Here is a 274,782-nt window from a genome sequence, read left to right on the forward strand (position 1 = left end):
TCAAGGGCTCATGAGGGAGGGGGGAGTGGGGAGGGAAGGGAAAAAAGAGGACCTGATGCAAAGGGCTTAAGTGAGAGCAAATGCTTTGAAAATGATTAGGGCAAAGAATGTACAGATATGCTTTATACAATTGATGTATGTATATGTGTAGATTGTGATAAGAGTTGTATGAGCCCCTAATTAAAAAAAAATCTTCCAAGAAAGAAATACCAAACACAAAATGATCACATAACACTGAAAAATAAAGCCAATTGTGCTTAAAAAAGGGGGGGGGGACAAAGTGGCCTCTCCTGGAGGAGGAACAGCGATAGAGCTTCTTAGAGTCAAGGAAGGCAAGACTTTGTCTGACATACTTTGGACATACTGTCAAGAGAGGGTCATCATGTTTGGTAAAGTTGGAGGGGCAGAAAACAAGAGGTAGGTCCTCAACGAGACGGATTGGCATAGGAGCGATTGTGAGGATGCTGCAGGACCGAACAGGGCTCCATTGTTTATGTATAATGTCACTATGGGTCGGAAACAACTTGATAACACCTAACGGCAACGGCCTCCTTCCTCAGTCAGGCCATCTCTACTGATTAAGCTGAAAAGGAACGTTTGCTGCCAGGGGAAGGGCTGTTGCTACATTTGGATTTTTAACAAACCAGATCTCAAATTAGTTTATAGCTCCAGTACTTTCATTAACAACAGACGAACTCTTCAACTTTATCAGAAAAGGAAAACAAACGGCAAGATGTTAAATTTTAACTTAATGTATAGCTACAATAATCCATGCTCCCATACACGCTGTCTGAAGACAAGACCATCCGCGTCCCCAGTCAGTGGCCTGAGGAGTTCAGTGGAGGTAATCCACATGGAAGGCCCTCAATTGGGTTGCCCTCTGTTTTGTTACCCTTACTCCATCTCTAGATCATTGACCTCTCAGTTGGCCATACCCTTTGCTGCTTGCCCTCTGCCTCTTCCCTCCACAAAAGCAAACTCACTGCCATGAATTTGACTCACAATAATTTTCAGGACTGAGTAGAACTGCCCTAGGGGAACTGTTGACCTGGCTGTTGTTAGCTCCATGTGTAACCATTACACCAACAGGGCTCCTCACCTCCTTCCTCCCCCAGCTCAAATGTTTACTCCTGAATTTCCTCCAATGTACCTGTAACTTGATTACAGGCAAGCCTCTCTGCCCATTAGGAGATTGGCTTGGTATTGCTTAAGAGATGGAGTGGAGGGGCCAGATATCTGCAATTGAATTGACAGTGAAGTTCCTGGTTACTTAGGAAATCCAATACTCAACCCAGATATGTGCATTCCTGGCTCCCACCCATAAAATGCACTGACATTGACCAAGTGAATGCTTCCCTGTCTAGTCACTAGGATGTTTTTATGTCTCTGTTGTCATTGTGTCCCGAACCTGTTTGTCCAGGTGAGTGTTGAAAACCAGAGAGAATGAGAGACCAAAAAAATCTCTGTAAGTCTCTTGATACACACCTTAGCTCGGAACCATAAGCAATTGGGTACTTAATAAATGCTTCCTGGTGGTAGAATGTCACAGGAAATGGTTTCTTTAATGATATATGTTCAAAATTTATCTCCTGAACTTGGTAGAAGGTGGGTGGAGTAGGGAAGAGAGGGTGACCATTATTGTGTTAAACATGCTTCCAGGGGTAGAATTTCTACCTCTCATACACATGATTCCTTGGAGAAGTCTAAGGTGATGCGCAGCTTCACAGTTTGTGAAGCGTAAATCGTGTTTATCAAGCCAGGTCACTTTCATGCCCACTGGGGGCCTTCTTTCACATCACTGAGCAGAGACCAGGGAGGTCATCCCATGTCCCCCCCCCCATGCAATTGCGATTCCACCGCAGCGACCTGTCATCGCAAAGCACATAAGACAGAGCCAGGTTTCCCCATCCATGTGTCCTCCTAGACGCTCCCCAGTCTGCATAGTCAGGGAACCTTGCTTTGTACCAGGGTTTTCTATTTAAACATTCGTTTTTGTTAAGTGTTGTCATGGGTCGATTTGTTTCCCCCTAAAATCCATGTCAATTTGACGGTCAATATGTCAATTTGATTTTCAGTGGTTTGGCAGTTATATAAGGATAGAGATATCCCTCCCTCCCATTGGTTAGTCAATCCGCTGTAAAGGGATTAGGGTGGGGGTCTAACACCCTGATGCAAGTCACAGCCTGGTCCGATGGATGAGGATTTTCCTTGGGAAATTGTCTTTTATCTTACAAGAGTTCAAAGAAGAGTAAAGTGAACAGAGAAAGAAGGAACTGATTACAAGCAAGCAAGAAAATCCAGAAAAAAAAATTTTTTTAAATAAAAGAAAAGCCAGGAGCAGAGTGTGTCCTTTGGACCTGGGTTTCTGACACTAAGAACCTCCTAGACTTTGGGGAAGTCTGAGGCCAAGGCACACGTGTTGAAGGCCATTAAGAGTCAACCTTGAAACGGCTGTGAAGTCTCATGACCTATGTGTCAGTGCTTGCTGATTTCTTCTGTGACTTAACGTTTTGAACAGACTGTCAAGAACAAGAACAAGGGGGTATGCAAGATCTGGGAAAACAGGTTGTTGAATTTTCTCAAGGATGTCTGGCTTGGCAGAAGATAGAGGTGCTATGTGTATCAAATGTACTTGCTTAACAATGAGATAATTCACCCCGGGTTGTTTCTGCATGGATAAAAGGAGTGTGTAGAATAAACTCGGGGCTTCAGTATTCACTGTTGCCCTCCCAATACTTCCTGTCTCTCTTTTTTTCCTTAATCCTCACTCCCCCTTTCAGGGCTGTTCGACTCGTCGCCTGGCTCCGGCACACATGGAGTTCTCTAAAGAACACCAGGCCCACTGATGTTAAAATGAGACAAGGACCTTCCTCAAGAGTTCACAGAAGGTGACACCTCCTTGAGCCCTTGCTCTGAATTTTGACTTTTAGTCTCCTAAACCGTGAAAGAAGAGGTTTCTGTTTGTTAAAAGCCCTCTGCTTGTGGTATTTCTGTTACAACAGTATTCACTGTGAAATGGAGAACCAGGCGTACAGTTTTCTAGGCTGTCATCTTCATGCTTTTCAGGTGTTGCTCTCATGGCGCATAGAGTGAATTTGGAACACCGGCCTTTTGGGTAACAGCCAAGCATTTAACCTTTATGTTACCAGGGCTCCTTTTCATTAGTATTATTTTTTTCAGGGCTTGTGGGAGTTACATAATTTCATGTCAACATGATAAATAGGTTATGGGGGTGGATTCTAGCCTATCAATCAGGTCACAGGCTGATCAGTGCCTACTTGTGGGTGTGGCTTTCTTATGAGAATTTTGGGAGTTTTTCTCTCTTTCTCCCTGGAGGTGGTCCACGCTCTCTGCGTTTCACCTTCCTGTTGACAAACCATGTGGAGCCAGGCTGAGACCGGTGAGAGTCCTGGAGATGCTTCCACTGCCACTGGATCCACAAGACTTTGCATCCACTGTCCTATCATCTTCCTGCATTTTTGCATCGTTGCAGGTGCTGCATGAATCTGAAAAAGGATTTATATACTTGTATTGGACTTATGGGCTAATATCAGACTAATAGACTTGATCTGGACTGGGCTGGGATGTTTTCTTAGTATACAATTACTCTCTGATATAAAGCTTTCTTATACATATATTAGTGTCCCTGGATTTTTTTTCTCTAGTCAACCCAGCTTCTGATCCTGTTCAGACCCATTGATTCACATGGGGACTTTGGACATGTGTGGTTTCTTGGTTAGGCTTCAGAGTGGTAAACTGAGAATCATCACACCAGCAAGGATGATGCCTGCCTGCCACTCTGAGAAACACAGGAAAACAAAGTTGCTGCATTAATGCGGCATAGAAAATTGGCTCCAGACACAGTGTGGGAATTGCACCCAATCTGATTTCGCCACACCAAGGCAAAACACTAAGGGAATGCAACAGAACAGCAAGGGGAGCAGAGTAATGAAGTCCCCAGGGAATACCAAAAGTAGACTTTGGGGCCAGGGCTTGGAACCCCATCAGACTCGACCAGAAAACACTCCTAAAGGACAACAAACAGTCCTTGAACTAACTAAAGGCTTTTCTTTTGTTTTTCTTTTTTGTCATTGGCTTTTTTGTGGTGTTGCTGTTTTGTTTTCTTTTGTTGCTTTGTTTTGCTCTGTCTTGTTTTTGTGCATGTTATTATCTCCGCAGGTCTCTGTGTAAATAAGATAGACTGAATGAACAATCTGGAGGAGAAAACAATGGGACTGATGGTTCCAGGGGACATGGGAGAGGGGAAGGTGGGGGAAAAGGAAGTGGTGCTAACAAACCCAGGGACAAGGGAACAACAAGTGATCCAAGTCGATGGTGAGGAGGCGTAGGAGGTCTGGAAGGGCGTGATCAAAGGGTAATGTAACCGAGAGGAATTACTGAAACCCAAATGAAGGCTGAGCATGATAGTGACAAGAGGAAAGTGGAAGGAAATAGAGGAAAGAACTAGGAGACAAAGGGCATTTATAGAGGTCTAAATAAAGGCATGTACATATGTAAATATATTTATATATGAGGATTGGGAAATAGATCTATGTGCATATATTTATAGGTTTAGTATTACGGTAGCAAATGGACATTGGGTCTCCATTCAAGTACTCCCTCAATGCAAGAATACTTTCTTTTATTAAACTGGCATTCCATAATGCTCACCTTGCTGACACGATCACTGAAGACAAAGTGGATACATAAGCAATTGTGGTGAAGAAAGCTGATGGTGCCCAGTTATCAAAAGATGTAGGGTCTGGGGTCTTAAAGGCTTGAAGGTAAACAAGTGGCCATCTAGCTCAGAAGCAACAAAGCCCACATTGAAGAAGCACACCAACCTGTGTGATCATGAGGTGTCAAAGGGAACGGGTATCAGACATCAAAGAACAAAAAATCATATCATTGTGAATGAGAGGGAGTACGGAGTAGAGACCCAAAATCCATCTATAGGCAACTGGACATCCTGTTATGGTAGGTTCACAGGGAGGAGATCAGCCAGTCAGGGTGCAGTGTAGCAACGATGAAACACACAACTTTCCTCTAGTTCCTAAATCTTCCCCCTCCCCCCCACCCCCAATTATCATGATCCCAATTCTACCTTACAAATCTGGTGAAACCAGAGGATGTACATCGGTACAGATAGGAACTGGAAACACAGGGAATTCAGGACAGATGATCCCTTCAGGACCAGTGGTGAGAGTGGTGATACAGGGAGGGTGGAGGGAGGATGGGGTGGAAAGGGGAACCGATTACAAGGATCTACATATAACCTCCTCCCTGGGGGGGGATAGACAACAGAAAAGTGGTTGAAGGGAGACGTGGGGCAGTGTAAGATATGACAAAATAATAATAATAATTTATAAATTATCAACAGTTCATGAGGGAAGAGGGAGGGGGAAGGAAGGGGGAAACAATGAGGAACTGATACTAAGGACTGAAGTCGAAAGCAAATGTTTTGAGAATGATGATGGCAACAAATGTACAAATGTGCTTGACACAATGGATGGATGTATGGATTGTGATAAGAGTTGTATGAGCCCCCAATAAAATTATTTTAAAAAGAAAGAAATAAAATGGGCTCCAGAATATAAAAGGATTGGGCCCAGATCACATATAGCCCTGCTCCACCCATCCCCCCCCCAAAAAAAAACTCAAGAGTTCCTGCTTCATGGTCTAGTGCCCTGAGCAGCTGGCGGGCAAGGGAGGAAGGCAAGGGCGGAACCAGCTCTTAGAAACTGCTTCTTACAAACAACTGAGTGGTGAGGCAGCCAGGTGTTTTTTTCCACTTAGCTAATCGTGGAGCCACTGATGTTCAGGAGCTGCGATTTGGTGGAAGCTCAGCTACGTCCTCGGGGCAACTTCCTAGGTTTGTCAGTGGAGCTATAGGCAGGCAGGCTCTGCAGGAAGCACACCTGTGGTGGGCGGGAAAGGGTCAGGGCCCAGCTTGAGCCTGCTGTGAGCAGAGCTATAAAGGGACTTTAATAGGGAGAGTGAGAGAGGGGATTAAAGTTAGAGTTGTGTGTGTGTGTGTGTGTGTGTGTGTGTGTGTGTGTGTTTTGGGGGGAGGGTCAGGAGCTAAAGAGCAGACTCTAGTCCCATTAAATTTTTTTATCTCAAAATTGTTACCCTGTCGCTTTGTTCCTGGCTCTACTTCCTCTCTGCTTCCCAGGGTTCTGGCTGTGCACTTTGGTGGGTTTGATTCTGTTGTTAGGCTTGACCTTCGTCTGTTTTCCTCTTCTGCAGTGGATCCAGGCGGTTTGGGGCCCTCCTGCTGGTTTCACAATTTCTAGAACATACTTTAGAAAGAATGCTTTCCTCCGGAATGGAGAAAGGCCCTAAGTTTACAAGAACATGTTTTCATTTTCTCTCTTAAAAAAAAAAACCCCAAAAATCTCTCTTTGCCTTTCTCTGATTTCTCTAAGCCTCATTGTTCACTTCTTCTCACACCTGGGGATGTTCCCTTCTGCCCTTTCTCATTACTCACAGTCCTCGGTTTTTGAGAACGGCCTGAGTGAGATCTAATTCAAATACAACACAATTCAACCATTTAAAGGGTCCAATCCAATGGTTTGGGGGATGTTCACAAAATTATGCTCTCACCAGAATCAATTTTAGACCATTTTCTTCATCCCCCAAAAGAAATCGCCATCTTTGTTTTTGGGGTTTTTTTTGGTATATGAGCACAGGAATCCCCAACTTTACACCCATTAAACAATCACTCCCAAGTTCCTGCAGCCACCAGGCCCTGGAGACCAGTAATCTGCCTTCTGTCTCTATGGATTTGCTTAATCTGAGTATCTCATATAATTGGAACCATATAAATATTTCATCTTTTGTGACTGGTTTCTTTCACTTAGCACAATGTTCTCAAGGTTCATACATGTTTTGACATGGATCAATACTTCATTCTTTTTCATTGCTGATCTCCCCGGTTATTTGTGGGTTCACGTGGCAGCGACCAGGGGAAGGGTAGGACATACTGCCAACGACTTGGTTCTAACTCATGGTGACACTAGAGCAGGGGTCCTCAAACTATGGCCAGCGGGCGCCGAGGGCATTTATCAGGCCCACCAGGTGCTTTTGCCCCATTTTGTTTTTTGACTTCAAAATAAGATATGTGCAGTGTGCATAGGAATTTGTTCATAGTCTTTATTTAACCTATAGTCCGGCCCTCCAACGGTCTGAGGGAGTGAACTGGTCCCCTGTTTAAAATGTTTTAGGACCCCTGCACTAGAGATAGAGCAGAATGTCCCCTGTAGGTTTCAAAGGCCTTACAGCTCAACAGGAGTAGACACCCGGACCCTTCTCCCTACGAGCAGTTTGTGAGTTTGAGCCACTGGACTTGCAGTCAGCAACCCAAAATATAACTCAGTTAGTGACTCAGCCTCCTTGTTGGGGTCAGAGTTAGATATAATTAATGAACATGCATCAGGTAAAAAGCAATGCAAAATGATCAGTTGCTGAAGTCCCTTGCCATGGGGAGAGTTTACGAAAAAGTGTTTGAGGAGCACTGGATATGCCCGGTAGCCGTTATGAAAACATCTCTAGAATCCAGAAGTTCAGTTCAGAAAACTCTTTCTGTGTAAATCTCAACGCATCCACGTATCATTCCTCTTTACAATCTCTATTTGCTTTCTTCCCTCTAGTCTTTCTGTGCAAAGAACTAGGGTCCCCACGCTTGCATTCCATGTTGCACCCACCGCTGAGCATTATAGTTTCACTTGTGGCCAATTGTTTATTTCATCATTGGGCGTTTGAAAGGACCCAAAACAAGGAAACAACAGGCAAGAGCAATATCCTCCTGCTTTACATTTTAAAAAATAACAACAACAACATGTTGTCAAGCAGTAGGAGATAAGAGGCAGGTGTTGACTTAGGAGTTCACTTCAAGTCTAATGGACACGGACACCTGATGCTTTGCAAGATAAAGTGAGAGTCAGAGTGTACAGTGGCTGCAAGCGCATTTTGGTAGGACATACTTATTGGCCATGTTCCACAGCAGTTCATAAGGTTTTCAGTGGCTAGTTCCTCAAAAATGGATAGTGGATTCCTTCTTCATAGTCTGTTCTTAGACTGGAAGTGCCAATGAAGCCTGTTCACTGGTTCACCTTGGATGACCCTGCAGGCAGTTGACATAATGATGGCATACTTCCATCACGGCAACCTGCAGGCTCTGAGATGCCGTACGGAAAGAGTCTGTGGGGAACATAGTGCGTGCTGCCAGAAGAATCGAGTGAAGACAGAAGTAAGATACACAGCGCACCAAAAAGGCCTACGCAACACTCAACCATTTTAAGAGGCAATATATAATATATGAGTGGGTACCCCTAAAAAAACCCAAAAAACAAACCACTGGGCGAGGTTTTCTTCCTGCTGGGCAAATGTGCAAGTTATATAATCTGGTGCCAACTTGAGACTATTATGAATGAAAGGGTGGAATTTAGCCTGCCAATCAGATCACTGCTTGAGGGCCTCATTTGGAGGGGCTACAGAGATAAATAAATCATTGGAGGCGGGACACTCTCTGCTTTGTATTCCTGATGACAAGACACATGGAGCTATACTAGAGCCCTGGAGCTGGAGGAGCCACGTGGAGACCCGCGTCAGCACTGAGATGCTTACACCGCCACTGGACCCACAAGACTTTCCACCCACTGGCCTGTGATCTTTCTGCATCCGGTGTCATTGCGTGTGCTGCATGAGTCTGGAGAGGAATTTATAGATTGGTATTGGACATATGGGCTAATATCGGACTTATGGACTTGACCTGGACTGGGCTGGGATGTTTTCTCAATATTCAATCACTCTTGTGTATGAAGCTCTTTCTTACACACATATGAGTGTCTATGAATTTGTTTCTCCAGTCAACCCAGACTAACACTGCAAGTATCCAGCAACTTGCTGTGGGTTAGTGAACCCAGTCATATTTCCTGGGAAGGTTTTTTTCTGGTCACAGTAAATTTTTTCATAAAAGCCGTTTTGCTCGAACTTCATTTTTTTGTGATGGTCAATTTAAAAGAACAGCGTGTGGCTGTGAAATTTTGTTTCCTGCTCAGAACAAATGCGGCAGAAATTGTGGTGCTGAACACAGCTTACAAGGACAGCACTATGGGAAAAACTCAAGTGTATGAGTAGTTTTCTCATTTCAAAAAAGGTGAACTATTGATTGATGACAAACCTCATTATGGACATCCTTCAACTTCCTGAATGCACAAAAATGTAGACAAAATTCGTGGATTTATGCTCAAAGATCAAGAGAGAAAGAGAGTACATCCCGCCCTGGTGTCTGGAGCCCCTAGCCCAAAGGAAGGACTGCAGAGCCAGTCCTAGGGTGGGACATGACGTCTCCACCCTAGACCACAGACACAGAGGACAGCACTGAAAATATAGTGGGGGGAGGGTGGCCAGTTATACCTCCCCACAGGGGGGCAAACCAAGAGGGAAGCACAACAGAACAATGGGAACAAATCCACAAAGCTCCTGAGGGACCCCCCAAAAGTAGACTTCTGACTCAGGGGACAGTGCTTGGCACCCCCTATGAACTGCTTGGGGGATGAGATAGTTAAGGTTTATTGGGCCAACCTGGCTGATAAATACATGTGGGGTTAATTGAAGGATGAAGTGATAAATGGCTCAGTGAACCTTGCCTTTCTAGTTCTCGGGTCTCTTGCTTTGTGATGGTCAGATCAGGGTGCAGCTGCCTTAGCCAGTTCTCTGCCTCAGCTGGCAAGGCTTACTTCCTGCAAGACACCCCTAAAGAGAATCCACATGGATCTACACCAATGTAGCCCTGGGTGCTGGAGCAGCTGTATGGAGATCCCTGCTAGCGCGGAGATGCTTACATGTTCACTGATTGGGCTTTCCTCCTGCAGTCAGCGTCACAGCGTGTGTTTTGTGAGATGGAGGAGGACTTTGTGGATTCATGTCAGACATATGGGCTAATGTTGGTCCTATGGGCTTGGGCAGCACTGGGTTGGTATGTTTTCTTGATGTACACTTACCCTTTATGTAAAATGCTCTCTCATACATATGAGTTTCTGTGGATTTGTTTCTCTAATGTACTCAGACTAACACAGGGGATATTCACAAAGTTCCAGTTATACCTGGAACTGTTTACATGTTTTATTATTGTTATTATTATTATCTACATAAGATGGACAGGTTAAGCAATCCCAAGGAGACAGCCATTGGACCAATGGGTGGTGGGTGGGGAGGCATGGGAGATGAGGACATGGGGGGAGGGGAGCAATGAGTCAATTACATCAGGGACAAGGGACTAGCAAGGGGTCTAAAATTCATGGTGAGAAGGGTGTCTGATCAATTGTAATTTATCTGAGAGGAATTACTGAGAGGCAAACGAGGGGTAAGCATGATAGTGGGGCAGGAAGGGGAAAAAAGATAGAGGAAATAACTAGGAGTAAAAATTAAATACATAGGTATAAATATAGACATGTATATATGTCAAGATATAAATATATAATGATAGGTGTATTTATCTAGGTAGGTATATATAAGTAAGAATAATAGGTAAGCAGATGGACTTTGGGTCTCTACTTAAATCCTACCTCAGTACAAGAACACTTTGTTCTAATAATGTGGCAATGTAGGATACTCATCTCCCCGACACAATCCCTGAAGTGCATAAGCAAGGCTCTATCAGCAAATGTGAAGAAAGCTGATGGTGCTGGCTATTAAATCATATAGGATCTTAAAGGCTTGAATTCAAACAAGTGGCCACCTAGCAGGGAAGCAATAAAGCCCAAATGGAAGAAGCATGCCAGGCTGTGTGATCATAGGTGTCAATGGGAAAAGGTATCAGAAGTTCAAATCAAGCAATCAAACTGTCATGGAAAAACATAGGCAAGGTGGAGACTCAAAGCCATCTGTAAGGCAATTGGATAGTCCCTCACAGAAGGCATGATATATGCAGGGTGCAGTCTTAGTGCTGATGAAACACACAACTATCCTCTAATTCTTTAAAATTTCCTCCTCCAAGTTTTATGGCCCTAGTTTTACCCCACTAATCTTGCTAGTCTTGCATGTATACATGGGTACAACCAAGATCTTTCAATGCATGAAATTCAAGATAGAGTATCTCCTCAGAAACAGTAAAGGGAGTATTGACCTCCTGAGGATGCAGGAAGAGAAGGGGGGAAAGGGCAGGAAGGGGGAACAGATAGCTATGGCAACTGTATAACCCCACTAGAAGGGAGTGAGCATCAGACTTTAAGGAGAATGGGTATATGGGATGGTGTTAAGGCAATAATAATATTAATATATAACATACTGAGGGCTCGAGGTGGGTATGGTGGAGGAGGGAGGGGATAAAAGGAAGCTGATATCAAGGACTTCAAGTAGAAAAGAAAATGTATTGAAAATGCTGAGAGCAGCACGTGTACAATTATGCCTGATCAAATGGAACCGTGGATTGTAATAATGTCTGTAAGAGCTCCTAATAAAATGCGTAAAGAAAAAAGTTTTAAAAGGAGAGATATATAGATGGGGAAATTATCTGGACTATCTTGGAGCTCAGTTCACCAAATTGTAATGGAAGAGTTTGGAATAAGAAGAGTCCCTGCAAAATGTATGCCTCGGGTTCTGACTGATCAGGAAAAAGAGCGTCAAGTGGAAACCTGCTGTGTTTTGAAAGAACAGCTCTGAAGTGACCCAGACTTCTTTTCCAATGTCATTACTGGTGACGAGACATGGTACCTTTCTCACGACCCCGAAAGCAAACATCAATTAAGCCAGTGGAAGATGCTATCAGTAACTTGCCCCCCCCCCAATTTGTCAAGTGAAATCAAAGATCAAGACAATGCTCATTTGGTTTTTTGATATGAGGGGGATAGTGCATTTGGAGTTCACTCCACTAGGTCAGACGGCTAATCAAGAATTCTCTTTAGAGGTTCTGAAAGGTTGCGTAACAGTGTGCAACAAAAAGGCCTGATTAGAGGACAGTACTGAGGATATAGCCTGGGGAGAGAGCACTAAGATGTGGGGGGGGGGGGGCGGAGAGAGAGAGTGTGTGTGGGCCTCATCATGTCCCACCGAACCCCAGGGATGACATCCCTGCTTGGAGCAGCCAGTGCATAGAGAGGACCATAGTACTGGCCCCACCAGGAGACCCATAGCACTATGGGGGACAGCACTAGAGACACTGTGTGAAAAGAGCGCCTGTCTGCCCCATGCACAGCTGGAGAAACACGAAAGGAGTGCAACTGGGCAGCAAGGGGAGCAAAGTAACCAAGTCCCCAAGGAATCCTGATTCTGACTTGGGGAACAGGGCTTGGCACCTCATCAGAGTTGATCAGAAAGCATTCATAAGCATCAGCAGACAGACCTGGAACTATCTATTGTTTTTGTTATTTTCTTGTTCTGTGTTGTTTTTTATTTTCTTTCAATTTATGTCTATAAGATAGGCAGAACAAACAATCCAGAAGAGAAAACAATGGTACTGGTGGTTCTGGAGGGACATGGGAGAGGAGGGGGTGGGGAGGAGGAGTGGAGAGCCAACAAACTCAGAGATAAGGGAACAACAAGAGATCTAAAATTGATGGTGAGGAGGGTGTATAATGCCAGGTGGGGTTTGAACAAGAGCAATGTATCCCAAAGGAAATATTGAGGGCCTAATGGAGGGTGAGCATGACAGTGGGATAGGAGGAAGGTGAAAGGAAATAGAAGAAAGAAATAGGAGGCAAAATAGAGGTATAGCTGTAGGCATGTATATATGTAAATATACTAACTTATAATGAAAGGGATAGAGGCCAATGTACTTATATTTATGTGTTAAGTTTTAAGATAGCAGGTGGACTTTGGACATCTACTGGAGGCCTCCATAAACACAAGAACACATTGTTCTAATAACCTGGCACTCTTTGATACTCACCTTCCCAACACAGTCACTGAAGACAAAGCAGGTGCATAAGCAAATGTGTTGAAGCGAGCAGATGGTGCCCAGCTATCAAAAGATATAGTGTCTGAGGTCTTAAAGACTTGAAGTCAAACAAGCGGCCACCTAGCAAATAAGGCCACATGGAAGAAGCATGCCAGCGTGTGTGATACTGAGGCATTGATGAGATCAGGTATCTGATGTCAAAAGATCCAAGACAAACAATTATATCAAAGGGAATGAGAGGGTTTGGAGCCATCTGTAGACAATTGGATACCCCCCCCCCCGAAGGGTTATAAGGAAGGGGTGATTCAACCACATATCATTCCTCTAGTTCCTGAGAACATTCACCCCACGTCCCCCTGCTCTACCATGATCCAGTTCAACCTTACAAATCTGGCTAGACTGGAGAACATACATTGGTGCAGATAAGAGCTCTTGACACATGGAATTCAAGACAGATAAACCCCTCAGGAGCAGTAGTGGGAGTAGCAATATCATGAGAGTAGGGGATGGCTAGGGAGTGGGAAGAGTGAGAAAAGGGGAATCCATCACAAGATGGGATCTATAACCCCTCCCAAGGGAATGAATAACAGAAATGTGGGTGAAGGGAGACAACAGACAGGGTAAGATATAAAATCACAATCACAATATATAGTTGATCAAGGATTCATGATGGTGGGAAGGTGGGGAGGAACAGGAATAAAGAGGAGCTTATACCAAGAACTCAAGTAGAAAATGGTTTGGAAATGATGCCAACATATGTACAAATATGCTTGATACAATTGATGTATGGAATGTTATAAGAGCTATAAGAGCCCCCAATAAAATGACTTTTTTTAAAAAGGCCTGGTTTGTGGCACATGGGGGACTGGTCTTGCCACCACGACAATGCACTTGCTCGTGCAGCCATCTCAGTGTGCCAGTTTTGGGCAAAAACAGCATGCTTCTCTTGCCCCACACATCTGACTCACCTGACCTCACTCTGTGTGACTTCTTTTTTTCCCCATGAATGAAGTGGGACATGAAAGGACAGTGATTTGATGACAAAGAAGAGGTGAAGGAAAAACGAGGGAGGTGATAGCCATCCAAACAGATGAGTTTGAAAAATGTTCCAAGAATGAAATCTCAGATTTGATAAATGTATTAATTGTAATGGAGAGTACTTTGGATGTGATAAGGTTGTTGTTTTTATTTTTAAAGTTAAACACATAGCTTTGAAAATGATTCTGGGATTTTTTGGGGGGGGTACCCCCTCATATGATCAAGAACCTATGGTACTGTAGGAAGAAGTCCAAGTTATACAGAAAGCACTAGCCAAAAACAAGTTTCCAGGAATTGATGGAATATTAATGGAAATGATTCCAGATATTATTGATAGCCCAGCAAGGAAAATTTTACTGAAAATTATTCAACATGATTTTTAAGGCAGATTTAGAAGAGGACATGGATCAAGCAACCTTGGCTGAAAGCAGAGCATACCAGAAAGATGTTTACTTGTGTTTTATTGACCATGCAAAGATATTCCCCTGTGTAGATCATAACAAAGGGGATAGCCCACAACTTATCCTGTGTTCTGTTCTTAGTGGTCAATCCTTCAAATCTGTTACTGGGACTTCCTTGAAATCAGGTGGGATAGACTCAAGGGCATTTTTTGGCCTTGGACTTGTTTTAATTTTCTTTAGCTTAAACCTGAACTTAAATAGGGGCAATTGGTGGTCTGTTTCCCAGTCAGCTCCTGGTTTTAACTGCTGATATTGAGCTTCTCCATCGTGTCTTACCACAGATGGAGTCAATTTGATTTCTGTGTATCCCATCTGGAGATTCCCCTGTGTATAGTTGCCTTTTATGTCATTGAAAAAAATGGTATTTGCTATGAACAAATATTCTATCATGGGATCTCTGGCTTTGATTCTATCACCAAGGCCACATTTCACAACTGCTGTTCTTTTTTCTTTGTTTCCAGCTTTTGCATTCCAATCCCCAGCAATTACCAATGCATCTTGATTGTTTGATCAAGTTCAGACTAAAGATTTTGGCAGAATTCTTCAATTTCTTCCTAACTAGCTTTGGTGGTTGGTGCATAAATTTGAATAATAGTTATATTTATTAGGTTTCCTTAAAGGGGATAGATATAATCCGACTACGGACAACAATGCCTTTTGGAGCATGAATGCAAAGTCATTTGCCTGGATTGTGTTCTTTCTTTTTTTCTGAGACTATACTTTTTAAAGTCATTTTATTAGGGGCTTATACAACTCTTATCACAAGCCATACATAAATCAGTTGTGTAAAGCACATCTGTACATTCATTGCCCTCATCATTCTCAAAACATTTGCTGTCCACTTAAGCCCCTGGCATCAGCTCCTCATTTTCCCCTCCCTCCCCGCTCCCCTTCCCCACTCCCTCATGAGCCCTTGATAATTTATAAATTATTATTTTGTCATATCTTGACCTGTCCAACGTCTCCCATCACCCGCTTTTCTGTTGTCCATCCCCCAGGGAGGAGGTCACATGTAGATCCTTGTAATCAGTTCCCTCTTTCCAACCCACTCTCCCTCTACCCTCGCAGTATCGCCCCTCACACCCCTGGTCCTAGAGGCACCATCCATTATTGTGTTCCTCCTGGCGTAGTGAACCAGTGATTCAAAATGACCAGTACTAGTTCATTTCAACTCACTAATGCTTCATGTATCTATTTTTATGCATTTCATTTTTTACAACTTCAGATTTTCCTAGATTCATACTGCATACATTCCATGTTCTGATTATTCATTGATGTTTGTAGCTGTTTCTGCTCACTTTGAATCAGGCCCCAACAGTAAACGACGGTCTAGAAGGCTTTCATTCCACAGGCTTTCCTCCATCCATGCCATTAGGATCGACTCTACTTTGAGGAAGCAGTTCTTCCGCAGTCATATATCGAGTGCCTTCTGATCGGAGAGGGTCATCTTGTGGCACATCATGGACAATGTTTTGCTTCTATTCATATGGCCTTCAGTTTCTGACAGTGTTTTGATGCTACCCATAAAGATTTCAGTGGCTGATCCCTCTTAAATGAGCAGCCTACTCCTTCACAGTCTGTTCTTAGTCCGGAAGATCCGCTGAAACCTATTCCCCGTGGGTGATCTTGCTGATACTTGAAATATCAATGACATAGTTTCCAGCATAACACACAACACGCAAGCCACCACAAGATGACAGACTGACAGACGACTGATGGCCAAAAAAAAAAAAAAGAAGAAAATCTGTTCAAATCTCTGCATGACTCACATTATGCTTTTTTGCTATGCATTAGAAAGAGTAAAATCGAGTGTTGTTTACCACGACTCAGTGCCAGTTGATGGGCCGCTGTGAATTCGGAAATTCTGAGCCTCAAATGGCGCCCCCAGTAGCTCTTGTCTCTGCTCTGTGCTCTAAAGGTGCAAAAGTGGTGATGGCTACGCCCTGGGGTTTCACAGAGCGCACAAGAGCAGTTATGTATTTACAGTTCCCATCACCCTAGGATTCCGGCCCACGTCCTGGTAGCGCAAGAGGGACAGATTATGCTGACAATGACCATGCTGTCCTTAGAATTCCTTCACTTGCTCAAATATTATTGGGTAGGTGGTTCTGCCAGTGTGCTGGGACAATATCAAAGAATAAAGGAGGCCAGGTCCTTACTCGGGGAGCTTTCAGCTGAGTGCACGAAACAACAGCTAAAGGCATATTTAGTTTAAATGCATACAGTTCCATGAAGATTGGTAAGGCACTTTGGAGGTGGGTGGCCTTCCTGAATCACACAATTGCTGTTAGCCTCTGCTGGCCAACACTGTGTTTCTGCGTCAGACTCATGGGGCCTGTTTCTTGCCTCCCTTTTAAGATGAATAGTAGGCTCGCTTGAAAAGAAACTGCAGTGTATTCCTCCTTTTTTTCCCCCAGATCTGCCTTGATATATCGAACCACAGGTTGTGGCTTCAGTCTGAGCTCGGGCTGGTCACTGGGGAGGACCAGCTATATAATGTGTGGGACCCAGTGCAAAACAAGAATGCAAGATGCTGCGTATCAAGACCGCAGCAGCAGAACGTTACAGGAAGCATTAGGCTTTTACAGGCCGGCCCCTGTGATATTATTACACGGATCCCATTCTCACAGACCAGCCCTGCTAACCAAAGACATAGAGTAAGCTCAGAGAAGCCAGCTTAAACACAGGCTCCTGGTGACTAAAGTTAGGACGATTTGAGCATGAAAATTAAAAAGTACTAATAATAGACTCTAACACATGCTATAATTACTCCCAAATCCCCCAAAACTACAAATTTAGAGAACACATCTCAGCCCAGTCCAGATCAAATCCACAAGTTCGATATCAGCCCATATGCTCGATACTAGTTCATAAATTCCTCTTTAGACTCACGCAGCACATGCAATGATGCTGAATGCAGGAAGATCTCGAGCCAGTGGGTAGAAGGTCTTGTGGATCCAATGACAGTGGAAGCATCTCAATGCTGGCGCGGGTCTCCATGTGTCTCCTCCAGATCTCTGAGTGTCTCAACAACAGGAAAGGGAAGGCGGAAAGAGAGTGAATCTGGCCTCTAGTGCACCTCCAAAATGAAGTCATCAAGCTGTGACCTGATTCACAGGCTAGAACCCTTTGCTCAAGTTGACAGGAGATTATGTAACTGCCACAAATATGTAACCATCATGCCACCAGGGCTTCGTAGGTGTACATGAGAGGAAGGAAGACTTCTTTCTACAGAACCACAGCTAAAACTATAGACAAAATGACAGAACTAGGAAATCAGCATTTTGCATCACAGAATGTCAGGAATGGAATTTAAAAAAAAAACACATTTTATTGTTTTCTTACCACAATCCGTACATACATCCATTGTGTCAAGCACATTTGTTCAGTTGTTGCCATCATCATTCTCAAAACATTTGCTTTCTACTTGAGCCCCTAATATCAGCCCCTCATTTTCTCCCCTCCCTTCCTGTTCCCCCCTCCCTCATGAACCCTTGATAATTTATAAATTATTATTTTGTCATATCTTATACTGTCTGATGTCTTCCTTCACCCACTTTTCTGTTGTTCATCCCCCAGGGAGGAGGTTATATGTAGATCCTTGTAATCGGTTCCCCCCTTTCTACCCCACTTCCCTCCACCCTTCCAGGTTTCTCTACTCTCATTATTGGTCCTGAGGGGTTCATCTGACCTGGATTCCCTGTGTTTCCAGCTCTGATCTGTACCAGTGTACATCCTCTTGTCTAACCAGATTTGTAAGATAGAATTAGGATCATGATAGTGGGGGGAGGAAGCATTTAGGAACTAGAGGAAAGTTTTATGTTTCATCATTGATACACTGTACCCTGACTGGCTTTTCTCCTCCCCACACCCTTGCGTAAGGGGATGTCCAGTTGCCTACAGATGGGTTTTGGGTCTCCACTCTGCACTCACCCTCATTTACAATGATATGATTTAATGCCTGATACCTGATCCCTTCGACACCTCGTAGTCACACTGACTGGTATGCTTCTTCCATGTGGACTTTGTTGCTTCTGAGCTAGATGGCCGCTTGTTTATCTTCAAGCCTTTAAGACCCCAGATGCTATATCTTTGGATAGTTAGGCACCATCAGCTTTCTTCACCACATTTTCTTATGCACACATTTGTCTTCAGTGATCATATCAGGAAGGTGACCACCCACTGATATGATTTTTTGCTCTTTGATGTCTGACACCTGGTCCCTTCTACACCTCATAGTCATACAGGCTGGTGTGCTTCTTCCATGTGGGCTTTGATGCTTCTGAGCTAGATGTCTGCTTGTTTATCTGCAAGCCTTTAAGACCCCATACATTATATCTTTTGATAGCTGGGCACCATCAGCTTTCTTCACATTTGCTTATGCACACATTTGTCTTCAGCGATCGTGTTGGGAAGGTGCACATCATGGAATGCCAATTTAATAGAACAAAGTGTTCTTGAATTGAGTAAGTACTTGAGTGGAGGTCCAATGTCCATCTGCTGCCTTAATACTAAACCTATAAATATATGCACGTAGATCTATTTCCCCACCATCCTATATAAATATATTTACTTATTTACCTGCCTGTATTTAGACCTCTATAAATACTCTTTGTCTCCTAGTTCTTTCCTCTATTTAGGAACAGAATTTTTACAGAAATGATAGACTCCTTTTCCCACCCCATTAATTAATACACCTTTACAAAATGGGAGAAATGATCTTTACAATAGATCTCTCTATGCTAGATCTTTAAAATGATCTAGCAGAGATCATCTTAATCAAATGATAAAATTTACCTGATTCTCTAGTGGCATAGTGGGTTATGACTTGGACTGCTAATCACAAATGATAAAATTTATCCACTCCAGTCATGAGACACTGTGTCACTGTGGGTCTTTTGATGGGATGCAATGGAAAGTACTTCGTATTACCATGGACTGTCTTGTCCAAAATATAACCAAATGAGTCTAGATTGTGGGACCTTCAACAAGGCAACTAAACCGGACTCCTTTAAAAAAAATATGTCATCAAAGAAAGAAAGGAAGAAGACAGAGGAACTATTTTAGAGAAAAGACTCCTTGATTGGGCCTACATTGGAAAAGAACCGTGGAAGACATGTAAGGAAATTGGATTTGGGACTCTGTATTAGATAAGGCGACCGTATCGTTATTCAATTTTGTGAGTGTGATGGCAGGATTGTGGTTGGGGAGGAGACTATCTTTGTTCTTAGAAGATTTGAGTGCTTCAAGAAGTTTCTAGAGTGAAATGTCCTGATATCTGCAACTTGGCTTCAAAATGAGAAAGCATGCTGGAGCGAATGAGCCCACGAGAGTAAATGCAGCAAAAGTTGCATCTGGGTAAAAGCTCGACAGCTGTTCTTGTCCTTTCCAATTTAATGGAGGCAGGACATTTAAAAGAAAGAAAAAGTCATCCTAGCTAAAGCCACCTATCATGGGGGAAGCAAGCAGCCCATGAAAGGCAGCCAGCCAGCCATGAAGGCTGATTGGCAATACCCAGAAAACATCAGAAATGCTACCTGGCACTTCAACCTTGTTAGTGGTGTCTCCCCACCCAGGCTCACAGAACAGTCAGTCATGGTGAGCAGAGCAGAGCACAGCAGAGCAGACAGCCAAGAAATGGCCGTTGGATTGACATCTGAGTCTGGTTGTGGTAGTTACAAAATCGGGTGTCAATATGAGAAGTTTAAGAGTGAAGGGGTGGAGTCTGACCTGTCAATCAAGATCTAACCAATGAGGCCTCTGCGTGGGCATGGCCTTCTACTGAGAATTCCAGGACCTCCTGAGTTTTCTTCTTTGGATGTGGGAGACACCTCTCTCTCTCTGCTCACTTCCTGCATGACATCCCTGAGGGAAAGTCACATGGACCTACCCTGATACAGTCCTAGGCACTGGAGTAGCCACTTGGAGACCCCTGCCAGTGCTGAGATGCTTCTACTGCTACTGACTTTGCACCTACTGGCCCGTGATCTTCCTGCACACAGCATCGCTGCATGTGCTCTGCGAGTGTGAAGAGGTCTTCATAGATTGCTATCAGACATATGGGCTAATATTGAACTAATGGACTTGATCTAGACTGGGCTGGGATGTTTTCTCAATATACAACTGCTTTGGTACATAATCCTCTGTCTTATGCACATATGAGTTTCTATGGATTTGTGAGTTTCTATGGATTTGTTTCTCTAGTCTACCTGGACAAGCGCACTGGCCTAACAAGAAAGAGCCCTCCACCAACAGTCGTGAACCAATTAAGTTGGAACTCAGGCTTCTGTGGTGCTATAGAAAAGCAGGGAACTTGGGACCACATAAGATTTAGACAGCTTCTGTGGGTCTTCTCCAGATTTGGAAATTGGGGAAAATATCAGCTATGTTTATGCAATAAAGGTCAGATCATGTGTGAAAGAATATACTATTGGATCTACATATAACCTCCTCTCTGGGGGATGGGCAACAGAAAAGTGGGTGAAGAGAGATGTCAGGCAGTGTAAGATATGATAAAATAATAATTTATAAATTATCAAGGGTTCATGAGGGAGCAGGTAGTGGGAAGGGAGGGGGAAAATGAGGAGCTGATTCTAAGAGCACAAGTGGAAAGCAAATGTTTTGAGAATGATGAGGGCAGCGAAATTTTAAGTGTGCTTTACACCATTGACGTATGCATGGATTGTGATACCGAGTTGTATGAGCCCCCAATAAAATAAACAAACAACAAAAAAGAGTATCTTCTTATTTCATTGATTTACCTTATTCTATAGATGATCAATCCCCTTCTCACCTTATTTTCTGTTACAGATCTTTACTTTGAAATTATAGAATACTTTCTGCACAGGTGAGCCCTTGCAGATACACTCACTGTTTGTAGTACTACTCAATTTGTGTCCCATCAACCCAGGGTTTGTGACCATTCTGTGTCATAAAAGGAGCTGTGGTGACACGACAATGAAATGCTCAACTGCTAACTGAAAGTTTGGGCCCTGGAACCCTCCCAGAAATTCCAGGGCAGAAAGGTCTGGCAATCCTTGCAGGCAGAGAATAGCGTAGCAGACTCAACAAGGCCATTCTTCTCTGCCTCACGGCATTTCTAGGAGTCAAAAGCAGGCTTAGGCATATGAAAACAACTACACCTACTTCTTATGTATCAACTGTCTCAGTACCTGACACTTCACATTTATGGCAAAGAGTGTGTGTGGGGGAATATCTACGACTTTACGGATTAACGTGGATGCCTAACAGTACCAAATACAGTGGGGGAGGAATACTGGCTGCAATGGGGAAGGTTCAGCAGCTATGTGAGAATGACATCTGGTAGTTGTGGAATGATGTAAGTCACCCTCCATTTTTCCATCCAATGTGGTGATCCTCCACTTGTGCATAATGTCAGTTTTTCGCATGATGATCTGGTCTTTGGAGCCTATCCATGTTGATAAGTGAGGAGTGGTTGTATTTCACATGACGCCCAATTAAAAAAGAAGAGGGGGAAAAAAGATGTAGTGTGCGAAAATGATCTTTCCTCCATTATTAAGTATTCCTAACAGGAAAGGACATCTTATCTAACTGGGTTACAAAAGCAAGGACTGATTGCACATTTCAAATGTATTTTTTGTGTTAGACAGGGTTCTCTAGAGAGACAAAACCAGATTGCTAGTAATTATATATATATATATATAGATGACACAAGAAATAAAGTTAGATTATAAAGCAGTTATACAGATAGATATATAACACAAGAAATAAACAGTTAAATCATAAAGCAGTACAAATGGCTCAGTGCAATTCAAATGTGTTAGACAGTTGTGAGACTCTGGAAGTCCTTCAAGTCTTGAGGGCCGCCAGGTCGTCCTCTGTAGAGAGATTCAGGCTATCCCAGCACAGGCAGCAAACAGCAAGGCAGGTCACCAACTGTCAGCCAGGTCACCAACTGTTAGTCCCCAGCTCAAGAGATTTAAATTCCAATTATGTGGCGAAGCAGGTCTTAAAGGAACTTCAAATTACAGCGACACAGTCCATAGGTGAGGCATCCCACAGGTAGTGTAGTTTGCAAATTGTGGCACAGAACAAGCAAGGCAGCCGCACACTGGTCCGATGATCCAAGAACGAGAGACAAGAAAGGCAAGGCTCACCGAGCCATTTATTTCTCTGCCCTTCAATTAATCCCACATGTGTTTATCGGCCAGGCTGGCACAATAAACTAACTACCTCATTTATCTTCCACCGCCTGTTCCTTCAGTGCAAAGTAAAATGAGACACATTTCATATCGTGACCTGCTTTCTGGTCTGCAACCTCCTGTCACAGGTGAATCAGTCTAATTAGCAGGATGGGTATTCCTGGGAGTCATTCTTGCCCTCCCACTTTTCTCCCCCTTTCTTCCCTCTCTCTTCCCTCCCTTCCTCCTCTCCTCCTAGCTTCTTTCCCTCCCTCATTTCCTCTCCGGTATTCCTTGCTTCCCTCTTTTCCTTCCTTCCTGTCCCCCCCCAATGCTGACATGATCTCTTTCTAGTTTGAAACGTTTGTAGTTAACGGTAAAATACTCTGGTGAGTTAACAACAAAATATCAAAAAGAAAAGATCATCATTAGTTGCTACATGATTCTAATAAAATTTAAATGCACATATACAATGACCCAGTAGTCTTTCTTTGGATTGATACTATAGGAATTCTGGCACGTGTGAACAAAAAGACATACAAGTACGGCCTCTGACCCTGGGTTTGCAATATCAATGGACTGCAATAAACGACATGACCAAGCCAAATAAATTATGATGCATCTGGAATTTGATGCTGCTTTTAAAGAAAATGAAGTTAGGCTACTTGTAATAATATGAAATTAGTTCTGTCGTATATTACAAAATGAAAATATAGATCCCACAGCAATAACTGACTCACAGAGACCCTGTAGGAGAGCGTGAACTGCCCCCACAGGCCTTCTAGACTGCAGGCTGTAGTCCTCACAGAAGCTGACTGGCACATCTTTCTCCCGGAGAGCCGCTGGTGGGTTTGAGTTTGGATATTTTGTTTATAGCAGCCAAGGCCTTAATGACAACATTACCAAGGCTGTGGTGTACCACTTAGACTTTTAAAAAACAATAAACTGTGTGTGTGAATTTATAGAAATAGACATGGAAGGATTCACCTCAAAGTGCTCACAGTGGATTCCTAGGGAAGAAGAGCTACATGGAGCTCGACTTGACCTTTTTCATCTCTTGGCTGTGGCACAGTGAGAACTTTTCACAGTAAGCACTGCTTTTGGAATGTCAAAATATTCTAGGCGATTATACGCATTGGGTTCTTGTGGTGTCACCGTGATTGCTACAATCTTATTCGCCATTAGGAGGTGGGAATAAATGGCACCTGGCTTATGTTTCTGGTGTAAGTAAAATGGAGGTTTGAAGCCAAGCCAGGAGGCTGTGGGAGCCGAGAAAAGCTTATCAGAAATGGAGGAATTCCTGTGGGACACATTACATGCCTGGGCCTCAGCGCCCTCAGTCACGTGACCCCACCACTAGCTGACCTGGGGCATTAGGAGCAGCTTGAAGACCCAAGAGGAATTGGGTGACCTTGAATTGAGGGCTGCTGGAGATCCTAGGTTGCCCTTGGACTCCATTAAGTTGAAGCTGCCTTTCTGTCCTCTGCTAGGTTCTGTTTTCCAGTTTGAAAGTGTAGTCAAGTATGACTCAACTTAATTAGACTGGAAGGTATTCATTTCCTGATTCAAAGAACACCTCTTGCTTGTCTGGTAGCATTTTTTTTTTTTTTTAGCCGTAGAAGGTCTTTGCCAGATAAAACACAAGGTAATAAAGCAAACACCATTCCTTAATAGTCAATAAAGACTTGGAAGTACAAACACAGTGTGGGAAAATGTACAAACAATTAAGATGAAAATAAGAGCAGTGAATATGACAAAGGAAATACAAAGTGTGGAGGAAAAAAAGATAAAGTCAAACAGGACAGACAGCTCAATAAATTATAAATGCAATCCAAAGACTAGTAATATGGAAACATTGTATCTCCTCCATCCTCATTCCTGACACCCACCAGCCCCCCACCAAAAAAAAAAAAGGAAAGAAGTATGTTTTTATGCTTTTAAAGACTTGGTTGATTACTCGGCTCTTATCTTCAGAACTTTAAAATTTTATATTTGGGTTGTGAGGAAACTCAAACTACTCCTAAGATGCCCTTTACGTCTTAATTTCTTAGTGCTGCTAAAGCAAATGCCAACAGGGGGTTCCTTGAGGAACATAGGTTTGTTTTCTCGCAGTGGAGTCTGGAAGTCTGGATCCCAGAGAAAAGGGAAGGCTTTCTCGGTCTGTAAGCTCTGGAGGAAGGTCCTAGTCTGTTTTCAGTTTCACGTCCTTGGAAATATGTGTGTGGCACGGCATCTCTATTTACCATCCGTGTTTGTTTTTTTGTGCCTAATCTGTTTTTCTCTAGCTGAAAAGTGATTGGGTTTTCAGATCTACACTCTACAAAATACAACCCACACTCTTACAGCCTCATTAACAAAACAAAGAAAACCTACTCCTTGCTGGAATTGCATCCACATGCATAGGGGTGAGGTCCACCTGGGCCTTATTATAAACATCCCCTGTTGAAGATTTATAGAGCCAAAGAGATGCCTTTTCCCACAATCCAGAAAACATGGTCCTCATTGGACAGGAAATGTATATTCAATGACAGACTATACTGGAAACACAATCCACAAACAATGGAAACCCTTACCCCCCACCCACCTCCTTTTGTACAGCATTCAATCACTGGAAGGAAGCAATGGATTAGCAAACTCACCTGGTTCTAGCTGAACAATACTTGAAATCATCGACAGTTGTTGATAAAATTCCTTTGGAATCTTAACTATTACAGATTTATTTATTTTCCAGTGAACTAATTTAAATTTTTTTTCATTTTCCACAGAATCTTTGAATGAGGCACAGTGCCTTTACATCTTCCTTATCAATGTATTCTACTTTTCATGAAATGTAATGAAAAATGGTATTTCTATGGCCCACCCGACCATTAGGGAACCCTCAATAGGTAATGGGTTACCTGTTGGGCTGCTAATTACAAGGTCAACATGTGAAACCTACCAACTGCTCCCCTGGAGAAACTTGAGGCTTTCTGCTCCCATCATGATTTACAGGCTCAGGCACCCTACTCTGCCCTGTAGGATCACTAGGAGTCCGAGTCGATTCAACAGCAGTCCATGAGTACCGAACCAAACCCACTGCCCCAGTTTCCTCTATAAACATTTCTGGAGTCCTGTGAAATAGCATAGATGTAAACAATGTATCAATTGTAAAGGGATAGAAATGAGTTAGTGACTCTGCATCCCATTGATTTATGAGCCTAAAGAGTTATTTTCCTAAATCTAAGGTAGGGAAACGTTGCAAGCACATGACAGGATAGCAAACCTAAATTGGAAAAGTGGAAAGTGAAGGCACTGCCCAGGGCATTGAATGATGATCTGAGTGGGGAGAGAGGTGGGGACTTGAGGAAGTCCCAGGTAACACTTAAAGATTGGCCATTTGAACCCCCCTGGTAGCTCTACAGAAGAAAAGCCAGCAATCTGCTTGCATAAAATTACAACCAAGAACACCTTGGAGAGTAATTCTACTCGGTAACACGCCAGATTCTCCAGAAATCAGACTCATCTGCATGACGAGTTTGGTCTGCTTTGTGCTAGTTGAGGGTGGATTTGGGAGTCTCCTGGGGTCTTTGAAGGCAACGGTATGGATGTTATAACCTAGAGCAGTGGTTCTCAATCTGAGGGTTGAGACCCCTTTGGGGGGGGTGTCAATGACCCTTTCACACGGGTCGCCCAATTCATAACGGTAGCAAAATTACAGTTATGAAGTAGTAACAAAAATCGTTTTATGGTTGGGAGATCACCACAACATGAGGAACTCTATGAAAGGGTCATGGCATTAGGAAGGTTGAGAACCACTGACCTACAGGATCAGAGAAGATTACCTGGAGCTAAGCCCAAAGTAAAGATAGCTCTCTGCCACAAAGGTCTTTTTTTTTTTTCTTAAATCATTTTATTGGGGATCATACAACTCATCACAATCCATATATACTTCTGTTGTGTCAAGCACATTTGTACATTTGTTGCCCTCATCATTCTCAAACATTTGCTTTCTACTAGAGTCCTTGGTATCAGCTCCTCGTTTTTCCCCTCCCTCCCTGTTCCCCCCTCCCTCATAACCCTTGATAATTTATAAATTATTATTTTATCATATCTTACACTGCCCCACGTCTCCCTTCACCCACTTTTCTGCTGTCTATTCCCCAGGGAGGAGGTTATATGTAGATACTTGTAATTGGTTCCCCCTTTCTACCCCATCTTCCCTCCACCCTCCCAGTATCGCCACTCTCACCACTGGTCATGAGGGGTTCATCTGTCCTGGGTTCCCTGTGTTTCCAGTTCCTATCTGCACCAGTGTATATCCTCTGGTTTCACCAGATTTGTAAGGTAGAATTGGGATCATGATAGCTGGGGGTGGGTGGGTGAGGAAGCATTTAAGAACTAGAGGAAAGTTGTGTGTTTCATCAATGCTACACTGCACCCTGACTGACTCATCTTCTCCATGCGACCCCTCTGCAAAGGGATGTCCAGTTGTCTACGGATGGGCCTTGGGTCCCCACCCCACACTCCCCCTCATTCACAATGATATGATTTTTTTGTTCTCTGGTGCTTGATACCTGATCCCTTTGGCACTTGGTGATCACACAGGAAGGTGTGCTTCTTCCACGTGGGCTTTGTTGCTTCTGGACTAGATGCCGCTTATTTACCTTCAAGACTTTAAGACACCAGATGCTATATCTCTTGATAGCCGGGCACCATTAGCCTTCTTCACCACACTTGCTTATGCACCCATTTATCTTCAGTGTTTGTATGAGGAAGGTGGGATAAGTGGTGAGGGCTTGGCCATCTGTGTGGATGACCCTGGCACTGACTATGCCAAAACTAACAATGAAGTACTCTCAGGTGTATGTGAAGACTTTCCAAAGGCTGCGTGATTAGAGGCTTTAACAGAAAAGTGGGTGAAGGGAGACATCGGTCAGTGTAAGATATGAAAAAACAATAATAATGTATAAATTATCAAGAGTTCATGAGGAAGGGAGTGTGGGGGAGGGAGGGAAAAAAGAAAAAATGAGGAGCCTATACCAAGGGCTCAAGTGGAAAGAAAATGTTTTGAGAATGATGATGACAACAAATGTACAAATGTGCTCGACACAATGGATGTATGTATGGATTGTGATAAGAGTTGTATGAGCCCCAATAAAATAACTTAAAAAAAAAAAAGAAAGAGATTGGCCTGGAGATCTATTTCTGAGAAACCAGTCATTAACACACACACACACGCACACTCCCAGTGCGCAGTCCTTCTCGGACACACACAGGATCGCCCCAGGTAGGAATCAGCTGGACAGCAGCTGGTTGGCCCTCTCTGTAAGGATCTTCAGCTATGTGACCACAATGGCCCTAGTGACCGGAGGACCAAGGGTTTCTTGGGTGTCTCGTGTGTGACTAGCATTCTTCTAGGGATCGTAGACTGGGGATGAAGCAGGCATCTTGCGGGCCTTCAAAGAGATTCCAGCACCAAGCAATCCCAAGTGGGTGGCTCAGTGAGTAAATGTCCAGTACAGTGGTTGTCAACCTTCCTAATGCTGTGACCCTTTAATACAGTTCCTCATGCTGTGGTGACCCCCATAAAATTATTTGTGTTGCTACTTCATCACTGTCATTTTACTACTGTTAGGAATTGTCATGTAAATATCTGATTTGCAGGATGTATTTTCTTTTTTTTTAAAATGTTTTATTAGGGGCTCATACAACTCTTATCACAATCCATACATATACATACATCAATTGTATAAAGCACATCCATACATTCCCTACCCCAATCATTCTCAAAGCATTTGCTCTCCACTTAAGCCCTTTGCATCAGGTCCTCTTTTTTTTCCCCTCCCTCCCCGCTACCCCCTCCCTCATGTGCCCTTGATAATTTATACATCGTTATTGTGTCATATCTTGCCCTATCCAGAGTCTCCCTTCCCCCCCTTCTCTGCCATCCCTCTCCCAGGGAGGAGGTCACATGTGGATCCTTGTAATCAGTTCCCCCTTTCCAACCCACTCACCCTCCACTCTCCCAGCATCGCCCCTCACACCCTTGGTCCTGAAGGTATCATCCACCCTGGATTCCCTGTGCCTCTAGCCCTCATATGCACCAGTGTACAACCTCTGCCCTATCCAGCCCTGCAAGGTAGAATTCGGATCACGGTAGTTGGGGGGAGGAAGCATCCAGGATCTGGGGGAAAGCTGTGTTCTTCATCGGTACTACCTCGCACCCTGAATGACCCATCTCCTCTCCTAAACCCCTCTATGAGGGGTGCAGGATGTATTTTCATTGTTAAAAATGGAACATAATTAAAGCATAGTGATTAATCACAAAACAATATGTAATTATAGATTGTGAAATATTTCTAATGACATATAAATGAAATTCTGTCTTGAAGCATGGTGTAGCATGGGTAACAATCTTCATGCCAGGTACTCATATGTGGTTGTATCTGTATGTGGGTGGACCCCCCTGGAGAAGGATAGAGGAGAGATGTCTCAGTTCCTGAGTTCATGGAAATATGTGTTTTCTGATGATCTTAGGCAATCCCTGTGAAAGGTCGTTTGATCCCCAAAGGGATTGCGACCCACAGGTTGAGAACCACTGCCATAGAAGAGGGTACAACTTTCCTATGAGTTTATGAGAACATAACTGTTTATAATAGTGGAAAGCCCCATCATTCTCCCGTGGAGCGGCTCGTGGTTTGGAACTGCTGACCTTTCAGATCACAGCCCAATGTGAAACCACCAGGCCACCAGGGTTTTACTACATTACTAGGGCTCCTTAAAATGAGTGAATTTTTTCTATGTAAATTATACCACAGTGAAACTGAAGTGAAAGTTTACTTTTCTCCGTATCATTTATAATGTTTATGTGTTTTGATATGTGTACCAGTTGTCATTATAATGGCAACTCACTCCAGAAGAAATCTTCATGTGGTCATGAGAAACTAACTTCTAATTTATACTTTTTATTTTATTCTATTTTTGCAGAGAATTAAGATAATGATCAATGAGATGACGCTAAAGCACAAAATATATTGCATTTGGATTACATTCTGTGGGAAAGGGAAAATGAAAGCAAAGAAAAATAAATCATGTAAAAAAATTTTTAAAAAGACTTTAAAAAGAAAAACAAAAAAGGACCAGTTCAAGTATTTGAAAAAGTGAACAAAACTGAATTATCGCAAATTATGAATTCCATTAGCTATATTTAAAAGTTGTCTAACAGTTTCTTTTTAAATGTTAATATTTATAACATGCTGAAAAATGTATTCTCTGCAGCTATTTAGGCTTAGACTAAAACACTGTTTAAATGTACAAGTGTATATAAGATTTCAAAATTGCTCCTAAGGATAAGAAAGCAGAAATAAAAAGTGACAACAAACAAAACCATGGAAAGCTATTTATTTAGGAATGAGCAGCGCAAAGCAGACCAACAAAAGACTAGCCAGAGGGTCGGCAGGAAACCCCCAGGAACTGTTCACAGCGGTCAGAGGGGGAGAAGCTGTCACAGAGGAGAAATCCTAACAAGCCTTATGGAGATCCAGCAAGGGAAGCACTGTGAGGGTGAGAGATGCTTGCACTTTCCCCTGCCCAAGCAGGACTTTTAAGGAGTTCCCTTGGACCCTAGGCTTTCAAAAGGAGGAAATTGGAGTGTAAGCATTAGAAGGGTGTCCTAAAGGATACTGAAGAGAGAGAGGTCTAGGGACCCCCAGAGCATTAGGAGCTAGGAGCATTCTCTCTTACAGCCTCCTGGGTAGGCGTCAAGTGCAATGTCTGTCTGGGAAGGCATGCAGTTTCTTGTCAAAATGTTTCCCTGGCTGGAACCGAAACAAGGACACTGATGGCCTGAACAATAAGCAGGTCCCTCTGGACATTTATAGGCCAACGACCCTTCCCCCAGTGTTCTCTGATCTGTAAGACCCTCTTCAACCTTGTATGGCCTAGGGTCAGGGAATCACAAATGACTAGCTGAGGAAAGATTTCTTCCCTGCCAGTGGGGAAGGGAGCTCAGAAAGAGGTTTCCTTTTTTTAAGTAACGTATCATAAGTTGCACTTGTTGCTGCATATTGATGCTCGTTCCACAGGGGCTGAGAAGAGAAATTGATTTGGACAGCTAGGAAGGAGGTTCTCGGTGCCGTTTCCGTAGGGTGTGAGGCAAGCTCTAGATTTGAGAGAATGAGGAGTGAGTGGGGAGGAAGGAAGTGGAGAAGACACATGTAGGCTGCTATTTCCAGAAACTTCACTCTCAAGGGAAGACGAATGAAGGGTGTGAGTTCCTGATGGATACGGACTCTGCTGGGGGTCTGCCCACACAGTGTTGTAGCTCATCTGTTGGACTACAGCTGCTTTTCTGAGCATCTTCCCCGCCTCCTCTCCCCCTTCACCCCCCCTCCCCCACTCCCCTGTCCCCGCTCCTTGGCCGTTCTAGAGTTAACTGCAAACAATGCTGCTATGAGAGAGGAACTCCTAAGACTTAGGGACTTAACACAGTAAGGGGCTATTTTTCATGAAGGTAAAATCCAAACCTGTAAACGCCAAATGGGTATTCCTACTCACGATAGCCGTCACTTTGCTGTGATTCTAGACCCAAAGCACCTGGTATTTCGCATCCCAGCAAGTTCGCCTATGGGGGAGAGGTTTCCATGAAGCTTCCAGACAAAGTCAGGCCAGGTCTGGTGAGCTTTTTCCAAAAAATTTGCCAAGGAAAACCTTATTGATCATAACAGAACATTGACTGGTTGCTTTGGACACGTCGTAAGGAGGGATCAATTGCTGAAGGAGGCCACCAGGTGTGGTTAAATGGAAGACCGCCAAGGAAGGCCCCTGGTGAGATGGATTGGCTCAGTGGCTGCAGCAATGCACTCTGGTATGGCCTGAGTTGTCCCCTTCAAGAATAATTTGTTGTAAATTCTGAAAAGGCCCTGAAGACTTTCCTCACTAACAGTCCACTCCCCAAGTAAACAAAACCCCTATCAACGGCTGACACAGAGTGGCATTTTCAAAACAGACAATATTGTCAGGATGGACAAAGGAAAATCAGCAGGTTTTGTGTATAAACGAGAGACGGCTGGCTATCCAGAACTCACTCTGTCTCTGTTGAAGGTTGTCACTTCCGAGCAGCCGGATGTGTCAGTGTGGACTGTTGGGCTTGGCTTGACTTGAGACACTCTTCCAAGCTTTGATATCTGACTCTTAGTCTCCGTGTTGAAGCAGCTTGGCTTACTGATAAGTCATGTTTGCTGGCTAGGGTGCCTTGCTTTTTGGAATGCATCTGTTGGCCCTGGGCCTTGGTTTTGTGTTTGTGCATTTATAATGATTTCAATCTGGACTATCCTGCCTCTTTGGTCTAGTCTGCACCCAATCTTGATTTAACAGGTGCGTCTATTCTCCTTGTTTTACTGCAGGTGTATGCTTTAACAGGCTTGTCTGTATCTAACTTAGCAAGACCCACCCCCCACCCCCACCTAGGGCCTACTGTTGAACATTTGTTTCCTGAGCAACCAGGTCTTTCTTAAGTAATTGGCAGACTAGTAACTGACTGAGCCTTCAAATGACATTAGTCTCTCTCTCTTTTTTTTTCATTTACCATGATGTTGTTTATTGGCGCAGTTATGAGAATTTTTTATTTCTTTACACTGAGTTAGAACCTATACTGAAGGCTGTAGTTCTTTATCTTCATCCGTACCTGCTTTCAGTCCTCTTCACTTTCTTTTTTAAAAAAATCATTTTATTAGGGGCTCATACAACTCTTATCACAATCCATCCATACACCAATTGTGTAAAGCACAACTGTACATTCATTGCCCTCATCATTCTCAAAACATTTGCTCTCCACGTGAGCCCTTGGCATCAGCTCCTCATTTTCCCCCTCCCTCCCCGCTCCCATCTCCCTCATGAACCCTTGTTAATTTATAAATTATTATTTTGTCATATCGTATGCTGTTTGACGTCTCCTTTCACCCACTTTCTGTTGTCCATCCCCCAGGGACGAAGTTATGTGTAGATCCTTGTAATCTGTTTCCCCTTTCCACCCTATCCTCCTTCCACCTTCCTGGTATTGCCACTCTCACAATTGGTCCTGAAGGGATCATTCACCCTGGATTCCCTGTGTTTCCAGTTCCTATCTATACCAATGTAAATCATCTGGTCTAGCCAGATTTGTAAAGTAGAATTGGGATCATGATAGTGGAGGGGGAGGAAGCATTTAGGAACTAGAGGAAAGTTGTATGTTTCATCGTTGCTACACTGCACCCTGACTGGCTCGTCTCCTCCCCACAACCCTTCCGAAAGGGGATGTCCAATTGCCTACAGATGGGCTTTGGGTCTCCAATATGCACTTCCCCTCATTCACAATGATATGATTATTTGTTTAGATGATGCCCGATATCGTATTCCTTCGACACCTCATGATCACACAGGCTGGAGTGCTTCTTCCTTGTGGGCTTTGTTATTTCTGAGCTAGATGGCTGCTTGTTTACCTTCAAGCCTTTAAGACCCCAGATGCTATATGTTTTGATAGCCAGGCACCATCAGCTTCTTCACCACATTTGCTTATGCACTGCTTTGTCTTCAGCAATTGTGTTGGGAAGGTGGGCATCATGAAATGCCAGTTTAATAGAACAAAGTATTCTTGAATGGAGGGAGTACTTGAGTGGAGGCCCAATGTCCATCTGCTACCTTAATACTAAACCTATACATATATGTGCATAGATCTATTTCCACATGCTCATACATAAATATATTTATATATGTACATACTTTTATTTAGACTTCTATAAATACCCTTTGCCTCCTAGCACTTTACTCTATTTCCTTTGACTTTCCTCTTGTCCCACTATCATGTTCAGCCTTCATTTGGGTTTCAGTAATTCCTCTCGGTTACATTACCCTTGGTCACGCCCAACAGGCCTCCTACACCCTCCTCACTACCGATTTGGATCACTTGCTGTTCGCTTGTCCCTGGGTTTGTTAACACCACTCCCTTCCCCACCCCCCACCACCCTCTCTCTCGTGTCCCCCTGAACTGTCGGTCCCATTGTTTTCTCTTCCAGATTTTTCATCCAGCCTATCTTATTTAGACAAACCTGTGGAGATAATAACATGCACAAAAACAAGACAGAAAAAAACAAGAAACAAAAGAAAACAAAACAACAAAAACAAGCCGCTGACAAAAAAGCAAAACAAAACACAACAAGAAAGAAAAGCTTGTAGTAAGTTCAAGGACTGTGTGTTGGCCTTTAGGAGTGTTTTCCAGTCGAGTCTGATGGGGCACCAAGCCCTGGCCCCAAAGTCTACTATTGGTATTCCCTGGGGACTTCTTTGCTCTGTTCCCCTTGGTGTTCTGTTCCATTCCCTTAGTGTTTTGCCTCAATGTGGTGGGATTAGATCGGGAGGAATTCCCACACTGTGTGTCTAGTGTTGTCCTGTGTAGGGCTATGGGTCAGTGAGGGATGTCATGTCTCATAGTGGGGCTGGCCATATGGTCTTTTCTGTGGATTGGCTGCTCTAAGCAGGAATATCATCCTCAAGGATGTGCTCCACTCTCTCTTCCTCCCCATTCATTTGCTCCTGAGTGCTTGGATCAGACATGGCCCTCTCCCTGAGCTGCAGATTCAGTGTTGTCCTCTGAAATAAATTCTTCTGGGGGGAGGGGCAGGTATCCACATAGTTGGGATTGGGGCTGGCCCCTCAAAAATCTCCATTGATTCCCTACTCCATGCCGGCATGTTGCATTCACATCCTGGAGCACAGGGTGGAAGTCTGGTCCCTCTTTCCCTGTGGAGATATAAACAATATCCTCCCCTTGGGTGGGTTAGTGCCCTATTCCCCTGCTACCCATTTATTTTTTCCCTCCCCCTCTCTGCTTTTTAGTTGTCTACCACGTGTATCCCTGTATTTGGTCTGGCCCCAGCCATACTACCTGATCCTCACCCCAGGAATATTTATAAACAGCAGCTTTTCCCCTATGCAACCTTTTGTAATTCTGTTTTAAGGCTTACCTCAGCAGGTTCATGTTGTACTTATCCTTTTGTGCTTGGCTTACTTCACTTAGCATGATTTCTTCCAGTACTTCCCATGCAGCGATGTGCTTCATACGTTCATCAGTGCTTTTCAGCGATGCGTTGTACTCCACTATATGTATGTACCACAGTTTTTTAATCCACTTGTCAGGTGATGGAAATTTGGGTTGCTTCCAACTCCTTGCAATTGTGAATTGTGCCGAAGTGAACATTGGAGGACAGATGCATGGCCGTGGTTTGTTTCTTGCCTCTTCTGGGTATATGCCCAGCAGGGGAATTGCTGGGTCGTATGGTAGCACAATTTTCATGTTTTAGATATCGCCAGATAGATTTCCATAATGGCTGTACAAACCTACAAGCCCACCAACAGTGGATGAGAGTTCCTGCCTCCCCACACCCCATCCAACACTTGTTGCTTTCTGAGTTTTTGAATTGGGCTATCTTTGAGGGTGTTAGTTGGTATCGCATTGTTGTTTTAATTTACAATTCTCTTATGGCTAAAGATCGGGAACATTTTCTCATATGTTTAATGACCATTCGGATTTCTGCTCCTGTGAAATTTCTGTTCAGGTCCTTGGCCCACCTCCTGAAAGGGCAATTAGTTTTTTCTTTTTGGAAGCTAGCAGAGTATTGTAGACTTTAGTAATAAGACCTTTGTCTGATGTGTCATTGCTAAGGATGAGTCTGTGACTCTCTTATTACTCTCTTGGTGAATTCTTTCAATGTACACAGGTGGTTTGTCTTCACTATATCCCATTTGTCAATTTGTGCCTCCTCTGTGTTTGTGTCCTTCCCTATTTCTGACAGCCTATGTATTCCCTGTGCCAAAGTTCTCAAGTTGGTCCCAATTCCCTCATTGATGGCCCTAATAGTTCAGGGTTTAACTTCAAGGTCTGTGATCCACCTTGAGTTTGTTCTTGTGCATGGAGTGAGATAAAGGTCTTGCTTCATTTTTCTACATGTAAATATCCCTTTTTTCCAGCACCACTTGTTAAAGAGGGCATCTGCTTCTGCTTGGATAATTTGAGGGCCTTTATCAAAATCAGTTGTCTGTATGCTGATGATTTTATTTCTGGGTTTTCAGTTCTTTTCCATTGATCTGAGTAACTGTCATTGTGCCAATACCATGCGGTTTTGACAACTGTGGCTGTATAGTATGTGCTAAAGTCAGGTAAAGCAAGCCCTCCCACTGTGTCCTTCTTCTTGAGGAGTTCTCTGCTAATTCTGGGCTTCTTCCCTCTCCATATGAAGTTGGTAATCAGTTTTTTCCATTTTTTTTGAAGAAAGATGAGGGTAATTTTATTGGGATTACATTAAAGTTATATAGTGCTTTGGGCAGAACTGACATCCTTACTATATTAAGTCTTCCAATTCACGAGCATAGGATATTCTTCCATTTGTTGAGGTCATTATTGGTTTCTTTTAATAAGGTTCTGTAATTTTCCTCATATAGATACTTTCTTCTTTTAGTCAGGTATATTCCTAGATATTTCAATTTGTGTTTGGCTCCTCTTCTGTGGTCTTATCCAATGTGTATAGCAGTTCAATAAACTTCTGTTTGTTGATCTTGTATCCTGCCACTCTGCCAAACTCCTCTATTGTTTCCAGTACTCCCCTTGTGGGCTTTTGGGATTTTCCATATATAAAATCATAACATCTTCAAATAATGAAAGTTTCAACTCCCTCTTCCCCAGATGAATATCCTTGATGTCTTTTGTTTCCCTTATGCTGTTAACTAAAACCTCCAGTATGATATCATATAAAAGTGGGGACAAGGGGCATCCTTGTCTGATCCTCTTTTTCCATGGGATTGTGTTAGTCTTTTCTTCATTGACTACCACGTTGGCTGTTGTTTTTTCATATATGACTTGTATTGTCTTGAGGAAATTTCCTTCCATTCCTATCTTCTCAAGTGTATTAAACGGGAATTGGTGTTGGATGTTGTCGAATGCTTTTCCTGCATCTATCAATGTGGTTCTTATAGTTTTCTTGTCAATGTGATGGATAATACTAATAGTCTTTCGTATGTTGAACCATCTCCTGCATCCCTGGTATGAATTCCACTTGGTCATGGTCAATTATTTGTTTTATATACTTTTGTATTCTATTGGCCAGTATTTTGTTAAGGATTTTTGCATCGATATTCATTAGGGATATTGGTCTGTAGTTCTTGATTCTCATGGGATCCTTGCCCTGTTTGGGTATCAGAGTTGTACTAACTTCATAGAAGGAGTCTAGAAGTTTTCCATCTTTTTCTATGTTCTGGAAGAGTTTGTGTAGGATTGGTGTTAGTTCTTCCACAAATGCTTGGTAGAATTCTCCTGTGAAGCCATTTGGTCCAGGGTATATTTTTGTTGATAATCCCTTGATAACCTTGTCTATATCTTCCATTGCTATGGATCTGTTGATATTCTTGATGTCCGTTGGGGATAGTCTATGAAGGGATTGTTTTTCCAAGAATTTGTCCATGTCTTCCAGGTTGCTGAATTCATTGAAGTACAATACTTCTTAGTACTGTGTAATTATCCTTTTTATTTCATTAGGGTCTGTTGTAATGTCCCCTCTTTCATCCCTTATTCTTGCTATTGAAATTTGTTCCCTCCTTTCTTTGGTTAGGTTTGTCAGTGGTCTGTCAATTCTGTTTATTCTTTCAAAGAACCAAATTTTAGCAGCATTAATTTTTCCATAGTTTTCTTATTTTCCCTCTCCTGAATCCCAGTCATGATTTTTATTATTTATTTTATTTTTCTATTAGTGGAATTATTCTGCGGACTCTGCTATAATTGTTGTAAAATTTGTGCCAGCATATCAATCATGAGTCTCCCTTCCTTTTTCAGGTGTGCATGTATTGCTGTGAAACTTCCTCTGATAACTACCTTTGCTGTGTGCCATAAGTTTTGGTATGTCATGTGCTCATTCTCCTTGGTTTCTAGAAATATCCCAATTTCATCTCTGATTTGTGCCAGTACGCACTTCTCTTGCAAAAGAGAATTATTCATCCTCCAATTGTTTGCTCTTGTTTTCGTCATCTTCCTTTTGTTGATTTCTGGCCTTAGGGCACAGTGGTCAGAGAGAGAGGTCTGTATGATATCTACGTGCTCAAATTTATGTAGATTCACCTTATTCCTCAGCATGTGGTCTATCTTCAAATATGTGCCATGAGGCTTGAAAAGAATGTGAATTTTTGTAGTTGGATGAAAAGCTCTGTAAATATCTATCAGGTCAAATTGTCCAATTTTAGTATTTAGATCTCTAGCCTCCTTGAAGTCACCCACTATAATTGTTGAGGCTGTGATTTCTTTTTAAGTCTTTTGGAGTGTTTGGTTGACGTATTCAGCGGGTCTCTCATTCAGTGAATATATGTTTATAATGCTTAGTGGTTCTTTGTCTACACTTCCCTTGAGCATTATATAGTGTCCCTTTTTATCTCTTTTTATGGTTTGCACTTTGAGGTCAATTTTATCCAAGATTACGATTGCAACCCCTGCTTTTTTTGAATTGATGTTGACTTGGTATGCCTTTCTCCAGCCTTTGATTCTCAGCTTATTTTTGTCTGTAGCCTTGAGATGTGTCTCCTGTAGGCAGCATATTGATGGATTGTGTTTTCTAAGCCAATCTGCTACCCTCAGTCTTTTATTGCCTGAGTTCAGGCCATTGATATTCAGGGTTATTATCTCCATCTGAGGACTCTGTGATGTCATCTTATACCTTTTGTGTTGGGAGTTTTCCTATCTTCCTTTCTTGTTAGTGTGTTGTGCACGTGTGTGTGTATCATTCTTGAATTATTTCTATCCTTAAGCCAGTGGTATCTTGGGGTCTATTTTCTCTTTGTTGCCCTCTTGGTGAGGTTGTTTTTCTGATGGTCTTTTATTTATGCTTGGTGAGTGTTATTCTTCTACTCATACTGGGTCTGCAAGGCTCTTTTGTAGGACTGGCTTTCTTCTAGCATATTCTGTGAGTTTTTCCTTGTCTGGAAAGACTCTTACTTCTTTATCTATCTTGATCAATAATTTGGCTGGGTTGAGTATTCTTGAGTTTGCATTGTTTTCCTTCAATTTTTGGATATGTTACTCCAATCTCTCTTCTTCTTCATAGTTTGTGCTGATAGGTCTGAGCATATTATTATTTGGGAAACTTTATATATGATATCTTGTTTTTCCCTAGCTGCTCTCAGGATTCTCTCCTTTTCCTCAAAGTTGGATAGTTTAACTCATATGTGCTTTGGTGACTTCTTCTTGTGATTCAGTCTAACTGGTATCTTTTCAGCTTCTGAATGGTTACCTGGTTTTCATTCATTAAGCTGGGGAGTTTTCCTCCAAGAATTCTCTCACTATTGTTGCAGATGACTTCTTTGTTGTGTCTTCCTCCGGTAATCCAATAATTCTAATATTGTACCTCTTCATAGCATCAGACATACCGCTTAGGTTTACTTCAACTCCTCTGATGATCTTATTAGATTTTTGTTCGTGTTTGTTAAAGTCTGCTTGCTGTCCTCCAAGTCAGAGATGCGGTTCTATGCTTCCTCCCGTCGATTTTCGACGTGTTTGAGTCTGCTACTGGTTTTTGTTATGTTCTCCCAAGCTCTTTTATTTCCTTTTGGTATAGGGACTTTATCTTTCATATCATTTTATCCTTTTTCTCTATTGTTTCCCTCATATTCTGTATGACTTCAAGCAGCATTTGAAATTTTCTTTCTGTTGCAGCTCAATGTCTGCTTCTTCTATGCATGTCATTAGATTCAGGACATCTTCTGCCATTCCCTTTTGTTTCTCCTGTTTGTCATTGAGGTCGTTGGGGCTGATGACTGCATTGCGTTGTTTTACAGGAGCCAGGTGCCACTTTTTGGGGAATTGAAGAGCACTGGCTCTCTCTGGGAGACTTGTAGGAATGCTTCTTTGAACTGCCTACAGCTAATTTCACTATGGAATTAGCCTACCACTTTATCCTCCTGTGGCTTCCCTCTCAGGGGAGTACGCCAGAAGGCTGATGGGTTGCCTGCTTTGGTGTAGAACACCCCAAATGGTTGGCAGAATTTCCTTGGCCAGGTAGATCACTACAGAAGTTGATCAGAAATTCCTATAGCAGCTTGGAACTTTGGTGAGTGTTGGTCGAGCTGCCTTCGGCTGTGTGAGGAACGAAGGTAGGCTGGAGGAATGTCCTTCAGTCACGTGGGATAACAGAGGAAAAATAAGAGCTCCCTCAGCAACACAGGCAGGAATTCCCTGATAAGAATTTGGGAGGAGTATCCCCTGGTGGAGGTCAGCTGGGCTTTCCCCAGCCTCAGGCCACTGGGCTACACTGCACAGGGCGGAGCTCACCTAACTGGGTGGGGGAAGGCGTAAATGCCCTAGGCAAAGGGGAGCAGTCTGGAGTGTGAGAGAACAGGGAAGAGACAAAGAGGAGAAAAAAAATTTTAAACTAAGCCCGTTGAGACTGTGTGGTTATATAGAGAAGAGAGGGGGAAAAAAAGTAACAATACACCTGAGCCCTGATTCCTGCCTGTGGGGATCCTTGCCCCAAGGGAGTGGCAAGCTGTGGCTGTGTTGACATGAAGCCCCTGCGCCAGCTCCAATTGGTCCCGGCTCCAGCTGAGACAGTGGCGGGGCTAAGGTCAAACTCTAGCCGGCCTCCACTGTGGTAAGCCCAAAGCCCCTCAAAACCCTGTGGATCTGGGCCTATTTATCTTTATGAGCTCCTCTTGCGATCCAGCGGTGTTGAATTTCCCTCTTAGTAACTCTCCTGGGCTGATTTCTCCAGAGTCCCTCGGGTATGTGTTACTCCATTACCATCTTCAGAGATTAATCTCTCTTAGCAGGGGAGTGGAACTATGCATATAATTTTTATACATCACACAAAAATTGTAATGTGTACTCCCTAGGATTTATCAAACCTAACAGAGACCTAAATATCTTCAAGGAAAGACATTTTAAAATGTATTTAATTTTTTTTATTGTAAATTGAGTGAAAATTTACAGAGCAGATCAATTTTCCACTCAACAATTCATACTCATTTTGTTTCATTTCACTGATCATAATTCTCATAATATAACATCTTTTATCCCACTTCCTCTCTGTTTTCTGTTTCTATTCCTCCTTCTTCCATAACCCTTCTGAACTTTGTGCTTGGGTAAATACTGTCCTTTTGATCTCACATGACTGATTATTATAAGGTGTTGTGTTAGGCTGGATAACTAGAAAAACAAATCCAGAAACACTCATATGTGTGTAAGAGAGAGCTTTATATCAAAGAGCAATTGTATATTGAGAAAACATCCCAGCCCAGTCCAGATCAAATTCCTAAGTTTGATATTATCCCATAAGTCCAATACTAGTTCAAAAATACTTCTTCAGACTCACACAGTCACATGCAATGATGCAAAATTCAGGTAGATCACAGGCTGGTGGTTGCAAAGTCTTGTGGATCCGATGGCGGTGAAAGCATCTCAGCCTTGGTGTGACTCTCCACCCACTCTTAAATTTTCTGTATGGCTTGTCAGCAGGAAGATGAAGGCAGAAGGAGAGAGAAAGTTCCCAGAATCCTCAAGAGAAGGCATCATCAGGCTGTGACCTGATCGACAGGTTAGACTCCACTCCTACACTTATTTATAAAGTTGACAGTATAAAATAATTTTCTTGGCTTTTTACAGTATAGTGTCTCCATGCAATATTTGTCCTTTTGTGATTGACTAATTTCACTCAGCATAGTATCCTCCAGGTTCATCCATGTTACGAGGTATTTCACAGACTCATTGTGCAAACATTTCTCTTTGTTTTGAAATTTAATGCTGGTCACCTTTTAGGTCACCTTTGGTTTTTTTGTAATAGTATTTTCTTTGTATGAGTATTTTGTTTCTCTGGTTAGATTTCTTATCAAGTATTTAATCTTTTGAGAGGTTATTGTAAGTAATATTAGTTTCTTGATTTCTCTTCAGAGGTGTGTTTGTTAATATAAAGAAATTCATCTAATTTTTGGGTGTTGATTTTGTACCATGCCACTTTGCTGAATGTTTACACCATTATTTACTATAATATTGTTCAATACAACCCAAACCACCTAAACTCTTGACCTAGCAGTTAGTAACCGTATGAATAACCTACTAAAGCCCAGAGCATCTTCTTTAGCAAGTAGCATTTCATGATTACAAAAATGTGAGGAAGCAACACAGTTTAACACATGCTTTTAGAAAATGTGTGCTTACAGACTTGTTTGACACTAAATGTTGTTGCTACAAATGTTCCATCTATAAAAAAACACAATATCAGAAAAGTTCGATTAAATGAGATATGCCTAGACACACAGGACACATGCAGAAATCTATTCATACGTCTATAACCTTTTTTTGAGGAACAAAGCAGTAGAATGCTTTTGAAGACATGATTTTCTTCTTAGCAGTACTCAGGCCAGGGGAGTGTTCTGGAATGTCATCATGAAGATTTTATCTAAGAGCAAGTAAGATAACAATGTTTACAGTAAACAGACAACAAAAAGTTCACTTAGAGGAAGAAGGTGATCAAGGTATATTTTCTTGTGGTCCAGACTTTCTACTCCTGTAAACAATTACAGTCTTAGAAATTCACAGTTCGAACCTGTCCTATAAGGGTCACTGCTTTCAGCTGCCACTCACTGAATGACAATGAGGTCTTTTTTTGTTGTTATTATTGTTATTGTTTTTTTTGGGGGGGAGGGGCAGGGGAAGGAGCTGGATCTAAGAATATTTATTAAGTAATCTAAATATATAAAGGCTTTCACTGTAGTTTTAAAAAATTAAATGCATTAAAGAGTCTCCTGGCATTATTTAAAAAACCATGATGCTTATACTATACATAAGTAAAAGATAATGTCTATATCTAAAAAAACCCAAAACACAAACTCACTGCCTTCGAGTCGATGCTGATGCATAGCTGTCAGATAAGGACAGGTAGAACAGCAGAGTGCCTGTTGGTTTTGAACTGCTGACCTTTGGGATCACATCCTAATGGTAATAGGCTTTTTAAAAATCATCTTTTAACAAGAGCTTATGATGAAAAGCAACAGGTCCCAGTTCCAACCCTCTTTCCCTTTAGTATTGCTCCGTGGAGGCCACCATCTTCTACTATTTCTTTCCCTGACATTGTAAACACTATCCATCTATAACTATTTTTAGTGGATGTCCAATGGAAAGGGACCCAGAATCACCATATGTTTAGTACCTTGCTGCTTCCTTTCCATTGATATGACAGGTTTTGATCTGTTGGGCAGAGATCTGCACTTGTAAGACCTGATACAGGAAAATGTCCCCTGGCACCAGTCCCCATGCTCAGTGTAAACAGAGCTGGATTCATTGGGAGATGGAACTCTGCCGGGCAACAGCTCATGGGGTGAAGCTCAGATTTGAACTGCACTCACATAGACTCCTCAAACCGACAGTGTCTTGAGTTTTGTATCATTGGAAAAATTGATGTTATCAATGCAATCACCTTATACTTCAGAGGGGGTGGTTTACATGATTTTCTTTTTGTTTATTTTTGTTTTTCTGCCTTTTGTTTGTTGGTTGCTTGCTGTTGTTGTTGGTCTTGTAGGGTTTTTGTCATAAAATGACCTCCAAAATAAACCGATGGGAAAACAAGGTGATTTAACCATGGTAGTGTATGATGTGTGAATATCAAGAAAATCACTTAAAAAAACAACAACTTGACTAATGGTTACCATGCGTGAAGAGGAAAGAGTTGTTGCTTAGGGAGCACTGAGTTTATGTCAATGGTGGTGGAATAATTTGGAAAAGGATATCAATAATGATTGTACAACACAATGAGTATAATCAACGTTGCTGAATTATACAATTAGAAGTTGTGGAATTTGAGAATATTTTGCTGTGCATATTTTTGCCACAATTAGAAAAAAGTTACATGAATAACAATGAGTGCAAAGAAGAAAATGTTCTAGAATTGAATATGTTGACAATTGTCCAACTCTTCTTGATATGATTGATTTATTGAATTGGATGACTTGTGGATGAAGTGCTAATAAAACTGTTAAAAGAGCAAAAGAAAAACGTATGGATCATAAGCATTCAAATTCAGGAAAAGATCCACAGAAGGGCACCATTTTTGCAGACAGTCTAAGAATGGACAGAGAGGACAGCTTCTCTATAGAAAGGGACAACACAGGAATGATTCCCTTTTGGATCACCCAGAGGAAGTGTGGGAGAGCTAGTGTAAGGAAACTAGAGACCTCAGTAGATATTATAGGTTGATATTTTGGACTTTATTTGGAAACTCTGGGTGGGCAGGTAAATACCCTGGATAGATTTAAAGTTTCTAAGAATAATGCTGTTAACGGTGTGAAGCATAGCTGTGTATGACAGACTGGAAAAATAATAGATTAAAGACAGGAGGGAGTTTTGTAACATTCCAAATAAGAAAGGAGGAGAGATTGAATTAAATGAGCATTGGGGAGAATGAAAAGGAGGGCAAGGTCCAAGGGCTAACAGGAGCTAGAATGTATAGACTTACTGATATGTTGCTTATGGGGAGATATGAGAAGGGGAGGTGGGTAAAGAGGACATCCAGCTTGGCACCTGAGTGGGTGGTGGTGCCATTCACTGATAGAATAAAATGAAAAGTGTGTGTGTGTGTGTGTGTGTGTGTGTGTGTGTGTGTGTGTAGTGTGCTGGAGGGGTTACTGAGAAGGATGTGAAGTGCTAATGATTTGGATAAATAACACATTTCATCATGTGTCTGGACTATAGCCATAGATGTAGCAATTAGATGACTTTTATTCAAACCCACTGCCATTGAGTTGATTCCAACTCATGGTGAGCCTATCTAGGTTTGTTGAGGTTGTAAATCTCTTCAGGAGCAGACAGCCTCGTCTTTCCCCCAAAGAGCTGCTAGTAGGTTTGAACCACCAACCTTGTAACTAGCAGACATTGCCAGGGTACCTTGACTTTTGTGAAAATGGTAGTTGAAGCAAGTTTCAGTTAAAACTGTGGTGTGGTTGAGCTCAAGTGAGGGTGGTGAATGAAATGCCAAGCATGCCACCTCTCCTATGTCTCCACCAATCTCCATTCATCAGTGAAATATGTCCACATATTCCCCACCCTCACAAACCATCTCTGGACTTGTCACCCCAGCTCTTTCCGTCTTCACCCCTCTCCACCCACACCACTCCCTTGAGACTGCTTCTGCTCAAGTACCAGTCATTTCTGTATTGCCACATCCAGGGGACACTGCAGTTCCTATCCTTGATGGGGCAGCCTTTCCTTAGGTCCTCACAGCTCCTTTGCTGTCCTCGAATCCAGGAGAAAGCCTTTTGTCTGAGCACTGAAGGAAATATACACATGCCTTTATGTCTCACAGTGGCCCTAGGAAAAGATCCCTCAAGTTGTTCTTGCAGTCTGTTTAACTGTAAGGTTCGGCTCTAGTTTGGGAACCTGTAGTAGAAGCTGTAGGTTCTATTCAGGCTCTCCCCCTCCTCTTTTCAGTCTCCCCTAGCCCCCCCAATCCCATACCCTTGTTCTGGAGTGCCAGGAGAGCCTCACAGATGGTTCCTTTGATGCAAATTCTCATGCAAATAAGTGCCACAAGCTCCTGGTCTATGTTGGGGGTAAAAAGGGGTGGGGGGGGGAGGTTCAGAGAAAGGGAGATTTTTTTTAAGTAATACATGCTCAGGATAGAAATGATAAGGAAACTAGCATTCCTTGATGCTCACTTTCCCGACATGATTGCTGAAGACAAAGTGGGTACATAAGCAAATATGGTGAAGAAAGCTGATGATGCCCGGCTATCAAAAGATATAGCATCTGGAGTCTTACAGGCTTGAAGATAAACAAGCAGCCATCTAACTGAGAAGCAACAAAGCCCACATGGAAGAAGCACACCTGCCTGTGTTATCACGCGGTGTAGATAGAATCAGGTATCAGGCATCAAAGAACAAAAAATTATATCATTGTGAATGAGCGTGAGTGCAGAGTGGACTGAAAGCCTATCTGTAGGCAACTGGACATCCCCTTACAGAGGAGGGAGGAGATGAGCCAGTCAGGGTGCAGTGTAGTAATGATGAAACATACAATTTTCCTCTAGTTCCTAAATGCTTCCTCCCCCACCACTATCATGATCCCAATTCTACCTTACAAACCTGGTGAGACCAGAGGATGTACACTGGTACAGATCAGAGCTGGAAACACAGGGAATCCAGGACAGATAAACTCCTCAGGACCAATAATGAGAGTAGAGATACCAGAGGGGAAGAGGAAGGTGAGGGAGAAAGGGGGTAACCAATCACAAAGATCTACAGCTAACCCACTCCCTGGGGGACAGATAACAGAAAAGGGGGTGAAGGGAGACAACTGACAGTGTAAGACATGACAAAATAATAATTTATAAATTATCAAGGGTTCATGAGAGAGGGGTGAGTGAGGAGGGAGGGAAAAATGATAGCAAGGGCTCAAGTAAAAAGAAAATATTTTGAGAATGATAATGGCAACAAATGTATAAATGTGCTTGACACAATAGATGGATGTATGGATTGTGTGATAAGAGTTGTACAAGCTCCCAATAAAGTGATTTTTTGAACGTGAGAAACATTTTACAACAATAAAATGGAATTCATATTTAAAAAAGAAATGATAAGGATATTATTTTTTGAATCACCAGTAATATTTCCCCTAGAAATGCTCACTGTTGATATTTGCAATAACATTTTCTCCATTTTGTCTATGGATCACACATATCTTTTATTCTGAAATAAGATTATAGCCCGTAGCTGTAGCGTTTAAGAAGTCAGCTAAAGGTATATGTGCATTGTTGATAAGTATCGAAGGACAAAATTCTTAAATGGTGTATAGCATTCCATTAATTATTCTGCTCTGATCAATTCTTTATTGAAAGACCTGTAGGTTGTCAACTTCCAGCATTCTATCTTATTATAAGCAATGCTGCGATAAACAGCCATATGCATAGATCTTTGTAAGTTTATTTTATTAGTTCCTTATGGAATACGCCTAGAAATTAAATCATTGAATAAAAGTATGTATACATTATACAAATTAGTATTTATCACTGAAATACCCTTTGGTTAGTTTCTATCAACTTATACCCCGGCCAGCAATGAATGGGAGCAGTTATATCATCATATTATTGATGTATCTGATTTTTAAAATTCTTTCCATTATTATAGGTGCCCACCTCTCAGTAAGTTTGTAGGACTGCAGGAGCTTGTGTGCTCCTGTCATACTGGTATGCAGGGGCTTGTGTGCTCCTGTCATGCTGGTATTTCAAATACCAGCAAGGTCACCCAAAGTGAACAGGTTTCAGCAGAGCTTCCAGACTAGAAACAGATTACAAAGAAGAAATAAGCTATCCACTCCAGAGAAATTAGCCACTGAAACCTCTATGAATATCATCAAAGCATTGTCAGTTACTGAAAACCTAGTGAACCGAAGCAGAATGTTGTCAGAGATGGGGACAGAGGGTGAGCCCTTCGGGTCACAGGACACTCAAACCAGGACTGAGGAAGAGCTGCCTTCTCAAAGTCACCAGCCATCATGACTGGATGGAGGAAAGCCTTCCGAAGAAAGGCCTCAGGACCTTCCTTTGCTGACGGGCATGACACTATGGAGACACAGCTGCGAAGGTCAATCAATAATTGGCACTTGGCATGCAGGAAGTATGAATCCAAGAAAATTGGACATCATCAGAAGTGAAATGGAACCCATAAACATTGATATTCTACATGTTAGTGGGCTACAATGGACTGGTCATAGCCACTCTAAACCAGAAAATCATGGTTTCCTTTGCTGGCAGTGACACAATCGAGAGGACGGGTGCTGCATGCAGCATCAAAAAGGACATTTCAAGATCTATCTTGACGTACAGTGCTGTCTGTTATAGGATCATGTCCAGCCACATGTAAGGAAAGCCAGGCCCTACCCACCATTACAGCTAGAGATGAAAATGTTGAGGGAGTCTACCAATATCTTCCATCTGAAATCGATCAAACAAACAATCTAGATGAGTTGATCATTATTGGTGTTTGAGGTTCAAAGGTTAGAAACAAAGAGGAAGGAATAGTAGTTAGTTGGAAGGAATAGTAGCGTTGGTGTTAGAAACCAATCCGGAGATTACATGATGGCATTTTGCAAGACCAACGACTTGTTCATAACAAATACTTCTTTTCAACAACACAAATGGCAACTATACACATGGACTTCTCCTGAGGGAATACTATACACAGACACCAAATGGATTACATCTGTGGGAAGCGATGTTAGAAAAGCCCAATATTCTAAAACCAGGTCAGTGGCCAACTGTGGGATAGGCCATCAATTGCTCATGTGCAAGTTCAGGTTGAAGCTGAAAAAAATGAAAACAGATTCACAGGAGCCAAAATACAGCGTGGAGTATATCCCACCTGAATTTCAAGACCTTTAAAGAACAGATTGATACATGCAACACTGACAGAAGTCCTGATGAGCTGTGAGGTGACTATCATGAACATCATCCCTGGAGAGAGCAAAGGGGCTTTAAAACGTCCAGGAAGAAAGAAACGATCAAAGTGGATGTCAGAGAAGACTCTGACGCTGGCTTTTAATTGTAGAGTGGCTAAGGCACAAGTTAAAGGGCTGAGCAGAAAGCTTCAAAGGGCAGCTTGAGAAGTGGTCAAATATTATAATGAAATGTTCAATGACTTAGCGTTAGAAAACCATAATTTTATGTCAACTTGAAGATGCATAAAAGTGTAGGGCTGACATCCAACCTGTCAATCAGGTCACAACCTCGTGGTGCCTCCTCATGGGCATGGACTCTCATAAGGAGGGCAGGGGAGCCTCCCGCTCTCTCTGCCTTCCCCATCCTACTTGCTGCCCCCCTGAGAGCTGCCAGGGACTGTCATGTTTCCACTGGCCACGGATCCTCCCGACTTGGCATTCACCGACTTCTGATATTCCTGCAGTCTGCATCATTGCATGTGATTGGGTGAGTCTGAAGAGAGACTTAGGGACTTGAGTTGGATTGAGCTGGGATGCTTTCTAGATATATAATCATAAATCTCTTTCTTGATATAAAGCTCTTTCTTATACATATATGAGTGTCTCTGAATTTGTTTCTCTGGTCACCCTGGCCTAACACACTCAGCATATCTTAAACTGGAAGAACTCAAGAAAAATTTCAAGCCTCAAGTTGCAACATTGAAAGATTCCATAGGTAAAATACTGAATGATGCAAGACACATCAAAAGAAAATTGAAAGAACACTCAGAGTCACTGTACCCCAAACAGTCAATATCCAACCATTTCAAGAAATAGCATATGAGCAAGAATCAACGTTACTGAAGGAGAAATTCCAAGCGGCACTGAAGGAATTAGCCAAAAACAAGACACCAGGAATTAATGGAATATCAGCTGAAACCTTACAAGATAATGAAGCACTGGACGCACTCATTCTTCTGTGCCAGGGAATTTGGAAGACAGCTACTTGGACAACTGACTGGAAGAGATTCATATTTGTACCCATTCCAAAGAAAAGTGACCCAACAGAATTCACAAAATATAGAACAGTATCAATATCACATGCATGTAAAATTTTGCTGAAGATCATCCAACAGTGGTGGTAGCAGTACATTGACAGGGAGCTGCCAGAGGTTCAGGCTGGATTCAGACGAGGACCTGAAGCAAGGGCTATCAATGCTGGTGTCAGATGGATCATGAAAGAAGGCAAAGAATACCAGAAAGTATTTACTTGTGTTTCGTTGACTATGCAGTCCAGACCTGAAGTATTGGACTGTATGGATCACAGCACCCTGTGGATCACCTTGAGAAGAATGGGAATTCCAGAACACTTAATTGTGCTCAGGTGGAATGTGTACATGTACATGATTTAAAATCAGGAACGGTGTGTGACAGGTTTAGATCCTCTCACTATATGATTCATTGTTTGTCGAGCAAATTGCTAGAGAAGCTGGACTATCTATGAAGAAGAATGCAGCATCAGGATTGGAGGACAGCTTATTAACAACATGTAACATGAAGATGGCCCAACCTTGTTTGCGGAAAGTGAGGATGACTTGAAGTACTTACTGAGGAAGATCAAGGGTTGCAGCCTTCAGTTCGTATTATAACTCAATATTTAAAAAAAAAATCCTCGCAACTGGACTAATAGCTAACATCATGATAAATGGAGAAAATTGAAGTTGTCAACATTTCATCTTGCTTGGATCCACAATCAATGCTCATGGAAGCAGCAATTAAGAGATAACGTGATGCATGGCATTAGGTGCACAAGGCTTCTTTAAAGTGTCAAAAAGCAAGGAAGTTACTTTGAGGACTAAGGTGCACTTGACCCAAACCATGGAATTTTCAACAGTCTCATATGCATGTGAAAGTTGGACATTAAATAAGGAAGACCAAAGGAAAATCGATGCATTGAATTAAGGCGCTGGGAAAGAATATTGAAATTACCATGGACTGCCAAAGGAACATGCTTCTTAGGGGGTAGGTTGGTGAAACGTCATCTCACATACTTGGGGCATCTTGTCAGGAGAGACCAGTCCCTGGAGGAGAACATCATGTTCGGTAAAGTAGAGGGGCAGCGAGAAGGAGGAAGGCACTCAATGACACTGACCGACACAGGGGCTGCAACGCTGGGCTCCGGCAGTGGAATGATAGTGAGGACGCTGCAGGACCAGGCAGGGTCAGGGTCTGTTCAACATAGGGTCGCTATGAGTTGGAACCAACTCAACAGCACCTAACCACAACAATAATAACGTGATAGGCAAAAACTATATTTGATTGGACTTTATTTATTTATTTGTATATTGAAGATAAACAGATATTTATCAATCATTTGGATTCCTTTTTCTAATTGTGATTTAGGTGAAGGTTTACAGAGCAGATACATTTTGTTTCAGTTCATCCATTGCAGTCCCTTCAATGCGCCATCCCTTATCCTATATCCTCCCTGTCCTTCCTACTCCCATTTATTTTTCTTCCCTAACCCTCTGCATTTTGTCCTTGGGTAAATAACTGACTAGTCTAATAGGGGGTGAATTTCTTTCCAGACCTGAAGAGGGCAAAGGCCACAGTCTTTAGGGGAGTCCCACCAGAATGTATCTGTCTCTTTTATTATTTTCTATTTTGTCCCAAATTTCTCTCCTACTCAATCGAGGGTCTTCTACTGTGATCCTTTCCAGGGTAATCGGTAGTGGCAGCTGGGCACGGTCTAGCTTTCCTGTCTCAGGGTTGTGGAGACTGATGTTTGAGTGTGCTGGACTAATTGTTTCTATACGATTTTTTATTTTCATCATTATTCTTTCCTCTAGATGGGGAGAGAGGAGAGATCAGTAGCTGACCCTTGAATGACTATCACGAGTTTTGCAGATGCCAGTAGGTACTCATCAAAGTATTGTGTAGAGCCTCGCCTTTGTGAACTAGATTAGGCCAGTTGACCTCGGTGTCTTATGAGACGCATTTCTGTTTTCACGCGCTCCCTTGCCATGGGCTTTTAGCCGTGTCCGCTTGCTATTGGAGTGTTCATATCAAATCTGAATGTGCCAAGGCGGGACACCAACAATAGTTATTGCTACTACTTGACAATGAAATTGGGCTACTGAGACACTGGTTACAAAGCTTTCATATCAGAACCACCACTTGGAGTGCTTGATAAAATGTGACACCCACCTCCCCTTCCCGCCACCCCCCCCCAACAACAACAACAACATAATGGTTGCCTTCAAGTCAATTTGACTTATGAGGAGGACCTCATAGATTCAGAGTAGAACGGTGCTTCCTAGAGTACTGAAGGCTGGGACCTTTTGGAAGTAGTTTGCCAGGCCTGCTACTGGGTAGGTTCAAATGGCCAACTTTCTGGTTAACAGTCAAGTTTAACCATTGACACCACCCAGGAACCTTTGGTTACCTCCCTGAAGGCGAGGCCCCAGAAGCAACATGTTTAATGAGCTCTTCTAGGCAAACATGACTGGTCTTTCAGGGCTGCAGTGCCTGCCCCTTTAAGCCAACCGGAGTTTCCATCAGCAGCCTGCCTCTCTTAATAGGATAAAATATATTCTCAGCAGGGGAGGGAAACCCATTAACCACAGGCAACTTTATCTCCTTGATACATTAATGCAAGTGCTGTGGGGGAATAAATATGTGCATCACTGTAACCGGAATGCCTCAGCACATGTCGCTTTGTGCTGGCCAGTCGATTCTGACTCATGGGGACTCGAGCTGTAGGCAGAGTGGGACTGCCCCAAAGCGTTCCCACAGCTGCAGTCTTTTAGAAACAGAATGCCACGTCTTTCTCGGAACCACTAGCCTTATCTGTTAGTAGTTCAATACTTAGCCCACCGTGCCGTCAGCGCTTCGACTGGCACTCAAGAGGGGTTGCATGAGTGCTGATTGAATGAATAAACTCCCCCTTTTCACTGCTCCTTGTAATCCCACTTTCAGTCTTCTGGTCTCCTTGGCAGCTTCAGATGGGTCGTGTAGCGCCTCAAACAAAGGCTTCCTCTGGACATCCTATGCAACAGGTCTACGCTGCACACTTGAAGTCCCAATGAGTTAGAATTGGATTCAACAGACTAACAAGAACAACAGTGAGCTGTATTTCCTGAGCTAAAGGAGAGAATGACTTTCATTTAAAATGGACCCTTCTGAGCTCGGTGAAGGAAAGCAGGAGGCGTGCCCAGGAACAGCTGGGGCTAGTTCACTTAAGGACCTGCGTGTGTTCTACTAACGTGTGCTCACCACTGTGCATCCATCCAACCGAAGTGTGCTGCAAGAAAAGGGGAGAGGATGAGAGGGGAGAAGGAAGACCACTTTAAAGTACATTACAAGCAAGTTAACTAACAGTTTGATCTCTGCTTTGATTTTAACATGATCATGTTTAGGCCCAGATATGAGAGGAAAGACAAGTTTTCCATGTTTAAAATGGATGTGTTGAATGTGAAGTAGATAAAACTTGTAGATAGGATGCCTTATCCTTTATCCAGCTAAGGTTTCTTTTTAAAAAAGGAGACTTTGTAGTGAAGTAGGAGCCCTGCTTGTTGCTGTGGGTTAGGTGTTGGTTTGTAACTTCCAGGTTAGCTGTTCAAACCCACCAGCTACTCAGAGGGAGAAAGATGAGGCAGTGTGCTCCTGTGACTGCTTACAGTCTCAGAAACCCTGTACGGGGGCCCTGTGAGTCGGAATGGACTCGATGGCAGTGGGTTTCCTAGTTTGGGTTTCCTAGTGAAGTAACAACTACATTCAGAAAACTCAGAAATAGGCAAGGATTCCGTTGTATCGAGACACATAGATTTTGATGTCTGAACTGTCAGTGTTACGTCTGTTCAGTGTAAACGCCTTGCACCTTGTTTTCCCTTGACCATAATGAGCATTCAATAGATGTCACTCACTCTCTTGGGACCTAGAGTTGCATGCTGATGAGGCATCGGAACCTGGTGGCATGGACTCTAAGCAGTCACTGGTTTATACCCTCTGGGAGTACAAATACCTTATCCGTTCACTACTGAATAACCAGCTGCTGCCAGTACAGTGCCTGGCACACATTAGCTACACCATGTAATATTCACTGATTGTATAAGTGGGAACCTGAATTTCCATAAGTAAATATGACGTATCAGATACCAAGGTCCAGCACTGAAATAAAATTTTCTGAAAATCTTTACCAAATTTTAAGTCGAGGAACAATTTATTTCTGAGAGTAAAAATCATTTTCTTTTGCCTTTGGCTGCCTAGTCAATCAAATCAAAACTGCTTATTCAGACATTTGAAGTTCTCTATGTTATGCTCTCAAATGACCTTTCTCAGGTTACTAAGTTTCACCAGCCACCCATGCTCCAGAGAAAACGGGTAATTACTCCTTATTTGACTGCTATTTGATTCTCTCTGGCCAGATCAAACCACATCTCCTCTGCTAAGGCTCCTCTGAGATTATCTGTGGTCAACCTTGTGATGGCTTCTCCTCTTCTTTTTTTCATTTTCCCAGTGAAAATTCATATTATTATTTTGTTTGGGACATTCAGATGTCTAAATTTCAAGAAATACATTTCTATTTGTAAATCCATCCACATGTGATATTTCTGTTACAGCAGCACCAGACAGTTAAGACCCAGAGTAAATACAACATGTATGTGCTTCTGTTATCTCCTTTCCATTGAATTAGTATGGTTCTCTGTGACCACCACTACTTCTTTTCCATTTTAGCCTAAGTATGTGGCCAATGCATGTGGAATGTGGACAATGAATAGGGAAGGCAGAAGAATAATTTGAATTATGGGGTTGGTGAAGACCATTGAATACACCATGGACTGGGAAAACAGGGAATATATCTGTGTTGGAATATGGACAGCCAGAATTCTCCTTAGTAGTAAGGCTAATGAGACTGGATCTCATGTACTTTGGATATATTATCAGGAGTGACTAGTCCCTGGAGAAGGGCATCATACTTGGGCATCAGAGAAGAAAAACCAGTGATGCTCTGTGTGTGTATATCTATATCTATATCTATATCTATATCTATATCTATATCTATATCTATATCTATATCTATATCTATATCTATATCTATATCTATATCTATATCTATATCTATATCTATATCTATATCTATATCTATATCTATATCTATATCTATATCTATATCTATATCTATATCTATATCTATATCTATATCTATATCTATATCTATATCTATATCTATATCTATATCTATATCTATATCTATATCCATATCCATATCTATCTATCTATCTATAGAGAGAGATCAAGAATATGGCTCACAGAGTTGTAGAAGTGGGTTTTTCAGGTAGGTTCCAAGTCAGATGCTAGGATGGAGATTCCTCTGATCTGATAGCTGTGGGGGATATTGAATTCATGATTGGCAGGAAGACCACAGGATAGTGACTACAGAAGTGAATGGTTTTAGTCAGCAGGTCAAGTTTGTGGCTGCAGAGGTGAATGAGTCTAAGGTTGGCTGGTCAGCTGGCTGGCAACTGACAACCCCCAGGATCGACAGGCAATATGGCAGACAGTTCATTCGAGTGCAAAGAACAGAGCTTAATGAGCCAGATGTAGGATCCAGACTCAGTTAAAAGCAAGCAAGCTTTTCCACAGCTTCCACTTGTTTTGGAAGCAGGTTACACTCTTGAGGAAACTTCCTTTCAATTGCTTGCATAAGGACTGTGAGCTGAGTTAGGGTGTTACATCTCATTCTAAGTTTCTTAAAATGGATCGGCTGTGATGACATTGTGTTAGGTCAGGTCATGGAGGATTACTAAGTGTTAACTCTCAAACAACTGAGAATCCTGACCAGGTTAAATTGACACAAAACCTAATGGACACAGTTGCTATGAGTCAGATAGATTAGATGGAGCCTAACATCAACACATGTGGACGAGGACTTATTTCATATCTGTGTATTTATAAATATGTTTACTTTGTAGATCCCAAAAGGCTAAGGTCACCATGTTGTTGTCACACAGCCAGAAGAAGTATCACCCCACCTCACAGGCTAGAGCCAGACAAAATCACCAATTTAGCAGTGAGAAAACATGTCCCTGAATAATTTAGGATTCTTTGCAGATTGTATTTTTAATACAAAATCTCTGATAAATTTATTCATTACCATCTCAGATGAAAGAGAACTAAATAAAGCTTTGACACTTTATTTTTTTTACCAGTTTATTCCAGTAATCTGTAAACACACAACAGACTTATCTAAACCCAGTGACTTACAACATAATTTATTATTGGCTCTCATGGTTCCTGTGGTTGCCTGGGCTCATCTGGGCAGACCTCACTGGGCATTTCTCATGGAGTTGCATACTTGGGACTTGGGACATTTGAAAATTTGACTTACACTCCTAGCAGATGATGCTATTACTCGATTGCTCAGGTGAAACTGTAGACCAAAGCACCTACACATGGCTGTAACTTGTGTGGCCAGGGCGTCTTTGTCCATTGTGGATGAGTTCTGAGAGGAAATACACTGAGGGGAAAGCTTTCAGAGCTTCTTATGATCTCACCTTGGACACCCTCTGCATCACGCTAATGTTTTCTTTTGGTAAAAATGAGTCGTGGAGAAAAAAAGAGGACCGAGTGCTTAGTGACTGCAAAGCTTCTGGTAAGGACAGTGAGCAATTTTGGAAATAGTGGTGAGGGCTGAACAATATGCTGAATATAATCAATATCACTAAATTGTACATGTTTTATCAAAGCAGATGAGGTGGCAAATGTTTTGCTACCTACATGTTTGCCACAGCAGAATAAAAAAGGAGATAAGAAAACTGAGCTACAAGGTCACCCCGATCGAAGAGGAGGACGTGAGTATTGGGAGGCATAGTTCATGGCTGGGGTGGTCAGTGGAATATGTGAGGAGCTTCTTTGAAAATTACTTGCCATGAAATTTATGGAGATTTATGTTGCATAAGAGTTAAAGAGTTTTTTCAACAATCGTATAAACACTGATAAAAGCTTGATCACTTTTAACATGGAAACAGATAGCCCCCCAAATTGTACTTCAAACACATTTTCAACATCTTATAATAATGTCCAAGCCTACTCTGATCGATTAGAATTATACAAAGAACAAATAAGTGGCATGCCATCAAAGGGGGTGCGGGGTGCTGCGCTGAAGGATGGCAACTACATGCCCTAGAGCTAGACAAACATAATGAGGCATGTTGCAAATGGTATGGTATCATGATAGATTCATGGCAAACCATGGCCATCATTTGGGGATGTAATCGGAGTAAGATGGCTTCTGAGCAAAAGCTTGCAGAAGAGATAAGGAAATGAAGCCTTTGAAGTTGAAACCCAGTTACTACTTTTCTGTCACGTCAGACTCTTGTACATATGAGAAAAGGAATTTTCTGCCGTGGCAAGAAGAAAAAAACAAACAAAAGCGTATTTCCACATTCCTTTCATTGTTCATTCCCTCTCTCCTTTCCTTTCTTCTCTACATTCCCCCCCCCCCCCACCACCCATTTGTTCTACAATGTTACTTACTAAGAACCCGCCTAGTATCTGGTGCCGATCTGCACCAACGGCTGGAGTAGAGGCGAGGATAGATCAGGATTCCAATATTATGGCACGCACGTTCTTAGGATTGGGAGAGTGAAACCAGTGAAGTTCATCAGTAAATCACCAAACCTCCGATGAGGGGGCTACTCATGATTTTGCATAGAATTTACACAGTTCATGACTCATCTATTGATTTTTTTCTTTTTAATTCTGCAGCTAATACTTTCTCTTTTTAACCAAAAGATAACTTTTTCCCCTTCCTGTGAGCAGCGTAGACAAGGTTGTTAATTATCCATTATTTTCTCACTTACACTCCGTCCACACATCCACGGATTAGCTTGTTTTTTTAAACTGCCGTATATACTCGAGTATAAGCTCACCTCAATATCAGCCGAGGCACCTAATTTTACCCCAAAACTGGGAAAACTTGTTGACTTGAGTATAATCCTAGGGTGGGAAATGCAGCAGCTACCGATAAATTTCAAAATAAAATAGATACCAATAAAATTACATTAATTGAGGCATCAGTAAGCTACATGTTTCTGAATATTTATTTCAAAGAAAAACAGTAAACTAGCTCTGTAAGTGGAAAAGAGGGTCAACAAAAGCAATGTGGTATCAAAATTAGCTTTAAAAGTACAAAAACATTAGCTCAAACAGCAAACAAGCTAAAACACAAGAGTAAAAATCTTTCAAAACTGGATTCCTCCTCATCATCTGTAGGTCCGAACAGAGCTTCAGGTTTAGCTGGTGTGAGGTGATCAGCACAGACATTGTCATTATCACTGAGTTCGCAGTCACCACCATCACTGCTGTCGGTCTCATACAAAGCGCTGTCTTCACTGCCATCCATAGCATGACTAATGCCACATGTCTTGAAGGCATGTTGCACCATGTCCTCTGGAATCTCTTCCCATGCATCACAAACCCACTTTGCTATCCATTTTATGTCAGGCTTCATCAGATTTCCAACTTTTGTCAGTTGGGCTTGACCAGATGACATCTATTTGTGCCACATCTCTCACACACAGGCTTTGAAAAGTTTATTTAAACACACATCCGGGGGCTGGAATACAGATGTACACCCACCTGGAATAATGGCCAAAGTAACTTGAGAAGATTTTGCCAATTTTTTTTACATCATCAGATGTGTGGGCTCTGAACATATCCCCAACTAGCAACGATGGCTTTTTCTTTAAGGTTGTTCCTGCTCGTCCGTTCCAAATGTCTTCCAGCCATTTTTATGTTCTGTCTACATTCATCCAGCCTTTAATATGTGCACATACTGTAAGTCGTGGTGGGAATTTGACCTTTTTAGGCTAGGTCTTTCTTTTAAAAATAATGACAGGCCGCAGCTTAGTTCCATAAGCCAAACATGACAGAATGACTGTGAAATGTTGTTTTTTTTCTCTTCCTGTGGTTCTGAGTAAAATAGTTTTCTCTCCCAAACTTGCCACAGTTCTGTTGCTTGGAAGATCAAAGGTCATGGGTATTTCATCCATATTCCCAATATCTCCCAGGTCATAGTTATGGATCTTTCTTTGTTTTATGATGAATGAATAGAATGACATCACCTTTTCTTTTTATGTGTGTGTATGTTTCAGATATTTTTTATTTCTTCAAATTTATATATTTATTAGGAGTGACTGAAATAAAAAATAGAATTGAGTCCCATCATCATCATGATCATCATGGAAATGGCTTTAAGAGAAAACTGGTCAGATGAATATTATTGCTTCCCATTTTCAACCAGTAGGCAGTTGCCATTGATCTAGATAGCCAACCGTCTGCCAAGAATGCTTGAGATATGTTATATAATACAACATGCTCACTCACGGGGGAAACCCACTAGGCAATTACTTATGTGTACTTCTTGATTTCATCGTACAAGACCAGCACAAAGGCACCACCCATGCCTCTGAGCACATTGGACCAGGCGCCCTTGAAGAACGCTTTGCTCCCTTCATCTCCAGCGATCTTCCTCCAGCAGTCCAGCGTGCTGGTGTACATGATATCAGTTCCTTTGCGCCCTGACTGCATCCTCATTCGGCGACGAACGGTGTCCAATGGGTAGGAAGTCACCCAGCCACGGCTGTGACGGACTGTGCAATCATCCAGCTGACGAAGATGTGGGTGTTCTTGGGATCCGGAAGCATTCCCTTTGCGGTGTCATAGATGCCGAAGTAGGCAGCCCGGTAGATGATAATTTCCTGCACAGACACGTTGAAGCCCTGGTACAGGCCCCTAATCCCATCAGACTTGGTGATTTTAACCAAGCAGTCACCGAAGCCTTTGAACTCCGTTGGCGCCAACTTTGCCCACATTAGCTGCTAGACGGGTACGGCCAAAATCAAGAGGGTACACAAATCAAGAGGGTACACAAAGCACAGAGATGTGGCCCCGCGGCATGGCCTGATGCCAGGTTCCCTGCAAAGTAGCGTCAGAAAGGGTCCTCTTGTCCACATCACCCAGGAAGATCTGCTCGTATTTATCTTTGAAGGCAAAGTTGAGAGCCTGGGCGGGGAAGTATCGGATGACATTGGCCAGGTTACCACGCCAGAAGCTCAGGACTCCTTGCGCCTTGGGAATATGAACCACGCAGTCAGTGATGCCCTTGTGCTGCTTCTCTGCAGTGATTTGCTTGCTGGTGTGCTGCACCTGCTGCAGCAGCTTGACCCGTTTGATGGGCGCTACTGCCGTCTTGGAGATGGCTGCGGCCACTTCACCTGCCAAGAAGTCCTTGGTGAAGGACACAGTGGCATCTGTCATGTTGGAAGAGAACAAGGCGACGGGTGACCGTTTCGATGAAACAGTAACCGGGTTTGACTCGGGGGCTCTGGGGCCGACATCACTTTTTCATCAAGGTCTTTTGGCAACTTCTGTTAAAACTTTCTTCTTTGTGGCAAACATAGGGCAAACCTATTCATGAAGCGGGTACACCATCCTGCCAATGCAACAAAATTTTCAATGCCTGGTGCTTTTGTCGTCTTTAGCCATTTGAAGGGCATGTAAGTGAATTCCCATGTGTGTTAAGCAGTAACCAGTTTGATGACACTCTATAACCCATTTATGCAATTCAGTCTCTAGAGCCCCATATGAAGTCGTTAAGCCATGTTGAGCTTTCTTTGCCTTTGGAATCTTTTCCAAGTCAGCTTTCATTTTCCACCACTCCCTCACTTGTTTTTCATCAACACAAAATTCCCTACTTGCAATACTGTTATTGCTTTCTTCTGCTCTTGACACAACCTTATGCTTGAAACCAGCTTCTTATGACCTGTGTTTTTGTTTTGGTCCAGGATTAGAAGTATTGGGATCCATTTCTAACAGGATGAAAAAAAAAAACTATGAAAAGAATGTCATACCACAGCAATTGAATTTTCAAAATCTACCTTAAGCCCTATTCCAAAAATAAGCCCTAGTGTCCAGGCAACTACCGGTATCCATATAAACAAGTAAAATCAATTGGTAATAGAATGCAGCAAGACAGACTTCACCATGGAAAACAGATTCTGCACCCCCCCCCCACCAAAAAAAAATAGAACTCAAAAGACACCACAAGACCCAAAACATGCTCGATCACCAAGGGAGCTGACAGTAATTCAGGGTTTGGTATGATAATATTCCAGAATGTGATGACATGACTGTGTTTGCGTAGAGCAGCCTGTGTTAGGGAACATAATATACATACTGTGTTGTGTACGCACTGTTACTGCAGACGCAGCATTACCTCATATGTATGGGAAGTGCTAAAGTAACACATGCAGTAACAGTGGGTACACGACACAGTGTGTATATTATGAGACCTAACACAGGCTTCTCTATACAAGCATAGTCAACACTGGGTCCAGATAGGGGTCAATAAGAAAATAAAAATAAAATATAGCAGACTAATTACTGTAAATAAACATACTGTATATCCAAGACCAGAGGTATACCAGTACTTGTATTCAGCAATGCTTGGGTGGAGCAAGGGGGTATGACCAAGTATGGGTAAGACTGTAAAGGCTACATCATTGGTCACAGCTCTGGAGAAGAAGAGTGGCCACATCTGACAGTCATCTGACAAGGATGTGGTGTACCCAGGGTACCAGCACACAGAAGCGGGCAGGTCCTTGCCCAGTACTGCACGGACAACACAGAGGCTGCCAGCGTGCAGGAGAAAAGAGGAGCGGTGATAGCAGTCATCAGACCACAGAGGCTGCAGGCGCCCGCTGATGAGCCGGAGAGGCTGGAGAACACCCGCACTGCAATGGACAACAGTTAAATGGGACCCTCACTTGAGGGTCAGCCAAGGGGGGCTTTTCAGCATAAAGATGTGCTGAAAAACTCGGCTTATCCATGAGTGTATACAGTGTGAATAATATATGTTGATGAGCATGAGTACGTGCTCTGCAAGTCTTTTAAGAACTTCATACCCTCCCCCCCCTCAAGTATTTCCCTTTAGGGAGCTATCTGTTGACCCTTCTTTAACAAATGAAATGGTTAGAATAGCTGTGGATTCTAATGTCAAAGTCTCGCTTTAGAGGAGACCCTAAGGATTTACCCTTCCATCCATATTTTGAAGATGATAGTGAAGGATGTGTAGTTGGCTTTGGAAAAATGTTTTCTCTATGATTTTATGTTCTCGCCACAAATTGTTATTGCTAGCCTTAGTTATTATGGCTTCCCGTGGTGGATTAAAACATGCACTTTTACTTTGGGCAATCGTTTACAGATTTTCATTAGCACAGCACATCACTTAGGAAAAAGGCAAATAATCCGTCTCTCTCGTTGCAGTGTGATACACGAGACATGGTTTTAAACTTGGGGGGTGTGGTGAAACATCATTTGAATTGGTATCACAAATTGTTTGTTTTTACCTCTTTTCACTTTTTGATCTTTATTGGTATTAACTGTGTACATTTTCTTCTGTTAAAGGGTATTTTCTTATCTGGCACTTCATGCTGGAATGAGTACATTCATGGAGTGATATAACCTAAGTATGATTATCTAGAGCAGGAGTCAATAAACTATGGTCCTCGTAGTCAAATCTATTTTTTTTAAAACATTTTATTAGGGGCTCATACAACTCTTATCACGATCCATACATACATCAATTGTGTAAAGCACATCTATACATTCTTTGCCCTCATGATTTTCAAAGCATTTGCTCTCCACTTAAGCCCTTTGTATCCTCTTTTTCCCCTCCCTTCCCGCTCCCCCCTCCCTCATGAGCCCTTGATAATTTACAAATTATTATTTTGTCATATCTTGCCCTATCTGGCCTCTCCCTTCACCCCTTTTTCTGTTGTCCATCCCCCAGGGAGGAGGTCACATGTAGATCCTTGTAATTGGTTCCCTCTTCCCAACCCACTCACCCTCCACTCTCCCAGCATCGCCCCTCACACCCCTGGTCCTGAAGGGATCATCCACCCTGGATTCCCTGTGCCTCCAGCTCCTATCTGCACCAGTGTATACCCTCTGCTCTATCCAGACTTGCACGGTAGAATTCGGATCATGGTAGTTGGGGGGGGGAGGAAGCAGTCAAATCTATTTTCATAAGGATACTTTACAATGGAACAGTCACTCATATTTTAAAACATATTTCTCCAGTGGCTTTCATGCTTACTCTATTTCCCTCTAAGAAAATGTCTGCCCATCCTGACTTAGAGAAAGTTCATTGTACCTCCAATTCCTTGATACTCTTTGAAATAAATCATTTTAATATATTCCATGGATACAGGACTTCCCATACCTACCATGTAATCCAGAATGAACCCTGATTACAAAGCAGGCTGCGAAGGTCGGACACGGAGTAAGGAAATCTGAAGAATTGATGCATGTGCATTGTGGTGCTGGAGAAGAGTTAAAGCGCCACGGACTGCTAAAAGGACAAACAAATCTGTCTTCAAAGAAGTACAGTCAGAGTGCCCCTCAGAGGCAAGGAGGGAGACACTTGTCTCATGCACTTTAGACATATTGTCAAGGAAACCAGCCCCAAAGAAGGACGTCATGCTTGGTAAAGTGGAGGGGCAGTAAAAGCGAGAAAGCCCCTCAACCAGATGGATTGACACAGTGGCTGCAACAATGGGTTCAAGCACAGGAACAATTGTGAGGCCTGTGCTGGACTGGGCAGTGTTTTTTCCCATTGTGCATAGGATCACTATGGGTCGGAATCGACTTGATAGCATCTAACGACAAGAAGGTAGTAAACATACAAGACGGGAAGGATGAAATCCTTAACCATGACCCCAAGATGCTTAATACTAAAAATATGTACAGCCTCTGAAACAATAACTAAGAACTGTAAACTATATTCGGAAGTGATTTGCTGTTAATACTTGAGTTAGTCTGGATACTTTAGAGGAGAAACAAATCCACAGAAACTCATGTATAAGTCAGAGTTTTATATAAAGGTTAAGTGCCTATCAAGAAAACATCCCAACCCAGTGCTGCCCAAGCCCACAAGTCCAACATTAACCCATTAACCCACATGTCCAACACCAATCCACAAAGTCCTCCTACATCTCACAAAACAGACGCAGTGATGCCGACTGTAGGAGGAAAGCCTAATTAGTGAATGTGTAGGCATCTCAGTGCTGGCAGGGGTCTCCACAAGGGTGCTCCAGCACCCTGGGCTGCATCAGGGTAGGTCCATGTGGCTTCTCCTCAGGGATGTCTTGCAGAAAGTGAGCCTTGCCAGGTAAAGCAAGGAACTGGCTAAGGCACCTGCACCCTGGTCCGACCATCAGAAAGCAAGAGACCCAAGAACTTTAGAAAGGCGAGGCTCACCGAGCCATTTATCCTTCCAACCTTCAATTAACTCCACATGTGCTCATCGGCCAGGTTGGCACAATAAACTAACTACCTCAACACTGATTAGGGTCTTGAACTTTAGTATCAAGACAGAGACACACTATAATATTGGACAAATGGTGTTATTTGGTTGAGTGCAACCCAATTACTCATATAATTTATGAAAAAAGTTCTATCTAAAATTTCAACTTCAACTTGCCAACCAGGCCTGTGGCCAGAGTTGCCCACCTCAAATCGCATTAACTCATTAGTGACTTGATTTTGGCAATGTTGTCCCTTAAGTGAGGACTCTGGAGTGTCTCCTTGGTTTCTCGGTTCTCCTTTAAGTGATACAAGCTCAACCACATGGAAAATTAATTCAGTAAACATTTATTGAGACCCTACTAAGTGCAAAACAATATCCTGGGTTTGATGAGGGTTGCAGGAGTTAGGCTTTCTGCCATTTGGAAATTTAGAAGATCCCATATCTGGTTGACTGCTGATTGAAGTCCTCTGTAACTTTTGGAGAAGTGACTGGGACTTGAAAAAGCTTCCATGACTTGCCAAGTGATTTATTTTCATATTTCAAACTACTTATGCCATTGTTTTATCAGCAGCATGAAATACTAGACTTCAAAAAGTCTGGTTTTGAGATAGGGAAGAGTTAATTTGCAATTCCTTATAAAGGTACATGCACCAGATGACAAACTTTGAGGCCTAGCAGATAAAAAAAAAAAAAACCCCAAAGAACCCAACCACATACACGTTATAGAGTGGATTTTGACTCACAGTGATCCTATGCAGTCTCATCTTTCTCTCAGGGATAAAGATAGCTGATAGATTCAAACTACCAACCTTGAGGTTAGTAACGCAATGCCACCATGGCTCCTAGAATGGGCTCATGTAAAACCTAATGTTTCAGCCTACGAAGTGCGGGTAACCCCCACTGCCATCACCATGCGGACTCATAGCGTCTCTGTACGTTGCCAAGATTGTAACTCTTTACAGGAGTAGAAAGCCTCATCTTCCTCTGGTGGTTTGGAACTGCTGACCTTGTACATCACAGCCCAAAGCTTACTGAGGACTCCACCAAGGTTCTGGCTCCTCCTTCTCTCTCTCAGGTGACCCGGTCTCCTCCTCCTATGCCTCCTCACAGCAACGTTGATTGGTGTCGATTTTCACCAGCTGGGAAAGAGAGATAATAACAACTAGGTTGCCTTGCCAGCTTTAGTAATTCTAGTTCCTGGAATCAAGGACAAGAAGCCTTTAAGATATTTGCACACCCAATGCTTCTACTGAATAAATCATTTTAACTGTCAGCTAATTACAGTGTTGGGAAGTTTGCATCATTCATCTTTTTATGGCATTTCATAATGGAAGACTCTGGAGGTTAAAACTCTTGATGAGTTTCCATGATACAGAAAAAAAAAAAAGACAGCTGACCTAGAGAAAGATGGGACAAAAGCGGAACATTTGAGAAGTGTTAAGCAGCGATGGGACTGTACACCTGTACACTGTAGCCTACTTAACGTCGTGCTGCTGTGAACTCAGAATCAAGTTCCTGAAGAATGAGAAATGCGACAGTACGGACAGAAGCAATGACATTTTCCTGAAAAAGAGACATCATTTTGCACTAGCCTTAAGCGCGAAGTACTATTATGCCCCCACTTTACGGATGAACAAACGGCAACATCGAGGGCTAAGTTCAGAAGCGGACACCTGGTTAAGCAGTTGAGCCAGAAATGAAAAACCTGGTAATGCTGGCTCTTGACCCCTATTCTGTTGCCCAATCCAGGTCTCCAGACCTCCTATCAACACCGATTTTTTGCTTTCTCGCGGTGCGCGCCTCGGAGCCTGCTCTCGGTCCGGGCTGCAGCCGGGCCCGGCCCTGGTCGCTGGCGTCCCAGGCCGGGGCGCCTCGGTCCAGCAGAGCCCGTCGCTGAGCCCGGATCAAAGCCGCCCGCACGCCCGCGCCGCGCGTCTCCAGGACCCGGCGCCCCGCAGCGGCGCGCGTGCCCGCGGGCGGCGGGGGCGGCGCGCACGTGCCGCCGGGGGGCAGCCGGGGCCGCGCCAAGATGGCGGCGGCCGCGGCCGCAGCCGCAGCGGCCACGGTTGGCCGCGGCCGGTGAGGCGGGCGGGGCCGCCTGCGCGGAGGCGGGGTCCCGGGCGAGCCGCCCTGGGAGGCGGGGGCCGTTTCCATAGCGGCGGCAGGAGGTGTCGCGCCGGGGAACTTCCTGGTTCCCGGGCTCGGCGTCGCCGGGATCCTCTTGGAAGGGAAACAATGGGGTGGAGGGCACTGCGGTAGCCGCCGCCGCCGCGCCGCGCCGCCGCGCCGGACCTGCTCTGCGGCCCGCGCCGCCCCCCGCCCACCGCGCACAGCCTCTGCCGACGGGACGGTCCTGAGGTAACTTCCTTTCCTGGTAGCCCGCCGCAGGTGCCCGCACGGCGCCGACGGTCGCCGGGGTTCTCCCGTCCCCCCCGCGGCCCGGCGCTGACTTGGTGTTGGCCCCGGGGGAGCCGGACGCCGCCATTCCCAGACCCGGGAGGAGGTGGGACCAGGCGGAGGCTCCCTTCTGCTTAGCCCTCGAGGGGGGCGGTCTGTGGGACCGGGGTTCCAGGGAGCGCGCGCGGGGCTGTCCGCGGTGGCCCCCCTTGGAATCTGGGTGTTAGGGTTCTGCGGCCGTGATTGGCAGACGGGCGGGTGGGGGGCGCGGCCGCCCGGAGGGCTCCGGTGCGGGGGGCGTCCGGGGTTGCGGGCAGGGTCCGTCCCCGGGGAGCCGGCCGGCGGGGGACCTGCGGGTGGACGCGGCGGGGCTCGTGGGCGGGGCCGGCGTTGACCAGATACTGGGGGAGGTGCAGCCGTCCGCCCCCCTCCCCCTCCCCCAGCGCGAGTTTCGGTCCCCGGGGAGACGTGTCTCCTATGCAAGTTTCAGTTGCGTCCTCTAGGGACCAAGTGGGCCGGGCTGAAGAAGAAAAACTTCTTTCTTTGTAAATTGTATGGCCGCGACGCCTCGGAACTTTGTTTCGTCCCGGCCGGGAGAGGAGGTGAACTTCACGGTCCGGGCAAGTGGGCTGAGGGATCGGGGAGACTTGGGAATCTGAGCGTCTTGGCAAAGTTTGGGGGGCCGGGCGGGGAAGTAGTTAGGATAGCTAGGAACCAGCCACTGTCGCTTTGAGTGGCAGTGACTCGATAGGTGGCAGTGAGTTTTTTAGTTCAATTAATGGTGTGACATTTCTAATGGGCGAGAACGGTGTACCTTGGCTATTTTACTGCCAGAATATGCAAGAAGTTCATTAATCAACCAGGAAGCATGTCCATAATTTGAAGATGAATCCGTCCCTCCCCCTCCTCCTGTTTACTTCTTAGATGCTTTTTTTAAAGACGACATGAATGTGCTCTTTGCATAATGGCACTGAGAAAGATTGTTGAACTATGACAGTGCCCAGTCATTGGAAATCATGTAACAGCAGTGGCGGACAAGTGGCCACGCTCTGTTAAATGCATTACTTAACTGGAGTTTTGCTTGCTAGAGGAAGGCGATTTCAGACCTAGTTAATTCTGTTATACAGATAGATATTTAATACTTCATAGCTCAGACAAGTTAGGAAGAACTTTAGAGATCACCCTCCTGTATTGAATCTCTGGAAAGTTCTGTCAGTGGGAGGCCAGGGTACCGTCCCCTTTTGTTGAGCAGTCTTAATAAGGATTAACAAATTACCTAGAGTCAGATGAAGAGTGATACATTTACTTACATTTTTTTCACTCTGCCAGAGAGTGAAGTTATCAAAAAATATTTCCAAGATGGCTTTTCTAGAATGTGTAAATATGACCTAGTTTATTAATTAAAATGGATGATGTGTTCTACATGTTATTGTGTGTACTGTAGAGTCTTTAAGACTGTGCTCAGTCTTTTGGAAGTAGATGACTGCATGCATCTCCTGGCTGGTGGTTTCCAACTGTTCACCTTCCGATTTGCAAATGACCTCCTGGCCACCTCACCACCAGGGCGCCACGTTGGTATGGCCACTTGTTCGCTAGTGCCATTGGTGTTGCACTTTCCAATGATTGGTCATTGGCCCAGGTTAACAATCTTTCCTAACCCCTTTATGCATAGAGCACATTAAAGTTGACTGTCTGAAAGTCTTCTACGAAATAAACAAGAGGGAAAAAAGAGGATGAATATTCAAATTGTAGACATGCTTTCTCACTGATACTCTAAATTACTCATAATTAACGTATACACTTGAGTATAAGCCGACCTGAATATCAGCTGAGGCACCTAATTTTTCCCACAAAAACTGCATAAAAATGTGTCGAAAAATTCGATTTATATTCGAGTATATACGGTATATTGGCAGTCTATATAACCCATAGAAATATATTGGTAGACTATAGCCCATTGCTGTAGAGTTGATTCTGACACATAGTGACCCAATAGGTCAGAGTGAAACTGCTCCCTAGGATTTCCAAGGTCGTAATCTTTATGGAGGAGTCTTAGTGGCATAGTGGTTACATGCTGGCCTGTAAACTGCAGAGTCATGAGTTTGAAACCACCAGTGGCTCCTCAGGAGGAAGAGGAGGCTTTCTTCTCCTGTAAAGAGTTACAGGCACAGAAACTCAGGGGGCAGTTCTGCCCTGCCCTGCAGGTGGCTAGGCTATGAGTGGGCATCGACTTGATGGCAAAGAGGTTTCTTTTTTAATCTTGTGGTACATAATCTGATGTTAATTTGCGAAGGGGTGGAGTCTAGTTTGTCAGTCAGGTCGCATCTTGACCTCATTTAGAGGGGCCAAGGAGACAAATAGCTCACAGAATCTCTGCTTGTCTCCCTGCGAGACATTCCTGTCGACAAGCCACATGGAGCCATGCTGATGGCAGCCAGAGTCCAGGAGCTTACTTTTTGATATGAAACTGTTACACATATTTGAGCCCCCCTGGATTTGTTTCTCTAGTCCACCTGGACTAACACAAATCTTAATGGAGAAGGAGTCCTGGTTGCACTGTCCAGTAAACTAACTGCTAGCAGTTCAAACTACCCAGCTGCTTCAAGGGAGAAATATTTACATAGGGTCACTGTGAGTTGGAACCGACTTTGTGGCAATCGGTTTTGTTTAATGTTTAGAGACATATCTTCTCCTTGGAGAGCACGGTGGGATTGAACCACCAACCTTTCAGTAAGCAGCCTAGTGCACTGCTTGTGCTCTTCATACTGATGAAATCCACTGCTGTTGACTCTGACCCACAGCAACCCTGTAGGCTACAGTGGAACGTGTCCCTAGTGCTTCAGAGGTTGTCAGTCTTTATGGAGCTGAGGCTGTGAATCACTCTTCCCCAAAGCCACTGAAATATCTGCTACCACCGAGTTGATTCAGACTCATAGATGCGGGTTCAAACTGTGGACCTGCTGGTTGGCAGCCCAGGACTTCCTTGCAAAGAATCCATTATCCTCTAATTCCATTTTTCCACGAGCTTTTTGAGGTCTATCTTATTCTATACAGACAAGCATTTGACTGGCATTCGATAGAAATTGTACCTAAGTGCCAATCTATGTACAAATTCTACTTACAGTCCAATCTAGAAACAAACCCATTTGTATTTTAGGGACTGCCTGCACAGGTGTCTCAAGTTAACACATTTTTTTTGCTCATGATACCTTTGAGTAATTAATGAGTTATCTCTAAAGCATCAAAGAAAAATCATGTGCCAAACATTAAGAATTTGGTACATGAATTACAATGTTGATGCCTACTTAGTGCTTTAGCTAGCTCTCAGACCTTGGTTGTACATTTTTCATTTAAAGACGGTTTATTACCACATTTTACAATGTTTTGACGTTTTTGGTTGCCTTGAAATGATTCTGACTCACTGTGTAGACATGCAGATAACTCATAGTAAGACACCTACCATTGGTTAAACACGCCAGCCAGGAGCGGCAGCTTTAGAACCATCTTTAATTGATCACTCTTAAGCATCGATTGGGAACCATGATAACTCCCTGCTACAGTGATGCAGTATGGGCCAACAATGCCAAATGTCAGTTGACTGTGGTCATTCTTTGCTACCATGTGGCATCCGTCTCAGTTGGAGCCAGTCAGTTCAAGTTAGTGGCAATTGAAAGCAAACACAATCACTTTGGTTAAAAAGTACTGGGAGTGTTTGAAACTGGTAATACATTGAGCCCAAATAGGAACACATTGGGAATTGCTACTTCTGATCTGGTAAAAGAGACAGTGCTTATTGCATTTTTCAGTTAATGTTCACAGTTTCACTAACCATTCGTATTTTATAATTCAAGAGCCCTGGTAGCATAGGTTGGGTTGTGATCCGCAAGGTCAGTGGTTCGAAACCACCAGCTGCTCTGTGAGAGAAACATAGGGTGTTCTACTCCTGTAAAGGTGTTACAGTTTTGTTAACTCACAGATGTAGTTCTGCCCTGTCCGTTAGGGTGGCTGTGAGTCGGAATTGACTTGATGGCAGCTAGTAGGTAGCATAGTGGGCTATGCATTGGACTGCTAACCATAAGGGCAGTGGATTGTACCCACCAGTTGTTCTGCAGGAGAAAGATGAATCAGTCTGCTCCTGTAAAAATTTAAAGTCTCAGAAACCCAAAGGACAGTTCTACTCTGTCCTATGGGGTGACTAGAGTTGGAATCAAGTGGAGTTGGAGTTGACTGGGTGGAGTGAGTTATTTTATAACTAGTGCACTAATATTTTTATTAACAACCCCATTTCTAAACCATCAATTGTAAGAATGTTGTAGTTGTTGGTCCCTTCATTTTATATTCTAGGTATATGATATAATTATATTTAGAGATTCAGCCCCCACCCCACCCCCGCATCCCCATTTAGAAGGTAATGTTTGTTTTTACAGTGGAAGATGTGGCGGTTACATAATCTCCTGTCAGCTTGAGTGAAGGGTAGGAGTCTAGCCTATCAGTGAGGTCTCTGTCTGGGCATGGCCTTCTGAGGATTCTGGGAACTCCTGTCATCCTCCCTGGAATCGGGATACATTCTCTGTTTCACATTCCTGTTGACAAGCCACACAGAGACACACTGATGGAGCCAGAGACCTGGAGCTGGAGAGCCACCTGGATACTCATGCCAGTGCTGAGATGCTTACCCTGCCACTGGATCTATAAGACTTCCTACCCACTGGCCTGTGATTTTCCTGCATTCGACATCATTGCATGGCTGCATGAGTCTAAAGAGGAATTTATGGACTAATATCAGACATATGGGCTAATGTCCGACTTAAGAACTTGATCTGGACTGGGATGGGATGTGTCTTAACATACAATTGCTCTTTTTCTCTCTTACACATATGAGCGTCAGTGAATTTGTTTCTCTAGTCTACTTGGACAAACACACAAGTCAATGCAGTAATGAAATTAATTAGGAAACAAGCTGATTTGTGACATGTTTCAGCATTGCACACTAACAAAGAGCATGGGAGTAGCCTTAAAGCTTTGGACTCTCAATTGGCGAGTGCCATTACCACATACAAATTACTTTTGAATCTCTTTGTGAAATTGAAAGGAATGGTAGTTGGAGCTGGTCACTCTTTGCCACCCTAGTTTGTTTATTCAAGTTTTTCTTGAGTGCCTTCATTGTGCCTCGGGCTTTTGCTACTTTGTTTTCAACAACAGGTAGGCGAGATCCTTTGAAGTAACAAAACAAACAAAAAACAAAACCAGAACAAAAACTCCAAACGAAATGTAATGTCATGGAGTTGAGTTTGACTCATAACAGAACCCCCCACGCCCCTGACCCCAAGGATAGAGCACTATCAAATCTGTAACTAGAGAAGCGGTCTTGATTTTAGTATTCAGAAGTAGAAGGAAGGGAGAGTTGCGTTCAGAATGAGAAAAGAGCATGCATACTGTACTGGGAGCAACCGTTGTGAAAATTAAATAAGAACGCTTGCACATTACTGACCAGCCCTAGTGGTGTAAGGGTTATGTGTTGGGCTGCTAATCACAAGCTCAGCAGTTCAAACCCACCGGCCAGCCATTCCATGGGAGAAAGACAAGGTTTCTACTCCTGTAAAGAGTTACGGTCTGGGAAACCCACGGGGCAGTTCTACCCTGTCTAGAGGGTTGTTGTGAGTTGACACCTTCTTGATGGCAGTGAGTGTACGTTACTTAGTCGCTTACAGGGAACATCATCATTGTCAGTTACATAGGGAAGAGCCAATCAGATGAAGTGGCGCAATTTCATTCTCGCCAGTTCAGAAAACAAGCCTGTGCAGCTTGGCTAGCTCTCCACACTAGACTTGGCTCTCACAGCACTTTGGTACCGTATGTACTTGAGTATAAGTCAACCCAAATATCAGCCAAGGCACCGGATTTTACCACAAAAACTGCATTCAAAAATGTGCAGAAAAACTCTATTTATGAATATATGGTATTTACTTTTAGAGCTTTGGTTGGTTTATCTGTTAACTTAGAAATTGTTAAACTGAGGTTAAACGCAATAAAAGGTTCCTCAGTTTCTTTATAGAGACGTTATATGGTATTAGGATAGTATTTTAATTACATTTTTCCCTTTGAACAGGTTAGATTGCCTTATTTAAAATGTCAATCTTCACAAAATTGTAGTAGCAGTTCACCCTGAAATTAAATTTAGCAAATGGCAGGTAGTTTCATGTGCTTTTAGAAAGATTCAGAGTAGTTCTGGAATTGCACTTGCTTGTCAACTCATTGAGATGGTGTTCTGACTCATAGCGACCCTGTAGGACACGACACAACTGTGCCTGTGGCTTTCTGAGGCCATACATCTGTACGGGAGTAGAGGACCTCGTCTTTCTCTCGATGTGCCTATCAGCTATTCTTTAATCTATGGTGTACATCTTGTACCTGACAGATGTAAATATAGAAAAAGTTAAAAGCAGTTTTATGGGAGTTGAAAGCCTCATCTTTTCCCCCACAGGGTGGCTAGTGTAAGCAGTTTTATTGTGAAATTTTCTTTTCAATATACTAGCAAGTGTATTAAATGTTAGGGTAAGATTTTTTATGACATAAGTAAAGGGACATGAATTCTTCCTAGTAATGTAATATAAATTAGTCATTACAAATTAATATTTTATTATGGACTAAATACAGTATTTATAAAGCCAGTAGGCCTTGAGGCTTTTTGTTTCTCTTTTTATTCTGTTTTGGACATTTAAACCCTTGTGAGTATTGCTATTATGGTAATATAACAAAAGGTAAGGTAAAATAAACTTTTGAAAAGCCAGTTACAAAGGGAAAAAAATCTATAGAGGTTAGAGGGAGGTCTGTGTGTTTTGGGGTGAGGCAGGCAGCTAAGTGTTGCTGTGTATTTTCCTGTTGCTATTATCAAAGGTGATGAATTGGCTTACAATAATTCTTTATTGACATCAGTGTTTAAAAATTAATGGAAAATTATATCTGTTCCACCTGTTCCTTTTATTAGCGTTGTTTCAGGTTGCTTTTATAGATAATGATTCCATTTTACTTTTTGTTAGCATGGTGTGTATATGTTTTATGAGGCAGAATCAACTCAGTAGTAGTAAGAGTGATATATGTATATGTATGTGTGTGTGTGTGTGTGTGTGTGTGTGTGTGTAAAACTTACTACTCCTTTAGTAGTTCCCTAAGACATTCCAATGTTTTCTTGATTTTTCAAAGTTTAACATTAAAACGGTCACCATTGAGACAATGTAAGGACTTGAGGAAAAATTAACCAAATTTTAATTCTTATTCAATTGTTATCATATTTTTAGATATATATATATATTTTTTTCACCAGTATAGTTTTATTTATATTGTTTTATTTTGCTGTTTCCCTTAGTTAAAAAACAAACAAACTGATTTCAATTAGATTTACTTCATTTTCTTCCTCCATCCTTGACCTTCTGTCTAGAATCATTTTTCTGCTATTGAAAAATGCCCTTAAATATTTTCTTTTAGGAAATAGAGGAGGCAAAGGGCATTTGTAGAGGTCTAGGGCAAAGGGCATTTGTAGAGGTCTAAATACAAACATGTGCATATGTAAATATATTTATATATGATGATGGGGAAATAGATCTATGTGCATATATTTATAGGTTTAGTATTAAGGCAGCAGGTGGACATTGGGCCTCCACTCAAGTACTCCATCAATGCAAGAATATTTTGTTTTATTAAACTGGCATTCCATGTGGCTCACCTTCCCAAAATGATCACTGAAGACAAAGCGGGTATGTAAGCAAATGTGGTGAAGAAAACTGATGGTGCCCGGATATCAAAAGTTATAGTGTCTGGGGTCTTAAAGGCTTGAAGATAAACAAGTGGCCATCCAGCTGAGAAGCAACAATGCCCATATTTAAGAAACACACCAGCCCATGTGACCACGAGGTGTAGATGGGGCCAGGTATCAGGCACCAAAAAACAAAAAATCATATTGTGAATGACAGGGAGTGTGGAGTGGAGACCCAAAGCCCATCTGTAGGCAACTGGACATCCCCTTACAGAAGTATCATGGAAAGGAGATGAGCCTGCCAGGGGGCATTACAGCACTGATGAAAGACACAACTTTCCTTTAGTTCTTTAATGCTTCCTCTCGCCACTATCATGATCCCAGTTCTACCTTAAAAATCCATCTACACCAGAGGATATACACTGGTACAGATAGGAACTGGAAACAGGGGAATCCAGGATGGATGATCCTTTCAGGACCAGTGTTGAGTGGCGATACCCGGAGGGTAGAGGGAAGGTAGGATAGAAAGGGGGAACTGATTACAAGGATCTACATATAACCTCCTCCCTGGGGAATGGACAACAGAAAAGTGGGTGAAAGGAGACGTCAAATAGTGTAAGACATGACAAAATAATAATAATTTATAAATTATCAAGGGTTCATGAGGGAGGGGGAACCAGGGAGGAAGGGGGAAAAGTGAGCTGATACCAAGGTTCAAGTAGAAAGCAAATGTTTTGAGAATGATAATGGTAACAAATATACAAAATGTGCTTGACACATGGAAGTATGTATGGATTGTGATAAGAGTTGTATGAGTCCCCAATAAAATGATAAAATTGTTTTTTTCTTTTAAGAGGATCTAGTATTGAAAACATATTAAACTTTTTGTTTGTTTTAGAATGTCTTTGTTTTACCCACATCCTTGAAAGATATATTTTGCTGGGTAGAATCAGACTGTGTGTGTGTGTGTCCTGTTGTACTTTGGAAAGATAGTATTTTCACTTCCTTTTGCATACTAGAAAATCAGTTGCAGTTCATTTATTTTTGTTGATTATTTTTTCCTTGGGCAATTAAAATATTCTTTTTGTATTTGGAATTCTGTTGAGTTTGTTTTCTTTCTAAGTCTCCTTGGAGTATACAGGAGCTTGTTGATGCTGTGACTTGATGTCTTTCATGTGTTTTAAAAGTTCTCATCCATCATTTCTTCGAATATTGCTCCTTCCCCTTTCTCGTAATTTTTCTGGGACTTCAACTGTATACAATGTTAGAGTTTCTTATTCTGAGCATTTCACAGCTCTTCTCTGTTTTTCATTCTTTTGCCTCCTTTTTGTTCTAGGAATTTTCTTCCAACTTGTTTTCCAATTTATAGAGGTAGTCTTCATCTGTTTGCTCTTAGATGTATTCTCTGGGTTCTTGATTGTATTATTGTATGTTTCTTTCCTAGAATGTAATCTTGATGTTTGATTAGACACACATTTCTATTAAAGAAACCCCAAAGAACTAGGTTCTCCATACTTGCTTCCTGGCCTCTCTTGGTGTTCCGTATTGTTAGAGCACTCATTCCCTCCCCCTTTAAGTTAATGATGTGTACTAATCTTTTTTTTTCTTCAATTAAAATTTTTTTTTTACATTTTATTAGGGGCTCATACAACTCTTATCACAATCCATACATGTACATACATCAATTGTGTAAAGCACATTCGTACATTCTTTGCCCTAATCATTTTCAAAGCATTTGCTCTCCACTTAAGCCCTTTGCATCAGGTCCTCTTTTTTTCCCCCTTGATGTGTACTAATCTTAACGTATAGTTTTTATACATTTAATTTACCACTCAGTTCAGTATGTAGAACATTTTTAGCAGCTCAGCTGTAAAGACTGTCAAGAAACCAAAAACCAAACTCACTGCCATTGAGTCAATGCCAACTTATATCAAACCTGGAGGACAGGGTAGAACTGCCCTGTGGGTTTCCAAGACTGTAACTCCTTCCAGGAGTCGAAAGCCCTGTCTTTCTCCCGTGGAGCAGCTGGTGTTTTCAAACTGCTGACCATGCAGTTAGCAGCCCAACTTATGACTCCTGTGCCACCAGGCTAACTGCCTTTGCCACACACCTCCTCCATCAATGTCTCCCTCCGCTCCTCCCTCAGTAAACATTACTCATACTTCTGATACACAGATTCCTTTTGCCTTTTTTATTTTTCATACCAATGCTGTCATAACACATGTACTCTTTTGTGTCTGACTTCTTTAACTTAAAGTTTCACTGTATTGGTATGAAGCAAGTTTCTTTTTTATTGTCCTGTACTTGTTTTACCTGCTGTGGCCACTTAAAATTGCCTCAGAACTCAGGGACTTAAAACAGTGACAGAATTTATTAGCTCCCACACCTGTAATTTGTGCAGTGCTCAGTGGGTCTTGCTGGTTTCCTCTTCATTTGATTTCAGCAGGAGCTGCTTGAAGGCTGGGCCAAGAGGTATCTTGAGGCTTGCTTGCATGTCTGGTGATGGATGAGCTAAAGCCTACATGCGACCTTTGCAGGCAGCCTGCTCTGCCCCCAACAAAGTGGCTGCGTCCCTGGGGCCAGTCACCGGAGACCTGAAAGGAGAGCCTGCCAGACAAAAGCGAAATTGCCTCTTAGGAACCTAATGTGCTATTACTTAGAATTCTCTTCTTTGAGGATGTTACAAGTCCACCCAGGATCGAAGAGTTCAGAAATGGATTCCACTTTGTGACCAGAGGCCAGCTTCTAGAAGAGCATGGGGGGTCAGAAGTACTTTCCAGCAGCTGTATTTGGGAAAAGGAGCCCTGCTGACCTAGTGAGCTATGTGTTAGGCTGCTAGCCTCAGAGTCAGCGGTTTCAAACCAGCCAGTTGGTGCTTGGGAGAAAGTTGAGGCTTTCTACTCCTGTAAAGAGTTACAGTTTTAGAGGCCCGCAGGGACAGTGCTACGCAACTTGATGGCAGTGAGTTTTGAGTTATAGTTGGAAAAGTCTATCATAGCATTGCGCACTACATGAATATGTCACAATGTATTCATTCTGCTTTTAATGGATGTTTGAGTTATTTACAGTTTGGGGGCATTCAAGCCTCTGTGGGTGGATATTCTCATATATATATATATATTGTTAGATGTCTACCTTAGTTTCCTGTGAATATATAGTTAGGAATGGAATTGCTGTATCCTAGGTGGCACTTGGTTAGATTTAATAGTTTCTCTCAAACCATTTTCCAAGTGGTTGTGCCAATGTATATTCCCTGACACTTTTAATAATTTAGAAGTATAAATTAAAACAAATAACCGAAAAACAAATCCAAACCAAAAAAACCTCTGTACTACCATCAAGGCAATTCTGATTCATAATGACCCTATGAGCTAGAGTAGAGCTGCCTCTGTGCGTTTCTGAGGCTGTACATCGTATGGTCAGAGAGGGCCCCGTCTTTCTCCTGCATGCAGTGCAGCTGGTGGTTTTGAGCTGCCATCCTTGTGGTTAGCAGCCCAATGTGTAACCCACAACACCACCAGGGCTCCTCTTTGAAACCAAAGTTAATATATATTTTTTGTTCACTTGTCTTTGGCAAGAGAGTTGATCTGAAATATCTGGGCTTTCTTTGTTCGGAGTACAAGTCCATTTTCTTTTATGTCATTTTTCATGTTTTTGCATATTAATTTCCCTGCTTGGTGTGTAGCTAATAGAAACTAGGGACTAGATAGAAGAGTCTGATTAAGAAGTGATACATTTAAGTTTTAAAGCAGTATGTAGAATTCAAATGAATACCAAGAGAAGTTGCCATTAATGAACTATAGCTATTCATTACTAAAGAGAGTTTAAAAAATTGATTTTGGAGTTATTGAACCCCACCCTACATCAGTTAGTAGTACATTTTAAGGAATACTATTGTATTTTTTGGTGGATGTGTGCACAGTAAAACAGTTTTCTATTGAACAATTTCTACACATTGTTCAGTGATTTGGGCTGCATTTTCATGTTGTGTCACCAGTTTATTTCCATTTTAGAAGGTCTGTTCCCATTAACCTGGTCTCAGAGCCTTCCCCTCCACCCCAGCCTTCTCTAGAGTGTATGCTGACAATTTATTCTCAGCCAGCTTTTAAAAAGTGGGCAGCACGCGGGTGATATTCATTGCTTTATGGGCTAACCTGCTCTTTAAAAAATGCAGGCCACACTTGTTTCTGACCTACCTTGAACTTGGAGTTTATTCACTAGACTTAGCTTGAGAATTTTTTTTTTTTAAACATAAAGGAATTTCCTCCAAGACCGATGAATTGCCATCCCTGAGGACTGTCACAAGTGTCATCCAGACTGTCCTCTCAAAACTTTAGGGTTAACTTTGACTACTTCTCTGTTAGATAGTTATTTCAACTTTATTCCAGGTATCAGTCAGTTCTTTCCCATTCTTATTATTATTTTAAGCCGGCTCATTGCAGCTCATACCTGGTTTATTGTAGTAATTTATTGATCTTATTCTTAATGTTAAGGAAGTTAGAAGCTTTCTTAGTTGGCCAATACATTCAAATTAGTTCTTAGTTCATAAATTACCGTGTTTGAAAGAAAATAATGAAAATGTGTTCCAATTCCCTTCTTTCATAATGAAACCAAACTAGATCAGTAATACTGTGTCACATATATAAGGTATTTAGCATATCTTTTTTATGCATAGTCCCATAACAGTCATGAGTGGTATGCAGAATGGAAATTTGAGATGTCATTTTACCGACGAAAATGAGACTGAGAGGAGTGAAGTGGCAATGTCAGTTACCACTGTTTAATGTCAGAGTGCGAACACATTCACATTCAGGGTTTTTATGTATTTTGAGTAAGTTCCTTGGAAGACCCATAATCAACCATGTAGAAAAACGAATGTTCCTTTCCTTCAGTTAGATGTATTTATATTTTTGGAGTAGAAGTTTACTCATTTTCATTCACTTTGGGCCTTCTGGAACCCTGGTGGTGCGTGGCAAGTGTTAGATGGCTCACTCACCAGCTGCTTGGCTGGGGCGAGATGAAGCTGCTCTTCTCATAAAGATTTACAGTCTATATAGAGGGTTGCTTTGAGTCAGAATCTACGCAATGGCAGTGGCTTTGATTTTGGCTTTGTAGGGTCTTTTAAGTAGCCCTGGTTGCACAGTACTACTAACTAAAAGGTTGATGGTTCAAACCCACCAGCTACTCTGGGGGAGGATGTGACAGTCTGCCTGCGTGAAGATTTACAACCTTGGAAACCCTCTGGGGCAGTTCTGACCATATAGGGTCATTGTAAGGGGGACTCAACTTGATCACAGCAAGTTTTTATACAGGGTCTCTGTACTCCCGTCCGCCTTAGTAGTATGACCTTGAATTAGTTCTGTAGCTGCAGTTCACCAAGTTTGTCTTGAGTGTTGGATCTCCAGCTCTTCTGTGAAATTTGTATAACCCCATTATTATTTAGTACATGTATGGATAAATAATCTTCTTAGGTTTAGAATTGAACAAGATATCCATTCTTTGAAAATAGAGCCTGGAATTATGTCTCCTTTTCCTCATAATGCCTTCTATATTTTTCAGAGACATTTGGTTGTCTAGAATTTTTAACTGACTTTTTAAATGATGTCAAGTTTCTGAAAATGAGAGATCTCCCACCTTGTGTAGTGTCTGTCATTTTTAGCTCCCCATTATGTTCGGTTCTGATTGGGCTCTCCCATACTTGAGGCGCATGAGACGTGGAAACAAACGTCACTTTTTAGAGGTGTTCTTCTCTATAAGTGAGAGAAGTTCAGGAAGACATAGAGACACTTGTGTTCCTAAACACTTTGAATTTTTGACTTGACTTTAAGGCTTGGGAGGACGTTGGTGTTCCTGAATACCTCAAAGTAGATGAAGTGTTTAGAGTAAAGCCTCTAGAATTTGATAAAGACCTCCTGGAAACCTAAGGTAAATTCTACCTGTAGAAGGAGCAATTTGATCTCACTCTTATCTCATGCCTCATTAGCATACATGTGTAAACAGACCAAGGAAACCAAAGGTTTCTCATTTTGCTCTTAGCCCATCTCTTTCTTTGATCTTACTAACAGGAAGTACTCTGTTGATTTAGTGAATAAGATAAACAAGCCTCTTTTCACTCTGGCAGTGACAGAGGTTTTTCTTTATCTCTCATGGACTGGGAAAGTACTTACACAGCTGTGGGCATTTAGCATTTTGTTTCACGGGTATAAAAAATTATTTAAAAAAATAAAGAACATTCTTTTTCAGAAAGCCCAAGAGTTGTGGAAGTGTAGTGGTTGGACCTTCTGTGGGAATGACTAATGGCTTGAGTATGGCCTGGTTCTTCTTTATAGGGAATGAGTAAACATTACCTGAAATTCTGCTCTTTTGAACTGATAACTGTGAGTCTGAATTAAGAAAGGAAGGTTCTGGAATTACTATAAGCTACATCAGAATAAGTCATTTTTTTCATGACTGTTTCTTAAGTGCCTGCAACACTGCCTTCTCATAGTAGCTGGTCAACATTGAACATTTATTGCATGTAAGTAAAGAAAGTATTGCTACAAAAGTCATAGAGACCTTTGTTAATCAAATTTCAATATGTGAAGCTGTGGTTTCTCGCATATCCTTCATCTGGGTCTTTATACTTTTTTTTATTAAATACTTTTATTGGGGTTTCTTACATCTCTTATCACAATCCATACATTCATCCAGTGTGTCAAGCACATTTGCACATATGCTGCCATCATCATTTTCAAAGCATTCTCTTCCAACGTGGGCCCCTGAAGTTCTGTATACTTCTAACGATGGCATTCCCATGTAACAATTTCTCCAAAGAATTCTGTGCGCTTTGACTTACATGATATCATGTCACACTGGCAGTTTTTTGGCATCTTTCAGGGATGTTCCTTTTAAATGTTTGAAGTTTCGGAAGAAAAAGAAACCTGAAGGTTGTCAGGTGGATGGGGTAAGGCTTTCTAACATAATTCCCCTAGGACTGTGGTTCTCAGCCTTCCTAATGCCACGACCCTTTAATACAGTTCCTCATGTGGTGGTGACCCCCTCAGCCATAAATTGATTTTTGTTGCTACTTCATCACTGTCATTTTGCTACAGTTATGAATTGGGCGACCTCTGTGAAAGTGTCGTTTGACCCTCAAAGGGGTCATGACCCACAGGTTGAGAACTGCTGCCCTCGGACAGCCTTGGCTCCCCGCAAAGAGTGTGATGCATTGGTGAGGGGAAAAAAAGCCAGCAAAGTTGCACTGAGGAGTGGTTTCCCATCACAATGCAGTTTTCAGTTTTCATAAAACTTTTTAATAAGTCCCTAAACTATCTTGTCCCTGGAGAAAATCTATCAAGATTACCACTTTGGAATTCCAAAAAAAACAGTTCCCATACTCTTCTGAGCAGCCCATCCGCCATGAGTGTAGCAGATCCCTCGGAAGCCACTGTTTTCACTGGACCTTTCTGTCTGTCTGGTTGGTTTTTGAAGGCACCCTACCAAGACTCAGACAAGTAAGTGTATTACCAAGAGAACTAGCCATCCTCCGAGTACCGCAACATGCTTAAACACGCTTTGATTGTCTATATGAGCTGGAGCCATTGTAGCTATGCTTTTTTACTTGCTCTTACATTGTCTGATTCGTATTTTAAGACTGAACATTAATCATTAAGTATTGGTTTATGAACCTGTAGGAAAATTTTAATTGGCTGAGAAATTACTTTTGATACTTACTCTCAGCCACTGCGTTAATTCTGACCTATTTTACTTGCATATTGCCATTGAGTCAATTCTGAGAGGCCTTCTAAGGTGCCCTGGAGGAGGTAGTGGGTTATGAGTTGGGCTGCTAAGTGGAAGGTCAGCAGTTTGAAACCACCAGCTGCTGTGCACGAGAAAGATGTAGCTTTCTGATTCATAAAGATTTGTAGCCTCAGAAACCCACAGGGAAAGGTGTACTCTGTCCTATGGAGTCACTGTGAATCATCTGGTGCTACTTGCTGCTATTTCTCTGAGGGAAAGTCATGTCAAGTGCATTTCAGAGCATTCATGCATTCACTGTCATTACATTTCTTTTAATCAATTTGAATGGATGCCTGAGAGTCTATTATATGTAAACGAACAATTCATTTGATTTGGCATTTCAGTTATTCATGTGTATATAAACACATGCACAATGTCAGCGAAGGAAGATTTCCACCGCCTTTGCTAGAGATAGAATTGCAACAAGTAGCAGTTTTGAAGAATTGGACCTCGGGCTTTCTGGAAGAAAATGAGCTTAGCTTGCCCCAAAGTGAAGGTGAGACAGGAAGCTGCTGTCATCCAGACAGCTGAGATCAGACAGCACGGTACAGTACAGCTCTTTTGGTAGCCAGCTGTCACTGCATGCGGATAATGTATAATCATTAGTCTCACATAAAAGAATGCCTTGCAGTTTATAGTGGAACTGACTGTCATTGGCATTTATCTTTTAAGAAATAATAACTCACTACACTGTCTCCCTCTTACTGATGGCTTAAGCATTGTTTAGCACACATACATTTGTATCTTTATGTTTATGGTTACATATATTTACCACTTTTATTTACAACAATTATACTTATGGGTTTTATTGGAAACATTTTGCTTTTTCACATTAAAATGCTGTCATATATTAGCATTCACAGAGACTAGATATAATACGTGTCACATAAAGCCTACTCTAATGATGGCCACGTTGTCCCTTCTCCCAGCAGAAATCATAAAGCAGTTCCTTCTCCATCTGATCCCATCTCGCTGCCCCTGTCTTGTCACTGTCCTGAGGAAATCGTCAGCTTCAAATTGGGGTTTAACATTTCCTTGTCTTCCTTTATAGTTTTATGGTTGTTAGTTGGCATCGACTTGATGTCTGTGAGTTTGGTTTTTGTGATATGTTGAGGGAGCCCTGGTTGCGCTGTAGCTAAAGTACTCAACTGTTAACTGAAAGGTTGGTGGTTCGAACCCATCGGAGGAAACTTTAGTAGTCTGCTTCTGTTGGCCACATGCGGCCTGCCGAGGACATTTATCTGGCCCGACGGGTGTTTTTGCCCTGTTAATTTTTTTACTTCAAAATAAGACATGTGCAGTGTTCATAGGAATTTATTCATAGGTGTTTTTTTTTTAAACTATAGTCCGGCCCTCCAATGGGTCTGAGGGACAGTGAACTGGCCCCCTGTTTAAAAAGTCTGAGGACCCCTGGACTATAGACTACACCTTATTGAAGTTTTAGAAAGAGAGCATTCAAATGGAGAGAGAACATGAAAAGAGAGAATAGCTGAGAATGTTCTCGAATTAGTGAAAGATACAAATTCATATATTCAAGTTAAAAAATTCCAAAGCATACAAATCACAAAGAAACTGACACCTAGACATAGAATAAAAATGACAGTATCGCATCAATTCCAACTCATAGCAGCCATACAGAACAAAGTAAAACTGCCCCATAAAATTTCCAAGGTTGTACATCTTATGGCGTGTCTTGTGGTGGGATCAGCCCTCTTGTCCCCTCTGTCCATTGGCTGTTCAGAGTGGGGATATCATCCTCTAGGCCTGATGGGCCAGGATGTGCTCCACTCTCTTCCTTCCCCTTCATTTGTTCCCATTTGTTCTGATCAAACATGCCCCTCTCCCCTAGCTGCAGTTTCAGTGCCATCCTCTCAAGTAAATTCTTCTGGGGTGAGGGGCAGTTGTCCATGTGGCTGGTCGAACCCTCAGGCCCCTCCAGTGGCTCCCCATTCCAGTGGCTCCCCATTCCTTGCCGGCACACTGCATTCTTCTGGCACTGGCTTTATATCTGGTCCCTCTTTCCCTGTGAAGACACAAACAATACCCTCCCCTTGGGTGGGTCAGTGCCCTATTCCCCCAGCACACATCTTTTTTTTTTTTCTTTCCCCTTTCCTCCCTCCACCCCAGTTTTAGTTGGCTACCATATGTACCCCTGGATTTGGTCTGTCCCCTGCCATACTACCTAGACCTCACCCCTGGAGTGTTTGTATACATTAGCTTTTTCCCTGCTGAACCATATATACTTGAGTATAAGCTAACTACATTTTTAATGGAGTTTTTGTGGTAAAATTAGGTGCCTTGGCAGATATTCGGGTCAGTTTATATATATGGTATTTTAAAACAGTACTATTATTAAAAATATGACTGCTCTTTTTCACTTTTGTGGAATCTTGTTTATTTTCCATAGTTACTGGTTTTGGACTCACCATTATTGTGGCTTGATCTGTGGAAATTCATGTGAGATGTGCGTTGAGTGCTTTCCTCCAGAGCAGACTGCATTTGAGGAGTTTATTAAGCGGAGCCCTTTACTTTGTAGCTTGGAAATTTTTACATATTATGAGTAATGTGGACTTGAACTCGAAGCCTCTGTCATGGTTGGCTTTTGTTTACAAATTTTCAGGAACTACTTCTTTTCCTTTCCTGCCTTTTCCCTTCCCAGCTCACAAGTGCATCCAGATTCAAGGGACACTCTTCCTTATCATCTAGCTTTGAAGAGTAGATTTTTCTTCCTAGTTTTTCCTTTCTTTGAAGGTGCAGTGCTTCATGGATGCAGGTGTTATGTGGTTATCTGTGGAGTTCAATTTTGCAAATTGCATAGCCTGAGACTTTGTCCTCTGTTTTACCCCTGATTGTTCAATGGAAAGTGGTTCAGTATTTTACTATCGAATTTTAAACATTGACAGAAATGTCCTCAATCTGTGGTGTACAGTATGATAGCCAATAGCCACATGTGACTATTATGTCTGAGGAATGCAATGTAAAACTTTGCATAACTCCCTTAATGTCAATTTATGTAGCCCCGTGTGTTTAGTGGCACTGCAGCTTGGCTCTGGGAGACTGAGAGTGCCTCTCGGGAATTTGCCCACTTGCCAGTCTGTCTGTATTTGTGGTTGTGCTTCATTGTTTGGTCTCTTACATTTCTTGTGAGGTTGGCTGTGTACTTAAAAGGATGCTTCTTGTACTTCACGAAGCATTTTTTGGTGTCATGAAGTGTGAGTGTTTCCAAGCTGTTTGAGTACAAAAATCTTTTGGGGGAAAATCATTAGCAGCTTTATTTTTAGTTGGAGATCTACTTACCATGCTATATGATAAAAATGGAAAAGTTCACAAAAAAAGTAATAGAAGTTCTTCTAATGGAAACTGACACCATGTCGTTAAAAATTAGGAGTGAGAAGGAATCAAGTAACTCATTTGCACTTGGTATTCTAGGATGCAAAAAGTCAGACCAGAACCCTGGCTGAAGATGTCAAGATGCTCTCACCTTTAGCTTCTTGATGCCCATCTGTGTACCACGGTTTCATTCATGTGAGAGCACTTGTTGTTAGCGGGAACATATCTTGAAAGTGGATGGAAACCAAAACCAAGGCCACCACAGACTTGGGTCAGTCATAGGGAATGGTGGTGAGAGGGTTTTTGACCTTCAGTGTAGGCAAGTTTTATTCTTATAAATTATAATTTCTGATGAGTGCAGAGAATGCAGATCATATCAGCTTTTGGTGGTGGAGATTGTGATTTTAAAAATTTCATTTGTAGGACAAGGTATTGTGCAGTGAAATGTTAGTTTAGCCTCCTGAAATAGTAAGGACACTAGAATATGATACCAAATGATGTGGTTTGTAATTCTGTTACATTGAAACTTCAAAATAATTAAAATCAGGACTACTGGTAGCTTGCATTATAAATGTCAGAAATCCTTTCAGCTACTTCCTGAGATTTGAACTCCCTCAAAGGGTCAAGTAGTTTTAGACCATGTTTAGCACATGTAGTAAATTATAGGATGCACCGAAACTTGCTTTGCTTTTAACTAGGTCTGAGTTCTCCATCAGGATTGACTCTCCCTACACCTTGCCTTATGATTCATACATGTCAAGTTTTATTGCTAAAGTTCAAGAAGGCGCTTGAAAAAAAAAACATCTTAGGTTAACATGAGTATAAATGATCATGCTAAAAATAGATCTTGCTGGCAGTGGCCATATATTCTCTGGAAAATGCAAGGTTATAGGCAAGTTTTTTGCAGAAATGCCTTACATGTGAAACTGTAGATTTAGAGCAGTTTTCTCCATTTCAGATAGGGTGAAAACGAAAGGCTTTCCTTTCATTTTTGTAAGTGTAGTGAGAGGAGAGTGTTTAGGGGAGAAGAAAAGGAATCTAAATTTTGTCTTAAGTGTAACTGAGCTGCCTTATTGCTTAGAAGAATGGATAGGACTTCTTCAAAAGAGGTGGGAAGTTCTACATTTTAAAGCTGTGATTAGTCTTGAACAAGTAAGCTCAGTTTGCAAATATGTTTCTACGTCTGACTTCATGACATGTTCCATGAATTCTAGCACATGCGTTGTTGCTGTATTCGTGAATTGTAAAACTGTGTACACTCACCACTTCAGATGGTAAGGTTATAAATCCAGTGCTCATACATTTTATTGTCGTGATGTTTTTGAAGTTACTGTTTTAGTGCTGAGAAGAATGTTAACATAGGAATCACTTTAATACTTGAATAAGCATTTATTAGACTTTTTATGCTTATGCTATGAGTGGTAATCGCCTTGATGGCAGTGGATTTGGTTTTGGGATTGGTTATGATTATGAGCATGAAATGGGCACACAATAATACAAGGTGCATTATGTTACTGTTTAAGAAATTAAAATTTAAACCAAAACCAAGAAGCAAATTTTGAGATAAAATGAACAGAGGTGTCCTTGGGCAAAGACACTTGACTCTGCAAATACAAAACTGAAGTCAACTCTTAGATCGTCTGCGAACATTTAGTTACTTTGTGTATTTTTAACAAGGGAGTGCCTTTCGAAGTCCTCATTCCCAAGTCCTCCTTCAGTAGGCTCCAGGTGGTCGTGTCCTTCTTCCTAGGAGGGAAAAAGAAATGTGATAGACTAAATCAGGGACCATCAAGAAAGCATATTGTGAGAAGCTTTCATCATGTTCTTAAACTATCAAGAGGATTATATGTTGTTTTAGATTTTCCATATACCTTCTCATTTCCATTGGGATCACTGGGTTATCTGGAAATGAACATCATTTAACAGTATCTACTTTGCAGATAAAGAAGAAAGCATGTCTGATGGGGAGTCAGGTGATTACATGGCAGCACTATGATTATATGCTATTGCTAATTACAATGTATGAGCCATGTTGTGCATATAAATGTTGATGCAATCTCTTTTCATTTTGTAAATTTCTACTTCCCACATTTGTTACAGCGCAAGCAAAGTGTACACATAGGGCGAATATTGTACCCTTAACTATACTTCAAAATCAGAAATTCTTTGTATAATGCTCTTAGTGTCTCAGGCAGACACAAAGAATACCCATTATTAAGTTTCTGCATTGTATATAGTTAATGCAGACGTGTTATTTTCTCTAGAAAGAATTTATCTCCAAAAAATGGAAAATGTGAATTGATTTGTCCTTTAAGATAGGTAACCAGTGTTTTATCTTTAACATATTAACTACAAAGAATTCTGGAAGTGGTAGAAAGATTTTGAAACAAATTATTTCCCTCTGTTTCTTTTAGAAAACTTAAAGCATTGACCTTAAATATGTTTTCTTTCTTCTTGTTTTTTTTTGGCTAGGACATGTATTCCTCTGAGAACTCTTGGACAGCAAATTCTGGTTTAACACCTGATTTGGACAACAGACAGAGACATCTCCAGTCATGAGTAAGTGGGCTTCTGTCATTCATTTCCAAGGGCATAGGGAGCATTTGTAATCTGCAGACAAAGAAAAGAAAAAACACATTCCTTGCTGGACAAATTGGAATTATTTCACTTCATCAGTGATTGAGTAATCTATGGCTTATCCCAATATTGCACATTTTTTTAATTAAAATAAAACAAGTAGATACTTTTTTGATGTTTGCTTTATTCCACGAAGTTAAATACGATGAGCGAAATCTATCATTAGCTTTTTGTTTGATTTAGTCTTACTGTCTCAAATGTTCTATTGATAGCTATTGAATAACTATAGAAACATGAGTAGGAAAATTGCTGTTTAGCAATGATTAACATGGCGTTTCATTGTCTGAAATTTACTCATTGTCTAGTATGAGTTCATACTCTAAGAGGAGGAAAAACCCATCTGCTTGTCAGTTGCTGGTAAAAGAAATGTTATGTTATAGACTTTCCCAAGTTGATAAAAATTTTACCATTTAGTTGTAAGGGGATATATATGAGGGGGCTTTAAAAAATTGATGGGAAAATGGATAACAGAATTTTCCTATGAACTTTCTGAAGCCCCATGATATGTGTGTAAAAGTATATTATGTATGTGGGGGTAATATGAAATATTTTCTGTTCTTCCTATCTACTCATTGTGAATAGAATAATTGAATTTTAATATTTTGTGTTATTAGTTTTCTTTTAGAGGGTAAGCAAAGAATTGAGATTTTACCCTACCTGGAATTCTTTGACAGTTTGATGTACTTTACACAAATTTGTATTTTCTGATGATAGAAACTTTGTGATGGAATGGGCTATTTCTTAATGGATTGGAATGTTGAGAGGTTAAAAAATGTTTGCACGTTATTCAAATTGATTCTGGTTATTTCAATATGAAGAGAGAACCATTTCTCGTTGTCAATTTAAGTAACTCATTAGGTAGTTGGTATGAAGTTTGATGATGATGTGAAATTTTTAAGTGCTTTCTCCTAAGAATAGCATCACATCAAGTGGTCTTTTGCCTTTTAAGATTTTTAAGTGGTGTCCTTCCAATAAATAAGAGTAGTTGCTGAAAACATTGAAATAGACATGAATAAACAATTTATGTGAAATGCCACCTAGTGAACATGGTAATCTGAAGTCATGAAAATTGAAAAAGGAGTGCCAAACATTTTAACTGAATATTCTTCCATTGTTGGAAAACAAAATTGCATTGCACTTTGCACTCATTGTGTTGTCAGCAGCAATGATCTCAAATGGGATTATTTTTGAGGCAAGGTACCACGTACTGTTTGTCTTGAAACTCGGTGAGTAACACAGTGTTTTGGCATTCTGCCCTTAAAATGGGAGAATCCGTTAGGCGACAATGAGAGGGGAAGGATGACTTGTTGGATGTCATTGAGTCGGTTCTGACTCATTGTCACCCCATGTACAATAGAACCGAACACTGCTGGCCTAAACCATCATCGCGATTGTTCTTATGTCTGAGCCCATTGTTACAGCCACGGGGTCAGTCCATCTTGTCAAAGGCCTTCCTCTCTTTTTGCTGCCTTTCTACTTTACCAAGGATGACGTCCTTCTCTAGGGACTGGTCTCTCCTGACCACATGTCCAAACTACTTGAGATGAAGTCTCCCTATCTTTACATCTCAGGGGCATTCTGGCTGCACTTGGTCCATAACAGATTTCCTTATTCTGTTGGCAGTCTCTGGTCCTTTCAGTATTGTTTGCCAGAATCATAGTTCAAATGCATTGATTTTTCTTCATTTTTCCTTATTTTGTGTCCAACTGAGAAGATATATCCCTGTCAAACACTTAGGTTGTGACCAGAAAATATAGAAAAGTAACTAATAAAAAACACCAAATGTAGGATAGCTGTCAAACATGATGCATAATCGTAATGGCTTCCCTCTAAAAATGCTAACTAGCGCTGCTGCTAGGTATGATTCATAACAGCACAACCCAGAGTGCTCTTTTTAACCTTCTTGCTATTGGGATCTGTTTACATTATGTGACACTGAGAGTGGTAGACATATCGCTTCCAGATGTCGCTGGAGCTGAGTCAGCACGTTTATACATGTCCATAGCCCCCCAGGAAAGGCACTGGGCCACGTGCATGCTCATCTTCAGTAGTTAAAGGGTTAATGATGGAATTGTGTGTTCGGTATTGCCGCGATCTCCCCTAAGCTCTATTTTCTTCATAACAATTTTTTTCTATTTTCATTTTATTTCAGAGCATCGCGGGTCACAAAAAATCACCTCCATTCTTCTTAAGGCTCTCCATAGTTTGTTATGATCCTCACAGTCGAATGCCTTTGCATAGTAAATGAAACACAAGTAAACATCATTCTCGTATTTTCTGCTTTCATCCGGCATCAGCAGTGATATCCCTGCTCCATATCCTCTTCTGAATCTGGCCTGAGCCCCTGGCCGCTCCCTGCCAGTGCACTGCTCCATCTTTTGTTGGATGACTTTTGGCAAACTTTTACTTATATGTGATGTCAATGATATTGTCCTGTAATTTGTATATTCTCTTGGGCTACCTTTCTTTGGAATGGCTACCAATACGGATCTCTTCCAGTCAGTTCACCAAGTTCTGTATATATTCGAGTATAAGCCGACCCGAATATTAGCTGAGACACCTAATTACGCTACAAAAACTGCATTAAAAATGTGCTGAAAAAACTCGGCTTATACACGAGTATGTAGATAGTTGTCTTCCAAATTTCCTAGTATAGAAGAGTGAATTCTTCAGTTTGTTGAAACATTTCAGTTGGTGTGCCATCAATTCATGGAGTCTTGTTTATGGCTCAGCACAGCTTCAGTACCGTTGAGTCTTACTCCTAGACACCGTCTGAAGTGGTGGACTGTCAGCTCGTTGGTTTTGGCACAGCGACTCTGTGTATGCTTTCCATCTTTAGGTGTGTCCTGCATCAGTCAATGTTTTGCCCATAGAATCTTTGAATGTGGTAACTCGAGGCTCAAATTTTTTCTTGAGTTTTCTCAGTTTAAAATATGCTGAGCATATTCTTCTTTTTTGGTTTCTAATTCTAGGTCTTTGCACATTTCATTATAATATTTTGCCTTGTCTTCTTGAGCTGCCCTGGAAAGTTTTCTGTTCAGTTCATTGACTTCATCATTTCTTCCATGTGCCTTAGCTGCTCCACGTTTAAGAGCAAGTTTCAGAGTCTCTTCTGACTTCTACTTGGTTCTTTCCTTTCAATCCTGCCTTTCTAATGACCTTTTGTTGTCTTTGTGCATATTCTTGATGTCATCACACACCTCATCAGGTTTACTGTCATTGGTGTTTAATGCTTCAAATCTGTTCTTGAAATTTGCGTGGGATATACTCAAAGTTGTATTTTGGCTCACATGAACTTGTTTTTATTATTTTTATAACTGACAGTGTTTCGATGCTGTCGATAGGGTTTGCAGTGGCTAATTCCTCTGGAGAGGACAGCCTATTCTGTCTTTGTAGCCAGTTCTTAATCTAGATTCCCTGCTGAAGTCCGTACACTGTGGGTCACCTTGCTGGTGTTTGACAGGAACACACAAGATACCACAGTACAACGAACTGTTGGTGGGGATAGCTTGGCAGGTAATCAGTAGTACCTGAACTATAGCAATACATCTTAATTTCAGTGAATATCTTTTATTCTGGAAGATTTTCAAATACTACTTTTTTCAATCCACTGGTTTATTTTCATTTCTCCTTAGTTTACTGTGTATTTGAATTGAACTACATAATTAAACAAACATAATATGTATTGTGTAATCTCTTTATGTTTTTACCTCTATGTATCTTTACATCCTTAGTTTTAAAAAAGTCTTCTTTTGTTATCACTTGATTAATTTTTTCTTGAATTTATGTGATGATAGCTGATATTATTGATGTTTTCTTGACATGCTATTATTTTGCAGGCACATGATGAAATATTTCCCCCCTTTCTTTGTGCATTTTCCTGCCAGTTTAGCCATGTTGTAGTTGTTTCGTCCTGAGTTTGGAGTTCCCAGATGATAATCAGGGTCTGTGTGAGTGGGTCAGAGCCCCAACCTCATGGTGATGTCGGCGATGTCACAGCTGTGGTCACTGAGGCAGCTGGCAGCAGGTCTTCCTGTCTGCTCTGGCTTCAGTGCAGTTAGCAGCAGAGTCTTCTCTAGTCTGGCTTCAGCTCCAAGGCAGACAGCCACCTCAGCCTCTGCTTTTAAAGCAAAGACCCTGCTTCATAGGAACATTTTGTTTTCAGCTACCTCACAGCATCAAACTTCCTGTTGCCTTTTCCTTCTTTGAGAGAGCCAGAGCCCAGTCAGTAGGCTTTGTGGCTTCAGTGTGACTCACACATTGTGTCTCTTTGTTAGATTTCTGATCCACCGACATGCTTAGCACGTTTTGGGGCGTGGCCATTGTTAGTTTAGTGATTTGTTTTTGTACTTTATTTATGATTGCTATGTGTTTGGTAGAAAGGAGGGGGAATGACAAAGAATGAACAGTGTCATCCTGAAAGCTTGAGAGTGGCTTACAGTTTAAACAGAAATACACACATGCTCAGCTATTTGGAGGAGGCATGCTGGCGCAGTGGTGAAGTGCTCAGCTGGATAGAGCTGTGGCAGTCTTCTTCAGTAGGGACTTCTGGAACGGCTTTGGAAACCTTCCCAGGCAATTTTACTCTGCCCTGCACTCTCTCTAGCTTAGAATCGGCTCAGTGGCAAACAGGCTGGTGTAAGGCATTTTTTGTGTGTGTTAGCCACTGTTATTAACGTAATTTTAAATATAAACTTAGTATCACAATTAAGATGAAATTTTATTATTTTTAGTCTTTTACTCTAAACACTAGGTAATTCTTTCTAAAGTTCCTGTTATACACACACTGCTTGCTGATCCCTTCCCCGCTTCTTCACAGAAGTCTTCTTGTCTCCTAGTACCTACCACAGTTTTAAAATTGCCCGTTACTCTGCTGCTTCTCTTTCTCTAGTCTTTAAGCTCTAGAGAGCAAAATCTACTTTATCACTAATAACAAATACTGTGTCTGGCACTTAATTAGCACTCCTAATTATTGCATAGATTCAGGTGTTCCTCAGTAATGTGCATGCATTATTTATTGATTGAGACGTGTGGGTGGGCGAAGGTATGGCATGTCTACAGGAGAAGGCATCCTTCAGAAGTGGGTAAAAAGGTGCACAGGGGCCAGGTAGCCGAGTATTTTGGAGTATACAAATTGGGGGAGTTGTGAGAGGTCAAGCAATAGGAGACCAACTCAGGGTCAGGGTCAATGGCAGGATAAATTTAACATTTTATTCTGAAAAACTTACTCTGACAGACATTTTTTGTTAGGTGTAAATGAAAAGAGTTCACTATAGGAAGTATTTAAATAGGATGAGGGTAAGTAAAAAATGTATTGTTTCAAACTCATAGAAACTTTTTTAAAGACAACACTAAAATGTGTAGCTGTTGTTTCTTGCCCTAGCCTCTGTCTAGATCTACATACTTCTGAAGGCAGTAGTTCTAACTCTACCGTTTCATATAGAATTTTGTGTATTTTCGAGAGAACTTGTGTGCAGCCACCCCCGACACAGAGACATATTTAAAGTTTAGTTTAGAATAAACACGTGTATTTATGAACTGGAACCCTAGTAGGAATACTTTTGACATACCATTACATTAACCTTTAAACAACACAAGTTCTTGGTTTTCAATTCTGTTCAGATTCATTTTGAAACAGATTTTTGAGTTACATTTCTTGTTTTTGTCAACTTGATTTCTTTCTGGGATATAAACTATTCTTGAGTGGTTCTGTCATTGTAAGGATAGATCCAGGAGTGTTGTTGTGGTCTACCATCTGTGTAAATACTAGTGAATTGTGAGCTTTCAAAAAGGGAGGAACTGAGGACAAGAGAGGGCTTCAAATAGTTCGTGGAAACATGAAATGAAAAGATTATGGAGTTTTTCCACAAACTTTTAAAAACCCTTCTTGTCAGGGTCCTTATTTTTTTGAGGGGGTTGGTGATGGGAGCAGCAGAGAAGCACGGTACAGACATTTGTGTGTCTCTGTATCTATGTATTTATATCTGAATAAAATCAGCTTTATATTATAGGAATACATATTTAGCAATCAGATGCTATTGCCAGTGGTACCTTTAAGATGCCTACATTTGAGGATTTAAGAGTGTATATATATATTTCTTAAATTTTATTGGGGATTTTACATCTCTTACCACAATCCAAACATATTGTCAAACATATCTTTACATATGTTGTCATCATATTTTCCAAAACATTTTCTTTCTGCTTGAGCCCCTCTTATCAGCTCCTCCTTTTTCCCCTCCTACCTTCCCCCCGCCCCGTCCCTCCTCCATGACCCCTTGATAATTTATAATTTTTTTTTCATGTTTTACATTGACTGCTGTGTCATTTCACCCATTTTTCTGCTGTCCGACCCCTGGGATGGGGGCCATATGTCATGGTGATCGGTTCCTCCTTATGCCCCCTTCCTCCTCCCCTTACCTTTCTAGTATCGCTGCTCCCCATATTAGTCCTGAGGGGTTTATCTGTTCTGGATTCCCTGTATTTCAAGCCATTATCTGTACCATTGGTAAGATAGAATTGGGGTCATGGTAGTGGGGTGGGGTGGGGAAGCATTAAGAGTGGATATTCAATGAGACTTTGAGGAAACTTTAAGGAGCAGTTCGTGGAACGCTCTTCTCTAGGGCTGCTATGAATTGGAATGAATTGCCTTGATGGAGGTGGTGGTTGAGTGAATTTATCTGGCTTTATGGAAGGGGCTAAATAGTAGCAGCTAAGAGACAATTTGAAGCAGTGCTTACTTAGCAAGCATGGTGTCTGTTTAGGCTATATCTTAAAGATAAATAAACAACAGTTTCAGGATCACAGCAAATAATTTTTATTACTTAATTTCTTTTAATTGGAGGTGGTTTGGGGTGGAACATTGTAAAAGCCATCTCATTTCCTAGGTTATGCTTTTGGCTCAGTGGCTCCATTCTGCTTCTCAGGAGCTGCGTGGCACTCTTGCAGAGTGCTTTCAGAGACCTAGGGGGTCACAGTGTGGGGAAGGAACTTTAGGAAGGTAAGTTAGAACACCTAGAGACTTCAGGGAGCTCAAGCGAGATGCGCAGGAAAAGACAGTGTAGGCTCTGGCAGTGCTCACCTGGGTCAAGTTTAAGTGCTTATCTGGGATCCTCAAGAAACATTTCACTTACACGTGGGTGCTTCCCACTTTAATGGCTTAGTCATTAAAGTCCAGATAGCATTTGCAAGCCTAGAGGTGGGTCAGAATGATGGGTAACTAAAATATTTTTTTCAGCTTTAAAATGAAAATTGTATACTTGTATGCCTAAGTGGATTTATCTATGGAGGATTTCCCAATTCTTTCCACATCATGAAACATTAAGAAAGATGGTTTTAGTTTTTCTTCTAGATCCTATAAATATTCTGTCAGATTTGGAGATTAAATATTTTATTAAAAATGCATTATCTAATGCCATTATGGTATTATGCATGCCATTGTGGATTGTTAGCTTTATTACAGTATACAAAAAGCTTTTTCATTTTCAGGACTTAAAAGTTCTTGTTTTTCTGTATTTGCACATTGTGCCATGTTTAACAATGATCACATTTATCCATTTCATTTTGTAGATGGTGCTAGAGATGAAATAAAGCTGTTATATTCAAACTGTGCCTATACTTTGAAATGGATCTCTCAGATCTTTAGTGGAGGTTACAATAACAAGAGAAGTTTGTATGAAAGGCAGTGCCATAGAACTCCTAAGCTATTATTTTGATAGACTATGTTAAAAATGAAGCCCCTACAGTACCAACAAATAAAACAAAAACAAATAAAAGTAATTGAGGGTACAAGTTAATTTTATTTCTTCCAGCTTTAAGTTAAAAATAATGATCCAATTTATACATTTTTATTTCTCTATATCATTTGTTTTATTGTTGCCCCAAAACAAGGCATGTTTTTTAAAAATCCTTTCTGATGTCAGTTCTCCTGATTGGGCAATCCAGGAGTGTGTTCTTTGTGATATTTGGGTATTTCATTCTGCCCTTTGGCCTAAACCATGGAATAGACATTTTGAAATCACTTTTGGCCCTGAAACTTCCTCCTTTAACTGAGGAAAAGATAATAGCCTTGAATAAATTGAGCTGTAGGTTTTCTAATAGAGTAAAGGGAAGCTCTTTATTTACTCAAGGCATTATTTTGTTAGATGGTGATTAGAAGACATTCTTGAGACAAACAGTTCATGGTGAAGGGCAGTTTGTTTTTACATTTGTGAGTAGGTAATGTTAAAAGTAATTGGAAAAAAAAGTAGTTGAGTAGATTAATAAATCCTCGAGTAGTGGCATAAGGGTTCTGCTCAATCGTATTAACTAGAATTAAAATCATGCAGGATGTAACCATAAAATGTCTTTAAGTATTGGCTAAAATGCCTTTCAACAACAATATGCTACCTAGATATATGAGGGGGTACTTCCCCCAAACCAGAATATTTTCCCCAAAGCTATTTGTTTAAAATTTATTTATTTTTTAAACAAACAACCTTATCACCTTCAAAGTACTCTGCATTATACTTAATACATTTGTCAAATCTGCGATTCCATTCTTGGATATATTTTTCAAAATCATCTGTTTGGATGGCTGACAGCACCTCTGTTGTTTTTTTTCTTCACCTTTTCTATGTCAAATTGCTGTCCTTTCCTGTCACTCTTCATTTGAGGAGACAAAAAGTTTCAAGGAGTTAGGTCAGGTGAGTCAGATGCCTGGGGCAAGGCAGGTATGCTATTTTTTTTTTTGCCAAAAACGGGTGCACCGAGATGGCTCCATGAGCAGGTGCATTGTCGTAATGGCAAAACCAATCCCCCATCTGCCACAAATCAGGCCTTTTTTGTCACACACTGTTACACAGTGTGACCTGGTGGAATGAACTCCAAATGCACTATCCCCTCACATAAAAAATCCCAAATGAGCATTGGTTATTTTGGGGGGTAACCCTTCGTATGCCCCTGTTTTGTGGAAATGCTGTGTTACTTGAGAAATTGGGTAGAAGTAGAGTGATAACAGAAACTGCATTACATTGTAAATACTGGTGTGCTAGTCCTTAAAAGGTATCTTGAAAGAAGTCCTCTTATAAAGGGACTGTGAGTTGGACTTGATGGCAGTGATTTTGTGTGTGTGTGTGTGTGTGTGTAATACAAACATTCATTTATGTTTGGCAAATTTAAATTTTAGAATATAGAATTTAGATTTTGGAATATAAGGTTTTAAATGGAATATATAACTAGTGAGTCTTACCAGCCTAAGGTGAATTTGAAAATGTGTGGGGATGTTTTGGTTGTGAGGGGCCTAAGAACACTTAGTAGGTAAGTCCCTATTGAAAAACATCTTATGGAGCTGATCAGTGCAGGGCAGCAACATTTTGTAGGTAAGGCCAAAAAAAGAATGCTAGCAAAAATGGCCTCTCAGTAAATTCAGTAGGTCAGTTTTAGTGGCTCTGCATATTTTTCTCCGTATGAACTACCTAGTTCATTGTGTTAATATTGATCATTATAGGAACTTTGGTCACTTTGTTGGCTAAGTGTTGGTCTTCTAAGTGCAAGGTTGTTGGATTAAGCACACCAGCTGCTCCTTGGGAAAAGATGGGCTGTCTGTTCCTGTAAAGATGTGCAATCTAAGAAACCTTATATAGGGTTATTTTGAGTTGGAATTGATTCCACTGCAGTGGGTTTGGTCTTAAACTTTGATTTTAGATCATTTATATTGCTTCAGAAAAGTGAGTTATTGTTAGTTTGATGCCACTGGAAGTAAAATAGGAATTTAATGTAATGTACTTATTTACTGTGTATTCAATTATAGTATTTCAATTTACTTTTAGGATATGGTTTGAAACTTAAATATAATATTTTACAATAGTGAATCTACATAAAAGTTATGAAAATAGAGGGAGAAAAGTTGGTGGGAAACTTTTCGAAAATATAATGGAAATTTCCTGCAAACTCTTTGAAGCCCTCTTGTAGCACCAGAAAACCCCACATACATTTTAATCTAAATTTATCCATTATTTACACTTGTTTTTTTCATTCTCTTGGTTCTTTTTCATCCTAATATACATATAAAAGAAATTGATTTATAATTAAAATATTTTCTTTTAAAAATCATTTTATTGGGGGCTTGTACAACTCTTACCACAATCCATACATACATCCATTGTGTCAAGCACATTTGTACATTTGTGGCCATCATCATCCTCAAAACATTTTCTTTCTACTTGAGCCCTTGGGATCAGCTCCTCATTGCCCAACCCCCTCAGCACCCCCTCCCTCACAAACCCTTGCTAATTTATAAATTATTTTTTTGGTCATGTCTTACACTGTCCAACGTCTCCCTTCGCCTACTTTGCTGTTGTCTGTCCCCCAGTGAGGGGGGTTATATGTAGATCCTTGTGATTGGTAACCTCTTTCTATCCCTTGCCCCTTACCCTCCTGCTATCGCTATTTTCATTATTGGTCCTGAGGGGTTTATCTGTCCTGGATTCCCTGCATTTCCAGTTCTTATCTGTACCAGTGTACATCCTCTGATCTAGCCAGACATTTAAGGTAGAATTGGGATCATGATAGTGGGGTGGGGAGGAAGCATTAAAGAACTAGAGGAAAGTTGTATGTTTCTTCAGTGCTATATGACACTCTGACTGGCTTGTCTCCTCCCCGTGACTCTTCGGTAAGGGATGTCCAGTTGCCTACAGATGGGCTTTGGGTTTCCACTCCACACTCCCCCACCCTCATTCACAGTGATGATTTTTTGTTCTTTGATGCCTGATACCTGATCCCATCAACACCTCGTGATTACACTGGCTGGTGTGCTTCTTTCATGTGGGCTTTGTTGCTTCTCAGCTAGATGGCTGCTTATTTATCTTCAAGCTTTTAAGTCCCCAGACGCTATATCCTTTGATAGCCAGGCACCATCAGCGTTCTTCACCACATTTGCTTATACACCCGCTTTGTCTTCAGTGATCATGTTGGGAAGGTGAGCATCATGAAATGCTAGTGTAATAGAACAAAGAATTCTTGCATTGAGGGAGAACTTGAGTAGAGGACCAATGTCCATCTGCTTGCTACCTTAATATTAAACCTATAAATATATGCACAAAGATTTATTCCCCATTGTCATATATAAATATATTTACATATGTATATGCTTGCATTTAGACTTCTATAAGGGCCCTTTGCCTCCTAGTTCTTTCCTCTATTTCCCTTTACTTTCCTCTTGTCCCAGTATCATGATCAGCCTTAATTTGGGTTTCAGTAATTCCTCTTGGTTACATTGCTCTTAATCAAGCCCTACCAGGCTTCCTACACCCTCCTTGCTTTGGATTTTGGATTAATTGTTGTTCCCTTGTCCTTGTGTTTGTTAACACCTACTTCCTTTCCCGCACCTCCCCCTCCCACTTGACCCTCCTCTCCCCTCCCCAAACTGTAGGTCCTGTTGTGATTTTTCTCAGCCAGATTGTTTATCCCATGTATCTATCTTATCTAGATAGACCTGCAGAGGTAATACTATGCACAAAACCAAGACAGAACAAAACAAAACAAAACAAAAACAACAACAAAAGCAATGACAAAAAAAGGAAAACCTGTAAATGTGTTTAAGATCTGTTTGTTGACCTTTCTGAGTGTTTTCTGTTAGAATCTGCTGGGGTGCCACGCCCTGGCCCCAAAGTCTGTTTTTGGTATTCTCTAGAGATTTCTTTGCTCAGTTTGCTGTTCGGATGCATGCCCTTAGTGTTTTAAACAAAACATTTTCTGTAAAAATCTACTTTTCTCTAAAGTAATTGAAATGCTCAGCCTTAACTGAAAGCTTCTGAATTACTTTTGCTAGTTTCAATCTTAACCATTCAAACAATTTACCGATTATTTCACACTCTTAGAAGGCCTTTAAATAAAATATTTCTTTTATGTCAATAAAACATCATATAAAATGAACTTGGTATGCAAATCAACTTACATTAAATTAATTTAGTGTAACACACACCTGGGTGCTCCAGATGGCCTCTTCCTAATTGTTGTAAGGTCATTCTTGAGGGGAACTCTTTAAAATTCTAATCTGAGAGCAGCAGGCTTTCCAGTGTTAATCAATTCTCTTCAAAACCTGTGAGTGTAGAGACCCAGGTTGGAACTTCGGCTTTGCTGCTAACTACTGTGCTAAGTGTGGCAAGTAACCTGACTTTTCTAAGCCTTAGTTTCTCACGAGTACACATGGGGACTGGACGAGACAGTCTCAGTAAGATTTTTTGTAGCTTGAAAATTAATGATTAAGACAGTGGGGGGTGGGTGGTGGGGGGATGGTGGAAATACTATCATATACCGTTTTGTCTTTTGACTAAGCTAAATTAACAAACCTGGTCGCACATAGTTTTCGAGGTTTTTGAACCCATTTTCCTTGCTCTGAGTTAGAATTGAAGTCCTGCTGTCTTTCAGAAATACTACTCCTCTAAACGTAGATATCCTTTCGGTCATTTAGTATTCTCTTGGCAATTAACAGTTTAGAAGGGAATGAAAGATCCATATATATTCCAAATTAGTACCCTTGAATAGTCATTATTTATTTTGCTTTTGTTTATTTCCAATGCTGTAAATCAATCTTACAATTCTTCTCTTGAATGGTATTAAATCTGATTGATATATTAGAAAAACTTGATATTTTATGTCACCTTCTTCAAATGCATAACTTATAGTTGTTATTTATATTAAAAAATAGCATATAGTGGGAAACAAAACTTGCTACATAATCCGCAATCGACACATTAGCCTCCAAAATGTTTCATAGTGTGTGGATAGCTATGTCTTGTCATTGTTACCAACCCAGGTCTCATTCTGTGTGGAGAGAGACTGGAGGAGAGTGAAACGTTCCTTGGCTGATCAGGCAAGGAGCATGCTGGAACTAGAGTTGCCAAGGTAAGCCCCTGAAAACGGGGCTTTGCACCTTTACACGAGTACCCACAGGAAGTAAATTGAGGAAGCTTTGAATACGTAACATTTCCAAGGAAGGTCCATTAATGTGCATTAGGGTGGGGTTATGATCCTTGGCCAGTAAATAACTTGTCCTGGCTTGTAAATGCTCCTTTGGTTTGGTGACATCTTTCCCGTGACTTTTTGTACCTTTTGTTTTAGGCTCAACTATAGTTGCAACTGTCTTTTGTGTGCCTAGTCAGTGTTCCAGATGTAGTTATAACCCATATGCCTTGCTGCGGTGGAATACTGTCAGTCACAGGAAGAAAGGGCGTGAGAGAAGCAGGTGCTCAGAAAACAAAGCTCAGCAGACTGGTTAATTCTAGGCGGCGAGTTGTATGTGTTAGCATCCCGTGGCATTCTCGCTTACAGCCTCAGAGTAGGTTCACTGGGCAAGCTGAGGACCTGAAACATTACACAGGGCTGAGTTGGACCTGACTCGATGGCAGCCAACAGCGGCAGCAAGCTTGTTGTGGGGTGATTTCATCACTCCCTGCGTTAAGCACAAATGGACATTTGCCATGTCGGGAATTCGATCCTGTCACTATGTATGGATGTCAGTTCCCGGAAGTCTAAGCCGCCACCATTATTTTTCTTCCTTGAAATGTGTCTAAAGCAGTCGTTAGGTATTACATTGGATCCCTTTTATTGAAGATCAATCAGAGTAACTTTTTAGATAGTCTGTCTTTAAGGCTGTCAGTTAAGATGGGTCAGAGGTAGGTGATTAAGAGTACAGTTTCCTGTTTTAGATTTTAGAATACCAGCATCAAATGTATGGGATGTGTTTGTAAAGCTTTTGACATAGTAAAGTAACATATCGCCTTGATCTCTTCATTGGTTCACCTGTGTCCTGATCCATGGAGAGTAAGGTAGGCTATGCTGACTTGATTACCACTTAGAAGACATTGGGAAATGCAAACACGTATTGATGCATATTAGCTTCTTACTTAAGCTCATGATAGTTGATCGTGTGTATTTTCCTTAGGCGATATCTTTCCTGAGGTATTTTTAAGTACGATGTGTAGCTGGAGATGAGATGTGAGATTTCCAGCAAGGAGAGGAGGAAATAAATATTACCAGTGTTACAATAGATGGCCAAATTAATTACTTGTGACTATTATGGTATAGGCAGTTGCTGGATTTTAAATGCCCAATTTACATACAACTGTAGTTTCTAACTAACCTGTGTAGTGAATTATTTATGGCTCTTCTAGCTGTAGTTCATTTTTGTTATTCCCATCAAATAACTTTTCTCTGATGGGTCTACGGAAGAAGGTGGGAGAAGATCCGATCATATTATATAATTTAGCTATGGGTAACTGCCATCCTGCTTGGTATAAATGGAGCCATCTCAGTAGCAGTGGTATGGGGAGCTCACTGCCAGCAAGAGAGAAGATCCAGAAGTGGAGTGTGTCATTTGGACCTCAATGAACCAGGAGCCAGATTATGAGACAGAATAGTGGACTTCACAGGCCACGCGGCAAGTAACCTGAGGGCTTTGGGCCAAGAGGCTGACTTGTGGAGTGGGCTGCCTGTGGGCACTTAATTAGAGGTGCTGGGTGTGCTGACCAGGAGCTAGAGCTGAGTGCTTTTGGGTTGAGACATAGAGTGGCATGCCATTTAGGCATTTATTAGCAGCTCCTGAAGAGTGTGGTACCACTGCCTGAACAGCACAGAAACCAGGCCAAGAGGCTGAGAGTCTGAGAGATGCCTGCCTCTGGCCATAGCAGAGAAGAAATGGTCCTGACTTAACTGCTTCATGAGCCTGTTTTCAAATGGATTATGGCCTTTTTACTACCTAATAAACCCCGTTATCAGGAATATAAGTATTGTTTGTGAGTTCTGTGTGGCTGTTGCAATGAATTGTTGAACGTAGTTGAAAAGAGAGTGCAGTGGGAGACAGCAATGAAAGTAGAGTGGTGTGGGAGAGAGAACAATTGATACCAGCCTTTGTGACCACGCGCTGTCGAAGGGATCAGGTTTCAGGCATCAAAGGGAAAAAAATCATATGATTGCGAATGAAGCAGAGTGCATATTGGGGACCCAAAGCCCATCGGTGGGCAACTGGGCATCCCCGTACTGAAGGGTTGTGGGGAGGAAATGAGCCAGTCAGGGTGCAGTGTAGCAACAATGAAGCATACAGCTTTCCTCTACTTCTTAAATGCTTCCTTGCCCCCCACTATCATGATCCCAATTCTACCTTACAAATCAAGCTAGACTAGAGGAAGTACACTGGTACAGATAGGAACAGGAAACACAGGGAATCCAGGAGAGATGAACTCCTCAGGATCAGTGGCGAGAGTGTTGATACCCGGAGGGTATAGGGAAGGTGGGGTAGAAAGGGGTAACCGATTACAAGGATCTACATATAACCTCCTCCCTGGGGGATGGACAACAGAAGAGTGGGTGAAGGGTGAAATCAGGCAGTGTAAGATATGACAAAATAATAATAATTTATTATCAAGGCTTCATAAGGGAGTGGGGAGCAGGGAAGGAGGGGTAGAAATGAGGAGCTGATACCCAGGGCTCAAATAGCAAATGTTTTGAGAATGATGATGGCAACAAACGTGCAAATGTGCTGGACACAATGGATGTATGTATGGATTGTAAGAAGCATTGTACGAACCCCAAATAAACTGATTAAGAAGAAAAAGAATTTCTGTCCCCTTTCCTAACTTCCTCGATGTACCTAACAGCCCTATATATAGAGGGGTTGACTGGATTCTGAACGAAGGTCATGTCTAGTTAGTTTCTCACTTGTGCATAAGCTCTATGTTTTTATTTTCTCCATCATCTAGGACTCTGGGCACCCTATTCTCTTGAGACCAACAATAAATTAAAACATTTAAAATTAAAAATATTTTTGGGGGTGGTATAAGTAACAGTAAGGAAACATAGAATAAAGGTTCCTTATTGATAATAAAGGGGGCTTCTCCTTTTTTATTACTGTTACTTAGATTCCCCTGCGGATGAGAAATATGCTTCTCCTTTGCCATGGTCTTTATTCAGGTTTTTACACAAGGTAATAGGGCTGTTGTGATTTAAAACAGAAAAAGAAAAAAATATCAGCGTTGATTAGCCCTTTTAAAGGAACTTTGCACCTGTCATTCCATCTGCCCAAAGCACAGGATTGGAGAGGAACCCACCCCTATTTCCTTGGTAACCAGATTGGCTTTGTTAAAAGAAGCCTAGTCCCAAAGGATTCTTTAATTTAGAAGTGTTTCTAAAGGGGGGTGGAAGTGCTTATTAAAAATGTTTGATTTATAGCACAAACTACTATTATTCTCCCTAATGTGATGCAAAAATTGTTAGCTAACAGAAAGTTTATTTTAGCTAAAATAGCAACACTTGAGGTTACCTGGTGCTGAGCTCCATTCTTTTTTTTAAAAAACGTCGACATCTTCAGGGGTGAAGGAATGGATGTTGTCAGGGCTTCCATTCTTCTCAGAAATCAGTGTCCGTGGAAACACAGCCAAGAAATGAAACAACGTGCCACATTGTGTGAGAGGGGGCAAAAGGTCTCTTTAAGGTGTTGAAAACCAAAAATTATTTGATGACAAAGGGTGCCAGACTGAAGCCATAGTGTTGTCTAATTGAGGCATAGGGAAGTTTCCCAATGAACAACGAAGAGTGTAAAATGGCATGATTGCTGAAACAGGGTCAACAAAAGCGAGGGGGACCCTGAGTGAAATGACAAAGTAGCTAGAACAGGGCACTCAGACAGAGCAACAGTTGTGAGAGTAGCAGGGCTCCGGCAACATTTTGTACTGTTATACATAGGGCCACCATGAGATGCATCTGACTCAACCGTACCTAACAGCAGCAGCAGCAGCAGCAGCAGCAACAAGAGCCCTAAAGCCACCCCCCTTAAATTAGTATGTCTGACTCAGCTCCAAAAAAATTGTGTAAAAACTCCATTATCTTTTCCTTCCAATTTCCACAAACCTTTTGAAGCCCTCATATGTCTCTTCTGACAGCATTCTCTCCTTGCCAGCTCGTCTAACCTCGTTTTCCAGTGGGATTAATTCTCCTTATTTCTGGAAGTGTATGTTGGAAGTACACTTGGTTCGTTTTTAACCACCTGAGAGTAGGTTGACGTATTGTGCTGTTTCTTTACCCATGAGTACCTCAGAGGGTAACTCTTCTTTTAAGTAATCACTGCAAAACTGTGCCAGAAAGATAACGTACAGAACTTGAATGTGCCTAATCTACAATTCTTACTCTTGTGTGGGCATTTTCCCTAACAATGTTCTTTCCACCCTCTAGTGGAGGAGTTACTCATGGATTAGACATTTTTCATGTCTTTTAACTGTGGAAGTTTCATAGTTTTTCTCTTTCATGATACTGATTTAAAAAAAAATCAGACTATTATTTCATGGACTAGCCCTTGGATTAGAGAGATGAATATTAGGATTGTCTGAAAGTTGCATTAATGGGAGATACCTTAACACGTGTGACTGGTTTGGGTGGAGTCTGCCAGGAAGTTGGCTTTGATGAGAAAGGAAGACTGCTTGGTGATCCCTGCATTTCCTTCCTGCTAGTTTTTTAATAGAAAAATTTCCATTTCTCCTATAATTGAAATAGTCAAATGTATTACAGAAAAATAACATTTTTGTTTTTGTTCTTGCGAACTAGTTTTTATTCAGCTTCTAATACTAAGTCTTGAGAAAGTGGCACAATATAAGTTTTCTAAATTATGAGGAGACCTTGCAAAGAGACATTTGGCTTTTATCAAGAGAGCTCGCACAATTCCTGTTTTTAATCATGTTGATATTGAATAGAGCCTATAAAGATAGAAGGTATACTAGTATTGAATTTAGTTGTTTTATAACAGTAAGTCAGTTGCAGTTACTCATCTGAATTGAAGTTGGGTCACTAAAGATTAGTACTATTTCATAACCCGGTGCCTCTTTTATCTTTGTCCGGATACATTTTCTTTTGCTAAAAATAGAATAAATTAATATATCAAGATACTGATTCAAATTAGGTTTTAGAGATTTATGGGTCATATTAGATTTTAATGTGAAATGTCAGGATCCATATCATCTATAGTTAAAACTGTTAAAAGTTTAATAATTGCAAGGCATAGTGAAAGGAAATTAACTTGGTATATTGCTGAGGGTAAAAACTTCAAAATCTTTCTAGATAAGTTTGTGACACACGATACTATAATTAGTTTTTAAAGTTAACCAGTTTCTTGAATTTTTAATTAAAAACATTTAAAGTAAGATTTTGACTGTAAAATAATTCTGTTTTTATTTTAGCTCAAATATACTTGTGAGTGCCAGCCAACATGTGTTGTGCTATGTTGATCATTGAAGAATCAGACAGACATGGCCTTTGGACTCCTAGAGTGGAGTTACTTGGGGAGACATATTATAATGAATGGTCTGGTTGTATTAATGTACAACTAAAACACGACAAAATACTATAGTATTCTGCTGGAGCAAGGGGACTTATTTCCAGGGAGAACTGGAAGACCTCCTTAAAGAAGTAATATTATGCTTGAGATTTGAAGGTTAGGTATCAGTGAGCAAGAAGAGAGAATATATTCTCACCACAAGGAACCTGTCAGAAGACCTGTACTTGAGAAATTGAGATAGAGAGATATTGAGATCTATATACTTGTTTTGCATATGACCTTCTGGTTTTACCCATATAGTATACATTTTTATATAATTACAAAGTATTTTCAGTTTTATACTGAGATTTTGATGTAGATTTATATCTAGATCTCAGTCACATTTTCATCATAATTAGTATACTTGGTTGTCATATTTCCTCAAGGTAATAAAGCATCTTATTTAAAGCACTTCCCTAACTACTAGGTACTCCATTTTTAAGCAGATGTTACAGAATGACTATCACTAAGGAAGTTGAATCTCTTGAAAAACAAAACAAAACTAATGGATTCCTTAGATTAAATTTATGGCATGGATTTTTGGGTTTGTTATGTCTGCATGTTTTCCTGAAAAGAAAAGATTGTTCCAACTTATAGTTACTCTGATAATTAATGTAAAGTGATATTAGTTTCAAGGATGGCTAGTTTAATTGGGTCAGAATGAGAGATCATAAATTTACTGTATATACTCGAGTATAAGCTATGACTTTAATATCAGCCAAGGCACCTACCGTATATACTCGAATATAAGCCGACCTGAGTATAAGCCAAGGTACCTAATTATTACCTGGGAAACCAGAAAAACTGATTGACTCGAATATAAGCCTAGGGTGGAAAATGCAGAAGCTATTGGTGAGTTTCAATAATCAAAACAAGTGAAAATAAAATTACTAAAAATTGAGACATCAGTACGGTAATGTATTTAAATATTTATTTTAAATAAAAAACACATAAAAGGACAAGTCATTTAACATTAGTAAACCACAGTAAGTGGAAAATAGGTTCAACAAAGACAATAAGGTATCAACAATGACACCTTAAGAGTACTATTCCCTGAGCTCAATCAGCAACCAAGCTGAAATGTAAAGAGTTAAAATCCTTCAAAACTGGATTCCTCATCATCATCCGTATCCCAATGCAGAGCTTCAGCTGGTGTGAAGTCATCATAGACGCTGTCCTCACTGAGATCGCCGTCATCACCATCAGTGCTATCATTTTCATACAAAGCGCAGTCTTCACTGCCATCCATAGCATTACTAATACATTTCTGGAAGGCATGTCGCACCATATCTTCTGGAATGTCTTCCCATGTATCTCGAACCCACTTTGCTATTAACTCTATGTCAGGCTTCATGAGATTTCCTCCTTTTGTTAGTCGGGCTTGACCAGATGACATCAATTCATGCCACATCCTTCGCACACGGTCTTTAAAAGGCTTATTCAAAGATACACGTCATAGGACGGCTCTGATTGGTTAGACGTGAGTAAATAAACATTCAAAGCCCTGCAGTGTCAGCGGAGCTTTGAATGAACAGTGGAGGAACAGAGAAACGGCTATCACCTGCGAGATAACGTGTGCTGTCCCGTTACCTCGGGGGTGGTGGGGGAAGGGCAGCGAGATGTTACACCTCACTGGAGTACCACTGACCCGTGTATAAGCTGAACCCCAGTTTTTCAGCACATTCTTTTGTGCTGTAAAACTCAGCTTGTACAAGAGTGTGTACAGTAATTTTACCACAAAAACTGCTTAAAAGTGCTGGAATAATCGGTTTATACACGAGTATATACGGTACTTTTCAGCTATATTTATTTGGGTGTTAAGATATTTTTAATATGCTAATTACTTACGTTTATATATATTCCTAAATAATCATTTAAAATAATAGATTTTAATTGGGTTGATGGTGGTGTTTTGTTTTTTTGAGGCAGTTTTATTGGTTGGCACATAATCCATATATCATTACAACAGTTTAATTCAGTAGTTCAGTCATATCAAGAAGAATGGTATGATCATTACCACAGTTTTAGAACATTTTCTTATTTTTTGCCCCAATTGTTAACTCGCTTTAATGAGTTGTGTAAGCATAGTCAGTTCTAGTGCTCTCTCCCGCCTCCCGCATACATTGTTTGCCCCTGAAATTCCCTCACCCCTCCTTTCACCCCTCAACTCCTACTTCTCCTCTAAACCCTTGCATCTGTTATTGCCCCTATGCATGTACTCCTCTGTGCTTCACAAACTGGGAAACCCAACAGAAACAATAAAAACAAAAACAAAGTGGTAGGGATAAAATAATAATATAAAGATGAAAAGAAAAATAATGATTAAGAAAGAAAAGGGCATCATCAGTATTTAAAAAGCCAGGGGAAAATATTTGTCAGGGAACAAGCAAGAAATATTTGCACCTAAAACAAATTCAGGTTGGGTCAAGGGGGCTGTCAATTTACCAAGTATTAAGTTGGATCCATCATAATCAAGATTGCAGTGATCTTTATCAGATAGTAAAACTGTTCAATTCCCTTCCTGTGACCAGAGGGGGTCTGCCACAAACTTAATCTGAGGAGATATTCTGGGTTCCCACCATCCTCCAAAACCTTTGCAATTTCAGCTCTGATACTTTCCCCTGTGTCATATATGGATTTTGTTATTGTTATCTTTGAATCACACAAGCTGGTGTGCTGCTTTCATGTGTACTTAATTGACTTCTTGCTTAGATGGCTGCTTGTTTGAATACAAGCACTATTCCAATAGCCAGACACCAACTGCTTTCTTTACCACACTTTGCTGCAGCACTATTACCTTCAGCAGTCATTTCATGAAGGTGAGTATTGAGCAGGGCTATGTTAACAGAACTAATGGTTCTTGACTTGGGGCTACAATTAAGTGGGAGCCCACAATACATCTGCTTGTCCATGGGATATGCACACCTTGGGTTTACTTTGGTGGTCCTATTATGACAAAATCAAAGTCCTATAAGACCAACTACACCAACAACGGCAACAAACCAACCAGCAAACAAACTAAAGGCAAAAATTTTTTTTATGAAGGAGTTTACTTTTAATGTAGTTACTGGAATTTTATATGTGGGGATTTGGGTTGTTGGGAGATGCTCAAAGGAAAGACAGTGAATAGTACCCAGAAAAGAAATGGCTAACGATGAGAAAAGGTTACAGGAAAGCAGGATGGGTAGAAAGCAGTAACTACCACAGGCCGCTTTTGCCTGGTATGCGGTCCTGCCAAGGTCCCTGCTCATGGTCTTTCCTGAACCGCTAACATTTTCTTTCCAATCAGTTTTGAGATTGCATGAAAGAATAATATTGTCCTCGATAGCATCTTTTTGTGACTTTGCACATCAGTCAATTTATGGGTATTTTACTTTCACCTATTTTTTCCTCCTCTTTTATTTACAAATCTGAGGAGAGGTTATTAGCTTCTGACAGTGTTAGTTTTTAAGCAGTCATTATGAATTAGTAGGATTGATTGAAAAAAAATAAAACCTTTAACACTCTTTGAACAGAAAATATTGCAAAGTTTAGGTATAGAAAAATTGTGAAGAAAATGGTCAACTCATTTTATTTTTTAATAACTCAGCATGCCATAGTTTATATTGTCAGCTTATAGAAATGTATTTTCAAAATTTTAGATTCTTTAAAATTGAAGTAGAATGACTACCAAGAAGTAAATTAAGTAATTGATTAACCCCAGATGAAACCAGACAGAAACGGGTTTATAATTTAATATTCAATAGTCTGTAACCATTTGTGAGTAGAAAAATCTGTTTATACAGATTATACTTGTCACAAAAAATGTCTTTCACATTTTTTCCCTTCTCATTTATTTACATGCTCAGGGAAAAATGACAGTAGTTTAATTCTAAGATGTATTTCCAAGAAATAAAAAGTTTTCTGAAAAGTGGGGAAAAAAATCTGAATCATTGCCAAGAATTCAAGAGGCTGAGTTGTTATTCAAATATGATAAAAATGTATACACAATGCAGTGTAAATATCCTTATCTAAGTGTATTGTACAAAACTGATGTTGATGAAATCATCTCGTGTAAAAACATGTATACTTTCTAAAAGAATTACTTAATGTTTATTTAAATAACAAAAATGTACATGGGTATTTGTAAGTTTGTTACTTGTGTTGATCTCTGGTGGGCTGAAGAGAGGTTTGTATATTTAGGTTAAATTGTACATTTTATTTTTCTAAACTGAACATGCATTCTTTTTGTAATAAAAGTATTAAAGATGTCTTATTGACATAAAGGAGAGGCTAGAGACCTATTAGATTTGTTTGTAGTTCTTTAAAATTGAATGGATCTGGTTTGAATTATTCATAACATTATATTGCTTTAGAATTATAACAATTCTTAGTACTTCTTTATTCTTAGAGATAAACAAGAAGTCCCAGAGAACTTGTTTATGACTTTTATATAATGATAATATTACTAAAAAGGAATACAAATGAGAGAAAACTCAAATGTTGTTCTTCTCTTCCTATTTGCTGTTCATTTTTTACCCATTTTTCTTTCATTAATTTTGTGTGTGTAAGGAAAGGAAGATATTTCCCCTCTCTATTCAGCTACTTTTCTTTATATCATTTGACCTACAGTTATTGTTATTGATCCCAGTTCATATAAAATGAAGTTGACTTAAAAAAGAAACAAAACTGACTGCCCTCTAGTTGATACTGACACATAGAAACCCTATTTTCTCTTCACAAATAGGACATGTTTTATGGTGTCTAAGACTTTGTAAATCGTTAAGGGTACACAGCCTCATCTTTCGCCTGTAGTGTGACCAGTGGCCTTCAAACTACTGACACAGCATTAACACTCTTAAGTCTTACTTGACTGCACTGTCAGGACTTTGTAGTGGATGGAACCTACTGCCACTGAGTCAATTCTGACTCAGAACGACCCTAATTGGGCAGAGTAGAACTGCCCTCGTAGATTTCTAGACAATAACTCTTTAGTTGAGTAGAAAGACATGTCTTTCTCCCGTAGTAGGTGGAAAGTTCCTTGTAAGTAGTTAAAAGTATTTGGGGTAAGTATTCTGATAGACTCAGTATATGGAAAGTGATAAGGGCATGAGGAGAGGAACAGTTTTAGGTTGCCACTAGAATAAATACTATGAGAAAATTGGGAAAGCCTTTTCGAAGGAGGTGACACAAACTAGATGTTGAAAATCTGAGTAGAGAAAATAGGGGGCAAATGCAAGAATATTCCTGTCGTAGAGGAGGAACATATTCTGGAAGTAGAGGAAAATAGAGTGTGCCCATTTCATGTCACATGGATAGTGACAAGGGCTTCAGAAAACCTTGTCTGCAGTGGTAAATTAGGACTAAATTATCAATGAGGCCCACGTTTTGCATTAAGGAGTTTAGACTTACCTGTGAGCAATGGGAAGTCATTAACCTTTTAGACAGGGAAATGATGATTGATTGCTGTTTGGAAAGTTTCCTATATGGTACTCTTACGGTTTTTTTTCTTCTTGCAACTTCCCTGATTACCTATTGAAATCTATGCTATCTACTTCCTTAAGTATTTGGAAATAGAAATGCCATATGACCCAGAAATCCCATTATTTGGTATATATTATGGAGAAATAAGAGGCACAATATAAATAGATATATGTTCACCCATGTTTATTGCAGAACTATTCATAGTAGCAAACAGATGGGAACACCCTAAATGCCCATCAAGAAAGAATGGATGAATGGAATATAAATATGGAATACTGTACAGTGCTAAAGAATAACAAATAAAAATTTGTAAAATACTCCACATCCTGGATAGACTTGGAGGACATTATGTTGTTGAAAATTACAAGGCACAAATATATATTTTCATTTCAATTATTTTTCTCTTTAATTTTTTAAAGATTATTTTATTGGAGACTCTTACAACTCATAACAATCTATACATCAATTGTATCAAGCATATTTGTACATATGTTGCCATCATTATTTTCTAAACATTTGCTTTCTGCTTGAGCCCTTGGTATCAGCTCCTCTTTTTCCCCTTCCTCCCGCCTCCCACCTTCGTACTCCCTTGATAGATTATAAATTGTGGGTGGTGGTAGTAGTGGTGTGGTTATATGTCGGTCATTGTAATTGGTTCCCCTTGCTTCCCCTCCTTTCTTCCCCTTCCCCCTACTCTCCTGGTATCGCTACTCCCATTTCTGTTACCCTGGGGTTTATCTGACCTGGATTCCGTGTGTGTGTGAGTGAGTGAGTGTGTGTGTGTGTGTGTGTGTGTGTGTGTGTGTGAGAAACAAGAGTTTCTCCCAAGTTGTCTCCCCCAAATATATGCCACTAAGCTGCTTGCTAATGACTATACACTTGGAGGTCATCAGGAGTAGATCGGGTCATTCTCCCTAAGAGCTATTAGCCATCTAAAGCGAGCAGTCACCACTGGCCCACTCCCTTCTGATAAAGATAGTAGTTGTCTGTTTCCTTTGTGGAGACACCAGAGAGGTCAAACCCGCCCAAGGATGACCAAGGTTAGGCTGCCATTATGAATCTAGGGTCTGCCCATCTTGTCACATGTATACCCTTAGACCTTCCCATTCCTATGGGCACACCCCTAGCTCATCTTCTTCCTGTCATGCTTATGCCTATCATATATCCCCTTCCAATGATATATCTGCCTATTGTACGGCCCCTTCCTATGACATGTGGTTACCTGTAATCATGCCCCCCTAAGGAGATATGACCTTTCGTTAGCAATAAAGTGGAGGCTCTCCCCACGAGGACCACCAAGCGGGGCCGAAGCAAGCATGCTACCATGAATTGTGTCTGACTCCATTATTCCAATCTCTCCTCTCTCGCATGCTCTCTATGACTTTACTATAATCTTTACTTATTATTGCTGTATAATTGCGCCTACGGGACCTGTAATGATTTGTTGGGGACCCTCCTCTCTCCACATATGTGTCATGAGCTCTTATCTGTACCTGTGTCTAGGTTCTGGTCTAGCCTGCAGTGAAAAGCAGGACTGGGGTCATGATAGTGGGGGGAGAAGGGGAAGCCTCAAGGAACTAGAGGAATATTGTGTTTCATCGGTGCTATACTGCTTCCTGGTCGACTCATCCCTTCCTTGTGACCCTTCTGTGAGGGGATGTCCCATTGTCTACAGATGGGTTTTGGGTGCCTGCTCTGACCCTGCCTCCCTCCCCCCTCCCCCCACATTCTCAACAATATGTTTTTGTTTGTTTGTTTTAGATCTTCTGATGTGCCTGTTGCCCGATCCTGTAAGATACTCCATGTTCTTATAGGATGGTGTGCTTCTTCCATGGGGGCTTGTTGCTTCTGTGCTAGATGGCCGCTTTTTTAACTTCAAGCCTTTAAGACCCCACACACTATATCTTTTGATAGCCGGGTACCATCAGCTTTCCTCACCACATTTGCTTGTGTACCCATTTGTCTTCACCAATTGTGCTAGGAGGGTGAGCATTATCGAATGCCAGGTTGTTAGAACAAAGTATTCTTGTGTTGAGACAAGGCTTGAGCAGAGGACCAAAGTCCTCCACTACCTCAATGTATTGCCATATAAATATATGTACATGGGCCAATCTCACTATTTTTATGAATTAATGTATTTACCTATGCTTCTACTTCTCTCCATAACTTTGCTTTCTAGATCTTTCCTCTGTGTAAAGGACAGATATTATATGAGAACACAGTTGTAGAAAGTCAGGAAAAGATTTTCACACTAAAAGAAACATTCTTTGATGGTTCGTTGGCAAGAGGGATACTAGATGTAGAAGGGGAAGTTACTGGCTAGGGGGTTGACAAGGGTTAGCCTTCGATAAAGGTAAGACAATATACAATATGAGGGGAACCAGCCAAAAATGATGGAGTTGGAGACACTGGAGGAAGGCAAGAGTTGAAGGCAACAGAGGTGAGCATGGTTCTGTACATAATCCTGTAACAGTGGGCTCTGAATAAGTGCACAAGGAGACAAAGGCTGCATGAGTGTGGAAGAGTGGGAAGAGTATGAGGGGTGTGCCCCAAGGAAAAATCAAGCCAACTGAGTTAGTGGCCTGGGAGGGTCCTCTCCCTTCACGGTGAATTTTTTTTTGTAAAAGTTTCACTTGAATCTTATTTTTTGTGATGGCCAATTTAAGAGAGCAGCGTGTGGCTGTGAAATTTGATTTCTTGCACGGGAAAAATGCTGCAGAAACTGTTGTGATGTTGAACACGGCTTATAAGGACAGTGCAATGGGAAAAACTCAAGTGTATGTGTGGTTTACACTTGTTTCAAAAAAGGTGAACTATTGATTGAAGACAAACCTCGTTCTGGATGTCCGTTAGCTTCCTGAAGGGATGAAACTGTCGACCCGTAGCGCACTTGGAGTTGGTTTCACCAGGTCACACTGTTAATCAACCTTTCTATTTAGAGGTTCTGAAAATGTTGCATTAACAGTGTATGACAACAAAGGCCTGATTTGTGGCAGATGGGGGACTGGTTTTGCTACCACAACAATGCACCTGCACATGCAGCTATCTCAGTATGCCAGTTTTTGGCCAAAAAAATAGCGTGCCTCTCTTGCCCCACACACCTTACTTGGCTGACCTTGCTCCCCGTGACTTCTTTTTGTTTCTGTGAATGAAGAAGGACATGAAAGGACAGTGATTTGATGACATAGAAGAGGTGAAGAAAAGAAAGGAGGTGCTGTCAGCCATTCAAAAAGATGACTTTGAAAAATGTGTTCAATAATGGAATTGCAGATTTGACAGATGGATTAAGTGTAATGGAGAATACTTTGAAGGTGATTAGGTTGTTTTGTATAAAAAAATTAAATACATAGCTTTGAAAAAAATTCTAGATATTTTGGGTACCTCCTCGTATATCCATTAATATAGATATTGGCAGAGGATATTAATATATACTTATTTGCCTTTTCTGCAAAGATACCCATGAATGTGGTGAAGTGTACAGGGGACAAAGTAATGAAAACTACTGAGATACAATCAAACGCTTTGAAGGAATTTGAAGCTGTGGGCCTAGCACCTAAGAACCATAGTCTTGGGGGCCACCAAGGTCAATTGACGTAATATAGTCCACAAAAGTCCTACTTTGGTGAATAGCACTTGGGGTCTTGGGTCTTAGAGTGGCCATCTAAGGTGCAAGTGTTGATTTTCCTGTCTGGAAGAAAGAAGAATGGGGGAAAAAAGACACACAGAAACAATTAGTTCATTGGACTAATGGATTATGATAACACCAGTCTCTACAACCCTGAGATAGAAGAATGCCTGGCATCCCTACCAACTGCTCTAAAAGGGGAGAAAAATTGAACCAAACTCAGAATTAAAAATAAAAAACCCAATGACTCTTAGTCACCCTTTAGATCTGGAAATGAACTCATACCCATGGCTCATTTTTTGCCTCACAATAAAGGTGTATAAAGAAATGAAATAATAAGTCTAGGAGGTCTGTACACTTTAGATTGATAAACCATTTGAGATCCAAATAGCAACATTTGCCTAAGGACACATTTAAGAAAGGTTAAGAAAGAAAGGAATGGAAACAGGAAATGAATACGTGGAATACGTGATATTACGTGATATTTTCATATGGATTGCAATCAGCGAGGTGAAAAAAGATGCATTGTTGCAAACCAAACTATTATGTTTTGTAAATGTTCACCCAATTAAAAAACTTCCTCCCATCCCCCCAAAAGAGAAAAATAAGCATGGGTCTTGTTTTATTATTTTGTAGGTAGGGAAATCCAATTTTCCCAGCACCATTGATAGAAAAGACTGTCTCTTCCTCACTTTCACGTGTTTCAGTCCTTTAGCAAAGATCAGGTGTCCGTAAGCACTTAGTTGTACTTCTGGGTTCTCAATTCAGATCCATTGGTCTGTGTGTGTTTAGTTGTCACCATCGCAAACTGTTTTGATTATTGTGGCTATTTAATAGATTTTTGAAACCTGGGAGTGAAAGGCTTCATACTTAGTTTTTATTTTTTAAGTGTTTTGTTTATTCGGGTTTCTTTTCTTTCTATATAAAGTTGGTGATAGTTGTCCTTATGTTCCATGATGTGGTTCCCATTCAGTGACCCTTTGCACAACAGAAAACACAACACTACCTGGTCTTGCACTGTTGAGCCCATTGTTAGATAGCCACTGTGTCAATCCATCTCATAGAGGACCTTCCTCTCTTTCACTGGCCCTCTACTTTACCAAGCATGATGCCCTCCAGGGACTCGTCTCTCCTAACAGTATGTCCAAAATATGTAAGATGAGTTCTCGCCATCCTTGTCTCTAATGAGCACCCTGGCCATTCTTCTTCAAATACAGAGCAGTTTTTCTTTTTGGGTAGTCCATGGCATTTTCAATATTCTTCGCCAGCACCATAATTCAAACGCATAGGTTCTTTGGTCTTCCTTATTCAAATGTCAAACTTTCACATGCATGTGAGGCAATAGAAAATAACCATGGGTTGGGTCAGGTTCAGTTTGGTTTACAAAGTAAGGTCCTTGCTTTTTAATACCCTAAAGAAGTCTTGTGCAGCAGATTTACCCAATGCAACACATCTTTTGGTCTCTTGATTTCTGTTTCCATGAGCATTGATCGTAGATCCAAGCTAGATGTAGTCCTTGACAACTTCAATCTTTTTTCCATTTGTCATGATGTTACCTATTAGTCCAGTTGTGAGGATTTTGGTCTTCTTTACATTGAGTTGTAATGCATACTGAAGGTGGTAATCCTTGATCTTCATAGGTACCACTTCAAGTATTCTAAACTTGGCCTTGGACTAAATTAGTTCTAACCAAGCAGATATGGAAAGGATTGGGGTAGGGGGTAGATAGGTGGAAAGAAGAGGAAAGAAGAAGAAAAATAAGGAAAAGCAATTTTTTCATGGGAGAAGTTAAGGACTGACAACAGTGAATAAGCCAGGTTATTAAAAATGTTTGCTGTACGATTTTTGGTTTCAAAACCGGTCTTACTAGCATTGAATCAGGGAATGATGGGAATTGAAATTATGGAACATGAATTTAATTAGACTTGCAGATTTTTCAAAATATTTAAAATCAAAGATTACTCAGTGTTCCTATCTTCACTGATGGAATGCTAGATAGAGTTCATTGGAATGATACGGTATATCCATTTTCTGTCTAGAAATGAGAATAATTTTGGGAAGATAGCAAAGCAGAAAGCTCTTGCAAGCATATATCATCTTTTCCTTAATTTAATGTCTTAGGAACTGACACCACAAAGATCTGGAAAATAAAGTCATAGCTATCTTACAGGACAGAGTGAATAGCACAGTTGGGATGCCGAGGTTGTAAATCTTTACAGGCTCTAGATTGCCTGATCTTTTGTCCTGCAAATTGGCTGGCGGGTTCCTACCACAGTCTGATTGGCTAGCAGCTGAGCTCTTACCCATTTAATCAGGGGGTGCTTGACATCTATTACGTGTTCAGAACTGCCCTAAAACATGGAGTTGGTGGGACTTGATTTGAAGGCTAATTTGTGTAAATTCAGGAGCCCTGGTGGTGTAGGGTCATGTAATTCAGGTCTTGATCCACATGGTCAGCTGTTCTAAACCACCAGCAGCTCCATGGGAAAAAGACTGGGTTTTCTACCCTGGTAAACAGTTACAGTCTTGGAAACCCACAGGGGGTCGCCATTGACTTTATGGCAGTGAGTTTGGTTTTGGCTGTTTCTTTTTGGTTTTCAAAGGAACTGATTAAGGAGCACAATTGAGTCTTTGATCCATCTGAACTCTTACTTAGATTTAGCTTGGAAGTTCAAACCTACTCTTTAAAGATAATAGTGAATTGTCCTGTTTTGTCCTCCACTTGCAAGTCTTTTCGCACTACTAGGGTTTGTCTTACACCTCTCTTAACACCCATATGGAAAATCCATTATGGATGTGTATATAGGAGGGAGGAGAAATGCCCTTATCTCTCAGTTTTGATTGTGCAAGAACCTTTTGAAGCTCCATATGATGCATGGAGTCCTGGTGGTGCAGTAGCTAAATGCTGAGCTGCTAACCAAGCTATCAGTTCAATCCCACCAGCAGGAGAAAGATGTGGCAATCTGTTTCTGTAAAGACTTACAACCTTAAGAGCACTGTGGGGCAGTTCTACTCAATTCTATAGGGTTGCTATATATTGGAATTGGCTGTGTGGCAGTGGATTGGCTGTAGCACCTTTTCTCTGAAGAACTGAAAACTTTAACATGAATTTTAAAACTACACTTGACCTTCAAACAATATAGGTTTGAACATACAGACTCACTCATACATGGATTTAAAAGAAGTGGTGGGTGGGTGAAAAAAGCCATGTGATGTTAATCATCTCCATGTAAGCAGTTCATCTCTCCAGTAAATTTGGTATTGTAGCTCCCCCGCCCTCCCCCACCCAAAGTGTTCTTTCTTGGTTCTTTTGAATTTTTCACTGTGTTCAGTGTAGTACCTTAAACATTGACTCAAACCATCAGGCCCATTTAAAGTGCCACTAGTGATGCTGAAAGTGCTCCAAGAGGCAGAGGAAACATGACAGCCCAAGAGGAAGTTGATACGTACTGTGAATTGAGGTCTGCAACAGCGGTTGCCTGCCATTATAAGAGAGATGAGTCCGGTGTAAGGGTCACTATAAAATAAGAAAAGGAAATTCATGAAGCCATTACTGCAGCTACACTCATTGATCAGAAACCTTGCACATTTTGTGAAATACCTTTTTATCTTGTGTTGAAATTTCAGCTGTAGTATGTGTGTAATTGTGTAAATTGTGTAAATTGATTATGTTACCAGTAAGGCTTCTGGTCAAATGTAGACGATTACTAGTTAAATCTTTGGGGAGTAATGCTTCATATTTTTGACTGCACAGGGGATTGGCACCCCTGTCCCTCTGGACTGTTCCAAGGTCAAGTGTATATACCATATATACTCGAATATAAGCACACCCGAGTATAAGCCGAGGCATCTAATTATTACCTGGGAAACCAGAAAAACTGATTGACTCAAGTATAAGCCTAGGGCGGAAAATGCAGAAGCTATTGGTGAGTTTCAATAATCAGAACAAATGAAAATAAATTTACTAAAAATTGAGACATCAGTGCGGTAATGTATTTAAATATTTATTTTAAGTAAAAAACAATTAAAAGGACAAGTCATTTAACATTAGTAAACCAGCACAGTAAGTGGAAAATAGGTTCAAGAAAAACAATAAGGTATCAACCTAAGAGTACTCTTCCTTGAGCTCAATCAGCAACCGAGCTGAAATGTAAAGAGTTAAAATCCTTCAAAACTGGATTCCTCATCATCATCTGTATCCCAATGCAGAGCTTCAGCTGGTGTAAGGTCATCATAGACGCTGTCCTCACTGAGATCGCCGTCATCGCCATCACTGCTGTCATTTTCATACAAAGCTCAGTCTTCACTGCCATGTACTAATGTACTAATGTACTAATACTACATTTCTGGAAGGCATGTCGCACCATGTCTTCTGGAATGTTTTCCCATGCATCTTGAACCCACTTTGCTATTAACTCTATGTCAGGCTTCATGAGATTTCCTCCTTTTGTTAGTTGGGCTTGACCAGATGATATCCATTCATGCCATGTGGTCTTCACACATGGTCTTTAAAAGGCTTATTCACAGATACATCCAGAGGCTGCAGTACAGATGTAAGCCCACCTGGAATAATGGCTAAAGTAACTTTACTAGAGTTTGCCAATTTTTTTAAATATCATCCGATAGGTGGGCTCTGAACATATTCCAAACAAGTAACGAGACTTTTTCTGTAAGGCTGCTCCTGGTCGTCGGTTCCAAATTTCTTCCAGCCATTTTTTTGTTCCGTCTTCATCCATCTAGCCTTTAACATGTACACACACAGTAATTCTTGGTGGGAAATTTATCTTTTTAGGCAAGGTCTTTCTTTTTAAAATAAAATGACAGAACACAGCTTAGTTCCATTAGCCAAACATGACAGAACAACTGTAAAGTGTTTTTTTTTTAATTTCCTGTGGTTTTGAGAAAAATGTTTTTTTCTCCTAAACTTGCCACAGTTCTGTTGCTTGGAATATCAAAAGTCATGGCATCCATATTCCCAATATCTGCCAGGTCATAATTATAAATCCTTCTTTGTTTTATAATAAATGACTGGAATGACATACTTTTTTCTTCAAGGTTTTGTGGCAATTTCTGGGAAATATTTGTTCTTTGTCTCAAACATAGTAGGCCAAACCTATTCATTAGGCAGGTACACCATCCTGTTGACGCAGCAAATTTTTCAATGGTGCTTTATATTTGTCATCCTTAGCCATTTGTAGAGCATGTATTTGGATTCCCATGCGTGTTACGCAGTAAGCATTTGACGACACTCCATAACCCATTTATGCAATTCACTCTCTAGAGCCCCATAAAAAGACGTTAAACCATCACGAGCTTTTAGAATCTGTTCCAAGTCAGCCTTCATTTTCCGCCACTCCCCCACTTGCTTTTCATGGACACAGAATTCCCTACTTGCAATACTGTTATTGCTCTCTTCTGCTCTTGACACAACCTTCATTTTGAAACCAGCCTCATATGACCGGCGTTTTTATTTTGGTTCACGAGTATCCATTTCTAATAGGATAAAAAACCCAAGACTTTGAAAAAGAACTTTCATGGTAATGCTTCCCCCCCCCACTGTGACGTGTTAGCCAGGCCAGGGGGGGGGGGCGGCTGGCGGGAGGAGTCTATGCGGGCAGGGGATGCAGGATGTGAATTAACACAGAGACCAGAGGGGAGAGACGGAGTGAAGCCAGAGACACATCTGTACCAGTTCAGCTGCCGGCATAAGTGAATCAGTACCGGTGCTTCTGCGAATTGGAGCCGTCCACAACATAGGATGGCTCTGATTGGTTAGATGTGCTTCTGCGAATTGGAGCCGTCCACATCATAGGATGGCTCTGATTGGTTAGATGTGAGTAAACAAACATTCAAAGCCCTGCAGTGTCAGCGGTGCTTTGAATAAACAGCAGAGAAATGGCAATCATCTGCGCAGTTACCTGGGGGAGGGGGGACAGGCAGCGAGATGTTACACCTCGCTGGGTACCAATGACCCGTGTATAAGCCGAACCCCAGTTTTTCAGCACGAGTATATACAGTACGTTTCCTGAGGCATGTGTGGTGGCAGAGAAAAGGGAAACCTCTGAGTTCTGAATCCGATATTTCAAACTTTTGTTGTTAATGGGAAAAGAAGTAACCAAGCAGCCTTCAATTGTCTGCAGGACAAGAGAGTGCTTTTCGTTTGCTCTGGGGTCTATTTATGATATATTGAAAGTAATCAGAGTAAGAAGTAGGAAGGAAAAATCAGAGAAACCCTCCCAGTAAAATTGCTGGTAGAGAATCAGTTTAATAAACACAGCCTTTCACCAAACTATAAGGTCCATTTTATCTTTTAGTCAACACTGTAGATGCCATTTGAGGAGGACTGCTAAGTGAGAATTAAAGTAGTCAGTGAAATTATTAAATATTAGTTGTGCATTTATTGAATCATGCCCATTAAAAGTCACGACAGAAATAATGGTTGTACTTCATATGAATTTCTCTGTTCCATGTCTGACTGATGAAGACCAAAGACTTACATTTGGGATTTCAGTTTGCAATGCAAATGTAGACTTCAGTTTCTGTTCTAGGATGTCAGTGTTGTGTATGTAAAGAAGACTGTAACGAATTTATAGAGGGTTTTTTTTTTTGAGGCATTATGTGTCTTTTATGCAAATCTGAGTGCTGGAGATATCAGGATAGATTATTTTTGTCTACATTTTATTTTCTGTGTTTCAAATATGAAGGTTTTGAAATGCTGAAAAATGTATTTAGGCTTTGGTTGACTACTTTTGAGTGTGTTTCAAAAAACTTGTACATGGCATCTGTGATCCATATTGTATGAGAACTTACAGGCCAGCACTTTATTTCTCCCGTCGTGACTTATGTGAGGAGATGATTTCTTTAAGTGTAGTGACCTAGGGAAGACTACCCACTTTTTGTTTGTAACTAGTTAGTGCTTTGCAAAGTCATACATTTTGGACCTTGAGGATGGTGTGCTGAAATCACTTCGAATTCATTATTTCCAGAAGATGCAGTAAGCCTATCCTCTCGTTGTTTCTTCATAAGTGCCTCAGCGTCTTCACGGATAGCTAGGCAAAGCGTTTATTCTGAAGTTGAGCTGTGTTGGTGCTTGAGCTTTTTGAAAGCAGAATTGCAATGAGCTCTTGGTGATGAAACCTGTTGGGTTTCTGGAGGAAGCAGCTGGAGTCTTTGGCTTGTTAACTAGCAATGATTCAAGTCTTGCAGATTGTAAAGGAGCTGGTGACAACATCAAGGCAAAAAGCAGCAGCGGCAGTGAGAGAAGGTAGGAATATCAACAGAGTGAGCAATCCCAACTCTCTAATGACCTCAGAGGTTTGCATGTGGATTGACCGGAGCACATCCATAGAAAAGGAGTTTGGGCTTAATATAGCTGCTTCTGCTTTTAACGATCCTTAAGATATCTGAAAAGGATATCTTTTTGGTTAACAAGCATCATTAATACTGTCTTCAAACCAAAACTAAGAAGCATTTTATTAAAGGTACGAAAAGTAAGGGGAGGTTAAGGCATATCACATGGTAATTTTTTTTGCATTGTCTATTTTGGAGATGGGAGAATAATTTATACAATCCTCTTCTCTTTTAAAATATAAATATTCATTGTAGAGATCAGAAGGGAACAAGCTAGAATTCTACCTATAGCAGGGCAAAAGAAAGAGACTTTCTTATTTATGTGAATAGCTAATAAAATTGTTCTAAATATGCATACAACTATATTTTGGCAGTGGATGGTGGGTTTTATTACCGTGTAAAAGGAATAACTGTTTTCTCCTGTTTGTGATTCTATGCTTATCAGGGATATTTATATTTAAAGCTATTTGCTGCATTGTCTGTTTGAGATGTGCTAAAATATATTTTCAGAAATGTTTAAATTGCTTGTCTGATTTAAAAATCTGAAAATAGACTAATGTAGGTATGCTTTTGAAGAATACTTTAAAATTTTGTTTTTACACATTTGAGATAGCAAATATATTTAGGAGTTGATTTTCAACAAAATAGAGGTCATCAACTAAATCTTAAAATAGAAATTTAACTGATTTAATCTATAGTCCAAAACTAGCTGAAAAATTTTTGTTCAGCTCTTTTATCTGTACAATGTATTAGAGCAGTCTGTCTATATGGCAGTATATCTCAGAAAATATGAAATAATGGATCATTTCTGACATTTTTTTCTTTAACATTTTATTATGATTTGGGTGAACATTTGAATTTTTTTCTTAATCTGTTATCTGTATTTTAAAGCTTATTCTTAAATTCTAGATAAAATGATTTAGACTGATACTATGAAGTAAGATTGTAACATATAGTATTTCCAGCCATGTAGAGAATGCTAGCACTGAAAGAAACCTTGGAAATAATTTTGTCTATTCTGTGTTTCACTTTATGGAAGATTATGGAGCTTAAATAACTATTAAAAATGCCACACATCTCAAAAATAGAGTAATTATTATCATTTACCTTTGAAAATTGGTAACTTTAGGATATTTAATAAGTAATTTGCCTCTTTTTTACTTCCTTCTGAAATAGAGAATTGTATTCTTATTTCTATATAGCAGGATTTTAATAGTTATGCATTAAACAAAGGTATCACTTTTATTTTTCAGAAGCATATAAATTGATTGAATCCCAGTCTGATTAAATATCAGATGGCTGCAGTGTTGCCTTTATAGCAGGCAGGTTTTTTTAATTAGCATGTTCCTCCTAGTTTAAATATTTCCAATCTCAGTCATAGTTACTTGGAAAATAACCAGAGAAAAGAAAAATAATATTCTTGCCTTTCAGGGTTTACATAGTATTCATATTTGATAAGATATATTGTTTGAATTAAGAAAATATAAATTATAACTATTAACCTTTTTGTCCTCAGTTTTATATATTTAGATATATAAATGTGGCTCAGGAATACAGGCATTTTTGGGAAAAATTCTTAGAAAATTTACTTAGGAAAAATATCTTAATATGTTCTGAATCATTTAGTTTCCATATTTATGATTGTTTTATCATTTTTGGAAATACATTATAACAATTTTTACTGTTGACAGACTACTTGAAAAAACAAATCAGGTGGACAAAAATGAAATATTGACCAGTCAGAAGAAAGTTAAATTTACTTCTTAAAAATATAATGCAAACTTTGATGGATATAGAGAATTACATTTCCAAGTATCATATTCATATTCATATTAGTAAATACGCAAAACCAACAACCACACTCACTGCCATCTTGTTAACTCTGACTCAGAGTGCCCTCTTAGAGTAGAACTGCCCCGGCGCAGTAAGCCTCTTCATGCTCACCGAAGATGACTGCTGGGCCGAATGGTTTGTGCTGTGGCTTAGCAGCCCAACACACAACCCACTCGGCCACCAGGGCTCCCTAGTATTGGCAAATGAGGTTGAAAATGAATTTGGGAAGGAAGAATTGCCCTGGAAGTCTTAAAGTGGGGGATGAAGTCATTATCATAAATGGCTTGAAAAGTTGTGATCAATGAGTTTTTCTTGGTATGACATGAATTTTGGCAAACAAAATTAGACTGTTTTATTATAAATAGAACCTAAAGTATAGCTAAGCATTCCTTTTGCAAAACAGGAAAATCATGGAGCATTATTTTCACATTTATTTTTCAAAAACATCCATGAAATTAGGGCTTTGTCAGTATGAGAGTAATCCAGGAGCCATATTGGGATAGTGGTTACTTGTTGGGCTGCTAACCACAAGGCCATCAGTTTGAACCACTGGCAGCTCCCAGGGCGCAAGATGAGGCTTTCTATTCCCATACACAGTTACTGTCTCAGAAACCTGCAGGAGCAGTTCTACCCTGACCTATAGTCACTATGAATCTGTGTTGACTCTAAGGCAGTGTAATCAAGCAGTGACTTAATGAAGTACAGTGCTCAGAGTCCATGTCAATGGAAGAGATGTACATGTTGCCACAGTTAGCATGGCAAGAAAAGGAGAATAATACTAACATTATCTGTAAGATAATATCAGTGGCTCCAGGTTCTTATAAATTATGAGATAGAGAACTTTTGCAAGTGAATGGCATTTGCAAGATAATCGATATATAAACTATTTAGAGGTAGATATTTCTGAAGTACAACCTTTGGGAAATATTCGTGTCTTCTGGGAAAGAGCATAAAATATTCATATAAGCATTTGTTCATTTATAATTCTCTTATTCATTCATAAAGACTGTATTAGATGTCTACTCTTTTTAAGTCAGCACATTATTCACCAGAGATGCAAAATTGAGAGCATATTTGCTCATACCTGGGACATAGTAGATATTCATTTATTGATTAAATAAATAAAAGAAAAAAAAGAAAGAACATCAACATGTCAAACTAGTATTATCTAAGGTATTTGGATAGAGTTAGAGTAGTCTCATGAGTTTGTATGTGTTGTGACAAGGTCTTCTTGGGCATAGTTGAAGCAATTTAGTCTCGTGGACCAGGGAAATGTAGGGAATCAGTTATACTGTTTCATGCAGAAAATAAACTGTTATTTTTCCTCTTGAATGCCTAGGTTAGCCAGAATCTCTAGTAGCAAGTATTACTAGATTGAGAAGGCAAAAGAGGACTCTCTGAGTGGACATAACACCCCAAACCTAAACTCACTGCCATTGAGTCAATTCCAACTCATTGGGACCCTGTATGGAGTTTCTGAGATTGTACGTCTTTATAGAAGCAGGCAGCCTCATCTTTCTCCCACAGTGTGGTTGTAGATTGAAACCACCAACCTTGTGGCTAGCCATGGGTGTATTATTTTTAAATTTAAAAAATTTTTCTATATTGTAAAATTTTTTCTTTTACAGATCTTATGTTAATAAATTTAATTCAAGGAGTTTTACATGTCTTCCATTTGCCATCCACCAGTCACTATTCTTCCCAATCTTGTACAAGTTCATCTTCATGATAGCCCCTTTTAAAGGAACCCATGCTAAAATCCACTGCCATTGTCAAGATACGGTCAAGTAGGCATCAATCTCAGATCTTTCATAATTCTTCTAGTTATGACACTTTAACCTCCAATTTCGGATAAACATCAAACATGTCTTGCCTGAAAATTCTGTTATGCACATCAGGGCCTTAGAAGTAGAGAGTACATTTATATTGGGTGGTGGGGTGGGGGATGGGATACTGTTAGTGCTGTGGACTTCTAGTTTTATTGCACAAGCAAAAAGTGTTACAGGTCTCATTGTCACCTGTTGGGGTGAGGGGGGTCCCCAGCAATCAAATGGGTCACCAAGAGCGACTTTGTGATTGTGGAAAATAAGATGGAAAGCAGGGCACAGGGGCTCCTCTGTGTCACTGAGAGAGTGAATATTTCCCAATGGGTATATATAATGGGGCTTACAGATCTTTCATAAGGCTTGTACATCATACAGCTAACCTATTACGTAGTCGATGGGAAATTTCATAAGCGGGTGACGTAATAAACAGACAGTGAAATGGATCAGTGTCTTGACCTCATGCTAGTTAACCGCGAATCCCCTGAGCCCTCCCCAATGGTTTGCTATATTGTACATTGGTTTGGCTATAGAACTTGATTGCTCTTAATCTGAAGATAACCTCCAGACACAGGGAATATTCAGAGAAAGAAAGATTCATCTTATATGGTAGCTCCTTTATGACAGTTCCTTTATGGGGGGTTATTGGAGTGAATGTATTCAATAACTTTTACAATGAGAATGTATATTAAGATTTATTTATATCTCATAACCATGAGGGTCTTCCCCCCAGTGGAGCTGGTTTTCAGGCCCGTAGTTATGATCATAGAAGATTTAGCTTCAATCCATTCTCATCCAGTCCCTCAGTTTACCAGTCACCACTGAAATTAATCTGCAGTGATGGAAGCAACACCTGACTGTTTTTTTTTTTAAAGCCAGAGTTGCCATTTCTGGACACCATGATCAGCTCTGCCCATTTTCACACAGAATGAGGTCATGTATGGCTGTATTATTGAGGAACATGGCCTTTCTCCTTTAAAGGCTTTATTATTCTTTGGCTGAAGGCTTTTGAAAATAGTACATGCTTATCTTGTTAAACCAAAGTTTGCTATATGATTTAATTTTTTCTTAATGATTTACACTCCATCAATTTTATATATATGCACATGTATGTATGTGTGTCCTGTATAGATGGTATATATGGTATATATTCTCAAAACCTAATAACCAAACGAATTAAAACATTCCTAAAATAAGAATAGTTTTTGAGTGAGGCCTTGAAGGGCTCTCCTGTGGGTTTAACGTAAGAGGTTTGGTACTTGTCCTTATCTTTTCATTCCCATTGTCATAGCTTGGCTTTAGTGTTACCACTACTTGGGGTTATTACAGTGTTTTCTTCATTCACTTTATTTGGTGGAATGTATTGATGCAAGGGTATAGAGCTGTATCTACAAGGAGCTCATATGCAGGTGGTCAAAGATGAACGGCAGCACTTACAATATAGATCTTATAATAGACAAGATGTCCTGGGAATTTCTATGGGAACGTACTTGACTGACCCTAGTTTGACAATTCATGAGCAAAGTATGACAAGAAGGTAGATGAAGATGTGGAGAATAGTGATGGGGATGAGGTTGGCAGGGAATTCAGGGGCCTGAACACAAAAGACATACCTCCATATAGAGACATTAAGAAATATACATACTTAAGGTGTCAGTGGGAGAGTTGGGAAGGCTAATCATGCAATATTTAGTTGCTCATCTAAATTACTATCCAACTATTCCATTACTATCCAGAATAGTTGTGTGAAGCAATTCTCCATAAAATCTGGCATCTGGACATACCCTGGGCTGCTAGCTATATTACTAGCTCTCTCCACGCCCCCTGTGTGCCGGCTGCCTCAGAAAACGTGCCAGTCCTTGAGCATGCTGCTCCCTCAGGATGGCAGGTCCTTTCCCGGTGACTGCCTTCTCTGTCACTGACTTCACGGTCAAGTATCACCCCCACCAAAAACCATTCTCTGATTCCACTCCCATCTCTCTTCTAAGTCACAATTAATCATTCTCTTCTCTGTGTTCTCAGCATTTTGCTATTGTTTCTCTTCTTACAATATTTTGTTTGTAATGCCTATGTAATAGTTTTATACACACATTAATGGTAAACTGAATTACAGTAGCCTTGGAAAGTTGTGTGGTTGCTTTAATTACAAATAGCTTTGGGCAATTTCATAATTTATTAAAGTGGTACATACTTATGTGAATGATTCAATAAAGAATAAATGCATCACTGAAAAGGTGGTAGAGAAGAGCGTAAACTCTAACCAGGCTAATTGGCATTTCAAAATTGTATTTACTATTCATTATCTGCCTGACTTTTGGCACATTACTTAACCTTTAATGCATTGGATTCTTAATCAGCAAATTAGGGTGATATCATTCACTTTACCATAGGTTTGGTGTGGTTTAAGATAATACATTGAAAGTACTTAATGCAGTTCGTGGCACATAGAAAGGGTTGAGTGTTAAGCTGCTCTTCGTATTTTTTGGGGTTTGCTATTTTTATTGTTGCTTTTGTTGTCATTACTATTTTTTATAATATATCTCTGATTGCTAGGATTGCTAATGCAGTAAAATGCAAACCGCAAAAATCGGAACCTGTGGAAGGTGGAAACCTGTCAGAGAAGGAGTATGCATATTATTTTCCACTAACAATAATAATAATGAGTGATAAAAAAGTAGGGAGATTGCACCCCACTAAAGGTGGAAAACTTGTGAGAGCCACAAAAAAATAAGATAGTTGTTAAGTTCTGTTCTCACAGATTTCATTGTAATTTGTTGGTGATTCTGTCTGGGCTAGACCACGGCTCCATGGACAAGGGTCTAATTCAGTATAATAATGCTCATTAGTCTGGGTCACAGTGTCAGTTCAGTTGTACTTGGAATACTTTAAATATGTTTATTCTTAAAATTTAGAAATGTAATATTTGAAGTAAAAATTGTGTTGATTAAAAGTTTATCAAGATTTGTTTATTCTAGGGGGATCTACTTCTATGTACAGATCTTTAAAACCTGTTTCAAAAAGTATTTTAAAGAATAACTCACTTCTATAAGTCCATTCTGACTCATAGTGTCTCTATAGAACGGGATAGAACTGTCCCTGTGGGTTTCTGACACTGTAACTGTTTATGGGAGTCGAAAGCCTCTTCTTTCTCCTAAGGAGTAGCTGGTAGTTTTGAACTGCCAACCTTATGATTTACAGCCTAACACGTAACCACTATGCCACAAGGCTTTTGTCTTATTTAGCTCATTGGTTTACTGTGTCAGTCTTAACTGTGGTAAAGAATTTTTTAAATAAGGCTTTAATTGTGTGATAACTCATTGTCTGAAATAGCTTAAAATTCTAAATTATTTGAAAAGTTTTATTTGAATTTATTAAACTTTAGAAATTCAATGCAGTGGCCTATCTGAGCAATATTCTTTTCTGGCTTGCTTTTCTGGCCATCAGAAAGGTAATTAAGTGATTAAAAGCTTAGAATACACTCCCAGCTTGGTAGCCACTAGCCCCATGTGGGTATTTAATAGCTGCCTTGCCCAAGGTCTACTGGGCATCATTGCATAATCATATCGTGAACCCACTGCTTACTAGTTGTAAGGTCTTGTACATATTTAATTTCACTGTGTCTAGTTTTCTTATCTGTAAAAAAGTTGATTTAGTAATTGTACCTGTCTTATAAAGAAAGTGATTTAAGTGGTTTAAATGAGTAGGTGTTTGAAAAGTACTTAGAACAGTGCCTGGTACATAATAAAGTTTGCATTTGTTAAATACAAAAGTCAAATCAGTTTATAACATATAAAGATCACATTTATTTTGCTTTTTAATTTATTAATGAAATGACCGTTTAGCTGAACAAGGTGCTCTTGTATTAAGGGAATGTGCGTGAGGAGGCCAAATATCCACCTGATACCCTACTACTAAACATATAAATGTATGCACATAGGTCTATTTCCCCCATAATCATAAATATATTTACATATGTACATGTCTGTATTTAGGCTTCTATGTATGCCCTTTGCCTCCTACTCCTTTCCTCTATTTCCTTACATTTTCCTCCTGTCCCACTACCATGTTCAGCCTTCATTCTGGTTTCAGTAATTCCTCTCAGTTATCTTGCCCTTGGTCATTTTCTACCAGTCCTCCCATCCCCTCCCATCACTGGTTTTGAACCACTTGTTGTTCCCTTGTCCCTGGGTTGGCTAACACCTCCTCCCTTCCCACACTCGTATGTCCCTCCAGGACTGTTGGTCCCGTTATTTTCTTCTCACATTGTTCATGATACCCACCTTCCCGACATGATCGCTGAAGACAGATGTGTACATAAGCAAACGTGGTGAAGAAAGCTGATGGTACCCGGCTATCAAAAGATACAGCATCTGGGGTCTTAAAGGCTTGAAGGCTGACAAGTGGCCATCTAGCTCGGAAGCAATGAAGCCCACAGAGAAGAAGCACACAAGCCTGTGTGAACACAAGGTGTTGAAGGGGCCAGGTAGCAGGCACCAAAGGATAAAAACCATCATTGTGTGATCACCTTCCCCACATAAATGCTGAAGACGAATGTGTACATAAGTAAGTGTGGTGAAGAAGGCTGATGGTGCCTGATTATCGAGAGATATAGCGTCTGGTGTCTTAAAGACTTGAAAGTAAACAAGTGGCCATCTAGCTGAGAAGCAACAAAGCCCACATGGAAGCAGCACACCAACATGTGTGATCATGAGGGGCCAAGGGACCCAGGTTTCAAGCACCAAAGGTGAGGGGGTAAATCATATCATCGTGAATGAGGGGAACGTATGATGGGGACCCAATGTCCATTTGTAGACAACTGGACATCCCTTGCCAAGGGGTAGTGGGGAGGAGATGATTCACTCAGGGTTCAGTGTAGCAATAAGGAAACTCACAACCTTCCTCTAGTTCTTAAACGCTTCCTCTCCCCCAACTATCATGGTCCCAATTCTACCTTACCAACCTGGTTAGACCAGAGGATGCACAGTGGTACGGATGGAATCCAGGACAGATAAACCTCTCAGGACCAACCGTGAGAGTGGCGATACCAGGAGGGAAGGGGCTATAAGAAGGGGGGAACTGATCACAAGGATCTATATATAACCTCCTCTCTGGGGGATAGGCAACAGAAAAGTGGGTGAAGGGAGACGCAGGGCAGTGTAAGATAAGATAAAATAATAATTTATAAATTATTAAGAGTTCATGAGGGAGGGGGGAACGGGGAGGGAGGGGGAAGGGAAAAAGGAAAATGAGCTGATTCCAGGAACCCAAGTGGAAAGTGAATTTTGAGATTGATGAGGGTAACGAATGTATAAGTATGCTTTACACAATTGATGTATGTATGGATTGTGATAAGAGTTGTATGAGCCCCAATAAAATGATAAAAAACAAACAATGCAAAACAAAAAAAGTTTATTAATGTATATTGATTATATTTTTGATCTTTCTATATCTTTCATTGCCCTTTTGAGAAAAACAAATTATACCTACCATCCTGCTTGAGTGCATTTTAAAATTTTGCCACAGTTTTGATTGTTTCTGTCATGCGCTCTAGTGTGAACATTTATGACTGCTGTCTGCTGTCTAGACCAGGTAACCTTCGTTGTCATCTTGGGAATTGCACGCTACCCTCCTCAACTCACTCCACACGACTGTGCATTTCTAGCCCTTTGGTCTGTTTTTCAATTAATTGCTGCCTTTTATTGTTAAAAATATTTGTAAGCAGCGGTTTTAGCTCTTCATCAACTATACTAACTCGCCCAGAATGTGTAACACCATTATGAGGACATGCAGTTAAGGCTCAGCATATGATAGCTGTAAAAAGTTATTTTCCATTTTTGAAATGCAATTGTTATTTCTAGTAATATCAAACTATATTTGTTTATTTCATCTTTGAAGCAAAGGAAATTCAAAACCCATTATCCAGTCTGTGATGTTAGTATCAGAAATATGCTCCTTCTCACAAGACTCTCTTCCTCTTTCTACATTTGTCTCAAGAGTGAAACTGAAGCCAAGCTCACTGCCATTGAGTTGATGGTGACTCATATATAGGACAGGCTAGAACTGCCCGATTAGTTTCCAAGACTGTAACTGTTTACAGTAGTCGGAAGCTCCATCTCTCTCCTGCGGAGCAGCTGGTGGTTTCAAACTGCTGCTGACCTAGAGAATAGCAGTCCAATGAGTAACCACTACTCCGCCAGTGTTCTCGTGCGAGCTGTTGGAACACTTCCTTGATGACACGCTGTTTAAGGTTGCTACTTTTATTTTGGTTAATTTGCGTCTTTAAATTGTCTCCCATGATCTTTGGTCTGCTGTGTATGAATTACTTTCTGTGGTTGTAAATGCAAATAGTCCTCTAATAAATGTAACAAGGAGAAAAATCATTGTCTAAAGGAAATAATACCACCCAGTGTTTCAAGAGAAATTTTGTTTTTATGTTTCTAGAATAAACCTGTGTCCCTGGGGTATGCTTTAGGTTATTTTTTATTTTAGACAGGTTGTAGACTTAATTTTAGGGAGGGCAGGAAGCAGACTTTAAAAACAAAAAGCATTCCACTGCAAAATTACATAATCATTCATATAGTGTAGTAAGACCATATAAAATTCCCATTTGCATGATGAGCAGTTTAATAGATAATAGTATCAGTGAGAAATTCATAAGTGCCTATAGGTAGCTTAATTTGGGGTTGCATGTTCTAAATCCACAAATATGTAGTCAGGTTAGCATAGAGTCACTTTGAGTTAGAGTCCCCAGAACAGCAGGTGGTGTGTATCATGTATTATGTTGCTAGAGAAAGGTGAATGCTATAAACTCAGTATTATAACCAGATTTATATATGGTCTTGTAGTATAACCAGAGATACTCATATCTTCTCTAAAACTTAGGTGCAGTATGTTGTGCTGTTTAGACTTCATGGAGGTGACATGGGGAATGAACTGAATCCTAGGACAGATGTACCAAGTCCACTTGGAAATGATTTAGAATAGCTCTTTGAAAAGGAGCCCTGGTGGCACCATGGTTGTGTGTTTGACTCACTGAATGGTCGTCAGTTTGACACTGCCCTCCAGGGCAAAGACTTGGTGATTTTCACCCATAAAGATTATGTCCCCGGAAAGCCTATGGGCCAGTTCTACTCTGAATTATAGGGTTGCTCTTAGTTGGAATTGACTCAATGTCGTACAACAGCTACTCTTTGTATAAACATCTCAATTACCTTATATAGAGTATATTTATGGTGTGCCCGAGTGGCACAAACTGTTGTGCACCTGGCCACTAGACAAAAGGTGGATGCTTTGAATCTCTCCAGAGGCTCCTTGGAAGAAGCGACTATTTAGTGCGTCAAAAAGATCACAGCCCTGAAAACCCCATGAAGCGTCGTCCAGCTCCACGGCACACGGAGTTGCCATGAATTGAAGCTGACATGGCAGCTGGCACTGTCAACTGTGATAGTACTAGAATTAATTCATCTTTTTGGAGTGGCTTTGAAGAATGCAGTGGTTCAGGAACTCACAGCTCTGTAGCTCATCATCAAAGTGATGGATGCACCAATGGATACTAGATAATTGATATATTTAATAAGTTGCCTAATTACTGAGAGGATTCAGGTTTTTTGTTGTTTTAGTACTGAAACAGACTGCCCAGTAGACATTATGAATATTCTCTTGGAAGCAATTAGGTTTGCACCACGTTATTTTATGTAGACTGCTGCCTATAATTAAATGTTTGTTTATATTTGGTACTACTATCTTGATGTAATTTAAATGTGAAGCGTCTTCCTTCAGATAGCTTATTAACCTTTAAAAATGGGCTACTTGAGTATTCTTCTCCCATTTGGCAGACAGCAGATGCAGTGATTAATAAAGGTCATTATGCTGTTTAGTCATGGGGAGCATTTACTGACTATTACCTGAACACCTGCTAGTTCCATCACACAAAATTCAGATACTATAGTTTGAAAATCTGATCTAGGCTAATTGAAATGACTATTTAAGAATATTTAGCATATTCTTAAAATTTAAGTAATTTTAGAAAGCCTTTGCAGTTTTGTCAGATGAAGAGTCCAAAATGCCAATGAAAAACTGTTGTATAGTGGCTATCATGTCACACTTGCCTAGATATGTGTTCAGCATTGAGCTAGAAATAAGAAAAATATCTTAACTAGCTTTGGCCAAAAGGTAATTTAAAATCAAAGCAAAACAATATTACTTATTGTACATACTTGAGTATAAGCCGACCCGAATATCAGTCGAGGCACCTAATTTTACCACAAAACGGCATTAAAAATGTGCTGATAAACTCAGCTTATACACATGTATATACGGTATGTGATTTTTGAAAACAGGACCTGATACTTGAGAAGCAAACAATTAAACCCCCAAACAAAAAAAAAAAATCAACTTTTTATTTTTAAATAATTATACGTGTGATTTACAGAAAGTTGGGGAAAAAAGTGTACAGAGGGTCCATGCACTCTTTCATCCTTTTTCTCTAAATGGCAATATTTTACATAAATATAATACAATGTCAAACTCACAGAGTCAATATTGGTGTGATCAACCGATATGTTCTTGTTTCATCAGTTTTACAAGTACTTGTGTGTGTGTGCGTGTAGTTCTGTGCAGTTTCATAACATGTGGGTTTAACTGCCACCACAGCCGGGAGACAGAACTGCTCCATCACCAGTAAGACCCCTTGTTACTGCTTTATCGTCAGTCACATGCAATCCGTGTCTCCCTACCCTTCCCTACCACCACTAATGTCCCCATAGTTTTGACACTTTGAGAAGGCTATATACAGGCAATCTCCTGTAATACAAACCAATGCCATAAAGCATCCCTTAACAATGCTGGAATCATTAAATGAACTGGACCAGAGTTCTCTTAAGAACAAAGTAGGTATATAAATCTGTCAGTTTCCACCTTCCAGTTCTAATTGACTCCCTCTGGCTACAGTCTTCAGGCAGGTGAAAGAAAATAAGGAAAAGTGGCATTTACTGAGCTCCAAGTCTTGCAAAGGAAGAGTCAGGAATGAGAAGAGATTCTTAGAAAATCTTTGCCCAAATTGTTCAGTAACAGTAATTTTCCCATGGAAGCTAACCGTAAGGTTGGTGATTCAAACTCACTAACCACTCCACAAGAGAAAGAAGAAAGATTTACAGATTTGGAAACTCCATATAAGGTTTCTATGAGTTGAAGTTGACTTGAGGGCAATGGGTATGTTAGTGTTTTAGGTTTTGGGGGAATTCTGTATCTGTGGATGGACATCTAAGTAATTTCCACCTTTTGACTATTGTGAATGGTGTTACTACAAGGAACATTGGTGCGTACATGTATCTTTTTGAGTCTGTACTTTTAAGTCTTTTGGAGAAAGACTTCCAAATATACGTAGAAGTGACTTGCTGGGTCATATAATAGTTCTGTTTTTAGTTCTAGGTTTTCTGTTTGTTTGCTTTTTAGGAACCACTATACTATTTTGTACAGTGGCTGTAACATTTTGCAATCCTACCAACAGTGGATCAGGCTTCTAATTTCCCCACATCTCACCCTCAACATTGGTTCTTTTCTTTTAAAATCTTTACCATGCCTAGTGGGAGTGTAATGGCATCTCACCATGGTTTTGATTTATATGTCTTGAGTGGCTAATGATACTGAATATCTTTCCATGTGTGTCAAGTGTAAAGCTCTCAGCTTTTGTCATTAAGTTTAATGTTGGCGGAGGAACTTCCCTACTATTCTAATCTTAGGGTTTTATCAAGAAAGAGTTCTGAGTTTTATCAAATGCTTTGCCTATATCATCATAAAGATGATCATATGATTAATTTCCATTTTTGTTCTCTTAATGTGGTGTATCATGTTGATTGATTTGTTTTTAATGTTGAACTATCCCTGCATTCTTGAAATAAACCCCCCTTCATCATGGTCTCTGACTTTTAATACACTGTTTGTTTTGGGGGGGGGTGTTTTGTTTTGTTTTCAGGATTTTTGCACCTTTATTTATTAAGGAACATTGGCCTGTATTTTCTTTTTTGTGAATTCTTTATCTAGTTTGAGTATCAGAGTTATGTTTACTTCTTAAAGTGAATTAAGGCGTATTCCTTACTTTTCTATCTTTTGGAAGACATTAATCAGTATTGGTGTCAGATCTTCTTTAAATGAGTTCTCCTGTGACACCATCTGGTCCAAGACTTTTTCCCTTTTTTCCCTTGGCAGGTTAGCTCACTGCTTCAGTCTGCTCACGTGCTGATGGGTCTGCTGGGACTTTCTGTGTCCGTGTGAGCCCTCCAGGGTAGTTTGCTTACTCCCAAGTGTCTGTCCTTTTCACCCAGTTGGTTACCATACAGTTGGTCATAATTTATGTCATAATTCTTTTTGGGGGCTTCTGTCTCTTTGATTGATTGATTGCAGTATTTTTCCCTTCAGTACAGCTAAAGGTTTGACCATTTTATTGGAACTTTCAAAGAACTAACTTCTTGTTTTTATTGATTTTTCTGTTTTTGATTTTGCTTATTTCATCTCTGATCTTTGTTCTTTCTTACTTTTTTTTAGGGGAGTATTATGTAAAGACGCTTTGCTTTTCTCATTCTCCTTGGAGTTGTTGATAGGCTGTCAATTTGAGATAGTTTCTTTTTTAAGGAGGCTTTTCTTTTATTGCTCTGCTTTCTTATGAGTAATGCTTTCATTGTACCCCTTAAAGTCTAATGTGTTGTGCTTTCTTTGATGTGAAGCAATTTGTTATTTCTATTTTGTTTTTTTCCCCCTTGACTCATTTGGTAATTTAAGGGTAATTTGTTGAATTTTTATAACATTTGTGTATTTTCCGAGATTTTTTTCTTCCAGTTACATATTTGTAGCTTCATGCTGTCGGAGTAAGAGGAAATGCTCTGTATGGTTTCAGTCTTTTAAGATTTATCAAGACTTGCGTTGTGATCTATGTGCATTCGAGTAGTCTATATTGTGCTGTTTGGGCGTGGGGTATTCTGTGTAGGTCTGCTAAGTCTAGTATAGTGTATAGTGTCATTGAGGTCCTCTCTTTTCTTGTTAATTGTCTTTCCAGTTGTACTTTCCAATATTGAGAGAGATGTTTTAAAGTCTCCAACTACAATTATAAATGCATATATTTCTTCTTTCCATTATATTAATGTTTGCTTTATTCTTTAGGCATTCCAGTGTTGGTTGCATATATATTTATGATTATTAAATCTTCTTGATTAATTGACCCTTTATCACTACATAACACCCACCTTTATTTCTTCTGGCAGATTTTGACTAAAACTTATTGTGTCTGATCTTAATATTTCTATCCCAACTCTCTTTTGAATATTATTTGCCTTAGTAGAGTTTTCAAAGGCAGAAATTATTTTTTTCCTGAATCAGATCACCAGAACTTTCTTCTAAGGTACCTTCTAGGGCCTTGAACCTCCAACCCTTTGGTTAGCATCCCGGTGTGAAAGCCAAACCCTTATACAAAACTAACAACCAGAACTGTCATGTGTTCTCCTATAGCTGCAAGTGAGTGCATTTCTTGACTTGAAGTATTCTTTCTGAAAAAATTGTATTTCTATTAGTAAAGAAGTGGGAATATTGGTTAAATAACTAGCAGTGTTTATCTGAGAAGGCAAAAATAATGAAGTGACAATTCACATACACATGGGTGTGCATACACACACACACACACACACACACACTCTGTTGCTAAGAGATTAAACTGATATTCCAAAAAGTGGTCAATTTGACATTCTCTAGCATATCAGTTCTCAATCCGTTACTCTATATAGAAATTCTGTTTTTGGCAAATATTCAGAAAAATAACTAGAATCCAGTAGGATATTTGTTGTAACTTTGTTATACAACGTCAAACCGTTAGATTGTCTAAATATTGGTAGCCTAAAAGCTAGTGTGTTATGGTGCATCCAGACATTAGAGTACAGTATAGCTAGTGTTAAAAAGAAAACAGATGATTTTTGGGAACAGATCTTGAAAATCCATGAAATATATTTAAGTAGAAAAAAATTACAGAATGGTAATAGTATGGTCCTATTGACTGCCTTCCCATATATACATATGTATTTATGTGTTCTTGTGTATTTGTGCATGTGTATTTGTACAGCTATTCTGAAATAGCTGGGGGACAGGAAGAACTCTGGAAAATATTGCATAATTAACATTGCAGTGGAACTTGGAAAGGTAGGGAGAAAGAGATTTTATTTTTCTTTATATATTTCTATATTACATAGATAGGTAAGCATATATTTACTGTTGAACTAGGACAAGAGTTACTCTCCAGTGTGAATGTCTTGTTTGCTTGAAGCACACACTTTTCTATTTTGAGCGGAATGTCTTAACATTTTATTTTACCATTTTATGTCATCTTAACTAGAATTTGTAAAATATTTTTTTTCCTCAGTAACTCAGGATCTAATGAGATAGTTAGGGCCGCTGGAATCTACTTAAAATAGATTTACATGAAATTTTTTTTCCCCCTCAACTCTTCCTAATAAAATATTTAACTTTCTGGCACTTTCAGGTGCAGTTATCATTTCTTATATTTTCTTAGTATGCCTGATGCTTCAAAAAATATTATTTCCAGTATGCTGCTTTTGATCTTCTTTGGTTTAGGAAACCTCATTTTAATTGAATCTAAAAATAATTCTAAAAATAATTAAAAATAAAATCAGGATGAACTTGTTCTAAATGAATCTTTGAGCGGTTTGCCTATGGAAAGAATGCATGACGTTTTAATTTATATTTTTTTGGGGGGGCACATAATTTTATTTTGCCTCTATCTTCTTTAGTTGCCTATGACTTCTGCTGTGCCCTAGTTATTTGAACTGGTTGGGTATTTAGAGTGTGATTAACCTTTTGTTAAGTCCTTGTTAGGTGCTGTCAAGTCAGTTCTGACTCATAGCAGACAAGAGATAAGAGCACCAGCCAGTCCTGCTTCGTCCTTATGATCATTGTTATGTTTTTGTCCATTGTTCTAGCCACTGACTCTGTCAGTCCAGTCCATCTTGTTGAGTTTTCCTCTTTTCACTGACCATCTACTTTACCAAGCATGAGATCCTTTTCCAGGGACTGGCCTGTCATGATAGCATGTGTAAAGTCTGTGATTGGAGTAGGAATCTTAAGAACAACTAACCCACCTGTGTGTCACTTCCTCTTTGACAGTAGTCAGACAAAGGGCCTAATGCTATAGGGCAGGATCAGATAATGAAAAAGCCCCCGACTCTTTTAATATTTGCACTTTCTTTCTGTTTCTTAATAGCAAGAGGATTCTTACTTTGATGACAAGTTGACTGGAGGATGTTTAGATCAGTTACATAAGAAAATATCCCCCGAGTTTTAAATTATTTATGTATTTTCTCCATTCCTGAGCAGTAAGAAAATTCTCATTTCTGTGGAAAGTTGATAGTTAACTGTATGTAATGCAGTGAAGAAGGAGCCTTAGTGGTTCTGCAGTAGTAGCCTTGCCTTTCCTTCCATTTGCGAGACTGGACTCAGGCCTGCGCCCCTCATGCACTGCCCTATCCATCCTTCATTGGAGCCCGTGCGTTGTATGATCCTGGACAGGTGTTAGTGGAGCTTCCAGAGTTTGAGGACCTGGGAAGAAAGACCTCATAATCTGTCAGAAAATTAGCCAATGAAAACTATGAAATGCACCTGTGGTTAAAACCAAGCTGTGCGCCCTGTTTGCTGTTATGGATGGGTTGCCACCACGAGTTGGGTGGCCCATTGGCAGTAGCTAAGAGTAACAATAAGCCTGGAGGCATAATCAAGTAAGAGACTGATGTTTGACTCCTCGCTCAGTCAGGTACTAGCTGAGTGACCTTTCTGAGTCTCAATTTTGTTCGCTTTAAAGAGGAATAATATTAGTAACCTTATAAGATCTTTAAAAAAATTTATTAGGGGCTTACACAATTCCTAGCACAATCTATACATACATAAATTGTGTAAAGCACATTTGTACATTCGTTGCCCTCATCATTCCCAAAACATTTGCTCTCTACTCAAGTTCCTGGCATCAGGTCCCCGTTTTTTCCCCTCCTTCCCCACTTACCCCTCCCTCATGAACCCTCTTTTAGCCATGTACAAATACTCTTTGCAACTTCAACATATTAAAACATAATAATTTGTAATCTTCAGAAAGTAGCTGGAAACTAGATTGTCCATCATACTGGAATAGAAGACATACTTGAGTAAACACACACACACACACGTTTTATTCTTGGGACTTGCCGCCATTGCTCTATTGAAGTTATCCTCGAATGTTTACCTTCAGGAATTTGGTGCTTCTTTGAGCCGGTGTCTTAAAAATCATATTGTCCTGATTATAGAAAAAATATGATGAAGCTTGACTTAGGCTTCATCAGCAAGTGAAGAACAACACCATCACCCTGGGGCCATCATACTCCAATCTCAGAAGATGGGGCTACTTTGCCAACAGTTATGTCCGCAGGGTTGTCACTCCTGGTCTCCCTCTCTTCCTGTCTTCAATCTGTTCTTCCATGAGCGATTACATTCATTCCCAAAAGGATGAAACACAAAGCTACTCCATATAATCCCTGAATGGCAACTTCCCATGCGACAATTACTGGATGCATCCCCTGGGCATCTGGTCTAAGTCTTCGGTTGTAGACTACAAACACTACCCTAACCCCAGGTCGTCGCTGATTTCCATAATCCAGGCACACTGCACTTCCTGCTCCAAGGCACCAGGCTCGCACATAACCTCATGCTTCTGTGTATTTTCATATATATTCTCCTAATAATTAACTTCATAAGAATTACATCCATTAAATTCTAATCAAATTAAAAACTGTAGTATACTGAAGTTACATATAAATATTTACAGAGCTCAAATAAATTACCTACAAGCACAAAACAAACAGTGAATTTTTTCTGGGGTTTGTAAAATAAAATTTTAAAATTCAAAGTATGATGTCTACAACTAAGCATAATCTATTTTGCTCGATATTAGTACATAATTTACAATGCCTAGATAACACATTCAGATCAACTACTGCCATGGTTTGAAAAATAACCAACTTCTGGGGGGGGGCGCGAAGCAATATTTGATGAAACAATAATTTAGGGACAGTTTGAACAGTTCTTAAAGTCTATGTCAGATCTGACCTATAACTTAAGGGTGATAAACTTAAACAATATATTTTATGAACTCAGTGAGTTTTGCATCCTATATAAACTTTAATACATAGTTAAGTGCAAAGGGTTTGGAGTCAAGCCGGTTTCATTCAAGGCACCCCCACTTACTAACTCTGTAACCTGGGTCAACATAGCTTTGTTGCTGTAGGTGTGAGCCAGTTCCCATCCATAGTGACCCTATGCATAACAGAGCCAAACAGTGCCTGGTCCTACGCCAGCCTCACAATTGTTTTGTTTGAGGCCATTGTTGCAGCCACTGTGTCCATCCAACCTTTTGAGGGGCTTCCTCTTTTTAACTGCCCTCTACTTTTCCAAGCATCAGGTGATAACCCTTTTCCAGAGACTGATCTCTCCTAATCACATGTTCAGAGTACATGAGACAAAGTCTCACCATCCTTGCTTCTCAGGAGCATTCTGGCTGTACTTCTTTGTCAACATAGCTTACCGTCTTTTAAGTTTCAGTTTCTCATCTTTACTATTGGCATATATTTCACTTAGGTTAGGAGAAAGATCAGATTAGATAGATCTTGTTCATTCATTTAGTTATTTCATGAGTTTATTGAAAAGTTATATGTACTAGGCAATGATTTGCAGTGGTAAGTAAAGCAGACATAGACTATTCTGTGTGAATCCAATAGAGAAACAGAAAATAAAATGTTTATAAATTGTGGTACATTTTATAAAGTAAAATATAATGGGGCCATAAAAAAAAAACAACAACAGAAGAAGCTACTGTCCCTGAAGAGCTGGCTTTCTGGTTGCCATGGGAAGTGGGGTAGGAGACAGCCAACCAAGCAGAGTGAAAGGAATTTCAGATTGAGTGAATAGAATGTCAAAGAGCCCGAGGCAAGGCAAAACAAACCGAAACAACCAATTGAAAAACAAGGAGAATTTAGGAACTAACATATGGCCCTCCTGGTTTGGCATGTTGGGCTACACATAACAAAGTGGCACAGTTGGGTCTGAAACCACCAGGCCTCCCTGCCACTCCCCCTCACCGCCCCCCCCCCTTCTGCTTCCTTAAAGGATGAATGGTTTCTTGGGGGTATGGCAGAGAAGGTAGGGGAAATGGGTAACTAATAACAATGAGTAGAAGAAAATGGTTCTAAAATTGACTGTGGTAATGCTTGTACAGCTCTTCTTGATACGATTGAACTATTAAATTGTGTGAAATGTGGATTATGTCACATTAAAACTGTTTTAAAAAATCATTCTCAGAAACCTCCAGGGGCAGGTCTGCTTTGTCCTTTCAGATCACCACGAGCTGGATTGGACTCAATGGCAATGAGTTAGGTTGGGCTAGGTTGTAGTGCTGCACACAATTCTGCCTTCCAGTGAATCTGTACAGAATTAACAAGATTGAAAACCTGTATGGGAACAGCTAGCCTCATTTTCTCTCATGAAGTGGGTAGTGTGCTTGAACTGCTGACCTTGTTGTTAGCAGCCCAACACACAGCTCACAGCTCCACTAGCGTTCTGTACAGGCTAATTATAATGGACCAAAATGGGGTAAAAACGGATTCATTTTAAAATGATAAAGATGTGAAGCTTTACCTTGAAATTCCAATAGCTTTTTAGAGAGGATTGAGAGATTTTCATTAGAAAATGCTAAGCCGCAGTAAGAGGGCAGCCAGGTGGGGAGAGGGGGATGGTTTGGGTGCAACTTCTATAAGGTAGTAGCTCTTCTCCTCACTGACCAGGCCTTGTATTTATTTGTTGGTTTTGGCATCATGTTGAATTTTGGGTGTCAAATTTCAATGGAGGGGGGCGGGGGGAAACTTTAATAAAATGTCATGTGTTGAGCAATGTGAATAAGTCAAAGGTTTGTATTTATAGGCCTGTCATGTGGAAAAGCCTAATTTTGTTTGGAACTCAAATGGAGACATTTCTAATAATAATGAGAACATTTCCAAATGACTTGTGAGCTGTGAGTCTTTTTTATCATTTGTAAACAGTAAAGGAGAAGCTGAGTGACCACTTTCTAAGAGGTGTTGTAGAGGGAGGACTTCATTATTTATAGAAGATTGACTTAGGTAAAATATAAATTTCCTTCCCAGTTCTTTTTTTTATAATCATTTTGTTGAGGGCTCGTACAACTCTTATCACAATTCATACATCAGTGAATCAGGCATGTTTGTACATATGTTGCCCACATTCTCTTCTAGACATTTACTTTCTATTAAGCCCTCAGTACCAGCTCTTTATTTCCCCTCCTCCTTCACCCCCACTCTCGTAGTCCGCCCCCCTCACCGAGCGATTGTACATTGTTATTATTTTCATCTCTCACACCAACCGCTGTTGGCATTCCAGTGGACTTGCCAAGCAATATGAGCTTCTAATCTCTAGATGCACTCAGATTCTAGAGGAACATATGCTGCAAATCGAAGGCATCTCCTGGAAAAAAGAAAGACAATTTTCAATTTGTCCTTTATTTATAATATATTGAAATAAGCAAAGACAGATCTCATGGAGAGGGATTCTGTTCTGTCCTGTTAACTAAATGTGCACTTTAGTCATGTTACAAACCATTTGCACTGTGAAGTAACACATTGTCCCCTGTAGACTGTGAGGCACTTTAAGAATGATTGTTAACTTTTGCCTCTCTCATTGCTGGTAAGGTGCTTTGTTGAACATGTCTCTTAAGATGTAAATATTTTTTCATTCTTTTACAAGGCTGTATGCATCTTGAGGGCAAGAAACTTAGGTATTAATCATCTTTATGTGTCTCTGTACTTGCAGAGTCTTGTATGCAAAAGTTTGTGAAAAGGTCAAACCATTGTTAGCTTTATTGGAAATCAAAGGAGCCAGTTAGATTATCAGTATGAAAAGTAACTTGCCATTGGCAATAATAGGAGCACTTTTTTCTGTTATTATCAAGTGCATTAGAGTGTTCGTGTGTATTAACTCATTTCCAACCTTGGGAGTTCTGTGATAGTCAAACCAACAGTTGGAAGGATTAACATCATGTGGGAAATGGAAGTTTAAAGGAAAAACTTTACTTAAAAAAACAAAAACAAACCCAAACAGTTTGAAAAACAAAATAAAGGGAAGCCCTAGAAGGCAATTATATAAAAACAACTCAGATTTGTAAGCATTAAATATCGAATCTGATAAGTGAATTTATCAGGAAACTTGTAGAGTTACCTGTTAAGGGAGCTTCTCCTGTATTTTATTTGGTTTTTACTTCGTTAAGGACTATTTAAAGCAGCCTTTCTTGATCTCTCTCTCCCCCTCCCACCTCTTCCCCTGTCCCCCCTTCCCTCCCTCCCCACCATCACCCTACCCGGTGGTGTGTGGCTATGTATTGGGCTCTTTGCAAAGTCATTAGTTCAAAACTGCCAGCTGCTTCTTGGGGGGGGGGGGGGGAAGGTGAGGCTTTCTACTCCTGTAATTGGAAAACCACAGGAGCAGTTCTAACCCTGCCCTGTGGGGTTGCCATGAGTCAGAATTGACTTTGATAGCAGTGAGTTTGGTTTTGGTTGGTTAATGATATAAGATGCAATGACTTTAGCATTTATAGTATCTCTTGTTTAATTTTTCCAGTTCTCAGCAAAAGCTGACCCTTTTACACCTTGTTGCTGTTCCTCTGGCTTGGTCCTCCAATCATATATCAAGAAAGTAGAAGGTAGATGCCTAATTTCCCGTTTCTGCACTGTTGCGTGTCCCCTGCCTGCCCTGCACGGCTTGCTGGAAGCACAGCTTTGATTGGGCGTCTTTCGGTCACAGGAGAAAAGTGACACTGCTGCAGTGGTCTCTCTTTACATGTCCATGCTTCCTTTCCTTCTCAGAGCAGCGAAGAAAGCCGGGGGGGGGGGGGGCGCTCACATTTGACCCCTTGATGTTTCAGATCATTGGAGGCTAAAGTCAGGGTGTGGTAGAGAAGGGAACGTTTACTGTGTGGAAGGCACTGTTAGTGTGGAGTATTAAGTAGCTATATTAGAGTGAATCTGTAACTTATCCCTGCAAAGTATACTTGCCTTTAAAATTGTAACAAGTTTTATATTTCTAATTTGAGAAGATGGTATATATACAGAGTAACACAGTTCCAGGTATAGAAATAAGTGCCCCATTCCTGCAGCCATGCCAGATCACACCTGTTGTGTGGAGTTGGTTCTGACTCATTCCTGTAGAGTAGAATAGAGTAGAACTGCTGCCCCGTGAGGTTTCTGGGGCTGTTCCCCCCCACCTCATTATAGAGGTTTACCAGGGAAGTTAACAGGTTATACTGTTAAAATCTGAGAAATAATATGGGACGCTCTTCAAATTTGTGTGTCATCCTTGCACAGGGGCCACGCTCATCTTCCAATTTTAGTGTATGTGCTGCCGAAGTGAGCACAGGGCTGCAGTGTTTATGGAAGCAGACTTCGGTGTCTCTCTCTCACGGAGAGCTGGCGGGTTCAAATAGCAGAGAAGCATTTACCCGCTGCACCACCAGGAATCCTTGCTCCTTCACCCCTGCAGCGTAAGGGTCCCACAGGAGAAACAATGTTAGCTTCTTGTGTATGGACATGCGTTTGTAACTTGAACAGTGTGCTATCTTACAGTGCTCTGAACCTTGTTCTTGCTGCCCCCCCCCTATTTATTGCGGATGAATACACATCAGTACTTATAGTTTTGTTTATTGGTTTTAATAGTGGAATTGTTGGACATTTATGTTGTTTCCAATCCTTGCTACATTGTGAAATTAGTTGTACTTATTTACATCTAAAATAATTTTCTATTGTCCTAAACTCATTCTGTAATTTCAAGTAAGTAATTTAGCTGGAATACGAAGTTATTTTCCTGCAATTTGAAGGATGATGGGTCTTACATGTAAAATGTTTTATAGTCAACCTCCTTGAAGTATGTTATTATTTCATGTGAAAATTGGCTCATAGCTCATCAAGTACAGCTTTCTATAAGGGACTGTTTTCTCCATTTAGTGTGTCCTTAAAATAATTTTATTATTTGACTTTTGCTTGAAAAATTAATTTAGACTCCAGTTGAACCTTGCATATAAGATCTTGGTCACCTCATTGAAGTTAGGGGCTGGGGTGGACAGGGATGTATAGTTCATTGCAAAGTAACCTAATGTGAATGTCCAGGATTCCCATACAAGCTGTCACCACCTGCAGTCCAGTGGCAGCCCTTTCTCCTTTCAAAGATCAGTTGCATTAAAGATTTTGGTTTCTTTTCAAATCCCAAATGTATGATGCAGGTTTCTTTGGAAATTTACATTCTTCTGCAGATATGTTTCTCAGATGTGTTTGTTCTGTTTATTGTTAGGAAAATTATGTGTATGGTGGATTAATCATGGACACATATATGGAAGGAATATATATTTAGAGGTGATTAGAATTCTTTATGAGATTTGCTTTGTCAGCAGACTTTGTCTAATTAAAAAGAGAATAAAGGTTATAATTGTCATTAGCTTATTCATCCAGTTCTGATGAATACCCAGGTAACAGCAATAATACATTGGTAGTATTTAAACACAAATTGTTAGTTTTTACTAAGTTTACTTAACTTTCTTTATGGCCCCACAATAGTTTGTTATCCCTAAAACCCTTCCTTTTCTTTTAAAAAAATCATTTTATTGAGAGCTCTTACAGATATCATAACATTTTAGTAGCACCAAAAAAAAACAAACAAACAAAAACCTCAGCCCTTTTCTTACTTTCCTGCATACACTGGACTAATGTAATAGTATTGGTAATAGTTGCTGTCTTGTCAGCTCTGATTCATGGCCACCTAATGGAGAGCAGATGAAACATAACCTGTCCTGTGTTATCTTCATCCTTTAGGGACGAGTGAGCCCATTGTTTGGACTATGTCAAGCCATCGTATTGCAGGGTTTTGGTCACCCTCTACTTTACCAAGCATGAGGTCTTTTTCTAACCATTGGTTTTTACTGGTAACATGTCCAAAGTAAGCCAGCCAAAAGCTTTAGCATTCTTACTTTTTTGAGCATTTTATTGTATGTTCTGTAAAAAATTTCACAGCAAATTTGTTTTCCATTCGTTAATTCATACACAGACTGTTGGATGGCATTGGTTACCGTCTTCCAAATGGGTCAGCACTCTCCTCCTCCTTTCCATCCTGGAGTCCCTGTTTGCAGTCATCTGATTTCCTTGGCCTCCCCTGCTCTTTCAGCTTTGTTTGGGGGCAGTTGTTGCCCTTTGCCTTTTTGGTCACATGTAGTTAATAGGTTTTTCTAAGAAGCACATTCCTTGTGGGTGACTTTGCTTCTTTTAAAACCAGTCGATTTGGTTGAGAGGTGGCCTGTGCATGTGACTTCAGTTCCACACTGGAAGGATGACACTGGGCAGTGATTTTGGAGCTCTTTCTGCCTCTACTAGATTTGTCCGTCTACTCTTATTTGTTGCTGTTGTTCTGTATTTTTCTCCCATTCTAACCAGGACTTTCTATGCTGTTCCTGAACAGAGTTGTTGGTAGGATCATCCAGGCACGATGTAGTTCTTCGGCTTCCTAGCTAGATGAGGCCATGATTCATGAAGACTGTTAGTTCTGTGGGCTGGTTTCTTCATAGAGTCTTTTGGTTTTCTTTAAGTTCTTTTGTTCCAGATGAGTAGAGACCCGGCAGCATACAGACTTTTATGTTGCCAGACAGTATTCATTCACCAAGGTAGGATGTAGAACATTATTTGCATGCACTATTCTTTGCATTCTTCTAAAGAACGTTACAAGTTGTGCTTTTTCGAATGCTGATTTGTGCCTTCTTCTGACCTAGTATGTTCTGTGTTCTTCACCAGCTTCTCTAGTGGTGAATTATCTAGTTGTGGTAGGTCCTGTCTTTCCTTGCCAGTGTTACACTTGAGACAGCTGCGATAAGGTATAACCGTTAAAGGCAGTTGTCACATTATTTACAGCTAATTTCTAATGTGTCTAACTCCTTCAGGAGGCTCTATCTTTTTTGAGGAACTTTGTTATATTCATATGTATACTCATGGTAGGTATGAAAACTGGCACTAAATGGTGCTCAATAACTTTTGGAATTCATTTTATGAAACCTAACCTATGTCATTTTTCTGAGGGAAAGGTGGTTGATATTCATTGACTTATATGATTCGCTACCAGCTATCCCAAGGGGAAATTTTAAGTATCTCCCTAGAGATATAGAAGAATTATTTTACCACTGTAGAGGACTTCCTTGGAAAATTGTTTTATAAATTTTCACCTGAAACCACAGAAGAAAATTGAGAAATGTGGTTTCTTTTCCAGTGAGCACACTATTAGCTATTTTATTTCATTAGAAATCTTGAAACGTGTTTTCCCCCCATAACCATATGGTGTCAGGATGACTTACAATTTAAACATTATTAAAAAAAAATACCGTATATACTTGAGTATAAGCTGACCCAAATAATCAGCCAAGGCACCTACTTTTACCACAAAAACTGCATTAAAAATGTGCACAATAACTCGGCTTATACATGCATATATATGGTAATACTGATATTTCAGAAATAATAGAAAAGTATAAGGGAGAAAATAGTTCTATTTCCTCTCAAAAGTATCCATTTGTGCATTCTGGTACATTCCATCCCTTCCCGCCTGTATCTTATCCTACCGTTGGAGAACTTGGCACTTGCCCCTTCACAGTGTTTCCATAGCATGTGGAGGATCTAATTCAATTGATCTGGAGCTCCTCAGGCTGCCTGGGGCCGACTCCGAGCTTGTTGATTGCCTTCTGCAAGTCCCTGAACACAGGAGCTGTTGAGTAAACGCGATTTAATAAATACATCCTGGCTAGTTTTCAAATGTTTCAAGTGTAAAGGTAAGTAAACTATTAATTAGCCTGCCTTGTAACCAGCTGAATATTGAAAATGGAAGGGAATTTCTTGGTCCAGAGTGTTATTTGTTCTAAAAACAGCTGTAGTAATATACTGCAGTGCAGGCTCCCAATAGGATCACGAAGAATCAGAATCTCACAATGGCACTAGGATTTACATTTTCACAAAATATCTTGGTGGTTATGTTAGGTTTCTCGGGTGGGTGATACCTTGGGCCTTGACTTTGCACGAGAAAGAATTCACACTGAAGCCTGGTTTGTAGTCCAAGTAGGATAGAAGGTTCATGTGTTACAGTCTCTAGAATACACGCTATTTCAGGGACGCGTGCCAAACTGCGTGGAAGCCTCGGTGGGACCCACAGCCCAATACAGACAATGTCATGGGACTGCAGGCCCACAGGTGGTGACCTGAGGCCCACAGGTGGTGACCTGAGAGCACCGCCAAGGGGCTCGGGAGCAGGATGAAAGAAGAGAGACCACCTGGGGGGCGGCCAGGGTATTTTAAACTTCAGGCTTGGGGAGGTGTGGTGGAAGGGATTGAACAATCCTATTGGCTGAATTAAGCCCACCTGCTTGGGATCATGAGCTTGGGCCTAGTTGGGCCACCCAGGTGTGACGCTCGCCTGGCTTGGGAGCGGGCAGTGCTGGCTGAATTGCAGCATGCCCAGTTGAAATCTTTATGGGTGGATAATGCTCACCTGATATTTCTTCCCAAACTCCTGCAGGGGGCTTGTGCAAGCATGGGAGGGACCACCCCCTGTCCCTGTCTCTTACTAACAGAAACACATAGCCTGGTTTTACTCCTGCTCTGCTACTTGCTTCTCTACTTGAACCATCTGATCTCCCCAGACCTTAGTCTCCTAATAAAATGAGCCTGGTTTGTTTTGAGGATTACTAAGTGAGATTATGAGTGTTAGGTGCCCAGCAAGGTGCCTGGAGCACAGTAAACTTCCATTGAACAGGTTATAAAATAGCCACACACGCAAGGTATTGCTACAAGCAGCCCTTCTGTAATCCATTAACATACGCAATCATAGTTGGAAAAGCAGCTAAGGTATCATCTTGAGTGTGCCATCATCTTTAGGCAGAGTTAGGAAGTCAGATGACTCACATGTTTGTCTTCTAAGTATCTGTTGGCAGTTTTGTCATTCCGCCCTGACCTCAAATGTGAAATTACACTCATCTTCAACAGCTGGTAATTATGTGCTCATCTGTAGTAGTAGTAGTATTTAAATGTGTTACATCACTTCAGAGCCTCTTTCTTTGTGAATCATCTGACACATAAACGTGGGAGTAACCAATTGATTTCTGGAGCTCTAGGGAGTTGGGAGCCACACTGCTGCTGCTTTTTTGTTCTTTCTCTTCTTTTTGTGAAGACACTGGAGACTTAACAGGTGGAGGTCAAAATGTCTTCCCGTTTGGTTGATTTGAGATATGGTATTAGATTTGCAGTGGCAAAACGTTTATGAACCCATCTTGATTTTGACAGACTTTCCCATTGGGTCACTAGAACAGCCGAACAGCCTCTGCTACAGAGAAGCCGTCACCATCGACAACTTTTAGCCTAGAAAACCACACAGAGTAATTCAGCTCTGAAGCTGTTTCATGCGTCAGTGCCTGGTATCTTTTATTTCCAGTCCGCTATTTTCATATAGCAAATGTTCTTTTTTAGTGAAATGATTTGAATAAGTTATTTGTGTCTATAACTTCAGTTCCATAATTCCATCTTGTCTTTCAACCAGAAGTGGCCCTAAGTATCAGTGGTTTGCAATCACTTTCTTTATGATCAAGAACAAAGGTTGTTCTAAATGGTAAGCTCTTAACCAGCGCCACTGCTAAAACTTAAGCCAAAATTTTGCCAGATCTAGACCCACAGCTAGAAGAAATGCTCAGAGGAAGAAAAAGCAAAACACTGCCCCAAATAGACAATTAAAAGTAAAGAAGGCACACTAATATCAAGAGAACTTAAAATAGCACTTACTTTGGTTATGTTGTGGGGAATGGAAATAAATATAGGCACTTAAAAGTTACATATACGGTTTTCTCCACTCAATAGCTTATTCTGAACTAACATCCCAAGGTGTCCTAAACCAAAAACATCCTCTGGGATCCTGTGAAGGAAGAACTGATTTATTATCTCTTCCTGTCTTTTTTATTTCCCTGACAGGTAATCTATAAGTAGTACACCTCGTGGTGTACTGGGTATTCACTGGGCTGCTCACTGCAACATCAACAAACTACCAGGTGCTCCTCGTGAGAAAGACAAGGCTTTCTACTTCCCTTAGGAGTTATAATCTTGGGGAGCCCTAGGAGCAGCTTTACCCTGTTCTATCGGGTTCACTACAAGTTGGAGATGACTCACTGGCAGTGCATTTGCCTAATCTGCCACTTTGCCTAATCTGTCAATTAGTTCCCACAATTTTCCTATCAAGTCTTTGGGATTTTCTGTGTCTAAGGTCCTATAATCTGGTAGAGTTTACCTCTTCTTTGCCAATGTTAAGTGCCTTTAATTTCCTTTCCTTGCCCGATAGCTCTGCTGAGTACTGTCTTCACGCACAGTGTTGACTAGGGCAATCTTGTCTGGTTCCCTTGTGCAAGGGGAATGCTTTCAGTTTCTCTTACTTGAGAACAAAATGTTGTCTGATGATTGTGTATACATGCCTATTATTTTGTTGAGGAATTTCCCTTGTATTTCTGTTTTGGTGAGTGTTTTCATTAGGAATGTGCGTTGGATTTTGTCAAATGCTTTTTTTGTGTCAGTCGATTGTATCATGGGTTCTTTTCCTTTGCTATATAGGATAAATTACATTAGTTGTTTTCTTTATGTGTAATAGGCTGTAAATTCAGAATCCTTGTATATTAGTTTTCTCTTGTAACAAATGACACACACTTGGTGCTTTAAACCAACATAAATTCATCCTTGTACAGTTGTGGAGACCAGAAGTTCAAAACCAGTCCCACTGGGCTAAAGGCAGGACACGGGCAGGATTAGTTCATTCTGAAGATTCTAGGGGAGAATCTTGATTCCTTGTCTTGCCCAATATTTGAGAGCCACCTGCATTTCTTGGCTAATGGCCCCTTCCTTGTACCGCACCACCCTATTAATATCTTCTCTTTCCTTCTTTGACTTTCTTGCCTGCCTCCTCTAAGGATTCTAGTGATAATGGTATGCTTACCTGGAAAATCCAGCATACACTCTTCATCTCAAAATCTGTAATTTAATTACACAGACAAGTCTGTTTTGCCACGGAAGGTAACATTTATAAAGTCCGGAGTTTAGGATTTGACCGAGTGAGTAGAGCAAGCGTGTTCAGTCCACCACACCTTGTACTAGCTAAAAATATTTCTATTTTCTCCTCCTGCTTGATGCTTTGACTTGGTGTAGAAGTTTGAACTTATGATTTTGTTTTTCTCAGAACTGAAAAAACAACTGATCACAGAAGTTCGATGCCAGTCTGATTGTCATTCCTTGGTGTTCTTTCCTTGTCATTGTCATTCCTTGGATTTGTTTCCCTTTATCTAAGCTTTTGGTTATTGTCAAATGTTAACTGGTTTAAGCAGAGGATACACTAAGTTAATTAGTGCCAATTAAGTAGTTTATTAAGTATACTGATCACAGGCATTCCTCTACCTATTAAAAGGAAGGAAGAAAGTCAATATAAAGTAAGAAGGAGAGGACAAATAGAATACAAGGGGGCGTAAAGAAGCTGGTGGAAAAATAGCAGTTTGATTTCCCATGAATCTTTTGAAGCTCCCTTGCAGAACAGAAAATTTCCGAGTGCTCTCGTGTGGTAGTTAGATGTATTCTTTTATGAAACCTTTATTTTGCTTGTTTGCATATATTTAAAAATTCCAAAGTCACTATATTATACTTGCTTATGGGATCTGAAATAGGGCTGAAGTTTTAACATAAAAATTTATCATAAAAATTTATATTAAATTATACAGTATATTAGAGGAGAGGCGCATTCTTTAGCTTTAAAGACTTTTAAGTAAAAAAATCCTTTGTTGCTCTTTAATTCTAAAGTATTAAAAGTACTAAGAACGTGGTGTATTTGGAAACACAAGATTAAGGCATGTTGTGAAGCTGCTTGTTTAAAGCCTCTGTTTGTTATTAGATGGAATGCTGGGTGTAGGCTGGTGTGGTTCATACTTGGGATCTAGCCTGAAAGCTATGTTTTTGCCTCAACAAATAGCATCTTTGTTTGAATATCTGCAGTCTGTGTAACTACAGCAAGGTCCTTTTTCTCCCTTAGAAAAAGACATACATCTCAAACGTTTTCTTTCTTGTTCTTGTCTCAGAAATAGTTGAAAGGAGAGCTGCCTTCCTCTTTTCTTGTTTCAGTTAGTTGTAGCATGTGTGGAGCACCATGTAACAATCTTGGTGTGCTCTAAACCTATGAAGTAACAATGACACCTTGGATTAGATAAAGTAACTCTATGAGGACTGAAGCAGTTGTTAATTTCCAGGGCCAGACTGATGATGGAACCAAGGGTAAAGTACTGTTAAAAGTGAAATTGCTTATTTATGCATCTGCCAAAATATACACTGGGGAAACGATCAACCAGCAGATTTGTTTTATTTGATTGAATTTAAAACTTAATAGCTTGTATGAATTAGTTTGTTAAATAGCTTATAGTTCGTTTGTGCATTTAGTTTTTATGAATTGTTCATATAGTTTGAGGTTAGCTTAATGATACTGAGACACTTTGTCTTAAAAAATACATATAATTCAGGAGGATACTTAATTTTTACAAGTTACTGGGGGTTTCAATTGAATTAGAAGAAATTTTAAAATGCTCTGTAAAATTGTTATTTTTGTATCATAAATTTGTGCCTAAAGATATTTTTCTTGTCTGTTTTGACTTTTGGTCCAAATCTTCTCCGATATTTACAGTTTAAAATAATACATCTTGTATTTTGAAGTCCCGGATGATGGTATGAGGAAAATCAAAGACAAATAAATTAAGATATTGGCAAAGTAGAAAGTTTGAGACGATATGAACTAGTTGGTCTGCATGATTTTATTTTTAGTAACAGGAACCCTTTTATGTATTCTCATATCATTTATTATAAAAACTATGTTGTTACCTTTTAGTTACTAATACAAATGGTACTATATTCCAAAACAAGTCTTTCGAACAGTTGTTAGTTGTGATTTTACCATGCAATGTAAGAAATTGAAGATGTAGTGTGACTTGATGGATCATGGCCCTGATTAAATTTTTATTTGATACATGCAGTCTAAGTACCAACAAACATAACTGTCACTGTTTAGTAGGTGCCTGGAACATAGTGCACATTGAAATGCAGATATATGATAGCTGTTGGTATTGTTTGTGGTCAGTGTTTGGGGGAATACTTTTTTCTTCCTCTGGAGTTTTCTAAATAAACCACCAAAATGCAACAGAAGGGACTATTTCTGGTTTAATTCTCAGTAACTTTTCAACTACAGATCAGAAAGTATGGAACATATGTTAACTGTAGTGACTTGTACAAAAGGCTACTAATTCTTAGTCTATAGATAATTTCTTTACAATGAAGATAATGAAATAAGGTCTCTAATTTAAGTATTGTGAAAGAGTTTACACTTCCCATTTAGTTTCTCCAAAGAAGTTGGTTTGACTGCGTTTTATACATTTAGTTTGACTTGAAATTTTCCCTCTTTTTAGAACACATATATTAATGTTACAAAATTTTTACTGCACTGGGAAAATCAAGGATTAGAAATTTCTAAAGGAATTTAGAGCTATAGAACTTGTTTACTTGATCTAGAGTCAGGTGTTGTAAGCATATTAAAGTACACCATACTTCCTTCAAAAAATTAGTATATAATTTTAACTCAGCAGGACCACTTCTATTACATTGTTAGCTTTTGTCTTCCTGGAAATTTTGCAGATTAAGACAAGCCAAGTAGATCTTTGCATCCTATAACTGGCCCCAATATTGGAATACGTTGCATCTTCACTTCTCAGCTGTTTCCAGTTCTTGTCATTACTCCTTTATACTTTTCTTTGTTATCTCTTAAGTTGACACAGCAGCATAAATAAAGACTGGCATAAAATCCATTAGAGGAAGGCATTCATCTGCTGACACCACCCAATCACCATAAACATTTATACCTAACAGTCTGATCATGGAAATGGGAGTGTAATAAATGTTCAGACTCTCTGGTTTATATTTTATTTCTATTAACTTGCTGTTTTCAATCATCGGCAAAAGTGTGAGTATAATGTTTCAAAGCTGGGCAAAAGAAGAAGAAAAAGGAATTGGTAAAAGGCTCATAACTCTGAAAGAGGAGGGTGAATATATAGGTAATTAATCTCATTCAGACTTTGTTTGCATTAGCTCATTGTGAAAATCAGTTGTCTTTTTTGTCATTCGTGTGAACCCTCGTCTTTATTTATTTATGCATATTTGTTTGTTCACTTCCTCCAAAGGATGACATATCAACATTTTATAATGTAAGTTGGAAAAGCAGAAACAATGAACATGTTTCCCCTTATTACTTTTACAATAAAGAATTTCCCTCTATTTTTATTGTTATAAACAACTTTAAACTGGCTTGGCTCACTGGTATAAATCCCCAAGGGCAGTTGGGGTAAAAGTTATGCTTGTTTTTAAGATGTTTGATACGTATTATCAAATTGATTTTCAAAAGATGTTATACACTAGCAAGGTTGAGGATTGAAACCCCCAGCTCCGCTCGTATAAAGATTTATAGCCTAATCGACTTGATGGCAGTAGGGTTTGTGGGTTATTTTTGGGCAGGGGGTTGTGCGTTATGTGTGAAAGAAAACATACTTAGTAATATCCATGCATTTTTAGGCTAATTTGATAAATGCAAAGTGGCATTTTAAAACTTGTATTTCCTTAGTTACTGATGAGGTGGACTTTTCTCCCCATGCCTTTGTTTTTAAAATTAGGCTTTTGTTTTATTGGAGCAGAGTTAGTTTAAAGATACAGCAATCTATAAACCCTTTTAAAAAATTAATAAATAATTTTATTGGGGTCTTACAGCTCATAACAATCCATACATCCATCGTATCAAGCACACTTGTACATACGTTGCCATCATCATTTTCAAAACTTAAGTTTTTCTACTTAAGTCCTTGATATCAGCTCCTCTTTTTTCCCCTCCCTCCCCCACCCTACCACCCTCTTAATTATAAAGTATTATTATTATTTCATATCTTACACTGTCCGCCATCTCCCTTCACCCATGTTTCTATTGTTCATCATGCTTGTGGGGTGGAGGTTAGGAGGGGTGTTATACCTGAATCATTGTGATCGGTTCCCCCTTTCTCCCAATAACCTTCCTCCTACCCTCATGGTATTGCTACTCTTATTACTGTTCCTGAGGGGCTTATCTGTCCTGGATTCTGTCTGTAGAGAGCTCTTACCTGTACCAGTGTACCTGCTCTGGTCTAGCCTGATTTATAAGGTAGAACTGGGGTCATGATAGTGGGGGCAGAGGGAGCATTAAAGAACTAGAGGAATGTTGTATGTTTCCTCGGTGCTATACTGCACCCTGGATGGCTCATCCTTTCCTCGTGACCCTTCTGTGAAGGGATGTCCAATTATCTCCACATGGGCTGTGGGTCTCCATTCCTTCCTCCCTCGTTTATCCCCCTCCTTTGCATTGATAATGATTGTTTGTTTTGGGTCTTCTGATGCCTGGTACCTGATCCCTTGGACACCTCATGATCACACAGGCTGGTGTGCTTCTTCCATGTGGGCTGTTTTGCTTCCCAGCTAGATGGCCCTTTGCTTATTTCAAGCCTTTAAGACCCCAGATGCTGTATCTTTTAATAGCCAGGCACCATCAGCTTTCTTCACATTTGTTTATGCACCCATTTTTTCTTTAGTGAATATGTTGGTATAAACTTTTTTAAAAAGCAGATTTACACACATCTCTCCTTTTAGAATTAATTACTCTCCACTGCTGCCCCCCTCCACCCATCTCCCTTCCCCGCTTAGTCCATAGTGTTAGAGACATAAACTCTATCCCTGGTTTTTGTTTTGTGATTTTAAACACAAGGATTTGGTTCTCTGCCCTGTATGAACATTTGCTCCATATCCTTTTCTCAGAAACTTGACCTTTAATCTACTCTCTTGCTTTTAACCTCACCTTTCTCTCTTCTGGGATGCTCTGGTGGCATAGTGGGCTATGTGTTAGACTGCTAACCCCAAGGCCATCAGTTTAAATCCTCAGTTGTGTTGCAGGAGAAAGATGAGGCTTTCCACTCCCACAATCTCTCAGAAACCTACGGGGGCAGTTCTACTCTGTCATATAGGCTTGCCAAGAGTCAGAATTGTCTTGTTGGCCATGAGCTCTCTCTTCTGAGCTCACCCTTTCCTGGCCTTTAGGAATTGGGGGTGCCAATCTCCTGTACCCATCTTTACATCTATTTATTTCTCAGGAAATTGACTCTTGGTGTTAATTAGGTTGCTTCTCACAGCTTTTACCAGTATAAATATTTTCAACTTTCAAAGTTTTTTTGGTCAAGTTCTGTCTTTGTCTTTCTCTCTCCCTTTGGTGGATCTCTGCCTTTGCAGATGGTCCCTTGTCCATTTATACTCCTGGGGTGATGCAAATGATCAACACACATGATCCTTATCCCAAAGATTGAATGTTGGAGCCCCCTTAGAAACATCCTGGAAGAAAGGCCTGACAGGCTACTTCCAAGAAATGAGCCATTGAAAACCTTAAGGAGCCTAGTTCCATTCTGCCTCTCAAAAACAACATCCCAAACTCACTGCCAACGAGTTGGTTCCAAGTCATAGTGACCCTCTAGGAACAGGTTAGACTCTAACTCTTTACAGGGGTATTTCTTTCTCTTGAAAAGCAGCTGATGGTTTCAAACGGTTGGCCTTGTGTTTAGCAGCCCAACCTGTAACCACTATGCCACTTGGGTTCCGGCACAGTTGGGTGTGATGAGCCAGAATAGACAATTCCATCTAAGATTGCATTCTATGTGCCACCTGTCAATGGAAGTCCTTTATATACCATTAATGATCATTTGTATGAAGGAGTGGTTCAAGCTAGGGCTAGGGAGTCAAAACTGCCTGGATTTGAATTTTAGCTCTGCTGTTTACTGTGGTTACCCAAAACCAAATTCACTGCCAGTGAGTCTATTGGTGACCTCAGATGAGTTGTTTAATGTTAGAGTGAGTAATCCAGCCTCTAGCAATCGTTGGGAGTCCGCAGGCACAATTGTATAGTTATAATATATGAATATTATAGTAAAGTCATAGAAGATAGGAAAGAGGATATAATAAGGGAGTCAGACACATTTTATAGTAGCAGCTCACCTCCTGGATGACCATGATCTCAGCAGCCAGGTCCTTGCAGAGAGAGGGAGGAGAGGGCCTATTTATTTCTGACTGAGGCCAGATATACTTAGGGGTGTGCAGCTGCCCTGATTGCAGGTAACCACATACGTTAATAGGAAGAGGTTGTGCCATAGGATGCGTAGGTGACCATCTTGGGGTATACATGCAATAGGAAGGGGAGGGACTAGGGGACCGCATGTAACAAGATGGGTGGATCCTAGATTCAAATGGCAATCTAACTGGTCTTCCTTGAGTGGGCTTGGCCTCTTTTGGGCTCTCCTTCAAGGAAACAATCCACTAACCTTATCAGCAAGGAGTGAACCCCACCTGTGGTGGGGCAGACAATAGAGTCTGATTGTGCTAGACGGCTGAATGCCTTCTTGAAAGCTCTTCTTATCCTCTACTTAAATGGTTTTTAATCTGAGAATTTAGATCGAAATTTTAGTTTTAGTTTCCACATCAATACCCATTTTTGTGACATTAGATCTCAAAGGGATTATTCTTTTTGAATATCATATAATTTTGAAATGGTAAGTACATTGATATTCCATAGTTGTACTTGAAAATGCAAATCAGACTTAAACCGTATATACTTGAGGATAAGCTGGCGCGAATATCAGCCGAGGTACCTAATTTTACCACAAAAACTGCATTGAAAATGTGCTGAAAAACTCAGCTTATACTCGAGTATATACAATATTCTTCTTGAGTTTTCATATGCATTTTACATCTTTGTCATTATCGGCAATATTATTTTATTAGTACTTGTTTTGTCTTAGGTCTATGATTCTTTGAATAATCGTTTATCTAAATTTGATCTCTCCACAGATACGGACCAGGATGTAGCACTGAAACTTGCCCAGGAACGAGCTGAAATAGTTGCTAAATATGACAGAGTAAGTACTGAGTAAGTTTTCTTAGAAAAAACCCACATAAATAGAAATGAATTTGATTTTTAGAACGCTTAAATTACAGAAGCAATTTGTTTACTGCATGTGAACACTGAGGTCATTTTTTCCCCTGACTTCCCTCCCAGTTCTTGCACCCTCATTCCTTCTGCTCCGGGCACTGGTTTTTTCTCTGGCTATGTATTCCTATAGAGTGGCAGGCTGGCTTCTGCTTTAGACTTGCCCTACCGTGTCTTCCATTTAGAATGTTGATATTCTGTATGTCCTCATGTCTCATTGCCTTACTGCTCTAAGATCTTTACCCAAATGCCACTTTTTCCTAGTGAGATTTTTTCTGACCTTGCTATTAAATATCCGTATCTCCACCCCACCCCATGCACACACTGTATCCCACTCCCCTTCCTTGTATTTCTCCATAATACTCATCAACATCTAAAGCACTGTATGTTTTACTTATTGTTTGTTCTCCCTTCTATAATGTAAACTCTCTGAGGACAGGAATTTCTTTCATGTTAATCTTGTACCCTAAACACATAGAACAGTTCATAACTCATACCATGCACACAGTATAATATTCAAATAAGTAAGCATACAGGATTAAATATCTACATCTAATTCATTCGAAGGTCATTCCAAAAGTATTGCTATTGCATTGTAGTTCATATACACACGGATTTATTCCACATGCAGACTGGTTTTAAACACGTCTCTGTCATTGTGTTAGGCAGCTTTCATGAAAAGGTTGCTTCCAAGCAGTGGCTTCTGAGAATTCGCTAGATCAATTAAATTCAAGACAGAGAGGACTGCTCAGGTTAGATTTAAGAAATGTGAAAGCGCATTGGAGAGTAAAAGGCAGGAAAAGCGTGCTGAGGAATTATTGTTTCCATGGTCGCAGGCTTGCTCATTCTTCAAGGGTAGCCAGGGCTGTCCTACACGAATATCGTTGAGAAACTTGACTTCACCCACCATAGAGCCTTGGTCTAGCCCCCTTCAAACTTGTTTCTCAAGCTCAATGAGTCCCTTTGGATGTCTAAACTGCTAATCTGACTCGGTGTAAATCGAAGAGTGCAGAATTCTCCTGACAAGGGATAGAGAGATGGATACAGGCATGTAAAAGATGTATATGGAGAACATTCAAGAAACAATAGCTTCACATTTTGGAATTTTTATTAAAGGTTTCTGTGATTTTATATCAGTGCTTTTTGACTTACCGTATGTACTGTTATAAATCTAACATGCATCTGAAATTCTAAATTCACACATTTCTGTATAATTTCCACAAATATTTTATCCTTATGTTAGTTACAGAATCCAGTTTTTAATGGCCTAGAAAATCATAACTGTGATAATTTTTACGTGTCAGTTTATTTATGACCCTGTCTCCTGAGGTCTATAATGAGTAGTAGCAGTGAATTAGAAGTGTTTTATATATATGTAGGTATAACTTACATGGGATTTTACATTTGGCATTTTTTCATTTTTGGGAAGAGTAGCATGACTATGAAATTATAGCAAGCCATCTGGATTGTGCCCTGCTTCCAGAGAGGCATACACGCTTAACTGGACAGTTATATTCTAAGAGTTTGTTTTTAAGTTAGTTGTTCGAAACATCAGACAGTTTCCCATTCCTGTAATTGGGTTTTAGATTAATAAGGGACATAATTAACTTACGTAAAGCCAATAGAACTATGATTCATGTATGCCCCGCTTCCCTTTTTTCTCCATGCAATTAACTCTTTGTGATCAGATCTAGGAGTCACGGTGGGTATCGGCTATTCACAATATGAATTACAGAAAGCTTTGCCCACAAGATGCTCACAGACTATTTAGAGGAGATCAGATGAGTACATAATTATAAAATATTGTGTTGGCTTGGTTGAGTGTTTGTGGGCTAAGACTTACTGGAGTGGGTCACAGTGGGCACTTAATTCAGGAAGCTGGGCTTGCTGTCCCATAGGTTGAGTTGAGTGCCTATGAGCTGAGGCTTACTGGAGTGGCATTCCTCTGGGCACTTAATTCATGGAGCTGGGTTTATGGTGTCATAGCACTTGAGAATAGTGACTTCGGGTTGAGGCTTCCAGTGGAGTAGTATGCCCCTTTGGAAATTTATTAAAAGACTTGAAAGACTTTGTAATATGTCTTGATAGACAAGTCAACCCTGAGTATTTCTCACTGGCATTGTAATTTATTAACTTCTTTAACAACCCTTTAATCATGAATTTTGTCTGTGGGTTCTTTGTAGCCCTAGTAGTGGATATTTGAACCCAGAGAGGTAAAACAGAGAACACTAATTAAGGCAGCACTGGGATTATAATCAATTGCATAAAACAAACTATGTGTGATTATTCGATGGAAAACCACTCTGCTCTGTAAACCATCACCCAATTCAGAATTAAAAAATTTTTTTAAATGAAAGAGTACATAGAATGAGGAAATCTGAGAGGAAAACACCAGGCTCATCAACAGTTCAGAAGTGTTTGATAAAGCTCTCAGTAATATTCAGAGAGGAGAGGCTCAAGGAGAGAAGAGAATCAAGATCAACAACCCAGGGCTGCTTCCTATGAGGCAGAGGTCACACACTTCCCATTTTAGTTACTGAATGTTTCTCGCAAATGAACTGGGCTTGCCCCTTGCCCTCTCGTGAAGAATTACTGAGTCACACACACCAAAGTATAGTGTGGTTTATTATTTTTAACAAGTGAGGAAACAGGGAGATGGCTCTTAAAGTACTGTCTCCTAAAGTCATGGGCCCAGGGATCTGAAGTCTGCAAAGAAAGGGGAAGAACACATGCTGTATTTCTAGATTTAAGTGCATTCTTCACAAAAGACTGGACAGGTTCTTGACCCAGAAGTTGGAGCTGGACACCTTGCATGGGGAAAGTCAGGGACCTGATGACTCATTTGACACGGGCCCTGCAGTTTTTGGTTCCTTGATTTGAGTTCTTTTGGTCTGGGGTCACGTTGTAAGGACAGTTTAGTTTTTACTGTGTCTAATCTTGCACCTGACTAGAGCTGGTCCTCAGCTGAGTCTGTGAAACAATCTGGCAAAGGGTACTAGACGAGAGAGGAGAAGGAAAGCCCGTGGTCTGCTCTAGAGACTGACAGGGAATAAGTTAAGTAGCAGCACAGCTCAGTACTCAGAAAATCATTCTGTGCCCTGGGCGTCTGATCTGTGTACTGTCCTGCCATCGAATAAATAGTCACTACTTTGCCTCGAAAGTTCTAGTATGCCTCACCATAAATTAGATGGCTTTTAACAAATAGGAATTTATTCTCTCACCGGTTAGGAAGCTGACGTCTGAATTCAGAGTGTCAGGTTTAAGAGAAGTCTTTCTCGTCCGGTGTCTCCTGGGTCTAGAAGGTTCTCGTTTCAGGGACACCAGCTCTAAAGGGTGTGCTCTGCTCCTGTTTCTTCTTTCTTGGTGGTTGTAGGTCCCTTTCCTTTGCTGATGTCTCTTTTAAGATAAAAGGTGATGTAGGTCATCAACTCTCCTTACTTCAAGTCAAGACTGACCTGAGTAATTTAGGGGTACATCCAACTCTAACTCCATTGCTGTCAGATCATACTGACAGTACGATCTTGTAGGATCTACTTACATCATTGCATGACATCATGGATGTACTTACATCATTACAGAGCTTCCAAACACAATTCAATCCACAACACCTCTTTACAGCCTTGTTACCCATTCTGACACAAACGATTCCTCCCGTGGCACTCTAACTCTTTACTCTGTGCTGTACATTAATTCTAGTTACAGCCCTCCCTACTCTCAGTAATGGGGTTCATTAGAGAAGTAACAGTCAACAATCCAAGGCCAGGAATGACTCAAAATATCAATTTTTAGTCAGGAACGCTTTTCATTCATTTGTTTTTAGCTCCTCTTGAGTGCCCAGAAATACCCCTTCTCCCAGCAGGCCTTTCTGTGGTGCTCAGCGCTGTTGCTCTGTGGTTCAGCATACCACTGTAGCCACTGTGCTCTGTGCCTTCTCGTACCAGCTTCCTCAGTCTACTGCAGCAACTTCTCTGCCACTGTTTCTCACTGGCTCATGTCCCCTCTGGTGCTTTAATCTCCTGGGTTTTACTGCAGGGACCTCAGGGCCCAAACACACCCTCCACACACCTTCCATGGTGTCTGTGAGCTCCTCTCTTGTTCTGGATAACCCCTGATGGCAAGGTGCCAAAACCGACCACCCCCCTTTCTGGTTTCACATACTTTGTTTACATGGTGCCACCACCACAGGGGTTGCAGGTAACATATTTGCATTCTTAGCAGACTGTCTATTTTCCTGAGCTACCCAATCATTTCTGAAAGACTATGACTAGAAGTGTCTGATTAGTAATTAACTGCACCTCAGCTTCTCATTGGAACCTTCGCCTGATCAAGACTTCGTCACTTAGCAATTGATGCTGACATACATAGGGAATGAATGATATTGCCAAAAACAGTTGTTTAAAGAAAAAGGAATATTAAATTAGGTTGACAATACCTTTCTTCCAGATCTTAGTTAATTACACATAAAATAGCTCTTTTTTTAACTTTGTTTGTTCAAAGTATTTGGTTTTATAAACGTCCAATAACACCTGCTTTTTGTCCCCTAATTTAGGGACGAGAAGGTGCAGAGATTGAGCCTTGGGAAGATGCTGAGTACCTTGTTTACAAAGTCACGGATAGATTTGGCTTCTTACAGTAAGTCATATAGATTGAAAACAAACTTTTGTTTCTAATGTTTTTACTCTCACTTGTTATATTGCTATCCCTGATGTTTTACATAGGATTGCTACAAATATGCTTTCAGGAATGGTCCTACAATGTGCTTTTTTGTTACATTTTTCTTGCATTTTTAATGTCTAATGTCTGTGACTGAAAGTGAACTGGAGTTAAGAAAGCAAGCTTTAGTGTTTTCGTAAGAACATTAATGCAGCAAATGAGTTGTATTAATAATTTAGTAGGATTAAATGTAAATGAATAACAATTTATACTTTAAAAAGAATTATGATGCATCTTATTTTATATAAACTTAGTAACAATTACAGCAATTGCAGGCTGAAAGTGAGCAATAAAAAGAAATGCCATTGCTCCTCCTTATAATTGTAAATGCCTTCATGTTATTGCTTCTCAAAATGAACTCCATCTATTTCACTTACATTATATAAAGCCCCACCATGTCAATTTGTTGCTCTGTGGTGGCTTGTACATTGCTGCAATGCTGGAAACTGTGCCCTTGGTATTTCAAATATCAGTAGGGTCACTCATCATGTGTGGAGTTTCCAGACCAAGAACAGAATAGGTAGAAGAAGAGGTGACCCATTTCTGAAAATTTAACAACTGAAAACCTTATGATTAGCAGCAGACTATTGTCTGATGTTGTTCCAGAAACTGGATACTTCAGCTTGGAAGGCACTTAAAAGGCAACTGTGAAATATCTGACTCCTCAAAGTAGAATAAACTTTCATGCCATGGCTGGAGAGACGCCTTTAGAACTTTCCTTTGCTGACGGGCATGACTCAGAATCAGAGGAAGCAACTGCAAACATCCATTATGATATGTATTGACACAGTGGCTTCCACGGTGGGTTCACATATAACAATTGTGAGAAGGACAAAGGACCTGGCTGTGTTGTGACATGCTGGTGACAGGGTTGCTGTGGATCTGAGCTGACGTGATGCACCTAGACAGCTGATTGAGTGGATTCTGGCTCAGAGTGAATTTCTGAGGCTCTAAATCGTTCCAGGAGCAGCTAACCGCCTCTTTCTCTTGTACAGCGGTTTGCAACTTGTGGGTCGCAACCCTTCCCAGGGGTTGCCCGATTCATAGCGGTAGCAAAACGACATTTATGAAGTAGCAAGGAAAATATGTTATGGTTGGGGGTCACCACCACATGAGGAAGTGTATGAGAGGGTCGTGGCCTGAGGAAGGTTGAAGAATAGCTGGGAGGTTTGAACTGATGATCTGTGGCGAGCAGCCCAGAGCCTACCCAACATCACCAACCAGAGCTTTGGTAGGAGATTGACGCCGGTTTGCCGGTTTGAAAGAACAACTTTTAAAAATCCTCCCAGTTCTGTGACTCAGGCTGTATGGTAATGTTTAATCAGGTTCCCTAACAGCCCAGTCAAATTGTCACTTACGTGCATTTTTTCCCAATGTTGTATATTATAAAGAGGAAAAAGGGAGGGATTTATATTTATCTAATGTGATTAAATTTTGAGGTAAAACCACAATGTTCTACATGGTTCGTATCAGTGACTTATGTTTTTTACTGCTATTTGCTGTCTTTGCCTTTTGAAATGATTTTTTAATAATTGTTTTTCTGAGAATTAAAAAAGCAAGGAAACAGTTTTGATAGAGGATTTGTTGCTATAGCTTTTCTGGTCTTTATTCAGTTAACCATTTCATGCCTCATTCATGAAATAGGAATCAATAACTTTGCTATATATATGGCTTTGAAGAAAAAGTGTAAGAAGATCAAATTCTGGATAAACAATAGCTCGTGTTGCTTGTAAATCTGAAAAGTTCTCTGGAGTTAGTTATGACCCAGAGACTGCTCTCCTAGACAAAGTCTATAAGACATTGCTTAAAAACGGCCCATTTCATTTTTATTTAAGGAAATTAAGCTTGACTACTTGTGAATAAATCCGGAGATGGTGCATGTGTGTTGGTTAGTGCCCATATCGAAGGCATATGAATAAACTTTAAAAAGACATTTTGAGTATTTAGAACTCTCAAGGTCAAGGGCTCTCAAAGTTTACCTTCACATTAGAATAAGCTGGAAAGTTCTTAAATTTTTTCTGGATCCTATCCTAAATTTCTGTTCAAAAGATGGGCTAGAACACAGGTGATTTTTAAACTCCCCAAGTGTAGAAGTATTTGATGGTAATGAGCCAATACAGTACTAAATACATTGGAAAACCTTTTGTGTTCCCAAAGGCTTTAGTTATTACCTGAATTCTTTCTTCTCATTGTGTGAAATGACATAAGCCTAACAACCTTAGTAGCAAGTTCTGCTTAAAGAGTCCAATCTGTATTTGGCAATTAAAAATATTTTTAATTGCACTTAGTTATTTCATGTTTGTTTTCTTCCCCTGGGGCTGAAATCCATTTGGCTTAGTGGAGAAGTCAGTCAGTAAGATAATGCTAGCTAATGTTTATTGAACATTTAATGTGTGCTAGGCATTGGTTGAACCTCTTTATACAGATTATCTCAGTTATTCCTTTCAAAAATTCTCTGGGGAGGCACCATCAGTTTTATCTGGCTATCCAGATGATGAAACAGAAGCAGCGAGGTCCACTAACTTGCCCATGTTGCACTGATGGGGGAGACGTCAGATTTAGGACCTGGGACTGAGCCGTGGATGCAGATCCTGTATTCTTCATACTACATTGTGCTGCTGGTTAGAGTTTTCCCTGCATTCCCTAACTAATAAGGTGATGTCAGGATAAATGCTTCTAAAGGCCTAGGAAGAGAAGAGGCCCTAAAGAGAAGGACACTGTTTGAAAGCCTTCTGAATGAGCCAGTTCTCTCATCAGTCTAGTGATTGTTAGCATTTTATTTCCTCTAAGATGCAGTCTTAAATCATTGAAGAATATAATGAAACATAGACATGGATTTTAGTCTGATTGTAGGCTTTATTAAATCTTACCAAAACCATTGATTTTTATTACAATGCCTAATTTGAATAAAGTACTTTCTCCAGAAATTATTAGTGGTGTTCAACCCTAGTCACTGTAGACTTACGTTTTTGGTGCTGCTGAGTAGCATCACATGACTTAATGTCCCTGTCAAACTGTAATCAGAAGAGCCTGGCTGTCTGCTATCTTAAATTCTTTGTAATTATTGATTGGTTCTGTAGTGAAATTGGATTTTAAATGTCAATGTCAAAGTCAATAAAATGGAAAGACAAGCAAAAGCAAAACAAAGAACATTGTAGCCTGTGCTCAAGGTTGCTGAACTTATCTTTAACTCTAATTTTTAATAAATTATTTCTTATGATATGTGAAATTGTCATATTAATGAACAAATAGTTTTATAAACTTTTTCCTGTGACTTGAATGAAGGTTTACAGAGTAAGTCATGAGTTTTACATTCAACGATCTTTACACATTTTGTTTCAACGTAGCCATTATTTTGCTCCCCTCAGTGTAGCAGCACCCACTGTACTTTCTCCCTGAATTTCCTGTTTCCAGTCTTCCTTCTTTCTTACCCTCCGAACTCTGCTGTTGGGTAAATGCTGCCCTTTTGATCTCATATGGGTAATCTAGCTATCAACCATTATATATGTATACAAAATTGTATATACCAAGCATTATACATATATTTACATATAATGTGTATGTCAACCATCATTCATACATTATACATATATTAGACACTTTTATTAACCATTATATCAAAACATTTCATTTATTTATATATGGGTTCAGTTTTAAACCTGAAGGGTAACTATGGACCATAGTCTTGGTTCTACATTTCCCCCCATTCTAGTCAGAACCTTACAATGTGATTATTTTCAGAGAAGTTGGTAGTGGCGTCTGGGCACCATCTAGTTCTTCTGGTCTCAGGGTTGTGTAGATGAATATTTTTGCATTCCGTTAGTTAGATTTTGGGACTGATTATTCTCTTGTGTCTTTTGATTTCTCATATATATTTTGATTTTCATCACTCCTCTTTCCTCTGAATTGGGAGAGCCAAGGGGTTTCCCCTTAGATGGCTGCTCATGAGCATTCAGGACCCCACTCACTCCTCACTCACCCAAGTGGATGGACTAACTCAGTTTTGTAATAGAGTTCACAATAGTTAAGCTATTGCCAAAAGCATGGCTTGATGCTAGAACAGCAGTGCCTTTTTTTAGTACTTAGAAATGGGAACTTATCTCTAATCTGTGTACCTGTGATGGAAAATTGAGAAATAGGTCTTTTTTAAGAAGTTAGATATTTTTATACATATTTTAACATTTAAACTGTAAACATACTTATCAAAAGTAATCATTGCTAGTCTGTTCAAAGAATTCTTGGTATTTAGATAATGATAGATCATGCTTTTAGGTCACAAGTTATTAATAGATAGATGAGAACAAAATTATACCAAAAATAGAGAAGATAAGATTAGCTTCAAGGTTCATATTTTCAACTGTGTATATTTGTAAAATTTAGCAGACTGTCTAGTTTACTGGCTATATAAATATATGAGAGAGTTTCAAAAAGTTCTTGGAAAAAAATTCTATTATCTTTCAATTACATTTTACCAGGGACTTTTTAAAGCCCCTTGGATGAAAGCCAGATTAAAGATATTTTTGTTTTTGTCTTTAAAGACAAAATCCCTGTTGAGACTGAAGGACTTGAGAGATCTCTCTATTCATCCTGTAAATTTTGTCTTGAGTAAATCTGAACTTATATAAAAATCTCTTAAAACAAACATCAGACTTACTAACTCACTGATTTTAACCAGTTGTAAGTATTCAATGAGTATATCTCAACAAATACAGGAACATTGCACCTAACCTGTTGTGAAGTATGGGCACTGGTATTTTAAATTAGGCTCACTGGTGGTGCTGTAGGTGAAGCATTGGCCTTTTAATAGTCAGGCTGGCAGGTCAAACCCACCAGCTACTCCACAGGACAAAGATGAGGCTGCCTGTCTTCTTCCGTAGACTTACAGCTTCTGAAACCCTATGTAAATGTTACTGTGAGTCAATATCGACTCCATGGCAGTACAGTTGGGTTTTTTTTTATCATACTCTTAATTCATACCCACTGCCATTGAATTGATTCTAACTCATAGTGACCCTGCATAGGGTTCCCGAGGCTGTAAATCTTTATGGGAGTAGAAAGCCTCAGCTTTCTTCTGTGGAGTGGCTGGTGGTTTCAAACTGCTGACCTTGTGGTTAGCAGCCCAACTTGTAACCACTACGCTTCCGGGCTCCTCTGAAAACAGTTACCGACGGCACATAAATGAATGAGTATGACTGTCTTCTTAAAAAGAGCTTTCTTTAGAAAAACAGGTTGGATTTGGCCAGTAGACTATCTAGCTTGTGGACTGAAAGCGGGTGAGGAATGTCTGGTGAGAGGGCCCTTGAAATAATCAATACCTGCTAATAGGGGCGAGTTAAATGTTTGATTAAACATAGCAGGCTAATTTTTAAGTTTATACTTCTGTATGGCCTGTGAATGATGCTGTACTATCCAATGTCCCTTGGCAGCAAAGTTTCCCCGTCCTGGACTTACAGGAATGCTTTGCACACACCCAGTTTTTGGTGCTGCTTTTTTCTGCTTGAAGGATGATTAGATGGCAGAGTGAAGCTGCATACGTGCAGACATCCATCCGTCCCTCCTTCCCTCCGTCTGTATGCTCACTGAGAAGTGGAGCAGTAGTTTTATGTGTGCAGTATGAATATTGCATGTAGCTGTTGATGAAGGCCATGCTGCTCTGTCTTTTAATGCATGCCAAAGTAGAGCTCTCAAGGGGAAGCGTTCACTGGAGATTGGTGATGTCCACACAGCACATCCTGTATAAAAGGTTTTGGTTATGAATAATCTTAATTCGTGTGATCTGAAAACTTTTTTATTTAGTCCAAGTTTCTTCCTAGAATTGGTTTCTCAGCCTTCATCTCTGCTCAGGAGTGTTTGAAAAAGACAAACACACCCACCAAAAAAACCCGAAGCAAACCCCAAAACAAAACTGAAAATCTAGTCCCTGTCAATTTTATCTCAGTTAAAATTAGCTAGTACTGAGTTGGCTAGTATTGAGCATCCCTATATTGGACATCACTTTCTGTAACTAAATGAAAATGTTAGCTCTCTTGTCTGTGGAAGAGGGTTTTGAACTATTGTTCTCAAATCTCTTCAGACTGTTGCGTCTTTGAAAAAAATCATTGGGGGGCTCGTACAGCTCTTATCACAACGCATCCATCCATCCATTGTGTCATGCACACTTGCACACCTGCTGCCATCATCATTCTCGAAACATTTGCCCTCCACTCAAGCCCTTGGTATCAGCTCCTCACTTTTCCCCCTCCCTCCCCGCCACTCCTCCCTTATGGACCCCTGATAATTTATAAATTATTATGATTTTGTCATGTCTTACACAGTCCGGCATCTCCCGCCACCCACCCTTCCATTGTCCATCCCCCAGGGAAGGGGTTATATGTAGATCCTTGTAATCGGTTCCCCCTTTCTACCCCACCTTCCCTCCACCCTCCTAGCATCGCCACTCTCACCACTGGTCCTGAGGGGTTCATCTGTCCTGGATTCCCTAAGTTTCCACTTCCTATCTGTACCTGTGCACATCCTCTGTTCTTGCCAGATTTGAAAGGTAGAATTGGGATCATGATAGTGGGTGGGGGGTGGAGGGAGGAAGCATTTGAGAACTAGAGGAAAGTTGTATGTTTCATCATTGCTACACTGCACCCTGACTGGCTTATTTCCTCCCAGCGACCCTTGTGTAAGGGTATGTCCAGTTGCCTACAGATGGGCTTTGGGTCCCCACTCCTCATTCCCCATCATTCACAGTGATAGGATTTTTTGTTCTTTGATGACTGGTATCTGATCCCATCAACACTTCGTGATGTTGCATATCTTTTTTGTCACTTAATGGTTCACCTAAGAACTTTCCAGAGTGCCTTTAAAAATATAATCTTGAATATTAATTTTCATGTTTCTGAAAGTGGTATTATTTGGCGTTAAGTGAAGTTATGACAAAAAATAAATACACATTATTACTAAACCATAAATACTACCTAGATAGCATCTCAAAGCATACAGCTTTGCTAATGGATAGCAGCACATTATTATTATATTGCTGATAGATCGTACAAGAGTCTCAAAATACTTTATATCAGAGGTGATGTTAGAGAATATACTGTACCAGAAAATAACTTTTATTCTCTCTATATTTTTAATTCTTATTGAAAATTTGACACTGAAACTCATCTTGTACAGAATAAAACCTGAAAAATTTCTTTTTAATTGATACGTCAGTGGGAGGGCATTATATTTCCTTACTATAGGTCAAAAGGAGTCTTGGTGCCATAGTGGTTATGAGTTGGGCTGCTGTCACCGGTCAGCAGTTCAAAGCCAGCAGCTGGGTGCTCCTTGGGAGAAAAGCAAAGCTTTCTACTCCCATGAAGTAGTACAATCTTGGAAACCCACAGGGGCAGTTCCACCCTGCCCTATATATAGGGTTTCTCTGATTCAACATCAACTTGATGGCGCTGAATTTGTTTTCTGTTTATAAGTCAATGTTTGCACCAGAGTGGAGGGTGGTGCTCTTGGAAAGTTGACAAATTCTGATCTGTGGGCCAAATAGGACCAGCTGCCTGGTTTTTGTATGCAAGGTTTTTATGTGAACACAGTCATGCTAAGCTTACATGTCATCTGTGATGGCTTACAATGGCAGACTTTAGACAGTATAGCTCACAAAGCTGAAAACCTTTTTTTTCCCTTTCCCCTTCATTTTTAAAACTGCCAGAATGTTTGGATGTGTCAAAACGGGGATCACATCCGATGTTACACTTTCATCTACTATAACCGTCTCTACATCACTTTCCGTCTAGTAACCAGGCTGTTCACATCCCTTGAATAAGGTCAGAAGGAGATTTAAGCTATGTGTGGATCCTGCAAATGGATTTTTGGGCTTCCACTGTCATCCCTAGCCTTCTACAAACCAGGAGTTCACAATTTAAGCTGAGATATCATTTTTCCAGATTTGGATCGAACTTCTATAGGAGAAGTTTGATGACTCCCAAACTCCTGGCAGAGTGTCGTGTTGTCCAGTAGAACATTTTGCAATGCGGGGAATATTGTTTGTCTGCACTGTTCAGCACAGTAGCTGCTTGACCATTGTGCATTTGGAATGTGACTAGTGAGATAGAGGAAGTGACTTTTACATTTTATTTCATCTTAATTTACATTTAAAATTAAATAGCCACACAAGTTAGACCTATTGTATTGGCATACCTAGTATAGTTTTAGAGATTTGAAGATGGGGGCTCTTTGGTTACAGACTAATCATTCTATACTGGTTTCAGTGGAATGGAAGCTGTGTAAACTGCTGTGGTAATAAGTGAGTATAGATGACATGTAATTGTAAAACCAAGTTCATTCTGATTTCAGTGAAAAATATCTCACATATTTTATTCTATTTCAGTGAGGAGGAGCTCCCATACCATAATGCAGCTGTGGAACGGGTAAGTCATTTCTATCTAGTTATTAGTGAATGCCTTTATTAGACAACTAAGAATTGCTGCCTTTTTAATTTTGAGTGCTATATGTTAATTTCCCAATCACTGTTGAAATTTAAACTTGATTTATAATCATCTAAGAAAGTAATTCAAGTAATGGTGAAATAATCTTTGGCGATTTTCTGAGACTTCCAGTGGGTACTTCAAAATACAGAAGGTCGCTGGTAACTGAGAGTTCGACGAGTAGTTCTCCACGTGGGTAACGGTAGTTGTTAGGGACCATTACGTCAGTCCTGCTCCTCCTCCCCGTTATTCTTACGTTTCTGCCCAGTGTTGAGCAACGATGCTGATCTGTCTCACTGAGGGGCCTCCTCTTTCGCTGACCCTCTCCTTCACCAAGCATTGCATCCTACTCCATCGTTCTTACAACAATCTTCCTATTTCAGTAAATGGAAACCCTTCTCTTCTAAGTTTTTTAGTCAGAAGACGTTTGTGTTGTTGGCTTTGTTTTTCACATACACCACATCTCATATTCCAGCAAATCCTGTGAGTTGTGTCTTCAAAATATATTTAAAATTTGATGGCTTATTCCCATCTCCACTCCTGCCTCTCTGGTGTACTGTAATCTCTTCTAAACCTTCCAATCTTCTTGCTTCTTCAACTGCACCTCTCCCACTCTGTGGTCCTTCTGTTCTCAGGAAAACAGCCAGAATAACATTGGTTCAACATTAATCAGAGCACTTCACTATTGGATCAGAACAGGAGAGTGGCTGCCCGTCTTTTCCGGAATGAAAGGAAAAGTTCTTAGAGTGACCACAAGTCCCTGTGCCCCTCTGGTCTCTCTGCCTGCCCTCTCCTGCTCACTGACTGGCCTTCTCTGATGGCCATGGTTTCTCTCTCACGCTGTTTTCACCATCCGCTTGCTTTCCTGATAGCTATCAGATGCAGCTCCTTATCTCCTGTAGCCGCTGACTCTAAGGCCACCTTCAGAATAAGGCCGGCTCTCAGCACCATGTTTCAGATCATGACCTGGTCCCTCTCCCACACAGACGTGCTATGCTCCTTTATCTTCTTTTACTTCCTCTGATGTTGTATTTATTTTATTGATTTATGTTGCCTGTTTTTCTCCACTATGACAAAATCTCTTTGAAGGGAGGGTTTTTACTTGCTTTGCTTCCTGCTGTAGCCCTAGAGCGTAGGCCAGTGTTTAGCACATAGTAAGTGCTCACTGATGATTGGCTGAGGGAACAACTGAATGTAATGACTTCATTATATTAAATATATTGGCTTTCAAGAGCTGGTGTAGATTAGCCTTTCAAGTGTTACAGCATCTCCTTGATTTGAGAAGTTGGGGAGGGGAGAGGTGGACGGTATCTTTTAACAAAAGATCCCCCCCACCCATATTTAGCAAAATGAATATCTAGCACCCCAGTCATGACTTCTTTCTCCATTACTCCCCTCCCTTTTAGGACTTCCTGGTACAGAAAGTTGAAACGCTTGTGTTCAGGTGTGTAGATGATTCAAGCAAGGAGGCAGACAGTGAAGGAAAAGAAAGTCTCCTGGAGGATGCATGCTTGAGGGAGGAGGGTGCGTGGGGTATGCTTTTAGAACTTTTTTAAATGGTTTGTTTGCTTGTTGGCTTTTTGAAGAGATTTGCCAGTACAGTAAAAGGCCTCGTACTCAATGAAATTTCACTTGTAATTAATTAGTTTGTATATCTAGAACTGGTTCTAATGAATCACTAATAAAAAATATTTTTGTAATTTACGGTTTCTAGAGGAAGGACAGGGTCCATAGGTGCCGATTGGGCTTGTTACATCTTTTGCACACAAACTGTACTCCTATCGCATGAACTTCCTTTTAAAGTTTCGGCTTCTTTGACGTGGAGCGAGCCTAGACACACGCAAAGCTGGATAAACCTAGGCGCGTTGAGTTTATGAACCTTTCGCCTCATTTCTTCTGGTCTGAGTGACATTCCTTTCTGCAGCAATTGCCTAGTGACAGTGGCCAAACTCAATCCCAGGGAGAAAAACAAAACAAAACAAACTACACCTAATTCTAAATTGAATGAGAAAGATGACCTTGTTGAAGTGGCGATATTAGCCCTACAAAGCATATACCTAAAGCATGCCATTCTGGGAAGGCACTGTACAAACAGTGACGAAATCATGGCTTCAGTTTCAGCTTTGCCACTGTATTATTCCACACAAAGCACTTCTTGTTACAGGAGGCTGTTTAAAACAGCAAGAGCAGTATGCCGTCCTCCATAAAAGGATTAATGTCAGTGTCTTCTGCGTACTTTGAATTCGCTCAAACAAGCACTTCAACGAAGAAACAGTCATACTCATTTCACTTACTCGGCAGAGAATGATATTAATAATGGATTATATTGGTTTTTGAGCTTATTGATGTTTTTAATAAGAAGGAAAGGGTAATATTAAACTATGAATTTTCATAGATGAAACTACTCTTTTATGTAGTGCTGGATTTTGCATGGTGTACAGAATGTCGGGGCCTATTTATACCTTTTAAAATTACATCTTAATTTCATGCAGCTAGAGTTTTTTTTTCCTTTTTAATCGTTTTATTAGGGGCTCATACAACTCTTATCACAATCCATACATATATCAATTGTTTAAAGCACATTTGTACATTCATTGCCCTCATCATTCTCAAAACATTTGCTCTCCACCTAAGCCCCTGGCATCAGTGTAGCTAGAGATCTAAATTGAAATCTTCAAAGTAAAGGTCATTCATTCCTTCTTGTACTTTCTGTACTCTCCTGACCTCTGCTGGTAAGGTCCAAGCTTGCATGTCTCTGCTCGTCTTCAGTCATGCATCTTAATATAAGGGGAGAGACACCAAAGTATCTAACCACTTGAAATTGAGCAGAGCTCTAAGATTTCTAATTCTAGAAAAGGAAGCTATTTAATATCCATCCATGCATGTACTGTGCCTTGACAGTCTGAATTATTAACTATGTTGCAGTGAGAGGAGCCTTGGATCAGATCAAACATGAGCTAATGTTGTGTGAATTATTTCTCAAAGGGCTCTTGAGTACTTACTATTCAGCTGGTCCTGCAGAGGATTTAAACAGGGTGCCTCAGATCAGTGGACTGTGGTGAATGGTAACAAGAAGATACTGGCCCTCCTTCTAATCCCTGTCCCACCTTGCCCCAATAGGAGAAGTCAATTCTAACTCACAGACAGCATGAATTGAAGATAAGAGGGTGTCACATTGATGACTTTAAAATAGTTTCTTCTCTGAAAATAGCTCAGGAGAAGAAAAACTACACAAGAATGTGTCCTGTTCTTAGGAGAGGTAAGGGGGAGAGGCCAAAGGTAATATAGGATGGCAATTAAATCAACTGCACAGTTTTCCTTTTGAGATAATGCTGTTCTGATATTTCAGAAGAGTAGACTTTTTTTTACCGCATTTAAAACATTATGCTGATAAGCATACATAGGACCCTGATCTTTATTTTTTATTACAATTTCCTATTTAAATGAGTCATTGTTTTTTTTAAGAACTAGATGGTTCCTCTTCTGAGGTAGTTTAAGTATATGATGAACTTGAATTTTCTTGTGTCAGAAAACATGGAGTAGTCAGAGAGTAAAAGGTCAGTCAAAAGGACTTGTTTGACAGGGATATATCGCTGATTAGCTAGGAGGCAGCATGATTCAAAAAGAATAACCTTTGTAATGGATTATAATACATTGAATAACCTTTAGATCACATTGATGTTAAAACTATTGAGAGGTAGAAAGGACAAATGTTTTCATAGTTAAATGATAGTAATATAGAAAGAATTATGAAAATAAATCCCCATTCTAGTATCAGTAGAGCCATAATTGATTCTGGCAAGGATTATCATTTGATGTTAATACTATTGGATAGAGTTATTAAAGAACAACTCAAAGAATACTACACGAATTTCTTATTAGTGATTAGTTACAGAATGGAATTTATCGGTTAGTATTGGAAAAATTGGACAAATACCACCTTAAACAAGTGATTGAACTTTGCTATCATGATACCTAGTAATTGATGTTGTGAACAAGGAACAGGATCTTGTTTGAGTTGCAAGACTTATATAGAGCTCAGTGGTTTAAATATATTAAAAAGAGCTGTAGAATCATCGCCAAAATCTAATTTAGACAATTGTTTTTCATTCTTATACCCATTATTAGCAGCTCTCCAATACCGGCCCCCTTCGCCCACCATAACACTAAGGGACTGTTAATTTAGTTACTGTATATATAGATTTGCCTATCCTGATTTCATATAAAGAAAATCATAGGAAAAAACCCAACAACAAGAAAATAAAACATAGAGAATCCAACAGAAAGCAGAAAATAACAGAAACTAGAAGAAATTAAAAATGGGCCAAAAGGGAAAACAAACGGTGATATATTAAATTTTAACTTTATCTGCAGTGCAGGAGAAAGACAGTGCTTTCTACTCCTTTTCAGTGTTGCAGCCTCAGAAAAGCACAGGAGCAGTTCTACCATATCCTATAGGGTCAGTGGGAATCACTATGGACTTGATGGCAGTGGGAAATACCCGCAGTAAGCCAACTTCCGGTGCACTCTGTCCAAGGGCAGGACTATTGACATCCCTCATCAGAGGTCCCAGGCAGTTCAGTGGAAGAAAGCCTCATCTAGTAATCATGGGAATGGTATAGAAAATGCTGTACCCAACATCAGCCAGACTGAATCCCAAGAAGAAGTCACCAAGACACATCATTTTCAAATTATCCTACTATGAGGAAAGGAGATTATAAAAGCAGCTAGGGAAAAGCAAACAGTCACGTATAAAGGTACTCCAGTAAGAGTATGTTTAGACCGATCAGCGGGAATGATGAAGAAGAGGAGGGAATGGAGTAACATATTACAAAAATTGAAGGAAAACAATGCAAATCCAAGAATACTTTAACTGGCCAAATTATCTATTAAGATAGATGGAGAAGTAAGAGTCGTCCCAGACAGGGACAACCTCAAAGATTACATAAAAAGAAACCCACCCCTACAAAAGATCCTTGCCGATCCAATATGGGCAGAAGATCAACACTCACCGAGGGCCAATAAGAGAGCATCACATCGAACTACTCCACCCACAGGGCGACAAAGAAGAAACAGCCCCCAGGATAGCATCAGCTCAACAGTGGAAAGAAGGCAAACATAAACCACACGCACAACACAAGCGAATAAGATAGGTAGATAGTAAAATATCCAACACAAAAGATACAAGATGACATCAAAGAGTCCATAGATGGATGTAATAATGCTGAATATCAAAGGCGTGAACTCAGGCATTAAAAAGCAGAGGCTAACAGACTGGCTCAGGAAACATAACCCATCAATCTGCTGCCTCCAGGAGACACATCTCAAGCTTGCAGACAAAAACAGGTTGAGAATTAGAGGCTGGAGAAAAATATACCAAGAAAATGCTGTGCCCCACTCAACTGACCGCATCACAACTTTGCATGTGTGTTGCTAGCCAGAGTCTCGCCAGTAATGTTGCTCTCTCAAATTTCTGTCACTGTCTTCCCTCATGAATTTTTTTCAGCAGGCTGATGCATGAGATTGGATTTTAAGAGGGTGCTGGTGACATGGTGGTTACTCATTGGGTTATAATCCACAAGGGCCACATGTCAAAATAACCAGCCGCTCCATGGAAGAGAGATAAGGCTCTTTACTCCCGTAAAGAGTTACAGTCTCAGAAACTCACAGAAGCAGTTTTCCCCTGTCCTGTTGGGTAGCCATGAGTCATACTTACATAACTTGATGGCAGTGAGTTTCAAGAGCAACCCCACACTGAGAGCAGTGTGGCTGGCTGCCATCTTTGAGAGGGCACAGCGTTTTGTTCCGTATTCATGTCAAAATATCACAAACAATGGATATGGATGCTCTGTAATGCATTTGACGCCCATGTTTATAAAGGCAAAAACCAAAAAGCCCAGTTTGAAGCCTGCATGGATGACAGTTCAAATCAACATTATGTTTATCTCCTGATGTGCTATAGTTGGGAAGGAACCATATTACCTGTGTAACATTCCAACCTGAATCTAATAATGAGGAAACAAAGCAGACAAAACTCGATCGTGAGATTTCAACAATGTCAATCCCTTGAGAGGCAGAGAAGGCAAGGGGATATCGTAGATGAAAGGAAACTAAAGTTACGTGCCAGTAAATACAATGCACGACCCTTAACTGGGTGCTTTAGCTCTCCATTCTCCCCAAAAGGGGGTGGGGGGGATTCCAAAGAATATTTTAGGGGCAAGTTGAGAATTTTGTGAAGGGATTATTTGTTAGGTAATAATGCATCAATTATAAAGTCCTTGAGTGTAATACTGGTACTATAGTTGGGTAGGAGAGTACATATTTGTGCATATTTAGAACATTTTAGGGATAAATTATTCATGATGTTTAGGTGAAATTAGGCAAAATGTTAGTAATTGATGGGTTCTGCTAAAGCATATGCAAGTATATGGCCAGAGCGTAAAGGCAGAATGAAATGAAACTGTAAGCTAGAGCCATCTTGTGAAGGCTCACCCGTGTGTGCTGTATTACAGAGACTGAAGGTTATTTATAGAGATTGTTATCTCTGGAAGGTTATAAAGTGTTTCAGCTGGTGGTAGCACTGAAGAGGCTTGATTGATGTCAGAGAGACCTGTAAGGAGCTACTGATTGGGTTAATAACTGCCTTAGTTAGGGCGGAGGTACATGAAGAATCAAGATATGAGATTGGACCAGGAAGTATAGTTTGGTTGTGGGAATTAAGATCAAAGGAAGTCCCAAACAACTTTAAAGTTTTAGTTTGACTCCGTGTGTAATGGTGTTTTAAATGCTTGGCAGGGAACACAGAGGCAAGCGATATGCTTGAGGAAATAGTTCTGAATGTGCTTGAGGGTCTGTTGAGCTTTCAGCTGGAGATTGTAAATACTGTTACAGTCTAACTTTGTCTCAGTGCTACTGAATCCATGGCAAAATGACGTTCTTTACCCTGTGTTTTTGGAGCACTTAAGTTCATAACTGTGAGATATGTTTTTGGCTGTATCTGAAAAATAATTGCTGAGACCGCTACCTGTTTCATGTTTTGTGGTAATATATATTTTATTGATGAATTGTTGATCTATGAGGGAGGAAAAAGGGACTTTCACATGCATTCAAGCCAAGATCTAATTAAACTGACAGCACTATAGAGTTAAATTTAAAACTTCATGTTGAACTACTGACAAATAAATTTTAAACCTACAACTTGTGGCATTTTCCCATGGTTCATCATGTTTCCTGCTTCTGTAGAGGAAAGAAAGACCTACTTAATGGTTCTAAAATTGTGCAAGTGTGCGTATGTGGTTTGTCCCTGCAGGGTGAGAATGTGTACAGGCCTGCTTCGTTTTACTGCATTTTGCAGTTGCTGTGTTTTTTACAGATTGGAGGTCTGTGGCAGCCTGGCGTCAGCCAAGTCTCTGGTTGCCATTTTCCCAACAGCATACACTCGCTCTGTGTCTCTGTGTCACCTGTTGATAATTTTCACAATATTTCAAACTTTTCAGCATGCTATCTATCACATACTAAATAGACTACAATATTGCGTAAACATAAATCTCACATGCACTGAAAACCAAAAATTCACGTCACTGGCATTCGTGAGTTAAGCTCTTCCCTGGGATGGTCTGGAACGGAAACTCCCATGGCTCTGAGGCGTGCCTGTGTAGGAGAAACATGCCTCCCAACGCGTGCCTTTTTGAACAAAAAGCATCATGACTTCCGAAAGTGATTCGTTGATCATTCCTAGTAATAAATATGAAAGATGGCAAAAGACCTGCTCGATCTCAGCAGGGTTGTTCCTGTCAGAGTGTGTTTTATGATTCTCTTGGGTTAGCTTGAGTTATTTGGGCTTAGGCTTTGAAGAAGCGAGGGGGAACGTGCAGAAGAAGAAGAAGAAAACAAAATGGCAATTTAGATCCATCTTAATTTTTCACAGCTTGACCTTCTCTAAAGTCACATTTAGCAGAAACATTAATTAGATTTCAGTGCCCCCACTGAGTTTTAAAATTAAACATGTTTCTGGAACCATCTGTAACATTTTATCACTAATAGTATCATGAAGAATATGTTCAGTGTTTTGAAAAATGAGAGAATTATAACAGTATCTTTTACTCACAAGTGATCATTTTTAATTATGAAGAACCCATCAAACTTTTAAAAAATTAAGTAATTTTCAAAGATTAAGAATATGCCTAGAAATAATAATGAAAATATTTTTATTGATGAGAAATTTGGGATTTTTTAAAATTTAGATTTATGCATCTTTTAAACCTAAGGATAATGATACGGGCAAATACCATCTGCCAGCATATACTGCCTGTTTGACACTACAGTGTTTCAAAGACCAACTCGGTTTTGAACTGCTGATCTGATGGTTAGCAGCCCAACGTGTAGCCCACTGTGCTACCAGGGCTCCTTATGTAAATTTGGGCAAGTTACTTAACTCCTTTGAGCCCTCGTATACAAAATGGGGATGGGTATACACACCTCATCAATTTTTAGTGTGGATTAGCGAGTTAATACAAGTGAAGCATTTGGGTTCATACGTGGTCCATGAAGTTGTCAGCCCTCTTTGGGGCAGTTTATGTGTTCTTCAGCTACAACACCCACTTTGAAGGAGACATCTGGTTTTATTTCCTGCTTTCCAACCAGAATTGGGTAGGTATAATACTGTTTGAGGATGGGGTGAGAGCAGGAAATTGTACATAGTCCCCTCTTTAACTTGTCTGCATACCTCTGATAGATGTTAATGGAAGATCATTTGCTAAGGTCTCTATACACTTCTTTAAGATTCAGGGAGTAGAAGTATAGATTCTCTACCACTTCTTGGTGTTTTATTTTGATACTTTGCCTCATTAATACTGAAATCATTCTGGTTGGTAGTTATTTATACTGAAAACTTCATCACTTAATGTTTAAATATTTATTACTGGCCACCTGGCAATTTTGTGATAGATGGAGTTTTTATGAGCTTACACGGTTATGAAAATATAATTTATGTAAATCCATAAATTTGTATATATGGCACCATTAAGCTATGTTTATAAACATTTCCCTCATTCTATGATTTTTCTTCTACCTTTACCTCTTGGGGTTAGTGGTGCTTTGGGGGTGGGATTTTCCCTACTATGCAGGAAAGCTGAGTGAAGCACCATCCCCCATTCAGGGGAGGCTTGTGTGCTGCGGAGCAGACGGCAGTAGAGCTTCCGGACTAAGGTCTAGGGAGAAAAGCCCTGTGGGTCACGGCAGTTCTGTTCAGGCAGCTGCTTGCCCTAAGTGGGGGGCCAACTCTGCAGCAACAGTCTCACCTCAACTTATTTTTTGAGCATAAAATATGTCCATAGAAGCATTATCTTTCCAATTAGTCTTCCATTTCCATTGCTGTTTGTTCTATTTGTCATTTTTATAGAGGCTGCAGAAAGGAAATTTGGTTATCAAGGAGAGTAAATAAAATCATAGAATATCAGCTGACTCACAGGAAAGGTTTATATTGTATTTTAGTTTCATGAAAATGACATCATTAATGAGATGCCTACTGTGTGCCAGACCCTGTTCTACGCAGTGGGGTCTAGCAAACATTGTAGGCCTTCCTGGAGTTGAGATTGGCTGTGGGAGAATGAAGGTTCCAAACAAAGTGACAAGGAACTTCTTGGTAACAAAGTCCCAAACATTAGATAGACTTCTTCCCTTGTCAGGGTCAAAGAAGTCGCCACAGACTTCTGTGCTGAAAAGGGTGTTTTTGCTGGTTTGTTTGAACAGAAGAACAGAGTACACGTGTGCTCTCTGCGGGTGACGGGCTTCCGACTAAAACAAAGAGGGAGCGGAGCATGCCTTGTGTGTTTTCTAAACTTACCCGTGAATGGGAGGTTCCTTAGGACTGAGTACAGGATTAGACAGCAGGGCTGCGTGCTGAGGGAAAATATTCCTCCTCTTGGAACCTACCCACATGAAGAAGAAGAAGGTTCTGTACCACTCTCAATGATTAATAGGGGAGGCTTGCATTAAATCCCAATTTAGTGTGACATGCAAGACTTCATAAGTCTCATCTTCTTTTGCTCCTCTTTTTTTTTCTTTTTAAGTACTTTGGAACGACTGAATTTTCTCATAGAAATAGCTATATAAATTACTTGTAAAAACATTTTTCTCAGGGAGGTAGGGGAAAAAGAGGAGCTGATACTGAGCTCAGGCAAAAAGAAAATGTTTGGAAAATGATGGCAACATATGTACAGATGCGTTTGGTACAGTTAATGTAGGGATTGCTCCAAGAGCTGTAAGAGCCCCAATAAAATGATTTATTAATCAAAATCAAATCTTTTTTCTCTTTGTGCTTGAAAAAAATCCTGATAACATTTCAATTCTTGGTTTAGACTTCACTCTTGCTGACATCCCTGGGGGAGTTTCACTCTTCTTTCCATCAGGACCTTGTCCTTATTCTTCTGTATGTGTCATAGCATCAGCCACATGACAGTACATTTGCGTGCCCATTGTCCTTAGCAAACTGAACTTCTGGAGGCAGCAACTATTGCGTATTCTGTTTTCTTATTTTTTTTTAGCCGAGTGCTTGTTACATATTAAGCATCAAGTATGTAAATGAAGAAATAAGGAAAAAATTTAGTTATACTTTGAATAATTCAAGTTCTCACTGAAAATAACAATATGATAGAATTCGGGGGGTGGGGGTGGGAATGAAAGAGTTTTGAAATTCTAAGCAGGTTCTTTTTGTTTCATAAATGAAATTTTAAGATATTTTAGAATTTACTTTCACTTAAAAGTTTTAGACTGTACAAATGTTTTAAAGTGTTGAAAAATCTAAGCATCTTTAACTATGGTATTGCTACTGAACTGCAATATTATCCAACTTAAACAATTGAATAGGGTACTTGTCATCCGATATAATATCACTGTTTTAATCATCCTGGAGCTCTGGAATAGTGTAAGGGGTTACATGTTGGGCTATTCCGCAAAGTCAGCAGTTCAAACCCACTAGCTACTCCTTGGGACAAAGGTGGGACTTTCTGCTTCCATAAGATCTATAGCCTTGAAACCCACAGGAGCAATTCTGTGTCCTAGAGGTCACTGTGAGTCTGAATTGACTCCTTGTCCTTGGCAGTGAATGTGCTTAATTAATGGTCCTTGGTTAGTAGCAAGTAGGAAATTGGTAAATAAATAAACCTAAAGGATTATAACAACGAATTTCAATTTTATTTTAGCAAAAGCACCTGGAAATTGAGAGAACTGCTAAGTGGCTAAAAATGCTAAAAGGATGGGAAAAATACAAGAACACCGAAAAGGTAATTAAAAATAATGTTAATTCCGTATGAATCTAAGTAAATCTAATAAAGATTTTCTTCATTAACTTTTCTTTTTAACGATTGAAAGTGTTAAGTTCATATATATTTTGAGGGTTTTTTTTTTTTAGCAGAATGCTTCAAATTGGTAGTCTTTATGTCATAAGTAACAGAAACCCATTTCAAATTGGTTTTCACAGTCTGAGGGTCTGTTGGCTGATCGGGGACAGGATTGATTTTAGGAGTGATTATATTCAGCAGTCCACTTGTAATGCCCATCTCTCAGATTCTTTCCATCTCTCTACTCTGCCTTCCTCAGTACCAGCTTCCCTTTGGGGACAAAATGATTCCATTAGTTCCAGGCACATGTTCATGTCACATTGTTCGGGAATGGAGGAAAAACTGGCTTCTCAGAGCTCTCCCTGAGGCATGAGCACAAAAGCTAGAAATTCCACCTGAAATCAGATCAGGATTCAAACCATTTCATAAGTGCCTTTCCTGAAGGCCTCCTTGTCCTTCAGGATGCAGTAGGAGTGCTCTATAAACTTCGCTTGTCAGCGCTCCCACACTTGATACGGCCTGTATTCAAGCCTCCAGACTTAGCACAATCATTTTGGCTGGTTCATTACGGTCATTTTCAGTGAAACTGGGCCTGGAACAAAAACACCGTTTAAGCTGTGAGTGAAGACTAGAAAGACTGCAGGCACCATGCTGCTGCTTCTGCTGCTGCTGCTGCTGCTGCCTGTGCCAAACTACTGGTACTTTCACAACCACTTCTGCCACCAACCCAAGACAACAGTGAAAAAGACAAGTAACATTACATTGTTGATATGAATAGTTTTAAGTTTTAACATCTGCCATCTAAGCCTTCATACCCTCATGGGTAAAATAGAGACAACCGTTCAAAAGGATAAAAAATTAATAATGTAATGCATATAAAGCACTTAGCATTGTGTCTTGCAGATAGTAAGCATTGTTAAATGTTAACTGTTTTTTTGGAAGGGAAGTTGGACAATATAAAATTTCTTAAAAAAAAAAAAAAAGAACTCTTTCCAAACCCTGGGAACCCTTGTGGTGGAATGGCTTATGCATTGGGCTACTAACTTCAAGGTTAGCAGTTTGAAATCAAAAGCTGACACATGGGAGAAAGATGAGACTTTCTAGTCCCTTAAAGAGTTACAGTCTTGGAAACCCACAGAAACAGTTCTTCTCTGTCCTATAGAGTTGCTAATGGTCAGAACTGACTCAATGGCAGTGAGAGAGAGAGTTTCATAACCCTACCAGCAAATCCTATTTTAATGAAATGTGAAAAGACCTAGAGTTAGAAAAACAAAAAGGGCAAGATAAACAAGTGGCCATCTAGCTCAGAAGCAACAAAGCCCACATGGAAGAGACACACCAGCCTTTGTGACCACGCGCTGTCGAAGGGATCAGGTCTCAAGTATCAAGGAACAAAAAATCATATAATTGAAAATGTGGGTGAGTGTAGAGTGGAGACTCAAAGCCCATTGATAGTCAACCGGACACCCCTTACTGAAGGGTTGTGGGGAGAAGATGAGCCAGTCAGGGTACAGGGTAACAATGATGAAACATATAACTTTCCTCTAGTTCTTAAATGCTTCTTCACCCGCCACTATCATGATCCCAATTCTACCTTACAAAACTGGCTAGACCAGAGGATCTACGTAGGTACAGTTAGCAACTGGAAACATAGGGAATCCAGGACAGATGACTCTTTCAAGACCAGTGATGAGAGTGGCGATGCCTGGAGGGTGGAGAGAATGTGGGGTAGAAAGTGGGAACTGATTACAAGAATCGACGTATAGCCTCCTCCCTGGGAGAGGGACAGGAGAGAAGAAGGCGGGGGGGGGGGCGTCAGACAGTATAATATATGACAAAATAATAGTAATTTATGAATGATGAAGGGATGGGGAGGGAAGGGGGAAATGAGCAGCAGATATTAAGGGCTTATGTAGAAGGCAAATGTTTTGAGAATGATGGTAACAAATGTACAAATGTGCTTGACACAATGGATGTATGTATGGAATGTGATAAGAATTGTACGAGCCCCCAATAAAATGATTTAAAAACAAAAAGTACATCTGAAACTGAAAGAACTCAAGAAAAACATTCGCGCCTCGAGTTGCAATATTAAAAGACTATGAGCAAAATATTGAATGATACAGAAAGCATCAAAAGAAGATAAAAAGAGTACACAGTCATTGTACCAAAAGGAACTAGCAGACTTCCACCATTTCTAGAGATAGAAAATGAACAAAGGGTCAGGGGTACTGAGGGAAGGAATTTAAGTTGCACCAGAAGCATTAGCCAAAAACAGTGCTCCTGGAATGGGAGGAATACCAATTGAAATGTTTCAACGAGCTCATGAAGCACTGGACGCACTTACTCTTCTACGCCAGAAAATTTAGAAGATCACTACTTGGAAAAAGGTGACCCAACAGAATGCTCAAAGCATAGAACAATATCATTGATAACACATGCAAGTTGTACCAGTACATTAACAAGGAGCTGGCAGAGGTTCAGGCTACATTCAGAAGAGAAGCTGGAACAAGAGTAGGTATCATTGCCGATGTTATGTGTATCTTGGCTGAAAGCAGAGAATACCAGAAAGCTGTTTACTTGTCTTTTACTGACTGTGCAACACATTTGACTGTGTGGATCATAACACACTGTGGGTCTGGGGTCTTAAAGGCTTGAAGGTAAACAAGCGGCCATCCAGCTCAGAAGCAACAAAGCCCACATGGAAGAAGCACACCAGCCTGTGTGATCACGAGGTGTTGAAGGAATCAGGTATAAGACATCATCAGAACAAAAAAATCTTACCATAGTGAATGAGGTGGGTAGTGCAGAGTGGAGCTCCAAAGCCCATTTGTGGTCCACTGGAGTTCCCCTTGCAGAGGGATCTAGGGGAGGAGATGAGCCAGTCAAGGTGCGATGTAGCACCGATGAAAAATACACCTTTCCTCTAGTTCCTAAATGCTCATCCCCTCCCCCACCCCATCATGATCTGAATTCTACCTTGACAGTCTGGCTATACCAGAGGATGTACACTGGTACAGATAGGAGCTGGAGGCACAGGGAATCCAGGGCGGATGATACCTTCAGGACCAACGGTGTGAGGGATGATACTGGGAGGGGAAAGGGAGAGTGGGTTGGGAAGAGGGAACTGATTACAAGGATCTATATGTGACCTCCTCCCTGGGGGACGGATAACAGAAAAGGGGTGAAGGGAGACATTAGACAGAGCAAGATATGACAAAATAATAATTGATAAAATATCAAGGCTCATGAGGGAGGAGTGAGTGGGGAGGGAGGGGAAAAATGAGGACCTGATGCCAAGGGCTTAAGTGGAGAGCAAATGTTTTGAGAATGATGAGGGCAATGAATGTACAGATGTGCTTTACACAATTGATGTATGCATGGCTTGTGATAAGAGTTGTATGAGCCCCTAATAAAACGATTAAAAATTTATTTAAATAAATAAAGAATGGTAATTACAGAATACATCATTGTGTTCAGGTGGAACCAATAAATGGATCAAGAGGTACTTGAGAGAACTGAACAAGGGAATTCTGCACGGTTTAAAACCATGAAGGATGTAGTATCCTCCTCGGGCTAATATCCTATCACCATACTTATTCAGTCTGTATGCTGAGCAAAGAATTAGAGCAAAAAAAATCTGAGAAGTTGGATTCTGGAAAGAAGAATATGGCATCAGGATGGGAAGAAGGCTTCTTAACAACCTCCAATATACAGGTGATAATCCTTCTTCCTTAAAGTGAGGAGGACCGAGCCCTTGCTGATGAAGATCAGGGATTGCAGCCTTCAGTGTGGATCAAATTTTCACAACTGAACCAATAGATAGAACATCACGGCTAACCGGGGAAAGGTTGCGCTCTCAAGGATTTTGTCGTGCTTAGATCCACAATCAGGTGCTCACGGAAGTGGCAGGCAGGAGATCAAATTATGCATTACATTGGTAAATCTGCTGCACAAGATCTCTTTGAGGTGTTGAAAAGCAGGAAGGTTACTGCGAGGACTAAGTGTGCCTTATCCAAGCAGTAGTATTTTCAGTTGTCTCACATGTATGTGAAAGTTGGACATTGTATAAGACCAAAGAGGTATCAATAACATTTGAATTATTTTGCTGGTGAAGAACATTGAAAGTACCAAGGAATACAAACAAACAAACAAACAGATCTGCCTTGGAAGATACAAAACCAGAATGTTGCTTAAAAGCAAGGTTGGCATGATTACATTTCACATACGTTGAACATGTCAGGAGAGACCAGTCCCTGGAGAAGGACATCGTGCTTGGTAAAGTAGAAGGGCAGTGAAAAGAGGAGGTCCCTCGACAAGATGGATTAGCAGTGACTGCAAAAAGGGCTCAAACATAAGCACGATTGTGAGGCTGGCCCAGGGCCGGGTAGTGTTTGGTTCTGTTGTGCATAGGGTCCGGGTCCCTGTGAATTGCAGCTGATTTGATGGGACCTAACAACATCACCCAACAGAAAGCAACTGCTAACATTTTTGTTCCTTTCCTCACACTTTGTTCTATGAAGCAATTTTTCTTTTTTATAGGTAATTGGTTACTGTATGCCAGCATATGCCAACAAGAATTCTAAGGAACAGCAGCAGCTTTTTGCATGTTCACACAATGAATATTACATTGCAGTACTATAGCGTAATAATTAAGAGACAGATATTAAATCCAGACTTTTCTGGGTTCAATCCCAAGTTCTGTCACTTACTAACTGTATGATCTTAGGCTCGGTATTTAACCTCCCACCCCACCCCCACCCTTAGTTGGCTATCTGTAAAATGGGGATAATAATAAGACTTAGCTCATAACCCAACCCGAAGCCCACTGCCATCTAGTCAGTTCCGACTCCTAACTCTGTAAGATGGAGCAGGACTGCTTCACAGGGCTTTCTGAGACTTCGCACTGGTTTTATCTGTCTTCTACAGAGCAGCAGGTGGGTCTGGTTTGCCTGTCTTGTGCTTACCAGCCCGCTACTTCCACATGCTGTGCTACCAGGACTTACCTCATAGGGCTATATAATTTAGATAATATACGTAGAATAGTACCGGACACTTAGTATTACGTGAGAAAAATTTCCTTGGTTAAATAAACTTGGGAAAATCAGTTAAAAGGGTAAGTAAGGTTTCTTTACTATAGGCCTCTGAAGTCTTCCATATTATGATATTTGCTATGAATTTCTAAGATTGGGCTTAAATTACATTAACCTTATGTGCAGTGAACTTTTAAAACTTTTTTTTCATGAAGTATCTCACAGGGATAATGCCATTTATCTTTTTGAGATAACTTAAACATTCTTACCTTAAAGTCTGTCAGGCTCTGATTATTTTATTTTTTTCATCAGGAATGAGCTTATTTGGAACTTTAATGTTAACGGCAATTTTAGCATTAGATTTACAACTCAGGATGTTTTTAAGAGGAATCAGTTCAGAGCAGAATACTAGTTACAACACCCGTGTTCTTGTTTAATACAATGCTGTCTCTTAAGATTGGCCTGAAGTTGACAACTATGTTACCTTCATCTTTGTGAAAAGATTGCTCAAGTGGTAGTTACAGAATAAATGTTGATGCCTCACACCTATCACACTCAGTGTAATGTACTATTTGTAGAATTATGGCTTTATGTTCTCTAGCACACATGGGTCTATGAAAGTATGTAAACCTCTGTGAAAATGAGCAATTCCACGCGGCCATTATGCGGCCAATAAGAGAGATTTTAACAGAGTCATTTCTTTGATGTATCATTTTAAAGCACTATCCACAGCTATACTGCTAGAATCATTGGATGATGCATAGGGTCCAATTTGGTAGGAAACAATGCGCCTTCTAAAAGACTTACAGCCTCCAAGTCATATCTAGTTTGAAATGGCATTGACGTTAAAAAAAAAAAGTAGCATATGTGTTTCTTCCCTTCCAAAGGTTAGATATGTTTTCTCTCCATACTTACACAGTAGCAATACAAAGAAAAATGTTAAAAGATTGAAATAAACATGTAACTCTGATAGAGACATTTTTAATTAAAACAAAAAACAAGTTCTGAAGAAAAAATCCGTGGAGGTTGTTTGGGTGGCTTTTTGGTTTCACAGTGACTGTCCACTCAGGTATAGTCAGAGCATATTTTAAAAATATATCCTATTCTATGATGGTATCTCTTTATGTGAAAATCATTCTGATTTAGCCAATTGTGTTATAATTGTGTCTGCACTATGTCACAGTATCAGCTTATGTAGATGCACATATATTTTGTTGATCAAATCACTGAATGGACCTTTGAGGCTATATTAGCCGGTATTTTACTGTCCTGAAGGGGAAAGCAAGGCATATTGTTTTTCAGTACATTTCCCAAGGCTACCCAGCTTGTTTTGAATTTGAATCCTTTCACCACAGCTTATTGGTGTATGACTTTGAGCTAGTTAACTTTTATTTCTCCTTCCACCCTCCCTTCCTCCTTTTAGGACCCACAGTACATGAATTGTTGAACGTGTACAGATTAAACTCTTACGTGACTGGACATTTTACACAAACAATGGGGGATGGTGATGGGGCAAAACTTCCAATACTAATTATTGACAGTGGCAGAAGCACACCGACCAGGTTAATACATGTTATAATAAAACAAGGAGGACATTAAAATAGTAAGTATATGGTAGTCCAGACCCATCATTCATTGGACACCCTCAAGGCAAAAGATCTGAACCAAAGTCCAGCGTCCACTACTTCTATACCCTTGGGATAGCAGCCATCTGCTTCTTCTTACATTAGGGAGTTGCAGCCTGACGTCCAAGGGTGAGTTTGAGGTAAAGCCCAGTTCACTTAGTGGGATTTCCACCTTGAGTCCTTCTGGCATGGCCTATGAAGGATGTTGTGTGGCTGCAAAGACTAGACTCTAACGTCCCAGTAGTCGAGCACATGGCCGGGTCACCAAGGTCTAAATAGAAACTAGGTCATTTAACCTTTCTACATCTTAATTTTCTCATCTCTAAAAGAGGGAAATAATTGCTCCCTTTTTAGGAATGTTACAAGGAATACATGCAAACATGGACCATGTGCTTCATATAACTTATAGCATAATGCAGCCTTATAATACACAGTCAGAAAATGTTAGTGTAACCTTTTTTACCATTATTTTGACTGTTCATCTTTATGCTCATCCCTGTCCCCACTCTCATTTACCTCTCATGGCAATAAGCAGCTTTTCATCTATTGATACATTCTATTACTTTAATAAAATTGTAATCTGAATAAGGTAGTATGCTTCGACAGGAATAACCATGACTTAGAAGTGAGAAGATGAACTACTTTCCTGTGCCTTGGTTTTTTGCTTTTACAATGCAATAGCACCTGCTGTGGGGTTTGTAATGACTGTCTGTTTTGTGGCTGCTAACCACACGTTCATACCCAGCCACTCAGGAGAAAGATGAGGCTTGCTTCTCCCATTAAAAACTTAAGTCTCGGAAATCCTACGAAGGGGTCACAAAGAGTCAGAATCGATTTGATAGCAGTGGGTTTGCCTGCATTACAGAATTATTGAAGAAAATGTGAGATCCTATTTAGATGAAATATTCTACACTACTTTTGCAATTGAGCAAATTTCGTTTTAACTGTTGTGCCTCGATGTAATTCCTACTTTGTTGTTGAACTTTCCAGAGTTTCTAAGGTAGTTAGAACTTATTAGGAAAGCTGCTTAACCATAGTATGTTTTGCGCCTCAAGTAAGAGTGTACATGTTTGAATACCATAAGCATCATTAACAAATCCGGCTGGACCAGAGGATGTACACTGGTACAGATAGGAACTGGAAAAACAGGGAATCCAAGACAGATGATCCGATCCTTCAGGACCAGTGGTCAGAGTGGCGATAGCGGGAGGGTGGAGGGAAGGTGGGATGAAAAGGGGAAACCGATTACAAGGATCTACATATAACCTCCTCCCTGGGGGATGGACAACAGAAAAGTGGGTGAAGGGAGACACCAGGCAGTGTAAGATATGACAAAATAATAATAATTTATAAATTATCAAGGGTTCATGAGAAAAGGGGGGAGGAGGGAGGGAGGGGGGAAATGAGGAGCTGACATCAAGGGCTCAAGTAGAAAGCAAATGTTTTGAGAATGACGATGGCAACAAATGTTCAAATGTGCTTGACACAATGGATGGATGTATGGATTGTGGTAAGAGTTGTACGAGACCCCAATAAAATGATTTTTTAAAATCTTTTTTGAGGGTCTCAGATTTTCTCTTTCTGTTGTATATTACTTACACACGTATTTGCTTCTTTAACTTTTACAACTTGAATTCCAGATACATTCTTTGTACATTTTAAGTTTTGAGCACAGTTATATTATCATTAGTTTAATACTTTTCGTACTTGGATTTTCTTAATATTATCCTGTTTTCTGCTCATTAGTTTATTAAGTCCTATTGGGCAGAAAAATGGAAACTATATGTGCCATCGTCCCATATTCATTTTATGAAATGTAGACTCTGGAGGAGAAGAGAAGAGACCGAAAGGACTTTGAATGTCCCCGAGAGAAGGGGTGGGTAGAGATGAGGCGTCACACAGCACCCTGTACTTGCCACAAGGACACACGCAGCCTGAAAAGGATCACATCAGAAGGTCCCAGAGAGTAGGAGAAAAATTTGGACAAAACTCAAAACCATAATAGAGACGAGGTTTACTAGGCAGATAATGACTGGTGGAACTCCTCAGCCTATGGCCCTATCCCTCAGGGTCTCGAACCGGACTCACCACCCTACCCCACTCCATCTCCTCCAGCCCCTTCCTGTGTTAGATAATCAACCATTTAAGATCAGAAGGGTAGCATTTACCCAAAGACCAAGCTCAGAGGGTTGGGAAAGGAGGAATGATGGAAATGGGAAATGCAGGGAGAACAGGGATACATGATGGTGCAGTGAGGATATTGCAATGGATAAGTTTTTAAAAATAAGTGTATGATTTGTTGAATGTAAAACTGATGATCGGCTTTGTAAACATCCACTTACCATAATTCACCCAAAAAATTGTAAAAAGGAATCAGTTACGATCTATAATGACCGTGAGACTAAATTTTTACTGAACAGACCCTTTCATTTTTCTCCACAGAGCCCCTGGTGGTGAGTCGGCTGGCGGGTTGTACCACTGACCTTGTAGTTAGCAGCCCGGTGCCTAACCTACAATGCCACCAAGGGTCCTTAATTAGTTAGTACTGTGAAAATAAAATATGGATATATTGACTAATTTGATTTTAAAGTACTAGGGTAAGCTTTTGTCAGTTTGTAACCTTGTATTTATTTTTCTTTCAATAAGTTTCATAGGAGAATTTACAAAGGCATTCCCCTCCAGCTCAGAGGTGAAGTCTGGGCTTTGCTTCTTGAGATCCCTAAAATGAAAGAGGAAACAAGAGACCTTTATAGTGTGAGTATCTAAAGCTAACTCATTATTTGAAATTCAAAAGTAAGTTTTCAAGGTGATGCGTTAGATATTCGTAGTGTCATTTGGATTATATTAAAATTAAACTGCTTTGGATTTTAAAGGCCCAATATGGTTTTTTTTTGTTGTTTTTACTTATTTGTTTGTTGCAATGTACTTCATAACTTTCAAATCCTTCAGCTGAACTATTTATTCTGTATCAATCAGTAATTGTCAAGTGCTTTTCAAATACAAGTAACTTAAAATGATCAATCAATATTGTGGCATACTTGTAAGAAATACTGAGTATTACCTGATTGCAGCCATTTCTTTCCAGTCTAATTTTCATAAAAAGATTTACTAACAATTTATTTGCTAAAAGATTTACAGTGTCAGCTTTAGGGTTTATGGGAAAATACCAGCATTTATCCAGTAGCTGTTTGTATACAATAAACTATCTTTACATATGAAAAAAATACTTTGATAGGACAGGCTGGATGAACTATCTGGAGGAAAAACAACGGGACCGACAGTTCCGGGGGGACTTGGGGTGGGGGGGTAGGGGGGGTAAGGAAGTAGTGTTGAACAAACCCAGGGACAAGGGAAAAACATAGGACCCCAAATGGTAGAGAAGGGGGAGTGGCAGGCATGGTGGGAAATGATCAAGGGTAAGGTTGCTTAGAGAAGAGGTATACTCTAGCCCAGGTGGCAATGAAGCATGGTAGTAGGGCAGGAGGAAAGTCAAGGGAGATGGAGGAAAGAGCTAGAAGTCAAAGGGCATCCATGGAGGTCTAGACAAAGACATGTACATGCAAATATATATAGGAGGATGGGGAAATAGATCTATGTGTCTATATTTATAGGTCAAGTATTAAGGTGGCGGAAGGACCTTGGGCCTCTACTCAAACACTCCCTCAATGCATGAATACCTTCTTTTATTAAATTGGAACTCTATGATGCTCACTCTCCCGACACAACGGCTGGAGCCAAAGTGGGTGAACAAGTAAATATGGTGAAGAAAGCTGATGGTGCCCGGCTATCAAAAGAGATAGTGACTGGGGTCTTAAAGGCTTGAAGATAAACAAGTGGCCATCTAGCTCAGAAGCAACAAAGTCCACATGGAAGAACACACCAGCCTGTGTGATCGAGTGGTCCCAAAGGGATCAGTTACCAGGCATCAAAGAACAAAAAATCATATCATTGACTGCACACCTCCATGATAGGATGGCTGAAGACAAATGGGTGCATAAGCAAATGTGGTGAAGAAAGCTGATCGTGCCCGGCTATCAAAAGAGATAGTGTTTGGGGACTTAAAGGCTTGAAGGTGAACAAGCGGCCATCTAGCTCAGAAGCAAAAAAGCCCACATGGAAGAAGCACACCGGCCAGTGCGATCACGAGGTGCCAAGGGACCAGGTATAAGGCATCATGCAAAAAAAACAACAACGATATAAGTGTGTATATATATTGTGTATATGTATATGTATATATATACCATATTAAATGAAGGGGGAAGTGCAGAGTGGAGACCCAAGGCCCAAGTGTCGGCCAATGGAGATCCCCTCATAGAGGGGTTTAGGAGAGGAGATGGGTTAATTAGGGTGTGAGGTAGTATCGATGAAGAACACAGCTTTCCCCCAGATCCTGGATGCTTCCTCCCCCCAACTACCATGATCCGAATTCTACCTTGCAGGCCTGGATAGGACAGAGGCTGTACACTGGTACATATGAGGGCTGGAGGTACAGGGAATCCAGGGTGGATGATACCTTCAGGACCAAGGGTGTGAGGGACGATGCTGGGAGAGTGGAGGGTGAGTGGGTTGGAAAGGGGGAACTGATTACAAGGATCCACATGTGACCTCTTCCCTGGGAGAGGGACAGCAGAGAAGGGGGGAAGGGAGACTCCGGATAGGGCAAGATATGACAAAATAACGAGGTATAAATTACCAAGGGCACATGAGGGAGGGGGGGAAGGGGAGGGAGGGGAAAAAAAAAGAGGACCTGATGCAAGGGGCTTAAGTGGAGAGCAAATGCCTTGAGAATGATTGGGGCAGGGAATGTATGGATGTGCTTTATACAATTGATGTATGTATATGTATGGATGGTGATAAGAGTTGTATAGGTCCCTAATAAAATGTCAAAAAAGAAAAGAGGAGAAAAAAATGATTAGGGCAAAGACTGTACAGATGTGCTTTATACAATTGATGTATGTATATGTATGAACTGTGATAAGAATTGTATGAGCCCCTAATAAATTGTTAAAATTAAAAAAAAAGAAAAAAAAGAATAAGAATGAGGCATATAATAAACAAAACCCTGGGGGGGGGGAAGAAAGCAAATGTTTAGAAAAAAATGATGCCAACATATGTACCAATATACTTGATACAATTGATGCATGGATTGTTATAAGAGCTGAGAGAGCTCCCAATAAAATGATCTTTTAGTAAATAAAAAAAAAGAAAAAAATACTTTGTACCCAAGATTATTAGTACATCTGTATTATTGCCTCGGTGATTGGAAATGCTTTCCTCTAATTAGCCAGTTCAGTGAATTTACCTCTTTGTTATCTGAGTGATAACTTTTTAAACCTAAATTTTATATCAGCCTTCAAAAGGAATGAGAAAACATTTTAAAGATCATAAACAAGTCTTAGATCATAAATTTTAAAATGCATTTCTTAGAAAATGTATATAAATAGAATAAATTAAAGTAGAAAATTAGAAAAAAAAATAATTGATAGCTTAAGGCGAAAGCCAATTATCGAAAAGACTTTAGAATGCTCTTTTGATATTTTTCTTTTCTATTTCTTTATATATGTTCAGGTAAGGCTTCATGAAGTTGAAAGACAATGAGTAGTGGTTAACTTAGTTACTCATTTGTATGACTAGAAGATTTTAAGTTTTGCTCTTTAGATCCTGTACAGACTGTGAATGTATGTGTTAGAATTTTAGTGTGAAATTATTGTAGACTCTTGTGCACATAGTTGATTTTGGGCGGACAGTTCGAGGAGCCCCTGCTACACTGAAGCACGCCTGAGACGCCATCTGTGGACGCAACCCTGCGCGCGCTTCACATAAAGTGCATCAAGTATGCAATAGGTGCTCAATAACGTTTTCTAATGAAAAAAATAAAATCACCTTTTATCTAGTTGCTAGTAGACTCATAGGCATAAATTATATGTTGAGCTTTTTCTATGTACAGTAAAATTCCCAAAGCCGGGTTAACATGAGAGCCATTTAGTAAAAACCAATAGTTTAACAATGAAAAAATTACTTGCTCAACAATAGCTATATGCTGCAGTATCATACACATTATTTTCATTATTTGTGTTTCCCTCAATATTACATATAAACCAACTTTTTATTTTCTACCCTGGCTTTCTAATTTTTTTTTCTGCAAAAGTGTTATGTACAATGTACTTCACACATTTTCCACAAATTGGATCTTCACTAGGACTAAAATCGCCTCTTCTTGTCTGCTAAGAATGTACAACTATATTTTCATCCCATCTTTCCCATGAACCTTTTGAAGCCCTCTCATATTAAAAAAAAAAAAACAAAAAAAACAGTTCCTTCTTTACCTGGAAGAAAGCTAACGTTATATGAGTACTTTTATGTGTAGGCGCTAATCTAAATGTTCTGTGTAAATTAAGTCATTTTCTGCTTCCAACAATGCCAAGAAGCAAGGTGATGGTGGCGGTTACTATCATTACCATTATACTAGTCCCATTTTACAGATGAGCAGGCTGAGCTTTGCGAGGTGAAGTGGCCTCCCCAAGGCCGCTGTATCTTAGAAGCAGGCAGAGGCCGGTATAAAATCCAAGCTGCCCAGCTCCTAGGCCGATGTTCTCATTTACTCCTTTCTACTGTGTAGTTTCCATTGCATTTCATCTGTGTTTGCCTGTCTGGTGCCCAGTGGTGTACCTTAAAATGGCAGAGGCTCAGTGCATAGCGGTAAACAAGCGTCATCTGTAGCCTTACCTTGGCTCGATAATCTTGTAAGCCAAACCACAGTGATATAGCAGATTTCCATCGACATGCTTGGCACAGCATTTCGGCCCTTAGGCGTATGGGTTCATGTTAAAATGACTATTTTTAATATTGTTGTGTCCCTCATGAATCTTAACCTACAAATCTCTGTTCATGAGAATCTGTTTTCCTCTTTCCATTAAGATAAATGTGTCTGCGTTGTTGTTTCCTTTTTTCATTGGCTTGTAACTATTGTGGGCCATGAGTAATGCGCCCCCCTTGTAAATTTTATTTTAACCCGCTTTACTGGAATCTTCTTCTGTTGGAGTTTGTCCTGTAGAGCAACTCACTGATATTGCAAGTTGTTTGGGTGTTATTCTCTCTCCCAATTAAATTTTATTGTAAAGTGTTTTTTTTTTAAAGTATGTCCTATCAGGCATGTTCTCCTTGTGTTTCTGTATTCGGTCATTTGTCAGGAGGTTTATAGAATAATTGTAACCTCTTTACTATCCACCCCCCTTAGATGTTAAAAAAGCAAATGTATCGGTTTTTATTTTGCTTAAGCCACATTTTTGTATTTCCTTCTGGATCAGAGTTAATCAGAAATAATATAGTATTTTGGTGATGGTGATATTATGATTCTTATATACTTTATATATTTTCTCCATCTTGCAAAAAAAAGAAAAAGAAAGAAAGCCTACTGCTATTTTGTCAATTCCATCTCATGACAACCGCATAGGACAGAGTAGAACTGCCCCTTCGGGCTTCCAAGACTAACTCGGCAGCAGCAGGACGCATCGTGGCTCTCCCCTGAAGGCAGCTGCTGTGTTTGGACGGCCTGCCTCGTGGCTAGCAGCCCAGTGTATAACTGTACCACCACAACTCAGGCTCCATCTGGAGGACTCTCCAATAAGACCAAATAGTCTTCTTTTTTTTAAAAGCTGCAGCAACTTTTCTGAGGTCTCACTTAACGCACACACAAAAATATGTACACTCACAAAACACTTAGACACACATACACACACAGTGTTCCAGGCATACTCAGCTCCCCTTCTTTCCCATTAACACATTTTTACTTGTACTTGAGATTGGATTTAGTGTAAATATGTTAACCAGTACATGATAGATGGGTATATAGATATAGATATAGTTGTGCTTATGCCCAGTTAAATATAAATTGATATAAATTTAATCTTCCTTCTGATTAAACATGGAGATTAAGCCTACTTATTTAGCTCGCTTTCCTGAAATGCCATGAAATTGACAGCACAGGGTGTTTTTAAAGGCAAACTGCCAAGGAATAAGAATATGGGAAGAAAAGGTAACAGCTACCCACTCTTTGGAAACCATAATGTAGATGTACATACAGTGAGCTCAGTCTACTCAGTAAAGTGACATTTTAGGCTGGTAGTGAAAAATTGGAAACCCAACCTGATTTATGTCCCCAGATCTTCAAAAGACTTGAAAATTGCCAACCCCAGCAGGTGGAGGTAATCTGAAAAACAGGACGCGTAGCTGAAAGCCTGTCTACAGAGCAGTCAGAGCCCCGAGACCCCTCCCCCACGCTGAAGTTCTGTCTCTGGGAGAGGATCGCACAGCGCGTAAGGACACACGGCACTGCTGAGGGCGAGAGGGCGGTGATGACAGCAGAGCCCTTGATACGCTGGACGTGGGACATGCCAACTGTTTCTACCACTCAGCTCCCCAAATGTTGGCAGCTAGGTGCTTGTCTATTAAGCAGATGCTCAGAAGAGTCTTCTCTGAAGAATATGACTAACCAGTCAAGAGTAAACCCAGCGATACGGGCGTCGGGGGGCACCAGTTTAACTGCCCAGCCAGACAACGGCACAGCGAACAGCTTGAAAGCGCCCACTCTTGCACCAGAACTTTCAACTTGCATTTTAGGCTTTTGGTTTTTCCCCCAATATAAGTAGACAAAGATGTAGCACTATTCATTTGAAGCCAGAAACTAACAGGAAAGACAAACCAAAACTAACATTTGGAAAAATGGAAACTTGTGTAAAACTATAGAATGAGGGGGGAAAAATTAAGTCTGTCAATGTCTGCAGAGATAAAGGTAGACACTGTGGTCACAAAATAAGTGCACGGTATTGTGGAGGTGGGGGACAAGGTATAAGATGAAAAACTTAGGAGGAGAGTTTGAAAATGAAAATGTGAAGAACTTTCCCAGAAAGTGGATTAAAAACAAAAACACAATAACAGAGAAAATAGTGGAGAAAATGAGATGATGAGCCAGGAGGTCTCACATCATAGTAAGAGTTCAAGAAAGAGCAAATGGGAAGGGGTTAGGGGTTAGGGTATCAACAAGGGAACTGTTGAAGAAGAGGTCTCAGAAATGACATAGGGGTTGCTAAGGCAAAGTGCCATGGATAAAAATAGGTGCACATAAAGAAAAAAACAGCAAAGTTTCAGGTTACAGACAAGACACTCCTATTGGCTTATACTGAGAAAAGTCAACTCCTCCCAATTAAAAACAAATGATTTCATATTTTGAAAAGTTAGAATGGCAACACCAGAAGCTAAATGACAGTGAAACAGTGCCTTTCAAGCAAGGACATTCTCCAACTTTGTTCTACAATAGCCAAACACTATGAAGTGTGAGAGTAAATTCAAAGTTTCAAAAAATGTATCTTCCATGCAGCCTTCTCCAGGAGCTACAGGAACTCGTGCTCCTCTAGAGCAAGAGAATAAACCCAGAGCAAAGAAGATGGAAGATTCAGGACACAGGGCACTCCACACAACCGAAAAGCGAAAGGACGCCTAGAGGATATTGAGGAGAGGTTTGAAGACAGCCGGGCAGCAGGCCTTGCCATGAGCACGCCCCGCGCCCACACTGGAGCAGGGCAGAACCATCTGAGCAAGATGACTGAGAAGATGAAATTCGTAGAATATTTACCCTGCTTGAGCATCTCCAAAGGTGATCTCACAACTTAAAGTGTGAGTTTGGGATAGAATTAGTGACTGACAAATCAAGAAACAAAGCAATGTGAAACTTCAAGGAAAACAGACTTGTGCAGGAAAGGAAGGAAATCAGTAGCAACTATGTGGTTCACCCATGAAGAGCTTTTACCTAATTTTATAGTACAAACTGCAGGACTGAAAAATAAACACAACTCTAGCTATATTGGCAGATTGCAAGGGGGAAAAGGTGGGGAGGGAGGGAGGGAGAAGGGAATTGTAGAGATGCAAACCTGGATGGGAGGGATTCTGGCCTTGAGTACCTTCTCTGAGTTTGGTTTTTGACCACAGAAATGATTTTCTTAAACTAAAAACAAAAAGAGAGAGGGTGATTTATTTCAATATTTGTTAGAGATTTTCACTAATGGATTCTATTAAAATGTGCTTTTAAAAAATGTAATTTCTTTTCCTCTTCAGAAATTAAAGCACAGAGCACGGGGTTGTTCACCTGACATCAGACAGATTGACCTTGATGTCAACCGCACCTTTAGGGACCATATTATGTTTAGAGACAGATACGGTGTTAAGTAAGTACCATTTCATATTATTAAATGTCAACAGACTTGAGAAGTAGTCTCTATCAAAACCTTCATGAACATCAACTTCTCTTGACTACAATTTTAATTCGGTGCTAAAGGTTTCTAAACTTGTAGATTGTTTGAGTCTGTTGTATGAAACTTAGGATGTAAGTTAACTTCAATGTTTTAACCTTTAGATACAGTAAGTGCTATCCAATTGGAATTTTATGATTTTGAAATTATGAAAATATATGGTAGATCATTTTATTTAAAATGTTATAGAAAGCAATGTTTTTTCTTGAGAACTGTAAGTGGTAAATATATTCATAGTACTCTGATCCTATGCATAAATGAAACTAAAATGAAAACAGGAAATTATGATTACTCTTAAACTAACTTGATATGGAAGTCAGGGCATTAGTACGACACATTGACTGCCATGGAATATATCACTGCTATGACCGTTTATGAGGGAAAGACACAATTTTGCTAATACCTATATGAGAGAACAACCCAGAGGAGACATATAGTGAGAGTGCTTTTTGCAAGCTTATATATTTGTGAGGGCTGACAAGGCAAGTCTGAAATCCATAAGGCAAGCCATCAGGTTGGAACTCTTGTGCATGAGCTGAAGCTGAATCCACAGGCAGAATTTCTTCTTCAAGAAAGACTGAGCTGTTCTCTTAAGGCTTATTAAATCAGACATAATCAGGTTATCTGGGATAATCTCTTCTATTTATAGTCACCATCGAAATTTGTACTCAGTGGAAGAAGTGGGTACTGTGGCTTAGCCAAGCTGACACATGAAACTATCACAATCCACCCTTTGTCAACTTGGCACTTGTATGCATTTTCTTAAACTGTTCTTAATCTCCAAATAAAGATAAATATAACAAGTGACCCTGAATTGTACACATAAAGAATGTTGGTTTGGTAAATGATTTGTTACATATATGCTCAACACACACACATACACACACACGAATTAAGTTATTACTACTGCTTAACATGATACCCTAATCTTGTTACAAGTAAAACCATACTAATTTTTCCATACAAGAGGAAGCCCATTCTTAGATGATGTTCATCCTTCTCATTTGATATCCTGTAACTTCAGTATTATGACATAAATCGAGCTATTGTTGATTCATCTTTTGTTAGATGGTAGGGGATGAGAAAAAGAAAACAGAAATACTTGGTTAATGTATACTCAAGCATTTATAACAGCACACAGAAGAAACACTCATCACTATTGCTGTTCGTGGAGTCCTGGTGGTATAGTGGTTATGCACTGCAGGTGGTTGGCAGTTGGAAACCACCAGGAACTTCGAGGAAGAGAGAATGGGCTTTTTACGCCTGTAAACAGTTACAGTCTCGGAAACCCACAGTGGGTCGCTGTGAGTCAGCATTGACTCAATGTCAGTGAGTGAGTGAGTATAGTTCTTCTTATTTCAGCAGCTTAGCATATGGTCATGGCTGGTATTTATAACTATTGGCTTTTCACTCTCAATCCATGTTCCCATTTCTCTCCGCAAGTAGCCTTTAGTAGTCTTGCCGAACTGGGTGGTTAGAGTTTTTCACAGACCAGAATTAAAAAGCATGGTAGATATCCTGTATTTCAGACATACTTTTCCATACCTCCATGTGTGATACCCAGTTCTCCTTGATAACAAACATCAGTCAATAGAGTAGCCCCCTTCTTTGCCTGTTGATTCAGAAGCATGGGAAGCCTAAAGTGCCTGAGTGGCAATTTCAGCTTCCTTTTCAGTAGAATTGTTCTTGTGTCTTCTGGTGGAAACATTTCCTCCTTTGAAACTTTTACTTCTAGATCAGCAGAACCCATGATTGCAGACACAGGAAGCAAAAGTATTGATAGTGAATTATTAGCGATAACGAACTCATGGTGACCCTATAGGGCAGGGTAGAACTGCCTCTGTCGGTTTCCGAGCCCATAACTAACTCTTACTCGAAAAGAAACTACCGTCTTTCTTCCAGGAAGCTACTGGTGGTTTTAAACTGCAGACCTTAGGAATTGCCACCCAACTCTTAACCACTGCTCCTATGTCACCAGTGCTTCTATTAGAATGAAAGGGTGACATTATTATATATAATAACAAGTCTTAAAACTACTAAATGATAATTAGTTAATAATGATCACAGTTATCACTGTTATTATTATGTTACCCCCTCATTCACCTGTAAATCCTGAGTGAAACAGACAGGACACTGATTTCAAGCATATATAGTGTCCTTGAGGATAATACCTCAGCTCCACAAGGTATTGCCATGCACCCAGTGTTGTCACTAACTCTTCAGAAGGCCATTCCACCACCCACTTAAGCCTATTGCTTCTATGGTGATGATTTTAGAATGAGAACATTTGACCAAAGAGGTCAACAAATATGGTATATAATTTTTCCCCTAACAGATTGAATGGTATCAAGTCTCAGTTTTAGACTGTGTAGAGTAATATGTAAATATTTTTTTTACAATAGTGATTTTTTTGCAATTTATTTACTTTCAGCTAACTTGTTTGTTTTAAAAATGTTTATAATTTAAAATGTGAAAAAACTTATATTTAATGTAATTGTTTTTCCTTAGGCAACAATCCTTATTCCATGTCCTTGCTGCGTATTCTATTTATAATACGGTAAGTTAGAGCAATTGGCCAGCAGTTCTCTGAGTTGTCTTCTCAGGAATTGGAATCAGTTTTCTAGTTTTTCTTCTTGGTGTTAGATCATCTCTACAATCTCTTAACACCACGGTAGTCTTTCTATAAACCACCTGTAGGTAGGTGATCTCAAACTAAACTCTTGGGTAATAGATCCTAGAGTCCTGTCTTCCCCACCCTATCCATCCATCTCTCTCTCTCTCTCTCTCTCTCTCTCTCTCTCTCTCTCTCTCTCTCTCTCTCTCTCTCTCTCTCTCTCTCAGTTGTTTTGCTATTTGATTTGTTTCAATTCTTAAGCAAATGAAACAGAATGAGCTGTCCAGGGCAGGAAGTTGGGGATGATGCTCATAGTATTGGTAATATGGATCTGTAGGACCTGTTATCCCTGTCCCTCATGCTCTACTTGCTCCGTGGCTCAGTCTTGTATCAAGGAACCTTGTAGTATTTCTAACTCCATCTTATTTCCCCCCTGCTTGATGCTTCCATTAGAAGAAAACAGTGTTGAACATAATGTGGGTGTTAAATAAATGCTGTTGACTGGTTCCAGGGAGTACAACTTTTGAACCTTAGCAGTGTAATTTCTATTCTAATTAAGACCTTTAAGTAGACAAGGAACAAAGTCACTCAGACAAGGGCAAGGTCAAAGGGGGTAAGGACTTCTCGTGGAAATGACGCACTGCTGGGCCTCGTAGGAATTAGAGTTTCAAGTTGAAGCTTTCAGTGACATAGCTAGTGATCTTTACTTGTCTAAGGTCTCGTGGTGCCCCTTTGAAATGTATTTTTTTATCAGTCTATTAAGTATATACCACCACTTAAATGTAGTTTGTGGCTTTGTTTTAATTTCATACCCTATTAGTCACTCTCAAGTAATTAATTATTCCCCTGGGTCAAGTGCCCTCCATTGTCCCATCAATATTGATATCTGTGGTACAAGCAAGAATCACGAAGGCGACACCCTAAGGGACGGGCTGTGGGGGGCTATGGGCAGTTCTCAGAGAGGATGTGGGCTGGGTGAGCATCCTGGAAGGTGTCTGCTCTCGAATTCAGAAATGTAGAGGACACAAAATCAAATTGGGGATAAGAAAAATCCAACTCACTTCCATTGAGCCGATTCCATTGTATAGTGACACCATAGGACAGGGTAGAACTTCCCCGGTAAGTGTGAGACTATAACTCTTTACAGGAGTAGAAACCTGACACACCGATGAGCAGCCCGACACGCAGCCCACGACACCAGTTGGGAATTGTAGGAGAAAAATAGCAACATTTGAGCAAAGACGAATATACTGAGCTGAGAACTATACATGAAAAAGAAATATAATACTAGTATTGCTCTTTTTAAAAAGTCTCATAGTATCAAACAGTAAAGAAGTATATAGCTATAGACATTATTCTTGAACAGCATTTCACCCCCCACAGTATGTGGCATAATATTATAAAGAAATCATACTTGCCAATTAATGTGGTGTTAGGCATTTTCTGATATTTTATAGATCAAAGTTTTAATGTGCCTATGCATATAATTTGATTTAAATTTTTTCTTTGTTTTTATGAATTCTTTAGGAAGTTGGATACTGTCAGGGAATGAGCCAGATCACAGCTTTACTCCTTATGTATATGAATGAAGAAGATGCCTTCTGGGCCCTGGTCAAACTATTCTCGGGACCCAAACATGCCATGCATGGTGAGAAAATGCCACCTTTTAAAATGGTATAGACAAGGGGCAGCGGGTAAAGGAAAAATATAGAAGGTGCTCAGTAGAGCGAGTATAACAAACTTAATGACCAGGAACTTGTTCAATGAATAAATATTTATGACTCATTTCTTCAAATTTGTTGTTGTTGAACTTTTCTAAACATTTTTGTTCACGTAGCTTTTCCTTTAATGCTTTATTAAAGTATATTGTTGGCATTTGAAAATTCTTATCTGACTTATACCCCCATCAAAGGAAACTAGTTTAGGTGCAGAACAATTTAGAAAGTAAAACTGTATTGGATAAGCAAGAGATACTTTTAGTTCAAAACTTTTAGGCAGTTAAGAAATGATCTCTTCAGGTAAATATTTACCATTGTCAGTATTTTGTGATGCATAATGCTTTGTTGAAAAATCACAATTGTGAGGTGGCACTTAGGTGTTTTAAGGAAATGTTGCATGATACTTGATTTGTTGCATGATACTTGATTAGTTTTATATCCCAAATGTTGTTGTGTGGTTTTTTTTAAGTTTTATTTTCCAGTCATAAAAATGATGACATTTTAAATAAAAGGCTACTAATACGTTCTAGGCAATTGCTTGCTTAGTATTTCAAAACATGCATAAGTGTTTGGGTTTTGGAATATTGGTGCTTTTTAATACTTTTTGCTTACATATGTCAAGCATATGTGATCTTTATTTTTTTAATTTTTTAACTTTATTTTTAAAGAGCTTGGAGTACAACTTGTAGTAAAAGTGGCATTTGTCCATGTATTATAGAGATTATTGTTTTCCAAGTGGTAATACCAAATAAAGAGTAATTCCAGCACAGTTCAGGGATAGATCATTTCTGAAGTTAGAGACTCTTTTGTCATGGGGCAGTGTTTTATGAAGAACCCAAAATGTTCAGAATATCAAAGTTTGTAGAATTGTTCTCGTGAGAGTACATTCACTCTTGTGCAAGCAGGAATATTTAAGAATGATCCAAAGCTGATCATTTTCATGTCAGTCACTGCCAATTATGTGGTAGTGTGTATGTGTTGGGGAACCTGTCATGTGTTAAAAGTGATGTGTTTACACAATGATGGCCTTCTGCATTTTGCTGGTGATATTTGTGGAGGTACTCTGTAACTGTGTGTGTGTGTGTGTGTGTGTATTTATTTTCTCCCTTAATCTTCATTTTTGTTTTTTAACATACTATCCTCACCTAACCCCAGGAGAAAGTGGATGCGCTCTGCTCCCGTAAAGATTACAGCCTTGGAAGCCCTAAATCAGGAGTCCTCAAACTTTTTAAACAGGGGGCCAGTTCACTGCCCCTCAGACCATTGGAGGGCCAGACAATAATTTTTAAAAAGCTATGAACAAATTCCTATGCACGCTGGACAAGTCGGCTGCTCAGCAGGACAGGCAGGGGCGGCAAAACACCCGGTGGGCCGGATAAATGTCCTCATGTGGCCCGTGGGCCGCAGTTTGAGGGCCCCTGCCCTAAACAATGTTTCTCCTGAGCCAGAATCTACTGGACAGCAGTGGGACTGAGGGATCTTTAATATTAGCTGTTTTGTATATTTTTACAGTTTATGAACTTCAAAAGTAAACTACATTACATTTTTTTACTACCACCCAGTAGACCAAAACAAAACAAAAACCCACTGCCGTCAAGTTGATTCTGACTCATAGGATTCCAGGCCTTAAATGTGGATGGGAGCAGCGAGCCTCATCTTTCTTCCTCAGTGCAGCCGATAGGTGTGAATCATCAGCCTTGCGGTCGACTGCCCAGTGCTTATCTGACAGTGCTGCCAGGGCTCCTTATCATTTAAAAAGGCATCTTGGAAAAGCAACTCTTCATCAAACTTCCTTTTGCTTAACTGTGGGATGATATTGCTGATACATTTTGAAGCACATGTAATAGTACCATTTAAGTACCATATAATTATGTGGAAGACTGTCCAATTTTGGAAAACACTCGTTTCTTTTAAACATATTTCAGAGCTTAATGTTAGGAATTACTGCTGCCAGTTTAATCAGTAAAGCGATATTAATAGTGAGTCTGCAGTCCTAACATTTACATTTGCAGTACAGTGTGGGGCATTACGATTGATATGCTTAGAGATACTTAGTGCTAGGTCTGTCTGTGAGATGCTGTAAGTCATGGTTACACATTCTTTGCATTCCCACTATGAAAGTGGTATCACTTATTCCTATCTAGAATCCAAATTGTGTGAGTCTGGGTAGACTAGAGAAACAAATCCATGGGAAAGTCAGCCCTTGAAAAAGGTTTTGAAAAAAGAAACAAATCCATGGACACACATATGTGTATAAGAAAGAGATTTATATACAAGAGCAATAGAAAATTGAGAAAACATCCATAGTCCAGATCAATTCCATAAGTCTGATACCAATCTATCAAGTCCTCTTCAGATTCACGAAACACATGCAATGACGCCGAATGTAGAAGATCACAGGCCAGTTGGTAGAAAGTCTGTGGATCCAGTGGCATCGGAAACATCTCAGCGCTGGCAGGAATCTCTGCACGGCTTCTCTAGCAACCAAGGCTGCATCAGGGTGTGTCCATGTGTCTTGCCAGCTGCTGTGTCTCCCAGGGTGTGAGCAGAGAGCCTACCTCCTCCAAGAAGGAAGCACCGGATTTCCCAGAATTCTCAGGAGAAGGCCAAGCCCACACAAAGGCCTCATTGGCTATGATCTGATTGACAAGCTAGACTCCACCCCTACACTCTTAATCCTCAAATTGACAAATGATTATAATCTACCACACAAATGAAGGCCGAGGACATCAAGATTGAAGAGCAAATCTGAGATATCTCTGAAAAGTGAAGAAATGTGTGATAGCTAAGCATCCTAAAACTAGGGTTATTAATCAAGGATATTGACTTTTCTAAAATGAAGCTTTTTTGTGTGTGTGAAAAGATCATTTTAGTGGGGCTCCCTACATCTCTTAAAACAATCCATTCAAATCAAGTTTTTCTTGTGACCAGGAACATGGCACTGATAGAAAATGTTTTTTTTTTTAATGAGTACTAAATGAGGAACAGAATTTCTATGTCTGGAACTTTGTACACACACTTAGAAAATGTAGAATCGATTAAGAAACAGTCTTATCAAAACAATCATATTGATGTGAATTATTGGGGTCATCTCCTCATAGAAGGGTCAAAAGGAAGGGGCGAGCCAGCCAGCGTGCAGTAGAGCACCAATGACACGCACAATGTTCCTCTAGTTCTTTAATATCCTGCACCCCCACCCACCCGCAACTATCATGACCCCAGTTCTGCCTTACAAATCCGGCTACCCTGGAGCATGTACATTAGTACAGATAGAGCTCTCAACACACAGAATCCAGGACAGATAACCCCTCAGGAACAGTAATGGGAGTAGGGATACTACGAGGGTAGGGGGAAGGTGCGGGGAGAAAGGGGGAACCGATTGCAGTGATCTACATATAACCATCTTCCACCCTCCACTCAGTTGTACAAAGAACAGAAATGTAGGTGGAGATAGGACAGTGTAAAATATGAAAATAATCTATAATTTATTAAGAAGGGTGAAGGGTGCGGGAGGGAGGGAAAAAAGAGGAGCTGATACCAAGGGCTCAAGTAGAAAAAATATTTTTAAAATAATGGCAACATATGTACAAATGTGCTTGACACAATGGATGTATGGATTGTTATAAGCCCCCAATAAAATGATTTATTAAAAATAAAGAAACTGTCTTGCCCAGATTATAAAGTTCCTCCCATTCTTAAAAGAACAATGTTTTCAGTTTTCAGAAACATGTTTTTGTGGGGAGGTGGACTCAAAAGATAAAATAAGTCTGAGAGACTTGAGTTAAAGTAAAAGAAATATCTTTACTTTGTAGCGCTATTTAGAAATAGGTTCATTTATATCACTAATGTCCAAGAAGATAATGGGTAATGTACTGTTGTTTCCCCATGATTCTTTTTTAAAAACATGTAACATCTTGCAAAGTTACATAGAAAGTCACAGGTTGGAAAAAGCTAATGTGGAGAAATCAGTCCATTGTACATTTGCCCTTTTTAAGGGACTGTGCAACATACTGACTAAAAGTGTAGGATAAACTGTAAGGGGTTAAGGAAGCCTGGCCACTGAGCCCATTCCGGCTCAGGTTGACCCTGCACAGAGTAGGACCGCTGCTTTGGAAAGCACTCGTTTCTTTTAAACATATTCAGAGCTTAACTTTAAGAAATATTGCTGCCAACTGAATCAGTAAAGCGATATTAATAGTGAGTCTGCAATCGTAACATTTACATTTGCGGTACAGTGTAGGGCATTACGATTGATATGCTTAGAGATACTTAGTGCTAGGTCTGCCTGTGAGATGCTGTAAGTCATGGTTTCCCATTCTCTGTATTCCCACTATGAAAGTGGTATCACAGATAACTCTCTAGAATCCAAATGAAGGCTGAGGACGTCAAGATTGAATGGCAAATCTGAGCTATCTTAGGCTGTAAGTTTTGGCAGGAGTAGAAAACCTTCTTTCTCCCATGGTGGTTTTGTTACCTTGTGACTTTGGGCCCCAGCACATAACCCACCAGGCTCCTTAGTGAATTAGGCACACCGTTAGTACTAACAATGTATAAATTGATAGAGAGTGCATAGATGATATTTTCTAATTAATTCAAGCTAAAATACACTTATTTTGACATGATCTGATCAAGTAGTGCCAGTTTATTTTAGCTGATGGATTATAGAACAGATTAAAGGTGATTAAAAACTTTGGGAATAAAACACAGACTGCTGGAGTCAACCTCAAAAGAATGATAAATGTTTGTTATGTAATGTATTTTCATTAAAACAAAATACTCAAGATCAGAATGTCCTTTGAAAAAGCTAGTATTTAGGATATGATCTTAGCAGAACAATAGATGCTCCTGATAAATGTCGTTAGTGACTGTTCTTCTTAGTGCCTCCGTTTTCCATTTCACTTGGGATACCTTGGCCTCTTCCGGGGTTTTACAAGGTTGTAGACGATCTTCAGCAAGCAAATGCTTGGCTCCATGTTTCATTACCTGGAATGTATACCAAATCATTTTCCTGATGTGGAGGAAATATTTTTGGCAATACTGTTTTTCACTTTTGATAGTTATGATCGAAGAAAATACGTTGGATTTTAAAATGGAGATTTGTTCCTGTTATTTATAAAGTGCTGTGTTTGTCTTTATGTTCTAGGCTTTTTTGTCCATGGTTTTCCTAAACTGTTGAGGTTCCAAGGACACCATGAAAAAATCCTGAATAAATTTCTGTCCAAGCTGAAGCAACACTTGGTAGGTAGACATGACGCTGACTTCTGCCTACAGCCAGAGTAAAGCTAGAATAAAGTAGCTGTGTCTTAATTCCGGATATCTTTCTAATTTATGTGTTGTTGATTTCATTTACCGTTCTCACTTGTTTGAGAGTACTCGTTTGGTAAAATGTAATACTACAGTACTATCACTGCTCTCATTCATAAAATCAAACCTCTTCTTTGAAGCTGATAAAACAAACAATACTTTATAAGAATGCATGATTTATCAGTAATTTTGGAGTTTAAAAATTGTGCAGAAAAGAAAATGTTTTAAGGATCATACCAACTTGTTCTTAGCAAACAGTATCTAAGTTTTACTGCAAAACACAATTTAGTAAAGCAAAGATATTTTACTTTGAAATATTTAAAGATCAAAATATTACCTTACAATCCTCTCTGAAGAAAGGGTTTATTCTTATAATTTTGACAAGTGAAAGAAAAAAAGGGAGAGAGAAAACAAACAAAAAAACAAAACCCACTACCCATAATCCAGTGTAACAAAGACTTCCGTGAGATGGTTCTCTTTAGTTGGGCAGCTGCCCCACAGTCTTCCTTAACGTTTGCATTTATTTTGTCATGCTTTGTTTATTGCAGTTCAACCCTTTTGAGGTTTTTTAATTTTTCTCCCCAGGATTCTCAAGAAATCTACACAAGTTTTTACACAATGAAATGGTTTTTTCAGTGTTTTCTTGATCGTGTGAGTATTTATAAGACTCAATCATAAAGTTGTAAATAAAGGGTGAGGCAAATGTTAACCTTACTCCTGTTTTGCTTTTAATCACAGACTCCATTTACACTCAACCTACGGATATGGGATATCTACATTTTTGAAGGAGAACGAGTCCTTACTGCTATGTCTTATACAATCTTAAAGTTGCACAGAAGTAAGACAATGTTTCACTGAACTACTTGGAGCTCGGGGTAGTACTTTTAGAGTGGTTTGGGAAGGTTCCTGAAAAGCAGTGGAGAACTGCCTTCAGTTGGTGGTGTGCTGGCATCACTGTTCCCATGTGACTCACCGTTGAGCACGTTGCAGAGGCCTGCATGCTCTCCCTCTTCTCTCAGGTTCATTTTCACGCTTCAGCACTAAGTTGATGGTTCCAAGGTGCAATGGGATGGCTTTACTAATGACGTTCCTAATAAATGTTTGTTTTCACAGCGCCCTGTTCACTCTTGTCCTTTAGTCTGAGTCTCACATTTGGGTAGGAGAGGACATTGTCCATTACTGTTTCCTTCATCCAGGAAAAAGGCCCACAGCTCTGGCTGTCCACCAGAGATGAGGACTCTCGGATCTTCTCTCTGCTTGGCTGCATTGTGGCCTCGGGGGCTAGTACGTTCCATGTCTGTAGTTGCATACATGTAGCAAGGCTTTTCAAAGCCTTGAGTGGCCACACAATAGACAAAACTGGACAGTAAGACTAGGGAGGTGTGCACTCCTTAGAATAATCCCCCTCTGAGATCAGAAGGGCAGCATTTTCCCAAGGACAAAGTTCTGAAGGCAAGAAAGAGGAGGAATGGAAACGGGAGGAAGGTAGAGTGAGTGATGTTACATTGTGGAGCTTGCAGCCAATGATAGGAAAGAAAATGTGTATGAATTATTGAATAGATAACTGAGTTGCTCTGTAAACCATGCAATTCACAATGAAAATATATATGTTTTTAAGTTTTGTTATCTAGATATAGTTACCTATTTCATTTTAGAAATCTTCCAAAGGCTTGTATAATTTGATGTGGTAAGCCTTATTCTAAAAGTCAAGAAATGAGAGGTTTTCTCCATGAGAAAGTCTCAATTCAGCCATAAAAATTAGATAACTCTTCTTACTATGCAGAGAAGACTCTTTGAAGTCTCTAGAGCAGAAGTTCTCAACCTGTGGGTCGTGACCCCTTTGGTGGCCAAACGACCCTTTCGCAGGGGTTGCCCAATTCGTAACAGTAGCAAAATTACAGTGATGAAGTATCAACGAAAATAATTTTATGGTTGCGGGGGGGTCACCACAACACAAGGGACTGTATGAAAGGGTTGCAGCATAGGAAGGTTGAGATCCCCTGCTCTAGAGTGATCCCGGTCATCCAGCATAGTTTCACATGTCTACTCGCGTGCTCTTCTTTAGTGAACCTCTGTTCAGCTTCTCAACAAAATCACAAGCAAATTGAGTGCCTGGGGCTCATGTTTTATTTATTCCCTCCCTCCTGCCCTTCCTTCTTCCTTCCTTCCTTCCCTCCTCTACGCCCTTCCTTCCTTTGGTGGTTGATGTTGTAAGCTAAGTACTTGTGAGGTGATTTAATATGAATTATCGATTACTTACTTGGGAAAAAATGAAAATAATGCCAGATTATCCAAATTTAAAAAGGAGTGAAAGTGTCTTTTAAGAGCATTCTTGTTTCCCTTCTTAAAGCAAAGTATTCAACAGTGCTATGGTTCGTTGGCCCAGCATACACATCCATGCAAGACGCAACAATCGACAGCGTTGCAAGTCTCAGGGTTCTGTTAGATACACATCAGCATACGTTTTCTCAGTCTGGCTTTCTTTTTCTTTCTTCTGTCACTCATTTTCTCTCCCCGACCCTTTTACTTCCATTTTCTCCTTAGGGCTTATGAACTGGCAAATATATAGAACAAACGTTTTATTTTTACTAAATGATTAACGTTTGCGGGCCCAGCTTAAAAATGTTCATGGAAAGTGGAATAAAAAGAAAGTGGAAATTTCCATGAACTTTTTAATCCCACCACAGTCCGTCCCTTTGTGCTTATTGTATAGTCTACCACGTGAAACAGAAGATTCCATCTCCGCAGCGCTGTCGGGCCGGAGAACAGAACTGCCCCGGTGGGGTTCTGAGGCGCCTGTCTTCGTGGGAGTAGACAGCCCCGTCTGGCTTACTTCGGTTCTATTTCAGAGAGCTCTCCTAGAGCTGTTTTGCAGCTTGAGTCTATAAAACTTTTGTTTTCCTTGTTTGACACTTGAATTTGTTTTCAGAGAGGGAGTAAATTTTTTTCATCTTCATCTTTTTGTAAATAAACTTTAAGCAGAGCAATTACTTTATATGCTACTGTAGCATTAGATGAAATAAATTTGAAAATCTGCCTCATGTGATGGATTTTGCCCCCCACCCCCCACCCCTTGGGTAACGAGATAAAGCTTACATGAAGTTCCTTTATCGCCTCAAAATGGTCTGGGTGCTTAACCACCAGTTGTTAGACAGAGATTGCCTGCCTTCCTGCCCTTACCCCTCCCCCTCACTTCCCTCCCTCTCTCCCTCCTACCCTCCCACCCTCCCCCACTATCTGCCCTCTCTTCCTCCTTCCCGTTCCTCACTTCCTCCCAGCCATCCATTCAGCCTTTCGTGCGTTGTATTGCTTTATGAATATTTACAGACGTGTTCTTGGCATTTCATCGCGGATGGGCTTAAAATGGCACACACACAGGAACAAGCTGGTGTCCGTCACTGGAGCCCTAATGGAGGCTCTCTGCCCTGGTAAAGATGAGTCAGAATGGACTCGATAGCAGTGATTTGGTGTGAGTGGTACGGGTAATTAAGTAAATCATAGTACATACATACATACAATGCATTTTTTGTATAGCTATTAAAAATGGTAGTATAAAGAGTACTTACTGAGAAATCTCCATGATACATAATTGAATGGAAAAAAGCAAGTATAACAGCCTTGAAAGCTCAGTTTATTTCTGTAACTTGATCCACATATGCACATAGACATCTACATGTAGGCTACTTGTACAATTGGGGTGAGTTTTGTGGTTGACACAAATCACAAACAAAATTAATAATTGCGATTTTAAATACTCTTTACACACAGTGTGTTTGCCTGTGGCAACTGAGGACCAATAGCAACAAAGCATTTCCATGCTGGTTGGCGTGGTCTTTCTCTGTCTTTTTCTCCAGGAAGGCTGGGGATCACATGGAGGCATCAGCAGTATCCTCCCCACCCCCTAGCCCCCAGTAAGCATCCCTGTCTCCCTGTGTCAGTCTCAACATCATAATTTTGTCTTGAGTTCTAATGATAGTCACCGTGCCTATGTAAGTTGTGTGCTTTGCCCCTCCCTGCCAGAATGCTGTGTAAGAATAGAATATGTTATCTTTTCAACCTGAAGTAGCTGCTGACGTGTTTTTGTTTCTCTTGTTCTTTCCCAGAACATCTAATGAAGTTATCTATGGAAGAACTTGTAGAATTTCTTCAGGAGACCTTGGCAAAAAATTTTTTCTTTGAAGATGATTTTGTAATAGACCAACTTCAGATTTCTATGGCAGAACTCAAACGAGCAAAATTGGACCTTCCAGAACCTGGTAGGAAATAGCCAAATCCTGTGTTTCTGAATGGTGGTGACGCTGGGCCACGTGGCAGGGTCATTTGGGCGACTGTGTGTCAAAGCAGAAACGTTACACGGGGGATGACATAGTCTAAATCAATCTGGATCTGTTGTCTTATTCTAGGATAGGACAAGTGAGCATATTAGAACAACAAGTATTCACTTAAATTGGGAAAGCTTGGCATATCCTATGGTTCAGCAGTAGAATTCACGGTGTTTTACATCAGCTTAACCATAAGTGCTTTTTATACTTAACGCCCTTTTTTGTGAAACTATATGCAGTAGCAGAGCAAGTGAAAGTCCCACTTTCTAGATGAGAACGCTGATAGTAGTGACTTGTGTGTTGGCTGTTAACCACAAGATCAGCAGTTCTAAACCACTAGCTGCTCTGTAGGGGAAAGATGGGGGCTTTCTACTCCAATAAAGAGTTACCGTCTGGGAAAACCCAGAGGGACAGTGCCACCCGATCTTGTAGGACAGGATCTCTATGCCTCCGGGTGGGAGGAAGTTGTCTAGTTTTGCTATCAGAGAGGTGCTGGCCTCAGAGTGACTTGGGAACATTCTTCCTTGTCTGAATTCACCAGTGAAAACATCTGGGCCTGGAGTTTTTGTTTTGCTGCAGGTGGTTAATTATTAATTTAATTTCTTTAATAGTTAAGACTCTTCAAATTACCTGTTTAATTTTGGATGACTTAAAGTTTGTAGCTTTTGAGGAATTTTTCCATTTCATGTGAATTTTTAACAGGTGCATGTGCTTAGAGTTACTGCTAGTCGTATTCTCTAAACCTAGTATCATAAACTGATTCTGACCCCCACAGCATCATAGCACGGAGCAGAACTGCTCCATAGGCCCCCAAGGCTCTTAGTCTTTCCGGAGCAGACTGCCACAGCTTTCTCCCTCGGAGCAGCTGGGGGTGCAAACCACCCACTTTTTGGGTTACCTGGCCAGCTTAGTCTTAGTATCCTTTTTACGTCAGCTGTCGTAGTTATAGCCTTCTGGGTTCCCGATACTGGGAATCCTGGGTCTCACCTCTTTTTTTTCTTTGTCAGTGTTGCCCAGAGGTTTTATAGATCTTTTCAAAGAGCCAACTTAGAGTTTTATTGATTTTTTCTTTTTTGTTTTGCTGTTTTAGATTTCATCAATTTGTGCTCTTTTCTCTTTTATTTCCTACTGCAGACTTCAGGTTTATTTTGTTTTCTGTGTCAGGTTTCTTGAGTGAAAGCTTAAATTATTCAGCCGAGTTCTTTCTTTGCTAGTATAAGCATTTAGTATTATAAAATTTCCTCACCCTCTGCTTTAGCTGTGTCCCACCATCTTGACTTGTGTTAGTTTTATATTATTTCCTTTAAAACATGATTTTGGAACATGAATATGACCCATCCACATTAAAATTACATTATATTATTATATACACACATACATAGTAGACACATGCTTGAGACTTCTGCACATACACTTTCCAGTGCTGCTGTAAAAAAAATAGCACACGTTGTTGATGTTTGAAAAACAAACTTGCTTTCTCATGTTCACGCCAACGTCCAAATTGGGGTTTGGTCATATCCGTTCCTTCTGTAGGCTTTTTTACTTAGTTTCAGACCAGTGTTTGGTGACCTCTGGCGACCTTAGCTTTCTTTTGCTTTGGGCCATACCTGCCACTGGTCACAAAGCATCTCTTTTTAAGTATGTGTATGTCCAGGTCTGTGTCTGGCTTGCTTTTTGTGCACCACTAATTAGAAAGGATTACGGTTAGGACCCACCAGTATAATCTCAGTAACATAACAGGAATCCCCTCCTTCCAAACACGGTCCTATTGACAGTTACATGGGTTAGAACTTTTATATAACTATCGGGGAGAGAAAATTCAATCCACAATACATACTCTTTATTTTTTATATTATCCTATCTGTGTATCACTGACAGGGTAAGTTATGGTATCTGCTATCATTGCTTTCATTAATTTCTCTATATAGTCATTGTATATCAAATTTTAGAGCACCTCTAAAGTTAAAGTGCTATCATTTTATTGCAAGATAATTAAAGTAGTATAATTAAATTAAATGAATTTAAACACTTTTTATAAAAAAATACCGGGAATTCAGTGTCATTGACTCAACTCTTCTAAGCAAGAAATAAAGAAGTCATTGAATCTTTAATATATTGCATTTAATAGTAACTCTCAAATTTATATTTTGCTTTTTCTAATTCATCCTTGAACTTATAATAATTTATTTTTAATATGTAATCACAAAATCTCAGTGTTACCAAAAAGCAGTCACTTCTTGCCATTTCCCTCGTGTATATTTAAAGAGTTATGCATCAGACTGCTATCTCTGAGGTCAATAGTTCGAAACCACCAGCCACTCCTCAGGAGAAAGCCAGGGCTTTCTACTCCCATAACCAGTTACAGTCTGAGAAACCCACAAGGACAGTTTTATCCTCTCCTTTGGGGTTGCTATGAGTCAGCATCAACTCAGTGGCAGTGAGTTTGATTTTGTTTGTTTGTTTGTTTATACTTAAATACTCCAGACATTTGTAAGTGTGTGTGTGTGTGTGTGTGTGTGTGTGTGTGTGTGAGACATTGTGGTAGTATGTATAGTGTTCTGACTTTCTTCATGTTTCAATATGTCTTGAAGATCACTGCATGTAATTCCAATTCCAAAACCAAACCTCGTGCCACCAAGTCAGTTCTGACTTACAGTGACCCTCTCGGTTTCCAAGTTTGTAAATCTTTACTGGAACAGTTAACCTCGTCTTTCTCTCGTGGAGTGGACAGTGAGTGTGAACCATCAGCGTCGCAGTTACTGGCCAAATCCTTACCTGTCAGTGCCACCAGGGCTCCTGTGAAACCAGTAGAGGTGCTGCTGTATCCTTCTATTAGCTGCATAGTGATGAACTGTGATCACGTATGATATGTGTAAGATAAATTTCTAGATGTGAAAGTCATCCAAACAAACTCACTGCCAGAGTCCATTCAGACTGTTAAGGACCCCTCCCTGGTTTCCCAAGGCTGGAAATCTTTGTGGTAGCAGAAGGCCTCAGCTTTCTCCCTCTGAACAAGCGGTGCCTTTGACTTTGTGGTTCCAGATAACCCACTGTGTCACCAGAGTTCTTAGAAGTGAAACACGCAGGTGAAAATGTGTGTGCCTTTGGATTTTGATAATTGCTAAATTGCTCTCCAGAATACTTTTTACCAGTTTCATATTCCCACCAGCAATGTATCAGAGTACCTGTTTTTCAATATATATCAACACAACACTGCTTAAAATTGTTTGTAATAATCACTCACAGTTATCTGTGCCAGATGCTGTTCTATAACACTTTAGACTTACAGTTAGTGACTTACTCCCCCTACAACCTGGTGAAATAAACACTTCTATTCTTCCCACTTTGTAGATGAGGTACGGCACAAGTTGAGTTTCCTAGAGCCTTATATAACAAGTAAGTGGTAGAACCACAATTTGATCCAGCTAGTCAGGTTCCAAATGTCCTTCCCTTAACTACGATATGAAGATACCTCACAAAGTTCACAGGAAATGCAAAGACAGTGGAGTTTTTCCATGAACTTTTGAAGCCCCCTGGTACTACACAGTTTCTTTACGTGGCTTTGGAGAACTCTTATCTTCTGCCTACAGTATACAGTCATAGGTGGTTTATTTGCTTTTTCTCTCTGGATGCTGGGCACATTATCTTTGGAATTCAGCCTGATTATCAAGCATCTCACCGGCAGTTTTTCAGTATCAGATTTTCTGGGAAAAGAACTATGCCTCAGGGTTTTGTTGTTGTTGTTATTTTTAGTTTTAGGGACAATTTCTTACTACCTTTGAGTTTTTATTCTGTAAAATTTCTTGAGGCCCCACTTCACCAGTGCCCACATATCATTCATTGTCTGTGGTTTAGTTTACATTTATCTTGTAGCAGGCCTCCCTTTCAGTTGCTGATTTCTTTTCTAGCCATTTCTGCTCAGTTCTTTGCTGGTTTTGCTTCATTCGTTCATTCTACAGCACCTTCATTTTGGCCCCTGCGTCTGCTGAGCGTGTATCACACAGTGTGGAAATGCTAGCTCCTCTTCTAGTGTGAATCAATCCTGAAGACCTGGGTTTAAGTAACTGGGTTGACAGTTGAAGTAGTAACATGATTCAAAACGTTTCTTGCATACTGGGTCGGTGATCTTGAGATAGAAATGTTCCTTTGATCTCCTCAACTGTCTGTTATGCACATGAGGCCATTTCCCAGCAAGTTGGTCAGATGGTGGAATTCATTCTAGTTAGAAAGCCGCTGCTAATCCACTTTGACCACAGGCCAGCCACTTTGGATAGAAGTCTGTAACTTATGACCTATGTAGCAGAATAAACAGAAAATGTTTCATAATATGAGAGCGGGCCACTTTCATGTGAGAAATATGGCATGCAAATAATCTTTTTAAGAAAGGGTTCTGTTGCTTTAAGCCCTGAGAACTATGCTGAGTTTTTTTCCTAGAGAAATTTGGAGTTGTTATTTTGTTAATTTGTAGGAAACACTTTGGTAGGCTCAGTATTGCATTTTCTCTTTCGTATAGGTCTTTTTGTCGGGTTTTCAAAGGTTTGGGCCATTAAAAAGACTGCTCATGCGTGCTTGCTTATTCACAGTGATGCTGTTTGTGCGTCATGCAGGTTTGCTCCCAGTTCCAGCTCCCACCTGCCTTCCTCTGGCTCCACCTCGGCCTCTTCTTTTCCCTTTACGAGTTCCCTGGCTTCAGCTCATCTTTTCCATGGTCTGTGTGTCTGGCACACTAGTTTCATTTTATAGACCTTCTTTCTCCAGACAGTGATCACATCATTCCCCACAGTTACAACAAAACCTCCAAGGCTTTCAGGTCTCCCCTCTATCCTGGAGCTTCCTCCAAGGAACTTCTGAAGCCCAGACTGATGTAGCAATAGTTTACATGGGCATCTTCACCTGCCTGCCCCTCTGAGATTTCAAACTTCATCCCTAAAACAGAGTTCTCTCTCTGTGCACTCTAAACCTTTTCCTTCCCGCCCCACCTCTGCATTCCCTGCCAAGGGAAACTGTTTAATGCTCGCTCACCCACTGAAGCGTCTTAAGCGTCTGACAAAACATTATTCTCTTGTGCTCCCCATTTGATAGCAGACAGCCTCCCTGTGGTGCGAGTGGTGGGTTTGAACCACCGACCTCGTGGATAGCGCCCGATGCCTGGCCTACTGCAACACCATGACTCTTTAACCCCTAGGGTAATAGCATTCCATTTAATTTGTGAATGAACTAGTAAAGTTCTAGTATACTTTCTAGGTAATAAAGGCCTACTTGCTGTCTACAAAGGCAAGGATTTTCAGGTGAGGGGACCCACCCTTTTGTCTCCGCATTGGACATTGGTTGCTGGACTCTGTATTGAAACTCGCAGAGCTGCATATATGTGCACACAGACACACAGGCAGAAAAAGCAGTTTTGTTCTCTTAGTAAGTAAAAAAATCTCCCATTTTTGGGTATTTTAGCTTTCATTTATGTAACTATCATTGAAATATGTTACATACTTTTATTAATGTGTACATACTAAAATCTATGAAAATGATATAATTAAGGTCTACTGGATAATGTGGCAATAAATAGGTGTATAGTGAAATGTTACATAAATAATTGTCTTCTTCCTACCTTATCTTTCAAGCTTAATCTGTTGAGGAAAAAGAGTAAAGTTTGTAAGCCTAACTACAATAAATTAAAAAAAATTTTTTTTTACTACTTTAGCTAAAATTTAGAAAATCAACCTTTTACAAAGTCATCATGTTAAAGGCTGGAATAATGGTTGGATTGTGTATTCTGGTCAGTAGTTCTGGTCGGTGTAAACATTTGATTTTCAGATATAAATTTGAATTGAGCAATTTAGTAAAAATATTGTAAAACTCACTCGGACTTAATATTTGGTCTGTAAAGGATAAGACAGTCCTACCAAGGTTCCTCTTTCCTGGAATGATTTCTCTGACAGTGGCCTCTGCATTTCCTACTGAACACTGTGAACACAGTCAGAACACTTACTTTGTGTTGTGGAATTTAAAAGTAGAGTTTTCTCACTACGGAGAGCACTGATAGCACTTTTCTCTGATAGCCTGTTGTTGGGTCAGAAAAAACGAGTTAATGTCTTTGGAGGCCATTAACCTGTAAGTCCTGCAGTTGCACGTGGTGTCCACTGGGTGGGGACATAGGCCCGAGTGAGCAAAGAGACTGGAGGGCTTTCAAAGGAATTCTGCAACAGTTATGGGAAGTTAAATTAAGTATTTTTCTTTTGTTGACTTTTTGTTTTGTTTTCAAGGAAAAGAAAAAATATTAATTTAGAAAAGCCAACTAGTTAACAAGCACCATTTCCTTTATTCTGAAGTCTATTATTTGATCATTTTATTGAGTGGATTATTCTAATTGTTGTCATTGGCACTGAAAATATCAACGATTTGAAAACTGGTGAACAAAATCATTCACTGGCATTGTCATAAAAGGGCCCATGTAGTAGCTAGTATAAGTGGCCTTCCCTTGTGTCCTTTAACGAGTAAGGCAGTAATTCTTCATTTACGTACCGAGAGAGAAGGAAAGAGTAATTTGTAGGCATAAAACTAGTAGAATAAGCAAAAACTTGATTATGTCTTTGTAAAGAATCCCAGAATGAAAATATGAATAACTATTCATATTTCTTACCTACTTACTGCTATCCTTTTTGACATCAATTACTCTTGAACCTCGTCGTAGTACTGAATTGCTTAGGGGTGAAAGCAATGTGTAACCCTAATCAAAGTTAGGTATGGCAGTGTTTGTGTGTACATATATTCCTGGTGGTGGCTCGTCCTTCTTGCAGGGGCTTATAGGGGCCTCTGTCTTTAGTCTAGGAGCAGTCCGAGAAATAAACCTCATGGTTACTGAGGCCACATTGCCCAGGCACAGCAGCCCGAGCTTGGGTGCTGCTCTTGGCATTGAGAGGCAGTCTTGGGCCTGTCAGTGCTTTGAGACGGGAGCAAGCCCCCACTCTCAGACTCGTGTTACCAGGCTGCCAGTAGGAGGGGAGATGATAACGTACTCCGAAGTGCCCTGTGCTTGACCCCCTTGTCTGCCTTTTGCTTTCTGTTCTTCTCTGTCTTGGTCTCTCTGATACTTACCTTCTAGGACCCTCCCGCCCTCTTCCCCTTCCTTCTTCTCTCACCCCCCTCCCGCGTGCTCCACCCCTGCTCTGACCTGCGCCCTTTGAGAGACGCATCTTCCGTGGGACAGTGTTGCCCTGTGGTCACTGACATGCAGACAGCATCTGGATGGAGTCACTGTTGCCTTGTGAAGAGTGCTGTACTCTTCGGAGGGTAGGTCAGGGTTGGAATGACACGTATGTGGATGGCGTAATCCAACAATGTTGTGAGTCAAGAATTATTGATGACCATTAAATGCCAGGGTTGCAGTCGGAAGCACACAGTACTTGTTTGTATTTAGCGTGCTCTCCACTGAACATCATTGTAGGTGTGAGTGGGCAGTTTTAAATAAAGCTAATCCAGGGCTGCAGGTGGGTTTTGCTTCTGGGACTGTTGTCCCCTGTCCCTATGCAGGGGCTGGTCTACTCTCTTAAGGTTCGGAAGCACTGATTTTTATTATTTATTTAATTTTTCTGAAGTGCTTATACTTTAGGACGTCCTTCTGTCTGTGTGCTACTGCTTTCAAAAAGGACCCGCCCTTCTTTAGAAAGACACAGAGACCGGCTCCTCTGCTTTTGTCTGGGGCTGCTCCCCATGTCCCTACCTCTTAACAGAGTCCCAGCTCCTAATGGGAGAGTGTCATTTAGGAATGAACAAGGGGCAATGCCGTTTTGTCAGTACCTGTGCTTTTCCTTTGTGGGTTTTCAAACCCTTCTCTGTCTAGCTTCTTAGCTATGTGGATAATAATATTTATAACTGTCATATTTCTGCCTTAGTGTGGAATATGTCATTCTAATTTCTATCAACATATTCAATGACCATTTTATCAGCTCCTTCCTAATGATCTATTCCCATTTTGGATAGCGTAGAAAGGAATATAGAAGCAGTCACTGTACATATGTTATGTCTACTTAGGATCAATGGGAATCTACCGGCTAGTATGAAAGAACTATAAAGATGCTCCTGTTTTGGACACTTCAGACAAACTGTAGTTTGTTTGTTTTTTACCAGTGTGCATATTAGCCTCTTGTCCATTCAGAAAATAACACATGTTAAGTTTTACTTTCAGTTCTAATACACTGAATAATTTAGGGAGTGATTTGAATATAAATTCCAACGAAGCGGAATTTCTTTATGGCTTGAACAAAAAGTAGGAGTAAGTATAAGGTAAATCATCTTCTTCCCCTTTATATGGGCAAACGATGGATCCATGGTACATAGTGGGTTACATGTTGGGCTGCTGACTGCAGTTCCAGCAGTTCAGTGTCATCAGCCGCTCGATGGGAGAAAAATGAGGCTTTCTGTTCCTGTGAGGAGTTAGTCTCTGAAGCCCTCACTTCCTGAAGGCTCTGAGTCAGCGTGGGCTTGATGGCAGTCAGTTCAAAATAGGTGGAAATATTAAATGTCTCACTTACGTGTGACACATATTTTCCAACTTGTCTTTTCACGAAATGACAACCACCTCTGACTCCATGGCTTCCCTCGTCAGTGTTGTTTATTCCTCCTCCAAAGATGCCCAGATCCACAAACTGCCATTATACTGTGCCCTGGGTCTCCATGGGTTGGAATGGCATTCTCTGACAGGTACCACCTCGGGACAGCCTGTGGCATGACATAATTTTCCCTGAAAATACTCAGCTTTCTTTCTTAGTCCTCCTGCCTCACTCCCGCCCCCCCCTCACTCCCCCCACCCCCACCGTCCTCTCCACTCCCAGACTAAACAATTTGGGAGTATTTTTGCTTTGGTCTCTTCCACTGCACTTGCCTTTATGAGTCTCTCTGCTTATGTTGTCTTGCCTCCTCCCTCCCATCCTTAACCTCTCTTCCCTATCCTTACACTGTAACCAAAGCCGGCCCTGGGCTCTTCCTGCTTAGATGTGGCTGGGGGAGGTAGGCACTGTCCAAATCATGCTTTGTTTCAATGTTCCTGGACAAGGAGGCTTTAGAAAGGGAAGGTACAAATAAATATTGATAATAGGAATTTGAAGCCAAACAAGGACCAGGCCAAGGCTGAGTGACCTGATCTGAGTAAGTGTGTCCAGGAAGAACGAGTTTCCCTTCGTGCATTGACAGGTGACAGAGATCCTCTCGGTCCACGCTTCTCAACCTGTGGGTCGTGACTCCTTTGGGGAATGAGTGACCCTTCCACATGGGTCGCCCAATTCATCACAGTAGCAAAATGACAGTGATGAAGTAGCAACGAAAATAATGTTATGATTGGGGGTCACCACCACATGAGGTACCGTATTACAGGGTCATGGCATGAGGAAGGTTGCGAACCACTGCTCTAGATGATTATCAGTAATCTTTGAAACATTGGGAACCAAAAGAAGTGTTTGAAGGATGGAGATGCAAAACATTTGGTTCTACTTTTCAAAGGGGAAGAATTAGAGCATGTAAATTACAGACCAATAAACATGATATCTGCCTGAGGTAAAAACTGATAGATTATTGCAAGAATGGGTTTTGAGTATGTAGAAAGCAAAGAAGGTAATCTTTCATTAAGGCTTCATTAAAAATGCCACATCTGGTCAATCTCGTTTTTTTGTTAAGATTGTTCACTTAGTAGGTCAGAAGAATGCTTTCAGCCTAATGCCTTTGAGTGAAAACAAAGCCTTTGAGCACGATAATGCAGTTCAAATGTCCTCCAAGAGGGAGTCTAATAGAAGGCTGCTCAGTGTGGCTAGACTTCTTATTTCTTTACAAGTGATCCCTTTGTAGTGTTTATAACAATGCTTAGGTTTTTTTTTAGAATGGTTAAGCAAAAATAAAAGTTCTAAACAACTTTTGGGTGGGACTGGTGGTAAAGTGTATTAACCACTACTGTTAATACTCTCGTGTTCCCTGTTCCGTTTTGTAGACATATGTGGCCTTTTGCCTACATTTGTTCCATGATAAATGATGTTACACATGTTTTTAACTAACTGTCTCACTGATGATGTCACATATATCAGCATGACAATAGTATGTCAACATGACTCCTATCGCTTTACACTCACCGTTTCCTCAACATGTTTCTGTTCCACAGTTGTCGCAGACTCTCACAAGTCCTTGCTATTGGGCACACACTTCCCCATCATTAACATTCTCTAAAGCACGGCACTTTTGTGGCTAGAATTGTATGCATGCCTTACTTACTATTTCAGGATAAATTCTCAGCAGTAGAGTTGCTAAGTCATAAAATTCTGTTGTGGTGGTTTTTAAAGTTACTGTTGCCTCTATTCCAGCCCTTGGCATTCCCATGTGTTAGCAGGTGTGAGCTGCTCCATGGGATTTTCGTGGCTGTGCTCCGTATGGAAGAAGATCACCAGGCCTTTCCTCTGCGGCACCACTGAATGGGTTTGCACCACAGGCTGTAATAGTTCAGCGCAAACCATTTATGCTGTGAAGGACCTTAACATTGCCTGCCTTTTGTCAAATTGCTCAACAGAAAGTTACACTACTGTGGACTCGTAATAATGAGCTCATATATTAGCTGTTTCTCTAAACTTACATACTGAGATAGATCCATCTCGGGTGACACTTTTCTTTAAGTTTCTTGTTTGCATTTTCATTTCAGTTTCTATGATATCTACGATTACCTTATTGATTTTTACATGTTTTTCTCAGCCTTCAAGTGGATTCCATTTATGGTAAAGAAAGTTAGGTGTATCATTTTTGGTCCTAGCAAGTTCAGCATTTGTTTGCAGCCATTTGGGTGAAACCATGGATAGCATAGCATTTAGATTTATGCATGATATGCCATTGGGAGGAATAACTAGTGTTATATTCCAAAGGGGTCTCCGATTGAAATCATGAGTTAGAATAAGACGGACTTGGTAAAAAGTACATATAAAGCACTTAGAAACTACCTAAAAATTACTGTTTAAATATAGAGTAATGATAGCCACTATTACTAAACCTGCGATATGCCAGAAAATATACTAGGCGTTTTCCTACATTGACTAATCCTCACACCACATCTGCAGAAGAGATATTCTTACCACTTAAAATGAGAAATCGGAGACTCTGGCTACATACCTTGTCCAGGTTCACACAGTTTATGGGTGGCAGGGTTAGGATTCAAACACAGGCTGTCTGATCCTGAAGACTGTGTTGAATCTCCCCTGCCATAGAGGTTGTAGGTTGATGACGTTGGTGAAACATATTTATGAACGGTTTGGCGTTAGCAGTCCAGTGTGACTGCCAGAACAGCACATGTGTGTCAACGACAATGTTCAGGGAAAGGGAATAAGCACCCAGTCTACTCCGTTTTGGTCCATCCAAACCTAGGAGATGACGGCATCTCATGCTCTAAAGGGTACCCTCCTTACTAAGTTCATCACCATCAAGAACTGGCTGCTGGTGAGTGTTTCAAAGAAACACTTGGCACGCCAACATCCAGTTAACCCTCTCCTCCAGCATTCAGTTGGTGATCATAGACCTAGACATGCACATGTTGCTGAGACCTGCAGAGTAGAGGCCTACTGGTCATCCTTCAGGATCCGTGCTGCACGCCTCTCCCTTCCACACTGACTTTGTTCCCTTGTCTTTTAAAGTGGTTATAGAAGATAAGCTGTAATTACTCTAGTTGGTTTCATTACATTGTGAACACTGAAAATGTGCTGGAACCACAACAGCAGGTCTTCCTAAATAATGAAGGATGTGATTCTTGCTAAAAGAAGAAGACAGCTCATAAAGTCTGTTTTTAGGAAGGCAAGCCAGGTGTCTGTGATTTAGGCTATAGATCTAAGGATAATTAGGCTGTGATAGCGAAGGGTAGCTATCAACTGAATGTAGTTTTCATGACATGTGCATCGCCAACATTGGAAACAGACCTGACCATCTACAGAGGGGCTGAGAGATAAATGCAGCCTTCCTTGATAGACTGATGGGACTCATGCAACTTGCAGCTACAATTCATCTTGAAAGCTAGTCTTTGTGATTAAAAAAAAAAAAGCTAGTCTGGAATTGTATTTGTTTAACATTTTCAGTCATTTCATATGAACTGAAAAGTTGGTGGCCCTCTGCCGGCTGCCCAAAACCATTCATTGAGTGTTGGTGGAAATTCCAGCAGGCCGAACGCCTTTCTGGGCCTGAAGAGAATGGCCAGAGATCCCGTGGGAGAGACAGCCAAGGCAGGTTATACCAGGCCCCAGAGACCACCAAAGGACTTTGGGCTTTATTCTTGGGGTAACTGTCAATTACAGGAGGCTTTGCAGGAGGAATGTAACAGAATCCTGGGTGTCTCTTAAAGCCTGCTTTAAAATGGTGGCTTTGTCTTAGATTGGGTGAAAATAAACAACAATGACTAACTTAACTGCTCATTAGACCCACTGCCTTTAATGGATTCCAAATCACTGTGACGGAAGCAGACTGCCCCAACTCTTTGAGCAAAATGCTCAATCACTGCGCCACCAGGGCTTTCTACATAGTGCTCAGTGCGTGCGTGCATATGTGTGTGAGCGCGCGCGTGTGTGTAATGTTGGATGGATGGATGAGTGAATGGACAGGTATTTTAAGAAAGCAAAAATTTACTTTTAAGTGGGGCTATATTGTTTTATAATTAACAGATAAAAGACATCTGAAGAGGCTTCAAAAAATTCACAGAAAGTTCCATGATCTTTTCGTTTCATTTCTCACAGATGTTTTGAAGCCCCTCAGACCTTAAACCCTGATTCTGTTTTCAAATGTGTTCTTGAGGTTTTTTTTTTCCTTCAAGTTGATTTATTAATAAACAAGTGCATGGATAAATTTTAAACATTGCTTAGTAAATGACAAATTTATTAAATCTTCTTTTAATTCTTCATGAATTTTCTGATGACTATTTAAAATATAATACTAAAAGTATTTATCATGATCCATGCTATTATGTTCACCACCACCACAACCCCTCCTTGCTTTTTGGGGTTGGTTTGTTTGTTCGTTTTTTTGGGGGGGGGTTGGCATTTGAAGGTAAGGCATTTTTTAAATGTAAACTTTCTGAAAGAAAGCACTATTCCTTTTTAATCATCAAACTGTGCTGTGGAAGTCACTTGACACAATCAGCAGCAGCTTTAGAGGGTAGTTGGTCATAAGTTTTATTACAGCTCACTCCCCTAACATTAGCCATTTTGTTTTACACTAAAACCCGGCCCTTCCCCAGCACACACCAAACCACACTCTCTTCCCAGCACTGTGCCAGTGGGGGCCCCACTCCAGTTCCCACAATGAACCATTCTTTATAAAACTAGAATACCTCACCACTAGCTGACCAGTAACCAGCACCTGCTCCAACCTCCTCCTACTGTCCTGTGTAAGACCCGCTCTCAGCTAGCTTGTGGGGGCAGAGTGGCCTAAGCAAACAGCCAACACTCTGTCTGCCGGCAGTAAGCTTTATCTTTTCTGAAACGTTTTGTTTCACAAGCCGGAACAAGTTGACTTTTAAACTTGATTGGACTGCTTGGAGCTGAGAGTAAACTTTTTATTATGACTTCAAACCTTAATTAGCAGAGAGAGAGTAAAGTAAGATACTGAATTACTGACCTGCATTTTTCTTTTAAGAATAGAAATGAGAGGAAGGTTGGATGGGTGGAGGGAGAATAGAAATGAGACTATCAGGTTTGCGTTTTTGAAGAAGCATATAGCAATAATGTTTGAGGTTTTTAACAATAATGTTTTACGAAGATAAAAAATCATACATACACAATTTTATGAGTCTTTGCCATTAAAAAATCTACCTACACATTACCCAATAACATGTAGATTTGGGATATATTATAGTATCGATTTTTTAAAATGCTTTTTTTCTCTTCAGTCACTAAAATTCTTTGGGGGGGGTATTAGTGTACATATGAGAAGTATGCAGTTATTAATAATATATTCTATTGGAGATGATTGACTGACACATTTATTTTTCCCTCTAGGTAAAGAGGATGAATATCCCAAGAGACCTTTGGGACAACTTCCACCTGAATCTCGGTTTGCTGTTGTTAATCACCTGAGCAACGGACAAAGAAGTGTGAACAAGTCAAGTCCTCCAACAGTCAGCAGAAGAGAAAGTGTCACATCTCCTCACAAAAGACATGAGCATTCGCCTCACCATCCAAGTAGCAATGGTTCGCCAGCAAGAGGAAGGCAGCCAAGGCCGAAATCCATGGATGAAGATAGTAAAAAGCTTAAGGACGAGGTTGCTGTGCAAGGGAAGCCTCCAGCCGTTCCCCAGGACAATTCCAAACGATATAGTAACGCAGCTGCTAACCAAAACAGCAACGCCACCTCAGATATCAGAAAGGAATTTGTGCCCAAATGGAATAAACCTTCAGATAGCTCAGCTGTTGAAAAAACTGCCAAATATGCCTTTGACGGTAAAGGTAGATCAGCAAACCCCACACTTACAATGACCGTCCCGAGTTTTGCTGAGAATCGACGAGCAAATGCACGGCAGAAGCTGCAGGTGCTGGATGCTGATGAAGGGAAGCGTGGCTCTAACGCATCCCAGTATGACAATGTTCCCGGGGCGGAGCATGAAAACGGAACTTCTGTGGAAGAGGCGCTAGAAAGGGCGAACTCTCAGAGCCCGAGGGCTCTTTATTCGAACAACAGTCCAAGAAAGCTCCCTGAGCCAACTTCCAGTCCATCAAAAGGAACAAACCATTTTACTTTTAAAGTACCACCTCCAGGTTACCTACGACACCTGTCCCCGTTAGATGGAGAAGATCATGGAACAATACACCCACCATCCTACAGTAATCCCCCCGTTTACCACGGAAATTCTCCAAAACACATCCCCCTTGCTACCCGTGGCACCGAGGCACCACCGGCCAGCTATGGGATGCAAACAAATCCATCCCGGAGGCCCTATGGCTCTGCCCCCTCGGTAGATTCTTCTCCGGAGAAACCTCACAGCCGCCCCGCTCCCTTCGTACTGCCATCTAATCGGATAGAAGTGCTTCCTGTTGATATTGGTGCTGGGGGGTTCTCAGGGTCACCAAAGAATGGCAAGTTCATCCTTCCTCCAGTGGATTATTTGCCAGATAATAGGAAATGGTCAGAAGTTAGTTACACCTACAGGTCTGAGATGCGTGAGCAACCATGGAATCGAGATGGAAAGCGCAGCCACTTAAGCAATTTACCAAAATATACCGCCTTTCCACATGTAACCTTTCAGGACCATGGCCTCCCGCCAGTTTCAGTGGACAGTCCTGTGCGGTATAGAACTTCGCCAGCGGTGGACGATGCCGGCTCATCACGGTATCAGTATTCAGGGCCCTCACCTCCGGCCTACCACTACAGAAATCGGGATGGACTCTCTATTCAAGAATCAGTATTGCTGTGAGAATGTATCTCTAGTAGCAAAAGACACTAGACTAGAAACAATTATGGAACCTACATTGCTATGTTTATAATTGCCAAAGCAGTATTTTATACAGTTGAAAACAACTCCCACAATTCTAAAGTTCTGTTCGTAATAAGAGTATGTGGAAACACTGTCATCCCTTGCACACGCTGCTGAAGGTGGGCGTGTTGAAGAACTGAACATAGCAATAGCATTTAGGGCTGCACGCACAGTAATACTTCAGTGCCCAGTGCCATTGATAGCTTTCTCCCAAACCGACCTTTCTGACTCTCTTGGCCCACTCTACTTTGAGTACAAAACACTGAAAATCTGTCTGTGTAGAATAGATATTTTTAAGGCCACCTACAGTGTGTCTTTTCATAGATATTTTAAGCATCTATGCATACACATTGGAACAGAGAACTAAGGAAATGTTCAAGAGACACTCCTTTCCATCTATCTCCTTAGAATGACCTGCTTAGCTGGTGTTTGAGTCACCTTAAATGCTGCCCCCCAATATTTTTAACCCAGGCCCTGAAAACTGACTAAAGAGATGCCCCTGGCTTTATTAATTCCACCTCACAGAATGCATGTCATTCTCCTTCAAGTGCTGCCATTTTCTTTCAGTCTGAAAATTAAAGGCATTGGGAGGAAAGACTAACCCCTTTAACGGTGCTAAAAGTTCGGGGCAGTTGCAGTCAGGTCACGGCCAAAGGTGTGCTCTCATTGTGTCCACTGAATGTTTTTTTGCCCTTTGTTCTGGCCTGCCTCTTCCTGGCCGAATGCAGAGGAAATGCTGCCTGCCATGCGGTACTCCGGGCAGAAGCCTCAGGAGAAGCTGCAGGTTACTGATCATCAAGCATGCACACGGGGCAGTAGAATTAACTCCTTTGAACTTCATTTGAAAGCAGGATTAGCGATCTGGTTCTTCTTACTTCTGCCCCTTAAATCCACGCAGGGCCTCAGCACAGAGACCTCAGGCGTCATTCACACTGTTTTCTTCTGGCAGTCTCTAAAGATTAAGGCGGTGGACGTTGCGGCCTGACTGGACCATTAAGCTGCCGTCTTGCGGCATGATGAAACACCACCCTACCTAATTATTAAGAAGAAACCAGGACACCAGATTTTAAGGGGGAAAAGATAGTGTCTTTTTTTTTATTTTAACAATTTATTGGGGCTCATACAAAAGATAGTGTCTTTCAAACTTTCTGAAAACCTTTTTTCCCCCCGTTTTTCTTCATTCAAAAAAAAAGAAAAGGAAAGGGGCAGGTTCATGGCATAACATTTTGAATGTCTTTTTTAAATGTCCCATCACACTACAGTCACCCAAACGCTGACAGGCCTCCGGGCACCTCCAGGAAGTGTGGCTGTGCAGTCCCTGGCCTCTTCCTGGCCTCGCACACGGCGGGGCAGGCGGCTCCCACTGACGGCGCTTGTGGCCAGTGGGAGCTTTAAACTTTCAAGGTACAAAAGTTTGTCTTTTAAACTGGGAGTAGCATTTGTTTAGCTAGTGAATGTGACAATATTTTTTATGTATATAATGAGTCTAATGTAATTTTAATCAACGTGGTAATGATGTGACTAAATGGCAAAAACAAAGGCAGTGTATTTGCAGCCAAGCATTGCGCTGAAGCTCAAAGGCCGCATCCTTCATGGCACTGGGTTCTTGAGTTAGACTGGGAAAGCATAGAAATAAATGTATATGCAATTGTAGCTGAGGATAATGCTCCAATTTTTTTAAACCTTGCTTCTGTGATTTGTAATAAACCAAGCTGGACAATGTAGTTGATGATAGCGGCATGTGAGCTGCTCCAATATCGATATCAACAGTCGTAAATACTGTAGATTTACATAGAGATATATACACACACATGCACACTATTTTCTTATGTCATCGATGGCATTTTTATCTGTGTACTTTTTTTGATGTAATTGTTTTTAACATGCTAAAAGTAATAAGTATATTTTGTTTTTGTGTCCTTTCTGTGTTTTTTGTTTTTCTTATGACAAGACCACTGCATCTCTTCTAACTGAGCAGCTCCTGCCCAGTGTTCATCATTTCATAGTGCACCAGATGCTGTGTTACACACTTGACTAATTTCCGGTAACACTGTATTTCAAATGGCCTCCCATGCCAATATTAATAGTAATACCATCATGTTTGTAGCTTTCGCCATTATACAAGAGAGTTCGCTATTTTTTTAAGTCGAAAATTTAAACTTGAAATTATTTTGCCACTCCACTGCACAATTTTACTCTTTCAGATTTCCCTTTTAATAATTAATAGATTTAAGAATATTGGTAAAGTGAGTCAATACATTTATGACATATTTGGAATGATTTTTGTGCTAGGAAGACTAATTTTATGCTTGCAGCGTCATGTTGTAAATATTTTGTCAATATCAATTATTTTCTTCATGGACGTTGACTTAGTGTAACAAGCGCTTTGTGGAGTTCTTATTTATTCCTTAAATTTAGCTTGATAGTTAGGCTCAGGGTTCTGAAGGGTGTTTAAAAATTGACTCTTTCGGGTGCTTAGTATTTTTTATAGTATTTTATCTCTTTTAACAAGCAACTTTTGAAATTGATGAATAAATATAAAATCAGATATTAAAGTATACATGGTAGAATATTTCCTGACAGAATGAAGAGAGAGAGAGACTCACCGAATAGGGCATTGCTGTAGAAGAAAAGCTATTTATAGGATGTGTTTAAATTTTCGTTTTCTGATTTAACTGCTTAATGCTAAATTTTATGTTATACTCAGTATAACGTTAAAATTGACTTTCAAAGTTGTAATCATTCCAGATCTCTCTCGGGGGTCCAATAACAATGCAAACACAAAAAGAGTGTCTAGTCAATACTTGTCTGAGAGCTTGATTTTTATGGTTAGAGAAAACTTAAATCTACAGATAGGGATTTAGTTACAGAGGACCTGTAACTTGGTCATCTGGAATTTTATCCTTAATTATGTTTGAGAATAATCGCATTTTCATCTTCGTTTATATTTGATTATATTTCTAAAACCCATTGTACTTGGGAATAGGTTGAAAATGGCTGTATCTAACATGAGTAATAATGCTTCTTGATTTAGGAGGCTCTGTGTAAGTCAAACTTTGCATTTAAGAATGAACCAAAGTAGGAGAAAGGAACCCATTCACATGTATTTATCAGTTTTCATTTCAGAAGGTTTTTTTTTTTTTCAGTTTTCCTTAAGCATGAACATAACTGCCACCATTTTATAGATGAGAAAGCTGAGAATCAAAGGAACTGTCTTAGGTTGCCTAAGACTGGATCTCCACCCTTGGTGGTCTTTAGAGTTACATTGGGGGAGAACTTGAAAGTATATATACATTTGGCTAGGGTCTCATGCAGACCACTTGAATGAGAATCTCTGGCATAGAACATAGACATCAGAAAATTCTATTATGTTCTCCCTTAAAGTTAAAGTTCAATTAGGCTCTGCAATTGGGGAGCGGGGGGCGGGGGGGGGGGTGGTGGTGGCAGTGGATTAGTGCTCTTCCTCTCACTGTAGGCTGTCTCCAAAATTCCTAACAGCTGAATTTAGGAGCCCTGAAAATCAGGGAAAGCGCTACCTGAAATAACACTGCTCGCCATTTCTGTCAGTGTGGCTGAACTGCTTGCTGATAGTCATGGGCAGTGCACATTGCTCCAGATGGAAGCTGGCAGGACCTGGTGCTTGACCTCATCTGCTGTTCGCAGTAGCCCCTTAGTGGGCAGAGCCATATTAAGATTTCCACTTTCCTAGACAACCTCTGTCTTTTATTTACCGCTGAGAGTAACATGCCTTTTAAAAGGCGTAAGTTGTTGGAAGTCTTAAGTGAGTTCTCAGTATGTGAGGAGCTGAGAAAATGTTGAGTAGTCTGGCCATTGACATCAGTCAGCACTTTATTGAGCATCTACAATGTGCTAGGTGTACAAAGGACTGCACTGGATTCCCACTTCAAAGTGGGACACATGTATCTCCGGCATGTCAGTGAGCCCAGCACCCGAGGTCTAGGAAGACTTCAGGGGAATTGATGTCTCAGCTGAGCCTGAAAAGCCATTTCTGCCCAAATCCCAGGCAGTTGACAGTGCACAAAGAGGAAGGGAGGGGTATTTCTATAGTGGAATGGCACGATGTGGGTAGAGGGGTGAGAGACGGGCAAGGAGGCCAGATCGGGGAGGGCTTTGTCTGTCCTGGAGTTTGATCCTGTAGGTCTAGCAAGTGCGTGGCCTTTCAGAGCTGTGGAAGCTGGATGTGAGGGTTTGAACCAGGAGGTCGTTAGGTGTTCTTTACTAAAGGTAATGCCAAGCAGAACTCAGGCAAGGAAGTCGTTTGGAAGAAGTGGATCAAGGACAATGGCAAGACTTGATCACTGGTTGTGTGTCCTCATAAGAAGAAAAATGGTGCTTCCGCACTGTGTGTCTGACACTTAACCTGTGTGCCAGGCGTTTAACCCATGTTAATCATTTCCTTCTCACATTAACTCTCCCAGTTTACAGATAAGAACAGCAGGGCACAGAGAGGTTATGTAACTTGACCCAGTGACACCGCCAGTCAGTGAAATAGGACTTGAACTCAGGCAGTCTAAAATCTAGAGCCTCAGCATTTTCATGCCCCTTCCCCCAAATAGCTTTATGGATGGATAATTGACCTGCTATAAAATTCATATGAAGTGTTCGATGACTTTTTTTTTTTCCGGAAAAGTTTCAAGTTCTCCAAGAAACACAACTCCCACAGTGTTGGAGCACAACATCCCCTCAGAAAGCTTTGAGACCATCCTGCCGGTTTCTGCCCCCAGCCTGAGGAAACCACTGAGTGACTCTGTAGATGCCCCAGGGCATTTCATTAAAATGGAACCACACAGAATGTGATCTTTCCGATCTGATGGCTGACTGAGCACAATGTTTTCAGGTTCATCCGTGTTCTAGCATGAATCAGGCATTTCTCTTGCTGACTAGCATTCCATTGTCTGGCTCTATCACATTTTGACCGATGGAAAATGTTTGGGTTGTTTCCACTCTTTAGCTACTATAAATAATGCTGCTATAAACGTTTGCATACAACTTTTTGTGCAGACACCAATTTCCATTTCCCTCACAGAGGGGTGTTGTATGATTAATGTATGTTTAACTTTCCTACAGGCTTTTCTGAACTGACAGCACTGCTTAATATTTCCACGAGCAGTGTGCGAGGGCCCCAGGATCGTCACCTCCTAGCCAAGGATTGGCAGCCTTTGGCAAATTGGAGCCATTGTTGTGCTTGTGGAGTGGTTTCTCCTGGTGGTGTGGGCCACTTGTGTATCTTGAATGCAATATTTAGTCAAGTCTTTGGTTTATTTTAAAAAATAAACCTTTTGGGGGGCCATTGATTAGTAAGAGTTCTTCATGCATTCCGAATACAAATCCTTTATGACATACGTAATTTGTAAATGTTTTCTTGCAGTGTGTGGCTTTTTATTCCCCTTCCATTTAATCTCTTTATTTACAGACATTTAATTTTTTTTATTTTAATGAAGTCCATTTTATCAGGGTTTTTTCTTTTATAGATTGTGCTTTCAGTATTGTATCTCTTTGCTCACGAAGATTAAAGAGACGATTTTATTCCTTAGTCTAGTAGTTGTACAGCTGTAACTCTTAAATTAGGTCTAGAAACCATTGTGAATGTGTCTTTATATGTGATGTGACATTAGTTCCTAAATTCATGTGGCTTTCCAGTGGATCCCGGAACATGTGTTGAAAAGACTGCCCTTTTTACAATGAGTCACCTTGATACTTCTGTCAAAATACAGTCGACTCTGTGTGTGGCCCGCACAAATTTCAGTCCTCCTTTGACCTACACTAGTCCTCATGCCAGTACCACACGATCTTGATTGTCATCACTTTCTGGTAAGTTGTAAAGTCAGTAAGTGTAAGTTATTTAGTTTTGTTCTTTTAAAAATTGTTTTGGATTTTGGGGGGGGCTTTAGCCTTTGTATGTAACGTTTTGTCTTATTGTTTACTTTTATTGTGAATTGAGCGAAGGCATACAGAGCAGAACAGCTTTCCATTTAACAAGTCAGACACATTTTATGTTATGTCATTGATTGTGATCCCCTCACAATGCAACATCTCTTATCCCACTTCCTAGGTCTCCTGTATCCACAGCTCCTCCCTTCCTAGCACTTCTGAGCTTGTCCTTGGGGAAGAACTCTCCTTTAGTTCTCAAGTGGTTGACCGCTCCAAGCTGTGCATACTGAAAATTAAGTTACAGAAGGGAGTTTATTTGCAGATATGTAGGCTAGAGGATTCACCTTCCAATTTTATCTACCCAATAAGTTGGGCAGATTTGTTTTGTTTTTAATAAGGTGAAGGTTAACATGGCAGGTCATAATTTAACACTCAGAAATTCATACACTTTTTCTTCAACTCATCCATTGCATTCCCTCAGTGTTTTCCCACTTACCTTCTTCCCTGTGTTTCCTGTTTCCATTCTTCGTTCCTAACCCTCTGAACTTTGTTGTTGGTAAATGCCGTCCTTTTGATCTTAAGAAATTGGTTATGCTAACACCTGGTCATTATTATTATTTTAAGGGATTCCCCACCCTCTCTCCCCCACAGTTTCCGCCTACTGAGACTTACTGCAATCCCCTTCAGAGCTGTAAGTAGCGGTAGCTGGGCACCATCTAGTTCTTCTCATCTCAGGCTGGTGGAAGCTGTTGTTCATGCAGTCCATTAGTTCATCAGACTCATTATTTCCATGTGTCTTCGATTTCTTCCGGACATAGTGGCCAGCTCCTAAGACTGCGGTTGCACATCAAAGTAGTATGTAGAACCTTGTCCTTGTGCAACGAGTTATGTCTCCCGAAACCATAATCCTGAACCCCAGGCCTGGCCACTTATTCCCTCAGGTGTATGTTTATGTCTAAGAAATATTCACAACTTTACCTCCTGTATGTTCCAACACATTCGTGGATGTATTTGCATTTATAGATAGATTTTAAATCATCCTGTCAATTTCCATTTTAAAAGCTTCCTGGAATTTTGATAGGGATTACGTTGAATTTATAGACCAATTTAGGAAGAATGAACATTTAAGCAATGTTGAGTCATCTACTCCACGAACATAAACTACCTCCATTCACTTGGATCTTCTTTAATGTTTCGGCGAGGTTTTGTCATTTTTATATATGTCTTGCCCTTCTCTTGGAGTTATTCCTAACTATTTCATTCTTCATGAGCTTCCGAGCCTGTGCATGACATCACGCTGTCTTATTTAGAGGAGGAGGAGGAGCATCAGATGAATATTTCCGGTCCTCAGAAAGGGTGGAGAGAGGAAATACGTGTTGATGAAATAATGCAGGAGAAGAAACAAGTGTAGGCTTAGTGAGAAAATGACTTGTTTGGCATGTAGAATTTGAAGAGCTTAGGGAGCTGGCAGCTAGTGTCTGACAGGCCGTTAACTGTCTCAGAGAGAGACTTTGGACTCAGCAGCACAGCACTGATTAAAGCCATGACAGTGGCTGAGTTACACCACCGGAAGAAGGTGTCACGCTAGGGCAGGGAGAACTGGAGGGACACCAGCATTTAAGCAGTGGCATGGGGAACAATCCTTGAGTCCATGAAAACTGGTGTTTGAATGCCTGATGGTTGAAGATGAAGGCAGTTGTTCTCTACCATTCCTAAAGTGAGAATTAGGTGGGGAGCTTCCCAAAATTGTGATCTGCAGACCTATCCCAGGCAAATTAGGTCAGTCCTTCAGGGTGGGCCCCATGAATCCATGTATTTTGTAAAGCTGATAAGCACTAATATAACCCAACATTCTATAGCCTAGCTCTCGTAACTTAAATCATTCTATGGTAATATAATTATGTGTGGGTGTACTCTGAGAAACGAGCCTTCAGATTTAACCCTGTAATGAGAAACCATGGAGGATTGTGTCTGTTGACAAGTGAAGGTGTTTCGACCTATACAGAGGGAAAGGAGACAGCTTTCTCTCTACCCTCATGTCTTTATTCTTCCAACTCCTTATGTCTGTTTGCCATTGCTATCAGCTAGCCACTGTAAAAGCCTATTAGCAAATTGCACAGGTACCCAAAATTGTCCTGCTGCCCTCATTTCAGGAAAAAAAAAAAATACTACACAGCATCCCCTGGCCATTAAAAACTTTGCACCATAGCCCATCATCCAGGATAAAGTGTAGGGATCTGCTTTTGCTCCCCCCACCCCACCCCTGGCCGTTCCATTACCTCCCCCACCCCCAACCATGGATGTATCGCCCACTTTGAGAAACACTTGAAGATTTAAAATGGCATGGTAGAAAAAACACAGACGAGTGTGAGTCTCAGCTCTTCCATTAACCTTGCAAGACTATAGTCCCTCATGTAAAATAGGTTGAAGGAGGTCTTCCCTGAGAGGCTGTTTTAGGATCTAACTGATAATGGCACACACACAGTGCCTGGAACACAGATGTTCAAGAAATGTAAAATGATCCATATCAATGGTCTAGGGCTATGTAGGGCTAGTAGCCATATTTAAAGGGGTCTCCCCTGCATCACCCCCACCCCACTTCTTTTGGATTTGCAAAATCCTTTGGAAGAATGCCTAAAAATATTAAAATGTGTACATTAGAATGTACAAGTTATTAAGCGTGTTCTACGCCCTCGTGAATTAGATAAATTGAAATGGGAACGATTGACGAAGATGCACGACAAGAAGAATGCTGTTGATGCCCTGTTAACAACAGGAAAATTGCATTCCAAAACATACCCCTGCGCCACAGTCGATTTAAATTGGTGTTTTGGTCCATACTACTACAATGATTCCGTCTTACGGTAATTTAAGAGCAAAACCCAAATTCCCTGCCATCAAGTCGATGCTGACTCATAATGACCCTACAGGACAGAGTAAAACTGCCTTTATGGGTTTCCAAGACTAACCCATGGGAGTAGAAAGCCCTGTCTTTCTCCCAAGCTGTGGCTGGTGGTTTTGAACTGATAACTTTGCCATTAGCAAGCCAACACATAACCACTACCTACACCACTAGGGCTCTCAATGTGAAAAGATGTCCATTGCTGCATTGTTTTAATAAACACTCAAAATAGCCTATATGTGTTAAATAACCATATAAAAGGGTGCCTTTTTCACCCTTTTAGAAATAAGCAGGCAACTTTACATGTACTGCTAAGGAAAAATGTCTGATGATTGATTGCTAAATGAAAAAAGGTACAAAAGCCTTCCTGTCACCCTTAGCAGGCCTTGGCCCTCTGGCTTCGCCCCAGGCCAGCCTTGAACCAGGTTCTGAATTATTGTGTTGGGTGTTGGGCGGGTTGAGAACCATGGGCTATCGAGGAGAGTCATGAGAAGTTCTTTTAGCACAAAGACTTTGAGACCTTTGGGGACAACCCGTGAAGAAGATTAGAATTGAAGTCAGGCACTTGGATATGTTGAAATAAGATGGGGTGAGGAAGAGAAAAGGCCCCAAGAGGGGGGCAGAGGTTCCCCAGTAGATGAGAATAGAAGACAATATACAAATGCAAAGTGCACATGGCACATTAGCATCCTGTTCTCCCCGCGTGACTAGGCTTTAACCATGAATGAGCACTGATGGTGTTTTAGGTGGAATTCAGTGAGTCCTTGCTGGAGGGGCCCTGGAACGGCTATTTCTTTTCCCCTGAAAAGTCTTCCTTCCCTCACTGTTCTTTCTGTCATAAGGAGAAGATGGAGGGGTGGGAGTGGGGGTAGGGGAATTGAAGAAGGGTCGGCAACCAAGGAGCCCTGCAGGGGTAGGGACACTTGAGTGGGAGCTACACCCTGACCACACAGGCTGTGCTATTTACTATTTGAGGACTAAGGTGCACTAGACCTAAGCCATGGCATTTTCAGCCACCTCATCGGCATATGAAAGTTGGATGTGGAATAAGGAAGAATGGAGAAAACTCAAAGCACTTGAATTAAGCTGGTGAAGAATACTGAGAGTACCATGAACTGCCACAAGAATAAATGGGGACCCAACCGAATGGGGTCAAGGGGCGGTTGTGTAACTGAAGGGTAAATTAAGGAAACATCAGAAAAGGCAGGCAAGGGCTCACCTTTTTCATGGAGACCAGAACCAGAGAGTGAGGCGAATGTATTCTCTCACAAGATTATCTAATTTGGGTAAGATTTTGGCCTCAATTATAACTTACAGTTATATCAATAATATAGCTGTTGATTTCAACATGTACAGATCTCTGGATATATTTTAATCTGTAGGATCTGTTGGAGAACGGTTTATTAAGAATAGAAGACAACCACTTACCTCACCAGTACTTAGAAATCAAGAGCTTTCTTACTGTGTCTCAGAGTTTAGTGAAAATAATGACGCTTTGCCCCATTGAGACATTGAGGAGAAAGGGTTTAGCTATGCTGCAACTGTATATTAACAAGTTGGCCTCACAAGGGAAATACACATTATTTACGTGCTTATTGAATACAAGCAATCATTCAGGAGTAGAAGCCTTCATTATTCAAAATATCAAAAATCAAATCGATGTGTCATTAAAGAGGCCACATTCTGACAAGTGGTTTACAGGGCCACAGCTGGTTTCCCTCCTAAACTTGGTGCTCGGTTCTCCCAGAGGGTGTGGAGACGGACCTACTGCAAAACTCAGATAGGATTATGGCTTCATTAAATTTATTGAGATACTTGATTATCAAAGATAATGAAAATGACAATCAAACTGGATTATGGACAGAACTCGGTTTGAAAATAATTTCTTAAAGCCACTCCATACAGGACTTAATATGTCAAAAGCACACGATGAAGCAGAAATTAAAAACAGCCAAGAAAATAGCAACGAAGTTCAGAAGTCTAAAGATACTGGTTCTGTCACTGTGTGTGGAGAGGAGATCCCCAATATGCCTCCCGAAATGCAGCTCAAGGTCCTCCATTCTGCGCTCTTCACGTTTGATTTGATTGAAAGTACGCTAGCTCGAGTAGAAGAACTCATTGAAATCAAACAAAGTCTACCTCTGAAGAAAACACTGCAATAAAGGTTCTACCTCCTAAATAAAAATTAGTAAAATAAAATTTTTTAAAAAGATTACCTAATTTGGGGCATGCGAGCCACATCACACGCATACATAACAGGAAGGGGTTGTATTAGAGCAGCGGTTCTCAACCTGTGGGTCGGGACCCCTATGGGGGTGGAATGACCCTTTCACAGGGGCCGCCTAAGACCATCAGAAAACAAATATTTCACAATATATAAATTACGTGTTGCTTTGTGATTAATCACTATGTGTTTATGTTCAATTTGTAACAATGAAAATCATCCAGATATTACATATTCAGAAAATACATATCAGATATTTACATTACAATTCATAACAGGAGTAAAATTACATTATGAAGTAGCAATGAAATGGGGTCACCACAACATGAGGAATGTATTAAAGAGTCATGGCATCAGGAAGGTTGAGAACAACTGTGTTAGAGGCATACATGTAACAGGAAGGGGACTAACTAGGGGTATACACGCTACAGAAAGGTACACATGCAACAAGATGGACGGGCTCTAGAGTTAAGATGGCAGCCTAACGATCATCCCTGAACTGACTTGACCTTAGATGCCCTTGGGCTCTTCTCCAGGGGTACAATGTATGATCTTTATCAAAAGGCAGTGGGCCGCACTTCATGTTACATGGTCTGCTTGCTTCTGATGGTAGCTAACCTTCAAGAGTATTGTAAGCCACCATGTGCTTGTGAGCAGCACCTTCACATAGACATTATGACGGGGGAGCAACTTTAGGAGAATGTGACTGGGATTCATCTCCAACCCAGCAAGATGAAGGTCTCCCTCCACGACAGTCACGACCTTCCAGACACCTTAAAATATGAGTGTTGAGAATTTATCCGCATACACTCTCTTCCCGTTTTCACAAACGAACAAATCTGTCTTAGAAGAAGTACCAGCCAGAATGCTCCTTAGAGGCAAGGATGACCAGACTTCATCTCACATGTCACCAGGAGAGACTAGTTCCTAGCAAAAGATATCATGCTGGGGAAAGTAGAGGGAGTCAGAAGAGAGACAGGCCCTCAAGAAGATGGATGGACACAGGCAGCTACCATGGGCTCAAGCACATTGTGAGGCTGACGCAGGACTGAGTGATGCTTTGTTCAGTTGCTCCTAGGGTCACCAGGAGTTGGGATGTACTTGCTGGCACGTCTTACAGTCAGAATTGAACATCAAGGTGATAGCCAGTGAGCGACACACAGCGATGGGAATAGTAATAATTGTGTAAGGAGGCTGCAGGGGGGTCATGAGAAAATCCCATGAAGCTTCTTCATCTCTGAAGAGGCCAATTAATGGCAACTTGGCGTCTTCTCCCAAGCAGCATGTTTGGGAAGCCACGTCTTCATCTGTAGCACGCCCTGCTGAGAAAATGATGGGTAGGCGTCCACTGACACCAGAAAAGCAACGGAAGGGGTTGAACCCAGATTGGTCCCAGCTTTTTAAGGTCGGTTAATCCCCTTTCCCCAGATGTTCTATTCTCTTGAAGCTCATGGGTCAGTAAAATGTGCCTTAAGATTTGGGGCCACCATTGTAAAGGTTGGAGCCCTGGTGGCGCAGTGGTTACACACTGGGCTGCTACCTGCAAGGTCAGCAGCTGGGAACCACCAGTCAGCCATTCCTCAGGAAAAGGCCGCGGTGCTCGACTTCCGTAAATATGTACAAGTCTCAAAAACAAGGACAGTTCTGCTCTGACATATAGGTCCCTACGAGTCAGAATCACAGTGAGTTTATTGTAAAGTTATTTTTAAAATCAAATACATTTATTAAAAAGAATCCTAAAAACTATTGTAGTTCATGCAAAAGTAAGATGAGTATGATTGGGGTGGGGAGGATAATCCTCTTAAGTGGAATATAAATTTTAAAAGCCTACCACTTTTAAAAGCTTTTTGGAAAAAAAATTGTTAAATTGACTCTTTTAGCCTCTTTGCACATGAGTGAAAACTCTGCCCCTATCCACCCTGGTCCACGACCCCACTCTGCTTCAACACCAAATGATGGGATTCATTTATGTAGTTGATAGAAAATGTGTTATCCAAGCCAGATGCTAAGCTTCTGCCTAGAATCAACATACTAATAAACATAGCATAACTATTAATTTATGGGTACGTTTTTGGCAAAGGATGTCAGAGAAGGAATCCAAGCTTGGAATAGCTCTTGTAGTTCCAGATGGAGTATTGGAGTTTAATCAGAGGCCGATGAAGCCTAAGATAAGCAAGTGGGACACCAGAGCCCCATTGAAGCTGATGCAGAAAAAGGTAACCAGTTCAAAGAACCCCGGGAGCGCTTTGATGAGCAGGTGTGTTGATGTGAATCAGGAACGCCATCCCCGTTCAGAATTTCATCACTTGGGGACAAAGTGGACAAAGGTTCAGAACCAATGTACCCTATGGAGTGTGGCAGAGCTGGGGTGCTTTGCCCACACTGCTCCTGTGGGCCCTTGGGATAATGTCCTGAGGAGAGTTAGATCGGAGTGGTCTGTACACAGGCAATCCTTAAGGCTCTCCCCATTTTGTGGTTCACATTTCACGGAGGAAGAGATGGGCCTATAATTGTCAGGTGGCTTGCTTGTCTATGGTCACACAACTAGGCAGGAACCATACCTCCTCTTTACCAACTCCTGCTGCTTCCCAAAGCAGATGAAAGGCAGCAAATCACAGGGGCAGTAGGTGTATAAGCATGCCCAGCCAGCCTGCAGCCCAGACACCCAGAATCTGAGCGTGAAGGGAGACGCTGGAAATCCGGTTCCATTGAAACTCAGCAATAAGTCACAAGTACTCGAGAAATACAGTTGTGGCCCAGTGAATAGGGGCCACGCCATTGCCCGAGGAAATTAGAGGCTTCCCAACAGCCCTGCGGTTATACTGGTGCAGGCAACGGATGGTATCTGTAGCAGCGCACTCGTTCAGGTCCAGCATGTGTCAGTAAGTCTCCATGAGCATAAAGTTAGATTTTATCCCCGGCACTCCTGATTAAAAAGCACTCTGTCGGGAGCCCTCGTGAACACAGGTTTCAATAACTTTCTACTCTATCTCACTCTCTAACCTGGACTGGATGGTGTTGGTCTCCGGTGGGAAACGCTGCACTCGCTCCACGTGGCCATCAAAGGAGACTCCTCATTTGCTTTCCAGGCTGGCTGATGCGTGCCTGTTGGGAACTCCTTTTAATTGTTCTTGCTGGGACCCCAGACTCCCCTCAGAAATGACTCAGACATCAGGCTGGGCCGGGGGGAGTGGAAAAGTTAGATGTAGTGTGTCTAGAAAGGGCTCTGCTGACATAGGTGACCGGCTAAGAAATATGGCTGCACTCAGCTTCCTCCTTTCAATGGCTTGACCAGTGTTGTAAACTCCATGGTGGCCTGCAGTGGGAAGGCCATCTTCTCTTTAGGTATGTGAGGTACCTCACCCAGCAGTCCATTGGCACGATGACAAGATGTGACGTTTCTAGAGCTCCCACACCCTCCCTTGGCTCTCTACCCTTTGTCACCTCAGAGGCTCTTCCCATCTGGCACTACTACTTGGTGAATCTGAACATGACATTTGTATTTAAATAAGGATGGCAAGTCTCAGTGACTGATCTCTATCCAGGCCCCTAATTTTTTGTAGACTTCACTTTTCTTGTGCAATTTCCAAGTTGCACACAAGCTTTCAGGAAAGGGGGATTTGATCTCTCTCTGTCACTCGGGTCACTGCTTGGTAAACTTGGTGTGCCATTAACCCACCTACGGAACTTCTCACAGTGCAGTGTCTCCTTTAGAAAGCGTGCCGTTAACTCTCAGATTCTGTATGTGTTATTAACTCCCAGGTGGTGTGCAGGAGGCCAGGATAGAGACCACACTGTGAGTAACCAGAGTCCAGGTCAGTAGTCAGGATGAAGGACCAGTTCCCGAGCCCATCGCCCTTTACCACATACCTGTACCCACCACCTAGCTGCAGCTTGGACCCACTACCCCAGCTGTAAGAGACAATACACAGCATGGCTCCTGGGTGCCTTATAGTTCTCCTTTGCAGGGCACATGGGGAGAAATGTACTGGCTGTCTGCCTCTTTCCTTCCTGTCTCCACAGACCACATTATGTCACAGACTTAGGACCCCTGGGAGCTCTTGTCTGGCTGGTGGAGAACCTGAGTCATCTCTTCGGAAGGCAATTCAGCAAGCTCTTGATGGAAAAGGGTCAATTGTTGCCTTTTGGGGGTTCCTGGAGCAGGCCCCAGCAAGTGGGGGAAGTGCCTGTTGACATTTTTCTCTTTAGCTCATGGCTCTTTTTCCTGTCCCACATGCAGATGGGCCAAAGCACATTAGCAAGCGTTCTTGGGTGGATGACACCCACTCCTCCTTGACTTCTGTAGGCATGTTTCTACGGGAAAGGGCGATAATGAATTTTTGCCTAACCAAGCTGTAGGTTGGAAGTTATAACCTACCTAATTCGTTAATTAAGCTATCAATTACGGCTGTGTCTATGCCACCTGCTATGGTTGGGCCTGGTGCCATGTGGCAGTGCCAACTCTGACAAACCCATCCCGACAGAACCCGGAGCGCCTGACACATTTGTTTCCAGCAAACACTTCGTCACCTCGCTCCTGTCTTTCCCCGCGGCCTTCACTTAAGGGGTGTTGTTTAAAAACTGCACTGAGACCCATCCACAACTGCTCCTTTGTCAGGCTTGCAGACTTACAGATGTTCTAACCTGCCTCCACACTTCAGTTGGGCCTGCTAAGAGCTAATAGCTTCCCCCAAGGGAATATTTGTGTGGCACAAGCCACTCATTCCCCTACCCCCCCATCCCTTTGAGTCCCTATGTGTTGCCTCAGAGAAAAGCGCCTGGAATAGAGACAAACCCAGAACCAAACTCGCTGCCATCAAGTCGGTACCAACTCATTGTGACCCTGTAGAACAGGGTAGAGCTGCCTCTGTGCCTTTCTGAGTCTATAACTCTTTATGGGAGTAGAAAGCACCATCTTCCTCCCAAGGAGATGCTGATGGTTTCAAAATGCTGACCCTATGGTGGCAGCCTAACTTGTAACCACTACTTCGCCGAAGTTCTCCTAGGGACAAACCAGAGAGAACTAAAATGGAGTCCAAGACAAGAGAGAGCCCTCCTCAGAAGTAGCATGCAATAAGCATTTCTTGAATGAATGAATGAATAAAGGCCTGGTAACAACAGGAAAAGCAGGAAGGAGAGCACTACTGTGGGTGAAGACCCGGTGTGTTAGGCAGGGCTCTCCAGGGAAATGAAACCAGGACACCTATGATCAAATACACACACACAAACACACACACACACACGGATAGGGTTATACAGCGAGAAGGAATAAACAGCTAATTAGTCCACACAGCAGTACAGAAGTACAATTCAATTCACTTCTGTGGAACAGCTAATATACTGGAAGTCCTTCCGGTCATATGGGCAGCCAGGTCCAAGGTCAAGGAAGCAGACAGCAGAACCCTCCCTAGGGCAAGGTAAGCAGAGCCTGCCCGCAGGCAGCAGGCAGCAAGGTGGGTCATCAGCGGTCAGCAGCTCCGGAGCTGGCAATGCAGGCACAGATGGGATATTGAACACAAGCAATGCAAGGCAGAATCCACCATCCTCAAGCTCAAGTGATGTATGCACCAGCAGTGTGGCAAAACGGGTCTGGAAGGAACCTGAGGCTCTAGTGACACAGTACACAGACTGACCTGGCCCACAGGTAGTGTAGCTCACCGGTTGAGGCAGAGAACTACCTACAGCAGCAGCATGAACACTCCGATCACCAGAGAGCAAGAGAGAAGGGGCGGACTTTGTAGAGCCATTTATCTCTTTGCCCTCAGATCAAACTGTGACCAGATTAATCCCACATGTTCCTATTGACCAGGTTGGCACAATAAACCTATCACTGTCCATCCCTTGCCAACTTGACACCTGTGCATTTTTTAGCCATATATAATTTCCAGACATTAATGAAATCACACTTACACCTAACATCATACATATAAATGAAAACACACGGAATCTAATTGTACCTGGTGCATCATACATGAACAAAGGAAAGATTCAATAAGCACATATAAAGAAGATAAACTGACTGTCACAAATCACACTTTTGCAATAGATCATGTGGTCATATTGATAGGTAGAACGACCTTCTTCTACCCATTCTGGATTACTTTTGCCTTCAGCCAGCACCTCAGCGAGCTGTGGTTCTTTGCCTGGTGGGGTGACCCAGATCTTCATTCCTGGGGGCTCTGGGTTATTAGAGGTCCTTTCAGGATTAGGTTGCTATAGTTTACCATTTACTTTAATCACAGGGCATGGTACTACTAAGAGAGAGCCTATGGGATCTCCTGGATTCCAGACATATTCTTCTTTATCTCCATTATGTAACACCAGTCCAATTTCTCCTTGGCAGTCAGGATCAATCACCCCACTCAGTACAGTGACACTCTTCCTGACCTATTGATCCAAAGGCATGAGGAGCCCAAAGTAACCAGGGGGCATTCTCAGCTGCCAGTTCAATGGAATCCATGCTGTGTTTCCGGGTAGGAGAGTTCCTTCCTTCGGGACTAGGACCTCTAGGCCTGAAGGCCATAGGTTTGCTGGGACAGGAAGCAAAAATGCTGCAAGTGGATCACTAGGACTAATAGTGAGTGGTGCCACTCCAGCTTCCACCCCTTGGTTCCTAGACCCATGAATTCTGGCTACTGGAGACACAGCACCATATATTGGCCGCTGGTTTAGAGCATATACAGCTTCCTGGAGAACATTGCCCCAGACCCGCAAGTCATTGTCACCTAGTTGCCACCGTAATTGTGTGTTTAGGAGCCTATTCCATCATTCTATCAAGCCAGCAGCTTCAGGATGATGAGGAACATGATAAGACCAGTGGATTCCATGGGAATGGGCCCATTGCAGCACTGCATTTGCTGTGAAGTGAGTCTCTTGATCTGAAGCAATGCTATGTGGGATGCCATGCCGGTGGATGAGGCATTCTGTAAGTCCACGAATAGTAGTTTTGGCAAAAGCATTGCGAACAGGGAAGGCAAATCCATATCCAGAGTAGGTGTCTATTCCAGTAAGAACAAAACGTTGTCTCCTCCATGACGAAAGTGGTCCTAAGTAATCAACCTGCCATCAAGTTGCCAGATGTCTCCCCAAGGAATGGTCCCATATCTTGGACTCGGTATTGGTTTCTACTGCTGGCAAATGTGACACTCAGCAGTGGCCAAGTCAGCCTTGGTGAGTGGAAGTCCATGTTGCTGTGCCCATGCACAACCTCCATCCCTGCCACCATGTCCACTTTGTTCATGTGCCCATTGGGCGATAACAGGAGTGGCAGAGGAAAGAGGAGGACCAGTCTCCACAGCGCGTGTCATCTTATCCACTTGATTATTAAAGTCCTCCTCTTCAGAGGTAATCCTTTGGTGAGCATTCACATGAGACTCGATTATCTACTTTCTTGGCCCATTCAGAGAGGTCCATCGACATACCTCTTCCCCACACCTCCTTGTCACCAGTCATGTTGTTCCTTCCAATTCCCTGACCACCCAGCCAAGCCATTAGCCATAGCCCGTGAATCAGTATACAGTCTCACACCTGGCCATTTCTCCTTCGAGGCAAACTGAATGACCAGGTGCACTGCTCGAAGTTCTGCCCATCGGGAAGATTTCCTTTAGGGAGATCCCAGAAAGGGGCTGTAGTGCTGCTGCTGTCCACTTATGAGTGGCACCTGCATATCGTGCAGAGCCGTCCATAAACCAAGCATGAACTTTCTGTTCTTAAGTCAACTTATCAAAAGGAACTCCCCAGGAGGCCCTAGGTGCAGACTAGGAGAAAGAAGGTAATATGACAGGAGTGGAGACTGAGGGCATTTGGGCCACTTCTTCAAACAGCTTACTTGCACTTTCAGGTCTTGCTTTGGCCCGATCTTGTATATACCATTTCCATTTAACAATGGAGTGTTCCTATACACGTCCAACTTTATGATTCTGTGGGTCAGACAATACCCAGTTCATGATGGGCACCTCAGGTCTCGTGGTGACTTGGTGGCCCAAGGTGAGGCTCTCAGTCTTAACTTATGCAATTTTCTCAAGCAATGAACTCATATCTGGGATGGCAGCTGCAATTGGAGTCACCACCTGGTTAAGTTTACAATAATCCACCGTCATTCTCCAAGATCCATCTGTTTGTTTGTTTTTTTACAGGCCAAATAGGTGAGTTAAACGGGGAAGTGGTAAGAATCACCACCTGCATCCTTCAAGTCTTTGATGGTGGCACTGATCTCTACAATCGCTCCAGAAATACAATACTGCTTTTGGTTTACTATTTTCCTAGGCAATGGCAGTTCTAATGGTGTCCACTTGGCCTTTCCTACCATGATAGCCCTTATTCCACATTTCAGGGATCCAATATGGGTGTTCTGCCAGTTACTAAGTATGTCTATTCCAATGATGCATTCTGGAACTAGGGAAATAACCACAGGATGGCTTTGGGGACCCACTGGACCCACAGTGAGGAGTATCTGAGCTAAAACTCCATTGATAACTTGACCTTCATATGCCCCCACTCTGACTGGTGGGCCTTCGAAACACTTTGGGTCTCCTGGAATTAGTGTCAGTTCAGAGCTGGTGTCCAGTAATCCCCCAAAAGTTTGATTATTTCCTTTCCCCTGATGAACAGTGAAAGGCCACAGGTCTCTTTAGGGGAGGCTAGAAGAAAGACTAACAGTATAGACCTTCGCTGATGTAGCAGGCTCCTTCCTCCAAAGGTTTTGAAGGGCTTTGGGGGTCTGTGACCTGGCTCAGGTCTGGGAATTGGTTGAGTAGTCGTGACTCTGTCCTGCTGTTCACCTGATCTAGCATTTTTCTGCCTGTATAGATCACATACATATTTAGTAGGTTTATCATGGATTTCACTTCTAGGGACACGGTGCTAAGTAGCCAGTGCCATAAGTCTACATGAGACAGGTGGTTTGATTACTATGGAAACCTTGCTGTCTTGTTACAATAACCACATCCACCCCATCTCTGCTCATTAAGTGCTGATATTTGCACCCTACCACTACGAGGCCCAGGCACCCCCACTAGGCAAATGTTCACTTAGTTAGTGCAGTCCCACGGTTAATCCTGGTGCACATAAAATAGCAATCCCAGGAGTCTTCAGAGACACCCGGGCCCACTTCACAAAATTGTTCCTTACGGTTGAGGTGAAAGATATGTCCTTTGGACACTCCTTTTTTTTGGGGGGGTCTATGGGATTATCCTGATAGATCCCTTCCAACATAACAATTTCCCTAAGCTTTTGGATGCCTTCTTCTACAGTGTGCCAAGGGAGGTCAGGTACCTCAAGTTGGTCTAATTGAGGCCATCTGGCAGCCCATGCTTCAGTGAACCAACCAAATGAACTATTAGATCCTCTCTTAACCTCAATTGCTGAGACAGTGAAAGAAGATTCTGTGCTAAAGGGCCCCATATCAAGGAACTCAGACTGGTCTCATGCTACATTCCTTGCACCGGTACCCCACACCCTTAGCAACCATTCCCATGAATATTCCCCAGGCTTCTGTCTGTACATATTAGAAAACTCAAGCAGATCTTTATGAGTATAACACACTTCTTCCTGAGTCATCATCTGAACCTCACCTTTAGGAAATTTCTGAGACTTAATTCTAGTTACAGTTTAGAGGAAATATGGGTGGCGGGGTGTTTCCTGGGGGCTCTAAGCAATTTCTTGTAAGGCATCTCCCTCTGCCAATGCTGCAGATGCAGCCCCACCTGGCATTTCAGCTTGAACAGTTTGGTCAATCTGCTCAAGTGAGAGTTGTTTTACTGATAGTGGATTAATCTCCTCAGGTGTGGAGGGGTGGAGCTATTGACTGAGATGGCTCAATCAACTCTAGCGGCTCAATATCCTCCTGGATCATCAACCTGTATGTTCCCATCCTATATTTCAGGGTCCCATTTTTCCCCGATTAATGCCCTTACTTTAATATCAGACACTGTGCTAGACCTACAATTCAGCTATGCTGTCATTCAGCAACTCGTATGATGAGTCTCTGGGTTTGGTTTGGGCCAATGTCAGCTCTATTACTAGGGAGGAGATGACTCTCCTCTGTGGCACACGCCAAAGCTTTTAGGTCTGTTAATCGGCACTTGAGACGTGGTTCTGAGATTATCCCTTGCCTTGATCACATTTTCTATTGTAAGGAGGACCAGCCAACCAGCTTCCCTAGACTTCTCATCCTGATGAAACTGCTGAAAATATTAAACACACGATCACCCAGAGGCTCTCCTCTCACCAGCACTCCATCTATTGGTGGTGGCAGTGTGGCTATTAGTTTTATGACTTATCCAGGCCTTTATGGGTAGAGGCAGCATTCTTAGTGCTGTTAGGCCTAATCAGGCTAGAGAACCAATTTGAGAAGCCCATAAAAACAAGACCGGGATATTTATGACTTTATACATATTTATATATCACATACACACACATATGTGTTTATACCGCAAGAAGGATTATAACAGCTAATTAGTCCACACAGCAGTACAGAGGGTTCAGTTGAACTCACACAGCAGTACAGAGGGTTCCAATTAATATACTGGAAGCCCTTCAATTCACATGGGCTGTCAGGTCCAAGGTCAAGGAAGCAGAAAGCAGAGTGTTTCTGTGTCATTTCTCTAGAGAACCCTGCCTAACACACTGGGTTACCATTGAGCCCCTCAGTGTGGCCAAGTGATTTCTCAGCTGTCTCTCTGAGGACATATCATATTCTGCCTTAAACATGCCAGGGTGGGGGGCTGCTAAAACCTCTGTGATGTCAGAAGGTGAAGAGTAACATATATTGGGGTCATGGGCACAGCTGGTTCAGGTCTGGGACAGGCTTTCCTCTTCTGGGGCTCAACCTCCTCATCTGTGGAGTGGTCTCCTGGAGGCCATGATGGATCTGGTGACAGTATGGACTACACCCTATATTCTGTGATTGTCAGTAGACCACAGCGATGCAGTGGGTTATGAATTAGACTGCACACTATCAGCAGTTCAAGCCCACCAGCTGCTCTACAGGGGCAAGATGAAAGTGCCAGCTCCCGTAAAGATGTATAGCCTCAGAAATCCTCTGGCTTAGTTCTCTCTCCTGAAGGGAGAAAAGGTTGAAGTTGTCAAGGATTTTGTCTTCCTTGAATCCACAACCAATGCTCAGGGAAGCAGCAGGCAAGAGATCGAACGACATACTGCATAAGGTAAATCTGCATGAGACCTCTTTAGAGTGTTGAAGAGCAAGGGGGTTACTTTGGATGCTAAGGTGTGCCTTACTTGACCCAAGCCATGGTGTTCTCTGTGCATGTGAAAGTTGGACGTTGCATAAGGAAGACCATCGAAGAATGAACACATTCGGATTGTGCTGGAGCAGAATATTGAATTTAACATGGACTGCTAAAAGGACCGCCCAATCCGCATTGGAAGAACTAAGTCCAGGGTGCTCCTTAGAGACAAGAATGGCAAGGCTTCATCTTACATACTTCAGACATGGTGTCAAGAGAGACCAGTCCCTGGAGAAGGACATCATGCTTGGTAAAGCGGAGGGACGGTGAGAAAGAAGAAGGCCCTCCACATGATGGACTGGCACAGTGGCTGCAACAATGGGCTCCTTCATAGAAACAATGGTGAGGGGCGCGCAGGGTTTTGTTCTGTTGTGCACAGGGTCGCTATGAGTCGGAGCTGACTAGCTGGCACCTCACAACAACAAAGGATGGCTGTGAGTGAGAATGGACTCAACAGCAATAGGCTTGGATTCTAATGTACCACCCGGATGATCTAAGTACATTCAGGAAACGTGCCCTGCCCATGTTTCTGCCTCTAAGAGCAAGTGGTGGAACTGAATTAACTTGGTTACCAAAGTGTCTCCCAAGAAAGGAGATTTGACCTCTCATCCTTGCTTTACTCCTTGACTTCAGCAAATACCTTTATCCAAAAAGTGGCCAATGAGATCACTGTCTTGCCATTTACAGATCACGCCTGAGATCAGAAGCGTGAGTCTCCCACTAAGGGTGACCTGACTGTGTCCACACTAAACGAAAGATGGAAGCAAGGGGCCCAAGAGTTGCCAGACTTCCAACTGCCCAGCCAAGGAAATACACAAGCTCGTTCCATTTTAATTTATAAACCAAGTACGAATCCATAAATGATCAGTGTGGATTTTTTTTCTGGGTCATATAAGGCAAAGAGTATGTCGTGTTCCTCTCTGTTTATTCTTCCCTTCTGCGTTAGACCCAGTTGATGGGAGAAACAAATCCAAGGATACTCATGTATGTATAAGAAAGAGCTTTATATCAAAGGGTAATTGGATATATAGGAAACATCCCAGCCCAGTCCAGATCAAGTCTATAAGTCTGACACTTCTCTTTAAATTCCTCTTCAGACTCACGCAGCATATGCAATGATTTCGAATGCAGAGAGATGACAGGCCAGTGGGTGGAAAGTCTTGTGGACCCAGTGGCAGCAGAAGCATGTCAGCACTGGCATGGGGCTCCTCATGGCCCTCCAGCTCTCTGAGTGTCTCAATAGCAGGAAAGTGAAGCAGAGAGAGGGGCTCCTCTCAGCAAGGCCTCACGTGGTGGCTTGTCAACAGGAAGATGAAGACAGAGAGAGCAAGGAAGTTCCCAGAATCCTCTTGGGAAGGTCACTCCCAAAAGGAGGCATCATCAGGCTGCGACCTGATTGACAGGCTAGACCCCTCCCGTACACTTGTTTATCAAGTTGGCATGAAATTACGTAACTACCATACCTTCCTACCTTCAACAGACTCTAACTGAGCATTTACACTGTGTTGGACACTGGTTCTAGTCCCTGGAAATACAACAGGGTTCAAAACCGATAAATCCCCATGCCTTTGTGAGCTGGCCTTCCATGGGGGAGGCAAACAAACCCAATTGAATATGGGCACGTTAGGTGGTGATACAAAGACCCTCGGTGAGATGGGTGACAACGTGGCTCCCACAGGTGCCTCCAATGTCACTGTGAGTCAGTCAGTCTGGGTACTTTAGAGAAGCAAATTCATAGAAACTCATGTATAAGAGAGAGTTTTATATAAAGGGTAAGTGCACATCAAGAAAACATCCCCACCCAGTGCTGCCCAAGCCCACAAGTCCAACATTAACCCATATGTCCGACACCAATCCACAAAGTCCTCCTCCATCTCACAAAACACACGCAATGAGGAAAGCCGAATCAATGAGCACGTAAGTGCCTGGTCTTGGCACAAGGGACTCCATTTTGAGTTCGGCGCCTCCACCTTAGCTCCCAGAACTCACCCCTCGCTGGCCTCCCCTCCCCTCACTGAAAACCATAAGTTCTGAGAACCAAACATCCCCAGAGCCAGGACGTTCTTTGAAGATATGGTCACTCCACCCGTCCTTGACATATAGATAAGATTAACGATCTTCTCCCTTCTGAAGTACCTGTGTGCGCAGATCCTCCCCACCTTTGATCCTTCCCAGCTGTGCCTGCCAGCAGTGGGCATAAAAACGGTGCCAGCATTTTTTCCCTGGCGCAACTTCAATAGTTCAATACCCTGAGTTGCTGAACCCGCCTGCAAGCTTCTCAATAAAGCCTGCTTCTAAAACTTTACCAATTGGACCTTTGGTTCCATTTTGTGCCCCAATAAACCTTACAGTGAGCATCTCAGCACTGGCAGGGGTCTCCACGAGGATGCTCCAGCAACCAGGGCTGCATCAGGGTAGGTCCATGTGTGGCTTCTCCTAGGGGATGTCTTACAAGAAGTGAGCCTTGCCAGTTGAAGCAGGGAACTGGCTAAGGCAGCTGCACCCAGGTCCGACCATCACAAAGCAAGAGACCCGAGAACTAGAAAGGCAAGGCTCACTGAACCATTTATTTCTCTGCCCTTCAATTAACCCCACATGTGTTTAATGGCCAGGTTGGCACAAAACTAACAACCTCAGTGAGGATGACGCAGGACCAGGCAGTATTTCATTCTGAGGCAGGTAGAGTTGTGTCTGGGAACCTACGTGATGGTGCCTCACAACACAGCAGGTGCTAAAAACCACAAGAAAACTCAACGTTCAAAGGAAGGATGAAAAAATGTTTGGTAGTGGAGTAAGTGCCAATAAAACTGTATATATGGGACTCATGAAGGAAAGATGGCGACGGAGTGACACATACCAGATGAACTCCGCAGAATCCAGCCCAGGAAAGTTGCTTAGAGGAAACTTTAACACAGCTGGAATGCAGAAGGAACATCACAAAGATAAGTAGGCACAGAACCATAGGGTTTTGAAGGACTGGGGGCTTTTGGCTTACCTCAGTGGAAGCCGGCTGAGACTTGACCTTGACCCCTCCACTGTCTCTGCCTGAGCCGGGACCATTTGGAGCCTGTAGGGGGGCTTGGACTCAACACAACTTGAGGCAGGGACTGGACCCTCCCGGCTCCACTGGCAGGGATAGGGTTCAGCTACATTGTTGCTTCTGTTTCCATCTCTGCTCTCTGTTCCCCCCACAGTCCTGGAGGTCCGTTCAGGGGACTTTTCTCTGCACAGCCACAGCTTGCCACCACTATCCTCGGTGGACGTCAAGAATCTCAACAGATCCATAGCAATAGGAGAAACAGACAAGGTTATCAAGGGATTACCAACAAAATATCCCCTGCACGAGATGGCTTCACTGGAGAATTCTACCAAGCATTTAGGGAAGAACTAACACCAGTCCTACACAAACTCTTCCAGAACATAGAAAAAGAAGGCAAACTCCTGAATTCCTTCTATGAAGCTAGTACAACTCTGATACCAAAACCAGGCAAAGATCCCACAAGAATCGAGATCCACAGACCAATATCCCTAATGAATATCGATGCAAAAATCATAAACAAAATACAAGCCAACAGAATACAAACGTATATAAAAATAATTCACCATGACCAAGTGGGATTCATACCAGAGATGCAGGGATGTTTGAAAATATGAAAGACCATTAGTATTATTTGTCACATTGACATGAAAAACTATAAGAACCATAAGATAATATCAATAGACGCAGAAAAAGCATTCGACAACATCCAGCACCAATTCCTGTTTAAGACACTTGAGAAGACAGGAATGGAAGGAAAGTTCCTCAAGACAATACAAGCTATATATGAAAAACCAACAGCCAAAGTGGTAGTCAATGGAGAAAAGACTAACACAATCTCACTGAAAAAGGAGACCAGATAAGGATGCCCCCTGTCCCCACTCTTATTTAATATTGTGCTGGAGGTTTTAGCTAACAGCATAAGGCAAAGAAGAGACATCAAAGGTATTCATCTGGGGAAGGAAGAGGCAAAACTATCATTATTTGCAGATGATAAGATTTTATATGTGTAAAATCCCAAAAGCTCCACAAGGGGAGTACTGGAAGCAATAGAGGAGTTTGGCAGAGTGGCAGGATACAAGATCAACAAACAGAAGTCTATCAGACTGTTATAAACATTGGATAAGACCACAGAAGAGGAGATAAAAAAGGTGGTACCCTTCACAATAGCCAAATACAAATGGAAATATCTAGGGATATACCTGACTAAAAGAACAAAAGAGCTATATGGGGGAAACTACAGAACTCTATTACAAGAAACCAAGAGCGACCTCAACAAATGGAAGAATATCCCATTCTCTTGGATTGGAAGACTCAATATAGTCCAGATGTCAGTTCTGCCAAAAGCGCTATATAAGTTTAATGCAATCCCGATACAATTACCCTCATCTTTCTTCAAAGAAATGGAAAAACTTATTACCAACTTCATATGGAGAGGGAAGAAGCCCAGAATTAGCAGAGAACTCCTCCAGAAGGACACAGTGGGAGGGCTTGCTTTACCTGACTTTAGCACATACTATACAGCCACAGTTGTCAAAACCGCATGGTATTGGTACAATTACAGATATTCAGACCAATGGAAAAGAACTGAAAACCCAGAAATAAAATAATCAGCATACAGACAAATGATCTTTGATAAGGGCCCCCAAAATATCAAATGGGAAGCAGATGTCCTCTTTAACAAGTGGTGCTGGAAAAAAAAAGGATTATTTGCCTGCAGAAAAATGAAGCAAGACCCTTATCTCACTTCATGCACAAGAATAAACTCAAGGTGGATCACAGACCTTGAAGTTAAACCCCAAATTATTAGGGCCATCAATGAGGTAATTGGGACCAACTTGAGAACTTTGGCGCAGGGAATACACAGGCTATCAGAAATAGGGAAGGACACAAACACAGAGAAGGCACAAATTGACAAATGGGATACACTGAAGATAAAACACTTGTGTACATCGAAAGAACTCACCAAGAGAGTAATAAGAGAGTCCACGGACTGGGAAAAATCTTTAGCAAAGACACATCAGACAACAACCTTATTACTAAGATCTACAATACTCTGCTAGCTTTCAAAAAGAAAAAAACTAAATTGTCCACTTGAAAGGTGGGCAAAGAACTTGAACAGAAGTTTCACAGGGGTAGAAATCCGAATGGCCAACAAACCTATGAGAAAATGTTCCCGATCTTTAGCCATAAGAGAAATGCAAATTAAAACAACAATGAGGTACCACCTAAAACCCTCAAAGGTAGCCCAATTCAACAAATCAGAAAGCACCAAGTGTTGGAGGGGCTGTGGGGAGACAGGAACTCTCATCCACTGCTGGTGGACTTGTAAGTATGAACAACCACTATGGAAATTGATCTGGCGATATCTAAAACAGATGGAAATCGAGTTACCATAGGACCCAGCAATCCCCCAACTGGGCATACACCCAGAAGAGGCAAGAAACAAACCAAAGCCAGACATCTGTTCTCCAATGTTCATTGCAGCACAGTTCACAATTGCAAGGAGTTGGAAGCAACCCAAATTTCCATCAACTGACGACTGGATTAAAAAACTGTGGTACATTCATACAATGGAGCACTACACATCGCTAAAAAGCAGTGATGAACGTATGAAGCACATCGCTGCGTGGGAAGAACTGGGGGAAATCATGCTAAGCGAAGTAAGTCAGGCACAAAAGGACAAGTACAACATGAGTCCGCTGAGGTAAGCGTTAAAAAAATAAATGCAAAAGAGGCATAAGGTAAAAGCTACTATATACAAACATTCTTGGGGTGAGGACAGTGTAGTATGGCAGGCACCAGATCAAATGCAGGCATGCACATGGTAGACAACTGGGGAGGAGGTGGGGAAAGGGAAAAAATTATGAAAATAAGGAAGAAATGGGTAGGGGGGCACGGGGCACCAACCCACCCAAAGGGAGGGTATTGTTTATATCTCCACAGGGAAAGAGGGTCCAGACTTCAACCCAGTGCCCCAAGGTGTGAATGCAACATTCTGGCGTGGAGTAGGGAACCAGTGGAGAGGTCTGGGGGGCTGGCCCCAGTCCCAAATACTAAGTGGATGCCTGCCCCTCCCCCCAGAAGAATTTATTTCAAAGGACGGTATTGAATCTGCAGCTCCAGGAGAGGGACATATCTGATCAGAGCACATGGGAGCAGATGAAGGGGGAGTAGGAGAGAGTGGAACACATCCTGGCCCACCAGGCCTTGAGGACGATGACCCCAATCAGAGCAGTCAGTCCACAGAGAAGACCACATGGCCAGCCCCACTATGAGACATGACACCCCTCACTGACCCATGGCCCTGCGGGGTACAGCATCTGAGACACAGTGTGGGAATTGTGCCCGATCTGATCCCGTCACAAAGCACTGGGGGAGTGCAGCAGAACAGAAGGGAATGGAGCAGCAAGATCCCCAGGGAATTCAGAAGGTGGACTTTGGGGCCAGGGTGTGGTGCCCTAACAGACAGGACTGGAAAACACTCCTAAAGGCCAACAAATGATCCTTGAGCTAACTACAAGCTTTTCTTTCTTGTTGTGTTTTGTTTTGTTCTTTGTCAGTAGTTTGTTTTTGTTGTTGTGTGGTTGTATATTGTTGCTTGGTTTTGCTCTCTCTTGTTTTTGTGCACATTATTATCTCCACAGGTCTGTCTAAATAAGATAGGCTGGATGAACAATCTGGAGGAGAAAACATGGAATCAACAGTTCCAGGGGGACATGGGATTGGGGGAGGTGTGTGGAAAGAAAGTGGTGTTAACAAATCCGGGGACAAGGGAACAAGTGATCCAAATTGGAGGTGAGGGAGGTGTGGAAGGCCTGGTAGGGCATGATCAAGGGTAATGTAACCAAGAAGAATAGCTGAAACCCAGGTGGGGACTCAGCATGATAGTGGGACAGGAGGAAAGTCAAGGGAAATAAAGGAAAGAGCGGGGAGGCAAAGGGCATTTATAAAGGGTCTAGATAAAGGCATACATATGCAAATATATTTATATATGAGGATGGGGAAATAGAGCTTTGTGCCTATATTAATAGGCTTAGTATTAAGGTAGCAGAAGGACACTGGGCCTCCACTCAAGTACTCCCTCAATGCAGGAATATTTTCTTCTATTAAATTGGCATTCTATGATGCTCGCCTTCCCGACATTACTGCTGAAGACAAAGCCGGTGAATAACAAATGTGGTGAAGAAAGCTGATGATGCCTGGCTATCAAAAGATATAGCGTCTGGGATTTTAAAACCTTGAGGGCAAACAAGAGGCCATCTAGTTCAGAAGCAACAAAGCCCACATGGAAGAATACACCAGCCTGTGTGATCACGAGGTGCTGAAGGGATCAGTTATCAGGCATCAGAGAACAAAGAAATCATATCACGGGGTGCATACCTCCATGATACGATCGCTGAAGACAAACGGGTCCATAAGCAAATGTGGCGAAGAAAGCTGATGGTGCCCAGCTATCAAAAGGTATAGTGTCTGGGATCTTAAAGGCTTGAAGGTAAACAAGCGGACATCTAGCTCAGAAGCAACAAAACCCACATGGAAGAAACACACCAGCCTGTGAGATCAGGAGATGTCGAAGGGATCAGGTATAAGGCATCATCAGAACAAAAAATCTTACCATCGTGAATGAGGAGGGGAGTGCAGAGTGGAGACTCAAAGCCCATTTGTTGGCCAGTGGAGATCCCCTTGCAGAGGGGTCTAGGGGAGGAGACCAGCCAGTCAAGGTGCCATGTAGCAATGATGAAACATACAACTTTCCTCTAGTTCCTAAATGCTTCCCCCCCACCCATCATGATCTGAATTCTACCTTGAAAGTCTGGCTAGACCAGAGGATGTACACTGGTACAGATAGGAAATGGAAACACAGGGAATCCAGGGCGGATAATCCCTTCAGGATCAGTGGTGTGAGTGGCAATACTAGGAGGGTAAAGGGAGAGTGGGTTGGAAAGAGGGAACCAATTACAAGCATCTACATGTGACCTCCTCCCTGGGGTACGGACAACAGAAAAGTGGGTGAAAGGAGACATCGGACAGGGGAAGATATGACAAAATAATGATTTATAAATTATTAAGGGCTCATGAGGGAGGGGGGAGCGGGAAGTGAGAGGAAAAAATGAGGAGCCAGGAGCTTAAGTGGAGAGCAAATGCTTTGAGAATAATGAGGGCAATGAATGTACAGATGTGCTTTACACAATTGATGTATGCATGGATTGTGATAAGAGTTGTATGAGCCCCTAATAAAATGATTTAAAAAAAAAGAAATCCTGGAGCATAGTTAAGAAGCTATTACATTAAAAAAAACAACCCTGTATATATGAGATTTTTTAAAAGTGTTGGGGAAGCATTACAACTTGAATGAGGGTGGGTGGTGCGGATATGCCTGGGACTATCTGCTCCGTGCTATCTTTGAGCAAAGCCTGGGTGAGGGGGCCAGCATTTGCATGAGGAGATCCATTGAGACAAAAGAGAGCGAGTGCATCGTCGGGTGGGCTGGCCTCTCTGGAGCGAACGCACAGTGTGTGTGAGACAGCAGGAAACCATGGCCACAGAAGCATGAGGCCATGCAGGGAAGGGGCGGGAAGGGGTCATTGCTGGCTGTACATATTTGGCCAACCCAAAAGCTTCACCAATGAATCAAGTGTGGCATGTGGAGAGAGAGGGAACGGTGACAGGGATATGGTGTTCTGGTTTGGGGCGGAGCTCCTAAAAGGATAATGAACGGGGAGGACGTGGGAGGAGTGGAGGGGATGCTAGGAGCACAACATAGGCCCTGCTACACTGGAGATAATACGCGCTGAGAATAAGCCTACGTTCATTGTGCTCTCTCTATATCAGTAGTTCTCAACCTTTCTCATACAATTTCTCATGTTGTGGTGACCCCCCCAACCATAAAATTATTTTCATTGCTACTTCATCGCTGTCATTTTGCGAGTGTTATGAATCAGGCGACCCCTGTGAAAGGGTTGTTCGACCCCCAAGGGGGTCGCGACCCACAGGTTGAGAACCACTGCTCTAGATGCTGGGCACTGTGTGAAGCATGGTGTGCGTATCCAGTGCGACTTGGTTCTGACCTGCCACCACCGCCTTCTCAGTATCCGAGATAAGACGAGTGCCCATCGGGCCCGTCCATAGCTTCCAAGACCTCTCACAACAAAACAGATCTTTCCTGCGTCATTTTCCTGTCTTAACCACAGCCTGATATTGGCTTATCACCCCGTTAATGGTGATGGGAATGGTCATCTGTCGCCTACTGCACAGTGAGAAAGAATCCGCTTGATTCTGCTCCTGGGACGTCAGGGGCTTTGCACAGACACGAGTGAGTCCACAAGCAGGATGCGGAGCTGGGTGGGTCCGCCTACACCTGTCTCTGACAGCGTCTAGAAGCCCAGGAAGCGCAAGTCTTGGGATATGGCCAGGGTCGTGTGGACCATACACCAGGCACAGGCAGAGGGGAGAGTCAAGCTCAGTAAACCAGGCTGTCGGTAGCTAACTGGACTTCCTAACCGTAGAAGCACCTCGAGTAGGAAGCTGGGAATCAGGGGTGAGGGGAGGGGTAAAGCAGGGTATCTGTGAAGTGGGAAGTCAGGGCTAATCTGGGAAGCCAGTGTGCTTTGGAGTTCCTATTTTGCCAACTCTGTTAGCTTGCCACAGGTGGGGTTGTAGGTTGCTTGTTAGGCTGTTAACTGCAAGGTCAGCAGTTCAAAGCCAGCAGCTCCATGGGAGAAAGGTGAGACTTTCTACTCTCAAAGTAAAGAGTTACAACATTGGAAACCCACAGGGGCAGTTCTGAGTCAGAATTAACTCAAGGGCAGTAAGTGAATGACATCGGCTTCTAAAGTCTTAAAGAGACCAACCCTGTGGTTGATGCTGGAGCCAGTACCAGTGTGGTGCTCTTTAAGAAGTGCATTAATTACCTATTCCTGAGTACCAAGTCACCCCCAAATTTAGAGGCTTAAAACAACCCAGTAATTAATTCTGTCTTACAATTCCGAAGCAGCTTGGTTGAGTGGTTCTGAGGCTGGTCAATGCCAGCAACTTCCTCACACCCACTGTGGCTGAGACACACACTGTGGCTGAGACGGTTCTGGTTTTGAAACTGTCACCAGCATGGGAGCTTCAAGACAGGGCCCTGGTGGCTCGGGTTCCAGAGAGGCATGTCCCCAGAGACCCAACCAGGAGGGAGCTCTGTGCCTTCTTCTGGACTCGAAGAAGCTGCCTTGTCTCACGCTGGAATCTGTTCATGGGAAGGGTGTCCCGGGCTGCCCCTTACTTGCAGGGAAGGTAATTCAACTTCACCTTGCGGTACAAACGCTTTGCGCTTGTCTCCTCACCTAAAGGTTGGCAGTTTGTACCCACCCAATAGCACTGCTTTAAGACAGGCCTGGCCATCCGCTGGTATAAAGACACAACCGGCTCTCCGCAAGTTGGAATCAACTCGACAAGGAGAGTGGTCTTGTCTGTTTGGTTTTTTTTTTTGAGGACCACCAAAGAATTTGCCGGCATGTTTTATAACAACCACAGAAGGCTGATTTGCCGTCTGAGGACCCCCTCATGATATCCTGTGTCACTAGAAATCCTCCCGGGGCCTGCAATGGTTGATACTTTGTCTGTTGGATTTGTGGTTGGGAGCCTGTGAAAAGCAGGCAAGTAGCTACATTGTCTGAGACTAAACAGTATGTCTCTCTGGTCACCAGGAAAGCTCTAGAGCAGGCAGTTTCCCCCGTGATTCACGGTGGCATTTATCAGAGTGGAATGTAGAGGAATAATCCCTCAGGAATATAAAATCATGTTCAAAAGGCAGGAGGAAGGAGACTGAGCAGTAGGAAAGACAATGGCTTTGATTTTGGCTTCCCTGAGGACTCCCTGGTAGCGTAGCATAGTGGTTTATTGGGTTGCAATCTGCAGAGTCAGCAGTTCAATACCACCAGCCCTCTCTGTGGGAGAAAGGCAGAGCTTTCTACTCTTGTGAAGGGTTACTGTCTTGGACACTCAGAGACCCAGTTCTATTCTGTCTCACAGGGATGCTATAAGTCAATATTGACTCAATAGCGGTGAGGCTTTTGGGGGGTTAATTTGGTTCCCTCGTGTCTGACACGTGTCCCCAGTCTTCTGGATGGCCTGTGGAAGGCAGGACTGTGAGAGCAAATAGGGAGACAGGCTCTGTCGTAACCGTGCCTCTCAGTCAATGGACCTCAGCGTAGGGGGGACTCTGGATTCCTGGTGTAGAACTTGACCTACAGACAATCGTTTCTTTAGAAGGGAACAGAGACACTTAGTGGTTTCGAATATACGTCTGAAGCCCCGTTAGGAGATTGATTGCACCATGGCGCAGTTGCCCGATGCCAGCTAATGAGGAAAGCCCATGCTGGGGCCTGGCTTGGGGGAATTCCAGGGCAGCGTAAGCAGCGTTACCATAGCTGGAGTGCTGGGCCTCTCCCAGGTACCTCGCTTGACTGAGTTTATTTCATGCACTGAACTTCACTGAGGTCCACTCTGTCCCGTATGCTGGACAACTGTCCAAGGTAGCAGCACTACCCACTGAAGTGCCTGTCTGTCATTGCAGCCTGCAGCAGAATCCGAGTGTCCCTGGAGTCCTAAACAGCATGGTGAGGTCTGCCAAGGGGTCAGGGCTTTCCTGCCTCATCATCTCGGTGGCTGGCAGAGACCGGGAGGGTTTCGGCTGCGGGTATCCAACATGGCTACCCTAGTTCCTCGGGCCTGGGAAGAGTCCCAAGGGGCCAGACCCTGGACAAACCAAGTCTGGCAAATGTTGAAAGTGTTTTTCAAAACCAAATTAATAAATAAAGCAAGGAGGGAGAGGCAGAGAGAGTGGTCGAAGGCATTTGGAGATTTGAGCTAAATGAAGGTAGACAGATCCGATACACAACAATAACGGGTTTTCTCAGAGCCTTTGATATACAACCGGGCATTGTGAATGCTCAAGGGATATACGGCATTTTCTAAACCTTGCTTGACAGTAAGACTCTGTTCTGGCAATCATCATTTCAGTGACCATGCCGGGATGTGCTGCCCCAGGCCAGTTGCAAAGTGTGGCCAGGGTCTGTCCTGGAGCCTGGGGGCCATCTGTGAGTGGGCCACAAGGAGCTATTGACCCTCGAAGGAAGAAGCCGAGGATGAACACCCACCAATGGGAGGAAATGCACAGCAACATGTACAGCAATCTGGCAACGTCATTTTTATGTTTGTTGAACTTTACAACAAAGTAATGTCGCTTTCTTTGTTTTATTAATTTCTCTTTTCAAGTAATTCATTTCATAGCATTTATAAAGTATTGTATTAGCTATAAAAACATGCGTATTATTTTATAAAATACTATAAAACCAAATTACTGGGAAAGTACTGTTACGAAATACAGCCTCTCTGTGGCAAGCTGGGAATTTGAAAACTTGGTCCTTCTCCCCAACATTTGAAAGCCTCCCCTCCAACAGCAGACCCCAATTCCATCATTCCCGAGCCAGGCAAAGAGCCAAACGGTGGTCTAATAGTTACACGTTGGGTCGCTATCCGCGTGGTTGGCAGTTTGAAACCACCAAACCCACAGCCGCGGGTCGCTATGCGTCCGCATTGACTCGATGGCAATGAGTTTGGCTTTTGTTTAGACAAAGTCCCTGGTGCCGACCAGCCCTCCCTGACTACCCTGCAGCCATCTCAGAACCTCATACGCCAGGGTTCTGTAGACTAACTACTGGGCCTTCAGAACTGGGGACCACGGGTGGGGGCCAAGCACCGGTGACCCCGTCAGCAGGGACAGGCCAGCGCAGATGCTCCAGGGCTCCCAGGATGCTCAGCTCTGCGCACGAGCGGAGCCCCCTCTCCTCCTCTTGTCTAGGGCTGACAGCTCTCTGAGAACCTCAGCAAGTGTGACAGCCTTTCAGAAACGGTGCCCGCACACAAAAGAACGGTGGCATGGGAGGATTTAAGCAGATGGTTTAAACAATACATGGCTTTTGTTCTCCCTAATTGTGCTGGTCAGGTGGGGTTTTTCAATGTGTTTTTTTTTTCTTCCCTTCTCCTACCCCCTTTGAAGTTAACAGCAATAGAGGGCTTCAGTCTTTTTAAAACAGTAATTTCTGTAACAATGGTAATTGCTTTAATTGGAGTTCTTTAAAAGTAGCTCCTTCTCGCCCACCTCCTCTTACGAAAAGTGAATTGTGTTCTGATATATTGCGTTTCTCTGAATCAACGTGGTATTATTTCCCCTTTATGTCTATTAGTGGGCTTTGTCGGAGGGAGTCAAAAACTTCGAAAACTTGCCGCTTTTCGGTCTAGAATAATTACAAGTAATTTTTCTTTGTTTCCAAGAAATGGTAGCTAATTCGCTGTAGGTAGAGAAAGAAGCGCACATTCTATAGGGTTTGCCCCCCCCACACACACACACACCCTTGGGAGGGTCGCCGAGGACTGGAACTGCTGAGGTGCCACCGGGCCACGTCATCACCGAAGCTCCTCCTGGTGCCCAGCAGAATCCCCGTGGCACCCACGCTGCCGCCGGGGCACTAGCCGGGGACTGTTCTGAAGAGACAGTAGTCAGCCCTGCGGAGGGAGGGTCTTCTCCACCTTCTTTAGAGTGGCCATCGTTTGTGGCATACCCTAGGCAAACTCTTATAGCCTGTACTTCCGGTGGGAGGAAGCGGAGGACAACGGTCCTGGATTAGACTGGAAACTGAGCTGTGGGCGCGGGAACCTTCAGTGTGAAACCTCTCTCTGGGCCCGGCTGAGAGCTGCCCGGCTCTGTCACACAGGGCTGCAGAGAGCTCCTTTTCCTGCTCCTCCTATTGGGGGACATTGCTGGGAAATGCCACGCCGCCAACAGAGACGTGAAGGAGAGAAGCGCCTTCTCCGGAGTGTGGAGAGCAAAGCTGAGAGACTGACATCCTGCCTGTGCATTCACTCACGTGTCCTTGTGCTTTCTTTGCATCCTCCCTCTTTAGTTCCTTCCACCTTCCCATCCATTTCCATTGCACCACCCGTCGCTGCCTGCCTCTCTATCGACCTACCCTTACCTACCTACCTACCTACCCTTACCTACCTACCTACTCCTACCTACTTATCTACCCTTACCTACCCACCTACCCTTACCTACCTACCCTTACCTACTTATCTACCCTTACCTACCTATCTACCCTTACCTACCTACCCACCTACCCTTACCTACCTATCTATCTATCTACCTACCTACCCTTACCTATCTATCTACCCTTACTTACCTATCTACCTACCCTTACCTACCTACCTACCTACCCTTACCTACCTACCTACTCCTACCTACTTATCTACCCTTACCTACCCACCTACCCTTACCTACCTACCCTTACCTACTTATCTACCCTTACCTACCTATCTACCCTTACCTGCCTACCCACCTACCCTTACCTACCTACCTACTCCTACCTACTTATCTACCCTTACCTACCTACCCACCTACCCTTACCTACCTACCTACTCCTACCTACTTATCTACCCTTACCTACCTACCCACCTACCCTTACCTACCTACCTACTCCTACCTACTTATCTACCCTTACCTACCTACCCACCTACCCTTACCTACCTACCTACTCCTACCTACTTATCTACCCTTACCTACCTACCTACCTACCCTTACCTACCTACCTACTCCTACCTACTTATCTACCCTTACCTACCCACCTACCCTTACCTACCTACCTACTCCTACCTACTTATCTACCCTTACCTACCCACCTACCCTTACCTACTTATCTACCCTTACCTACCTATCTACCCTTACCTACCTACCCACCTACCCTTACCTACCTACCTACTCCTACCTACTTATCTACCCTGACCTACCCACCTACCCTTACCTACCTATCTATCTATCTACCTACCTACCCTTACCTATCTATCTACCCTTACTTACCTATCTACCCTTACCTACCTACCTAGCCTTACCCACCTACCTACCTACCCTTACCTACCTACTTACCCAACTACCCTTACCTACCTACCTACTTAGCCTTACCTACCTACCTACTCGTACCTACTTATCTACCCTTACCTACCCACCTACCCTTACCTACCTACCCTTACCTACTTATCTACCCTTACCTACCTATCTACCCTTACCTACCTATCTACCCTTACCTACCCACCTACCCTTACCTACCTATCTATCTATCTACCTACCTACCCTTACCTATCTATCTACCCTTACTTACCTATCTACCCTTACCTACCTACCTAGCCTTACCCACCTACCTACCTACCCTTACCAACCTACCTACTTACCCACCTACCCTTACCTACCTACCTACTTAGCCTTACCTACCTACCCTACATACCTAGCCTTACCTACCTACGTACCTAGCCTTAACTATCTTCCTACCTACCTACCTATGCCTGCTTACCTACCTACCTACCTACCTACCTACCTACCTACCTACCTACCTACAATTTATATCATCAATGGGGCTATGGAGATATCTAGGCATTATTTTTGGGTACAGAAGAGACCCTCAATCTCAAATACAATTTAAGGAAAACATTAATGGAGTCTGTAAAGGAACAAAGACACAGTCATGTCATCCAGAGGAGAGAGGCCATTAGCACGAGATGAAAATGGCATCCAAGGGCTGGAGCCTGGCTGCTGGATAAATAAGCCTGGAACAAAGGAAACTCACAGATTCATGACTGATGGCAGATCAGTCCAGCACCATTACACCTGGGGCTACAGAAGCAGAGTGGGACCGGGACTGGCACGGCGCACGTCCATCAGGACATAGAGGGCTTACAAGGGCCTTCCCACCAAGGCAGGCAGAGCACAACTGATAGGGCAGGACTCATGACTGTGTGAGCTCCTGAACTGTCCTCAGTATGGTGACCTCCATCAAGGATACACCCAGGCAAGCCCTCAGGGACACTGCCCCTCCAGGGCTGGCGGAGGTGGAAGTGACACACTTTCCAAGTGATCCACCCCGAGGACAAGATTACCTGCATCCTTGGCCAATGGTCAGAAAGAATGCATGGGAGGCGCAGTCTATGTGGGGGCCCCACAAACAGATTTTGGGGAGAGCCCTTTGCAAACCGGGGTGCTCAGAATGGAAGCTCTAAGACAACATCATGTCATGATGCCATCAGCTCTCTTCTTGTTGCTGCTAATAATCTAAAGAAAATCAGAGCCAGAAGGTCTTGGTTTTGAAAATCCTCAACCCCTCTTGATGTCAAATACGTTCTCCCAAGCAAAGACCAAGTAGAAGGCACTGTCAGGGAGACTTAGTCTAAGGACAAATCCCAAACTGTGACCACAACATTTAGACTTTGGGACATTCAAGTCACTGGAGGCCTCCCATGGTAGGACCTCCACTTCTGGAGTCTCAAAAGATGGGTCATAGCCTCAGGAGCTTCAAAGGGTTGGGCCACAGGCTCTGGGTTTCAAAAAGTAAAATCTTGGCGCATCGGGTTCCAGAGTGTGAGAGATGCCAATCAGGCATGACAGGGCAGGAGGCCAGATCTCCTGACCACAGCTGAGGCAATGGGCTGCCATGCCCAGGGGCAGCAGAATGAGACCTGCTGAGAGAAAAGGGTCCCTCTGTCAGATGAGGAGAATGGGGCCACCCTGGGAAGAGGGGTCTTAAACCAAGAACCAGAAAGAATGGCCCACACCCAGTGTCTGGAGGGAAGAGTAATTTCGTTCAATGGTCGCAAAGAAAGTTTTCTGCTGGGCTTTGTACTTGCTTGATGCCCATTGTCCCTACTTTCCCTCCACTTTCTGCCCACTTGTCAGGGACATGTCTGACCCACCATTGTACCTTGGAAGCAGATAACCTGCCATCTGCTAGGTTTCACAGGTTCATGGCTAAGACGAGTTTTGCCTTGGATACAACTTGGACTTGATGTTGATTTAAGACTTTTGGGTTCATAGATGGAGTCAAACTCTTTTGAATGTGCCAAGGGCATATATTTGATGTGTGTGTGTGGGGTGGGGGGGGTAGGGGCAAAGTGTGGTATGTCATGGATTGAACGGTGGCCTAGTTTAGCGGAGCCATGATTTCAGTGCTTTGGAATAATGCCATTTGACAGTTATAGGCTGGTGTAATCATCCTCTATGAGCTGAGATGATGTGGTCATCCTTAGTTCCCATGGGATTAGGGTGGGATTTATCGGCTTTACTCAGGCAACAGCCCTGGTGTGATTTCAGGGGAGATTCCCTGGGGTGTGACTTGAATCAGGTTTATCTTACACAACATAAGAAGCGAGAGGAGAAAGCAGAGAGGGAGGCACTTCAGTGCCAGCAAGAAGAAGAGCAGTGGGTGGGGTGTGTCCTGTGGACCCGGGGTGCCTGCACTGAGAACCTCCTGCACAGTGGGAAATTGGAGCAAAGACACACAAGCATCTCCAAATGACAGTATGTTCACAGCTGTCGAAAGGAGACAGGACTTTTCCTCAGTCTTGACATGGACAGAAAGTCTTCCTGAATTTAGATATCTAGCCTCCTAAATTGTCTGAGAACAAACATCTGTTTGTTAAAGGCATCCACTTGGGGTATTTCTGTTATAGAAGCACCAGATGACTAAGAACCTCATGAGGTCGATTTCCAGAGGAGAAAACCGAGAAGTTATGTAATTCTCCGAAGCTTGTGGCAGAGCAAAGGTCTCAAAACAGGTCTTGCTGTAAAGCCCATGAAATCTCCACCTTGTTAAGCAGCAGGTTAGTTAACTGTTTGATAAACGAATACATGATTCAGCTAATTAGGCTCCGCCCAATTGCCAGGTTCTATAGGAGCCCTGGTGGTGTAGTGGTTACACATTGGGCTGCTAACAACCACAAGGTCCGTAGTTTGAAACCACCAGTAGCTCTGAGGGAGAAAGATAGAGCATTTTACTCCTGTGAAGAGTTACAGTCTTGGAAACTCACGGGGACAGTTCTACCCTAACTTATGGGGTCACTATGAGTCAGCATCCACTCAATGGCACTGAATTATAGTGAAAATACAAGAGATAATTCTATTAACTAGCTATAAGTGCATGCCTTTATTGACTTCTCCGGGGTCTTATACCTTGAAAAGATCAGCCCAACGCCAATGATGGAGGCAAGCCTTTTGGGTGCAGCCAGAATGACCTAATGTGCTTTGGCCAAGGCACAGAGTGATTGATGCGCATGCTCTTTCTATTCTGATCCGAACAGGAGTTCACACATGCATGAGGAGCAGGTGACACTCCAGACAGGGCTGCTACGGTCACCACTGCCACCATAATGCCATCCCGAGAGTCCCTTCCAGTCATGCAGCCCCAAGCCATTGACTTGAAAGGGCTGGTAGAGGGGCAGCTTGTGAACATCTTAGCAACTCTAGGAAAAGCTCCTCTCTCACCCCTTGATATAGTTAAAGTTTATTGTGCTTACCTGGCCAATAAACACATGTGGGGTTAATTGAAGGGCACAGCGATAAATGGCTCAGTGAACCTCGTCCTTCGAGTTCTCAGGTCTTTTGCTTTGTGATGGCAGGATCAGGGTGCAGTTACTCTAGCCAGTTCCCTGATTCAGCTGGCAAGGCTGATTTCCTGCAAGACATCCCTGAGGAGAGGCTGCACTGACCTACCCTGATGCAGCCCTGGGTGCTGGAGCAGCCGCGTGGAGACCCCTGCCAGCGCTGAGATGCTTACACATTCACTGACTCGGCTTTCCTCCTGCACTTGGCATCATTGCATGTGTTTTGTGAGATGGAGGAGGACTTTGTGGATTTGTCTCGGAGCTTTGGGTTAATGTAGGACTTGTGGGCTTGGACAGCACTAGATTAGGATGTTTTCTTGATGTGCGCTTAACTTTGATATAAAACTCTCTCTTATACATGAGTTTCTGTGGATTTGTTTCTCTAACGTACCCAGATTAACACACCCCTCAAGCACGGAAGGAGCATCCTTCTACTGCCATTTCACGCAGTAGAAACTTCATCGGTATCAGAGTGCGGCCTGCTTTTCCATCTAGACTCGGCAACACGCTTCAACAGAGGGAGGCGTTTTCAGCCTGGGCGCCTGACTCTAAGAGCAGCCAGTGCCACAGCCTTGGCCTTGGCGGGAGCTTGTTCATCTTTCCTGATCCTGCCCTCCATGGGAACAGCGTGGCAGCCTGCTTGCCACGTTGAGGTTGTTGCTGCTGCTGTAAAGAGCGTAGGAGTCCCTGAGTGGAGCACGCAGTTAAGCGCTCAACTGCTAACCAGAAGGCTGGTGGCTCTAGGCCTTCCAGAGGTGCCTCTGAAGAAAGCCCTGGTGATACGCTTCTGGACATCAGCCCTTGAAAATTCTGTGAGGTGCAGTTTTATTCTGATACCCATTGAGGCCACGCACCACGAATGGAAATCAGCTCAGTGGCAAATGTTTGGAGTTTTGGTTTAGATAAAGAACATATATGGACTTTGGTGTTCATCGATAATGGCTGGCTCTGTGACCTTTGGCAAGTAAGCTGACCTCTGAGGTTCAATGGCCTCATCCATTAGAAAATAAGAAAAATGAAGCCCACCTCAAAGGAGCAGTGCGGGGTTAAATATAAAGCACTTAGTATAGTGTTGGATACACCAATGTAGACGCATTGCCCTTGGGAAGATCCCTTGAGCCATGGTGTAGGACAGAATAGACTGCCCCATGGGGTTCCTCTTTACAGAAGCAGACTGCCAGGCCATTCTCTTGAGGGGTGCTGGGGTCAAGCCTAAAACCTTTGGGTTTTCTAACCCAAAGTTTTTAACTCCCTATACCACCAGCTCTGTTGGCCGCACAGAAGGTGTTTCTAAAAATGTGTGTTCTTATTTAGAAAGAAGAAGGTTTTTATTGGAGGAAAATGTGGTGTGTTAGTCCAGGTAGAATAGAGAAACAAATTCATAGGCACTCTCCTATGTATCTAAGAAAGAGCTTTATATACAAGAGCAGCTGAATATTGGGAAAACATCCCAACCCAGTCCAGATCAAGTCCATCAGTCCAACATTAGCCCAGATGTCTGATACCAATGTATAAATTCCTCTTCACGCTCATGAAATACATGCAATGGTGCTGAATGCAGGAAGATCACCGGCCAGTGGATGGGAGGTCTTGTAGATCCAGTGGTGTTGGAAGTATCTCAGCGCTGGCAGAGGTCTCCACGTGGCTTCTCCAGGTCCAGGGTTCTGGCTGCATTAGGGTAGGCCCATGAGGTTTCTCCTTAGGGATGTCTCACAGGGAGTGAGCAGAGAGAGAAAGTATCCCCTGCCTCCAAGGAGGAAAACTATAGGAGTTCCCAGAATTCTCAGGAAAAGGCCACGCCCACACAGAGGCCTCATTGGCTATCATCCAATTGACAGACTAGACCCCACCCCTTCATTCTTAATCCTCTCGAGTCCCAAGTTGAAACCAGATTATGTAACTACTACATATTGGATTTATGAATGTGAAAAAAAATTAGTTTGTCTCTAGGTCAATGTAGAAGAAGACATTGCAGGATGCTCAAATATTTATTTCTGCCTCACCAAACAAACCAGCCTTTCCCGTCACCAAGCATTTGCAGATGGTGTTGCTTGACTGGTCCATGTCCTGAATTTAGTCCCAGAAAACTCAGAGGTGTCTTGACACAATATGTCTGCTATTTAGAAAGAGTCACAAACTTTTTGCTTGTTTTCTTCAAAGACTACATCTTGTTTATTGCCACTGTATCTCAGTTTCTTCAACCTGGAAGAAGGAGGATCAGGACCGGCCTTCACCCTGCCCTGCTGATACGATGCCCCAGAGGTTCCCAAGGAGCACCTGCTTCTTAAGGCTCCCCATTGTCTTCTTGTGCTTGGCCCTGGGTTGCTTACGATTCTCTCACCCAGCACTGCACTAGCACATCCTAAGTCAGTGGTTCTCAGCCTTCCTAATACCACGGCCCTTTCATACAGTTCCTCTTGTTGTGGTGAACCCCCAACCATAAAATTAATTTCGTTGCTACTTTATCACTGTAATTTCACTACTGTTGTGAATCGGGCAACCCCTGTGAAAGGGTCATTCAACCCTAAAAGAGGTCGAGACCCACAGATTGAGAACCACTGTCCTAAGTGCTCAGGAAATATGGAATGGCTCCCTGATAGGTCCATGTGGTAGTTACATAATCTGTTGTCAATTTGAGACTTAAGAGTGAAGGGGTGGAGTTTAGCCTGTCAATCAGGTCACAGCTTGATGACCTCATTTGAAGAGGCAAGGGAGATAAACAACTCGCTGGAGGCAGGACACATGCTCACTCCGAGAGACATTCCTGCTGACAAACCTGATGGAGCTACACTGATGCAGCTGGAGGAGCCACGTGGAGACCCACACCAGCACTGAGATGCTTCTACCGCCACTGGATCCATAAGACTTCCCACGCACTGGACCTGTGATCTTCCAGCATTCGGCATCATTGCATGTGTTTCGTGAGTATGAAGAGGAATTTATAGACTGGTATCGGACATATGGACTAATATCAGACTATGGACTTGATGTGGACTGGGCTGGAATGTTTTCCCAATATTCAATTGCTCTTGTACATAAAGCTCTGTCTTATACACACGAGTCTGCATGAATTTGTTTCTCTAGTACACCTGGACTAACACAGTTCATTTCTCACTTGACCTTGTCATGATGCTGCTCCTTTCCTCTCCCACACCACCACCAACTGCCAGGATTGAAGAAGTTCCTATTAGCCAAGCTCTGTCTCCTTCCAGGCTCTGGCATATAGCCTCCTCCTGGGCCCTGGGTGTAGGCATTTGGCAGCCTGATACAATGTATGCTTGGGTACTGATTGGAAAGATGTGCTTCAAGATGTAAAGGGGGTGTGAGAAAGAAAGACCCTTCCTCAAGTCAAACCCCTCAGCTCTAATTTTGCTGTAAAATCGCTGGCAGTCATGACATGCAGTCTCAGGGAAGGCACCCAGCGGATGTGGTCAGCGCAAGGACCCGCAGCAAGAGGGACTCGTATTAATTCTCTCTGACTTCAAGGGCCTCCTCCCAATTCTTGACTGTCCCACTCAGAGGCCTACAGGGAATGGAATGTTTTTAAATGGTGGACCAGGCTGCAGGCACCAGGAGCACTCTGTAGGCAGCTCTCTGAATGCCTGCCCCAGACTCCTGGTTCTCTTTGCCTGGAAGCACTTAGTTGGGAGGCTGAATGTGAACTTGGTAACTCCGGGCATTGTGTCCCCAGATGTGCAGAGCTGTCCTCTCCCTCCATAGAACGAAGTATCCGTGGGCCTGTGAAGAGTTCCTTGAGGGAGCGGTTTGGTTGACTGGTGAACAGCACTGATTTTGTGTTGCAACACGTCCTCCCTGTTCAGGGGGAGCTAGGGAAGTGGGGTGTCTGGCAGGCAGCGACCTCTCCACTCTAGGCTGAAGTTTGTCTGTGTTTCTGTCCTGTAACAATCTATTGATGTATGTCTTTGTAAATGGAGCGCAGCCGGGGGCAGCTTTGGGGCTTTATGTATTCATATGCGTGTTCTCTGAGCCACGTGGAGATGCCAAAGGGTTTATGGCCTCTTACAAGTTGCGGGGACTCTGGTTTTATGGCCACTGTTTGCTGAAGAGAAGTACTGCTTGGGGAATGGATCGGTTTGCCTTCCGACTGGATGATAAAGTTTCAAATTGCCTCTCTCCTTCAGA

The 274,782-nt window shown here is 41.3% G+C and overlaps 1 protein-coding gene and 2 pseudogenes across 2 annotated transcripts; 1 reads left to right on the forward strand and 2 right to left on the reverse strand.

Annotated features, from left to right (window-relative positions):
• Nucleotides 1-58,419: 58,419 nt before the first annotated feature.
• LOC142451715 (ADP/ATP translocase 2 pseudogene) lies at nt 58,420-59,328 on the reverse strand (annotated as a pseudogene).
• Nucleotides 59,329-65,491: 6,163 nt separating this feature from the next.
• On the forward strand, nt 65,492-232,737 carry USP6NL (USP6 N-terminal like). 2 transcript variants are annotated; one of them, XM_075552389.1, is made up of 15 exons: nt 65,492-65,737; nt 87,111-87,197; nt 158,823-158,890; nt 163,511-163,593; nt 172,046-172,085; nt 183,344-183,424; nt 192,786-192,893; nt 200,250-200,359; nt 202,952-203,000; nt 204,585-204,705; nt 209,919-210,013; nt 210,665-210,730; nt 210,818-210,917; nt 214,183-214,335; nt 228,399-232,737. In XM_075552389.1, the coding sequence occupies exons 2-15, from the start codon at nt 87,194-87,196 to the stop codon at nt 229,808-229,810; spliced, it is 2,490 nt and encodes an 829-aa protein (XP_075408504.1). In that variant the 5' UTR covers nt 65,492-65,737; nt 87,111-87,193; the 3' UTR covers nt 229,811-232,737. The 2 variants fall into 2 exon arrangements, with proteins under 2 accessions (XP_075408504.1, XP_075408505.1); XM_075552390.1 differs by lacking the exon at nt 65,492-65,737 and adding an exon at nt 65,859-65,882.
• LOC142452080 (U6 spliceosomal RNA) lies at nt 145,107-145,201 on the reverse strand (annotated as a pseudogene).
• Nucleotides 232,738-274,782: the final 42,045 nt, after the last annotated feature.

The sequence above is a fragment of the Tenrec ecaudatus genome, chromosome 6 (genome assembly GCF_050624435.1).
Source record: "Tenrec ecaudatus isolate mTenEca1 chromosome 6, mTenEca1.hap1, whole genome shotgun sequence".
NCBI lineage: Eukaryota > Metazoa > Chordata > Mammalia > Afrosoricida > Tenrecidae > Tenrec > Tenrec ecaudatus.

Coding starts and splice junctions, on each gene's coding strand:
- USP6NL (XM_075552389.1), top strand. Junction 183,425..192,785: donor AATACAAGAACACCGAAAAG/GTAATTAAAAAT, acceptor TCTTTCAATAAG/TTTCATAGGAGAATTTACAA. Junction 204,706..209,918: donor ACCCAAACATGCCATGCATG/GTGAGAAAATGC, acceptor TTTATGTTCTAG/GCTTTTTTGTCCATGGTTTT.